This window comes from Bos javanicus, chromosome 16 (assembly GCF_032452875.1).
Source record: "Bos javanicus breed banteng chromosome 16, ARS-OSU_banteng_1.0, whole genome shotgun sequence".
NCBI classification, from domain to species: Eukaryota; Metazoa; Chordata; class Mammalia; order Artiodactyla; family Bovidae; genus Bos; species Bos javanicus.
This window is the reverse complement of record NC_083883.1, coordinates 43,016,987-43,304,034: the sequence shown is the minus strand read 5'-3', so window position 1 is coordinate 43,304,034 and position 287,048 is coordinate 43,016,987. Positions and strand designations below refer to the sequence as shown.

At 47.0% G+C, this 287,048-nt stretch overlaps 5 protein-coding genes across 15 annotated transcripts; 2 read left to right on the top strand and 3 right to left on the bottom strand.

Moving 5' to 3' along the window:
- Positions 1 to 843: 843 nt before the first annotated feature.
- SRM (spermidine synthase) lies at positions 844 to 4,892 on the bottom strand. The gene is made up of 8 exons (XM_061382743.1): positions 4,628 to 4,892; positions 3,969 to 4,089; positions 3,457 to 3,549; positions 2,601 to 2,754; positions 1,740 to 1,823; positions 1,455 to 1,600; positions 1,241 to 1,363; positions 844 to 1,132 (listed from the first exon to the last, which is right to left on the bottom strand). Exons 1-8 carry the CDS (start codon positions 4,792 to 4,794, stop codon positions 1,112 to 1,114), a joined length of 909 nt encoding a protein of 302 aa, XP_061238727.1. The 5' UTR covers positions 4,795 to 4,892; the 3' UTR covers positions 844 to 1,111.
- A 19,290-nt stretch (positions 4,893 to 24,182) lies between these two features.
- On the bottom strand, positions 24,183 to 46,704 carry EXOSC10 (exosome component 10). Of its 3 annotated transcripts, none has more exons than XM_061382739.1 (25): positions 46,547 to 46,704; positions 44,464 to 44,600; positions 43,422 to 43,545; positions 42,055 to 42,159; positions 41,597 to 41,762; positions 41,334 to 41,448; positions 39,393 to 39,468; positions 38,991 to 39,101; positions 38,647 to 38,790; positions 37,934 to 38,124; positions 36,357 to 36,513; positions 35,835 to 35,983; positions 35,615 to 35,665; positions 34,611 to 34,722; positions 32,822 to 32,872; positions 32,574 to 32,652; positions 32,373 to 32,482; positions 30,322 to 30,417; positions 29,904 to 29,978; positions 28,477 to 28,564; positions 27,327 to 27,400; positions 26,629 to 26,800; positions 25,742 to 25,803; positions 25,104 to 25,200; positions 24,183 to 24,326 (listed from the first exon to the last, which is right to left on the bottom strand). In XM_061382739.1, the coding sequence occupies exons 1-25, from the start codon at positions 46,655 to 46,657 to the stop codon at positions 24,199 to 24,201; spliced, it is 2,781 nt and encodes a 926-aa protein (XP_061238723.1). In that variant the 5' UTR covers positions 46,658 to 46,704; the 3' UTR covers positions 24,183 to 24,198. The 3 variants fall into 3 exon arrangements, with proteins under 3 accessions (XP_061238723.1, XP_061238724.1, XP_061238725.1); XM_061382740.1 differs by having other exon boundaries at positions 25,104 to 25,180; positions 46,547 to 46,703; XM_061382741.1 differs by lacking the exon at positions 44,464 to 44,600 and having other exon boundaries at positions 46,547 to 46,636.
- Positions 46,705 to 53,311: 6,607 nt separating this feature from the next.
- Positions 53,312 to 177,034, bottom strand: MTOR (mechanistic target of rapamycin kinase). Its single transcript, XM_061382738.1, has 58 exons — positions 176,915 to 177,034; positions 174,658 to 174,833; positions 173,919 to 174,027; positions 172,997 to 173,229; positions 171,527 to 171,727; positions 170,685 to 170,819; positions 165,320 to 165,595; positions 165,127 to 165,235; positions 161,940 to 162,126; positions 160,855 to 160,983; positions 159,917 to 160,161; positions 158,560 to 158,775; positions 158,009 to 158,214; positions 155,326 to 155,448; positions 154,469 to 154,558; positions 154,252 to 154,344; positions 153,430 to 153,564; positions 153,072 to 153,201; positions 151,480 to 151,730; positions 141,603 to 141,689; positions 138,761 to 138,928; positions 138,146 to 138,258; positions 137,633 to 137,795; positions 136,447 to 136,539; positions 135,405 to 135,551; positions 131,069 to 131,211; positions 128,015 to 128,177; positions 127,754 to 127,899; positions 93,889 to 93,964; positions 90,818 to 90,957; positions 86,530 to 86,630; positions 84,726 to 84,841; positions 83,483 to 83,560; positions 83,188 to 83,295; positions 79,682 to 79,807; positions 79,458 to 79,589; positions 75,627 to 75,742; positions 74,596 to 74,713; positions 70,832 to 71,083; positions 70,053 to 70,153; positions 69,279 to 69,375; positions 68,780 to 68,878; positions 68,363 to 68,485; positions 67,970 to 68,152; positions 67,437 to 67,571; positions 67,053 to 67,227; positions 65,658 to 65,793; positions 64,899 to 65,046; positions 64,191 to 64,313; positions 62,767 to 62,849; positions 61,632 to 61,704; positions 61,100 to 61,174; positions 60,580 to 60,715; positions 59,876 to 59,941; positions 57,708 to 57,788; positions 57,350 to 57,430; positions 54,956 to 55,061; positions 53,312 to 54,264 (listed from the first exon to the last, which is right to left on the bottom strand). Exons 2-58 carry the CDS (start codon positions 174,817 to 174,819, stop codon positions 54,249 to 54,251), a joined length of 7,653 nt encoding a protein of 2,550 aa, XP_061238722.1. The 5' UTR covers positions 174,820 to 174,833; positions 176,915 to 177,034; the 3' UTR covers positions 53,312 to 54,248.
- ANGPTL7 (angiopoietin like 7) lies at positions 115,941 to 122,096 on the top strand. Its single transcript, XM_061382742.1, has 5 exons — positions 115,941 to 116,755; positions 119,022 to 119,122; positions 119,704 to 119,898; positions 120,580 to 120,778; positions 120,982 to 122,096. The coding sequence occupies exons 1-5, from the start codon at positions 116,386 to 116,388 to the stop codon at positions 121,149 to 121,151; spliced, it is 1,035 nt and encodes a 344-aa protein (XP_061238726.1). The 5' UTR covers positions 115,941 to 116,385; the 3' UTR covers positions 121,152 to 122,096.
- A 5,714-nt stretch (positions 177,035 to 182,748) lies between the features above and the next one.
- On the top strand, positions 182,749 to 278,736 carry UBIAD1 (UbiA prenyltransferase domain containing 1). 9 transcript variants are annotated; one of them, XR_009729947.1, is made up of 4 exons: positions 182,749 to 183,640; positions 270,734 to 270,788; positions 275,393 to 275,631; positions 275,876 to 278,736. XR_009729947.1 is itself a non-coding variant. In XM_061382734.1 (3 exons), exons 1-3 carry the CDS (start codon positions 183,130 to 183,132, stop codon positions 275,484 to 275,486), a joined length of 660 nt encoding a protein of 219 aa, XP_061238718.1. In that variant the 5' UTR covers positions 182,749 to 183,129; the 3' UTR covers positions 275,487 to 278,736. The 9 variants fall into 9 exon arrangements, 4 of the variants coding, with proteins under 4 accessions (XP_061238718.1, XP_061238719.1, XP_061238720.1 ...); XR_009729951.1 differs by lacking the exons at positions 270,734 to 270,788; positions 275,393 to 275,631; positions 275,876 to 278,736 and adding exons at positions 223,233 to 224,217; positions 225,145 to 225,202; positions 225,651 to 235,970 and having other exon boundaries at positions 182,756 to 183,640; XM_061382734.1 differs by having other exon boundaries at positions 275,393 to 278,736.
- The last annotated feature ends 8,312 nt before the right edge of the window (positions 278,737 to 287,048 follow it).

The window sequence follows — 287,048 nt, the reverse complement described above, 5'->3', positions numbered from 1 at the left end:
ACACCGCTGCCGAGGGCAGATGTGGGGCCGGGATTGGTGAGGCCAGCTCTTGCAAGGAGTGAGGACCTTTCCTTGCCAATCCTGAGTAAGGAGTGGGCTAAATGCCCCCTTCCCCAATCTGTACCCCGTTGTGGTGACTCTGGTCCCACCACCAGAGCCCCAGTCCTGGCAGCCAGGAGGGCTGAGGCATCTGCAGGTTCAGCACCTTGGAGAGGGGACAGTCCTGCGCCCACAGAGTCCTCGTGGGCAGCTGCCCGCACCTGCTTTCTCAGCCTCTCAACACTTGGGGGAAGTTTCTAGGAACTTACCAGAGGGGACACTCATGAGGAGGGGAGGCAGGATTTGAACCCAGGTCTAAAATCTGAGCCAAGTCAAGGTACCTAATGTGCACGCCCAAGGAACTGGATCCCAACCAAGCTCCAGACAGCTGCCTCTGGGGTCACTGCCACCACCTTCCCCACAATGTGACCTGGCCCAGATTCTTCTGAGAGCCCTGCTGTGCAGCCCCAAGGGAAGGCAAATCCCTTGATTTTGACAACTCCTGAGCCCAGACCCCATGGGTCTAACACCACCAACCTTGTGTGGGGCTTGGGGATGGAATGATTAAGGGCCGCTTCTCAGGACAGACTTGGGCCAGTGTGATAACTGTTGCATCTCTGGGTCCTACAGAGCTCAAGGGGCTGGCCCAAGGTCACACAGGGAGCAGCCTGCCTGCTCCCACAGCAGATACTTGGAGGCCAGACAGGGGGGCCAACTCAGGGTCTGGCACACAGGAGAACCCACTGATGGCTGAGGTAGCCCCTGCCTGGGCCCATCTGAAGTCCAGGGACACACAATCCAGAATTTTGTTATAAATACATGTGTTTGGTGAGTGAGGGGCAACAGAGGTGGGGGAGATGCTGTACACAGCTGGTATAGGTTTGGTGGCTGAATGCCACCCAGAGGAAGACAGACAGTCCACCCGCTAGGGCCAGCCGGACAGCGTTCTGGGGCCTGTAACAGTCAGTTGGTGGGCAAGCCAGCAGGGGTCTTGTCCGGGGCTGGCGAGACCCAGGTGCCCCAGAGGCTCCCTGTCCGAGGTCGTGGGCGGCGTCAGCAGCAGTACCCGGGCTCAGCTCACATCATTCAGGGCCTGGAAGGACACAAGGCCTAGTCAGGAGGGGGCTGGGCTGGGGGGGTGGGCAAGATGGCCCTTCAGGGAGCCCTGGGTACGCCCTGCCCCGCGGGGGGTGGGGCTCACCTTTCGGGCAAACTCAGGCAGGACGAAGGCTGCCCGGTGCACATCGGAGTTGTAGTATTTCAGCTGCATCTCTTCCACCTGCTTCTGCATCAGCGGCTGCAAGGGCTCCCGGAAGTTGGTGCTCTGGGGACAGGGGTGTGTCTCAGAGACATGCTCTCCTGGCCCACCTGCCAGGCTCCCGCCCCCACCCGGGGGCCAGTCCACTTCGGCTCACTGGGTTCTTGCTGCACAGCATGAAGCCGATCTGGCCGCTGGGGTAGGTGGGGATGGTGCAGTAGGCGTAGTCCACCACTGGGAAGAGAGACTTGCAGAAGTGCCGCATCTCCTTGATGAGGTCCAGGTGCAGCCACTGGCACTCACCTATGGTGGGGGGTCGGGGGTGGGTGGTCAGATGATGTCAGCACTGGCTGGGCGCAGTGCCTGGTCCAGCCCCAGCCGGACCCCTCCCTGCGGGAGCCCGGCTCACCCAGCAGCACCCAGTCCACCCTAGCCCCCTCACCCTGGCAGCAGAGAATGCCGTCCTCCTTGAGGGCAGTCTTCATGAGCTGGTAGTAGGACTCCTTGAAGAGGCTCTCAGCAGGACCTGCAGAGGCGGGGGGCGAGGGTGGGGGGAGACAAGCGCCAAGGGACACCGCCTGAGCCTGCCTCTGGGGGCATGAGGGCCACTCTCACCCCAAGATACACATCCACACAGCCACCAGGGGGCAGAGCTGGAAGTTGAAAGCCAGGCCTGTGGAACTCAGAAACCAACCAAGTAGAGGGTGCTTTGGAAGGGTGCAGGGATCTAGTGCCCCAGTGTGAAGGGGCTACACGTTTTAACCCCATTCCTGGGGGATTCTTGTTGGCACTGCATCAGGGCAGTCTCCAGCCTGGGCCTTGGTTTAAGATTGTATCACATGGAACTTCCCTGGTAGTCCAGTGACTAAGACTGCATTCCTAATGCAGGGGGCTCAGGTTTGATCCCCAGTGGGGGAACTAGATCCCACGTGCTACAACTAAGACCCAGTGCAGCCAAATAAAAATAAGTGTTAAAAAAGAAAAGAAAAAAGATGAGATCCTTGCACATATCCTGATGCTGGCCTGTTGGGGGCACAGAGGAGGCTGAGAAGGAAACTGGGGCCTCAGTGGACCAAGGCCCCACTCTCCTCCAGGCTCTAAACCAACTCTGGGCAGTAGCCTAGTGGCCCTACTCTGCTGAGCCATGTTTGAGGGGGTAGGTGACACCTCAGAAGGGAAAAGAGCCGCACTAGTTCTGGAGGGGCCCTCCATCCTCTATTCTGCAACTCGGGCTTGGGACACAGATGGAGATGCTGGCCTCCCCTCTGGTGGCTGCCAGAGGCCCCAGGCCAAACCCGCTTACCCATGGGATCTGAGGAGTCAGTGATGATGACGTCAAAGGCGTCCTGGTTCTGTTTCATGAACTCAAAACCATCACCCACGTGTAGGGTCAGCTTTGAGCTGGAGTAGCCAACGGCCATGCTGGGCAGGAACTTCTTGGAGACTTGAATGACATCCTGGGGAGGGGACAGGAGGTAACAGGTTGGGCCACAGGGGTTGTGGACCCTGGAGCCAGAGTTGAGTGGGACCCCTTCTCAGAGCCTGATTCACCTTAGACAAGCCATTCATTTGTGGAACCTCAGTTTGCACATCTGTACAGCAGGGAGCAGCTTGGTACCTCCCCTTCTCAGAGGGCTGACTCCCACCAGCAGCTTGGACCACACTTCCGCCACCCCTGCTCCCCCTCCCCAAACCCAAGTGCCCCAGGAGAGTGGTTTCCTTACTATTTCAGAGTAAGGAATTTATTTCAGAGGGCTGGAATTCCACCTGGCCTGTATGCCTCACTACGCACACCTTTATCAGATAACCCTTTGACTCCTAAGTTGAATGTCAACTCCAAGGAGGCAGGACTAGACCTGCTGATGTACCAGTGAACCTGGCACCTAAATGCTCATGAAAGCCCCCAGCTGCTGTAAAGGACAAAAGGAGTCCTCGGGACTTCTGCGAAGCATCAGCTCTCAGTGTTACTAAGAAATAACATCAGCCGCACACCTTCTGTGCACCAAGTGCTTTCCTGTCTGCTTTTCCTACTGAAGCCTCCAACGTGCTCTTGAGACCAAGAAACAGGCCTGGAAAGGTTAAGCAACTTGCCCGGTGGTAAACAGCCAATTCAGGGCAAACTGGGACTTGAACCCAGACCCACCCAGCTGTGCGCTCACCTCATCAATCTCACACTGGACCACGGCCTCCACAGAGGAATGCTTGACCACCTCCCGCAGGACGCCTCCGTCCCCGCCCCCAATGATCAGCACCTGCCAAGGGGAGGAAGAGTCAGCCAGGAGCCGGGCAGGAGCCCCACCAAATAGGCTCCAGCGGGAGTTAGTGGCCGGCCTCTCTGCCCCCTAAACCGCACTGAGCAGACACAGCTCCCTGGAACAATTTCTCAGCTTCCCTGTGTCACAGACCTAATCACTTCATCTTCCACTTTGTCCCCTTTGCCTGGGAACTCCTGCCAAGGCTGCTCCATCTCAAGCTTCAGGTCTCAGCCCCGGTGTTAGCCCCCACCCCTTGTGAAATGGGCAGCTCCTCCCCTCTAGGCCCCTCTTCCTCGCTATCACTTCTCTGACAACCCTTTGGGCAGGGCTGAGCACTGGGCACTCCTGGGGCCCCCAGCACTGTTCTGTGGGGGCTATCCCTCGGCCCAGGGCTGGATCTAGCTGGGATGGGGTACCTTGCGTGGGTTGGGGTGGCTGCAGAGGGGCAGGTTGGCGATCATCTCCTGGTAGGAGAACTCGTCCCTCTCCGTGCACTGGATAACGCCGTCCAACACCAGCACATTCCCGTAGCTCTTACTGAGGGCGGGAGTGACAGTCAGCGACCTGGGCTCCTCGGGAAGGGGGCAACGTGCCCCCCACTCGCCCAGGGTGAGAAGAATCTCTCCCAACCTGCCGAGGGGGCTCCAGGGGTGAGTCCGGGGGGTGACACGTGGCGAGGATCGGCGGGCGGGCCCGCTGGGTGGAGGCTGGACGCGGGGTCCCGGCTCTGACGTGTCCGGGACTGACACGTGGAGCTCGGCGCAGCGGGTCGGCGCAGATTCCGGCTCCCTCCCCGCCGAGGTGGACCGCCCGAAAAGCCGGTCCCCAGCCCAGCGAGAAGGATGCGGGTTGGGGAGGGGACGGAGGGAAGAGACGGGCCTAGTTCACGAGAACTTCTGACAGTTTTGCAGGGGAAGGAGCGGGCAGAGACGGCCGGGGGGGCGTCCGGAGGTAAAGCGCGCAAGACAGGGGTCCGACAGGAAGAGGGTCGGGCTGGGCCGAGCCCAGGGCTGGAGTGCCGGCGGGCTGCGCGGGGCCGGGCGGCCGGGGCGCTGGGCCGGGCGGGCGCGGGTACCTGCGGAAGACGAGGATATCCTGGTACCGCGAGCGTTGATGGTGTAGCAGCTGCTCCACCTGCAGAGACAGGGCCTGGCCGGGCCACAGGCTGCACGTCTCGCGGAACCAGCCCTCGCGGATGGCAGCGGGGCCGGGGGCGGCAGGGCCGTCGGGGCCAGGCTCCATGGCGGGCGGGCGGGCTGGCGGTGCGGGGCGCGGGCCCGGGACTGCAGGCCGCGCGGAGCCACAGCACAACGGGACCAACTCCGCCCGCCGCCCGCGCGGCAACCTAACCCGGCCGGCGGGGCGGGGCCTGTTGCCAGGGGCGGGCCCCAAGCCCCCCAGTGGCGGCGCCTGTGCGCGGCAGCCTGGCGGCCCCGCCCCCTCCGGCGTCCGAGCGCACTCATTGGTCTCCGACCTGCAGCGCGGCGTCCAGTGGCTGCGGCGGGCCGTCCGTCTGCGGCAGCAGGCTAGTGAGGCAGCTTCCCTGGGCCACGTGGGGCCGGGCTCGGGGAGGCACAGACTGGCCCGAGAGGGAGTGAGGGGTACCCGACTCAGCAAGGGAAACCTGAGCTGACATCTCGGGCCCGGCGCGGCGTGTCGGCGCGGCGTGTCGGAGCGCCGAGACGTCAGGGCTGCCGGCTTGAACCCTTGGGCTGGAAACACTGGACCGGGTGGCTACACTGTCGAAAGAAGAGTTAGGTTGTTTCGCTGGAGCTAGAGTAGAATGAATGTATCATCTTTACCGCGTCCGCAAATTTGAGTCCGTGTTGGACTTCAGCACAGCAGTGTGCTTGGTCGGGGGCACAACGAGGGTTATATTTACTTGAGAAGAGCATCACAGCCCCAGGACTTAAGCTCGATTTAGGCATTTCCCCTTAGATTCTCTGATCCTTGGGCGTATGGCTGCTGAATGAGAAAGAGTTCTTTTCTAAACGAGTTTCTAAATTTACCAGCAGTGTCCCGGAAGAGGCCAACACATGCATATTCAGCACCAAAAAAGACTGGCACACAGGGTTTTTGTTGTTTTTTTTTTTTTGACAAACTGGGCCTCGCTCCTTGAAAGGTGGGCGGGAATGTGCTTTCTGATTTTGTGAAAATGTCAAGGAACTTTTCTGAATCACATTAAGCATGCTAATTACCAAATATTAAATGCTAATTGCTCTACATGCTTAGTTCTTCGCATGCCAGGGCAGGGAGGTGAAACTGGCATAAGCCACGGGTGACATTATGACAAGGGTGTTTTTTTTTTTGAGGGACTTTTTGTAATGCTGAAAGCTCAGCTTCTCTGTACACTGTTGCAGAATCAAATCTCAGAGACAGTTTTGGGTGATACTTCACCCAAATACTATACCTTTTCTACTGGAAAGGGTAGCTTTCTTGCTTCACCAGGTAAAGGGGGATACAGAGGGCTCATGCCCTCAAAACCATGTGTCCCCAACTTGGGGAAGACAGTGACAAGTTTTCTAGTCATTGCTTAAAGAGGGCATGATCAGCTCGTGGACATTCTTCTAATGGGTTGGTGGTAAAGTAAGTAGGAGTCCACATCGTCAACCTTCAAGTCAAACTGGTATGGGGTCTATGTGCTTGTGGGCAGCATCAGTTCAGTTCAGTCACTCAGTCGTGTCCAACTCTTTGCGACCCCATAGACTGCAGCAGGCCAGGCTTCCCTGTCCATCACCAGCTCCCAGAGCTTGCTCAAACTCATGTCCATCAAGTCAGTGATGCCATCCAACCATCTCATCCTCTGTCATCCCCTTCTCCTCCTGCCTTCAATCTTTCCCAGCATCAGGGTCTTTTCTAAGGAGTCAGCTCTTTGCATCAGGTGGCCAAAGTATTGGAGCTTCAGCATCAGTCCTTCCAATGAGTATTCAGGACTATTTCCTTTAGGATTGACTGGTTGGATCTCCTTGCAGTCCAAGGGACTCTCAAGAGTCTTCTCCAACACCACAGTTCAAAAGCATCAATTCTTCAGCAATCAGCTTTCTTTATGGTCCAACTCTCACATCTATGACTACTGGAAAAACCATAGCCTTGACTAGATGGACCTTTGTTGGCAAAGTAACGTCCCTGCTTTTTAATATGCTGTCTAAGTTGGTCACAGCTTTTCTTCCAAGGAGCAAGTATCTTCATTTCATGGCTGCAGTCACCATCCACAGTGATTTTGGAGACCAAGAAAATAAAGTCTGTCACTGTTTCCATTGTTTCTCCATCTATTTGCCATTAAGTGATGGGATTGGATGCCATGATCTTAGTTTTCTGAATGTTGAGTTTTTTCTCCAGCTTTTTCACTCTCCTCTTTCCCTTTGATCAAGAGGCTCTTTTTTGCTTTCTGCCATAAGGGTGGTGTCCTCTGCATATCTGGGGTTACTGATATATCTCCCGGCAATCTTGATTCCAGCTTGTGCTTCATCCAGCCTGGCATTTCGTATGAGGTACTCTGCATAGAAGTTAGATAAGCAGGGTGAAAATATACAGCCTTGATATACTCCTTTCCCAATTTGGAACCAGTCTGATGTTCCATGTCCAGTTCCAACTGTTGCTTCTTGACCTGCATACAGATTTCTCAGGAAGCAGGGAAGGTGGTCTGGTATTCCCATCTCTTGAAGAATATTCCACAGTTTGTGGTGATCCACACAGTCAAAGCCTTTGGCATAGTCAATAAAGCAGAAGCTGATGTTTTTCTGGAAGCAGATGTTTTCTCTTGCCTTTTTTATGATCCAATGGATGTTGGCAACTTGATCTCTGTTTCTTCTGGCTTTTCTAAATCCAGCTTGAACATCTGGAAGTTCTCAGTTCACGTACTGTTGAAGCTTGGCTTGGAGAATTTTCAGCATTATTTTGCTAGTGTGTGAGATGAGTGCAATTGTGTGGTAGTTTGAACATTCTTTGGCATTGCCTTTCTTTGGGATTGGAATGAAAACTAACCTTTTCCAGTCCTGTGGCCACTTCTGAGTTTTCCAAATTTGCTGGCATGTTGAGTGCAGCACTTTACCAGCATCATCTTTTATGACTTGAAATAGCTTAACTAGAATTTCATCACCTCCACTAGCTTTGTTCCTAGTGATGCTTCCTAAGGCCCACTTGACTTTACATTCCAGGATGTCTGGCTCTAGGTGGGTGATCACACTATCATGGTTATCTGGGTCACTTTTTTGTATAGATCTTCTGTGTATTCTTGCCACCTCTTCTTAATATCTTCTGCTTCTCTTAGGTCCATATTGTTTCTGTCCCTAATTGTGCCCATCTTTGCATGAAATATTCCCTTGGTATCTCTAATTTTTTTGAAGACATCTCTAGTCTTTCCCATTCTGTTGTTTTCCTCTATTTCTTTGCACTGATCATTAAGAAGCCTTTCTTATTTCTCCTTGCTATTCTTTCGAACTCTGCATTTAGATGGGTATATCTTTCCTTTTCTCCTTTGCCTTTCACTTCTCTTCTTTTCTCAGCTATTTGTAAGGCCTCCTCAGACAACCATTTTGCCTTTTTGCCTTTCTTTTTCTTGGGGATGGTTTTGATCACTGCCTTCTGTACAATGTCACAAACCTCTGTCCATATTTCTTCAGGCAACCTGTCTATCAGATCTAATGCCTTGAAACAATTTGTCACTTTTACTGTATAATCATAAGAGATTTGATTTAGGTCATACCTGAATGGTCTAGTGGTTTTCACACTATCTTCAATTTAAATCTGAATTTGGCAATAAAGAGTTCATGATCTGAGCTACAGTGAGCTCCCGGTCTTGTTTTTGCTGACTGTATAAAGCTTCTCCATCTTTGGCTGCAAAGATGACTTGCAATCAATCTGATTTCAGTGTTGGCCATCTGGTGATGTCCATGTGTAGAGTCTTCTCTTGTGTTGTTGGATGAGGGTGTTTGCTATGACCAGTGCGTTCTCTTGGCAAAATTCTATTAGCCTTTGCCCTGCTTCATTATGTGCTCCATGGCCAAACTTGCCTTTACTCCAGGTATCTCTTGACTTCATACTTTTACATTCTAGTCCCCTGTAATGAAAAGGACATCTTTTTTTGGTGTTAGTTCTAGAAGGTCTTTTAGGTCTTCATAGAATTGTTCAATCCTGTTTCCCTATCCCTGTGGGCAGCATACCATTGCTAATCACTAACTTCTCCCTCCTGGAGGGGGTTTCCATATCTGCAAAATAGTTCAAAGATAATGTTGTCTACTGGAGATAAGCTACTGGAGATCAGTGGAGAAATAACTCCAGAAAGAATGAAGGGATGGAGCCAAAGCAGAAACAACACCCAGTTGTGGATGGGACTGGTGATAGAAGCAAGGTCTGATGCTGTAAAGAGCAATATTGCATAGGAACCTGGAATGTTAGGTCCATGAATCAAGGCAAATTGGAAGTGGTCAAATAGGAGATGACAAGAGTGAACGGTAACATTCTAGGAGTCAGTGAACTAAAATGGACTGGAATGGGTGAATTTAACTCAGGTGACCATTATATCTACTACTGTGGGCAGGAATCCCTTAGAAGAAATGGAGTAGCCATCATAGTCAACAAAGGAGTCTGAAATGCAGTACTTGGATGCAATATCAAAAACGACAGAATAATCTCTGTTCGTTTCCAAGGCAAACCATTCAATATCACAGTAATCCAACTCTATGCCTCGACCAGTAATGCTGAAGAAGCTGAAGTTGAACAGTTCTATGAAGACCTACAAGATATTTTAGAATTAACACCCCCAAAAGATGTCCTTTTCATTACAGGGGACTGGAATGCAAAAGTAGGAAGTCAGGAAACACCTGGAGTAACAGGCAAATTTGGCCTTGGAGTACGGAATGAAGCATGGCAAAGGCTAATAGAGTCTTGCCAAGAGAACACACAGGTCATAGCAAACACCCACTTCCAATAACACCAGAGAAGACTCTACACATGGATATCACCAGATGGCCAACACTGAAATCAGATTGATTATATTCTTTGTAGCCAAAGATGGAGAAGCTCTATACAGTCAGCAAAAACAAGACCGGGAGCTCACTATGGCTCAGATCATGAACTCCTTATTGCCAAATTCAGACTTAAATTGAATAAAAGTGGGAAAACCACTAGACCATTCAAGAATGACCTAAGTCAAATCCCTTATGATTATACAGTGGAAGTGACAAATAGATTTAAGGGACTAGATCTGGTAGATAGAGTGCCTGATGAACTATGGAATGAGGTTCGTGACATTGTACAGGAGACAGGGATCAAGACCATCCCCAAGAAAACGAAATGCAAAAAAGCAAAATGGCTGTCTGAGGAGGGCTTACAAATAGCTGTGAAAAGAAGAGAAGCAAAAAGCAAAGAGAAGGAAAGATATACCCATTTGAATGCAGAGTTCCAAAGAACGGCAAGGAGAGATAAGAAAGCCTTGCTCAGCGATCAATGCAAAGAAATAGAGGAAAACAATAGAATGGGAAAGACTAGAGCTCTCTTCAAGAAAATTAGAGATACCAAGGGAAGATTTCACACAAAGATGGGCTCAATAAAGGACAGAAATGGTATGGACCTAAGAGAAGCAGAAGATATTAAGAAGAGGTGGCAAGAATACACAGAGTTCAGTTCAGTCGCTCAGTCGTGTCTGACTCTGCGACCCCATGAATCGCAGCACGCCAGGCCTCCCTGTCCATCACCAACTCCCGGAGTTCACTCAGACTCACGTCCATCGAGTCAGTGATGCCATCCAGCCATCTCATCCTCTGTCGTCCCCTTCTCCTCCTGCCCCTAATCCCTCCCAGCATCAGAGTCTTTTCCAATGAGTCAACACTTTGCATGAGGTGGCCAAAGTACTGGAATTTCAGCTTTAGCATCATTCCTTCCAAAGAAATCCCAGGGCTGATCTCCTTCAGAATGGACTGGTTGGATCTCCTTGCAGTCCAAGGGACTCTCAAGAGTCTTCTCCAACACCACAGTTCAAAAGCATCAATTCTTTGGCGTTCAGCCTTCTTCACAGTCCAACTCTCATATCCATACATGACCACAGGAAAAACCATAGCCTTGACTAGATGGACCTTTGTTGGCAAAGTAATGTCTCTGCTTTTGAATATGTTATCTAGGTTGGTCATAACTTTCCTTCCAAGGAGAAAGCGTCTTTTAATTTCATGGCTGCAGTCACCATCTGCAGTGATTTTGGAGCCCCCAAAAATAAAGTCTGACACTGTTTCCACTGTTTCCCCATCTATTTCCCATTAAGTGGTGGGACCGGATGCCATGATCTTCGTTTTCTGAATGTTGAGCTTTAAGCCAACTTTTTCACTCTCCTCTTGCACTTTCATCAAGAGGCTTTTTAGTTCCTCTTCACTTTCTGCCATAAGGGTGGTGTCATCTGCATATCTGAGGTTATTGATATTTCTCCCGGCAATCTTGATTCCAGCTTGTGCTTCATCCAGCCCAGTGTTTCTCATGATGTACTCTGCATATAAGTTAAATAAGCAGGGTGACAATATACAGCCTTGACGTACTCCTTTTCCTATTTGGAACCAGTCTGTTGTTGCATGTCCAGTTCTAACTGTTGCTTCCTGACCTGCATACAGATTTCTCAAGAGGCAGGTCAGGTGGTCTGGTATTCCCATCTCTTCCAGAATTTTCCACAGTTTATTGTGATCCACACAGTCAAAGGCTTTGGCATAGTCAATAAAGCAGCAATAGATGTTTTTCTGGAACTCTCTTGCTTTTTTGATGATCCAGCAGATGTTGGCAATTTGATCTCTGGTTCCTCTGCCTTTTCTAAAACCAGCTTGAACATCAGGAAGTTCACGGTTCACGTATTGCTGAAACCTGGCTTGGAGAATTTTGAGCATTACTTTACTAGCATGTGAGATGAGTGCAATTGTGTGGTAGTTTGAGCATTCTTTGGCATTGCCTTTCTTTGGGATTGGAATGAAAACTGACCTTTTCCAGTCCTGTGGCCACTGCTGAGTTTTCCAAATTTGCTGAAATTGAAGAAAGTAGGGAAAACCACTAGACCATTCAAGTATGACCTAAATCAAATCCCTTATGATTATACAGTGGAAGTGACAAATAGGTTTAAGGGCCTAGATCTGGTAGATAGAGTGCCTGATGAACTATGGAATGAGGTTCGTGACATTGTACAGGAGACAGGGATCAAGACCATCCCCAAGAAAACGAAATGCAAAAAAGCAAAATGGCTGTCTGGGGAGTCCTTACAAATAGCTGTGAAAAGAAGAGAAGCGGAAAGCAAAGGAGAAAAGGAAAGATATAAGCATCTGAATGCAGAGTTCCAAAGAATAGCAAGAAGAGATGAGAAAGCCTTCCTCAGCGATCAATGCAAAGAAATAGAGGAAAACAACAGAATGGGAAAGACTAGAGATGTCTTCAAAAAAATTAGAGATACCAAGGGAACATTTCATGCAAAAATGGGCTTGATAAAGGACAGAAGTGGTATGGACCTAACAGAAGCAGAAGATATTAAGAAGAGGTGACAAGAATACACAAAAGAACTGTACAAAAAAGATCACGATGCTGTGATCACCCACCTAGAGACAGACATCCTGGAATGTGAAGTCAAGTGGCCTTAGGAAGCATCATTACGAACAAAGCTAGTGGAGGTGATGGAATTCCAGTTGAGCTATTTCATATCCTAAAAGATGATGCTAGTAAAGTGCTGCACTCAATATGCCAGCAAATTTGGAAAACTCAGAAGTGGCCACAGGACTGGAAAAGGTCCGTTTTCATTCCAATCCCAAAGAAAGGCAATGCCAAAGAATTCTCAGACTACTGCACAATTTCCCTCATCTCACACGCTAGTAAAGTAATGCTCAAAATTCTCCAAACCAGGCTTCAGCAATACGTGAACCGTGAACTTCCAGATGTTCAAGCTGGAACCAGAGATCAAATTGCCAACATCCACTGGATCATAGAAAAAGCAAAAGAGTTCCAGAAAAATATCTATTTCTGCTTTATTGACTATGCCAAAGCCTTTGACTGTGTGGATCACAATAATCTGGAAAATTCTGGAAGAGTTGGAAATACCAGACCACCTGACCTGCCTCTTGAGAAATCTGAGTACAGGTCAGGAAGCAACAGTTAGAACTGGACATGGAACAACAGACTGGTTCCAAATTGGGAAAGGAGTACGCCAAGGGTGTATATTGTCACCCTGCTTATTTAACTTATATGCAGAGTACACCATGAGAAACGCTGTGCTGAATGAAGCACAAGCTGGAATTAAGGTTGCCGGGAGAAATATCAATAACCTCAGATATGCAGATGACACCACCCTATGGCAGAAAGTGAAGAACTAAAGAGCCTCTTGATGAAAGTAAAAAAGGAGAGTGAAAACATTGGCTTAAAGCTCAACATTCGGAAAACTAAGATCATGGAATGTGGTTCCATCACTTCATGGCAAATAGATGGGGAAACAGTGGAAGACTTTATTTTCTTGGGCTCCAAAATCACTGCAGATGGTGACTGCAGCCATGAAATCAAGACACTTGCTCCTTGGAAGAAAAGCTATGACCAACCTAGACAGCTTATTAAAAAGCAGAGATATTACTTTGCCAACAAAGGTCCGTCTAGTCAAAGCTATGTTTTTTCCAGTAGTCATGTATGGATGTGAGAGTTGGACTATAAAGAAAGCTGAGCACTGAAGAATTGATGCTTTTTGACCTGTGGTGTTGGAGAAGACTCTTCAGAGTCCCTTGGACTGCAAGGACATCCAACCAGTCCATCCTAAAGGAGATCAGTCCTGAGTATTCATTGCAAGGACTGATGTTGAAGCTTAAACTGCAGTACTTAGCCACCCGATGTGAAGAGCTGACTCCTTAGAAAACACCATGATGCTGGGAAAGATTGAGGGCAAGAGGAGAAGGGGACAACAGAGGATGAGATGGTTGGATGGCATCACTGACTCGATGGACTTGAGTTTGGGTAAACTCTGGGAGTTGGTGATGGACAGGGAGGCCTGGTGTGCTGTGGGTCATGCGGTCACAAAAAGTTAGACACAACTGAGTGATTGAACTGAACTGAATGTTGTATATATCTGTTGTTAGAGAAACACTATTGCTTGTTTCTCCATGATCTTGAATCCCTTCCCTTCCCTAATTAACAACTGCTTGAATCTGCCCACTGAAAGTCAGAGAAGTTCCTGGAGGCTGAATGAAGGCTGTTTCCTATAATCAAAGGAATGGGACATGGAGGCCTTGTGCCCAGGAGCCCCACAGGGCCCTGCATGGGATCAATACTCTCCTTTTCTTTGATACTCCTCAACCTTGAGAACAGATGTTGGATGAGAAAAGGGAATAATTGTTTTTGGGTAGAACTCAGCAGAGGATGGGATTTCCTGGTGGCTCAGAAGGAAAAGAATCTGCCTTCAATGCAGGAGACCTGGGTTCAATCCCCAGGTCAGGAAGATCCCCTGGAGAAGGGAATGGCAACCCATTCCAGTATTTTTCCCTGGAGAATCCTATGCATAGAGGAGCCTGGTGAGCTATACTTCATGGGGTCACAAACAACCGGACATGACTGAGCAACACACACACACACACACACATCAGAGGAACTTGGTTTTGGGGGAACTCAGTTTTAATCCCCACTTGGTTTTATCTTTCCCCAAATCTTTCAGGGAATGAAGTGATGACTACTGTAACTACTTTAAGCTGAGATGGGGCATAGTCCTGCCAACTTTGGGGGAATAGATACTGAATTGGAAATAGTTGAGTTCCATGTCCTGGATCCAGGTCTCATATGATTAAATCTCAATCCCTTGTTCTGCCATTTTGGTGCAGCAGACCCAGTTAGAGGTGAACTTTAGAAGTTAGAACAGCTAGAACTTTAGTAGACAGAACAGATCTCGTTTCCTTAGGAATTCAGGAGAATAAGTCTGAAAACCAGTCTGGAACTGGCACTTCAGAGACTTATTGTAGCCAGTTGTTTCCAGGCCATTCCCTACATGGGGAAAACCCATCAGAATCCAGGGGAGACCTGGAAATAGGAAGCTGGCCACATAACTAGCAGTTAGAATGACTGAAAGAATCAGCATATGAATCTGTAGGTAGAAGGTATAAGAAAGGGTAAGAACACAGAACTTTCACTCTGCTTGTTGGAACAATACAATGTCTGCTTCTCAGGAGTCTGCTTGCTGACTTGGCTGGTCATCTGGTAATCTTTTTACTCTGGTGTGATGTACCCACAGTTTTACCCCATCCAGTTTTAGAGAGGTGTGAATAGTAAGTAGTAAGAAGAATGTTATAGGGTCCCTTCTTTTATTTTCAAGCTGCAGCTCAGGTTATTGCTTTTTTCACATTTTCAGTAGCATTCAGTTTCTTGCTCTGAAGGGATGGAAGGAAGCTTCTGGGTGGGGGTGGGGGGCGACCGGTGGAACACAAACTCATGCATAGCAGTTAGTTGTCCAGTCAGTTGAATATAGAAATTGGCAAGACCTTGTCCCATTTTAGATGAGTTTTTTGCATTGCTTGGCAAGAGTTTTCTTTATAACCTTATAGTTAAGAGTTTTTCTTTATAGTTTCCTTAAGAAGGGTTTTTGTCACTTCCAATGCCTTTTCTTTTCTGACTGGAAAAGTCTCTATTCAACCTCTCAATCTTTAGCCAAAATCTTGTTGAAGAGGGTGGGGGAATTTTAAAATCCTTGTGGATTGTGATATACCTCAGAAAATTCAAGTTTGCAACAATTCTGGAACGATCACATCTGAAATTACAGCCACTATGTCACCTAGTACTCCATTCTGACTTTCAAATGCATTCCCCTCCCCAGTGTTAAAGCAGATTCACTGTTAATGACTTCATTGCTTTTCTAGATATGGGAAAATGCAAGAATTCAGGCTCATAAAATCTTCTGAAAATATCTAACTACCTGAAGTCCTGTTCAGCCAGTTTTTCTCAGGGCACAGAGTGCCTCATTTCTGATCTCCATTCTTAATTCCTTTATTCAAGGGGTGTTGAAGTTCAATGACTGAAGTAGCCATGGACTTCATCTTTGCAGAGGCAGATGGCAAGCGCCAATTTTCATTTGGCAGGGTCCCTTCAGGGTCATGTATGTGACCATGGTTTGGGGGGCATTTAATGACCATTTCATCCCATGGTGCTAGGAATGCTTATTCCCAGGTCTGGTGAAGACAGGCCACTCAGTGTGCTGCTCTCATTGGACCAGGCCTCCTTCTAACAGTGGCAAAAGACTCTGGACCCGTTGTGTCACTAGCCTCTTTAGGAAAATACTGCCTCTTATTCTTCCCATATCTAGAGTTATACTGTTACAGTCATTGATCTCATATGGAATGATATATCATTATTTTATCAGAGGCTCAGTCACATATCTGATAATGCGGTAAACAATACTTTTGTAAAACAGGTAAAATAAAAAATAACATAGCTAGCAGTATTAGTCCTTAGTATGATTTAATTGTCCCCAGCATAAGGGACGGAGAAGGCAATGGCACCCCACTCCAGTACTCTTGCCTGGAAAATCCCATGGATGGAGGAGCCTGGTAGGCTGCAGTCCAGGGGGTCGCTAAGAGTCGGACATGACTGAGCGACTTCACTTTCACTTTTCACTTTCATGCATTGGAGAAGGAAATGGCAACCCACTCCAGTGTTCTTGTCTGGAGAATTCCAGGGATGCGGGAGCCTGGTGGGCTGCCATCTATGGGGTCACACAGAGTCGGACACAACTGAAGAGACTTAGCAGTAGCAGCAGCAGCAGCATAAGGAAGCCTGTAAATTTAAATGACCATGGCCTGGTGTTAATCTCCTGGTTGTAGATTATGGAGCATCTGATCTTTATCCAAAGATTAATTACATAGTTAGGCTTCAGAAACAAACTTAGTGTTCTTCTGACAATTAAATTTTGTAACAATATGATGCAGCAACAAGGAAAGTGGGTAAACACAGACCTTATTTAACAACACTAGAATTTAACATTCAGTGAAACCTCTTTTTTCTAGAATCACCTCCATTTTCATCAGGTACAGCTGAGACTAATTTATTTTTAAACTGTTTTGTCCATTGACCACATGGATTCATCCACGTTGATTCTGGTGTAATTCCTCAGTAGGAGTCTCAGATGAAAGTTTCAAAAGGCCCCTCAAGACCAAGAAAGCCATGTCAAAGGCCTGCCGTCAGATTTTGCCTAGGTGACTTTCTGTCTTCTATAGAGGTCCTCAGACTATCAAGATCCCCCCACATGCCAGAAGAGTCTTTCCTATTTGTTTGATAAGGCTGCTCAGAACCCAAGAGTTTACAATGTTTGAACAGAACAGGCAGAGGGAAAAGAAAAATATCTCTGTTTTACTCACAGAGGTATAATTTACCAAACTGTTGTAAATCATAACCAACTTGAGGAGAAGGGCTTCCCTGTATCTGGAAAACATGAGTTAAAATCAGTGACATTTCAGATAAAACCCATAAATTTATCACCATAATTTACAGTCCATTTAGTAACCAATCCTGTTTTTAACTTTGTATGAAGCGATCAGGCTTTCCCTTAGGACTTTCTTCCTTACCTAGTTCCCCAGTATAACCTGAGATTTAACAGACTACAACAGTGTTGATGTTGTTCAGTCCCTGAGTTATGTCCAGCTTGTTTCGACCCCATGGCCTTCAACATGCCAGGCTCCTCTGTCCTCCACTATCTCCTGGAGTTTGCTCAAATTCATGGCCATACATGAATATACATGAATACAACAATAGCCATCTATAAATCACAGAAAGACTTTAAAAAGGAATTTAAAAAGTCATAAACATTTGGCCACAATGGGATTGACAAAATAAACTGAGTTATTATGACATGCAACATTTTAAAACAACTAGAAAACAATGAGATAACATTTTACTGGGGCATACCAGATTTTTAGAAATCCCATGAAATTTAACATACTAATTATTAAGTATTTCTCTCTGAAGCCTTGGCCTTCTGCTGCTGCTTAGTTGCTTCAGTCGTGTCCAACTCTGTGTGATCCTATGGGCTACAGTCGGCCAGGTGCCTCTGCCCATGGGATTCTCTAGGCCAGAGTATTGGAGTCGGTTGCCATGCCCTCCTCTAGGGGATCTTCTCAACCCAGGGATCGAAGCCGGGTCTCGGGCATTGCAGGCAGATTCTTTACTGCTGAGCCACCAGGGAAGCCCTTTTAGAACCTGTCAAACAATATTTACTTAACCAAAGTAAAAGATTTCAATGGGAAATACAGATTACTTAAAAGCAAAGGAACTCACAAGCTGTCATGTAAGCAGAATTCCAAGAAAACTTTGAAGGGTTAAACCAAATCTCTAGCCCACTCCCAATTAAATCCATTTACCCAATTAGATTTAATCCAATCTAACAAAATCCTATGGAAATCAACCCTGAATATTCATCAGAAGGACTGATGTTGAAGTTGAAGTTTCAATACTTTGGCTACCTGATGCGAAGAGCTGACTCACTGGAAAATATTCTGATGCTGGGAAAGACAGGGCAGGAGGAGAAGGGACTGCCGAGGATGAGATGTTTGGTTGGCGTCACTGACTCAATGGACATGAATTTGAGCAAACTCAGGAGACGGTGAACGACAGGGGAACCTGGCATGCTGTAGTCCATGGAGTCCCTAAATTGGGTACTATTAGCAACTGAACAGCAAGAGTTTTGTAAACATACCCTACGAGGGGGCTACAAGATGCAACAGAGTTCTGGTTGCCCATAACAAGGCTAGTCCAAAAGGGAAAATCCCAACCAACATTCCATCACAGGCAAAGCCTGATGCAATAGGGAAGGATTCCCTGGTGTTGCCACATGGGAGCCCTGTTGTTTAGTTGCTAAATCGTCTCTGACTCTTTTGTGATCCAGTGGACTACAGTCCTCCAATCTCCTCTGCCCATGGAATATTACAGGTAAGAATACTGGAGCAGGTTGCCATTTTCTCCTCCAGGGGATCTTCCTGACCCAGGGATCGAATGAATGTTTGTCTCCTGCATTGGCAGGCAGATTCTTTACTGCTGAGCCATCAGGGAAGCCTGTAATTAGTCGATCAGTCATGTCTGACTCTGTGACTCCATGGACTGTAGACATTGTAGCCAATGTAGACATTCTTCCAGTGGGTTGGTGCTGAGGTAAATAGGAGTCCACATCATCAACTTTCAGGTCCAACTGATGTGGGGTCTACAAGCTTGTGGGCAACATACCATCATTAATCACTAACTTCTCCCACCTGGAGGGGGTTTCAGTATCTGTAGAGCAGCTCAGAGATACTGTTGTGTGTATCCTTTGATGGGGAAACAGGACCCTGCCTCAAAGCTGCTCTTGACTGTTTCTCCCTGGTCTCACATCCCCTTCCTTCCCTAATTAACAGCCGCTTGAATCTGCCCATTGGAACCCAGGAAAGGTCATGCGGGCTGAATAAAGGCTGTTTCCTATAATCAAAGAAATGGGGGACACAGAAAGGTCTTGTGCCCAGGAGCCCCACAGGGCCCTGCATGGGATCAATTTCAACCTCCACTTGGAGGTGGGAAGCCTGCGTCCTCTTGACCCAGATGAAAAACACACTGGTGTTTGTTAGTACAAGCCTCACGTCTTATAGCAATGAGCCTTGATTGAGTTAAACTCCTTTTAAAGGAGAAATGAGCCAAAGCAGTAAAAGAATTGCTAGGCAATTATGTGGAAGCTTGGATGGGAGAAGAGTTTGGGGGAGAATGTGTGTTGTGTGCTTAGTCACTCAGTCGTGTCCGACTCTTTGCAATTCCATGGATGGTAGCCTGCCAGGCTCCTCTGTCCATGGGGATTTTCCAGGAAAGAATAGTAGAGTGGGTTGCCATGCCCTCCTCCAGGGGAACTTCCCAACCAGGGATTGAACCCAGGTCTCCCGCATTGCAGGCAGATTCTTTATCATCTGAGCCACCAGGGAAGCCCAAGAATACGGGAGTGGGTAGCCTGTCCCTTCTCTAGGGGATCTTCCTGACACAGGGATCAAACCAGGGTCTCCTGCATCGCAGGTGGATTCTTTACCAGCTGAGCTACTAGGGAAGCTCTTGGGGGAGAATGGATACATGTATATGTATGGCTGAATTCCTTCGCTGTTCACTGGAAACTCTCACAACATTGTTAATTGGCAATGTTGTTGTGATGGCTTCCCTGGTGGCTCAGATGGTAAAGAGTCTGCCTGCAAAGCAGGAGACCCAGGTTCAAACTTTGGGTTGGGAAAATCTCCTGGAGAAGAGAATGGCTACCCACTCCAGTATTCATGCCTACAGAATCCCCATGGACAGAACAGCCTGGTGGGCTACAGTCCATGGGATCACAAAGAGTCAGACATGACTGAGCAACTGACACTTTCAGTTATGTTGTTGTTCAGTCGCTAAGTCGTGTCCAACTCTTTGATTCCATGGACTGTAGCACACTAGGCTTCCCTGTCTTTCACTCTCTCCTGGAGTTTGTTCAAATTCATGCCCATTGAATTGGTGATGCTATCCAACCATCTCATTCTCTGTCTGCCCCCTTCTCCTTTTACCTTTGCTATATCCTAATACAAAATAAAAAGTTGTTTTTAAAAAAAGAATTGCTAGAAGACGGCTCCCTTGGAACTGTTAACCTACTCAGGGTCGGGATCACACAGCCAGCCAAAGAGAGTCAACCCATGCCAGTTACTGCAGGCTGCCTGGGTTCAGCCCTGTACTTGGGTCATGGTGCTTACATCACCGCCTGCACATCAAGACACTTATACATACTCTGAGTTGTGACAGTCTGCTTACTTCTGTGTGGCCCGAGCCAGACTGTAAGCAGACTAGGGATGGTGTTTATAGCTGGCAGCACTGGGTAACAGGCTGAACATGGGCGGCCAGGACGTGGGCCCAAGCATCCGGTGGAATCAGCTGTCTTGGCTTCCACCCAGGCACTGCACAGCTGAGCCCAGGTCAGGGCCCTGGCATTCCCGGGGCACTGCATGGGGGTGTGGGTGGGGCAGCGGGAGGTCAAGTCTGTCCCGTCCCTCCTGCAAGCTAAACAAAGCTGTTCCAGCACGTGCATCCGCAAATGAGGACAATAAATGACACCCTTGACCCTCCTGTAGAGGAGATAGAGCTGTGGTCTTAGCCTCAAATACCAATAGCAAGCAGGACCTCTAGGATAATTTGTACAGCAGTAGCCCAGACCTTCCAAGTTGAAAGAAAATGAAGGTCCTGAATACATTTTAGGTGAAAAAGTCCCCAGATGTACAGGGACCATGAGCCCAGAAAGGTCACCCAGTTTCAGATCACAAGGAGGAAAAACTGGTTTTGCCAGAAGTAGCCCCTGTCATATAGCTCCCTTAAATCTACAACTGATAGGGAAACTCAGGACGGGGAAACCTGAAATGTTCCCTTGCATTCAGACCAATGTGTGTTTACAACTCAGTGGTAAAGCGGCACCGTTCAGCAGGTCAACCGTCTCAGCCTCCTAAGGGCAGCTAGTTTATAAGAGGACAGGAGGGGGTGAATGGCTACCGTCCAAGGCGATGGGGCTGCCACAGGGCAGGAATGTGTTTCTGTCTCTGATTAGCACTTGGGAGTCATTTTTTTAAGCATTGTGTGTAGCCAGGTAGACAGCTGTGGTTCTGAGTGTAAACGAATTTGGCCAGTACACGGTGTTACTCGGTTGAAAATGCTTATGGCAAGCTTCCTAAGGGCCACAAACAGCAGTGTACCTCCTTGAGCAAAAAGCCCTTCTGCTCCGCTTCTGCTCTTAAATTCTCTACCTCCAACCCCACCCGGTCCTGCCAGGTTGTCTTCCCAGAGCGCAGGGCCCTTCACAGCCTCCACGGTTCGGAATCACCAAGCAGTTCCCGACTGACACGTACCCCCCACCCCCCACCTCACGCTCCTCCCTGGTCCTTGAGCATCCAATCAATTTCCCCACGGCTTTAAGCTTCAGTGAAATGGAGCTACAGATGTTCTCCAAACCTCCAAGGCCCTTGGCTCCATCCCTTGGCTCAGTGGTCCTGGACTTTGGGGTTCCAGGGACCCGTAAAACTTAAAAAAACACACTGGGGCACTGATATCAGGTTGCCAACTTTTTTTTTTGCATAAGACACTTAGAAAAGACCTCTACTTGTACAGTTTACAGTCTCCATCTTATTAAAAAACAAAATCACGACTTCCCTGGTGGTCCAGTGGTTAAGATTCTGCATCTCTATTGCAGGGGCACAATTTGATCTCTGGTTGGGGAAGTTCCACATACAGTGCAGTGTGGGAAAAACAAAACCAAAATGACAACAAAATCCAGACAAAATGAGCAAGGATAACTTCCAAATACAGGACAAGGACTCATTTTACCTCCATGAGGAATTTACTACATTGTCACCACTATTCATTTCACCTCTGAGAGGTGGTGAGCCCCCTACACATGAGGCCCCCTGCCTTGCGTTCAGCCCTTGGTCTTCAGACTTAAGCACACACAAAAGAACCACCAGGAGAGTTCGGACGGGGTGGGCCCACTCCCCCAGCCTGATAGGGCTGGTCTCGGGAGAACCTGGGGCTCTGCCCACTCTTTGAGTAAAGCTGGCAACAAGGTTCTCTGCACTTCTTACCTTATGAAGCCTCCTCAGGGCATCCTCAGTAGAATATAATCTCTTTCTTTGGTTAAAAATTTTTTTTGGCTGGGCTACGTGTCATGTGGAATTAGTTCCACCGCGATCAAACCTGTAGCCCCTTGCATTGGATATGTGGAGTCTCTACCACTGGACCACCAGGCAAGTCCCATGAATATAATTTCTTAAAAAAATTCCCATCTCTTTTTTTTTTGACCAGGGATTGAACTCAGGTCACAGCAGTGAAAGCCTGGTGTTCTAACCACTAGACCGCCAGAGAACTCCCTCATCTAGCTTTTATAGTGGAGACTCCTCTCATTTTCTGGCAGATGACTGCCTCAATGTCCATTCTTACCAAATTCTGACTAATTATAGAATTACAGAACCCTGGATTTTCAGCTGGGCATTGAACTAGTGAGTTTCTCAGTATCCTTTGATGTGGTCATGTGACTAAGTTCTGGCCAGTGGGGAGTGGAGGTTGGGTGCTGGTCTCCCCTCCTTCCAGCTGAACAGAATGAGGATGTGGCGGGTGGCATGGGGGCAGTCACCAGGCCCAGGAGGTGGGAGTCCTGTGCTCCAGTTAAGGATGGTAGAGCAAAAAGATGGCAGTCAGAGTCTGAGGACCACCAGTCACTGCACCAGCTCTGGGCTGACTGCATTTACAGAGAAGTGAAGTCACTCAGTCGTGTCCAACTCTTTGCGACCCCATGAACCGTAGCCTGCCAGTCTCCTCCATCCATTGGCTTTTCCAGGCAAGAATACTGGAGTGGGTTGCCATTTCCATTCAGAGAAAAGACATTTTTTGCTAAGCCAGGGATAGTTTGGCTTTTCTGTCACCTTCGACCACTCGAGTCCTGCCTTGTTCACACTCTGGATGTCCTGGACTGCTCTCCGCAGCACAGCCATGTCTGGTCTGGCTTGGCAACCCTGTGGAGTCTCACACACAGTCAGCCCGCTCAATAACTCATGGGAAAGACTTCCAAGAAAGTAGGTTCCTTGTTTAAATATTTGTTAAAAAAAATATTGGTATCATTCTGTGCTTTCTTGATAGCCCACCTAAGGACTAAAATCAAATGGAATTTTGAAGAATAATCAAGAGACTGGGTCAGGAATTTATACAAAAAGTTCAGTGTTACATTAAGCATAGTACAAAAATGGTGGTCCCATGGTTAAGAATCCGCCTGCCAGCAGGGTACACAGGTTCAATCCCTGGTTCGGGAAGATCCCACATATCACGGGGCAAGTAAGTCCATGTGCCACAACTACTGAAGCCCATGTGGCCTTAGAGCCTGTGCTCTGCAACAAGAGAAGCCAGTGTAATGAGAAGCCTGAACCCTGCAACTACAGAGTGGCCCCTGCTCGCTGCAACTAGAGAAAAGCTTGAGTTCAGCAATCAAAAAAAAAAGTACAAAATGGAAACCTAAATGTTGAATGATGTGCATTAGCTAAAATGAATTTCAGGATGAGAAAGGTCTCATAATATAAATTTTAAAGGTGAAACACTATAGAAATATAAGGTCGTTTGGAAAGTATTCACAAGTAAGGTAAAAAGCCTTTTCATCAAAATAGTAAACATTCTCTCTGTGCCGCAAGATTAAAGATGATTGAATTTTTCTCTTTGCATTTTTCTATGTTTTTCTCATTTCCTATAATAAACATGTTATTACTTTTATAACGGGGAAAAAACAAAATGTAAAAAAAAGAGAGAGAAAGGAATAGAGAAGAGACCAGGCTGTCGAGAAGCCCCAGTGGCTCTAACACCCATCAGTCCCTCTTCCCGAAGGTACTTTTCACCATCTGGCTTCATTTGCATGATGTGCAGGCGTGGACAAGTGCATCCTCTCAGGATGGAGAGTTAGGTGGGCATAACTCTGGCCTGTGGAGGCCTCTCTTTCCTGAGTCCTGGGTGTCTCCTGCATTCCTCCTCGGGGGAAGTTTTGGATTTCTCCGGAAACCACACTCCAAGGGCACACTTACCCCAGACCGCTGTAGAGGGTGACCTGGACAGGAGGTGTGTTCTTGCCTGCCAGAGCTGGAGTGGCCGCAAAAGAAAAGTCAGGCACCCGCTTTCTTCCAGCAAGAATTATTTTTTTAATGGTTTAAAAACGAGTCTGTACAAAACCAGCACCACTGTCTGGTGCTTCCAGTCCACCAGGGGATCCTGAAGCTGTCTTCCAACACTATCTCTTTGGCCAATTGTGCCTGAAACCTCTGTAGAGACAGTGTGCAAACAAAAGGGTTAGTTCTTGCAGTCTGGCTTAACGGTGGCAGTCAGCCAGTTTATAAAACGTTGTGAGCCTTAACACTGCAGAACTGAGGGACAATGGTCTGTTTGGGGTTGAGGAGAACTGAGCTGGGCAGTAGAGTGCCCCCGGCACTCCAAGGGCACTCCAGGGGACAGGAGTGGAGGCGGGAGCAGCAGCGCCCTGTGGCCTAGTGAGGGAGGGCTGGCCGAGCTGAGGATGGTCCCTCCTCCGCTGCCACATCCTGGGAGCGTGTCCTCTGCTCCCAGGGTCTGCTGCAAGGATTAGGGTTTCAGGCTTTTAACTAAATTACCCTTTTCTGGGCGATGCCATGCGACTTGAGGGATCTTAGTTCCTCAACCAAGAATTGAACCCAGATTATCAGCAGCAAACGCACTGGACTGCCAGGGAATTCCCTAAAATATTCTTGGACAACAATGACTATCCATATTTGCTTACTGATTTTTTTTCCTCTTTCCTCAGAAAGGGGCTGATGTAGGCAGATTTCAAACCTATTTGCTCTGGGATGACCCTAGGAGACCATGTGGTGATGGGAGAGGGCTAAGGGTGACTGGAGTCCTAGGAGGCGTGGTTACGACTGTGGTTTCCAGTGATCACCTCTCCTCCTCCCAGCTCAGTTTTCTGACTGACAAAGATGGGGATCAGGCCAGGAGATGTGCTCTGAGACTCTCTCTAGGTGAGGCCTCCCCAGGTTTCCCTGGCCATGATGGTGTCTTGCACGTACCTGTCTGACTTTCCAGTTGGAAAGGACATGCTTTTGTTTCCAATCGACTGTTTAATTTTTTTGGCTGCAATGCATTTCTGAAAAGACAAGAAACCATCTAGGCTGAGTGACGACCATAACCGCACGACGCACAGGAAAACACGCCTAGGCTCAGACGGCCCATCAGAGCCTCCAGTGCCAAGGGTATGACTCTTGGGTTTCCTTGCAACTGGACATTTCTGGGTGTTAGAGAAGGCAGGCTGTACAGATGAGCTACTGAGGGAATGGCCAGGCTCTACACAGGGCTCGCTTGCCCTCCCCACGCCAGACGTCCAGTCACATTGCACTCTGGCGGCAGCAACGCCCACTCGGGCAATGGCAGGCCTGTACTGGTACCACAGGGAGTGTTTCCAGCCTGCTGCTATAATTCCCAAGGCAGCAAACAGTAACACCCTTCAAAACCACACACCCACTTTTAGAGACACAACATTTTTTTTCTTGCTGAAATAGGTGATGGGTATTGTTTGTGCCTGGGAAGAAATGAGGTGAGGGAAAAGCTATGCAGACAGAGAGGATTCCTAGATGGGCCAGTCTTGCCAGCAGTGGAGGGTCAACAACATACACCTCAAGCCCACTGGAATTCTCAGTCTGTTTCTTACCTTGCCTGACTGGGGCTGCTTGCTTGGGTCAAACTGGGACGAAGGTTTGGATTTGCTGTTTCCTGAAAGGTAAGAGAAAGGAGAGGCCGGTGACCGTGTGAGTGAGTTAATACACACCACAGACTCACTACCGGGCCAGGTGCACAAGATCCAGGCAGCGTGGGCTGTCAGCTCACTAGCCCTTCACAGACAGAAACTTCTGGCTTGTTGTCACCTCACAAATCATGTTCTCAGTAGCTAAGGGCAGCCCGGAGGCCAGGCTCGTTTCTCATAGGTCTATTCTCAGGTCAGGGGCCGGTGGCTAAAGCACTGGCCAGTTCACATCAAGGAAATCCCTCTGGTTTCTGTGAAGGATGAAGCCACTGTCTGTAAACTGAGGCGAGAGGGGATGTTCTTGCAGAAAAGACGGCTGTGTCGCCAAGGAGGCTGCTCTGTCATCAGGAATGTCACTGCAGTCCTTTCAACAGACAGGCTCTCACAGGCTAAGGAGGCACAGAGCGTCATCTTCTAGGCACCAGGCTGTCTCAACAAACCACATCTTTCTCAACAATCCACATCTTTCCTCTATGTGTGTATGTCTGAGAAAATGTGTTTCTGGGCACAACTTGTGAAGAAGCCTGGAGCCACAATTATTAACAGAATGGACACTATCTTGATGAACCACCAGAGTGGCTCCTGCAGCTCAGCCCTGGGGGCTGAGGGTGGTGGGTTTCTGCCCTGTCCCTGTCATGTCCTTGTGTTGCCCTCACAATTCCAGGTTGCCTGCCTGGCCTTGGGTGGAGCTTAATCTCCACTGAAGTTCTGCTCTTTCCTCCCCTCCCTGTCACCTGCTTCCCCCCATGGGATGTGGTCAGGTGGTCCCTGCGGGACACCCCCTCTGGCCTCACCAGCAAAAGCCTTGAAATCCAACTTGCTGTAGTCATAGGGAGTGAAGTCTTTTTCTGGTGGATCTGGGTCTTTTGGCTTCTTGGAAATTTTGAGGCGTTTCTTCTCTTGCTTCTGTTCTGTCGTCCTCGGGTCACTCGTCGCCCGCTCTCTCTTCTTGGCAGCGTTCTCTAGCTGTGGATTGAACAGATCTGTAAGAGGGAAGCACAGCCACGACCAGGGCAGGAGGCCACTCTGTGTGTGTGACCCCTGTGAGCACCCTGTGAGGCACACGATGCCTCCAGAGCTGTAAACACAGGCTTGGGGACGGAGAGAGGAGCACTGGCGGTGAGGGGCCGAGCTCCCAGCTGGAGGATGACGTCAGGCCACTAGGAAAGGCCAGAGCTGAGCACTCCAGGGTGCTGGGGAGCCGGGGGGCAGGGGGTGAAATAGCTCCCAGGTGGAGTGGGACACAGAGTGGGCTTGATGCCTCACCTCCTTCTACAGGCCAAAGGCATGTTTATCCCAAATGCAGCGGGAGAACCATCCCAGATGGACAGTGACGCCAACCTTCTGGGTGGGGGGCAGGGGGTGGCCACGAGGCAGCACTACTGGACCGGCAACCGGAAGACGCCTACAACCCAACGCTGAGGGTGAGCCCTCCCGACATTCCACACCACCCCAGACCACGACCAGAGAAAGCAGAAACGCAGGCACGTACTGCAGCCTGCTGGCGGACGGACACGGCCTGCTCCGCGGCTGCCCTATACTCCTCTTGGGCCTGGTCCCGGGCAGCTGCAAGAGAGAGAGAATGGTCTCTGTGATTGTGGCGGCAGCCGGGTCTCTAGGCCACACTGCTTGCGGCATCACCCTTGCTGATCGCAGCCACCCTGCCCCTCAGCCCCAACCCCCACATCCCTGGAGGACCCTGCCTCGCGGCTCAGCCCACGTTCCTCTCATCAACCAACCTTGGGGTCCACATCCCTGCCTGCTCTTCACCTAGCGGCCTCCGTGACTCCCCTGAGGACGCGGTGTCAGGATCTCAACCTTAACAGGTCAAGGACCAGAACCAAAACCTCCTCCGCCTCTAACCGGGCCCCCTGCAGCCTCACTGTTCACACAGCCCCGCCTCCCAAGGCGCTCAGGATAAAACCTCCTGTCCAGGACTACCTCACCCAATGCTGTCAGCTTCTCTATGCGACATGACAGGCTCTGAGTTTCCACCACCTGCCCTGCCCCCATGACATCCACACCAGTGTCCCCCTTCATCTGCACCCTGTGCTGCCTCCTGACTGGACTGTCTGCCCTGTCCTCTGCCCAGCAGCTGGTGAGGCCTCCATACCTAAGTCAGGGTACGGCCCTCCCCTGCTCAGAGCCCTCCATGGCTTCCAACTCACTTGGAGTAAAAGTCCCAACAACAGACTCCTGCCTGCTCTCTGTCCTACCCTCCACCCACCCCCTGCCCCCATCCCTTTGGCCTCCTGGGTCACTCTGAGCAGTATTGCAAGCTGTGGCCTTGGCCTCGCTGGGCTGCCAATCTGAACACTCTCCCCTGATGGCTGCGGGTCTTGGCTCAATGTCACGTTCACTAGACCGCCTCCTGTACTGCTGTACAGAAGCAGCCTGCACCCCATTAGGCCCAGCCGCAGCACTTCCTCTCTCTTTGCGTAAGTACCCGCTGCCCTGATAGCTCACACATCTCCGGCTCACTGCCTTCCACCCCTCGGCAGAAGGGAGGCCGTGGAGGGGAGGGCTGGGGCTGCTCGGCTGTGCCTAGAGCTTTGCTCGAGTAACCGGACAGAACAGTGAGCCAGGGCTGCTCTCAACCAAAGGTGCCGGCTGAGCTGACAAGGGGGTGGGCGCTACACTACCTGTGTGCTCAGCTGCCTTCTTCTTGGCAGTTTCTTTAGGTTCTCTTTGTACCTGTACCTGGCTTGCCAGCTTCCAACGGTTGCTGATCTATAAATGAAAACAAACACAACAAAAAATCTCCAAAACTCAGCTGCCTAGGATGATTCTTTTAATGAGGTGATGCAGAGCATGCTGACTGGTAGCTATATACATTCTAGGTCCTAAGTCCCATTATCTAATGATCCTGTATCTAATGACATGAAAAATAAGACCTCATGCTGGCTTTATTTATAAAGTACTTATATTATCTAGGCACTGGGTTGGATGTCTGCATATCCAACCATTCAGTCCCTTCTATGACTCTGAGGCAGAGGTACCATCATCACACCCACTTTACAGACAGGAAATAGGTTGGGAGAAGCTAAGTAACGTGTCCAAGGGGACATGGTTAATAAATGGTAGAGATGGTGTTCAAGGCAGGACTTCTGCGAGTCTAATGTGCTTCTTTACAACACATTTACCTGGGGCATGAGAACACATCTCGGTGACAGGAAATGGTAAGTCTGGTGGGCAGGGGGGTGGGGGGGCACAGATGGCTGCCCTGAGTAAGCCACAACCGGGGGGAAGAGAAGAGACAGCAGAAACCTCACCTGACTCCCTGTTTCTAAAAACAGCAGGCTTACCAATAGCAACAGGGCAGAGGCCCATCAGGATTTCAGCCTGATTCTCTTTTCTGTTTTGTTTTTTTTTCGGCCGTGCCACATGGCACGTATGAGCTTAGTTCCCTGATTAGGGATGGAACTCTCGTCCCTGCATTGGGAAGCGTGGAGTCTTAACCACTGGACTACCAGAGAAGTCCCTTGGCCTGACTCTCTGGCCTAAAGAGAAGTACAGGGGTGGGGGTCGGTCGGGGGCAGAGGGAGCCAGGCCACCCATCTGATCAGAGCACCACCTCCCGCAGGGAGGAAGAGGGCTTTTAACAGACAATTAACATGACGGCTCCCAGGAATATCTCATGGGGATCCAGGGAAGATGGATTCTTATTCTTACTTAAAATGCTGTTAAAACAAACCACACAACATACAATAGAATGTTTCAAAATTTAAGCTGTCATCTTTAAGAGCGTTAAAGTAATATTCATAAATAGAAATGCATCAAGCTGTACATTTCATATCTGTATACTGTATACCTTGTAAATTAAACTTTAATTAAAAAAAACAAAAAACAAAGACCTGTTTCTTTAAAAAGTTCCCCAATGCTTTCAAGAATCTGATTAAAGTCTGGCTCCTCTCTCTGGAAACAATGCTTATATATGAAGTGTTTCTTGCACTCATTTTCAGGGAGGTTCAAAGATGGGCTTGTTTAGAACAGAAACCTGGTTTAAGAAATTAAGAAGTCCTCTTTTCTTAGAAAGTTCACTCTTAGAAAGGGTGACAAATCCACTTACTTCATAGATTTTCGATGATGGATCAAACTTTGCTGACTGAGAAATGTGAGCCCGGTGTTCTACTGAAGGCAGAAACTGGAGAAATGGAAACAGTCATGTTAAATGCTGAGAAACAGAATCTGGACCCAGAATTCAGTAGCACTCAGATGCGGGTGTCTTGCTGGTTACATCTTAGGAGGCCTCAATGCAAAGTGTCAGCCTGGCTGCAGCTGCCTGGCCCTCAAGTGGGGTCCTCTTGTTGACCTGGTCTCAGAAGACCTGACTCGGGGTCTTCACCAACTGCCAGGGATGACGTCACGGTGGTGAGGCTTCTTCGGTCTCTGAAGTCTCTCGGTTCCTTTTTCAGGCAAAAGGCACCTACAGCTGCAGAAAGCTCTGCCTCTTCTGTCAGCCCTTAACATATGTAACCAGCACTTACCATCCGAAATGGATTTTCAAAGGACTCCATTATGTTCTGGGCTTTTTTCTGTGCAACCGTTAATGGACTTTTTTCATTTCCTTCAGCACTAGGTTCCTGCAGGGACAGAGAACAATGGCTTACAATCGTGACCATTTTATGATATTAGATGCCGCAAGAGGAGTAACAGTAATAGTAATAACGCCAACAGCTGACTTTTTAAAGTTACTTATTTATTGGCCACGCCACACGGCACGTGGGATCTCAGTTCCCCAACCAGAGATTGAACCTGTGCCCCCTGCAGTGGAAGCGTGGAGTCTTAACCTCTGAAGTGCCAGGGAAGTCCCAATACACACTCATTGAATTGATGAGTTCTCACCACATCCTTACAACCTACAAGGTATGTGGTGTTACTCTCACCATCGTACAGATGAGGAAACTGAGGCTGAGAGAGCTTAAGAAAGTCTTCCAGAGCCTTACAGCTAATAGGGGCAGAATGAGGATGTAAACCCAGATCTGGCTGACTGGAGAACCTGGGGTTGTAACCTGAAATTAGCTGAAATTTAAAGTCATACACCTTTATAGGTGACCAACAAAACTATGCAACAGAATGTCGCTCTCACCAGGGGCATCAGCCTGCGCTAGCCCCTGGCCTTCTCTGTAGTCAGGCTTCCTGAGCACCAGGAACACGGATGCAGCCTCTGCTAGACAACACACAGCACTTACACATCCATATAGCTGCAAGTTCATGCTCACATCTTTAGCTGCCTAATCACCTTGGTCAACTAAAGGTCCTAGACTTCTTTTTGCACTGGCTACTCAAACAAGACTAACTGTATGTAGTTAAGAGAAAAGGAAAGTTCACTCCCAGACAGTTAATACATCTTGCAAGTGGTACTTCACCTCCCTGGCTCTGGCGCAGCATCTGAGTGTGATGGGAGAGTTGTGAATGGGATTGGACCACCCAGCTTCTTACCACCTGAACACGTGCTAAGAATGAAACTTGTTCTTTATCCAGACAGTATTCTTGCTTCTCTTTCTCAGTTCCTTCTTTCCAGAAATTATAGTTTTTCCTTCTTACCACATCTGTTCCATCTCCTGGTGGCTCAGACGGTAAAGAATCCGTCTGCAATGCAGGAGACTGAGGTTTGATCCCTGGGTCAGGAAGATCCCCTGAAGAAAGGAATGGCCACCCACTCCAGTATTCTTGCCTGGAGAATTCCTTGGACAGAGCCTGGTGGGCTACAGTCCATGGGGTCATAAAGAGTTGGACACAACTAAATGACTAACACTTCCACTTTCTTTCACATCTATTGTGTGCTGTATTCAGATTTTATCTGTGTGATTTCCTTTTTTCCTGGTCACCTCAGTAACTATCCATCCTGACCAGCACATACACCCTGGTCTTCCTTTTGCACAGAACCCAGAGCTCATGTCTGTGGTGGAAAGGAGAAGCGTGATGGGTGGGATCGACCAGGACAAGCTCTATCGTATCCCAGGCTGGACTCCAGGAACAAGGTCCCCAAGTGTGCCACACTGGATGGAGTCTCTACTCAGCCTCCCTGGGAGTGGGGAACAAGCTCCTACCCACTTCCTGGTACTTGCATCTCCTGCTGCTCACTTAATCTAACAGGCCAGATTGGGGAGAAATGCTTTTCTTTTTTCCTTCTTTTCATCCAAAGCACACATAGATGATGCTGGCGGTCGTCAGGAAAGTATACCCAGCACACGCTATGAGTTCACTGGAAACGCTGTTCCACCCCTTCTGGGAATCAGGATAAACTGGCCCTCGATTGACCTTGGATGAATGGGGAAGAAAGGCCCCTGTTTATATGTCCCTGGAGCTCCTGTCCGGCTCCCTGGGGGCACTTCCCCTGAGGATTTCCTCAGGCAGCACACAGAACCCTTCACCTCCCCTCACAGACCTCATCAGGGCAGCAAACACCATCTGGCCAATGGGCTTCCCGCCCACCCCCACCGCCACTGGCTTCCACTTCCGGCAGACGGCCTCCTGTCTGATAAAGCCAGCACATCCCCCCAGTCTGGGTCACGTCCCGGATGGTGTCACTCACGTTAAATAATGTGACGACAGCGGTAGCGACAAGACATCTGATGTCTGGCAGGTTCTCCTCGTCTTCTTGGGCGGAGAGGAGGCCCTCCTGTTTCTGCATCGGCACAGGCCCTACAGGGAGGGGAGTCAGCATGGGCCAAGCCTACGGGGCGGCACACCGGGCAGCCCCACCCCCAGGACGTGCCAGGGGCCTCTTCGTTACCGTCAGTTGGGACGAGAGGGTAGCCATCTGACGGGGTATGGGAGCAGTCATGGGGGCCAAAGAGAACATTCTCCAATCTCTGTGTCAAAAAGAAAGCAACAGGCCGGCGTGAAGGACCTGCAGGCAGGCGGCAGCTCTGTGACCAGGTGACAGGCCCTGGTGTCTGTGAGGGAGGCTGGGTCTGTCCAGGCTGTGACTGGATCCCCCTCCCTCCCTCTGAAAAAGCCACAATGAACACATCACGGTACCTCAGGGTTGGGCAGCGGCCCACTCTTCCTCACTCCCGCTGCGACTTCAGACTACAGAGTCAAAACAGAGAGAATGTGAGGAAAGTTCCCTAAATTTGCTGACACAATCATTCTCTTTTTTCTCTCAGTGCAGACATGTCTCTTCACTAGACGGTGTCTCTCAAGCGCCCGAGACTTTCTCTCGTCCCTTCACCCCTTCCAGTGCCTGGCACCGTAATTACTTGTGCTCAGTAATTATTTGTTGGATGAAAGAATAAAACCCTTTATCACAGTGAGGCACAATACAGAAGGATTCCAAAGAGCCTGAGAAAGATTTTTGTCTAGTCACTGGCGTTTTGCTCTTTACTTGGACAAAGTATAGAGTCAAGAAAGAAATATTAGGATGAAGACATTAAATGTGCTTATCCTCAGATTCTCTTTTTTTTTCACCTCAAAGGGGCTGATTTCAAGTCGCCTGTGATCAATAATCTTTCAAAAAGTTACAAACATGTTTTACACATGCTAATATTATTACTGAGACAAAACATTAAAAACTGTGTCAATTAAAACACAAATCAAAACATGCATATCTTTCTGAACACCCTCTCTCCCACCCCATGGCAAGGGCAGAATAATGTTTGTATGGATTAAAAAACAAAACAAAACACACACACATATGTAAATCTACACATAATCTTGTGTAGACATACTGTAATATCTACACAAGAACACCGGTGTGTTGGTATGTGTGTACGTATGGGTTTGTATTATGGGCTGGGCGTCCTGCTTTCATCTAAATTTGCCTAAACTTTAGCATCTTCTTCACAGTTAGCTCTTTCTGAATTCCCTTCTCTCCGGGGTGCTCCTGTTTCTTGTCACCTCGGCTTTCTTGTGTGGAGTGAGTGGTCCTTGACTCCACTTCCATTATCTTCAACTCTACTTGCCATTCAGAGAACACCTCTAAAGTACTTAGCATGGTGCTCAGAAAAGAACCGTGGCCACTGTCACCACCTGGTATAAAGTCCCATCAATCTTTGCTTTTGAAGATGTTTCCTGAACCTGTCTTTTCCCTTCTATTCCTGTGACCGACACACTCATCAGGGCTCTTATCATCTCAGTTTGGACTACTGCCAGCCTTCCAAAATGCAGTCTCTGTGCTGAGATCCCCACTCCATTTTATCCTGCAAGGCTGACTGCCTCGGGACAACAGCTAACCAGCCCATCATCAGACATCATGAGACATCACTGGCCCTTGGATTAACAAAGATAAGGTTGCAAAGAAAGAAGGATGAGGGTTTCCCTGGTGGCTCAGTGGTATAGAATCTGCCTGCCAATGTAGGAGACGTGGATTTAATCCCTGGTCTGAGAAGACCCCACATGCTGTGGAGCAACTAAGTTCATGTGCCACAGCTATGGAGCCTGTGCTCTAGAGCCCGGGAGCTGCAACTGCTGAGCCAAACTACTGAAGCCTGTGCGCCTTAGAGCCTGTGTTTGGCAGCAAGAGAAGCCACTGCAATGAGAAGCCTGCATGCTGCAATGAAGATTAGCTCCTATTTGCCGCAAATACAGACAAGCCCATGCAGCAATGATGCTCCAGCACAGCCAAAAATAAACAAATAAAATTTTTTTAAAAAAAGGATGAACTTTAGCTTCTGACTATCAAAAAGACACACCCACTGGATTTCCTAAATCCTGTTATTTCCTCTTGCTTTTTTTCAGAGTGGAGACCAACTCACGTGTGAAGGAGATTATAAGGAGCAAGACGCCAACAGACAGAGCTGAGAACCTGTGGAGTTGGGGAGCTTCTTACCTTGAGCAGAGGCATCTCTCGTGCCTGCTGAATCAGAAGGTGCATTTCGTTGATCTGCTGCCGTACAAGAGGAGGCACGGGGTTACAGCAAGCGATGATGCCCTGAGGTTCCCTGAAGGAAGTGAGAACACATTCAACATTGCCCAGGAGCTCAGCCCACAAAGGCTACAGGAAATAACAACGACCCGCTGAAGCCAGACTGTAGGCGCTCAGGTGAGAACTGAGGGAACATGGTCTGTCAGGGTGGCCCCGCGGGCTGTTCCGAGACGTGCTCTCTGCTGCACTTAGCCCTGAGCAGACGCCTCCTACTGCTGCCTCCTGCTCTCAGGGCGGGCTGGAACGCAGCCCCACAGCTCTGCTCACCTGCAACCCTGCAAGGAGGTGCCAGGTGATGATGAGCTTTAATTCTTTGCTTACACTCCAATTAACATCATAAGAATCTAAAATCATGAGCCACCTTAATCCAGAAGGAGGTACAGATGAAAGAGTCTGAGACATTTTCTCTCCTTTAAAGTGGATGCTCCAGGCTCAGAGACTTACACGCTGAGGCTGCTGTTAAGTCACTCAGTGGCGTCCAACTCTTTGTGACCCCCATGGACTGTAGCCCACCAGGCTCCTCTGTCCATGGGATTTTCCAGGCAAGAATACTGGAGTGGGTTGCCATTTTCTCCTCCAGGGGATCTTTCCCACCCAGGGATCGAACCCATGTCTCCTGCATTGGCAGGCGGATTCTTTACTGCTGAGACACCTGAGAAGCCCAGAGACTTACACGGGAGTCCATATAAGGGATAAACATAGAAACAGCTCCAGTTCAGAAGCTCTGCTTCCTAAATGGCAGGGCACGGGCAGAGATTCTGCATTCCTTGGACTTGCTAACTTCCTCAGAGCACTAATCTGCTCTGAGTAAACAGCTCTGAGGTAACAACAATCAGGGAAGCCGGATCTGAAGGACAAGTACTTTCTCTACTGAGGAAGTCAGAGCACATTAATCAGCCCTCACTCACTTGGGCAGCTCCTCAGCTATCTTTAGCATCATGTGGTTTGGCAGGACGTATCTGGAATAAAACACACAACAGGATCCCATTAAATTCTGCCAACAAGTTCCATGATGTGCTGTAACCCTGGGAAAATATAATCAACTTTCATGGTGAAAAGAGTTGAAAAAGCCCATTATTTCCTTGTCACCAGACCTAGCAAGAATGAAAGGGATCGACAGTCCCTTACCCATAACTCTCATCTTCCCGACGAGCTGTTTTATCCCTCCAGGCAAACAGCAGCTGAAAGGCTGTCAACTGCTGTGTGTTCAGATGCTTCTTCTGCTTCCTATAGAGTTCCAGGTAAGATTCGTCTGTGAAGATGGGTTTGATGAATTTCTGCAAAATATTAAAGAACATTCAAGATAAGTGGGAATCAATACTGTGCCCTGGGCTCTTCAGGACACTGGGCTCTTTCACGAACGTAAACAGCAAAGCAGACACGCACCGCCACGACCACTGAGCCCTTGTGCCACAACTACCGAAGCCCGTGTGCCTACAGTCCATGCTCTGCAACGAGACGCCACTGCAGTGAGAAGCCCGCAAACCCCAACTAGAGAGTAGGCCCCACTTGCTGCAACTAGAGAAAGCCGTGTGTAGCACCAAAGACCTAGTACAGCCAAAATAAATTAACTCATTTCAAAAATTTTTTAAAAATAAAAGAGCAAAGCAGAGCACGGGGACCCGAACAGAACCTGGGCCCGGGCTGTACCTTGAGGCAGATGTCTCGACTGCGCTGCCACACCACCTGCAGCTGTGTGGGCTGCTCGTTGCCGCGCTCCCACAGCTCCAGCCGCATCTTATCATAGATGTACAGCAGGTAGTGAGTGTCGTCTCGGGCGTAGCTCAGCATTTCCTCCGGCAGAGGTCTAGGGTTGCAACAGAGAACGCTGTTTCCCTGGTTTCCCCCGAGGTGGCAATTTGACTCATCTACCCTGTGGGTTCCTGCTGAAGTTCAAGAGTCTCCCCTGGCCAATACTACAGCCCCACCAGCTTCTCCAGCATCCTCATGGGACAAGCCGCTCTTTCCACAGCTGGGCAGAAGGGGCAGTAGGGCAACGATGTGGTTAAAAATCAGGGCCCTGTGTTGAATGTGAATCTTATCCCACTGTGTGGCATGTGGCAATGGTCAAGTAAAAGGAAGTGGTTTTTAGATTTTATCAATTTTCATCTTATAGTTCAACTTTACTAAATTCTCTTGAGACTTTCTGGCATGAGACGTGCAGAAGAGTTTGGTGCTTTTGCATACAATAGCTACAGCCTCAGAGAGGAAGCCAGCCATCTGAAAATGACCAAGGGGAGCAAGAATCCCACAAAGTGTGGCAAGACTCCCTAACAGCCTTAGATTATAGTAAATACTATAAATTACTATACTATAAATTATTATATTTATATAGTATATATTTACGATGTGCTATATTTACTATACTGTAAATTACTCTACAGTAATTACTCCACTATAAATTATTTAGATTACAGTAAATACTGCTTACAAAGCTAAGTCAGCTCTGTTCTTAGAATTCTCTCACACTTATGGGAGACCATTTCACACACATGTACCAGGGAGATGTGGATTACAAACAAGAGACTGACATGGACAAACGCTGACATGGCATGGCAATTTCAACTATTTCCATGCAGCATGATGCACTATTTATTTGTTTATCTAAGATAGTAATTCCTGACTTTTTCAAACATGAAACATTCTTTTCACTTTTTCTTATAATTTATGTTCAAGTACAATCTAATTTCCTCCTCGATAAATATGAAGCATTTTTTTTAAACGAAATTTACTTCCATTTTAAAACTTTTAAATATTTCACATCACAAAACTAAACTGAAATTTATTAACATTCTCCTCTATGTAACATAATCAGTCCAACATTAACTCTACATTATTCTAAACCTTCCAGCTGTCCTTATGCCACTAAAAACAAATGGAGAAAAGCCCAATGACATTCAACTCAAGATCCAAATGGGGTACTTCCCTGGTGGTCTAGTGAGTAAGACTCTGCCAGTGCAGGAGACAGGTGTTCGACTCCTGGTCTGGGAACTAAGCCCATGCACCACAACTACGGAGCCCACCCCTCGAGGCTGGGGTCCGCAACAAGAGAAGTCACTGCAATGAGAAGCCCAAGCTCTACAATAAAGAGTGGGCCCTGCTTGCAACAATGAAGACCCAGTGCGGCCAAAAATAAACTTAAAAAAAAGAAAGAGAGATCCAAATGGTGCTACAACCACCCAGGCCTCCCTCCGCCAGCCCTGTTTGCTCATCAAGAACAAACTGACCGTATCCGCCAGTCGGCCAGCTGGTACTGCTTGTTCGACTCCACGCTGCAGTAGAGCTTCAGCAGGTGGTCCAGGGAGTGCCTGCCCAGGTTAAGAAGGCGAGCTGCCTGGTGGGTATCAAACATGTTCACCACGTACAACCCGAAGTCCTTCTGAAGCCATTCTATGTCTGAATCAGCACCATGGAAGACCTGAAAATAAAACCAAAGCCGTGCAGTACAGAGGCACAGGGCCGTTTGTGCTCTGAAATGAACTCTGTCCCTAGGTTATTAGAATACTGGAATAGATGCCAGGATAAAGAATAAGATGGTTCAGTTTTACATGCTTCTTTTAGTTTGGGCCACAGTCCTCTACAATCCTAATTGCATGCTTTTAAGTGCTAACAGCTGATGACGCTAAGAAAGCCACGTTGCTAGCTTCAAGGACAGTCATTAAGTCCAACAATCTTGAGATCAAGGGCTCGCTGCAGTATTCATTAAAGTGCTTTAACATTTTTCTGGGTGGTGACCCAGAACCCAAGGATCAAACTTGGGTCTCCTGCATTGCAGGGAGATTCTTTACCATCTGAGCCACCAGGGAAGCCCACACGAGTGGAGGAAGTTACAATTTTTTCTCTCAGCTTTCCTGGGGCTATGCTGAAATGACGACAGTAGTAAATTGGGAAGCACTTAAATCGTGTGCTCACATGTAAGAGTGGGAAAAGGCTGGCTAACCTTAACAATAGCTGGGTCTGTGAGGCTCTCGTTGAGAATATACATGTCGCTGCGAAGCTCCAGAGTGTCAATGATGAAGTCTTCTGTCCGGGTGGAAATCTGCATCAGGCAGGTGAGCCCCAGGAAGCTCCTGTAAGAGTGGTGCTAAAATACACAGAAAGAAGGGGAAACAGCGAAAAAAGGATTTGTATCAGGCTTACAGTTAAATTGATTTTGAAAAATCAGTAATAAACAATGTGATTATTACCAAAAAACAGGTTTAAATTAGTATTACTTTTATACTTCTTGAATAGGTGAACTCACAGAAAATGTAAACACTTCCTTCTAGGTCACTAAAAAGTTACCTCCAAGTCTACCGCAAATTCTTGACACTTCAGGAGCTTTTCGTTGAGTTCCACTAGTTCATCCAGTGTGGACACGAAGTGGCAGGGTGTCTCTCCTACAGGTCTGTATAACTGCATCACAAAAGTACAGGGAGAAGGAGAAGACTATGAACCATCGTCTTTCCTTAAAGGACAAAGTGAATTATGAGTCCAAGAAATGATCTGAAGTCACACCCTTCTATTTGGGTAGCCAGAAAATTCGTTTGGCTTTCCATAACATCTTACGGGAAAACTCGAACGAATTTTTGGCCACCCCAATACTATAAAAGCAACTAAAGAAAGCCAAAACTGCATCCAGTCATTGATGTACCTGCTTATTCCTGGGCTACCTGGGAACCACCATCAGCTGAGATCGGCACTCACCTGAGGCTCTGGCTTTTGAAGGACTGAGTCTGGTGGCATGAAGTGATCTAGTTCATATTGATAAGGATGCGCAAACCTGAATCAGTAAAACGAAAAGGTACAAACAATAAATGCTGGAGAGGTGTGGGGAAAGGGCAGCCCTCTTGCACTGCTGGTCAGAATGTAAACTGATACAGCCACTATGGCAAACAACACGGAGGTTCCTTAAAAAACTAAAAACAGAACTACCGTATGACCCGGCAATTCATCACCAGGGGTATACCCTAAGAAAACCGTAACTCAAAAGGACACATGCACCCCGCTGTGCACTGCAGCACTATACACAACTAGGACACAGAAGCAACCTAAATGTCTACTGATGGGTGGAGGAAGACGTGGCATATATACACAACGGAGTATTAGACAGAAAGGAACAAAACGGGGTCATTTATAGAGAAGTGGATGGACCTAGAGTCTGTCAAACAGACTGAAGTCAAGTCAGAAAGAGAAAAACAAATATGGTATATTAACACACATATATGGAATCTACAAAAACTGTACTGGTGAACCTATCTGCAGGGCAGGAAGAAAGATGCAGATGTTGCGAATGGACCTGTGGACATGGTGGGGAAGAAGGAGGGACAAATGAAGAGTGGCACTGACAGACATCCACTACCATGAGTACAATGGCCAGCTGGTGGGGAGCTGCCGTACAGCACGGGGAGTCAGCCTGGTGCTGTGACGACCTAGTGGGGTGGGATATTGAAGGGGTGGGTGGGAGGGAGGCTCAAGAAGGTGGGAGGATTTATTTGTACATACAGGTGATTCCTTTTGTTGTACAGCAGAAACACAACGCTGTAAAGCAATTACACTACAATAAAAAACAAACGAAAAAAAAAACAAAAAGAAAAATCTTTGTGATTAACTCCATGATTCAAGGAAGAACAACTCTTTTAATCCAGTTTGTTAAAACAAATAAGAAAAGACCATTGTGAAAATATTTTAAAAAGCATCATTGCTTCAATGATAATTCAAGTGTATAAAAAAAAAATTAGGTGCAACTTGTTCACCCTTAAAAGTATAACAATTAAAAATCTATTCATTTATAAAGATTTGAGCACTAATTGGAAAAACACTGTATAGCTGCTACTGCAGATAATACAGAAAGGTGAAATATATAATTTTTTGTGATCTGGAATAACGGATCTGTGAGGTGAGAGAGGATGGGGCAAATACCTCAGCTGTCATATACTAAATGATGCATTTTCTTCAGTTCTGCTATCAGAATTCTGGCATAAGAATCTGCTATCAGATTCTGGCATAAGAATCCTGTCTTTTTTGAGTTCCTTGAGGGCAGGGCCGCCTTTCAGCACCTTTATTTCTCCAGCACTTGATTGGAGGCCTCACAGTGCAGAGCTGGGGCTGAGGCATGAATGCCCCGACGCTCTGGCTAAGTGTGAGAGAAGGACCAACACTGACCAAGTCCCCCTCAAGTTTTTTCTTTACACTGAAGGCAAAGTCCTATTGTCTGTTTATAGCAAAGTTTTTCCAAGTTGCCTATACTGCCAGGGAGAAGGCCTTTTCTGTGCTAAGTTTACAAGTGAGCCTTACCTTCCTGTGTGAGACCCCACCTGACAAGAGAGGCAGAGTGGTACAAAGGAAAGAAAATTCTAAGAAAACTTGGGTTTGAAGTTCTAGTTCTGTGGGAAGTTAGCATCTCAAGTTTGGTTCTTTCATCTGTATAGCAGGGACGAGAGCAACTGGCAGCTCTTAGGACTGTGTGAGGCCCTCTGTGAACACAAGCAGGAGGTCAGCTGGTAAGATTCACCTCGGGTTGAGAGGAAGAGTCACCCACTCCTCAGGTTCTGCTCTCATTCACACATTTTACAAAAGTGACGCAGAGTGAAAACACACATGCTGGTCAAGTCTCACAACAGGACACTCAGACAGGTGAACACTTACATGTCCTGCTCCACCTGCTGGGTTCTCTGCTGATGGATTAAATCTGCCAGGGCAGGGGGGACATCCAAGTCCTCAGGGCGGTCTTGTGGGCGTTCCCGTCTTTCTTTGGAGAGTGCTGGAGACCCAAGCAGCAACAAAGACAGGTTTACACTTTGTCTAGTTACCAAGGGTTAACTGGCTCCCTCTGAATTTGAACAAAGGAAGACGGGAGGGAGACCTCTCCCCCTTCACTTGTGTTGTTGGGCAGAGTTGGTACCACTTACCCTGAGGGAGGGGTTTCTGAGCATTGGGCTTAATGAAGATTTTGGGAAGAAATGGTGTGTTAGAGTTGTCGATCTTCTCTCGGAACTTAAGCTGAGGTCGGATGATGTTTTTTGCATGAAGCAGCCGGAAAGTTTCAGATTTTGTTTTTTTGCTATATTCTCCTGCCTATGATCAACAAATACAAATACTTTATAACACAGCAACTTGAAAACTTAGAAAACTAAATTCCGTTTTACGCCAACGGCCACCCATTTAAGAACGTATGTGTGACCCTGGTGTGGGGTGGTGGCTGCAAAGTCGACTAGAGGGTGGAATTAGGTTGTGTCTGTTTATGAGAACAAGTTAGGCAGTGGCGAGTTCTGTGTTCAATAAATTAGAACAGAAATGCAAATGAGAAAGGGCAAAGACCCTAAGGTTGATATCAGATACTCCAGTGCCTCTGAAAAGCAGCCCTCACCTTCCGGTTCCAGCTGGACACTATGGTTTGGGGGACCTGTAACCCTGCAGGGAGGACAGGTTGTTGATTCTTATTCACGCCTGATGCTTCGTCCAGTAAAATGCCCTAAGAGTGCAAGAGGTATTAGTTTAGTATCTTCCTTTTAAGGGTTAACAGAGTTAATTACCTAAAATTTTACGAAACATAGCCAGAGAATTACATCCAAGAGTACACATTTTTAAGAGCGAATAACTGTAGGAGACGTGATTTTAAAGTCAACCCAAGTAATTAAAGCATTACTTGCTCAAAGGTAGGGCAGTGATCAGGCACTCCCAGCCCTTGACTGACTCTCTTCACAGTTCTGAATTGGGCTGAAAATTCAAAAGTGACTTAACAGGATGATGTGGCCTACCATCCTAGCCTGCATTAAACATTGAGGAATGGTAATCAGAGTGAGAATGACAGCTGTCCTCATCTACCCGTATTTTGTACAGCAGCACCAGATGTGGGGTCTCAGTTTGGGCACTACCAACAGTGGTGCACCTAGCTGACAAATGGTAGGACTTGAAATCAGAAAATTTGAGCAAACCACTGAAAGACCTGTGGGCATCTAGACCATGGAAGAGATGACTTCATGGGACAGGACAGCATGATTTAAACATCCACAGGACTGTCATATGGCTGAGCATTAGCTATGTTTTGGACAAGCTGTACATTTCTGTCAGGAATATTCTGCCACAGAATTAGGCAGAAGAAGCCGGTTGGCTCGCTATCTCAATGAGCCACGTGTCCCTCTAATCACGGAACTCAGGGTAGTTAGAAGACCGAATGTGTGTGTGCTCAGTCGTGTCCAACTCTTTGCAACCCCATGGACTGTAGCCCAACAGGCTCCTCTGTCCGTGGGATTTCCCAGACAAGAATACTGGAGTGGGTTGCTATTTCCTCCTCCAGGGGATCTTCCCGACCCAGGGAGTGAACACAAGTCTCTTGTTTGTGTCTCCTGCATTGGCATGCAGATTCTTTACCACTAGCGCCACCTGGGAAACCTAGTAAAAATGGATTAAATGTTGGTTGTGCCCTGTATCCAGAGGCCTCTTCTCCTGCAACAAAATGGAACTGGCAAATCTGCAGGGTAGATTTCTGACAAAGGCACTTTAAAAACAGGCATCCCCAGGGGAAGTAATATTCTGAAGTGATGTATCTGAAGACAACTGTGTTATTTTGGGGGAAAAGAAGCCAATCATCAGAGGAGGGAATATTGTTATGGGCAAGAAATGCTAAACTTCCTTTCTTTTCATTTCCTGAAGTGCCTGGGTTTTCTTTCATTATTTAATAATACAAAGGCTCTTCATTTGTTAGTTACCTTAAGAGTGAGGTGAACTACTCACCACTCTTTCCAGAATAACATCATTGGTGTCGACCAGCAAATCAAACTTGTCCTCCAGCTCGGTCACTTTACTCCGGTCCTTAATGTTGCTTCGGCACCCGTGGTACTGCATCACCCTACTCATGCTGGGAAGGACAGGAAAACCCAAATCAGTCTGTATACTTTTGTTTGCTTGTTTACTCATCTGGCAGAAAGCTCCCAAGGCTTAGCTCAGATTATTCCCAACACTTTCTATAACAAAATATTTATTTATTTGGCTGTGCTGAGTCTTAGTTGCAGCATGTGTACTCTTAGTTATGGCATGTGGGATCTGGTTCCCTGATTAGGGATCGAACCTGGGCCACCTGCTGTGGGAGGGCAGAGTCTTAGCCACTGGACCTCCAGGGAAGTCCTCCCTAATACTTTTAGATCAAACTAACAAAACCTGCACCCTTATAGCAAAAAACATTGCTAGTTGTATGGCACTGGGCAATTCACTAAATCTCACAAAGACTTATTTTCTTCATTCGTTATTTGAAGGGGTGGAAGAAATTACCCCAAGGCTTTGTTTACATTCTAAAAAGATATATAACACTATGTAAATGATGTACTCTGCATTCACTGTTTTAACATGAAATCTAAAACAGATTCTCCAATTCTGTCATGCAACAGTTCAACAAAACCAGTGTCTGTGTAATGTCTGTCCTAATACACTTATTAGAAAGCCATTACTAAAAAATAAAATAGATTAAAAAAAAAATAGAAAGCTAAAACTTGTGACTCCACAGGTTGTGTGAGAGAATCTTGGCTCTAGGTTTTCAAGTCCCATGTTAATTTAAAAAGATTCACTGTCTATAGCTGCAATAGTCAACATATATATTTTTAAAGTTAAACTCAAAATTTACCAAGTAACATTCCCTAATCAAAATCTATTGTCATTTTTACATTTTATAGCTCCAAAGCACAGAAAATTATGGTAAGAAAAAAATACAAATCTCAGGAAAAATCATCTACTTCTTCATAGTCATTTCTTTCAACATGAGAAAAGAATATATAGCACTTACCACTGAAGCAACCTGTCTCCCTGTGTTTCACAAAATGCCTGGAAGCCAGGAAAACTTCGGTAAAAATCATACTCATCACCAAACTGTGGTAGGCCCCCAGACGCCTTGGTGACTGCCACCACTGCCCCAAGAGCGAACTGTCAAAACCAGAAAAACAAGCGTGTTTTAGACACAGGTCACCATTCATCCAGCAGCTCATTTTCTTTTCCAAGATCTACTATATATAAGGAACTGTCCTAGATGATTGTTGGGGATTTTTTTCCCGGGACTTGGAAGTGACGAACCTGAAAGGATACTCGGACAGTCTCTTGCAAGGACTGACATGTTTATTTCTGTAGTCAAGCCTTTTTATAGAAGTAGGAACAAAGAGCTTAGAGTATACAGCCAGCAGAGCGCGTACGGGGTTAACACCTAATCAGTAAAAATATTTCAAGGACAGCGCGCTCTAAGTGACCCATGTGTTTATCTCATAACCCATTTTTTCAAGCAACATCCTTAATATTTATTATTAAATCTTGGCGCCGGACATAACCAAAGGCAGGAGATGTTTTTCTGTCCGAGCACATCAAGCCGGGGTACTTCTGGCCCTTCGCCATTTTTCCAAGGACTTCTTCCAACCAGCTATTTTGTACTGGGCTTCCCAACAATGATGAAGATACCCAATCTCCATGCATCATTTAGTGCCGATTTTACCCCAACCCTTATGATACACGAATGAACGTGAAAACGAGTTTTGGAGCTTACATTCTTGGGAGAATGGGTATAGAAATAACAAATACATATATAATTAGGCTAAGATTCAAAACAGCCTGGTATTGTGACCTTAGGCAAGTTATTTTATTTATTTGAACCTTAGTTTCTGAATTTGATAAACAAGTGTAAGGGAGTTCCCTGGTGGTCCAATGGTTGATACTCCGTGCTTCCACTGATAGGGGCATGGGTTCAATCCCTGGTTGGGGAACTAAGATCCCACAAGCTGCATGGCTCAGCTAAATAATAATAATCATCATCATAATAGATACAGACAATATAAGAATATTCTGGATCTTTCATATGACTGATTTAGAATGGTTACCATCCACAACTGGACTTGTGTTTATGGCTCAGTTACTGTCAAGGATGTCTCTATTTCAATTTCTGTGTGGTAATGGGAAAAAACCTAAAGTGGCACTCATGGGTAAATGATGGTTGGTCACATGAAAGCCAAATGACATCACTGTAAGCTGTGTTATAAATGTTTTCCAAGAAAAAAAGAGAGAAAATGGGAACTTGAATCATGGTGGCATTCCTGGTAGCACAGAGCCACCCAATCAGGACCATGGCTAGTGACCCAGGAATTAATCAGAACCAAATAAATGAATTTGTGGTAATGATAAATTAGACAAAATGCAAGTGGAGTTTTAGGGAATTTGTAGTGCTAACTTACAAGCTATTTTAGCTGCATGGTCTTGTAAGAGCTATGCATGAGATGTTTAATTCCAGATTTGTTTGTTCATATTTAAGCACCATTAGACAAATAATCCAAATGAACTCTATGGAAGGAGGCACTGATCAATGTTCTATGGCACCTGCAGGAGGGACACTCGGTGGCAGCTCTACATTAAACCCAGGGTTTAGGATTATGTAGGGCTGGACCTCAGGAGAGGGAAGAAGGGCCATCCCCGCCGCGGGAGGGGAGGACAGCAAGTGTGGGCAGCTTGAAGCAGCCGAGCCTCTCCGGAGAGTTGTTTGAATGGCTCAGGCCTGGGCGGGGTCGGGGTCGCGAGGACTGGTGGCTTCAGGGTGACCAGAAATCCCTTCCTATGACGTGGCGACAGCTCTCCATGCTCGGGACTGCAAGGGTTCAAACGGGAGATCCAGGACCCTGGGGTGTGGGGAGTCCCCCAGTGTCAGCGAGCGAAGCCCCATCCCCGGAGGGTGAAGAGGCAGATTGTGCCGGGAGAGGGCACAAGCCCCTTTAACCCTCTCCCGGGGCTCGGCTGCATCGTGCACGCGGCCGGGTGGGCGGCCGCCCAGAGGGTCCGGGCCTGCTTCCGGTCAGCCGCGGGCGGCTCCCGATGCCCTCGAGGCGTCACGAACTCACCTTCACGAAGCTGTCTGCGTCCGGGAAGCCCGGCAGCACCATTTCCCCGTCAGACTTGGCCGCGGTCGTGGCTGACTGGGCCTTGGACTCTCGGGGACTAGGAGGCGCCATTTTTCCGGCTGGCGCGGCTCTTCTCGCGAGAGTGCCTCGGCCAGCGCGACGTGCGCGCACTGCGCATGTGCGGAGGCAGTTCTTGCTGGGGGCGAGCTGGGGAGTTTGAGTTGGGGTGGAATCAGCCTGAGAACCTGGCTGCAGCCGACCCCCACTCCGCCGCTACCTAGGGAGGCTGACATTTTCTTTAACCTCGTAGGTGAGACGCAGAGGACCCAGTAATTCTCAGATTTAAAGCCAGCTCTTCTTAGGCTCTGGTTTCGTGTCCCCCTGACCCATTTGATTTGACTCCTGCAATTCTCCCTGTCTGGTGTCTTCCCTCGTTGCTGGTTCTTCCGTAACAGACTACAAGTATGCTGGCATCTCTCCCAAATGAAAGGCAAGACAGAGAACGCCACTCCACCCCACACCTTCCAGCCACCGCAACATTTCTCTTGCACTTCATAGGTAAGCTACTGGAAAAGGCGTCTGTTACCTCCAGCGCTCTGGAACTTCTCCAGTTAGAGGTTTCTCCTGAAAACACGACCGCTGGAAACACAACCTAAGGCACTTCAGTGTGAACTCAAACGTTTGTGAAATGAATATCTGCAAGAGTTCTTGTTAGGAGGGAGGCAGTATTAGGCAGCTCAGGAGTGGATTTGGGATGCCTCTAGGGTGTATCCTCTCTCCTGAGATCAGGGACGACACACCCGTAATAAGTTTGTTTGGCTTAGTAGGTGTTCAATAAATGTCAGCTGTTACTTTTTTTTTTTTTTTTTTTGCGAGGCCTTGCAGGATTTTAGTTCCCTGGCCATGGATCGAACCTGGACCCTGGCAGTGAAAGCACTGAGTCCTAACTACTGGGCTGCTAGAGAATTCCCTCCTTAGCTGTTATCTTAGTCAGAATATCTTATTAACAGGATGCTTTTTTCAGTCTCCCCATCCCCTCCCCAGCCATTTGTGTACCTCAGGTACACAGGTACCATGGCAGAACAAAAGCTAGCCTATTTCTTTAAAAAAAAAAAACCAATATATTTTGGTTTGTTTTATTTTTGGCTGTCCTGGGTCTTCACTGCTGCACACAAACTTCCTCTAGTTGCTGCGAGTGGGGGCTACTCCCTAGTTACAGTTCATGGGCTTCTCATTGTGGTGGCTTCTCTTGTTGCTGAGCATGGGCTCTACAGTGCATGGACTCAGTTGCCCTGTGGCATGGGGGATCTTAGTTCTCTGACTAGGGATTGAACCAGCATCCTCTTCATTGGGAGGCGTATGGTTCAACCTAGGCTGTGCTGAGGTGCTTTACATGGATTTGCACCCCTCAAAACAACCTGATGGGGTAGACTCACATTTTCAGTGGAGGAAGCAAACACAGAAAATAAGGAGCTTTTCTGAAGTCACACTGGTAGGATGAGACAGAGTTGAGATTTGAAACTAGTTAATTTGTTACCTAGTGGGCACAATAAAGGACAGAAACAGCAGAGACCTAGTAGATGCTGAAGAGATCAAGAAGAGATGGAAAGAATACACTGAAAAACTGTACAAAAAAGATCTTAATGAACTGGATTACTACGATCATGTGGTCAGTCACCCAGAGCGAACATTCTGGAGAGTGAAGTCAGGTGGGCCTTAGGAAGCCCTGCTGTTAATAAAGCTAGTAGATGTGATGGAATTCCAGTAGAGCTATTCAGATCCCTAAAGAATGATGCTGTCAAAGTTTTGCATTCATTATGCCAGCAAATCTGGAAGACCCAGCAGTTGCCATAGGACTGGAAAAGGTGAAACCTCATCTCAATTCCCAAGAAGGGTAGTACTAAAGAATGTGCTAATCATCAGACAATTGCATTCATCTCCTATGCTAGTAAGATCATGCTTAAAATCTTGCATGTTAGGCTTTAGCATTATGTGAACCAAGAATTTCCGGATGTCCAAGCTGGGTTTAGAAAAGGAAGAGGAACCAGATATCAAATTGCCAACATTCGCTGGATCATAGAGAAAGCTAGGGAATTCCAGAAAAACATCTACCTCTGTTTCATCAGGGGCACTTTCCTTCTAATGTCTATGTTAGAAGATTTCTCTGTCCCTTTTTATACTTAAGTAAAACTCTGCTACACAAAAGTTCTTGAGTGATCAAGGCTGGTCCCTGGTCCCGAAGCTCAATCTTCAGAGATCACAAATCCAATACTGTTCACCGTAAGCTATCATCTTACGGGCTTGCCCAGGATCTTCAGGATAAGGTAAGAACCCTCAGAGCTCTAGCCTCTCTGCTTTCTCAGTACACACATTTTCTTATTTACTAACTCTACAGTGTGCTTGTATGAATGAATGACACGCCCTGCGCAAAGCAAGTGATGAGCCCTGCTCTGTGGTTTCATGGTGCCTCATAATGACTGAAGGCAGCCCCCAAAAGGGGAGCATTGTAGGGGGTTTAGGCTGACCTGCCAGTGTCAAGAGACACCCAGCGTCCTTGCAAGGGAGGCGGCCAGAAATGGGCAAAGCATGTGGACCAAACTTTCTTTTCTGGGTCAGCTTTTCCTGTTCTCTTTGGCTGTTTCATAACTGAGTGGGGAATTAGAACTACTAACCTAATCTGTTGGATCGAAGACTTTCAAGGGACTTGTGATCCATGCTGTTACTATGTGCTTTTACCTAGACCCCCTGTGTGGAAGCGCCTAGCCTTGCTAGGAGCTGAAAGTTGCAAGAGCATGTTTGGGAATGAGGTGGAACTCTAGCTCCAGGAACGTCTCTCAGGCTAGAGGTCACTCTCTTGGCTGCCTGCCTCAGGGTCGAGAGTCCTAAAGTGAGTCTGTCATGGCTGTGCCTCCGATCTATGTGGATAGAAGCACTGCTGGTGACCATGAGGTTTTTGAGGACACAGATTGGGAATTGCAGGATCTGGTCAGATTGGAAATGCATTGGGCTTCTTTTGGTAGTACAGGGCTTCCCTTGTGGCTTAGCTGGTAAAGAATCTGCCTGCAATGCCGGAGACCTGGATTCGCTCCCTGCATTGGGAAGATCCCCCAGAGAAGGGAAAAGCTACCCACTCCAGTATTCTGGCCTGGGGAATTCCATTGACTGTTTAGTCCATGGAGTCACAAAGAATCGGACATGACTGAGCGACTTTCACTTCTGTTTCATCAACTATGTTAAAGCCTTTGACTGTGTGGATCATAAAAAACTGTGGAAAGCTCTTAAAGAGATGGAAATACCAGACCATCTTACCTGTCTCCTGGAAAGCTGTATGCAGGTCAAGAAGCAAGTTTAGAACCCTGTATGGAACAACTGATTGGTTCAAGATTGAGAAAGGAGTATAACAGGGCTGTCTGCTCTCACCCTGTTTTTTTAACCTATAAGCTGAGCACATCATGAGACATGTTGGGCTGAGTTACAAGCTGGAATCAAGATAGGTGGGAGAAACATCAACAACCTCAGATATGCAGATGATATCACTTCAATGGCAGAAAGTGAAGAGGAACTAAAGAGCCTCTTGATGAGGGTGAAGGAGGAGTGTGAAAGAGCGGACTTAAAACTAAACATTAAAAAAACTAAGATCATGTCATCTGGCCCCGTTACTTCATGGCAAATAGAGGGAGAGAAGGTGGAAGTACTGACGGATTTCCTCTTCTTGGGCTCTAAAATCACTGCAGATGGTGACTATAGCCATGAAATCAGAAGACGATTGCTCTGGCAGGAAAGTTATGACAAACCTAGACAGTGTGTTGAAAAGCAGAGACATTACTCTGACGACAAAGGTTCCTATAGTCAAGGCTATGGTCTTCCCAGTGGTCACATACAGTTGTGAAAGCTGGACTGTAAAGGACGCAGAACACCAAAGAATTGATGCCTTTGAACTGTGGTGCTGGAGAAGACTCCTGAAAGTCTCTTGGACAGCAAGGAGATCAAACCAGTCAATCTTAAGGGAAATCAACCCTGAATACTTGTTGGAAGGACTGATGCTGAAGTTGAAGCTCCAGTATTTTGGTCATCTGATACAAAGAGCTGAGTCATTGGAAAAAACCCTGATGCTGGGAAAGATTGAGGGCAGAAGAAGAGGGCATCAGAGGATAAGATGGCTGGATGGCATCACTGATACAATGGACATGAACTTGGGTAAATGGTGAGGGACAGGGAGACCTGGTGTACTGCAGTCCATGGGGTCGTAAAGATTCGGACACAACTTGGTGACTGAACAACAACAATTTGATACCACAGCCTTAACTCTCACTGCTTTAGTTGTCTCTAAGGTATTTAAGGCCCTCCCCTCACACTGGTTACTTGAAACCATCCTGGATTAATAGGGGGATTAGGCTGTCTTTAAAAACTTCTACAGAATTCCCTGCAGTCTAGTGGTTAGGACTCTGAACTTAAACCGTCAAGGGCTCAGGTTCAATCCCTGGTCAGGGAACTCTGACCCCACAAGCTATGTGGTAAAGCATAATATTAGTAGTAATAATAATATAAAAGCCTCTATTAGCACCTCACCTTCCTCTGCTAAGTCATTTCAGCAGTCAGAAGGTTTTGCTTAGATATAACTTAAAACCCATTGGATTCACCAAACATCTTAATGCCAAGAACTTTCCATGTCCTAAGAAATATGTCTTTATCATAGGTGGCCACCATTTTTCTGAGTCCATCCATTCTCATGTCATTTGTCTTACAGTGATGATGACATCACTATAGTCATTGATAGTTATTTCACGTAGAACTTGGTCATATTTTGGGGAGCAAAGTATATACTTTTGGCTGTGTCAGGTCTTAGTTGCAGCACATGGGCTCCTCGTTGCTGCACACAGGCTTCTCCATAGTTACGGCATGCGGGCTTTGGCACGTGGCATCTTCGTTCCCCGACCGGGGATCAATCCCTCGTTCCCTGCATTGGAAGGCTGATTCCTAACCACTGGACCATCAGGGAAGTCCCACTACTGAGATTTAAGTCTATATTTGTTTTTAACAGAGGAGTTCTCCAATAAGTGTTTATGGAGCACCACAGTGCACCTGCTTTTCTGACGGATTTGGGGGATACAAAGTCCCATAAAATATGGTTCCTGGCCTTATAATTCTCATCCAAGTGCAAGTGTTAGTCGCTCAGCCGTATCTGACTGTTTGTGACCCCATGGACTGTAGCCTGCCAGGACCCTCTGTCCATGGGATTCTCCAGGCAAGAATACTGGAGTAGGTTGCCATTCCCTTTCTCCACGGGATCTTTCTGACCAAGGGATTGAACCTGGGTCTCCTGCATTGCAGGCAGATTCTTTACCATCTGAGCCACCAGGGAATAAGTTCTTTTTAAAAAATTCTTATTGAAGTGTAGTTGATTTACAATGTTAATTTTTGCTGTACAGCAAAATGGCTCAGTTATTCTTTTTCAGATTCTTTCCATTATGGTTTATCACAGGACATTGAATACAGTTCCCTGTGCCACAGTAGGGCCTTGTTGTTTATCCATTTTATATGTAATAGTTTGCATCTGCCGGTCCCAAACTCCCAATCCCAATCCTTCCCTCCACCTCTCCCCCTATCCCCTGGCAAACACAAGTCTGTTCTCTATAGCTGTCTGTTTCATTTCTGTAGATATGTTCATTTGTGTTGTATTTTCATTTTATTTTTTGGTTGCATGGTGCGGCATGCAAGATCTTAGTTCAACCAGGGATTGAACCCTTGCCCCCGTCAGTAGAAGCACAGAGTCTCAACCACTGGGCCACCAGAAAAGTCTCTAATTGTGTCGTATTTTAGATTCCACATATAGGTGATACCATATGGTATTTGTCTTTGTCTTTCTGACTTACTTCATTTAGCATGATAATCTCTAGATCCATTTTACAAGTTCTTTCAATCACTTTTATGAGTCAGTAGTTCTCACTGGGTAGCTGTGGTCCACAGGAACTTAGAAAAAGAAATCTAGCTCAACAACTGAAAACAGTATTTTTTTGGAAGAACTCGTTAGGCATGCTCTTTAGAGGAATCTACCTAGTGCTTGCCGGCTCTGTTTAAGTTCTCTCTTCATTATTGCAACAGTTTTTTTTACTGGGTTTTGCAAACTTTTAATTTTCTTTCCACCTGTTTCATACTAGTTGCTTTAAAAAAGCCCTACTGAGATTCTACTTGTTTTAAAACTTCACATGGTTCCTTCCCTGCCATCCACAGCATCAGGTTCAGACTCCTTGCCGCTGGATTGTGAGGCAGCCGGTCTGGCCTGGATCTACTTTCTAGCCTCCTTTTAGTTCCTTTATTTCCCAGTGACCACTGAGCCGGGCATGCTGAACCGTGAGGTCCGTGTGTGAAACTGCTGTTTTGATGTATAAAGAGCGTCCTAATACCTGCAGTCTCACGTGGTTCGGGTTCACACGTGCCCTTCCTGCACGGTCTTGTGCTTTCACACCTCTTTTCTGATGAGGACATCCTGACTTGCTTCATTTGACAGACTCCCACTCCCATTTAAGACCCCCGGCCAGTGTCCCCTTTCTGTGAGGCTCCCAGTGGAACCAGTGCCCCTTCCCCAAGGCTCTTGTGGCTCTCTCTTCTCACCAGGTGGCCGGGTGGCTTCTAAGAGATGTGGCTCTGTCTTGTCTGGCCTGGGAACACGCCGAGGACTGTCCTGCAGTCCCAGTACTCAGTGAATGTTGAAGGAATAACTGTTTCTTTCATGAACTAATATACAGGAATAAAAAGCCACTCATATTCATGTTTTTAAAATTCTGATGTCTTTTATTGGCACAAAAATTATTCAGATACAACATGGTGTCTAGACATGGCTACACTTTATACTTTGTGCATTTAAGATTTTTTTTGCTCCTACTTCCCAACATGTTCTAGACCTTCCCTCTCTCTGTCAGCACCTCCATGACAGCATTTCTGTATTCCAAGGCCTTGCTCCAAACGGAGGGCATTCAGACCTCACTGAAGACATCCCAGAACCAGGCCGGGAAGGCCAGTGTGGGCCTCCTACTGCACTGTGATCTCCTCTGTGCGCCTGCCTAGCCGAGGCTGCCCGGCGACCTGAACAGATTCTCCTCTGAGTGGCTCGGGTCTTGGCTTGAAGTGTATATGTCGCAGCGCGGCGGGTGAGGCAGAAGACTGACCTTTCCCACCCATTTTGGCCCATCTTGCGAGGGTTGTTGCTGCGTCCACGGACCAGTGAGGTAATGAGATGGGCGAAGGCGATGAAGTCAGCTTCTCCGCGTCTTTACAATCCAGAGTCCTAATCCGTGTCCTCCATGACCTGAGGCTTTGTGACTGTGCTGAGTTTGCTGTGTCCATGTTGAGAGGAACGACTAGGCCATTCTCCTGTCAGCAAACACTTCTGAGTTCTCTTGTGAGTTAAGTCAAAACCCGTATTTCTAAAGTTAAAGATCTTCTGTTCCCCAAAATCAAGGGCTTGATTTCCGTAGTATTACTGTGTTTACTGTCCTGGGAACCAAATCAAGCCTTGTGTTTCCGACAATATATTCTTTAACAGCAGCTAGAAAGTTGGTTCAAACCAACTTATAATATACAGTAGTTCTTTTCATTTACATTTCAGAGCTGAACTTTCTGACCATGGTTTCAGTTTAGTGGAAGCAGATACCAAAGTACAAAAGCCTCAAGAGAAGTGCTGTGGGCACGTCTGTGCCTCCAGTTACCAGAAAGGACACCTAATGAGACAAGGAGAAAAGGAATATTTTAATAATCTGCGCTTCTTCAAAGCTTTACGCAGATATACTGAGAATGGAAAGAGCAAGGTCTGCCTACCCCCGGGACCCTCCCTGAGATCTCCCACAGCTAATTGTGCAGGACAGGCGTTATCGTTTCCAGCCCAGGCCAGACGCCTGCTGTGGTCCCACAAGGACGCCTTTCTGTCACCCTCTCTCTCTAGTTTCTACCTTCAAGCATGCCTCAGGCGATTAATCAAAGCAGACCCCAGAGTGGTCCTTGAGGTTACAAACGTGGATGATAAATCTGTCTTTTCATCTCCTCTCTGTCACCCCTCTGGCTTCTTCTCCTTTGCCTTTCCTATATCTCTGAATTGACAGCAAAACCCCCAAAAGAACACCCCCACTCCTCAAATAAGGGGGCCTCACCTATTCGTCTAAGTCAATTTAACATGTCATTTTAATTCACTTTGGTGTTTGCCTTCCAAATACACATCCATATGTCTCCATTTTCCCATTTTTGGAACAATGAGCATACCCAGTCAGTATAAACTTTAGAAGAGATTTGAGACACAGTTTCCCTATATGGATACCCAATTTCCCTGTATGGATAAGCCCCCATATCTTTTTCTGTGACTCTGGCTTTGAGGCACAGGGTAGGGGCCTGATTGCTTATTTGAACAGAGGTGCTCACCAGCCAATGTAGCACTGGCAAAGGTTTTCATGGGATGTCGCTTGTTTGATGAGCAGCTCGACTTGTGTTGGGACATCCAGGGTTTCGTCATGAGAGAAGTCCCGACCTAGGACAAGAGGAGCAAAAACGTCCAGTGTGCACCAGGTACCATACCAGCCAGCTCCACAGTCCCCAGCCAGGCTCAACTGTCCACACAGCCTGAATCAGTTCCCCCTCGTACGTGAATATAAATGCTATATAATACTTGGATTTTTAAATTCACCTCCACATGACCCATAAACACCTGATATATACTAATAAACACACTCATATATACTCAGCTCTTGGTTTACAGAAGGTAAAGTCCTACAGTGGGCAGAGTGCAGGAGTAGCAAAGATCTGGCCAGTGGGCTTCTATTCCATATCACCCCTGAGTCGGGCAAGTGGCCAAGAAGCCTCTTTCAATCCTACCAGCCTCTCCTTCCAGCCCCTTTGTCCTGCAGGGCTGCCTGCTTTCATCACACACTCATAGTCTCCCGCCTTACATGGGCGCTCAGCACTGCCTGGCCAGCTCCTCTGGCTATACACCCTTCCATCTCCACCACAAAGTTCTCTCCTCTCCTTGAGCATCCAAACCTCCTCTGGCTCCTTACCCTCAGCAGGTGCCCTCATCTCCTCCTCTAGAGCCAACTGACTCACTAAGGGCAGAGTTCAGAGCCCTGATAGGTTGGGCAATGTTCGAGGTGCCAGCTTTGTTCAACACGAGCTCCCCCTTCTTCCTTTCCATCACCCCGGAGAGTGGGCCCTCCTCCCATTTAAGGCCAAGTTCACTTGCACTGTGATCCACCGCCTCCTCTTTGTCAGGAGCCTTACAATACCGACCATCCTGCCTCTCACTCACGTCTGCACTGCCCCCCCGCCCGCCCATGTGCTCACTTTCTGTAAACACATTCCTCCTCCTGTTGAAGGAAACAGAGCCGTTCATCCAACTTCTCCCTCTTCAGCTATGTCCTTTCTCCTCCCCACAAAGCCAGACTTCCTGAGAGCTTTGAAACTTGTCTCTGTTCCTTCTCTCTCACTTCGCATTCTCTTCCACTGCATTATTATGGCTGCCAGGCTCATCAGAGCTCTCAGAAGGCCACCAGAGACCTAGAACCACCCTTGATCCCTCCCCACCCCTCACGGCCCATCATCAGTCCTTTGCATTTTTCTCCTAAACAGCTCTTGACTCCATCTCCATTGCCATCCTTGTCTAATCAACTGTCCAACTGGCATTGACTGTGGCAGCCGCTTCCTCCCCTCCAGCTCCTGCTTCCCCCACAGTCAGAGCAGGCAGGATCTCACAATGCAAACCTGCCCAGCTCCCCTCCATCCCCTTAAAACTCTTCAGTGGTTTCTCACTGCCCACAAGATACAGGGTAAAAACAGAAGGCCCTGTATGGTCTGGCCCTGGCCCTCTCAGAGTCCAAACACTTTGCATCGTGCTCCTCTCACCTTCTTGGGGGCAGTTTGGTCTGCCAGCCTTTCTGACCTTTTATTCTTGCCATCCTGCCTCCTACCACAGGGTCTTTGCACACGCTGTTTCCCTTACCTGGAAGAATCTGCCCTAATTAACTCCTCTAGCAAATTTTGGCTCCCAGGTAGTTTGCTGAGGGAAGCGTTTCTGGAACTCTTGGACTTAAATTCCCCTGTTACTGTCCTCACAGCCCTAGTCTCTCTTCCACTTACAACAGTATTCCTCTTTAGAGTCTAAGTCCCATGAAAGCAGGGAAGATGCCTGTTTTTAACCCACACTGTTTCTTCAACATCTAGCGCTTGCAAGTGCTCAACGAACCAATATCCCTTGATGATAGAGCTTACGTGCTGGGCCTCCCACGTCCCAATTCATCCTCACCGCCTTCCGAGTGAGGTGTTCTTGTCACTTTCTGGCCAGAGGAAGAGACACAGGCCTGTGGGGTCCCAGCAGTGGTGCTGGGCCTTTGGCCTCCCTGCCTCCACCCCCATGTCACACCACTTGGTCAGCGTAACACATCTCCTGTTCAAAAGTACACGGTGTCTCCATCCAGGCTCCACATTCCGTAACAGCTATCTGAGCACAGGTGGGCAGTGAACCAAGTGGTCAGATTTGCTCTAATATTAAGCCATGATGATTAATTTTCTTGAATTTGGCTGACTTTGGACTCAATAGAACTTTACTGGTAAACTTCACTGTTAAAATGAGATTAATAACATTACTTAAAGGAAGTTCATTGGTCATTAGAGAATCAGAGAGAATCCTTCACTGATGGCCTCAGAGACACTCCAGTTAGCAGCACAGAGTCACAGTTTAGGCACCAATAACCACTGGAAACTGGGCTGAACACCCACTCAAGGAGATTTTATGTTCCTTTTAAGTAAACACATATACACACTCACCAGTGAGCTTATCTCGAACCCTGTTAATAATCTGAATTGCTTTCTTATTTAGGGCCTCTGGTTTCACCAAACCATCTCCAACTGGAATAAACAAAAGCAGAAATAATAGTAAGACTGGATCATGATAACAGGTTCAATGCACACCCCTGTTTTTCTCACATATTCACTTTTGTAAGTGTAGAGCCATTCTTCCTCTTTGTCTATCTTTGTCCTCAGAATATAATGAGAAATTCATGGGACCTTTGCTGCTCAAAGGCAGTTCTGTTGCTTCCTCTTACTGACCCTCCTCCTGGTGTTCACAGCTGCTCTTTTCTTAATGAGCTAGTCGCTGATGTAATTCCTCAGAGGCTGGACTTACTGAAAGAATGAATAGATTCTGGCACTGTGGTCCCCGTTTTCTTATGGGCTGGTTCCCCAAGTTCCACACCATCCAAAATTTCTAGGAGGAAACAAAAAAAAGCAGCAGAAAATTCAAACACCAAGAAGCCACTGTTCCAAGGTATTGGCTCTAATTCTTCACATACGATCTCTCTTTTAACACCTGCCCCACCTGTCTCAGAGGAGAAAGGAAATAGGAAGTGTTATGCTCTTTATGAATTTAACATTTTTTAGGGAGTTCCTGGGTTGTCTAGAGGTTAGGACTCAGTGCTTTCACTGCTGTGCCTTGGGTTCAATCCCTAGTCAGGGAACTGAGATCCCGCAAACTACAGGGCACAGCTCCCCCACCCCCTCAAAGAAAGTTTTGAAATCTGCATGAATTTGCAAACACACAGCATTAATAAAATGTTCTGACATACAGAATAGGCTCATAGGTCAAAGATCTGGCCACAAAATTTGGTTGGTTGGACCCAAACTGGTCATAACATAAAGAAAACTAGCTTTCAAAGGATCACACATGACTGAAATGTTATTCCTTGGAGGAATTTATACATCAATTCTCAGGAGAAGTCCACAGGCTTTAGGCTCACCCTCTGCTGACTGTGGCCTTCAGGAGAGGTATCTAGAATCAGAACTCTGAAGCTATTTACACACGGCCCTGGGACACGACAGGTCTTCAAACCGAAGCTAGTGATGGTAATACTTTAATTAATGAGTCCTTGGAACTTAACTTTTGAGGCACATACAAGCAACCAGGTCTACACCACTGGTGCCACCAGAACAAGCTGTCCTAACTCCCCTCGGTATATCACAGGCGGCACATGGGAGTCACCCAATAATGTATTAACAAGGCAGACCCTGAGAGTTATACCAGTGTCACATAATCTCGGTGAGACCAGTCATCTGCACAAGGCCCCCAGACACTCTGGGTGATTCAGGGATTCCCAAGTCCTATCACGGTGTCCAGGGTAGAGTCCAAGCTATTTGTGGATGACACGGATCCAGGATGCCCATTTCCTGGAGAAAACACTCTCTTCCTTTCTACCCATCCAGATTCCACTCATCCAGTAAGGCTCAGCTTCAATTCTACCACCCCACGGGCTCCCTTAACCCTCGCAGTTCAGAGTGATACCTCCTTTCTAAGGCTTACCACCCCCTGGTTCCCAATCAAACCACATGGCACCTGCCTGCACAGTGCAGTGAGCTGCTCTATTACTCCATATACACTCCGGGATTCTGTGCTTCGTCAGAGCATGCTCAGTATGTCACATTGTTTTCTTACTCTCTGAATACCACTTGGCCTAGCTGGTAATTGGTTGCAAATGTTCCATAAGTATTTGGAGAGAATATTTAACTGTTTTACATCCCAGTGGTATTTCCTAAATATGACTATGTAGGATGTTGTTGAATGTGGGAGTCAAAGGGTTGGGTTAGGGGTAAGGGGCAAAGGAGAAGGGTAAACAAGTCAAACAGCTTGACTCTAAGACGTCTGAGAGCAGGGAATACACAGAGCCTGTTCTGGCTCTGAGAGGCGCATTATCTTCTTGTAACCCTGCTTTATGGACCACATTCCTGGGAACAGTGTTTCCTGTGGCTTCCTAGATGCTCAGGTAGCAGTGTGTGTATATTTCCACTGCTTCCATCTTCCCATTTCTGAGCTATTCCCAAAGCTTTAGAATTAAGGTAATGTAGCTAATAATTATCCCAGACACTATTAAAGGGCATGCTAAAGACTGACTAATATTCAGACATACTTAAAAAAATTTTTTTTTTAATTTATTTGACTCTGCTGGGTCTTAGTTGCAGCACATGGAATCTCTGACCTTAATTGTGGCATGTGGAATCTAATTCCTGGACCAGGGATTGAACCTAGGCCCCCTACATTGGGAGTGTGGAGTCTTACCCACTGGACCACCAGGGAAGTCCAATTCAGATGTACTTTTAATTGATTTATGTTTTTACATGTAGATTAAGATTGGATAGCATGATCAAAATTTCTGAGCTTTAGGTACCCACTTCTTCCTGAGAGTCATTAAATAAAAAATACATTAGATGCTTATTACTTAAGTCATGTCTTCTAAAGGCAGTGACAAGGCTTGCCCTATTCTAGAAATACCCTGGACAAAAAGGAGAGTCTGCAGCACTCACCTACTGACTGGCCAGCAGAGTAGGAATCTGTCCTCGTCCGTGATCGCTTGTTACCTTTGGTATTTGCTAGGGAAAGAAAGAAAAGGAGGGTTAAAAAGCGCTTCAAACTTTGAAAAAACTTGGCTGATATACTTTCCCTTAATCATAAAAATATAATTTTCCCAAAAGCCATAACTAAGATAAAACCAAAAATGTAACACTCAGGAGTAAATGGGTGGATGTTCACAAGGCATCTGATCCTGAGGGGCATTTTATATGGCTGAGTGGGATTCAGATGATGTAAACTGGATAACAAGTGAGTGTGTGACAACCGCAGTAGAGAAGACGCCTCTGATTAGTAAACACCTTCTGAGGAGGTTGGAATAAAGAGTAGACTACGACACTGTTGAGATAACACAACTGTTTGCAAATCCTGTAAAAATTCCATCTGCTATTCAACATGAAACCTAACAAAAGTCACTAGAGTACTTATTTATTCTGAAAAATGCTTTAATCAAGATCTAAACTGATGACCAGAGTTTTCTTAGTTAATAAAAATACTTGAAATTGATTTCCAGCTACCACAGCGGCCCTGTGGAAGTGTGGTGTGGCAGCTAAGTACTGGGTCTTGGGCTCTGTGTGTGAAGAGGGGCAGGACTGTGACCTGGCCATGCCCATTGTGGGAGGGGGTGAACCTCAGCACCCGGGCTCTTGCTGAGACTCACTGTCCATCAGCCTCCAGTTCAGCAGGGGGTCATAGACGAAGGCTTCCAGCACGGCCATGACGCTGTCCTTGTGCTCCCGGAGCACCTCCATCACAGTGTGGCACGTGATCCTGTAGTTGCCATCAAGGCCCGTGACCTGCAGATGGGCCAGAGCCGCTCACCACGGAAGTCACCACGCTGGTCCCCGAAGGCCTTACCACCCAGCGTCACCTCAGAGGGTGTGTCACCCCACTCAGAGAGAGAGAACATGGCCATCACTGAAGGGCCAGGCTGGGAATGCCTCAGAGCAAAGGGTCAGGACTGTCATTCATATGAAACAAGGTCTGGCGTAAAGGTTGGGTAAGACTTTTAAAGACTGATCATGTCTAACAGGATGGAAAATACCAGGAGGATATGACTACAGCATAAGCTGGGCATTTGCGGAGCTGGAGATCTAACAAGGAAGGAAGTCTGTCCTTGGAGAGGGGATAGAACTATACTGGTCCCACTTCAAAGCAGCTTGTTCCCAACATCCACTCACCTCCATAGCATTGGTCAGCATTCTTGTTAGTCTAAATGGAATTTTCTCTGGGAATTTCTCTCTGGTCATAGCAACCTAAGGGTAATAAGGGAAAACTCAGGTCCACTGGTTAGACTGCCTTCCTCAGCTGGAGCCAGGTGCAGGTAAGTGGCTTTCCTTTGCATCACCGGCACTGATTTCAATTAGAGCATAGAAAGGAAACAGTGAGTCTAGTTTAGTGATGGGACTTATTGCTATAATTTAAGACAGCTAAAAATTTAAAAATAAAAAAAGAGAAGGTGGGGGAGTGGGGAGGGAGAAAGAGAGAAAAAAGATAAGTGTGTTATCATGCCCAGGCCTTCAACCAGCATCTCCTTTTCTGAGTCCTGTAACAGCAAGAATCAAATAGCACATACTTCATCTGTTAGACTGATGTTCTGTCACCTTGAGAGAAGAGTCAGGGGTAAGAGTACGACATTTGGGCTTTTAAGTTTGCCTAAATGGTTAGAGCAGGGTAGAGGGTGGTCCTCTGGGTTCTGGAACATATGCTCACCTCAAAGCAGTCCCCAAAGTCAATGTGCAGGATCTTTCCACTCAGCCGGTCCAGCATCAGGTTGGATGGGTGTCTGAGAAACAGGAGAGAACAGCTCGGATGAACAAATCCCCAAGTCTGTGAGACTGTAGGCCAGGGGTTGGTAATGACAGCACTCAGGCCAAAGCTAGCACTCCACCCCCAACTTTTACAAGTCATTTTTATTGGAACACAGTCATGCTCATTTGTTCATGCGTTGTTTTGGGCTGCTTTTGTGCTGCAGCAGCAGAGATGAGTACTTGTGATGGAGCCTGTAAGGCCAGTGAAGCCTAAGATATTTACTATTTGGCCCTTTACAGAAAAAGTTTGCTGACCCTTGCTCTAGGGCTCAAATGAGAATTGATCTGTGTGAATCACAAGTTGCCCCATGATACCAAGACAGTTTGTTTTCCCAAGGTCTTTGGTCACAGGATAAATGGTCACAGGTTCCTGGCAGCGCTGGGATCTCAGAGTGACAAGGCTCTTCGAGATGGGCTCTCATCTCCCTGAGTCCCTGAGCCCCTCCAGGCAGAATCATCTGGGTATTCTGGACAGGTGCTCTACTAAGTTTTTTAAAAACAGGAATTTATTATTTTTGTGGGATTAAATTTTTTCACTCTCAAATAATTGCATGGGAATGATCCCAGAAGAAAAATTGTAGACATCAGAATATTATTATTTTTTAAAATTTCTGAACATTCCTAAATGACTTTTGCAGTCAGTACATTTGGATGAAATTTAATATGTAGAAATATCAGAGGGATCTACTTTGGTTGGTTTTAATTATAGAAATAGGATTATTTGTCTTAGCATAGTGATGACTGATAAATGTTTATTGAATCAGTAAAATCAACTGGATTTCATATGGTTTTTAATACATTAAACCAACCTATGGAGAAAGCACCCCTGAACTATGGTTTTTCTTCTCTTTAGTTTGACGTGTTGTTTTGATGGCATGGACAATAATAGGGGACTAAGGTTGATGCTGCAAAAACAGCTAAAGTACAAAATACAAATATTTATCAAACGGTCATAAAGCTCACTGGAAAACAAAATGAAATCATTCAAGAAAACTATATAATGGAGAAAGAAGATTCAAAGAAACAAATTCACTCACCTATCGCCCAGGCCCAAAATATACCCAACCATAGACATGACCGCTAAAGAGCGGGTATAATTGGTTCTTCGATCAAACCACACCTAGAACACAGAAGCACATGTGAACCGAGGCTCTGAAAACTAACTGGTTTTCAATACAAATTACATCCTAATCAGTTGTTTGCTTACAGTCCAACAATAACCAGTTAGAATGTATGAGGGAACGAAAATCATTCATAATTATAAAATTAATAAAATGCTCAGAATAAACTTAATTGGAAATGTGTAGAACTTAGATGACTAAGTAAATTAAACTTTGGTTAGAAATATAAAGACTACAGTAAATGAAAATATCCATTTAAAAAAAAAAGAGAATATCCATTTAAGGCTATCCACTTAAGATTGAAAAGATGTAATATCCTTCCAGATTATTTAATACATTTAATGTAGTTTCAATAAAAGTTCATTGGCACTTTCTTGGGAATCTTGACAAAATGATCCTAAAATTTACCTGGAAAAAAATTACATGTAAATAGTGAGAAAAGACTTGTATTAACAGTGGGATACTTGAGGATAAATAGGCAGAAAAGATCAGTGATACGGAAATTCTAGAAAGAAATTCAAGGGCATATAAGAATTTAGTATATAATAAAAGTTGACTCTGTTACAGGATGGATTATTTGGTAATACTGTGTGTGTGTGCTAAATCACTCCGGTAGTGTCCGACTCTTTTCGACCCCATGGACTATAGCCTGCCAGGCTCCTCTGTTTATGGGATTCTTCAGGCAAGAATACTAGAGAGGGTTGCCATGCCCTCCTCTAGGGGATCTTTCCAACACAGGGATCAAATACGTGTCTCTTACATCTCCTGCATTGGCAGGCAGGTTCTTTACCACTAGCACCACCTGGGAAGCTCCTGGTAATACTGTCATGTTGGTTATCACCTTAAAAAAAGAAAATCTATACCCTAACTTTAAATTCCAACTTGGGTTAAGGATTTAAATGTAAAAACAAATCTTATAATTAGTACAAGAAAATCTTGAGGTGGAGAGAGCCTTTCTAAATATAAAGCCAAAGAAACTTTAAAGAAAGGATTAAAAAAAATCTATTAACTTCTAACATTTAAAAATGTACATCAAAACCAAAACAAAATAAAAACTTCAAACCTAGAAACATACTATTAACAAAACTGAAAAACCAGATCTATAGGAAATTAATAATATATATGAAAAAGATTTAACAGTCTTAATAAAATACTGTTGTAAGCAATGGTTGAAACATGAAACTAACTGCAGCTAGACTATGTGGCTCAGCCATTTGGTTTCTGCTCTAAAAGCTACCCATCACCTATAGCTAGTCATTACAGGACACACCCACCGGGCGCACAGGAGCAAACGAGCCTTTCTGACCAGAGGGGAGGCTGGCGGGGCAGGAGCACCATACCTCGGAGCTGGGGCTCTTCAGCCACAGCAGTTTGGCCAGGTCGTCCCCAGCTGTGTTGTTGACGGCGTGCTCAAACACCTCGACCTTCTGCATCAGAGTTAGGTGGTCATAGTCTGGAGCCATCTGCACCAAGACACAAGTCTGAGACGAGAAACTCATATCCGGGAAGAAACAAGGCTCTGAGGTCAGGCAGAGATGGGTTCTGATTTCACCACTGCCACCAAAAGGAGAAGGGGAATAAGGAGAAGCAGTGGTCACTCTAACCTGAGGACCACAGGAGGGGCCAGGGGACAAGGGCAAGCATCAGGCCTTGCCTCGGTACCAGCTTCAGTGTGAACGAGAGCACTGGGAGGTTCATAAACTTTCGCACTTTTCTCCCTCACACACCTACTGAACACCGCTTCCCTGCTTCCCCATTCAGCCAGTCAGCGCTCTGTGTACCATGTTAGGATCAGCAGATATATGTTGCTTGATGAGTAAAATACTGTCCAGTCTCATGGAGGGTGATGAAAACCTAATTGCTAGGCTTTAGGATTCTGTTATCTGCTTGAAGACTCATACCATTAATCCTTCGTCAATAGCTAATTCCCTTAAATAGATTTTTCAGTAATGGAACAAGGAAAACAGCTCTGTACCAATTCCTGAACTGACTTTTGAGCTTCACCCTCAAGACACTGAAGGGTTGGGTCTGGCAGCCTCATCACGTACCCGCAGCATGATGCGATGCTCAATGTTGAGAAGGATCTTCTTTTTCTCCCTGTAGTCCCGGATGAGGGCATGCAGTGTGTCACAGTGGGGGACCCAGCCGATGAGGCCCGAGTTGGTTGATAATGGAATGACAGCGTATCTCTGGATGCTAAAGCCCACAGGAAAGCAGGGTCAATGAACAGAAAACAGAGCAGACCTTTAAGCCACTCATGGCACATGCAAACTGGTTTTAATGAGCCTGTCCACAAAAGGCTATTGTGGGGCATGTGATGAGGGACATGGTACGAAGCATAAAGCCTAAAACACAATCGGGGTTGATGGTATAAAGGTACCACCAGTGTTCCCAACCTGCCTAACAAACTCACCGCTTTGGGGGAACAATCGCATGATGACTTCTAAGCCTAAAATGACCTCCCCACTAAACATCCATGTTCTTAACAGAAAGAGGAGTGAAAGAAGCCTGAGGACAGGAAGGCTTATTAGGGCTGTCATTTCATTTGGCGTAGAACCCATCAAATTTGTCAAATCTCCCATCTAAAGGCCATGAAATGTTCCTTTCTGAGTCCTCTGAAGGACTTCCCCTGAGAACACTCTAAAACCAATGGAGAGTCTTTCTCTTTGACATCTTGGCTACTGATGACCTCCTGTCAGATACAGAATCATTTACTTGGCAAAGGTTAAGTGACGACCTGGAAAAGAAGTAAGAAATAACTAGATTTCTCTAGTTATCTAGGGCTGTCTCTGTGGCATCCTGAATACCTGAGGTTTTTCCGAAGAGACGTCGGGTCATTGGCCAGAAGGGTGTTGACCAGGCCGAAGAGCTGCATCACCCGTTCGTCCTGCCGCAAGTCCTCATGGCCCTTCAGGAGGAAGACAAACTCGTGCCCGTTGCTGCCTGCGGGGAGTGAAGTGGGGAGCAGTCAGCGAGGATCAGAGGGTTTCTATCCTGTCGGCTGGGGCACCACTGCTGCATTTGCAGGTCGGCAGACACATACCATACCCAGTCACACTGTCCTGACAAACGGAAGAAACGCGCCCTAGAATGGGTGAAAAGAATGGCCTTCTTTTTGATGGTCCCCCAGTGAGATGTTCCAATCAACAGTAGATAAAGTTTTTTAAAAAGCTCTGCCTTCAAGTGCCAGAGATGGTCACTCTACATGTTACGTCCCCAACCCACTCTCTGTCCTGCTCTGACCTTAGAAGCCTGACTCCTAGAGACCACATCCCCTGGGCTCCCTGGTGTGCTTGGCCAATGGGGTCACTGGCAGGAGGTTAGAGGGTGGAAGAGGGAGAGGTCAGGGTACCTGCCCCTGACAACTGGCCAGGTTCTGGTTCTAGAAGTAGCTCCCTCCCTTGGTCTGGACCACAGCATCAGGGGATGTCCTCTCTTTCCAGGTTACAGCCCTTGCCGGACTCCGTGCCCTCTAGGTCTGAAGGGCGGGGGTGAATAATTATACACGTCATACTGCTGGCTCTCTTAACTCAGCCATACTTCTGAAAACAGTCCTTCGTTAAAGTCCCTTTAGTTAGAAGCTGCTGAAAGCTGACCAACACGCATGTTAGTATTAGAAGAGACCAGCCTACAGAGAGACAACCACCCAAGGACCAGCATTCGCCACTGCTGGTGAATAATCACTGTTTAAGAAACATGAGTACTGTTAAAGGTGCGAGAGCTCCGAGTACCAGCAGAACACTCAGGCCTTCAAAACCACCCTCCTGGTAGCACACTGCACTGTCAGAACTACTGCTTCACTAAGTTCACTTTACAAAGCATCCCCACAAAGAGAGGATGTGAAGTATAAAGAAGGACACTCCAGCCCAGGTGGCCCTTCTCAACGTGGCCTGTCACCTGCTGTGCTGCATCCGCAGCCTCTTTCTTCCTCATCGGCTCCCTGACCGGCCCCCTGCCAAACCCACCTCCATGCTGTAGGCCTGCACGGTTCCCTTCCACCTGCACTGGGGTGGGGCTGATAGGCCTCACTTAAGGAAGCACAACAGTAGGAATCAACTAGAAGTCCCAGCAAGGATGTCTTCCACTTGACTCTCAATACATGGGAGAAAGGTTAGCAGTGTGGACAGCAAGCAGTCACGTCAGGAGGGGAGGGGTCCCCCGGGCTGGGAGGGAGACTCGATCAAGTGCATGAGGGGCCTTACCCATAAGCGTCAGCTTCCGGGGCCTCTGTTTGGATGTGATGACTTGCAGAGACGGCGCGATGGACTGAATGCGAATGATGGGCTGGTTGGGGTCGTAAGTTCCCGGCACAGCCAGTTCCAGATCCCGGCACATCAGAAGTTTGGGGGAGACGTACTGCAGCTCTAAGGATGTGAGCTGTGAATAGTTACCACAGGGTTTAGCTTTCTGCCTCTGAAATGCTGTTTACATATTTTTCAATGGATTGCTAGTAGCCATGCCTTGTCACAAAGTCCGCAGATAGAAGTGGAGCCAGGTGCTGGGGACTTAGTATCAGAATGTTCACAGGCAGCGGAACAGAAAGGACTATAATGACTGGTAACCCTGCTAGAGCCATGAGATCCTACCTGAGGCAGCTGCTTGGAGATTCGTCTGAATACGTGGTAATAGAGGTCCCAGGCTTGGGTGAGGTCCTTGACATTCCCTGATTTCATGTACTTCCTGCACCATTCCTGGGCCTCCATTAAATCTCGACCATATGCCTGAGAGGGGAAGCAGGAGAATGCGCAAGGTGTCACTTGCGTTGACTAAGCCCAACTCTGAGTCCCCAGCAGGCAGCAGAACTGCTTGGGAGGGTACGCTGGCTGGATGGCACTGGCTGGGTTGCTCGGCAACTTTCCAGTCCTGGAGCCCAACCCTTAGAATGGCTTCTCAGGTAAAGTGAGGTTGGAAGAGAGACGAGATGGCCTTGTGAGGTACCTCGTGGTTTTCTAGTTAAAGTTTTGGAAGGGTTCTTGTAACTTCATGACAATTCTATTTCTGGTGTTTTATATCCTGTGACCTCCCTCCATCAAAATACATTTTATTCAAGTCAGCAGAAAGGTTAGAGGGAAAGGAGACTGCTAAGGACTTTGGGGTCCCATCGGTTCATGTTTTCTACCTGGTTAAAGGATGTTTCCTTCAGTGTCTGGGGTCCCCGCTCCATCATGGCGTGCAGGGGTTCCAGCACCTCGAACATGCCTTTCACGTTCCTCTCCCCAAAGTACAAGCGAGACGCCTCTTCCAGGCCTTCATGCCACATCTCGTGCCAGAGGATGGCCACTCGGATCAGCTCCTCACTCACCTGGATCAGAAAGGGGACAGAGGGACGTGCTCAGGGTGAGCTAAGCTCAGAAAGACCCGTCTCGGAGAAACAGGAGGAACTTCTGCCGTCAGAGGGAGTACACGGCCTCGCCCTGAGAAAGAAAGGCCGTCTCATTCGAGACCTCTGCTTGGTGGCTCAAGTGTCTCATTCGAGACCTCTGCTTGGTGCCTCGAGTCTGCCCGGACTCACCATCATGGCCTGCTGCACCAGGGTGTTGCTGTGTTCGCACATGTTCTTCAGGATTTTGTTGGCTGCGTTGTGCCGGGCTGTGGTGGTGGACTTGGAGGCCACTGTCAGTGGGTAGATGAGGGCCTGAAGCAAGCACAGAAGGAGCGTTTGCAAACGTGTAAAAGAAGGATGACAAGAGTATGGTGCTGACACTCATCTGAGTCTACCAGGCAGGGGCTGTGTGGCCTTGGGCGGAATTTTTTCTTTCCCAGAAGACCCTGGGTCCCTGAGCCTGCCAGCTGGACAGACCCTCCTGGGGGCAGGACAGGACTCTTGGCTCCCAGGGGCATTTGTGTCCCTAGAGCAGTTTTAGGAAAGGTTGATGGCCAAATCAAAGGTTAGTGGTTAGACAGAAAACTGCCCGGGGTCTCCACGCACCTGGGGGTGGTACCGACCAATGTCTGTGAGAAGCTGGTGGATAAGACGTCCCACCAGGGGCCTTGGCGTATCAATTCTTGCAATGAGCTGAGGTATAACCTGATATTCAGAAAGACACAGTATGCAGCCTATGAGATGTGGAAACAACTCCAGTTATTCTTCTGAGACATGAACAGCTTTTGCAACTGGTTTGATAGATACTGCTGGGCATGGAAATGGTTCATCCTCTTCAGTTCTCTAAAGGAACTGAAGAAAATATGGAGTCTTGACCTTGGGGTTGATCGCTGCTTCCTCACCACTGTATAGTGCCTGCTTCCTTGCTCCTCTCAACACTGCATGATTCCAAGAGAGACAACGAGCAAGACCTGACCCATCCTCACCTGTACCCAGTGCTCTTACCTGTAATCCAGTGCCCTCATCTCTAACCTAGTGTCCTTACCTGTAACCCAGTTCTCTCACCTGTAACCCAGTGTCCTCACCCGTAACCCAGTGCCCTTACCTGTAACCAAGTGTCAATCTGGATTGCTTTCACCCCTTCCACTAAGGCTTCATTTACATCTGGCCAGTGACCATAATCAAACCATAAGGTGAGGACTCTGGAAAAGAAAAAGGAAAGTCATAGAAACTTTAATTTGCCAGGTTTTGCCTGTTTTGTCATCTTTGAGACTCTTTTGAAGAGAAGTGCTGGCGGGGTCCCAGGTCAGTGGCTCCAGTGTGCTTGGTTCCAGGAGCACTTAGGAGTGGGGTGGTGGTGGCTGGCAGTGCCTGACTGGACACAGACCATCCCCAGGGAAGGCCTATGTCACTCCAGACAACAGGGAGGGATCACCATGCCACCAGTTCACACATCTAAGAGAGGAGTCCATGGATAAGCTTTGCATGTGTAGGAAGAGTTGCCTCTAACACAGCAGCAACTAGTAAACTTGGCACTTAGCTGGGAAACCCCCAGACGCAGGAGGGCTGGACACCGACAGCCTCTGGACTGACTGGCCTGTGCTATTTGTTTGGGCCTCTCAGAGTCACCTCCAAAAGCTGAAGGGATTCTAGCAACAGTCTGAGAAAGAGCTGGGCTTCTTTTTCCTACATAACAGGTTACACACCGGAGTCCTCAGGCATTGCTCCTTCCTCTTTGCATATTTCACTCACATGAGTGAGGCCCAGTCAGCTGCGACTCTGGGATGTACTCATGGGGTTGGGGAGGGAAAGAGGACTTTATGGGTGACTCCTGTGACTTGCCCCCGACATGGCCCACCAGGACTTCCCTTCCTGATACCTGAGCGTGTCCTGGAGGTTGTTGCCTCGTGACAAGGAGATGGAACGGAAGAAGCCCTGGACAGCAGGGACAGTGTACATCAAGAGGGTTTTGGACAAATCCTGTTGGAATACACATATGTTAGTGACACTCCCACCTCAGCTTTCTCATCTGTAAAATGGGCAGAACAGCCCACTAAACAGCACATCTCCAAGAGTGGTTATGAGGATTAAATCAGTTAATGCACAAAAAGCCTTTAGATCAGCATCTGACATGTAGCAAGCACCCTGTAACTACAATGGTGCCCTAACTGTTAATATCTTGGGTTAAGAGTAGCTTCCTGGACAGGGCGGCAGAGGAGGTGGGGCCAAGGCCCTGAACATGCTGATCTCTGGGCTTATCAGCTGCCCCACAGCTTGAACTGACTGCCCCAGGGGAAGTGGAAGGGGAGAGAAAAAAACAGTGGATTCTGCTGGGCTCTGTGCTCAGAGTGGGCCCGCAGATGTGTAGGCCACCCCCACACAGGTGCTGGGCATTAGGAGAATGAGCTCAGCTCCGTGGGAGGCATGACAAGGACCTCATTCTTCAGCACGGAGGCTACATCAGGTCCCCAAACACAAATACACATACAGAAGTACTGTCTCAACAATGCCGGATGGCAAGCCATGCTTTCTGACTTCCTCCAGGGCTTCAGAGCAGAGCCTCAGGCTCCTGTAAGGCTAACCAGGGCTCCATCCTCAGGGCGCCTGGTGCCTGAGTCAGTCCGTGATAGTGGGGGATTGGGGTTGGGGGGCGGGTACCTCAGTGACCTTCTTCTGCAGAGGAGACGGGGTAGGGCTGTTCTCGGCGCTCTCAGCCTCGCTCTCGCTGTTGCTGCCCTCGGTGCTGGTGGTGGTGGCGGTGGCCGTGGCCGCTGTGGTAGCAGCAGTGGCTGCGTTAGTGATGTTGGCCCCACTGGCGTGTCGCAGCTTCTTCTTCTCGTCGCGGGCTTGGTTCTGATGTTTGTAGTGGAGCACAGCCTCAAAGTTCATCACTGCCCACGCATGCCAGGCCTGGGGGGTGGGATGAGAGGACAGACACGGGGGCTATGACAAGAGCTGGGGCAGGAGGCTCGGGTATCAAGAGCCTCGAGGGGTGTGAGGCCACAGCTGAGGCTAAGCAAGGGCTGCCCTTTCTTCTCAGTGGTCAGTAAAGCGAATCCTCACTTCACTTCAGCAGAACACTTGGGAATGGGGCGTTTCACTAAGTCCAGTGTGATCATTCATCCTGTGGTGCATCTGTTGCATCAGGGACTTCGGCGGGTAACATAGGATGAGGGCGGCCTGTGAAGAGAAGCACGCCACGGGCCTTGACTAAGGACCTCTTCATCTAGAGAAGAGGTTGCTCAAAGACCTACAAATAGGCAGAATGGGACAGGGGCAACGAGAGAGAGACAACGGGAATGCCAGGTGCAGGGCTGGGAAGGCTTCATGGAGGAGGGATTTGGGGCAAGTCTTGAGCCATGCCAGATGGGTGAGAAGGGAATAGGAAGGCACAGCAAGGATGTCCTGTAAGAACAGGGACGAAGATGCAGGTGGGCAAGCAGCGTGGTTCACAGAAAATAGACATGTGCCTGAAGCTCAGGACACACACAGGAGGGCATGGAATTCCCAAGAGAGCTTTGAAAGATGGCTTAAGGGTCTTCCCTGAAGGTCAGTGGTTAAGAATCTGCCTGACAACGCAGGTGACACGGGTTCGATCCCTGATTTGGGAAAATCCCACGTGCTGCAACTAAACTCGTGCACCACAACTACTGGGCCAGCACTCTAGAGCCAGGGCTGTGCAGCTACTGAAGCCAGTGCACCAGAGGCCTGTGCTCTGCAGCAAGAGCAGCCACTGCAGTGAGAGGCCCGCACACCGCAACCGGACAGTAGCCCCCAGTTGCTGCAACTAGAGAAAAACAAAAAAGGCCTAGCACAGCCAAGAGCAAATAAACAAGTATAGTTTTAAAAAAAAAAGAGCTTAAGGAAATTTTCTGGTGGTCCAGTGATTAGGACTTGGTACTTTCATTGCTAGGGCCTGGGTTCAGTCCCTGGTCAGGGAACTAAGATCCTACAAAGTGTGGCTCTGCCAAAAAAAAAAAAAAAAAAAAACAGATGGGTTAAAAGCTGGGTTTGAAAAATTCCTTTGGCAGCAGATACAAAACAGATGATGGAGGAGAGCAGAAGTTCAGAGAGTGAAGGCAGAGGTCTTAACTAGGCAGAGAACAGTGGGAAAGGGGGCACACTAAAAGAACAGGCCAGCCATGGAGGGTGACTCGTGGTCACTGCTTGTCCCTCACACCTGGCTGAGGGCCTGTCAGAGATCAGTGGCCAGTGACTACCAGCCAGAAGAAGCCTTTGGTGCTAACTACTCACACCTCTGAGGGTTTGAGCGGTAGTAATGCTTTGAGATAGCATTGCCTGGTGCACAGGGCTATGAGGAAGAGTTTGATTTGGAACTTTGTAAATTTGCGATGACAGCAAGACATTAAATAATTCACTCATAGTTGGAACTTTCTGGATAACTGGTATATTTCTTTGAATCCCTTGCTAAAAACCTTGCTTTAACACAGAAGTGTCCATTTTCCCAGCCAAGCAGAGTAGATGAATCGCAATCAACTTCTACTTGATGAATAAGAATCCTACAGTGACCTAGGCTCAGCTTTCCCATACCTTCATTTAATCCACAAATACCTGTATATGTACAGTGAGCTGGGGGGTCACAGCAAACAAGACAGAAAGAGTCCTGCAGGCACGTGGGACTAACATGCATCACTGATGGGAGACGACAGCACAGACTCAATAGGCCCAGACTAAAGCCAGTTTTTTTTTTTTTTCCTTTGATTCATTTCTTTCAGAAAAGTTGAAGGAAAGCAATCTGGTTAGGACACAGTTCTAATTAGTAAGGCTCCAGCTGGGCAAAGGTTCACTGGACATATTCTTCCAGTCCTGGACTGAAGCTGTCCTAGAGAGAATAATTACTGCTGCTTTCACAAAATGGGCATTTTTCAGATCAGACTGATACATGCTTAAAGCATGGCAAGAATTTTACTGTAGATGTTTCTAGGGCCTTCAGATGCAGGTTTTGACCCCAGAGGGATTCATTCCCAGAGTATTAGCAGGTTAAAGAGACACCGGAAAGGAGTGGATGACATCTGCCTCACAGGCAGTCTAACCAGGAGGCCCCTCAGAAAAGATATAAAAAACACATGAGAAAGCATGCTCTCACCGGAGGTGTGTACTTCCAAGACTTATTCCTCTACCAGTCAAGCTTTTATACATTTTCTAGTTTTCTCTATCTTCTTGAAAAATTTTCTATTATATAACAGGATGTTACTCTGGAAACAGAGCTTTCCAACAGAAACAGAAAGTTCAGTTCTTAGATGAGGAGCAGGCAGGGATGGGAATCATAAAGAAGCTGGGAAGGAACAGATGACCCAAGGGAAGATAAAGTTCCAGAGACTACAAGGGAAGATAAAGTTCCAGAGACTAACTGTGTGTCCACATGGTCTAGGAAAACAAGCTGCTAAGAGTCTGTAAGACTGGAGAGGGTATGAAGAAAAGGGAACCTTTTGTGCTGCTGGTGGGAATGTAAATTGATAGAACCACTATGGAGAATAGTATGGAGGTTCCTTAAAAACTTAATAGAACTACCGTAAGAACTACCACAGGACCCAGTAATCCCAAGACTGGGCATATACCCTGAGAAAATCATAATTCAAAAAGAGATATGTACCCCAATGTTCACTGTAGCAATATTTACAATAGCCAAGACATGGAAACAATCTAAATGCCCATCAACAGATGAATGGATAAAGAGGATGTGGCACATATACACAACAGAATATTACTCAGCTATAAAAAGGAACAACATCGGGTCATATGTAAACATGTGAATGGACCCAGAGTCTGTCACACAGAGTGAAGTAAGTCAGAAAAACACATAGCATGTTAACACATATATGTAGAATCTAAAAAATGGTACAGATGAACCTATTTGCAGGGCAGGAAGAAAGATGTAGATGTAGAGAGTGGTCATGTGGGCCCAAGGGATTAGGGGAGGGTGGGACGAATTGGGAAATTAGGATTGACATACATATACTACTGTGTGTAAAACAGATAGCTAGTGCGCAGGGAGCTCAGCTCTGCTCTGGGATGACCTATAAGGGGAGGTGGTGAGAGGAGGTCCAACAGGAAGGGGATATATGTACACACATAGCTCATTCACTTCAGTGTACACAGAAACTAACATAACACTGTAAAGCAACTATATTCTCATTAAAAAAAGAATAAAAAGACAACAGCATCTCCACAGCCATGCACACACTCATGGTGTAATAAATCTTTTTCAAGTGAAAGAATCTCTCAATCTTTCTTTATCAGTCAGACCTCTGACTGACTAGCTCTTGGCACTCAAAGAATCAAACTCGTGGTACCAGACCAGGCCACCGAGGCTCTGCGGTGAAGCGTGAGCGCCCTGGGGCGCACTGGCCGGCGTCTGGAGGCAGCGGTGGGGAGCCCGGCTCACTCCCATCTCTGGTTACCTTGTACCAGCTGCGGTCGTGCTCTGTGGCGGCGCTGTAGTACTGCAGGACTTTGGGGATCGTGCTCTCGTTGATGCCCTGTAGGTTCAGCTGCCACTCCCCGAGTTTCAGGAAACATCTGAAAACAGAGAAACAAACCCTGTGTTGCTCCCTCCTCAGAAGAGCCGTGCTGAGGAGGACGACATCCTGGGAGTGCAATGGCCTTCCTATGGTTGACTCCAGGTCTACAGAGGCAACATGACTGAACCACCTGGATTCTCAGCCACCTGGAGGAAAACAGACAGGTTTTGGGCACCAAGTTTTTAAGGGATGGTCTCTTCTTGCTCTCTGTCAATGCTAACATAAACCAGGTAACTGGCACACTGAAGTCTGAATGGACCTGGCTTCCCCAAATTCATTTCGGTGGGTGGCAGCTGCTGAAAGTAATTTTTCTCATCAATTGCTTTACGGCTTCTCCCTTATTTTCTAGCTGTGCCATGCTACATGCAGGGATCTTAGTTCCTTGACCAGGAATAGAACCCAAGGTCCCTGCAGTGGAAGCATGGAGTCTTGATCACCGGATTGCCAGCAACGTCCTCCTTCATTCTTTGTATGATGGAATTAACAGCTAACGTTCACTGATTGCTACTCTGTTCCAGGTACTGCTCCAAGTGCTTGACGTTTTCTTTCCACTAATCCTCACACCATCCTGTTCCACCCTAGGGAAAAGGAATTCTTACTATCCCCTTTTTAGATAATGAGGAAGCTGAGGCACAGAGAGGGTAAGTAACTTATCTAAAGTCACACATCAAACCAGCAGCATTTGAAAGCTAGGAGTCTTAACTCTGAAGCTGGACACCAGGAGAACAGCACACGGGTGCTCTTGGGCTATTGGATCCTGGGAAAATAAGTGGCAGAGACTGTGGAGCCCTGGAAAAGGTGAGAGAGATGCAAGCAACTGGCTGCTCTGGGAGCCTTGACCATGACCATGGGGCAGAGGCCGCTGATGGGGCAGGGTGGGGGTGTGACAGGCCTGGCCATAGGGAGCTCACCGGGCCATGAGCTTGTGCAGCTCCTGCTTGTGCTGCTGGTCCTCGGTGGCGATGGCATGCTGGGCTTGCTGCTGCATGGTCTGAACAAAGTGCTGCATGTGCTGGAAGGCATCAATCTGTAGTAGGACAAAAGCACAGGGAGTCACTTGGCGTCTGGCCCAACACCAGGGGAAAGGAACTGCCATTCACCCTCTCCCAAAGAACACCCTAGAGCATGGGGTAGGACAGGGGCAAGGGCATAATGCTGAGAGATGGCTGGACTTGTCAAGAGGATTCATATTTTTTTAACTCAAGGAGTAACTCTCCTTGGCCAACTGCAATTACTAGTTTAACAAGGCTTAGAAAATCTACTTGCCCAACTTCCCCAAATAACAATCCATATGAAGTAATCGGAAATCACTGCTTAATTCACTATCAATATACTGCCCTGGGGGAAATCAGGCTTCTTGGGAGTTGTTTCAGGCTAGTGAACCCTTAGTATTTGTTTAAGACACTGTATACCCTGGACACTAGCACAGGAAAAATTACAGTGTAAAAAATCGAATAGATCCGGGGACAAACCACAATGGAAAAGAATATAAAAAACAGTGTGCCTGGTGTGTATGCACACACATGTGTAAATCACTGCCATATAGCAGAAATTACACAACCTTGTGAATCAACTATATTTCAATAAAATACATTAAAAAGATCTGATAGAACCCTCAGTACCCAAATAAGAACACAGAGATCGGGTGAGACCCCTCATATATCCAAGTGGAGTGGGGAAGACACTAGCCAAGCATTTAGTTGAACAGGTTGGCTAAGAAGCAAAGGCTTCAGAGGGTCCTCAAGCAGTTCCATCTCTTTACATGATTTTATACAAAGTGAGCAGGAGGCATCTGAGTTCATAACAGATAGTGGAACTAGGGAAGAGTAGAGCCAGAGTCAGAGGTTTTGGAGTCAGTTACAAGCCACTTATAAACCTGCCATGTCCACATGTACCAGCATCATGATAAATGGAGTCCAAACTCTTTAAAGGGCTTCAAGGATGAAGATAGAACACACAGACAGGAGAAGCACAAGTGGGAAAAACAGTGGATTCCAATCCACCGACACAGAGAGGGGAAATGGCATGGGACAGAAAATGAAAGAGAATATGTGTTCTCTGCTACAGGAAAGGAGAGAAAAACCCAACACTTCAAATAAATAAGGTCAAAATGATCTCCTTATAAATTATATAAGGTTTCCTTTCTTTCTTTTTTAAAAGTGGAAACATGTTAGTAATGATAGCTCTGAAGGAAAATGAAATTCCCTGCCTTGGGGGCCAGAACCAACCTCAGATACTTTTAATATATAAAGAATTAAGTAATTAATTGGCATCAAGAGACAGAGGGCTTCACCCAGAGGAAGAATGACGTGTCAACGCTTTACCAGGGAACTAATCCACACATGAGGACAGCGCAGACACACACATGTTCTAACACTTAACAAGACACCTGTCTCCCTCACATCTGCCTTTAGTTTCATTCCTCACCACTGGCTTTGAAAAATGAACTATATTAGCCTCCCACACCTGGGAAGTATAAGTATTCTTTTAGTTTTTCTTCTATGGAAACTACACTGACTAGACTTAAATCTGATTAGGGACAGAAAAGAGAATTGACCTCTCATGACAAAGATGGAGGATAACTCTGGGGCTTCCCTGGTGGCTCAGCTGGTAACGAATCTGCCTACAATGCAAAAGACGTGGGTGTGACCCCTGGTCTGGAAAGATCCCACATGCTGCAAGCAACTAAGCCCACACACAAGAACTACTAGGCCTGTGCTCCAGAGCCTGGGAGATGCAACTACCGAGTCTACACACCACAGCTACTGAAGCCTGCGAGTCCTAGAACCCGTGCTCTGCAATATGAGAAACACTGCAAAGAGAAGCCCACACAATAAAGAGTGGCCCCTACACGCTGAAACTAGAAAAAAGCCTGTATAGGAACAAAGACCCAGAACAGCCATAAATAAGTAAATAATTATAAAAAAAAACCTCCTTCTTTTCTTCATCTCCAGGAAATGAGGAGGGGGGAAAAATGATTCTTTCTCTCTTACAGATAGATCACTCACTTGGAGGATGGGGCTTCTCTTAGGCTGAGTGTGAGCTGGGCAGACTCTTCTGGCTCTTGACTGCCTGGGGGCTTGTGGGCAATAACTAGGTTCTTGGCTTAGTGAAGTTTACAGAAGGAACCAGACTGTCTCTAGATTCTGTGAACTGTCTCTTCTAGAAGAACACTGGCCATACACCTATTGCCTGATGTTTTCCTGCAGAAGGGGACCTGCTTTTCCCCATGTCTACCTGACTGAGGCAAGGCAGAGTCCAGTCCTTATTTACAGAGGAAGAACGTAATGCTCAGAGAAGTAAAGTGACTTGTTCAACAGCACAGTTAGTATTAATAATCAGTCTTCTCGGAGTAGCTCCTGAACTCTTATGAAGATGTGGCATCTCTAGTTCCAGGCTTGAAGTTCAAGCACCTAATTTTAAATTGATTTCTAAATTTTTAATCCATGTGGTTTTGTGGTCTGCCTCCAGAATGTGGGCTCCTAAGAAAAGGCCATAATCTGTGAAGTTGGGCTGTAGTCCTATGTTGAAAGAAGCCACTCCGTGGCTGAGATATTAGCCAAGATATTCCTTATGCCTGCCTTCGGCAAGACTTTCAAAGACTTGGAGGCTACACATAGGAAGGAAACCAGACTACATTCAGATCCAGCACCTTCTGTTTTTCTCATTTGCCTGGAGGAAGAGCAGGCTTTGAATCAGAAGTGCTCTGGCCTGGGAGGCACACTAAACAGAGACTAAACAAACACGTCCTCCCAAACAACAACAAAAGAGAAAAACCTTAAACTGCACATTTGGAGAAGGACACTTGGGCCATTACTTTTGAAGTATGCCCCAATCAAAGACAGGACCTGGGTGCATGGCTGTGGCTCCCACCCTGGGTGGCATTTAGAGTCACAAAACCCAGTACCCACAAAAGAGGTCAACTCCTAGCCACAGTCCAAGGATCTCCCAAGTGGGCCTTTAGCTCAGACTTGACTGCTCTTCTCTCATATCTCCCACAGCCATGGCTTCAGTGGCTGCTCTATGTTCCTTCCTCACCTCAGGGACACTGTGGGCACAAAAGGGAGAAGACAGCTGGGACTCCCTCCTCTGTTTCCTTAGGAGGATGATGAGGAGCCAAAGCAGGTGCTGACGGTGCCTCCAGGACCTACTTTGGGTTAATCACCACCATCAGCCAGGGAGATTGTTTTTAAAAATAAAATAGAAAAAAATCCCACCAGAAGTCACATGTATTTCCCAAGGCCCTGTCTGTAAATAAAGTCAGAGGAATACCACACTGGCTTCAAGATGAGTTTCCTCTCTGTTTCTAGCATTACGCCCTGGGTGTTGCTGCTTGTGAATCCAAACTGATGAATGCAGAGGAGACAAGAAGTCTGAAAAACCAAGTTGGTCTTACGAAAGCTTCAGTCTGTTTTCATAAATACACTGCTTTTTTGGCTACTTCTCTTAGGGAAAAAAACAAAACACAACCAAGAAACCGTGCTTCTTCTGTTGCAGCACATTCTAGCTGCTCATAAAAAAAACTGTGATTACATGCATTGGTTTGGTCCATGGGTATACGTGCATCTCCCCGAATGTGATTCACTTTTTGAAATCTGGCCCAAATAGCCTCCCCACGGAAGCACACTCCCTGACATGGTGGTTTGGACACTGTCTCCTTTCTGGCCTGGAGGAGGCAGTGAGAAGCAGACTAGGCGAGTGTTCTACAGAAACGTGGTCTGCTGCTGCAGTCGGGTACAGACCTTGCGGGCGCTCTTCCACATATTTTTCATGTAGGCGTAGGTCACCTGGGGGTGAACCGTTGGCAGAGGATGGTCAAGTTGCCGAGATGGATCAACTCCCAGGAGCAGCACTAAGGTTTTGTGAGCAAGTGCCTTCAAGACAAGGGGTCAGGTTAGACACAGGACTGGACCAGGAGCAGGGTCCCCTCCTCAGCCCCCACCCCAAGGAGGGGTGGGACACTCACCAGCCTGCCACTCTTGCCACACAGGCTTGCGTACTTGAGCCAGGTCCTCATGTCCTCGTGAGGGCTGACGACGAGTGACCGCACCATGAGGATTTTCTGCCAGTCCTCCACAATACGCTGGCAGCCCTGGGATGTTCACAAGTGAGGATCAGATATGTGCTCTGCTACATCTTACCCCCTCAAGGGCAACGGTGAAACCCACCCCGAAACAAAAAAAGAGATTCATTTTTATAATCTCATATTTCTCAAGAGAAGGGTACTGTGAGTGAACGCCTCTTAGGAACTTTTCAAAATTCGAGAAGCTACAGAGCAAGACCTTTGGAGCCTGAATCGCAGCCCATCCACTTACTACCTATCGCGACTCTGGATAAGTTACTTAACCTCTCTGTGACTGATCTGTAAAATGGGATAAGAACCGTACCAACTTCATGGGGCTATGGTGAAGTTTAAATGAACTAAATTATTTAAATTTCTTTTCTGCATTGTAAATAATGTATTTTTAACTTTTTTTGCCTCAGTCTCTCTGGTTGAAGATGACTATCGCTGACAAAAATTAAAGATGTATCATTCAAAATTTTAAAAACTACTTAAGTGTAAAAAAAAGTTTAAATAACTGAAGTTTCAACTGATGTTATTTGAAAGTTGGTGGCATTTATATTCCTGAAATTATTAGAGCCTAAACTTGCACTCAGATCTTGGCCTTGTCTTTCCTCTTCATTTTTTTTTTTTAAATATCTCAGATCAAAAACCATACACAGAAGGGAAAAGACCTCATTCATTCACATGTATAAATTCTTTTAAATTAAAAACAGTGAACTAATCACTATCAAAAGGGCCAAGTTAATTTTATATTAAAAGACTGTTGAGAACACAGTAAGCCTCTCCTCCTCTACCTTCCTGATAAAAAATCAGATGCAGAGACGAATACCGGGGGGACGGGGTTCTGAGATCTATCAATTCATCAGAGAATTTCATGAAACCAAACAAGCTGTCTTCCATGGAGGTAGGTCTAAAAGTCTAGCAACAATGGTTGAAGGCTTTAAAATAACTTCACAGATAGTTTTTATTTATTTATTTCTGGCTGTGCTGGGTCTTCGTTGCTGTGCAGGCTTTTCTCTAGTTGCAGTGAGTAGGGGCTACTCTTCATTGCAATGGCTTCTCTTGTTGTGGAGCATGGGCTCTAGGGCAAGCAGGCCTTAGTAGCTGTGACATGGGGACTCCATAGTTGTGGTTCCCAGCTGAACAGTTGCAGTGAATGGGCTTAATTGCTCCACAGCATGTGGGATCTTCCCAGACCAGGGATTGAACCTGTCTCCTGCATTGGAAGGCAGATTCTTTACCACTGAACCACCAGGGAAGTCCAGTTGCAGGCTTTTAAACATGACAGGACACAGACTGAGTCTGAATAAAGAACCCAAGGCAAGAAAAGAACCCAACGCAAGAAAAGAACCCAATGCAAGTAAGGCTGACCTCTCATACTGTCCCATGGGAGCTACTGGCTGGGGAGTTCAGCTGAATGGATCACAAAATGGCAGTCTTCCAGCCTAAGCAGTTAGTTGAGTGTTTGGACAGCAAGCCATCCATAAGAGCCAAATTCCTACTGCAAAGTTAACACTGTATTTTTAGCCTTTGGACCATCATCTTTCATCCCATTAACGACAATGATTTGGAAAGTTAGAAAAACAGAACAAAGTACACTGAGTGACTGTTCTGGTGACTTCTCATCTGCCAGCTTCTCCCACATGCTGAAATCCCTTGGCTCTGAAAAGCAAAAAGTATCTTCTGTCTCAAGGTAGGAAGGTCACGAAGGCCTAAGGTGATGATGGTATTATGGACACAGTAAAGTCAAACATGGGTCTCCCTTCTCCGAGACTCGTCTAGTCCACCCCCTTCTAAGTCTCTGTCTGGTCAAAGTCCCACTTGTTAGAAGGGCAGAAGATTCATCAGATCTCTGATTTGGAAACCCTTCACCCCATTACAGGCACTTAAAAAAAAAAAACAAAAAAAAAAAGAGGGTGTGGACAAGCGGGAAATTCTGGCTTTGTGGAATTCTTTTCTGGGGTTCAATATACAATTTTCCACCAAAACATTCACTGGACATTTCATAATTGCTAATAAAACATGGGAAGGAACTGCATGTGCTCATTTCAGAGCATAAACGACTGTGCTCATAGGCGAGCCTCTGCCCCACTCCTTTCCTTTCCAGAGGAATGTGCCCGGAACTCCATGGACGAGAATGCAACTTGGAGTCAGAAGGCTCTGTCACAGCCTGCTGAAAAGCTGGAAGCACAAACTTCGACTGGTCTGGGGACAGAATTTGGAATTAAGTGTGGATTGGATCAAGAGGAAACCGCTGACAATGAGGGAGGTTGATTACGATGAGCAGGGGGACAAGTGCCTTCTGGAGCAGTGAAGGCTTTGCCAATGAACTTCCCTTCTGTCTCCTCAGGGGGTGGGAGAACTGTCCTTTCCAAGAACACTTGAGACTCCTGACTCCCAGGTTGGGAATCGACAGCTCCTCATGCTAAAATGATCAGAATGTACAATGTGAATACTAATGGAGAATTTGGACTAGTCTCTCGATGAGGGGAAACTTCGGTGGAAAAAAGTTTGCAGAGATTATCGCGTGACTAAGACCTGAGGAACTGTAAACCGCAGAAGTTAGTAAATGAAAACATCAGCCTCCCCACTCCAACTGAAAGGTGGCCAGCAAGTGGATTTAGAGCAGTGGATCTCAGCATCAGCCACATCCTGGAATTATCTGGGAAGGCTGGAAAGATACCAATCCTGGGTCTATCCCCAGGACTTCTGTTGATGTGGTCTGACGTGACCTGGGTATTTCAATTTTTAAAAGCTTTCCAGATCATTCTGGGCTTTCCAGGTGGTGCAAGTGGTGCAGAACCTGCCTACCAATTCAGGAGACATAAGAGACCTGGGTTAAAACCCTGGGTGGGGAAGATCCCCTGGAGGAGGGCATGGCAACCTATTCCAGTATTCTGGAGAATCCCACAGAGGAGCCTGGAGGGCTATAGTCCATAGGGTTGCAAAGAGTTGGACATGACTGAACTGACTTAACACATAGTACCAGGTCATTCTATCACATAGCTGAAGTTGAGAACCACTGATTTTGAGGTCAAGATTCTCAACTGGCTGGCCATAATGTCACTTATTTAAGATATTTTCAAGAATTTCCTGGTGGTCCAGTTAGATTAGGACTCAATGCGTCCATTGCAGGGGGCATGGGTTCGATCTCTGATTGGGGAACTAACAACCCACAAGGTATGGGGCATGGACCAAAAAAAAAAAAATTATTTTCTTTTATTCCCTGAGAAGGGTAAAATGAGGTTGGGAAAGTGGTGATTCTCTCACAGCTAAAGGCTCAGGTGAAAAGTCTGTGGGTGCTCTGCTCTGAATGTATACCGGGCCTCAGTGAGGAGGCAGGGAGTGGATGCCAGTGGGGATTGGAGGAGTGGGGAGGGTGGCACAGGGCTTTCCACCAGGCTCACCTGCAGTCTCTCCCACCAGATCTGGCGGATGATCTCCCGTCGCTCGGGCACAAGTTTGTACTGGATAACCTCCTCCAGCTCAGACAGCATGTGGCAAGAAACCATGGCCTGATGGAAGCAAATCACATTCCAACTTAATACAGCATGAACAATCCAAAAGCCAGGCTTCATTTCAGTCATTCCTTCTGGTCCCACAGGCACACTCCCAGCAGCCTGTGTGTACTCATGAGCCCACTCTGCAAAAAGAACTGAACTGAGCTGGAAACCTGGCACTGCACAGGCAGCCCACACTCACCCCATAGGCCCGGCTGTAGCTCTCTCCCGCCATTGCCGTTAACTCCGCGTCTAGTAGGTCCCGGGCTTTGTCGATGCACTGGAAGAGAACGAGAAAAGCACAGGAATGGAGCTTCAGGCTTGGGAGCTGAGGGGAGCACTGTGATTTTTGGGCTTCCCCACTAGATGCACAAATTCCCTGTTTCACTGAAATCCCAGTGATGAAGAAGGGAAGAAACCTTTTACCTGATTTGAAAGCCCAGATAAAAGCATTCTCTGATTTCTCAGAAAAAACAGAAATATATGGCAGCCAAAAGCTCACCGTCTTAGAGCTTGGGTGACAAAGGAAGGGAGACGTGTGCTTAGAAAGAGAATCACTGTGCTCTCGCATCTCAAGAGGACAGCCTGTGGATCCATCTGCTTTGAACTTCTTCTTGCTGGGGATACTGATAAGAACAGACCGTGCAAGCACTCAAATGACCCACCTGCTTTTAAGCACCTTGTCCTCCTAAGAGAGGGTCTCTGAAACTGGCAGAAAAATGCCCGATCCTTTCCAGGTAAATGGGAGCTTTTGTGTCTAGAACATGAATGGCCCAGGGCTGTTTTCACATCGTGTAAACCAGAGCTCATAGGACTGCAGTCTGAGGCTTCTCTGTTTCATCTGTTAAAACCCCAGCATGGGGAACTCTTCCTTTCTTGAACGTTTCAGGTTAATGACTACGTGCCCATCCTGGAGTGCTCAGGGCATTCACCCAAGCACCTCACCTAAGACAGTCTGGTGCCCAACAGGGTGGGTGTGATGACCTCATTATTTTAGTCTGCTAGACAGCAGAGGATTTCCAAATAAAGTGCTGGCTTCCCTAGAAGGTGACCAGTGTGTGACATACCCTAACAGCCAGAAGAGGTGGGATTTCTGCTGCAAGGGGCGCACTGCTCTCTGAATCCTCCTTTAGTGGACAGTTTCTCTCCACCATAGGGAACACTAAAGCAACATGGTAAAAAGGAGGCCATGATGACCCAAGAAGCCAACTCCATAAGCAATCTACATGGTAACTTCCAGAACAGGTGTCCCTCTCAGAGCAGAAAGTGGCTGATGTGCTAGGAGTTGTCTTCTCACTGAGTCTTAGGCTCCTAAGCCATTCTAGCGAGCCCACAGAGCCAAATGCCAGAGCCTGTTTACACAGGTGCCCTGTGCTTAGGAGCTAACTGGGCACCCTTGATTACCATTTCATACTAGAAAGTTTTGGTTACACATAGATTTTTACCTGTTGTGCCAAGGAGAAGAGGTCCTGATGTAGCGCCAGCACAGCTCTATAAAATGCCCCGTCGTGGGTGTCCCGAGGGATCATACAGGTGTACTCTTCCATGCTGTCCCACTGACCTACATGTGCATTACACGCACACACATATACAGAGAAAATATCAGAGTGGTAAGCTTGCTGGGCTAAAGGCAGTATATCAAATAGGCCTTGTCACTGTTACTTGCTTTTAGCTTGGGGTTCAAATAGGACAATCTTGAGGCTGATGTATCAGAATCCTGCAGAGAGCCTCTATACTCTGTGAGGCTGAACAAGCCAATTTAACAACATCATAGCTGTCTTCCAAACACAGGCCTCTGTGGCTGCCCCTGGGAGTTAGTTCCATGAGAGATGGAAGGAGCTACATGAGTATGAGCCCAGAGGTCAGGAGGGGGAGTGCAGCACCTCATTAACCTAGAGAACTCACCAGGGACTCTCTCAGTGAGACCAAGAGCCTTTCCCCTACCAGTGGAGCATCTCACAGTTCAGTAATACCTTGGAAATTACATTTTCCCGAAAACAACTGATATGGATCATTATCTGGACAGGGGACAGGATGAGACAGTTAACTCATCTCATGCTGGCAGCACCTCTGCCTCAGAAGGAGGCGATAAATACTTTAAGAGGCTCTGTTACAACAGAAAGATGGGCTAGGTCATAGCACAGTAGTCCTATATCACGGCAGGCTGGGGAAATGGTGGCATCTGGGAACGATATTTGCTTGCCCTGGTGGGGTGAGCATGTCTCAAATGCCAGGATTTCTATGACCATCTGCAGAAAAGACACTGGCTTCATTAGTTGCACGCTGCAGGGCCCCCAATTTTATGAGGCCTTTCCCTGCCTTTCACTCCAGACCACCGGTGCATCCATTCTCTGTGCCTCTGGGCAAAAGTGAATAACAAAGAGTGACTCCTCAGGAAGCAATTCATTTCTGAAAAATGTTCTGGATCCAGCTCAGAGCTCATGAAAGGAGAGGATGTGAGCTCTGTGACTCAGAGGGTGGGGATGGAGGCGGACGTTATGTAACCTTCCTCTGGACTCCACAGGTGCAGCTTCCACCTGGGACACCCACGGACCCTCCCTCTCTGGCCAAGAGTACTTCTGGGACAGACATGGATAATCCTCTCTGCTGGGGCCTGAGATCAGAACATGACACTTTTCTGTGGGGATTAAAAGGAAATCGCTGCTTGAAAACACTCAGGGAGTGAGAAAGGTGGGTGAGTGTTGGGCAGCAAGGAGGAGAAGAGAGAAAACAAGACTATCAGAATGTCTGTAACTGCTGGAGGAAGTGAACAGCATATAGGGACTCATTGTACTATTTACTTTTATCATCGTTGGGAAAATTCTACAATAAAATTAAGAAATCAAGGAGATAGACAGCTGACTTCTTTCATTATTCCTGTGGGGTAAAAACATGCTGGTAGAACTCCAGCAATCATACTGGATCATGACACAGAGGCCCCAGGGAAAGCAGAAACGCAGAAAGAGGCTAATGACAACGGAGCCAGAATGCAAACTTCACTAAGCATCTCAGTGTTGATGCTTGCACACTGTTTTCCCTGGCTTCCCTGTGAAGAGAGATTTTCATGCATGTCTAACAAGTTAATCAAAGCCATGAAGACAGAAAGGACCAACGGAAGAGGTGGAAGTGGACATGAATGGCTTCACGCTTCTGTAGACCTGACACTCTGCCTGCAGCCACAGTGCCTTGCTACTCAGAGGCGAGCCTCCAGCTTCACTGTCCTCCCCATGCCTGGGAGGGCAGCCTTACCTAAACCCCATGCAGCTGCAGCAGCCATGCGGGCCATCTTGGCTTGGGTCTCATCATTAACCAGAGTCCATTTTTCACAGCACTGCTGGTGAAGCTGCCCCCTGAAGGAAAAGAATTATATAGTCAGGTTAACTGAAATCACCTCCATGACCTGCTCATTTTTCTCTCGAGCCCCTTGGGTTAGCTGGGGGGTTGCAGGGGAACTGGATGATAGGGGCCTGCCTTCATCTGGAAGCCTTTAAAGAAAAAGTACTTTCATGATATAATTGAGAAGTGTCTGGTGATTTGTCATTTCTATGGCCTGGTGGCTCAGAATTTTCCTGACAATGAGTTTATCAAAGACAGGGACTGTGTCTAACTCGATGTGACGTGAAATGTCCTAAACATCTGGCCCTCTTCATAAATATTAAATAACTTCTTTCCTATGCCAATGAACTCTGGGCTCTTTCCCTTTGGCAGGCCTACAGAGAAAGCAATCAGAAGAGACACATCTGGACATTCACTTTGGGTTCAAAGCTATAGGGACAATTGGCTCTTAAAAGTATTATACAAATGGCTGCAGTCTGAAATGAAATTCAAATGAAATCAATCTGTGCAGAGGAAGAAGGCTCTACAATGGTAACATCCACCAGAAATCCAAATGCTGTTTACTCTCGGAATTTTGTACAATGACTGTGAGTATAGGTGTCATTAGGAGATAATGAGACACATTCGATACACAGAGCAGAATCCCTTAAGAAGAGACGTCCTGTTGGCAGTTAAAACTGCTGCCCTCCTATGTGGCACTTCTGAGTGAAAGGAAACAAAACTCTGCTTCTGTAGGAATACGAGCTCCTGCATTCACGTGAGCTTCAAGACTCAGCTAGGAGACTCCTCAATCTCTCCTGCTTTCTGAAAGAGATACTGCAGGATATTTTAGCTTGGTATTGGGATTGGAGTCAAGAGAAAAGGTACAAGCTCCAAGTGGCCCAGCTCAGAAGCCTTGGGGACATAAGTGCATTGTAAGGTGACCTGGGGGACTGTGAATAGGGAGGAGATAAAGATGCTGAAGGGATCTAGGCTGAGCTCCCCTAGAAGCTGACTGGTGACCACATCCAGGAGAACTGCTTGGGGCCACTATCCAGCATCGCGACCTTGCAGTCATCACCTTCCACTGTCTCTCCGGCACATAATGAAGACAGTCAGGGACATGAGCATTCTAGCTTAATACATGGCCAAGATAAAAAAGAGGAGGAGGTGGGCAGCCATCCTGCCCCATGGACTTACTGAAGCTCAGTGACAGCAGCTGGATGACCTCAGTGTTGGTTTCTTGCCACCTAAACCTAGAAACCTTCACTCTGGGTCCTGCTGGAGGTTCTCCTACAGTAGCAGCTCTTCCTGCAGAAGACTTAAATTTGATCCCTGGATTGGGAAGATCTGGAGAAGGAAATGCCAACCCACTTCAGTATTCTTCCCTGGGAAACCCCACGGACAGAGGAGACTGGGAGGCTACAGTCCATGGAGTCACAAAAAGACACGACTGAGTGACTAAACAACAAGTTTCTAGATGATACAGATGCTGTGATCCAAGAGCCACTGTTTGAGAACCACTGGCTCAGGGCACAGCACAGATCCTCTGGGCAGCGTATTCTGGTGGGAATCCTGCCTGGAGCTAAAGAAAAGCGATGTTCTCGCTCTGAATGGTCCTTCCAACTCTAGAATTCAAATTTGTACAGCTCACAGCCACAGGCACTTCAGCCTCCCTCTACTGTTTCGTCAGGACATTCCATTTCTGTGTTCCAAGTCTGAGATTTTGCTCTGCTCTTCACCTTGAGCCGGGGAGTGAGTTCAGTGTGAAACACCACATACTGTTACCTCCAGAGACAAAGCAAGGAGCACTGTAGAGCGGCATCTTAGAGAGGAGGCCTGCCAGAGGATACGGGCACTGCCTTCGAGCTGCAACTGTGTCAACAGCTGTCAGACCCTGGTCAGTGTGCACAGAGGCAGGCTTCCTCTCCTACAAAGACTTCTTACAAATAAGAATGCAGAATATACTAACTCCTACCTAACTCTCAAAGGCGGGGAGGGGAAGAGAACCAAATAGAGAAAAAGTATGAGACTGTCTATGGGACAACCACGAAGAGGTTCTCTGACAACTCTTTGTGACTCCAAGGAGGTTTGGGTAAAAGGTCCTCCAAGACTTTGACTTTCTTGCCTAGAGCATCAGCCAAAAGCCTGGGGGAGTATTCTTCGATCTGGAACACCTAAGTACTTGGCTGTCTGGGATGTCATTCCCAGGGAATCTGTCCTCAGGATGCAGAGGCCATGCAAGGGAACTGTGGGGAGGGGGCTTACTTAGCTTCATGTGGCTGCAGGTGTGGCCGGGGCTGGAGCTGGGGGAGGGGGAGCTATTTCTTGTAAGCATGGGGAAAGGGGGTCTTCCACTCACTGGTAACCCCAGATCGTGCCAGACAGCCACCTCCGGTGAACACCTGCCTCAGGCACGTTCAGGATATATACTCAAAGCAAAAGCAATTTAAAAACTGCACTCTAAATAGAATTGACTGAATAAACCATATAAAAAAAACCTGCATATGATCAGGAAAAGAATTCTGCTTCTTTCATCTCTTTTAAAAATCTCTTCTACTCTGCTGCATTTTTAAACCCCTTGGTCAGCATCACTGGCCACTTACACTTTATAGGTAATTATAAAGCTGGAAGGAATCCAAGACTTCAGGGGTGGATGGCACTGCGAAGTGCAGCGTCAGGAGGCCCAGAAGACTCTGCTCTCGAGAGGCCTCAGGGCAGAGATGTCAACTCCTACGAGTCTCAGTTTCCCAACTGTCACATGGGGAGATGAGACAAAATCACACCTAAAGTCACTTCTCACAACCAAGCCAGCCCTGGGTTGGACAGTGGTTGTTTCTAACTGTGAAAGGGGGAAGGCAGGACAGGTTTCCAAGAGGAAGAAACAGTTCAGGTGGAGCTTGAAAGATGCAGAGAATTTCAAAGGAGAAAAAGGGGAAGAGGTGAGCAATCCAGGGCAATGAATGAAAGAATGCAAAGAAAAAAATTCTGTGGGGTTTGGAGAATGGCCTAGCAACAGCCCTTTGGTTAAATAAAGTTCAAGCTCTAACTTGGTCTACAAGCTCAACTTGGCCTGGGCCTTGCCGAGTTCTCCTGCCCCACCTCTTATCTCTTTTCTGTATTACACCTGACCCCACAGCCACACTGAACTTTCAGAACCCGTAACATAATACTGTGCTCAATCCTCCTCACTGTCTAGGCCCGAGTTAGAGCACTTCTTCCTGGAAGCCTTCCAGAGCCTTCCAAGTCAGGATTAGGGCCCCTTCTTCTATCCCACCAACCCTGGGCTTCTCCTTTATAACTATATTCACTCAGTGCTACAGCGGCCTGGTCATCTGCCCTGTCGGCTCTGAGAAGGCAGGGGCTGTGCCCTTCTTGTTCACACTGTGTCCTCAGGGCCCCAGCACAGATGCTGGCAGTGGGCAAGCACTCAATAATGACTGGTTGAATGAATGAATGGAAGGCCCTCAGTCTTACAAGCAAGAGAAAGCAGAGATATCTGCTCCTGGGGAGGTAGTAAGGCATTTGTTATTAAAAACTGTAGTTAAACTAGTTCATGACTGTGGTATGGCATTTTATTTTAGCTATTTAAAAAAACTGCACTTCATGCTGGAAAACATCTCTTAACAACTCCCCAGACCAAGACCATGGCAAATGTCCTCAGCTGAGCATCCCTGTTGCTTCCACCTGGAATACCCTTTCCCCGCTCTCCACTCTCTTCACCTGTCTCCCAGCCTTGGTCCTTCCTCCAGGAAAACTGCAAGGTTGCCCCACCCTCATGTGCGTCTTTCAGAGTTGTCTACAGACCATTGTCCCTGTACGCTCAGTAACTGTACAGTAACTGCCTGCAAGCAGGCATCTGTTCTTCTTTCCTAAAATCACTAGCAATAGGTAATAAAGAGAAAAAGAAAAATCAAGGTTGCAGAGTAAGAATATGAAGTCTTCATCAGCCAGTCAAGGTTAAGAGACAGAAAGAACAGGTGTAGATCCTAGGAACACACCCATTCCTGTCCTGTCCTAGAGCATTACGAAGACTATGTGAAAGAGAGAGAGAGAGAAAGAAAAGAATCTTTCTATTTATCACTGAGACAAAATAGAGAAACACTCCCAAGTGAGAGATGCTTCCTGGGAAAACAAATGAAAGCAAAAGCGGGAGTCTTGGGAGAGAGCTCTGGGAGAAGTCTTTCCAAGGCAGTTGGGCCTCCATCCCACTGCAGCTCACCATTCCCCCAAGGCCTCGAGGCAGCGCATGCGGCCCAGCATCAGCTCTGGGTCGTCCTTGTTGGTGTCCATTTTCTTATCATAGGCCACGAGAGCATCTTCCCACTCGTGCAGCTTCTCATACCAGGTAGCCTGGATCTCCTGCCAGGGAGAAAAGAGAGGACTGCTGTGAGGCACAGAGAACATAAGGCTGTGTTTTATTTATCCACAGACTTTCCTTCCTTGAGCATGCCACGTTGTATGCGTGACACCGCACCCAGCACAGTAGGCCTTCAGAGTATCCAGAGGTATGTACAGTGCTGGTGGGGATGCTGGCTCCTTGGCACAGTGTTGGAACAATCCGGGGATAACGTGAGAGTAGCTGTCAGGCCATGTCTTTCCCCATCATTTCCTGCTCAGACACAGGAGTCACCAGAACTCCAGCATGTGGGCATGCAAGGACAGGGCAAATCATCTGGATGGCAGGAAGCCCTGACAAGGGCTCCCGTAAGGAGGCCAAGGCCTGGATCTGCTGGAATGCTGACAGTGGGCCGCCTGGCAGGGCCAGCAGCTGCTTTCCTGATGAGGCCAGAGAGACCAGGCCACATCTGCATATTTGCTGGAGGAAAACAACTCGCTTTTCAAAAGCTCTTTATTCTCTGCATTACTTAATACATTTTTAAACTTTCAGGAAATAATAATTTAAAATACAATATAACACTGCCACTTAAAATTCTTTGGAAAAATCTTCCTCCCTTCTTCTACAGTCTCCCATCCAATGTTCCCTCCTCTGAGCACTTGGCAGCTTCATCACTGGCAGGGGCCCAAGGACGGATTCCATCACCCAGCAGATGGCGTGCCACGCTGCCATTCGGTGTTGGCCACGTGAATGAGCAGCCACTGCAGTCTAGAAGGTGCAGACTACGGTTCTCTGAATGGCCCGAGGACTGTTTTATGTCTCTGTCTGCCCTCCATCTGCCGCCACCCCAGTCTGTCTTCTGGGCTTCTTCCTCGCCAGCTTGGTGACGACTAGTTCTCTACCAGGCCAGGGAGCAGCTCTCCAGGGATTTCTTTAACAACAATCTGATCCTGCAGCAGCGTTTGTGTGACACGATGCAGGGCCCCCATTCATTCTCCCTATTACACTCCTTCTCCTTGCCAAATAAAACTCTAATTTGAGTAGCATGTATGAGCACAGCTATGTGCTATTAAGTTCTCTGAAAGAATCTTTTCTTCTTGAACGGCTGTGAGGAGGTCATGTCTATTTTAGGCCATTAACCTGTGCCTACTTCCCCTCATTTGTCTTCGGCAGAGCCAGTCCCCTCCGCTTGCCCTGTCCTCATCTGCGGCCACAACAGCCTTTGCCCCAGTGTCCGTGTGCAGTGGAGTTTGTCAAAATGGGCTCTAAGCTTCATTTCCTGAGCTCGTTTAGAATCATACTGCTCCACTATGCCTAAATATGAAAAACACAACTTAGAAAAGAGTGGCTTCAGAGACTGTAACATTAAAAACTCTTAAATTAAAAAGGAACACTGGTAAATTTCCCATTTTGAATTTCTATACTGGGTGGAAAAGTGGGTACTAACATATGGTACCCACTCAGTATGAACAAGCAGAAAGTAGGGGGAGCAGCGTATGGAGCAGGTCAGGTAGGGGGCAGGATATTTTGAGTTGCAATAGATTGCAGGAACTATAAGGTTTAAGCAATGAATCACACACAATTCTAATGAGATTGCTGTTACATAAACTGTGCTGAGAAAGCACAGGCTCTGCCAAGAAAAAGCAAACCATTGTTGAATTTAATATGATTCAGCTACCTAAATATAACAGAAAATCCACCAGGGTTTAGCAATAATCCTGGAGCTAACAGCCACCTTCAGAACCTGGAGATGGGGATCTTTTCATTTAAGGTTGGCACTCTGAGCCACCAGCATATAAAATCACCCAAATACCAGATGTTTGTGGAATCCTTGTTTCAACTACTGCAGTCTGATCTCTAAGGATATCAAAGGAGAGGATATCTCTGTCTGAGTGGACTACATTAAGCACCCTCTCTTCTGACTTTCTTCCCTCTGCAAACAAGGTTGTGGCAAAGATGGATGAGACACAGTCCTTTCTGTTTTGTCATCTGGAGATGCTTTCTTAGCTGAGTTACAGGCATGTGCTCAAGATGGCAAAATACTCCCTTAAAATTTTCAGTCCAATTGACCAGCCATTACATAAGGCAGTGAAGTAGTCAATTTTCTTTACTCTAACACACTGGGCTCTTGATTAAGGCAAACTGGAGTAAGTGACTGGCATAACTAATAAAAGGTTCCTCATCAAATATATGGACCCAGAACTTCTTGAACTTCCAGGAAGCCAGTGTTAAGTTGATTAAATCAATGTTTATATATGGTTAGGAAGTTACCAAAGCATCCGCCCAAGACCACAGAGAGTAACGGAAACATTTTAATATTGGTTGGGCAAAGATGGCAGGAAGGAAGAAACTATATAAGCAGTAATGAAATGGAACAATCCCTCAATATCATGTATAAATTATGGCATATTTTTTCTGGAGAATTAGTCATGGTTTCTTCCGAAGTATATACGGAGCCTCAAGTATGGGCAATGGTAATGCTGGTTGTTAGACAACACAAAGATAACTCGGGTCATAGTTAAACATCTGGGCTCTGACACCAGGTTCTGCCACTTATTCACTCTGTCAGCTTAGGTAAGGCTGTTATCCTGTCGGGACTATAGTCCCTCTCATCCCTGTAAAATGGGATAACAATAGTACCTGTTCACAGGTTGCTATGAGGACTGAATTAGATGAAGTACATAAAGCACATAGCAAAGAGCTAGGCATATGCTATTTGATAAATACAAGTCATTACTGTTCATTAGATTCTGTCCTCACAATCTCTGTTTAGCCTGAATATACTCTATATGGCCACTGCTTCCCTCAGCCTCAAGATACAGGTAAGTCAGCATCAGGCTGTTAATAATTGGGGAAAAAACAGAAAAGGAAAGTAACTTTCTCAAGGCTGTGGCCTAGTGCTTCCCTAGCCAGGTAGCTGCCCCTTGCTCTTCTAAAAGGAATGAGACACTTACCAGCTCTCCAAAGTGCTTCATGGCATACTCCAACACCCCAGCAGCTGCCTCTGGCTGCTGCAGCTTATTATTAATGCTGGGAAAACAAAAGGAAGCGGAGGTTATACTCAACATGTCGGAGGGTGGGAAGGGCAGGGTCGCTTGTGGGCAGATGGCTCACCAGCACGTTGGGGACAACGTCTTACAGAAGCAGAAAGAACATCAGTTACCTATTATATTACCACTGTGGCCTGATAATTTCATCTTGACCTCACACTCCTTATCTTGAAGGGGCCACATCTGGAGAACAGGAGGCCTCACCTGCCTGGGGCCCTTCCTCCAAGCAGCAGACTGACTGGTTTCCTCTCTGATATCAGACGTCAGGCAGCACGCGTCTGTTTTTGAACTAAGAAACCCTGGCTCCAGAACCATCCCAACCAACACAACAGATGAGGTACCTCTGAACTTTGAGCTTTTATGTCTCAATGATAAGAATAACCAAAACAAATAGAAACCATCAGGCTCTGTGGGAGACACAGAAGTGGCCCTGAGGCTGGGTCATCCACGTCAATGACAGAGAACCCTGGGGCCTATGGCTGTGCAGCTGTCTCAACTGCTCACTGATGAGGTCCATGTCTTTCAAATCCAGATGCCCCCTTAGTCCCTCTCGCAAGACCGTGCTCTGCCTCTGAAGCAGGCTGTGAAGGGACCACATCCCAAGGCACTTGCCTGGTCTCTGGTGGAGAAATGTTTTTCATAACCACACACAACACTGCTGATGTCATCCTAAGGGCAGTTGGGGCTGGAGGACTGTAACTATATTGGGGCAACTAGGCAGAAAAGCTGGAAGGCTTGCTGCCTGGAGTTGGTTCATCAGAGAGGCTGTGAAGACATCCTGAAATGGAGAGGAGCTGCAAGGCTCAGTCCCTAGTTCCAACAGGGAGGTAAAGAGCAGCTAACCCTACACTAAACATGAGCTTGAGTTATGGGAAGGAAGGAAGAGAGGAAGGGAGCAGGCCTGAGAAAACTATAGGATAATAATGACCGTGTCTGTTCACAGGTAGGGAGCAAAATGTGACAGACCAGCTTGGGAGTCCAGACTGGTTTAACAAGCTAGGATCTAATTTACTGCCCTAAGGACAAACTGTCTACTGGACTCAAATTAATTTTTAAGTGGTTTTGGGAAATTCCAGGATGTGGGTTCAACGTGGTAATATGGCAAGAGATTGGTGTTATAAAATACTATTTTTAAAAATTCAAATTCCACCACATTTCTTCCAATAAAACTGAGAGGTAACTGCCCAGAAATCTGATGAACTAGAAAAGTTAACATTTGTGAAAGTAATAATCGAATGCCTCATGTTTGCAAATCACATCTCAAACAATCTTTCCAATCTATTGCTCCTCTGACCTCATGCATCCCTGAGAGAGTGGGTAGGGAAGGGTATTATTAGGCCTGTTTTACTCCTGGGGAGACAGAGGCCTGGGAGGGCAGTGACTTTCCCCAAGGCCCACATGAACGGGGACAGTCTCCATATGACCTGAAGCAATCTTACTGTCTCCTTCACGGCATTCTTTAGGGAATCAAATGAAATAATGGATATGAAATTAAGCATATAAACAGGTTCTCATATGTGCTTCTTCCTTCATCTGTTTTTGTCCAAGGATAGAAGCTTCTGGAATCTTACTTATATGTTTGAGTACAGAAAAAACATATGTCTAATGTTCAGACTTTTTTTTTGGGGGGGGGGGGGCTCCAAAATCACTGCAGATGGTGACTGCAGCCATGAAATTAAAAGACGCTTACTCCTTGGAAGAAAAGTTATGACCAACCTAGATAGCATATTGAAAAGCAGAGACATTACTTTGCCAACAAAGGCCCGTCTAGTCAAAGCTATGTTTTTTCCTGTGGTCATGTATGGATGTGAGAGTTGGACTGTGAAGAAAGCTGAGCATCGAAGAATTGATGCTTTTGAACTGTGGTGTTGGAGAAGACTCTTGAGAGCCCATTGGACTTCAAGGAGATCCAACCAGTCCTTTCTGAAGGAGATCAGCCCTGGGATTTCTTTGGAAGGAATGATGCTAAAGCTGAAACTCCAGTACTTTGGCCACCTCATGCGAAGAGTTGACTCACTGGAAAAGACTGATGCTGGGAGGGATTGGGGGCAGGAGGAGAAGGGGACGACAGAGGATGAGATGGCTGGATGGCATCACTGACTCAATGGACGTGAGTCTGAGTGAACTCCGGGAGATGGTGATGGACAGGGAGGCCTGGTGTGCTGCAATCCATGGGGTTGCAAAGAGTCGGACACGACTGAGCGACTGAACTGAACTGAACTGAATGTTCAGACTTGAGCCAGCACTAGGCAACCATCCATGCAAGTTCCATCTTGAACAGGACTATTCGAGTGGGCTCCAAGCTCAAGGTCCAGGCTCTGCAACCAGAGGTGAAAGTAGCTGTACAGACACCCTTCTCCTTTACTTACAGGAGGAGACGGGTCACCTTGTGTGGAATCTACTGCACACTCTTTGGCGCTTCTGAGCGGGTCCCAAGCAAAGCACTGAACCTGAATGTTTTCCATAGCTTTCTGCTGCAGGATTCAGAAATATTTTTAATTTCAAAGTGATGCTGTAATGTCATGGTTTTCTTTAGGCAGCCCTGTGAAAGTTCAAAGCTGAGAATGAAAATCTGAGTCCGAAGGGACTCCCTCCACTGCATGCTCACTGTCAGGCAGTTTCCTATTTCTCTTGGCCTCAAAAGTCAAGTTCTTAACTTTGTTCTCACTTATGTGGGGCTGTGCAAACTGTATTAGTAATCAATACTACTGGGTATATATATTTGTGATCATCTAATTCCTTGAGCCCAAGTAAAGATTTGGCAGTATAAGAAGACAGGAAATAAGAAATCCAGTATATATTCTACATATTACTTATGATATATTATACTGGGCTTCTCTGGTAGCTCAGACGATAAAGAATCTGCCTGCAATGTGGGAGATCCATGTTCAATAGCTAGGTTGAGAAGATCCCCTGGAGAAATGAATGGCTACCCACTCCAGTATTCTTGCCTGGAGAATCCCATGGACAGAGGAGCCTGGCGGGCTACAGTCCATAGGGTCACAAAGAGTCAGACACGACTGAGCGATTAACACTTTCATACTGAAATATGTAATATATTATATGTAACTATCTATAATGATATAGTCTATATACTACTTTGAGTCCTAATGTGGACTACTGGGATGGCCCTTGTAGGAATATAAAGTATTTTGATGAGAAAGATACGGAAAGTGTTCTTTGCCTGAACCAAAAAAAGTTAACTCTAAGAATCAGACATAAAAAGTCCAGGAGTTCTAAGAACTGTCTTCCAATCTCATGTTCTGGAACATATTCTATTTTCAAGATCAATTTATAAACATTACCAAAACTCGCCTTCCTCTGGGATAAAGCAACAAAAACAAAAGCAAGCGAAAGCCATTTCCCCCTTCACTCTCCTACTCATTATACATAAATAGGAGAATTTTACAAGAAACTGATCAAAATCAGGAAGTTGTAACTAGAGACCTCAGAGGAGAAATACAGATTTTACCTTACTATTGCAATGACTTTGACCTACCTCCTCTAAGGACAGACCAACATAGCTTTGCAAATGTGACAAGAAAACTCATCACATGGCCCCAACTCCTTTAAGAGCAAGTTCAAATAAGACACCTGTATAGTACTTCCCACTTGAGTATGTGTGGAGGCAGGTGAGGATGCAGACAGAGCCCTGTGGGAAGGAGAGGGGTTGGGCTCATTGAGGACTTACTGACCAGCCCTCCATCAATGGTCAGGAAAACTGGGCATACAGCTTGACATGCAAGCTAAGCTCTTGTCCAACCGTAAGGACAGTCACTGAAAAACGACAACTTTGACTAAATGGACTAAAACATACCCATGAAAAAGGAGCGTGAGCAGAGAAAAAGGGTCCCTTTGATAAATTAAGTTCTGGTTTGAGGACCCGAAAGAAAGGAGACCGTATGCACCTACAGTCAACTGTTCAGAGAGGAGAGATTTCAAGTTAACTGGCTGTTCTCTCCCTGTTAATTTTCTCCTGTTTGCATTCTTCTTTCCCACAGAACTTTCTCCCTAATGCACCTCTCTCTTCTTTTCCCCCCAGGGAGTCTTCCACATGTGCCTGCAAGGCTGCTGGAGGACACAAGTGCAGGGCTGAGGATCTGTAGATTCTCTCAGTGCTTCAGAGAGTCCGCCACCTTATTTAAGATCTTAACTTTTTATCCCTCCTCCACGGCTTCTGGCACTTCATCATGTGAGGCCAAGGATTTTAGCAACAACAAGATACCTAAATTTACTGAGAGCTCTGTAGGTGCCAGGCACTGTGCTGACTACTGCTGATCCATGATCTCTTAACCCTACAAAGTAGACACTACTATTAACATTTCCATTTTGCATAGAAAGAAGCTGTAGCCCCGAGGGCTATCCTTTCATTTCAAAACTGTACGTTTAAAAGGATCTCAAGTAATAACTAAGGGTACAGCTCTGCAGGAGGAGGAAAGTGTGTCAGCTGTCTACTCCCCGCATCAGTGGGCACCAAGCAAGTATATGTGAAGTAAGTGACTGAAAGCAGGGAACAGATGGAAGCAGGGCAAGGACGTCTCCATGAGCTAATTCCACATGCAATTCACCATACAGGACAGGAGCCCTACTGCACTTCACTTTAGCCTCCTCACTCATACTGTGGTTGACACCCTGCTCTGACCCCTAAGCTGCCATTCCCTAGTTTTGTTTTGTTTTTTTTTTTTTGGCTGCATCACCTACCCTCTGGGATCTTAGTTCCCCAAGGAGGGATTGAACCCGAGCCCTCTGGAAGCTGAAGTCGTAACCACTGGACTGCCAGGGAAGTCCCTCCCATTCCCTATTTTTGATTTCCCTTCAGAAGCCACTGCCTCCATGCCTCCCAGGAGGACAGTCCCCATGCAGCCACAGCGGATTTTTCTGGGGTGCTTGTTTGAGGCTGCCAGGCATGCAGACAGAGTCCAGGCTGTGAAGTGGGGCATAAGTAAGCCTCCACGGAAATGCAGCAGTTCCCAGCTACTAAGTCCCCTGTTGCCTGCCTACTTGGGTGACACAAGACCATCCTTTGAGATACTCCCCGTTGAAACTCAGATGTGCTTTTATGACACTGAAGGGAGAGACAGTATGTGTGACTCACGTGCAGAGATCACCTTTGCTCAGAAGTCCCCCTGATGAGGAGCTCTCATTTACGGGGCAGCTGGGAGTCTTCCACAGCCTGTTCTATAAACGTTCCCGTGTGTACCCTGGAGTCTTTCCCTATTAACGCTGGAGGCTTATAAAGGGCAAACTGTTCAAAAATTAGCCCAACAGCAGAGGAATGCTTAACGACACAAACCAGACCTCACTGACGCTGGTTGGGCTGACAAACAAGTTTAGAGAGAGGGAGGCTTCGACAGTAATATGCCCACAACAACATAGAGATGACAGTCGACCACAGGGCCTATCTCCTCTCCATGCCCACTGAGGCCAGAAGGCTAAGATGGCTTAGCTGCTGTCTTCAGCATCAGTGTCGTGGTATATTTATATTTTACTTCATATCCCAGTGAGAAAAACCAGTTGAGGTTTCATATAGTTGCGAATCTATACAGCAAACAGAAGCTGCCTACCCACAGAATAAAACGCTGAGCCCACAAATGAACCTGGTGTTAGAAATACAATGAAGACAGGAAAACTCAATGAATTAGGATGTCAAGAAGGGAAAAGGCAATTATTCAGACATATTCACTCATTCATGCCCACCTCCCCTCTCCTATTCCAAGATTTAATTTTTATTAAAGGAAGCTGAGTTGAAGAGCTTGAAACTGGGAAAATTCACAAGTGAGGGAAGCACTTTCTAGAATTGAGTCAAATTAACAATAAGAAATGGCCTCATTGTCTTCTATACTACACAGATTACCCCAGGCATCTTTTCTTCACTATCTGAAAATCTCTTTCCAAATGTAGGGAAAGTGTGTAAGCGAGCAAGGAACTCAGGCATGAGGGAGCTTCTCACTGCCTTGGTGGGTTTCCTGTCAAGAGTGATGGATGAGAAGCGAGTGCTCGTTGCAGGGCCTGTCTGCTTTCCCATGACTCTCCCTTTTGAGCTCTTCCTCAGGGCTTTCCACAGGCAAGTGGCGACCAGTATCACCGAGGATGCTCCTGAACAAAGGGTAGATCATGAACTGCTCCAGGTTCTAACCCCAACTTGTTAGCAAACCAATAGGGGGGTCGCTGGCTCACCATCCAAATGCCATTCCTACCACTGGAAGGGAAACCTGAGGAACTCTATCGTCTCCTAAGTCACTGTTCCACAGGCTTCTGGACTGACGTCAAATCCAAAATCCTCTGGCCTGGGAATTCCTCCCGGTAGAGTTCATTTGGTCATCGACCCCATCTCTCAGCCTTGGTGACCTTTGGCTACTAACAGCAAAGTGACGCAGGCGCACTCAACACTAGCCGGAACCCACAGCAAAGCCAGTCACACGAGGAGCGTCTGCAGTGGCATCTGGGGGACTACTCAGGCTTCCTGGTGCTCCCGTCAGGAATTTATGAGAATGTCATGCACTGGCTTCCCAAATGGCTCTGGGCCTTCTCTCTCCTGTCTATTTCTAGTGCAGACTACTGTCTGCATTTTATTTGGTTTCCTGTCAAGGAAGAATTCTCTGAATTCCCTCAGTGCTGGGCTGGTGACACGCAACACAGTTGACAAGGGACCTCGGCAGGTCTCGCTGAGGAGTTCGTGACCAGCCAAGTTGTGAGGCCAATGGGACCCATTTTACGCTGAATCAAGCTGTATCTTTCTTATTTCTCTCTTAGAACCAGTAGCTGCTTCAGACCATCCCTGTCACTTTTTCTAGCACCAAGATTCATCTCTGTGTCCAATGGGTGATTAGAAACACAACTGCTTGATTCCTGTACAGAGTCAGGAAGATCCAGGGTTTGTCGGGCCCTGCTATTATCATGAGGCAGCTCCCTGGGGCTCTGGGGAGCTCAAGGGGATGACAGTGCCTTTTTGAGCAGGACAGCAGTGAAGACAGAAGGCAAGGTAAGAACGTCTAAAATGCATGCCAGAGAAAGGCAGTGGGGCAGCTAAAAAGCAGGTGGCAGGGAGAGCAGAGGGAACCGGCAGGCGTTACAGTTCCCTCACTTAAAGTCACAGTCAGGTTGTGAAGATAGCACCCAGGATCTGGCAGGTCAAACTTTCCTTTCTTGCTCCAAGAACTTAGGAAAAGTAACTTTACTTCTCTTCTAAACATTAAAAAAGTGGAGGCTGGCCTTGTTTCAAAGCTGGGACATTTGGTGTCCCTGGAACTCTTGGGGGCCTAAGGCACGAAGACAAAAAGAATGTGATACAAGAGAGGTGGGCTGCCTCGGCATCAAATGGGCTCCTGACGCCTTACCCCAGAGTGGATTAAGGGTGAAGAGTTCTGACTTGTCTCCACTTTTTCCTTTGTCTGGTCACGGTATAAGTGACATGTCTGTCATAGTACCTAGAAGACTTGCCAGATCTGTATGTGAGAAAGTGGGACCTTAAAAATAAAAAAGACAGGACTTCTCTTTTGGCCCAGTGGTTAAGAATCCATCTATTTGGATAACAGTATGGTGATTTCTTAAAAAAAAAAAAAAAACAACTAAGAAGAAAACTACCATATGACCCAGCAATCCCACGACTGGGCATACACCCTGAGAAAATCATAACTGAAAAAGACAGATGCACCCCTGTGTTCACTGCAGCACTATTTACAGCAGCCAAGGGATGGAAGCAACCTAGATGTCTGTAACAGATGAGTGGATAAAGAGGTTGTGGTACATATATACAATGGAATATTACTCAGCCATAGAAAGGAATGAATTTGAGTCAGTTCTAGTGAGGTGGATGAACTTAGAGCCTGTTATACAGAGTGAAGTAAGTCAGAAAAACAACTATCATGTATTAATGCATATATATGGAATCTAGAAAACTGGTACTGATGAACACATCTGCAGGATAGGAACAGAGACTCAGACACAGAGAAGAGACTTACAGACACAGCAGGGGCAGGAGAGGGTGGGATGAATTGAGAGAGTAGCATTAAAATATATACATTACTATAATGTAAAATAGATAGCTAATGGGAAGTTGCTGTATAACACAGGGAGCTCAACCCAGAGCTGTGTGACAACCAAGAGGGCTGGGATGAGGTGGGAGGGAGTTTCAAGAGGAAGGGTTCATATGTATACCTATGGCTGATTCATGCTGATGTATGGCAGAAACCAAATAACAGTATAAAGCAATTATCCCCCAATTAAAAAAATAAATAAATTTGAAGGAAACAAAAGAGAATCCACCTACCAATGCAGGGGGCACAGGTTTGGTCCCTGGTCCAGGGAGAGTCCACATGCCTCGGGGCAACCAAGCCCGGGTACCATATCTGCTGAGCCTGTGCACCACCACAAGAGAAGCTGCCTCGATGAGAAGCCTGCATACTGCAACTAGAGTAGTGCCTGTTCTCCACAACTGGGGAAAGCCCGTGCACAGCCAAAAATGAAAAGCAAAAAGAATTTAGAAGACAGAAGCTAACAAGTGCAGATTAGGGAAAGGAGAGAAAAAAATTCCTATCTTTTCAATTCTGGTGCATATGTGCTAAATTGCTTCAGTTGTGTCTGGCTCTTCCATGGCTCTATGTAGCCCACCAGCCTCCTCTATCCATGGGATTCTCCAGGCAAGAATATTGGAGTGCGTTGCTGTGCCCTCCTCCAGGGGATCTTCCCAACCCAGAGATTGAACCCACGTCTCTTACATCTCCTGCATTGGTAGATGGGTTCTATGTCACTAGCATCACCTGGAAAGCCCCTTTCAATACTGGTAGCGGGAGGTGTGTGTGTGTGTGTCTGTGTCTGTGTATATATACATAAGACATTTTTTAATTTAAAAAATTGGAGTGGGAGTTCACGATATCAAAATGATACTTTTGCCTATGTATATTCTGTATAAATGCATATTTTAGACATAGTGCTAGTCAGAGTGATGATATAGTACTGTATTCTGCTTTTTTACATGACACAGGCATTTCCCACTTTATCCGGAGCCTTCACAAAAACTTTTTAACAGCTGTGTAAGAAAATGTCCTGCGCTGGATCTTATGTCTAAACCAGTCTCTTGGGCACACCCTTGTGGCCGGGTGAGAGCAGCACTAGCTAAGCCACCAAGGTGTGGCAGGAGCTCACAGGGGATTCGTCCTGCAGATGTCTGTAGGCTTGCCCCTGGGAATCAGAGCAGCCACCCAGAGGATGGACACAGGGTCCAGCAATAAGCTGGACAAGCTGTCCCATTTCACTCATCACTTCCAGCACCCCCTGGCTGGATAAACGGGGCCTAAATGCCCTAGCACAACCAGCATGAGGCACTGAGAAGCCGCAGAGCCCTGGAGTGTCAAAGCACACGATTTGTGCTGGCCAGGTTTGCAACCCAGGGGCCTGTCAGAGGCGTGTTGTAAAAATGATGAATGGCTGTCACATTTCCAAGGCTCTGGCTGATTTAGGGAGCCACTGGCAGGCACATCACTCCCAGCGTGTCAGCCAGTTAATTACTTCCAACTTTATCTTTCTTGTCAACACTTCTTGACAAATTGGCCATTATCTTTTTATTCTACAACAATGAGCACTGCTTCTTTTCTGGTGAGGCCTGGAGGATTTTCTCCTCCTTTCTGCTTCTTCATATCCAGAATGAAATGAAGAGATCTGAGAGAGAACATTAGGGAGAAGAAGCTGTCAGGGAAACAGAACAAAGTGGGGAGGGTTGACAGACGGAACCCAAAACTTATTTTCAACTACTTTGACTCAAAATAGAGGAGATATTTTGGGTAAAAATCCATCCTGATTTCTTGGCTGCTGCGTGTCCAAGAGCTCTGACTCAGGCTATTATGTGGATGAAGTTGGGAAACAAAAATTAAATGAGCTGGCATCCAGGGACTTGGCAGCTCTGAACTCTCCTCACTTATAACTGTGTAAGGAGATGTGCCCTGGCCCTGTGCTCTGGTAGAGTGAGGCCACACTGTAGAAATACTGATGCCCGTCCTAGAATCGGGAAAAGGAAAATATGCCTACCTTCCTGGTAAGGAAGAGCTGACAGATGAGGACTACAACACACTAACTGAATCATCAAGATTTACAGCCAGTGAGATGTCCAAAAGAAGCTCGAGAGACCAATGGTGTCATCACTGACACTTTTCACTGTCACTGGGACAAACTGTCAGAGACGGCCATGGGGCACCCACTGTATTTCATCAGTTCTAAGATGCACTCTTAACATTTCTGAAATCATGATACAGCTTATGATTCAAGGTTTCAGAGTACCATGACCCAGCTTAATTGCCAGTAGTCTGCCCCTCATCATACAGGTACATAAAAATCAGAAGCACCTTTGCTAACTCACCATAAGAGTGGTCCCTTTAAATCTCTAGCCATTCCTGGGGATGAGCTAGATGCAGTGGAAGGGCAGAGGTTAACTACTAACCAACAGCAAGCTTTTCATTGTGTTCATGGGGTTGCTGAAGCTGAAGCTCCAATACTTTGGCCACCTGATGGGAAGAGCCGACTCACTTAAAAAGACCCTGATCCTGGGAAAGGTTGAGGGCAGGAGAAGGGGGTGACAGAGGATGAGATGGTTAGATGGCATCACTGACTCAATGGACATGAGTTTGAGCAAACTCTGGGAGATAGTGAAGGGTGGGGAAACCTGGCCTGCTTAAGTCCACAGGGTCACAAAGAGTCGGACACAACTTAGTGACTGAGTAACAACAGCAGCAGCACGCTGTGCCCTTTAGAATGGTCGTGGGTGCAATAGAAGACTCTCTTGTCTTTCTGGTCAGCTCTGGGAGAAACACCAGATCTCTGCCCTTTGTATAGCTCCTCACTGACAGCCAGCTTTCTGTACTGAAAGCAGTTTTCCTTGGAGTTTGTAAGATGCTCTACAGAGGCAAGCTGTTGTAAAGTGAACCTGTAAGAAGTCTTCAGAGTGGCCAGAAATAAATTTAAGCTCTACTGGTGACTGGTGAGGGACCTGGCCTCTTGGGTAACGGCTGGATGTAAGGGCATTAAAGAAAAAGATGGGTTGAGAAAGAAAGATACAATCTGTGCTCGTGCTCTGCCTACACTAGGGTTTCCTTCGTCTGCCCCCTCTTTGCTGCCTGGAGCTTTTCTACAGGGTACAGATTCCTAGAGGAACACTGGCACTTCTGAAGGCAGCATGAGTCCAGACATTTGGAATGTGTTTTTACCAAGAAGAGAGGAGCTTTGAGCAAATCCTCACCCCCTGGACAGAGTGTATTCTCTTCCAGCAGAGGTGCGGGAAAGAGAACAAGACTGTACCTTTTCAGGAAGCCAGGAAACAACTGTAAAGGCTAGGCTCATGCTTCCAAGCAACACAACAGACACCTTGGGAACACGTGTTTAGAGTTAAGACAGAGTGGGCTTGTTTGTCATCCAGCCTCTCGTCTGTAGGCTGTAAAGCCCAGTCACCCTCACCGTTAACTGGTTGCTCAGGCACAAACTGGCTCAATTTCTTTAACATTCTCAGAGAGTTACAGGCCATTTCCCGTTAGTGCTGCCTAAGTCAGGGAAGCTAAGGCCCAGCCAAGGGGACACTTCTCAGTCCCTGGGCAACTGCGCGTGGACTTGCCATCTCGTCCTGCACCCTGGTTGGGATCCGTCTCTGGTGAAGGGTGATTTTCTACAATTACAAGGTAATGTGCGTGTGATTACTCTTTGGAAACAAACAAGATCTGTTAGGTTCCTGGATTAATTATGGGGAACACAGCTGCTCAGATATACGACATGTTACTTTCTCTTTCACATGAACCTCTGCGTGTGGCCCCTTAGGCTGTGATGAGGGTTAACTGACAGGCCAAAGCAGGGTCAGGCTATTGCATATGCCGTTCATATAGGCCTTCAGAATATACAGGAGAGGGGAAATCCCTACCCCAAATGCTCTGAGGCCCTCTCACTCATCTTCATATGTAACAAAAGAGGTTGCCACTGTTTGCTTTAGTCTCTAACTCTTTTGTGATCCTACAGACAGTAGCCCGCCACTCTCCTCTGTCCATGGAATTTTCTAGGCAAGAATACTGGAGTGGGTTGCCATTTCCTTCTCTGGGGAATCTTCCCCACCCAGGGATCGAAACTGTGTCTCCTGTATTGGCAGGCAGATTCTTGACCACTGAGCCACTGGGGGTGAGATGTGAATCCATGATTTCGAGAGATACAAAGTTATACAGTAAAGATGCTACTTTAAGTTATTGGTTAAAAAAGAAGAAGCCTGAACCAAATGATCCCAACTCTTCCAGTTCTCACTTTCTTTGATTCTATAACTAAAACCTATGGAAGAAAATGTTAAAGCAGGAGAGAAGACAATGCCCTGCAATGAAGAACTCACCATGATGAAGACTGGCAATGACCATGGAGAGAGAGACTAAGCCTCCACAACACATGCTTATTTAGCGGGAGACAATCTTCTTCTGGGAAGTCATTCTTACAATTGGCAAGTATCTCTTTTGTCCCAGCCTTTGTGCTAAGTGCTGGATGCTAGATCTACTGTGGTAGATAAACCAGGGCAGGTCTCTGCTTTCACAGAGCTTACAGGTCAGGGAAGTAGATAAGCAAAATGCAAATGGAAATAGGTAAGCACCTGAAGAAGACAACGCACAAAGACGGAAAATAGATTTAAGTGGGCAGGGAGGTTTTTCTGATGAAATGATAATCCATCACCTAAATTAATACTACTTCAGATTTGCTAGATACGGACTATGTGTCAGACACAATTCAAAGTGTTTTATAGCTCATATAACTCAATAACAAAAAAACAAACAACCCAATTGAAAAATGGGCAGGAGACTTAAATAGAAATTTCTCCAAAGAAGACATACAGTGGCCAACAGGCACATGAAAAGATGCTCATTATTGCTGATTATTAGAGAAATGCAAGTCAAAACTACAACAGAGTGCCACCTCACACCAGTCAGAATGGCCATCATTAAAAAATCTACAAATAAAAAATGCTAGGGAGGGTTTAAAGAAAAGGGAACCCTCTTACACTGTTAGTGGGAAAGTAAATTGGTAAAGCCACCATGGAAAACAGTACGGAGGCTCCTCAAAAAACTAAAAATAGAGCTGCTATTTGATCCAGCAACCCCACTCCTGGGCATATATCCAGATGAAACTATAATTTGAAAAGATACAAGCACCGTTATGTTCATAGCACCACTATGCACAATAGCCAAGACATGGAAATAACCTAATCGTCTATCAACAAAGGAATGAATAAAGAATACATGTAATAGTGCATGCAATGGAATATTACTCAACCATAAAAGGGGATGGAATAACGCCGCCTGCAGCAACATGGGTGGACCTAGAGATGACCACACTAAGGGAAGTAAGAAGTCGCTCCATCATGTCCAACTCTTTGTGACCCATGGACTGTAGCTTGCCAGGCTCCTCTGTCCATGGAATTTTCCAGACAAGAATACTGGAGTGGGTTGCTATTTCCTTCTCTTAGAGGATCTTCCTGACCCAAGGATTGAACCTGGGTCTCCTGCACTGCAGACAGTCTCTTTACCATCTGAGCCACCATGGAAGCCCCAAGGAAAGTAAGAAAGAGAAATACAAATACAATATGATAACATGTATATATGGAATCTAAAATACAACACACATAAGTGGAAACAGACTCACAGACATAGAGAACAGACTTGTGGCTGCCAAGGGGAGGTTCTGGGGAAGGGAAAGATTGGGAGATTGGGAGTAGCAGATGCAACCTATTACATATGGGATGGATAAACGAGGTTCTACTGTATAGCACAGGGAGTGAGTGAAAGTCACTCAGTCGTGTCTAACTCCTTGCGACCCCCATGGACAACACAGTCCCTGGAATTCTCCAGGCCAGCATACTGGAGTGGGTAGCCTCTCCCTTCTCCAGGGGATCTTCCCAACCCAGGCATCGAACCCAGGTCTCCCACATTGGGCACATTCTTTACCAGCTGAGCCACAAGGGAAGCCCAAGAATACTGGAGTGGATAGCCTATTCCTTCTCCAGCGGATCTTCCCAACCCAGGAATAGAACCGGAGTCTCCTGCATTACAGGCGGATTCTTTACCAACTGAGCTATGAGGGAAGCCCATATAGAACTGTAGTCTACATTCTGTGATAAACCATAATGGAAAAGAATATGAAAAAGAATACATATATGTATAACTGAGTCATTCTGCTATAAAGCAGAAAATAACACAGCGCTTTAATCAACTATATGTCAATCTAATTTAAAAAAGTGTTTTAGGGGCATTATCTATTTTTAAAGAAACTTTTGGACTGAAGTACAACATACAAGAAAGTATACACTTAATTGTACAGCTTGATAAATTATCACAAAGTGAGGTTACCATTATAACTACCAACCAAACCAAGTAACAGAACACACTGCCAGCACCGCAGAAGCACTCAAGCCTTTTCCCATCACAGCTTCCCTCCTCATCCTCAGCGGTAGCAACTATCTCACTCCTGACCCAATTCGTTAGTTTCACCAGGTTTTGAACTCTATATAAATACTCGTCATTACATTTACGAGATACATCCACGTTGCTGCATGCCATGGCAGCTTGTCTTTTTTTGCTGAATAGTCACTGTATGAACCCACCACAAGCGAACTATCTTACTGTCGATGGAGGTTTTAGGTTGTCCTCAGTTTGGGGCTACTGACGTTACCACAAACATTCCTGTTTGTGTCTTTGCTCCTATTTCCGTTGGGAACAAACCTCGCAGTAGAACTGCTGGGTTTCAGGGCATGTTCAGCTTCAGAAGCTACTGACAAATGGCCATTGTAAGTGGGAGGGTACAGGAATCTCAGACGCTCCACATGTTTGTAAACACTTGGGATTCAATGTTTCCCCTTTTAGCCATTTTGGCTGCTTTGTAAGTTGCATCTTATAGTTTTAAATTTGAGCTTCCATAATGACTAATGAGCTTGAGCAGTTTTTCATGTGTTGACCAGCCTTTTGGATATAATCTTTTGTGAAATAAGTCCTGTTCACATCTTGCGCCCATCTTTTTAACTGGCTGCTTTTTGTCTGTTTGTTTGACAAGAGTTCTATATATACTCTGGATATAGTACACACAGAGGAATGTACAGGAAATACCTCATTACCTTTACACTCTCTTCATGATGGTTTCCAGTGAAAAGAGATGACTCCCTATATTACATTTGATAAAGTTTTCCTTTATGGTTAGTGTTTTTCAAATCTTCTTTAAGAAATCTTTGCTTATCCCCCAAATGCTGAAAATAATCTCCTATGTTATCTTCTGGAAGTGCTCCTGTTTTCAGATTTATAATGTAAATCTCCAGAACTTGAGGTTTTGGGTGTGGTATGGGGTGAGGGCCAAGAACCTTTATCCCCCACGAGGCTAGGGAGTCGACTCAGCAGAGCTCACTCTTCTGTCATAAACCAAGAGCTCACAAATGTGCGGCTCTATCACGGGACATTCACGTCTGCTCCATTTATCTGCTCGTCTACCCTGTGCCGATACCACACTGACCTAGTCACTGGCTGCAGCTTTAAGATAAATCTTGAACCCTAGTATGGTAATGCCTCCAAATTTATTTTTCTTTTTCAAAAATGCCTCAGCTATTTTTAATCTTTTGCTATATTTAACTTAGTCTTCACAAAAACCCTGCAAAACAAAGTAGTTATAATTTTAACTAACATTTTTTTGGGGGGCCACACTGTACGGCATGAAGCATCCTAGTTTCCCAACCAGAGACTGAACCTGGTCCCCTTGCAGTGGAAGCATGGAATCCTAACCACTGGACCATCAGGGAAGTCAGGAGTAGTTACAGTTTTTATCCCATTTCATAGAGTGGTCAACTCAGAGGTTAAGTTGCCCTGGGGTCATATAACTTATCAAGTGATGAGAGGGGATTAGAACCCAGATTTATCTGATTCTAGACCTAAGACTTAGAAGTCCTTCAGATACTGCTTCCTTAATCCTCAAGCCAGATGAGCCCTCCTGGGCATTTAATATGAATGCATTACAATGTTAAGAAATTCCAATGTTCTAAGCCACCAACTTCCAGTTAAAAATCTTGTTTGGCAACTACAAAGAGCCACTGTTCTGGTGAGACTCAAGAAAACAAAGCAAGAAGTAAAAGCTTCCTGGCTTTCTCCCACAGCCCCTGTCTCTGGAATACAAGGGCCTGGGGGCCCGGTGCCCCTCCACCCCTCCAGCTTTCATTCCAGCCACCACTCCTCTTCCTTCTCGCCCCCCATGCCACTCTTGACTACTTAGATTGTATAAGCCCAGGCTTTTCATACAGCTACACTTTGCCTCAGGATGTTCTCTCCAATCTCTGGCTACTTCTTCCTTAAAAAACAAAACAAAAATAAAAACAAAAACACCACAAACTCTGGGTATCGGGCTGTCCAGAACCTCATCTGGGTTGGGCATTCCCCCTCTGCTGTGTCCTCCACTCCAGCCTGTCAAAGAGCCCTGCAGTTCAGCCGTCTGTCTCTCCAACTAGCCTGTGAGACACATGAAGCTTCAAATTCCTAAAAGGGGTCAGAGACAGACTTTTTGTGCTAAGCGCTATAATTACATGGTAGCCTCTAAGAGGAGGCCTGAAAGAAATGGTTTCTGCTAAGTCCAGGGTGCACTCGTGGGTGCATGTGTGTGAGCTCAGTTGTGTCCGACTCTTTGAGACTCCATGGACTGTAGCCTGCCAGGCTCCTCTGTCCAAGGGATTTTCCAGGCAAGAATACTGGAATGGATAGCCATTCCTTTCTCTAGGAGATCTTTCAGACCCAGGGATCAAACCCACGTCTCCCGTGTCTCCTGCATTGGCAGGCAGATTCTTTATCACTGTGCCACGTGGGAAGCCCACACCCTAGGTATGAGAGGCAGTTACTAGGAGGCTTAGGGAAGAGGTGGCCATACCTTCTGTGATGCACCTGGGCTTTGTGCTGAGAAAGAAATGGGACTAAGTGGTAGATAGGTCAGGATTAAATGGCCACATGTAGAAAGGCAGCTGTGGCTCATTAGAAGATTTCAGAAGTAAAACATGACCATGAGCACACAATTCAACTAGGAACAAGGCAGGTTCTTCTGAGATGTATTCATTCAACAAACTGAGAGTCTGGCACTGAGGGCAGCTGTCCCTCCCTCACCAGTTAGGAAGCATGGTGTAAGAGCAGGCTGGGGCAGGAATACACTGAAAAACAAGGAGTCTCTCCAATAGGAACATTTTCAAGAAAATGAGATAGGAAGTCCACACACTGGGGTAGAAGGAAAGACCACCTCTAGGCCCTTCTGAGCTTTGGATTCCCCAGGCTGCTCAGATACCTCCAGTCCTTGGTGCCAGCCCAAGTGGCACAGCCAAGAATGTAAGATTGATTGATTGGTTGGTTGGTTTTTTTGGCTGTGCCCTGTGGCATGCAGGATCTTAGTTCTCTGACCAGGTATTAAACCCAAGCTCCCTATATTTGGAGCACAGAGTCTTAACCACTGGCCTGCCCGGGAAATCCCCATAAGCTTTATTTTTATAAACATCTTTCCCGGGAGCACCAAGCTGACCCTCTTTCACCACCAGAAAAATGGAGAAGTGGAAAAACTGTACAGTGTCCAACCCAGGTTTTTCATATTTTCTTAATTAATTTCCATTTCTTATGGCCACTTTGTTCACCGAACGGCAAAGAAAGGATTAAAAGCCTCTCAGAGAAGGGAAAACCACTCCAGTCTTCCACATTTGTTCTGGTTTTCTCTACTGGCTTAGCTGTACTCAAAACAAGGACTTATTTTTCCTTCTTTTAGAAATTCAGAATCTAGGACATTTAGGGTTGTGGATGTTTTGGAGAATAGATCTTCTGGCATGGGATATATGCCTAATTAGCTATTTTTCTCAAAGGAGCAGGGCGGGGGAGGGGGAGGATTGAGATTTGGGCAGTTTAGATAATTTAAGAAAATCTTCAAATAAAAAAGCTTCTGTCTCCAACTTTTATGCCTTATGTTAGAAATAAGTTTCCAGAAAAGAGATGTCAGAGAGGAGGTACTCATGCTAAAAGTTCCTACCTTTCCTGGAAAGGATTACTCCACAGGTTGCTAATATGAATGACTTCAGAGTGCCTGAAGAACTACGGACAGAGGTTCCTGACACTGTATAGGAGGCAGGGATGAAGACCATCCCCAAGGAAAAGAAATGCAAAAAGGCAAAATGGTTGTCTGAAGAGGGCTTACAAATAACTGTGAATAGAAGAGAAGCGAAAGGCAAAGGAGAAAAGAAAAGATATACCCATTTGAATGCAGAGTTCCAAAGAACAGCAAGGAGAAATAAGAAAGCCTTCCTCAGCGATCAGTACAAAGAAATAGAGGAAAACAACAGAATGGGAAAGTCTAGAGATCTCTTCAAGAAAATTAGAGATACCAAGGGAACATTTCATGCAAAGATGGGCTCAATAACATGTATAATATCATGTATGAAACAAGTCGCCAGTCCAGGTTCGATGCACGATACTGGATGCTTGGGGCTGGTGCACTGGGACGACCCAGAGGGAGGGTATGGGGAGGGAGGAGGGAGGAGGGTTCAGGATGGGGAACACAGGTATACCTGTGGCGGATTCATTTCGATATTTGGCAAAACTAATACAATATTGTAAAGTTTAAAAATAAAATTTACAAGACACACAAAAAAATTGAAAAACAAAACAAAACAAAAAAGATGGGCTCAATAAAGGACAGACATGGTATGGACCTAACAGAAGCAGAAGATATTAAGTAGAGGTGCTTAAAAAGAATACACAGAAGAACTATGCAAAAAAGACCTTCGCAACCCAGATAATCACAATGGTGTGATCACCAGACTAAAGCCAGACATTCTGGAATGTGAAGTCAAGTGGGCCTTAGGAAGCATCACTATGAACAAAGCTAGTGGAGGTGATGGAATTACAGTTGAGCTATTTCAAATCCTAAAAGATGATGCTGTGAAAGTGCTGCACTCAATATGCCACCAAATTTGGAAAACTCAGCAGTGGCCACAGGACTGGAAAAAGTCAGTTTTCATTCTAATCCCAAAAAAAGGCAATGCCAAAGAATGCTTAAACTACTGCACAATTGCATTCATCTCACACACTAGTAAAATAATGCTCAAAATTCTCCAAGCCAGGCTTCAACAGTACGTGAACTGTGAACTTCCAGATGTTCAAGCTGGATTTAGAAAAGGCAGAGGAACCAGAGATCAAATTACCAACATCTTTGCATCATCGAGAAACCAAGAGAGTTCCAGAAAAATATCTACTTCTGCTTTATTGACTACGCCAAAACCTTTGACTGTGTGGACCACAACAAACTGTGGAAAATTCTTAAAGAGATGGGAATACCAGACCACCTGTCCTGCCTCTTGAGAAATCTGTATGCAGGTCAGGAGGCAACAGTTAGAACTGGACATGGAACAACAGACTGGTTCCGAATTGGGAAAGGAGTATGTCAAGGCCGTATATTGTCACCCTGTTTACTTAACTTACATGCAGAATACATCATGAGAAACTCTGGGCTGGATGAAGCACAAGCTGGAATCAAGGTTGCTGGGAGAAATATCAATAACCTCAGATATGCAGATGACACCACCCTATGGCAGAAAGTGAAGAAGAACTAAAGAGCATCTTGATGAAAGTGAAAAAGGAGAGTGAAAACGTTGGCTTAAAACTCAACATTCAGAAAACTAAGATCGTGGAATGTGGTTCCGTCACTTCATGGCAAATAGATGGGGAAACAGTGGAAGACTTTATTTTCTTGGGTTCCAAAATCACTGCAGATGGTGACTGCAGCCATGAAATTAAGACACTTGCTCCTTGGAAGAAAAGCTATGACCAACCTAGACAGCATATTAAAAAGCAGAGACATTACTTTGTCAATAAAGGTCCATCTAGTCAAAGCTATGTTTTTTCCAGTAGTCATGCATGGATGTGAGACTTGGACTATAAAGAAAGCTGAGCACCGAAGAACTGATGCTTTTTGAACTGTGGTGTTGGAGAAGACTCTTGAGAGTCCCTTGGACTGCAAGGAGATCCAACCAGTCCATCTTAAAGGAAATCAGTCCTGAATATTCATTGGAAGGACTGATGCTGAAGCTGAAACTCCAATACTTTGGACACCTGATACAAGGAATTGACTCATTGGGAAAGACCCTGATGCTGGCAAAGATTGAAGGCAGGAGAAGGGGATGACAGAGGATGAGATGGTTGGATGGCATCACCAACTCGATGGACGGGAGTTTGAGTAAACTCCAGGAGTTGGCGATGGACAGGGAGACCTGCACACTGTGGTCCATGGGGTCGCAAAGAGTCAGACACGACTGAGCGACGGAACTGAACTGATTCATTTTCTACCCAGATATGAAAATCTATTCATAACATTTTTCTGTTTGGGCAGGGGAAGTGGCTACTGGAAAGAATAAACAGAAAGCTGGCCAGAAAGCTGCAAAGCACCTTTCTTCCAGGATGTTCTCTACCAAGATGGCAGGGTCACGTGTGATGCGGCACAGGAGTGTGTGACACATGGTTTGAGCTCAGGGTCGTTTGCTGGGTAGGAGATCATCTTGAAGATGCCAGTGGAGTTTAGCAGACCCTGGTGAACCTGGTGGTCGTGGCCAGGTTCACCACAGTGAAGTGAACACCATGAGCTAAGGCCAGACATATGCCAAGAGAGGGCAGGGGTGGGCTGATGGCGCCAATGCTGAACAAGCCCTTTTGAGCAGAGTGACAACTGCCACAGGGCGCCAGCAGCACCCTCACTCTTAGGCAGGCACAGAAGACAGGCAGTAAGCAAACCAACCCTGATCCACCTGATCCACTCCTCCTTTTTGATTTACTAGGGAAAAAAAAAGTGTCTGGTAACTCCAGCTGCCTGAAAAGTAATGACTTTCGGAGAAGCAGAAGCCCTGACTAGAAAAGGGCTCTGGGGGTCACGGCAGTAAGGAGAGCCTGAGGCCAGGCCTCACGCTTGTGTGTGAAGGGCCCACACGGAATAGCCACAGAACATACAACAACTGTACCTGGAAATGACAAGCGTATGTTCCAAAGACAGTTACCATGTACAGAGAGAGGGACCTTTGTTTACATTCTTAGTGAAAAGCTTTTTAAAGACTTAAAATGTGCTGAAAACCCAGTCTTTTTTCCCATTTGTTTTCAAAGGAGGAATCTCCTTTAAATACAGGACACAAAAGATTACAATATCCCTATTTTCAGGGATATAGATCATATATAATGAATCTGGAAACCATATTCCACAGGAAAAGGGAAATGAGACTCTAGACGTGCATTATTAGGCCATGGGGATTCTTTTCTCTATGTTTTAACTTTCCAGAACCTGGGCTGTGGCTGAGCCTGTGTCTTGATCTGCCTGAAGACCGTGGACATGCGGATGCTCACGCAGGTAACAAGTCCTGTAGGGATCATGCCCTGCGTTTCTGCCCCACTGTCATTGCTGACACACCTGTGCCAAGAGGCTAACACTGACCCTCTCCTTATTGAAGGAGAAAGTATGTAAAAAGACAGACAACTGGGTAAACCCTGTGAGTACAAACTACAAAGTCCTTTTTCACTTCCTAAGAACTTTACTCTATCCTCCTATTTCTAAAGCTTTTTCTAGGTTGGAAATATTCAAATGAGAGATGGCATTAGATCCTAGCCAAAAGAAGGTTTTGTAAAACACTGAATGCTGATCAGAGAAAGGAATAACCAGCCTTGTTAAAAGCACACTCAGAAGGATGCCAAAATAGACTAGAACCGCGTATAAACAGCATGGATTGCATTAACAGGTCTCCCGGGGTAAGTGGAGAGTCTTATCCCCACTCTCTTTGCCTACCTTGTGCTCACCCCGTGGTTATGTAACCTTTAGAATGGAATCTGGAAATTCTTCTGACCCTGCCCTGCTCACTGATAGAGCTGAGCCAGTGGCTGGCAGGGGCACAATCTAATAGGCAAAACTGGAAACACACGAACTCAGCCCTCTGGTCTCGGCCCAGAGACTGTGCAGGCAGGGAAAGAAAGACGCGCCCCTGTCTCTCCCCTCCCCTCCTCTGGCCTAAGTTTGCACTGACTTCACTCAACAGGCACCTGACCCTCCCAGATGAGCTGGGAGGGGCTAAAGCGCCATGCTCGGCCATGGTAGGGGTGGAGGTGCAGCAGCAAACAATATTTAAGATGCTCAGTTTGTTGAGCATTCAGACTTGGGAAGAAAAGCTACGGGCTACCCAACTGAGCTGCACTTTCAGAAACGCGAGTTTTGAGAAAGGCTAAGAAAGAGCAAGGAGAGAGAGAACAGCAAAGTGGTAAGTCCATCACGAGTGAAAGTCTTAGGTTTTAATCTGCCACAGTTTTGCACACCTCAGCTGGGCACAGCTAGGTTCCCCCGAGGAAGAACCTCCTTCCTCACCCAGGCCCACGAAAGATGCTGAAAAAGACTCTCTCGGCCGTGGCGTGGCTCTGCATTTTCCTCGTGGCCTTTGTCAGCCACCCAGTTTGGCCACAGAAGCCCCCTAAGCGCAAGACCCCAGCAGAGCTCACCGCAGCCACCTGCTGTGAGGAGGCAAAGGCGCTCCAGGCCCAGATCGCCAACCTGAGCAGCCTGCTGAGCGACCTGGGCAAGAAGCAGGAGAGGGACTGGGTCAGCGTGGTCATGCAGGTGATGGAGCTGGAAAGCAGCGCCAAGAGCATGGAGACGCGGCTCACTGAAGCCGAGAGCAAGTACTCCGAGATGAACAACCAGATCGGCATTATGCAGCTGCAGGCAGCGCAGACGGTCACCCAGACCTCAGCAGGTAAGGAGGACGCAGCCTCACGCTGCTCACCACCTCCCGCTCACACAGCTGAGTGCCTCCCGTCTGCAGCCCTGCTTCTAGGTGATGTGGTCAGAATGCTCCCTGGGGTTTCTCATGGAATTTAGTTTCTTGGGTATGTGCCACCAGCTCTAGTTTCTCTTTTGCAAAGGCTTACAAAGTATTTCTTTTGATTCCTAAGATGCTGTAAATTTACCCAGGTCTCTCTTTACTCCTGCAATGTTTTGGCATACTGAAGGTATGAATCGCCATCCTGGAGCACAGAGAGATCAGGCGGTCTGCCCAGAGTCACACAGCAAGTCTTAGAGCTCACATATTCCCGATTAGTCCATTTCCTTGCCCAGAGCTGACTGGCTGTCCCCTCAGTCCCAAGGAAGGAGGAACAAACACCAAAATCATAACATCTCTAGAAGCAAAGTTTTTACCAAAAACAGTTTTCTTGGGTTCCTGGGATTTAGTGGGCTGGGCAATAATGGAACTTGGTTGTCCTATTGGCCAATCTCACTCTTCTCATTGGCTCAGAATTAAGTGCACAAACACTGCCCAGGGCATCTAAGGAGTCCTTTGTGTTTAAAAAGGACTGGTTCCTCAAGGTTCCTCAATTCTACATTTCTATTTTTTTCCCCCACAATCTCAAAATTGTCCATAGTCATACAGGAAAACGAAATGCTGAAATTTGCATTTTTTAGTAGGCCCAAAGTAAGATATGTTTACTACTCTTTTCTTTTGCAAAACAATTCTTAGTTTCTACTTAGCTTGGCTCAGACAGGCCAGGTGAATTCGTTTAGACAGAAATTTGGTTTTCTGAAAATATCTGCAAATTATTAGTTACGAGGAGCAGAGTCAATAGATATGTCACTTCTTACTGATACAAGAACAGAGTAAGTCACTGGTAATCCTTAGTTCAAATGAAGAAAAAGTTTTAACTGGAAATTAAGCCTAAAAATTTTGTGTAAATCACTTTCTCAGTATGTACTTCCTGACTCTCAGCTTGGGACGAGAAAGGTATTTTCAGGTCATTTTTCAGACAAGTGAGTCCTGATTTGGGTCTGTGAGACGAAACAGATATGCAGGTGACCAGGGAAGGTAGAGGAACCTGACCTGAACCACCTCCAAACAGGTCAAGGAGCTTCTTGGGCGTCAACTGCAGCTCCCTTGCCGGGCCTCATCCTTCTACTGCCCAGGCCCTCATTCCTTACTTCCCTTCTCTACTAGCAGATGTGGGGGCACCTTTACATTCTGTAAGGAGTTAGCCCCTTGGAGACAGCAGTAACAGGAAGTGAAGAACTCTGATGGCGAAGACAAGGGTCTCCCATTTCCCCTCTGCAAAGCACTCTGCCTCAAACAATTCCCACCATGGAAGAGTCACCATCTGCAACCGTGTCCTCTTCTTGAAGGCTGAGTGCAGTGATCACCAAAAAAAGAACTCCCAGATAGAGAGGCAGGGAGCATCTTCTTGCCAGGCGAGGGTTTCTGCTTTCTGATCCTATTTGGAAAGGCTGTCCCTTCCACAGTGCTCTCTGATATTCAGAACAGGAGACACAATCCCTTGTAAGGCACTAGCCCCCAGGGCAACTGAGGAAACATTAAAATCAACCAGAGGGAGAAAGCCAGCCTGCCCAAAGCTCTCATTTCCTTGTTTTAATAACAGTGCCAGGAGAAGGCCTGCAGGGGTTCCTTAGACTGTTTGCATTTTCATTTGTCGAGCAGTGTTGAATTAAGGTGGAGAAGATAAAATTATAAATCTTTGCTAATAAGGGATCTGGTAAGCAGTAGCCATTACCTCTGAAAAACAACAAAACAAACAGAGAAACAATAAAACCAAACCCTCTGAGATTCTCAAGACTTTTCTGGGAATAGAGGTCTGCTGTCCCAGAAGCTGAATCCATTAAACAGTAGCATCTGTTAGTGGCCCTCACGCATTATAAAGACTCCAGAATTCATGCCCTAGAACCACAGCAGGATAATTTACTTCAGCACAAACCTTAAGCATATTTGTACTGCTGTGTAACTCAGGTGAAGGGCTTCCCTACCTCTCAGCCCTACCACCATTCAGGCCAACACATACCTATTCCAGATCTCCTGATATCCATGTCTCCCAAGTCTGGACACTGGCAGCAATGAACACTCCTATGAATTTTGTGGCAGAAGGAAGTCTCCCTTTTAAACTTTCAGTGTAGATGCAGCAGGGGTGCGGCCAGCCCTGGAGCCTGGGCCTGGATGCTCACCCTGTGGCTCACTCCTGCAGATGCCATCTACGACTGCTCATCCCTCTACCAGAAGAACTACCGCATCTCTGGAGTATATAAGCTTCCTCCTGACGACTTCTTGGGCAGCCCTGAACTGGAGGTGAGGCCGTCGCAGCCCACTGCCTGGGTTGTCAGCTCTTCTCTACCTACTCAAAGGCTGGGGACAGCAGGGCTAATCAGTCTAAAGAGCGGGAAACTCAAGACAGGGACGCAAGCACACCAAATACCAGAGAGCGATCTAAACACTCCATTTACAGGGGGAAAAAGTCCAGCCATCTGTTTGGCTCCTTCAAATCACTACCAACCAAATACTAATCCTTCTGATGTGGTTAGATCACGTTCTCACCACAACCTACGTGCTGTGAAGTCTCGCCACGGCCTACGGCAGTTACTCTTTGGGGAGGAGAAACAGAGAACATGTAGGGAGCATGTCAGAGGACCTTTGAAGGATGCTTTCCCTTCAAACTACGTGCACTTGCTCTCATCCTCAATTCTGATCTTTCTCAGCAAATCACCAGCCTGCCCAGCTTGCCAATACTGGGGAGAATTGCTACCTAGTGAGCCAGTGGCTGTGGAAGGGCATATGTCCATCAACTCTGGGGGCAAGAGAAGGTGAGAAGCCGTGCTCAGGCTTGTCGCCTGTCTCGGCAGGTCCTGACCAGGGCGTCCCCTCCGTTCCAGGTGTTCTGTGACATGGAGACTTCAGGCGGCGGCTGGACCATCATTCAGAGACGGAAGAGTGGCCTCGTCTCCTTCTACCGGGACTGGAAGCAGTACAAGCAGGGCTTTGGCAGCATCCGTGGGGACTTCTGGCTGGGGAATGACCACATCCACCGGCTCTCCAGGCGGCCCACCCGGCTGCGTGTGGAGATGCAGGTGAGCACAAGGCGCAGTCCCCAGGACTGGACCAGGGCTGCCACGCCCAACTCTGCACAACTCCGGGGTGTCATTCCTACTCCTTTCCACCATCGGCTGGGATACTTGCTATGATGGTTTTCTTGCAGGTTGTAGGACAGTTGAGGAAGAATAGGTTTTTTTTTTTACCCCTGTATTTTTCATAAAAGTGAGACTGCAGGTACAGGAGAGGCCAGACTCAGGCCAGAGCAGAGGAATCCAATAGTCAGCTGGGCTGAAAGACTGTTCCCTGCCCTGGCCTGGGATATAAGGACCTCTGCAAGCAAACCTTATTGATGTCAGTTAGTGATCTTCCTTAAAGGCCCTGAAGCGTCACTATATTCTCAAGTTACTCTTATGACACCTCAGAGTAGGATACAGCAAAACTCAGGTCTATACTTGACAGACAGCGGAAGAGAGAATGAAGGGGAAGAGAAAGAGAGACTAATCAAGCCATATGGGGACTCAGGAGGGAAGTCTGATCTAGGACTCTTGCTGTCTGATTCCCAGGTTAGTGTGTTAAACTAGAGGCAGACAAGTAAAGTCTTGCTACGTTCCCTGCAGTAAGAAGACATATGGCTGCAGCTAGAGAGAGAGAAGAGGGGCAGGGTGGTATGACAGGAGGCCTTGCCAGTTTTTCTAAGGCTCTGCCTCCCCTGACAGGACTGGGAGGGCAACATGCGCTACGCCGAGTACAGCCACTTTGTTCTGGGCAATGAACCGAACAGCTATCGCCTCTTCCTGGGGAACTACAGCGGCGACGTGGGGAATGACGCCCTCATCTATCACAACAACACAGCCTTCAGCACCAAGGACAAGGACAACGACAACTGCTTAGACAAGTGTGCCCAGCTCCGCAAAGGTGAGAGTCGGGGTCTGGAGCGGGGAGTTCAGAGGCAGGGCCACAGTCCTGGTGGAGGAGAAAGTGGATTTATAGCTGCACAGTCAGTTTTCTGGCTTTGTACTCCTTTGTGACACTGACCCTAATGGCTTCAGTACATCCCTGCTGCCCAGGGTGTCAGTGGTCTCTGAGGACACCAGAGGACTGACTGTTTCCCATCGCAGGTGGATACTGGTACAACTGCTGCACAGACTCCAACCTCAATGGCGTCTACTATCGCCTCGGGGAGCACAACAAGCACCTGGATGGCATCACCTGGTATGGCTGGCACGGCTCCAGTTACTCCCTCAAACGAGTGGAGATGAAAATCCGCCCGGAAGACTTCCAGCCGTAGAAAGGGGCCTGCTCTGGAGGAGGACTGGAGAAACCAGAGGCTGGGAAAAGGGCAGAGGAGAGGGAGGGAGTCTAGAAAGGGGAGGGACGGGAAGTGGCCCATCATCTTCAAGGAGAGGGGGGTCTCTTAGGAGAACAGGACTCGGTGCTGAGAATGTTAAAGTAAGTGGGAGGAAGTATTCAAATGCACCAGGTCCAAACACACACTTCTCAGGGGGTTGGCCTGAGGGGGCTCCCTGCCTGTGATCCCTGACGTAGCAGCAGCTTCTCTTTTCCACACAATTTTTCTGTGGAGGAAAAACAATTGTGAGTTCATTTTAGCCATTTTGCCTGAGGCCGAGGTGATGTGAGGGCAGAAAATGAACCATATTGCTTTGATTCTCTTGGGTGTTAGAGAAAGGAGTGAAGGGGGTGGTGGGGGCGAGGGGTTTCTATTTTTAAACCCAATGAAATTACCTTCAGTCTACACACTTTTTTTTTAAAAAAGACAAAAATTGTTCAGCTGGAGGTGAATGGACCCAAGTTGGAATTGACCGGAGGAGGCTCCAGGGTTCTGGGCCTTGCACTGGTCTCTGAGCACCTCCCCTGCTCAGCCTGGATCAGGCACAGCACTGAGAGGCAGGGAGTAAGCCCAGTGCTGGCAGGAGCTCAGCTGGAGGGGAAGATAAGTCCCTGTGGACACTCGCACAAAACTGACTTAAAATTTTCTCAGTCAATACAGATACATCTATTTTTATTTACTTTATGAGAAAAGGGATCAAAAAGCTTCCTCTTTTATCTCATCTATAAAAAAATGGCTGAAACAGGAAAGTAAATGGCACGATGGTTAATAAATAATTCATGCTGCATATAAATAAGCATTTTGCTTTGTAAAAATAAAATACTGTAGTTTGTTTTCAACATTCAGTTTTTTTCTTCCTTCCACAATAAACTCTTTTAAATCTTGTTCCTTTTAAAATGATTACTATTACCACTGAGGGCATGGTGAAAAGTTTTAAGTGAAAAATCAGAGTGAGCTATGAGAAAGAGACTCTGGGTGTGCTGCAGTCTTCAGGGATACCCAGGGAGGAGCAGGAAGCTGAAGACAGAAAAGCAAGGGAGAGAAAGGGCAGCAGGAGCTGGACGAGGTCAGACTCTGGTCTACCCACCTGACCCCCCCAGAGGCTGGGGCCATTGCCTGGATTCAAAATATTCTGCAAAGCAACACTCCTACTTTCTACCTGAGCAAACTTACATACACAGAGGGAAAAAAAAATCTTTAGTCATCACAGATGTCAAATAATTTTGACCTTCAGGAAGTAATTTTTCTTTCCCAAAAAGAACTATTCCCTTGAACCAGTCAGGGTAAGGTAAGCATTATTCTCTAAGTGACTATTTTCTAATGTACCTAGGGTCCTTTGATTGTTGGGAACCCACTTGACCTTAAAAACAAGATCACCAGGATTTTCAAAGAAGTAAAGTGAGTAGAGAATAAGTATATTGAAGCAGGGCTTCCTATGGGACAGGCAGGCAGACAGAAACTTCTTGAAGCAGGCAAGGGATCTGAGATGCTCAGAAGCGGGCACAGTGCTGCTTGGAGAGAGGAGAAAATGATTAGAAGGAGATGAAGAGAAGGAAGAGCACAAGATGATTGGGGTAGAAGTAGCTAGTAATTCTCTCTCATAAACTATATACCCCACAACTAAAGAAAACGGAGGCTCTAGGCAACAAGAACTAAAATAAGTAAGTGGGACTACCTCAAACTAAAAAGCTTCTGCACAGCAAGGGAAACAATAAAAAAACTGAAAATCTACAGAATAGGAGAAGAATATCTGTAAACCATAATCCCTGGGTTAATGTTTAAAATATATAAAGAACTTACATGACTGAATAGCAAAAAAGCAAATAATCCAGTTTAAAATTGGGCAAAGGACCTAAACAGTTCATTTTTCCAAAGAAGACATTCAAACGGCCAATGGGTACATGACCAAGCACTCAACGTCACTAATCACCGGGGAAATGCAAAGCATAACCACAGTGAGATACCAACTCACATCTGGGAAGACGATCATTATTAAAAAGACAAAAGATAATAAGTGCTGGCAAGGAACTGGAGAAAAGGGAACTGTTGGTGGGAATGTAAACTGGTATAACCACTATACCAGTCTGGCAGTTTCTCAAGAAATTGAAAACAGAACTACCGTGTGATCCAGCAATTTTTCAGTTCTGGGTTCATATTCAAAGAAAACAAAAATCACTGTCTTGAAGAGATATCTGCACTCCCATGTCCACTGCGGTATTATCCACAATAGCTAAGAGATGGAAACAGCCCCAAATGTACTTTAGGCTCTCCTAGTGGCTCAGAGGTAAAGAATCCACCTGTCAATGCAGGAGACATGGGTTCAATTCCTGATCCAAGAAGATCGCACATGCCTCAGAGCAACTAAGCCCATGTATCAGAACTATTGAGCCAGTGCTCTAGAGCCTGGGAGCCACAACTACTGAAGCCCGTGCACCCTAGAGTCTGAGCTCTGCAATAAGAGAAGCCACTGCAATGAGAAGTCTGCGCACCGCCATGTAGAATAGTCCCAGCTTGCCACAACTGGAGAAAAGCCCGCACAGCAACAAAAACCGAGCACAGCCAAAAACAAATAAATAAATAGCACGTGTGTGTGTAAATATATACACACATATATAATATAAACAATGGACTATTATTCAGCCACAAAGAAAGAAATTCTTCCATTTGTGACAACATGGATGAATCTGGAGGGTATTATGCTAAGTAAAATAAGACAGACAAATAACATATAGTATCACACATGCAAAGTCATGTTTTTAAAAGTGATTTCATAAAAATAGAGACTAGAATGGTTGTTGTCAGGGGACAGGAGAATGGGAAAATGTGGAGACATAGGTCAAAGGGCACAAACTTTCAGTTATAAGATGAGTAAGTTTTTAGGATCTAACGCACAGCATGGTGACTATAGCTAACAAAACAGTTTTGTATATCTGAAATCTGCTGAAAGTAGATCTTAAGCATTCTCACCACACATAAAAAAATTAGCCATGTGAGGTGATTATGTTGATCTTAGTAATCATTCTATAATGCATATCAAATCATTATGGTATACATTTAAATATATACAATTATATTTGTAAATCATTCCTCAAGATAGTTGGGGGGACAAAGTACCTATATCAATCAAAACCTATAGTTCCTGAAATTGACTCATATTTATATAGATATGAAATTGAATAAGTGAAATAAAAACCTTTTTGTGGCAAGGTTAATGTTGAAAAAAAAAAAAAAAGTCACCGTACAAAAACAAAAACCAAAACACTGAAGCTCTAATTCAGCACCTGCGGTTTACCTCACCCTTCTGGGAAAATGTCTGAGAGATGAGGGAAAGCAGGTGGAAGGAAAACACAGAAGGTAACCCACAGAGGTGCAGGTTCTGACAGTAATGGTCACTTTTAAAACATTTTGTCGGGGGCAGGGTGACATGGATTCCAAGGACTTGAAGGTGAGCACAGCACAGCCTCTACCTTCAAGAGGACAGAAGCACAAAAAGGAGAGCTCAGCTCTCCTGAAGGGAAAGAGCACTGTGTTCTCACACACCCTCCAGGATGTACGAGAGAAGGTACAAAGGGTGTGAAAGAGAACAGGACTGACGGGCAGTTGGCAGAGCTGATGCCAATTGTAAGCACTGGAATTTTCTCAATCAGAAAATTGTCTTAAAATGGGATAACATGTCAGGGGCTGGGCAGTGAGAGCACCAGTTTTGATCAGACCCTGTCTTCTATTTTGGGTGGAGAAAGAGAAGCAGGTGCTGTGGACAGAATCTGCATCTCCCTGATGCACCCCCCAATCCCCCATTCATATTTTGAAGGCTAATTCCCAGTGTGATGGCATTTGGAGACGGGAGCCTTTGGGAGGGGATTAGGCCATGAGTGTGGAGCCCTCATGAAAGGGATTAGTGCCTTTATAAAAAGACCCCAGGAAGACACACAGAGCAACCAACGTCCCAGAAGAGGGTCTTGCCAGAACCCAACCATGCTGGCACCCTGATTTTGGATTTCCCAGCTTCTAGATTTTTCTCCTAACTGTGAAAAATAAATGATGTTCAAGCCACCCGGCCTATGGTAATTTGTTACACTGTCCTGAATGAACTAAGAATGAGCAGGACACCAGATCTTATCCTAATGCTAATACACCAAGTAAAAACTGTGCACATGTATAAGTACAGGAGCACGTGTGTTTCAAAGTACCTAAATACTCATTTAACTCTCTGCTCCCCAAATAAGCAGTTATACTCACTGATACATAATAGCGTTGAGAGTTTGTAGGCCACAGTTTGGGGATTACATGTGGATTTAATGTGTCCTAGAGCAGGTGGATAAAAATTTCAACAGGCAGGACGACAGATTGATCCAGCAGCAAGAGAACAGTACTGTCAGCACAGGACAGCTTTTTATAACAAAAATAAAAACTAAGAATCAATTGTGCAAAGATGTTTCTGTGTACAATTAATCTGATTGCTTCAAAAAGAATTTAAGGCAGTTGACTCAAACGTATATACTAAACTTTAAAATAAATGACAAATGCTAAAGAGAAAGTAACAGAAGGAAAAATAAAATTAGAGAAGGGAGTTGGGCAGTAGAAAAAACAGGTAAGATGTCTGCAATGTGATACAGGTGGGCCAGGAATTGAGCTTTGAGCTCTGTATGGAAGGGAACCCAACCTCTTAGTGAACAGTAATGCCTCCAAGACAAAACCAAAGTCGTGGAGGAGGGTCTGGGCCATGGGAGGAGTGTCTGTGAGGACTGGGGTAACGCCGAGAGCAACTTCTGAATAAGCAGCTTAAGGATGTTTCTTAAAACTTTCTTCACTGAATATGACGGCATAACGTGGCAACTGTGCTGAGAAAAAGCAGTTTTACAAATTTAGCAGGAAAAGCTACAAGCAGAAACAAAAAGGATGGGTATTGGGAAGATACAGGAAACCAACTGAAGGGCTGAGCTGAGCTGAACCCGAACCAGCTGAGCTGAACCAGACTTGGAACCAACCAGAGTGTAGAGGCCCTGGCTTCACTGGGACCAGAGGTTTTTGTTTGTTTTCTTAGAGCCAGTATCAATCTGCAGGCAATTCCAAGGATGTATTTTCAATTACTGGAGAAGGAAATGGCAACCTATTCCAGTACTCTTGCCTGGGAAATCCCATAGACAGAGGACCTGGCGGGCTACAGTCCAGAGGATCGCAAAAGTCAGGAACGACTCAGCGACTCAACAACAACATTTTCAATTACACTGGCTTTAAGAAGTTAAATGACCTTCTGGAACACTTTTCCAGGCCTCTGACTACATCTTCTACTACATATCTGCATAAACACTAATGCTTCAGTGATTGTCTCAAATATGGAAAAAACTGGGGCTTGGATGAGGGAAGTTTCAGAGAGGTATCAAACAGAAAAAGGCAAGCAAGGAAATTAATGTTCAAAAACTAGTTACTTAATGCTAAGTCACAATATTCAGCTATGGGGTCTTCTTCCAGTTTTTAAGCAAGATTGCATTATATAAGCCAGAGACGGAAGGAAGGAAGGAAGGTGTCCGCTTCTGCCTAATTTGAAACTGAGGCCTACCCATAGGATGGCACATTTATAAACGTTCCTGTGTGGTATTTTAGAAATCAGCATTCTCTCCAAGTCCAATTTATTTGGGCAAAAACACGCTTCTATTTCTTTTTGGTCACTTTGTAAAGCACTCAAAGGAACAGAGTTTAGCATCTACTCAAAAGCAGAGCTAGCAGAGAACTTGTTATTTGATTATCCTTACAAATGAAGGGAGCGCCACTCACAGCAGGCTGTTTCAGCCACAGTGGAGGTCCTGATTAGCTGCATGAGTTTTCCTAAACTATTTGTAGTGAAATAATCTACCATGTTAGCATTTACATGAAGATAATTAGATCTCAGAGTTAATATTCTCCGATAATCATTAGGGGAAGTAAACAATTCTCTAGGAGCTGTGGAGCTAACATTTAAGGCTGCTTGTAATTTCATAACAGTGAAAAATTTATTAAACAACCTATTTTTTCCATACCCAGAAGACTCAAAACAACCTTATGAGAGAACATAGCAAATGAGAGGAAAAGACCACTGGATTTCAGACATGGCTCTGCCTTTTACATTCACACTCCACAGAGGAAGACTCAGGTACCAATATATTTAGTCAATAAAACCCTAGCCTGCCTCTGGCTGGTCTCTGAGGCACAGAAATCAGCTCCTACTCCTAAGCCAGAGAGTGCGGTCTAACCCAGACATAAAATCTATCTTTCCTAGGCTGCTCTGGTCACAGAACTGCTTCAGGCTGATTTCCTCAGGACAAGTAAGCACAGGTTGGAAAGGAACAGGAGCCCAAGTGCTAAGGGTCAACAGAAGTGACAATTCTGGCTAGAGTACCAAGAAAGGCCACCTGCAACCACAACTCGTTTACACACGTGGCAGTCCCGACGGCAGATTTGACAGAGCAGAGGTCTCCAAGGGCCTCCAGGACACTGGCACCAGGCAGTGGGAGAAGAGAGGTCATGTGAGACGCAGGCATCAAGAGAAAGGGTTTATGGCCTACCTGATGAGAGACTCGAGAATGGCAGGGGTGGGACCTTTCTGGAACTCCAGTTCTTTGTAGTGCAGCGCTTTGGCATATGCTCGGCACTTGGCAGCTCTCTCGCCCAGCAGGACAATGCCATTGTCATCTCTCAAAGGCAGGGGGCCCTGGAGGAGAGCAGAACCCCACAGCATAGGAAACAAATGGCAGACAGGCCACAGGCCAGAGTGGGTTATGCAGTGCTTCCCCTCTTCCCGCCAGCTGGCTCCCTGACAGGCTCACCTTGTCACTGTGTTCCATGAATTCAGCCAAATTTAAGAGGGTTTGCGTGACTTCTGCGATGTCCTGGGAGGTGAGGGCCAACTCGATGCTTCTGATGAGCTCATCCTGCTGGTCCTCATTCAGCTCAGACCAGCAGGACACAAACGCAGCGTTAAAGAGATCCCTGAAGGCAGACAGGAGTGGAGACAAATGTTGGAAATGCCCCTCCTGCCTCTGATTGGTGCCACAAAGCCACAACTTAACAAGCTACTCCTGGCACTGATAATGGTTGTACAGGCCAAGGCAGTCCAACAGAACTTGCTGGAAATAGTTCCTATCTTCCCCACCCAATATGGCAGCCACTGGTCAATGAGCACTTGAACAGTAATAAGTATGACTAAGGAACTGAATTTTAAGTTTTAGTTACTTTTAATTAACCTAAATTGAAATAAGCACATGTGGCTCTAGTGACTGTTCAATTTTTCAGCACAGGTCCAGGGAAAACTGTGGGGGCAGGATGGAGTGGGAGAACAAAGAGCAAAACAAAATGACTTGTCTCCACAGTGTTTGCATCACTCTTTTTCATTGGAGGAGATGGACAGAAAGGGACTTTTAACATAGAAGCTGACATAACAGATTCAGTTAACATTCATCTTCAAATGATTCTTGGGATGTTTCTTCTCAGGCAATGTGAAAACTAACACCAGAAGTAGGCATTTGCTATTGCTTTTGAAAACATAAGCAGAACCCTTAGTTGGGTGGTCATAAACAAAGTGAAAACAGAGCTTAAGAAACGAGAAGCATCAGAAAACAGAACCCAAATGCGTAAGTCTTAAAACATTCCCTAAGCCAAACCTCTAACAGCTGGGGCCCTGGGAAGACCTGGGAGCAGGGGTACCATTCCCAGAATCACGACAACTATTTAAGACCACTACAGCACCACTTGGGTGGACACGTTTGCTACCCCTGACATCTGGACTTCAATCCTACCCTCTCGCTTTTGGTGAATGTGTGGAGAGGGAGTTGGAAACTACAGGATATGCCTGTATAATGTATGGGCTTAAGCACCTGACGCCTATACATCTATTTTTATTTACATACTTAAAGGGTTAGATCAGTTCAATGTATACATAATTTTGGAATCTGATGAAAGAAAACAAAATCTGAAATTCATAGGGTAACATGAAGACCAAGAGAAGCCCTGTGTACATTAAGAAGTAAGCTTTCTGATCTAGTTCCAAGGCTACGGTGGCTCCCAAATGAACATGCTTGGCATTAAGGGGACAGACACATGTGTGTGTATTTATCACAAACCTCTTTTGGATGAGGGTGTGCTCAAAAAGGACTTGAAGCAGACGAGAGGAAACACTATTTTTGCATACTATGGAAATAGAGAATGTGAAATCTGCACACTATGGAAACAGAGACTCCCTAGGAACAATTTTTTTTAAGCATTAAAAAATATTTGAAAGAAATCAGATGAACCAAATCATGGTATCCAAGTAGCAGTCTCAGGGACCATCTCTATTTCTGCTAAATACACTCCAAAGAGCAAACCAGCCGTGATGATGAAAGTGAAATGGAATACTTCACTTTTTTGGTTCCTGCCAATGAAAAGATAGCTAATGAAATCATGCTTCATTACAAATAAGCACTGTCCATTGTAGAAAAACTTAGAAAATAATGAAAAAAAGAAAATAATTGCTCCTTAAATCCTCCTAGAGATAATCATTATTGTATTACTTTATAATCTTTTTCCTAGGTACACATATTTTTAATAGTTGAAATCCCACATTTGCACCATTTTGTATTCCATTTTATTCACATACATTATACCATGAATCTATATGTGTTACAACTTTTTATAAACCAAATTTTCAATGACTATTTAAGATTCACTGTGTAGGATTTACAGTATTTTTAAGGTAAATTCTATTTTCCAAAGATGGCTGCAGCACTAGCTCCTGTTCCACACATTCTTCTACGATCTATCCTGCTGCTGCTGCTGCTGCTAAGTCACTTCAGTCGTGTCTGACTCTGTGTGACCCCATGGAGAGCAGCCCACCAGGCCCCTCCATCCCTGGGATTCTCCAGGCAAGAATACTGGAGTGGGTTGTCATTTCCTTCTCAATGTATGCAGGCATGCTAAGTCACTTCAGTCATGTCCGACTCTGTGCAACCCAAGGACAGCAGCCCACCTGGCTCCTCTGTCCACAGGATTCTCCAGGCAAGGATGCTGGAGTGGGTTGCCATTTCCTTTTTCCACTCCCCTATAAAAAAGTGGCATCCACGTCTCCTCTCCTTGAGCCTGAGTGGGTCTTTGTGACTTCTTTTGACAACAGAATGGGGCAGAAGTGACACTACATGACCCCCAAGGCAGGTTGTACAAGCACCACGCACTTCTGTGTCATGTGTCAGTCCCTTGTGGTCACTCACTCCTGAATTAAGACAGTATTCAGTGAGGAAGCCCAAGCAACCCGTGGAGCAGGCCACACGGAGAGGAACCAAGGCCCTGGCCAGGGCTGAATCTTTGGCCAACTGTCAGCCCCAACTTGGCAGATGTATGAATGGGCCATCTTGGAGGTCAACCTTCTAGCCCCGGGACTAATACCCCTGCTGATACTGGGTGGGCCAGAGACAAACTGTTCCCACACTTCCTGCCCAAACTGCAGATTTGTGCGTAGAATAAATAATTTTAGATGACTGTTGTTTTACACCACTAAGACTTGGGGACTTATGCAGTCACATGTAACTGGAACATCACTACTACCGGAAACAGATTATATTAAACTATTACATAGTTGTTTTCAGAGTTATAAATGACTTTGTAATTAAAATTTTGGACCTAAATCTACTAATGAAAGGTCTATTAGCAAGGTTAAGATGGATCTTCTTCCTATAATAAGAGCATGTTCAATTTGCCTTTTTATTTTTTACCCCAGAAGTTAACGAAATTAAAAATACCTTTTTATTCTTACTGTTAATAAAAACTAATTATTATATATTGCTTTCTACAGGCTAGTCCTCTTGATCACAATGTGAAGCTGGGAAGAAGGGAGCCCTGACACACTGCACCTGGCCATCGGGTTGTAGGCCTGTGCCAGGGCCCAGCAGGAGCGCAGGGAGGGTGACGAGGAGTCCTTCAGCAGCTCCAGGCTCAGCCGCCGCAGCCATTCCAACCAATCATCTTTGGAAACCCTTCTGGCAGCTCCCCAGGCCTATACACCACAGGCGACAAAGGAAAACCATCAGCTGTGAGGGCCTATTGTAAGGAGCCCTCGCCTATCTAATTATTATCCCACTTCTTTGGTTTATACAATTGTACCTCTCATGACAAAACTCCCTGAGTACAAATACAAAAGAGTAATATTTAATTAAAGTCATAAAACAAAAGCAGCAACCTCTGGAATATAACACAATATAGAGAACGTCTGTTTTACAACTCATCTGTGCTCAACTCTATCTGCCAAGCAGAGAGCTCCACAACCCCAGAGTAGATGGGGATCATCACACTAAGAATGGCCTCCAGCAGTGTGGGAAGGGCCCAGGGCACCCTGCAGTGGGACACTGGCTCATCTGACAGTGCAGTCACACACGGAGGGGGAAATGCTCAGATCTGCACCATCATCAATAGTGCGACAAAGCCCAGAGGACACAGCACTATGTTGGAATGAGACAAAAGAAGCTGAACAGATAGAACTTTTACTTTGCAGTTAATCCCCTTCAATTTTCCTCAAAACTCTGAGCTCTCCTGGCACCAAGAGTTACTAGCAGGGGCAGCTTAGGGAGGTGGATGGAAAGACTCAGGCCCTGGGGCTGGGTAATAGAGGGTACTGGCCAGAAGCCACATTCTGTGCAGCTCGGCAACTTGAGTTCAAATCCCAGTTATGTAACGTATTGGGTGCCTAGTCTTGGGCAAGTTACTTAACTTTTCTGTGCCTCAGTTTCCTCCTCTGTAAAGTGTGGATAACAGTCCCCACCTCAGAGGGTGTTTTAAGGATTAACTAAGTTAATATGTGTAACAGACTTAGCACAGTGCTCAGCACAAGTTAGTGCTCTATGTGTGAGTGTCTGTCTGCTACTCTGAAGTTAGAAACACCTGGCTGGAATCCTGGCCCTGCCACTCAGCTGCTGAAGAAACTCTGGGCAAACTACTCGTATGCGGCATCTGAGTCTTAAGTCTTCCTCCTCCAAGAAAAAATGCATCTAAAGGGTCTAGCTGGAATAACGAGCAAAACATTGTTGCTCTTATTATCAAAATGACTTCTCTCTGAATTGGGCTAGCCCTAACTACTAAATCTTTAACTTCTAAAATATATTCTTAAAAGATTTTTCTGGCAGAACAGACAGGTCAATCCTCCCTAAACTAAGGGAGGATCAGATAAGTTAGAGCAGAAGTTCTCAAGGGAAGTCGTCCAGGGAGTGAAAGAGACCTGTGTGTGCTACATAACCTGACCACCACTAATCCAACCCACCATTTTCCTGGGATGAAAGAGAAGTCTGCTGTAGCTTTTGACGAGTTACCAATAAGTGACAGTACATCAACTATTACTGTACATCAAAAACTGAAGTAGAGATACTGTAAGAGACAGCTTAAAAATTTTTGTCGATTCTCACTGACACAATGAGAACTCCTGAACTAAAAGAAGAGTGACACTAGATACCAAAGACTTTTAGACCTTATTCTGTGGAATGAAATGGGAACACCAAGTGCTTTTCAATCCACAGACTGCTGGTTTCCACCCTACACAGTGAGTCTCTGCATAGCAACACTATATTACAAGGTATTTAAAAGTCAATCATATACAAGGAAGTAGTACTAACGTCTTTCGCCCTCTAAAGATGTGAGGCTGAGTTTGGGTGAGGCAAAGACAATGCAGCACAGTGGTTAAGAGACTGGTCTCTGGAGTCATACCTGGCTCACATCCTTGGCTCCTCCATCTACTGGCTGACATTGGACAAATCAGTGTCCCAATGTCCACATCATAAAAGAGAGATGGTAATGACAGCACTGAACTCACATGGTTACTGTGAAGATTAAATGAATCAATACATATAAAGTGCTCACAACAGTGTCTGACAGACACATGGGAAGTGCCCAACAAGTGTAGATGGTGGTTACTGTGATCATTAACATTAGTACCATTCGATAAATGGTAGCAAATAGCTCTCCAAAAAATTTTGGCTTAGTGAACAACTGCACAATCTATCAAACACGATATGTGCCTCACAATGGCCTTTCCCTACTGCTTTGTAATTTAAAACATAATCAACTCTCAATTCTCTGAGTTTTACAGCAACTGTTCAAACTCCAGTTTCCTCTCATCACCCACCTTCTGCTGACTGCCTTATCTGTAACACTGGTGCACGCTGATGGAACGCCAGCTCATTCATTTAGAAGGTAAGCCCGGATCAATTACCATAAGACAGGAAATCAGCTGAGAATCTTGGAGGCATGCTGGAGGTATATATAAATGGCTTTTATGTTTTCTGTACTATGTAAATCCTCTATTAGCATAGCCAATAGAACGGTGACTGAGGTGCCAAATTATTATTTTGAAGGCTGGTTAAAACTGACAAATATACCAATCCCTAGTTGTCATCACATGAATACATAGAAGCACAATTTACCTTTCGATGAAATGAATCTGAGCTTTAGGTGTAGAGAACTTTGCTTAGGGTTTTTGAACTTGATCTGTTCTTTCAGGTGAGACAAACTAAGATGCCTTCTTTTTCTCAAATCCTGGGTAAAAGGCAAAACTTCCTGGAAGCAAACTAGACCACTGGCGAATTTCCTAAAGCAGGGCGGACAGCTGCCTGGCTGGAAGGACATTCTGCACCAAGGCAGGCTGAAAATATCTGGGTGGAAACATGCATCTGGCCTCCTTGTCCAGCTCCTCCCTCCAGGGTGAGGTGTTAGCATGGTGGCCTCAGCAAACACTTGGGAATGCCAGGTGTCAGCCTTTTTCCTCCTGAGGTCTGGGACTAGCAATTACAAAACACCACAGGAGAGTAACATCATTCCTGACCCAGGGGTATTTTACCACTTTCATCTTAAATCATCAAACTTTTCTCAGTAGTGGTTACTTTGCAGTTGCCTATGTGGGTAAAGGCTGATGTCAGGAGTAAAGGCCAGTGTTCCAAAGCTGTATGTGAGCACATGCACACAGGTCTGCATGCAAATCTTTATGGGCTTGGCCAAGAGACCAAGTCAGCTGGGACCAACCCTGCCTAGTTCTTTACCTCTATCTGCTGCTGCACAGAAGTGCAGCTGCCTTGGGTCAACTGGTAATAAAGGGAAGAAAACTACGTTGAAATACAAACTGGGAGCTGTTTTCAGTCACCAGAAGTACTAAAGACTGATGCAAAATGTGGAAAATAAGCAACCTGATAAATTTACTTAAAAGTCAGTGAAGTATATGATTACTCTGTTTAGATCCATCAGAGATGCTTTGAACTGCCTATTTGTAAGTGGATCGCTGGTGGCATACGTGATGAGAAGCTGGTTTTATCCCAGGCTTTGGTCAGCACAGAGAATCCAGTATTGACCTGCAGAGATCTAAAATCCTTGCTACTCAAAGTGTGGTCCCGTGGACCACTGGCATCAGCCATTACCTGGGAGCTTATTAGAAATAGAGACTATCAAGGCCTGAGCTTCAGCCTGAATCAGAACAAGCATTTTAACAAGTTCCCCAGCATATGGTTAAGCCCAATGAGTCTGAGAAGTTTCTGAAGGACTGCTTTCAAGAGCCTGCATCAGTCTCAGTGCTAACTACAAGGCTGACTGGTTGTGTTCTATTCATGTAAAAAATGAGAATGCAAACTGCAACAAGTTCCACTGGGCTTTCCTGGTGGCTCAGTGGTAAAGAATTCACCTGCCAATGCAGGAAACACAGGTTTGATCCCCGATCTGAGAAGATCCCACGTGCCACGGTGCAACTAAGCCCATGCGCCACAACTACTGAGCCTATGCTTCAGAGCCCAAGAGCCACCACTACTGAGCTCACGTGTCCTATGGCCCGTGCTCCACAACAGGAGAAGCCACTGCAATGAAAAGACCATGACCCACAACTAGAGAGTAGCACCTAGAGAAAAGCCCGCACAGCAACAAAGACCAGCACAGCCAAAAATAAAATAATCAAATAAAATTATTAAAAAAATAAGTTCCACCGCCAAAGCGCCAAGGGAACATAAAAGGACACCTTGTTCTTTACTTTCCTTATATTAAAAAACTGTATACTTCAGATACTTGGAGAAAGACAAAATGACCTAAGTTCACGGTATCCAGATTTTCAGAAAAATGCTTGGATTTTGGTTATTTTAGACAGAAGATAGCAAGAGCTGAAAGTTTCAAACAAGCAACAAGAGCAGGGCTCTCCTTTCCAAGCCCCCCAGGACACAATGGACTTGCCTTTTGGAGGTTGATGGTGCTGACGTGCAGTTTCTTCATGGGCCCCGTTTCCACTGGTCCACTGGCTAAGGCATCACCTTGGCTGCTCCTCAGCATTCGATGCTGGTAAATCAGAGGGTCCTCCTCCTCGTCAGCCAGGGTATACCCCTGCAACCAGAGTTTACAGAACACCTGCGACTCCGCAAGCTGATCCAGGTTAGAAAACACCCTTAACCTTCAGGTGGGTCCCACCTTTCAGAAGAGCCAGGATTTAGCCAGGTACGGACAGAATGAATCATGACCGGGCTGTATTCTGCATTGAGACCAGTCTGCATTGGTCAGTCCCAGTTGCTGACAAGCACTGACTTAGGAGTATGAGCATGCAACTGGCACATAAGCAATAAACATGATGAAGAGCTGGGGCAGCAAGGAGCTGCTTGCTGCCTGTTTTTGTCAGGCCTAAGGGCTAAGGCTGGTTTCTACATTTTTTTAAATGACTGAAAAAATAATTGAAAGAAGACTGATATTCTGCAACACATGAAAATTATTAGAGAATCATATTTTGGTGTCCATAAATAGTTTTACTGGAATGCACCCTGGCTCATGTGCTTATGGATGCCTATGGCTGCTTCCAGGTGGCAGTGGCAGAGCTGAGTAGTTTCATCAGAGACCACTGAGCCTGCAAAACTGAAAAAATGCACTATCTTGACAGAAGTTTGCCAATCCCTAGTTCAGAGCCAAAGGGCTTCCTCAGTGGCTCAGCGGTAAAGAATCTGCCTGCGATGCAGGAGCCTCAGGAGACGGGTTCGATCCCTGGGTAGGGAAGATCCCTTAGAGGAGGGCATGGTAATCCACTCCAGTGTTCTTGCCTGGAGAATCCCATGGACAGAGGCGCCTGGTGGGCTACAGTCCATAGGGTTGCAAAGAGTTGGACACAACTGAACCGACTTAGCTCAGCACAGTACAGTTCAGAGCTAAAAAGCTGCACATATACCCATTGCTAAGAATACCAGTTAAGAAAGATGATGAGGGGGCTTGAGAGCAGAAACAAAGCACAGCTCACCTTGACTATCCTGCAGATGAGGACGTCGTAGCGCTGATGGTTGATTCGGTGTCTCACCAGAACTTTGTTCACCATTGGAATGAAAATTTGGTACTGCAAGAGGAGAGCAAACAGAGCAGAAACCATTACTTTGGAGAGTGGGAAAGAGAGAAAAGATTATTAGCACTGCCTTATTACAGCTATTACTTCGGGGTTTGGAACTAGCTCTGTGGTTGCAGGAGAATCACTTTCTGGCCCCTGGGCTATGATCCTCACGCCCACCGCCTTCCATCTGGGTCACTGCAACTGGCTTTTACTGTAATGGTCTCTCTGCTTCCACTCTTGGCCCAGTCTGTTCTTCCACACAGCACTAAGAGCCATCATTTAAAAATGTTAGGTCAGATCACAGTATTCCTGTGCTCAATCTCTCCAAAGACTTTCAGTGTTTCTCAGAGTAAAAGCCAAAGTACTTACAATGAAACAGCAATGTGCAAATTCTCGTGGGCGTCAGAATCACCTGGAAGGCATATGAAACCAGAGACTGCTGCGCTCACAATCAGAGCTCTGGCTCGGCAGGTCCTGGGGAACCTGCAGTTTTAATGGCACCCAGCTATGTAGATACTGATGCTGCCTGTCGGGGAATCACATTCTGAGAACCACTGGTCACAATATGTAGCTTCCAGTAGGCCCATCGCCAGCCCAGCCCTCACAAGGTTCTCTATGATCTTTCCAAGCCCTTTCCCCTGCTCCCCTGCTGAAGTCATTACTCTGCTGTTCCCTCCCTTCAGGTTCTGCCTTCTGGAACCTGTGCCTTTGCTCTTCCTTGTGCCTGCAGCCAGCTCCCTGGGCCTGGGCCTTTCTGTTACTTAGGTCTCTGCTGAATGTCACCTTATCAGAGTGGTCTTCCTCACCTCCCCTAAAGAAACAGCGTCTCTCCCCACCCATCACCCTCACGAGATAAATGATGTCTCAGAGCTTTGCTTCACTGGAACGTGAGCTCTGTGGGAACAAGGACATCATTCTGTTCATTGCATCGTCCCCAGAACAGGACTCAGCCCACAGAGGTGGCTCAATAAACACTTGCTGAATGAAGAAGGGAAAAAGGGTGTAAATGATTCCCCTCTGAGAGTGGTTGAGGCCTACAGACTGACAAGCGAAGGAGTTCGCTAAGACAGAAGAGCATGTGTGTCGAGGACTCCCGCCTCACCTTCTTTCCCAGCTGAAAGACGAGTGAAGACAACGTGTCCATTGCTGTGGAACGGAGTTCTGGGCTCTGGTCCAGTGTGCGTACAATCGGATGAATGATCCGAGAGGCATAGTCCGTGAAATCCAGAGACTCTGTCAGACGGTCCACAGTCTCTAGCGCGGCCCTACAACAACCGCTGAGATACAGTAACTACTGACACATAGCCCAGAGTAACAGAAACAACTGAGGGCTACCTTAACAACTGGCACCTATTGGAAAGGAATGGCTTCTGACGTTATTTTGGGTGCACAGAGCCAACACGCACTGCAGTGGGATGGGGACAGTTAAGATTTCCAGAAGCCTGGTACACTTCTGGACTAACCTAATGGGAGTACATTTCTGGACTAACCTAAAATGACAAAAAAAAAAAAAAAAGAAAGATGGCCCAGGAACTTAGGAAAAGGACATTTTCAACAAGACATTTTAATGGTTAACTAGATTGATGACTGTTAGTCCCAGAGGGCAGGTGCTCACTTTCGAGAAGGCAATGGGGCTTCGGGGGCGTCAAATAACTTCACGATCGGGGGCAGCAACAAATGCAGATAGTCATCCAGGTTGGCACCGAACAGCTGGATTGCAGCCAGCAACTGCAAAGAGGAGCAGAGGCACGGCAATGAACAAGTACAGTCAGGGACCAAGTCCCTAAGTCTACAAAGGGTGGCAGTGGTAGGATAATTCCAAATTTGGGGGGCACTCGGAACAGACTTTAATAAGTTACTTGGAATTATATTCTCTTGGTAGCACAGTCTCCCCTCATATTGTTTTGCTTATATGCTACTTTTCTTTCTCTGAGCGTATTTCAATTGTAAGGAATCAGTGGCTGGGTAATAGAGAAAACTGCTCTGCCATAAACATTTACCAAGATTATTCCATTAAAGGAGACAAAACATAAAGATAATCAAGAAAGGGTCAGAAACATTGTATAAGCTGCACACTGCACACTTCAGGTACTGAAGTATTTCCCTAGATTCCGTCTTTTAGGCTGAGTACCACCCTGTCACTCAGAACAGGTTCTCGTCTCTTAGATGACCAACTGGGGACTCTGACAGACTCTGGAAACCTCTCTAGAGGGTGCCCCGGGATACTTACCTTGATGGAGACGATGCGGCCTGAGCTATTGTCATGCATGAAGACACGAAGCATGTGTGGAATCAGCTGGGGCAGGTAGAGCTTAAATTCACCCCCGAGGGCTACCACAATCTGCTCAATGAGGAGAATGATTGTGCTCTGGATGGAGGTGTTCATGACCCAGAATTCCTAGGAAGGGGGAAGACAAAGGAGCAAAGTCAGGGGCCCTTCTGTTGAAACAGGAACCAAGGAACTAAGATAGCTAAAAAGAAGCAGAAAGGCAGTGAGCATGGTCTTCCCCATGGAACCCTTCCCTGTCCTCCGCTCCCCAGGTCCTCCTGTACCCCACATCACAATGAACAGCTAAGCTGCATCTCCCCGAAAGCACCAGACTACTTTCATCCTCTGTGCTTCGCTCATGCTGCTCTCTGCTTAGATCCCACCTCTTGTCAGCTAAGCCCCACCTCTTTCCAGACCTGGCTCAAGCCTCATTTCTACTCAGAAGCCTTTCCTGTCTCTTTCCATCATCCACTGTGGGTCCCTCTGCTCTCCTCTTTCCAGCACCTGCAATACTTAATTTTTTTTTTTTTTTTGCTATCCTCCCTCGATTCAGCTGTAGGCTAGTTAAGGGCATGAAACCCGCTGATACATCTGTCTCCCTGAATCCAGCAGAGAGCCTGGTATATTCCAGCCACCCAAACCCATTTACAGAATGAATGGACCACCAGCTCTGCAGTGCTCTAGGAGCTCGCTAGTTGTCCAGGGTGGTTCTGCTTTGGGTACCACCTGGGCTCTGCCAGGCGGCAACTCTAGTGTTAACAAGATTTCCTGCTCTTTCTAAATAGACTTTGCTCAACAGCATCTCACATCTGTTCCAAACCATTTTCAGGACAAGAGAGTGCCACAAAGAGTATTTTTCTACAGTCATCCAATTATATCCCACATAAGTTACTAAAATGAAAACCTGGCCAACTGGCTCCAGATCCTGTCTTAGTACTACAAAGCAAATTGGTCTAACCTCTCACTCCAAGGAAAGCTGTCACTTCAAATCAATTCAGAAAGATCGTTGCCTAGTACCTTATTTAAAACCTCCAGACCAGGAGACTTAATGATGGCAACATATGCATATTAGTACTCTTGGCTGTTGCTAAGTCATGTCCGACTCTTTTGTGACCCCCATGGACTGTAGCCCACCAGGCTCTTCTGTCCATGGGATTTCCCAGGCAAGAACACTGGAGTAGGCTGCCATTTCCTTCTCCAGGGGATCCTCTTGACCCAGGGATTGAACCCGAGTCTCCTGCTTGGCAGGTGGATTCTTTACCACTGAGCTACCAGGGAAGCCTGTTGGGCTTCCATTTAAATCAGAGTAGAAGTCAATGAAAAAACAACAAAAAAAGACAACTCCTTGGATGAAAGGCTTTAAAAGAAGTCTAAGTGGCTCAGTGGGCCTGCCAATGAAAGAGATGGGGGTTCAATCACTGGGTTGGGAAGATCCCACGGAGAAGGAAATGGTAACCCACTCCAGTATTCTTGCCTGGGAAATCCCACAGACAGAGAAGCCTGGCGGGCTGCAGTCCTTGGGGTCACAAAGTGTCTGGCATGACTGAGCACGCACACATTACAACTACTACTCTCCACTGGAAGACTACCGGAACTCCTCACAAGGGGTTTCCCCTACCTCAAAGAAGCCAGACAGCCTCCCCAGGGATGTCAGCTGGATCACTGTTCACAAAGCCCAAGCTCTCCCTGGGCTGGGGGGAGCTTACTAAAATGCTGGATCGAGAGCCAAGGCAAGAGCCCTGTTGCACCTTCTGTATCCTGAAGGGAGTGAAAGCTGGATTTGGCAGGTGTAAGGCTCCCTGCCCCAAACCCCTATGCTTTGGCCATAAGTCTTTTTTTGGGAAGCAAGTCACAGATTACTTCAGCTTTGACCCAAGAGCACACTGCTTCCTCCTGTGCCACTCCCCACTTCCCTAATTCCATCCGACAAGCTCTTCAGCCCCCTGCAGCTCTCACTTATTTATACATATAGGAGTTATTTGGTTCTGAGGACTCATTTTTGGGGAAGCTCCATTTTTGAAGCCAGTCATTTGATTTTAGCCCTGCTGCCTCCTTCAAGCCAACTACAAAGGGCTGGTGTAGAAGAACAAAAATGACTGGAAGAAGTGTCTTCCAAATTTTTTAGGACACAGCCATCTCTGCAAAGCAACCTCCCCAGCAGAGACACTGAAATTATAAAGAACAGTAGGAAGCAGCCTCCCCAACTTCAAAACAGAAAAACGATACTATGGGGTCAATGGGGTGTCCTGTGTACCTGCTTAAAGCACATTATAACATCTGGGATACAAGCCCCCTCTCAGAAGTGACTGCAGTCAGAAGGCAGCAGTCAGGCTGTAGAAAGCATCAGGGGAAAGCATCACCTTCCTCCTCAGAGTCTGACAGGAGCCCATCATATTTAATGGCCTCAGGAAGGCCCAATCCTCACAGTCCTCTCTTAAGGCCATGGTTTTATAGGCAGTAAGGAAGAGGGCTTTTGTGGGAATAGTGAAGCACGGCTGTGATATTAAAGTGAAATTGCTCTGCTGTGTGTGAGGCAAGGATCTCAAGTCTATTTCTGGCAGAACAATTACTTCAGGATTTCTCCTCAGACTTCACACCTTGAACTCCTGTACCTGGGAGCCTGTAACCATGGCCCCTCCACCCTTTCATGATCCACTGGGATACCATGCTCCACTTCTCATCCTCAGGTTGTAACAGCTCTATGACGACCCATAAAAAACATGTCCACGTCATCCAAACCTGCTTCCAGATGCTCCTGGACCCAAACCCCAAGGAACAGGCCAAAGCATTCATTTCTACTCACTCTCATGAGCGTGACTATCTCATCCATGTAAGGTCTGATGTGGCTCTTCACAAAGGACACCAACATTCCCAGCTGCTGGAACAGAAACTGAAACAGAGACGAGGTCAGCATGTTGGCACCACAAACGATGTGGAACTCCCAGGCCTACCCAGGGTCCACGTGAACCAATAAAGACAACCATGGAATTGGCTTCTGTACCACCCTATCTGCTGAGACTAAGCTTCAAAGAATGAAATTTAAAACCGTCGGCGGGAATGGTGGTGGGAGCTGAAACAACTGCCAGTGGCTTTACTCGCTAGGTGAGGCAGTTTCTGCTCAGCGGGGGCTTTGGGGCCAGACTAGCTGTTCTGAGTCATTTCTGTTACCTACTAGCTTCGTAACCTTCATTTAACTTTTCTGCACTCAGCCTCTTCAGTGGGAAAATGAGAGATAACAGTTCTTATCTCATAGGCCTGGTCTAAGAGTTAAATGTGCTGATACCTGGAGAGCACTAGAACAGGGACACAAATACTGTTAAAAGCCCAGCAAACACCATCTACTGGTGAAGGATTACTAAAAACGTAAAAAAGGACATGAAATTTTTAATTAACTATAAACGTATCTTTTATTAATTTAGTTAATTAACTAAATGTATTATTTTGCTTATTTTGTCTTAATTTACTACCACTTACTTTCTAAAATAAATACTTCTAACCATTATGGGCATCGTGATTCATTTGTAGTAATTAACTTAATTAGGTCTTAATTAATTAGCTAATTGTGTCTCTAAGACACTGTAAACCAAAACAGCAAGCAAACTGAGGGAGGGATGGGATAAGGAGATTCTATTTAGGCTGGTATCTTGCCACTTTCGAGAGATGCCATTCATGAAATAAAGTTAGGAGTAAGGACAGCTTTGGTAAGAGAAATCCCAACTCTTTCCAGGTTTAAGATGTCTTCAAGGCGTAGTTTTTATTTTGTTATGATCCTCCGATAGTGCTCCATGTCAACATCAAGTAGCAAATTATACTCTAAACCCATGCCCCCAATTTTTATAGCTCTCTGCCTTTGCTGCCCTCCACTAACAAGGATAATTTCATACATTTATATTTCCACCCTTATCCATGTTTTAAAACTTGGCTAAGTTTTAAAAATAAAGTGCTTCAAATAGTGAGTAATGGGCTGACAGAACTCATTACCTAAAGAAGTGAGATTGACAGGCCTCTTCAATTATAGGACTGGGCTCAGAGAGTATGAAATAATTCTCCAAGTTCAACGACACCAGTGGATTCTAAGGGGGTTAGAACCCAGTTCCACGTGGGACACAGGCCTGACTCAGTGGAACTATCTCTCCCTAACTCCTGGGCACCTCCTCACAGAACCGCTGCTGACAGTTTCTGTGAAATGGTCCCTACAGTACATTACAGAGATCAAGGGACAAGAGACTCTAAAATACAATAGTTCTTGAGTTAAATTTGTGTGATGCACAACATAAGAGGAGGTAGAAAGTCTAAGCTGGAGGAAAAGCAGGGCACTGCGGATGGCAGGGAGGTCAAAGGAAACCTCGAGACAAAAGCATCCTGATCGTGCTGTCGTTTCCCATGAGGTGTCCAGCGGCAGCCTCTCCAGTGGCTGATTCACAGGATATACACAGGCAGGCACATCAGTCCCAGGCAGGGAGCCCAGGCAGTCACCTCATTTCTTCTCCCTTAGATTCTTTCACAAGCTTTTTTCTCTTTTCCCTCCTGAATATTAGTATTTTAAAAGAACACATAGTTTTGTTCCTGAAAATACTTTCCTGGTGGCTCAGATGGTACAGAGTTCACCTGCAATGCAGGAGACCCAGGTTCGATCCCTGGGTTGGGAAGATCCCCTGGAGAAGGAAATGGCAATCCACTCCAGTATCTTTGCCTGGAGAATTTGTGGACATAGGAACCTGGTGAGCTGCAGTCCATGGGGTCACAAAGAGTTGGACACGACTGAATGACTACCACTTTCACTTCGAGATGCCCTCCCAGGTCCCCTTGCTATGAAAAGCCTAAAAATAATGCATAAAAGATGACAAACACTGTTGGTAGATTATCTGAACTGAAACCTTTCACATAAAGCCAAACCTTCAAAAAGTTACATATAAAGAAAAATGGTGAGGCTCTCCACCCCACAATCTGTCCACTGGCAAAAGGAGACAAATAATCTGCCAGTCTTGACTTGAGGTCGAGATAGAAGACAGTCTTCCTAAAAGTGTGTAATTTTAGGCCACACCCACACGATGAGTTTAGTTAACTTTTAACTACCTGTGTGGCTTGAGAAACTCTAAGCCAAGAATCTAACTTCAGTTCTACTGGACCACGTGGTAGAAGCAAATGCAAACCCTCGCTGGAGAGACACAAGTTCAGAGCATATATTCCAGTATTACTGCTCCAGGGGGAGCCCAGCTGAATATAATGCGTGATCCAACATTGTAAAACATACAAGGACAGACTTACAGGCTTGCTGCCAGCATGACTTGGCAAAAACAATAAACAACAGAATTAGACCCATTGAAAATCCTATATATAGTAGAATTCAGTTCAATTCAGTCACTTGGTCTTGTCTGACTCTTTGCGACCCCATAGACTGCAGCACTCCAGGCTTCTCTGGAATTTGTGGACAGAGAATATAAAACAAATCTGCTTAAAATGCTTAAAGGAATAAGAATGAGAATTTTAAAAAATGAGTCAGGAACAAAGTACTATAAAAATATTAGGCGTGTTGCAAAGAACCCAGGATGACTTTAGAAATTATAAAATGTAGTAGGAACTAAAAACTCAATAACAGATCAAAGACATGGTTAAAGAATCAATGAACAGAAAATGGATGTGAAGACACATTCAGAATGCATCTCTGAGAGACAAAGATGAACTACACGATAAGAAACTAAGAGACATTAAGGAGAAAGTGAGAAGCCCCACATGTTGAATCAAATTTTGGAAGGAAAAATAGAAGGATGGAATCTTCATATTCAGACAGTCCACAAATCCCCAACAAGGTAAAAAAGAGAAATGCAAATGCAGATTTGCAGTCCTGAAACCTCAGGACAACAAAACAATGAGAAGATCCCAAACGGTCACAAAGGAAAGGCAGATTAAATACAAAGGAACGATAATTTTTCAAGAGCAACAAAAGAAGTCAGAAAACAGTGGGATAACATCTATAGCTGAAGGAGAATCCAGGATCGTATTCTCAGCTAAAAAAAGGTTTTAAAAGAGGGTGAAATAAAGATTTTTTTTTTCAGATAAACAAAAACAGCATTTACTTCAATGGATGCTCAGAAAAGGTATCTGCCTTAGAGAGAACGAAAATGACCCTAGGAGGAAGCTGAAGTGAATCTTCATAAGATTCACTTCATAAGAAATGAAGTGGCAAATGTGGATAAATATAAACAAATATTGTTTGAATAAAATAATAAGGTTTAATTTGGTATAAAAAAAGTGATACTACATAATATAAGAGGGAAGGGAGGTACTTTGAACAGTCATCCCAAGTTCTGTATATTGTTCAGTGAAAAGGATAGACATAATGATTAATTTTAGACTTTGCTATATAAGATATGCAAATCGAATTTTATGGGTGAAAAAGATAAATTTGGACCCATTTCTCAATCTGTACACTGGGACATATACCAAAGAGCTCAAAGATCTAAATGTAAAAAGTGAAGCCATTTAAGTATTGATACAAGAAGAAACAGAGGTGAAAACGATGTATACACAAAGCTTTTCATTGCGGGATTACTTTAAATACCAAAGACTGGAAAAAATACAAACAGTCATCAGCAGGAACTGGTCAAATAGCTATGGTATGTTCACACAATGAAGTCCTACGTGTCTCTAAAGGAACGAAGGCGTTTCTCAATACACTGCCATGGTGTGAACTCCAGGACATGCTGTTGTGAAAGTGGGAAAAAAGCGAAGTTCCGAAGGTTTATATTATGTTACCTTCTGAGGAAAGGAGGTAGTAGACAATATTTTCTCATATTTTCAATAATAAACAGTGAAAACATAAAATTTAAAAACTGGAAAAGCTGGTTACCTTAGGGGGAAGCATAGTAGGCAGAATTATGGCACCTCCAAAGACGTCCAGGTCCTAATTCCTAGACCTGTGAATAAACCACTTTACACGACAAGGGGGGCTTTGGAGGATGTGATTAGGGGGTCAGGATGCCAAGATACAGAGATTATCAGGGTGGGCCCAATCTAATTACAGGAATCCTTAAAAGCAGAGAGCCTTTACCTGTTATGTTCAGAGAGAAAGATTTGAGGGCAAAAGAAGAGTCAAAGAGATACAGTGTTGCTGACTTTGAAGAAGCAAGGAGGTGGCCAAAGAAGGCAGGCAGCCTCTAGACGCCAGAAAAAGCAAGGAAAAGGGTTCCCCCTAGAGCCTCCAGGAAGGAACACAGCCATAAGCGCACCGATTCCAGTTCAGTATGATCGATGTCAGACTGACGACCTAAAGACCTGTAAGACAATCAATCTGTGTTGTTTCAAGCTCCTACGTTGGTGGTGACTTGCTACAGCAAGGCGAATGACAGAGGAAAGAAGAAACAAGGTATGAGAATGGAGACAGAAGCTAGTCTTTGCTGAATATATCAGTCTTTTGTCTTACAGTTTTGACTTAGCAATTATGCTAATGTCTTACAAAACTAGAATGAAAGTTAAATTAGAAAAACACAAGAAATTTCTAAAAATTGAAAGGAAATAGGAATAAATAAATTTAACTATAAACCAAGTTGGTTTCACATCACTCAAAGGATTATTTCAAGTGACTCTGAACACAGTATTTTGGTGTATATTCCCAATAGGACACATCTTCAGAACAAAAACGAACTGCAAAAAACCTTGACCTGCACTCAGTAATCATAGTTAATGCTTGGTCATTTACTGTTTATATGTATACACAATACATATACTCTGCAATATAAAACAAGTACTTACAGAGATCTCAGAACAAAGGAATCAAGATTTTCAGTGTAACAGGAAAGAGATACAAGTATAAAGTCAAAGAAGTAAAAAACAACTCTTTAATCTTAAATTTGAAATATCAGTATTAAGGTATGGATTATTTTTACTTTTTAAAAACTACATATTTCTAGTTCTGTTCACTGAGAAGGCCTAGAAACAGTGACACAGCAGCAGCAAAGAGCATCCTAGCATACAAACTGCTGTCTCTATGTTCCATCTCTTACTTGAAGAAACCACAGCTCCTTGCAAGTGGCTATGCCGAGGCTGGAGTATAAGTCTGAAGTATCTTTTTTTTTTTTTGCCAGAAAGAAAGAAAGTGATCAAAGACTAAGATCACTGGGCAGTTTAAAAAGAACACAAAGCCGGGTAGATTGAAATAATTAGATTATTAAAAGAAGACTGTCTTCAATACATAAATCCATGCATTGGCAGTGATATTCCAAAAAATGTCAGGGGGTCGAGGGGGTTGCCTGGGTCACCCTTTGAGAGATTGTCAGGGACCTGATTCATTATTCTGAAAAAGCAATGAAAGGATCCTGAGTCTGTTCTGCCCTTCCTGAATGAACTAGCCTTTAAATTGACTAAACTGTTGATGACATAAAGTTTTTTATAGATGATTTCTAACTAATAAATCCAGAAGGAATAACAGAAAATCACCACTTTGCAACTGCTATTCAAATAACAATTCTAGGAAACAATAATCAATAAATACTAAAGTGATTGAGATACAGGCGGAGGAAGAATGCAGAATCACACCGCCTGAATCCTCTGGTGAACCTGCACTTCACTAGAAATGGATCACTTAGAAAATACCTGTTTACTAAATGCCCAAATACGAAGTATATGGTACCACCTATGAAGTATTTCTTGCCAAAAGAATAAAACCTGAAAATAATGAATCCTCTAAATCTAACCGGTCTACAAGAAACATTAAAAGACATCTTGATAATACAAGCAGGCAAATCCAGAATGGAAAATTCTATAGGACAAATGACCTGGTTTCTTCCACAAATGCACAGAGTGAAAAACAAAAAAGTGAGGGGAAAAGGAGAAGATACAGAAAGAGAATTAGATATATCAGCCAAGTGCCATGTTATTTGGATTCTGATTTGAATAAGCCAAATGTGAAAAGAAAATTTTAAGACAAGCAAGGATATCTGAAGAAGGGTTGGTATTAGATTACATTAAAGAATTTCATTAATTCATTAATTTCATAGGTGTTGTAACTGTGGTTATACAGAGAGGAGAGAACTGAATGGTGAAATATTATTTTATCTGGAATTTGCTTTAAAATGCCCCAGAAAAAAAGTGTGTGTGAATGTGTGTGTGTGTGTGTGTGTGTGTGTGTCTAGGGCGGGCAGGTAATAAGATGAAACCAAATTGATAAGATACTTATAACTGTTGATGAGTATGAGAATTTAATATAAGTTGTCTACTTTTCGTTTATGGTTAAAACATTCCATTACAAAATAGAGGGCAAGAGATAAGAAAATGAAAGCTCAATCAAGCCCTAAAAAGAAAAGAAAGAAAATACACAAGGTAGGACAAAAATAACGCCCTGTGTAAGATGGTGGGTATCAACCTAAATTTATCAGCAATCACAATAAATGTAACTGGACTGAAATGCACTACTTGAAAGACAAAGATTTTCAAATAGATTAAAAGTTAATCTAGCCATATTATTATATATATTATTATGAAATACCAACCTGAAGCAAAAAGTCACAAGACAGTCAAAAGTAAAAAGATAAGAAAAGACACGCATCTCCAAAAAAAGCTGGTATAACTAAATTAACATTAGTCAAAACAAATCTCAAGGTATTATCAAAGACAAAAAGGGTCTGTAAAATGATAAAAGATTCAGCTCACCAGGAAGATATGATGATTTAAAATGTGTATGCACCTAATGATATAATCCCCAAATTAACTACACTATGAGAAATTTATAAATCTATCCTTGTAAAAGAGAATTTTTATTTCACTTCTCTCAGTACTTGATAGATTAAGCAAACAAATATTAATAATGATATAAAAGATTCAAATACAAGTTCAAATCTAATAACATACGTAAAATCTTGTGCCTAACATTAGCAAATACACCCTATTCCCAAGTGCAGAGGAAATGTTTGCTGAAAACAATCAAGCATTAGATGATTAAGGCAGTTTCAGCACACATCAAAGAATCATAAACCCAAAGCAATTGAGTTAGAAACTGCTATCCAAGAAAGAGATTTAAAATCCTACATTTGCAAATTAAAATACCCACTTCTAACTAACTCGATGATGAAAGAAGTCATAACAAAGATTAGAAAATACTTACTTCTGAACAGTAATGAAAATACATTATTATTCAGCAATAAAAAAGGAATGAACAACCTGAACAACACAGATCAATCTCAAAAGTGAAAGAAGCCAAACACAAAAAACTGTGTATGCTTCTAATTCTATGCATATGTCCAGAAAAGGCAAATCTACAGAGGCAGAAAGTAGGTAAATGGTTGCCTAGGGTTGGGATAGGAATGGAAAATGACTGCAAACGGGCAGGAGGTTTCTCTCTGGGGTTATGAGAATTTTCTAAAAGTAGATTTTAGTGATGTTGCAACTCTGCAAATACACTAAAAATCATTGGATTTTACATGCAAGAAGGACATAAGAAGGATATATTTTTATGGCATGTAAATTTCACCTCAATAAAGTTTTTGAATGCAGCAGCTACATTTAATTTGCAAATTAAAATATACACTTCTAATTTAACTTGGAGTTAAATGTACAGCCTTAACAGATTACATTTAGACAAGGAGAAAGATCAACCATAAAGAAGCTAATATCTAATAATTCTTTTTTAAAGCAGAAATAAGAAAATAGAAGCAAAGTAATAGTAAAGAGCAGATTAATGAAATAGAAATAAAGATATAAGAGAGAAGAGAAACATGGGACTTTCCTGATGGTCTAGTGGCTAAGACTCCCAACACAGGGGGTGCAGGTTCGATCCTTGGTCAGGGAACTAGATCCCACATGACACAATTAAGAGTTCCCATGTTGCAACTAGATCCCTCATGCTGAAACTAAGATCCAGGGCAGCCAGAAAATAATACACGTAAATTTTAAACTTTTTTAAAAAGAAGAGAAACAAAAGCAAAAATTGGTTCTTTGAAAAATACTATGACAAACCTCTACCAAAAAATTAAAATATAAAATAGTGAACAACTTCATACCAATAGATTTTACTATTCAGATAAAACAAATACTTTTCTTAGAAAAATGTGACTCAAATTGTCTTAAAAAGAAACAGAAAAGCTAAACAAATCTTTGAAACTGTGGTTAAAAAAAAATTATAGGTCAATTCCTCTCAGGAACACAGATGTAAAAATTCTAAATTACATATTAGATAGAAAATCAATGTATTAAAAAATATAACCAAGATGATTTTGACACAAGATATCAAGGGTATTTTTAGCACTAAAACACGTATCAGTGTAATTCAACATATTAATATATTAAAAGAAAAAAACCAAATGATTATCACAAGATTAAAAAAAAAAAGGCATTTGATAAAGCTAATACTTATTCATGACAGATACTCTTTAGCAAATAATACCATAAGGGAATATTTATATCTTTAAAAAGCTACCTATCAAAAACCTACAGCAAACATTATGTTTATTGCTGAAATTTTAACTGCAGACCCATTACATCAGGAACAAGATGAAAGGTTTCCTCTATTACAGTCTACTCAACACTACAGTGAAGGTCCTAGGAAGAAAAGTAACAACAGCTTTAATGACTAAAACAAAAAAGGCAAAACTGCTTTTTATTTTCTGCAGACTATATGATTATCTAGTGAAAACCTGGGAAAATATACAGGTAACTTATTAGAATTAGTAAGAAATCAATGAGGTTGATTAGGTAAAAATAAACTGCACTTGTACACTTCAGGAGCAAAGCTAGAAAATACATTTTCTAAAAAACATACTATCTTTTCTGAATGTACATCAAGTTGACCATATGATCAGAGAAGGAAAAATAATTACTTCCAGTATCTTTTAAAGGCAGTACTCTGACTGTATACCCTTGTGGAATATATTCTAAGAGCAGTAGGAACTGCAAAGCCACCTTGAACTATATTCAGTAGGTTTGCTGTAGGTAGTGGTACAGGTATGGTAATCACAGAACCACAGTGCGGGCTCTATGGTTTAGAGAAAGAAAAAGACCAAGAGAGAGGAAGAGGAAGAGAAAGGGGAAAATTATTCTTTACAGAAAAATGCCAGCTATTAGAAGCAGAAGGAATAAAAGAACTAAAGTCATTACTTTACAAACAGCATGATAACTGATTTCAGCAAGGATCCTCAATGGAGGCTGAAATCACTGGGTGAAAGGTAGCTGGGGAAGAGGACAGTCACACAGTCTCAAAGCTATTACCCCACACGCTACTGATGACTGAGGCAAACAGGTAACTTTACATGGAGAGATCTGATAAACACCAACCTTACCACATGCTCAAACTTAGGACCAACAATAACAGGACAAACTGACATTACCAGATCCAATAAGAAGTATTGTAACTGCACCTCTGGAGTATTCACACAAGTGTGTGACTTAAATCTAGTCATGAAGAAGAAATCAGAAATCCACTGTGGGATGTTCCATCAGATTACTGGACTGAACACTAGATTACTGAGAATAACAATGCTGTCCCGTCCCACCAGCCACTCATCTTTTAGCCATTCTGAATGATATGACAGGAAGCTGGGCTGAGCTGATGAATCCTGCACACCTAGGTGTCAGAAGCTCAGGGAAGTTAATGGCAAGCAGAGTCCATTATAAGGAAGCCAAGGCGCAGATGGACCTTCCACACAGGCACTGGGCAGGGAGGAGCAAGGGTCAGGGGTTTAGGCACTTACTTCCCGGATGGCCCCGTCACAAACCCGAATGACATTCAGGAATGTGGGCATGACCTGGGGCAGGAACTGCACGCACTTGAGCCCCAGGGACTTGAAGATGAAGGTGATGGCCTGGACAACCATGGTGTGGTGGTGAGAGAGGGACTGGTCTCGGAAGATGCGCATCAGGGCCACCATGGACACGGCCGGGTAGAACTCGTCTAGAGGCAGGTTCCCCATGTTGACCAGCATCTCGCTGGTGCTGTAGTCAGCTAGGACCAAACAGCAATGAGGGTCGTGAGCTACACGCGACTCTCACTGTGGACAAAGCATGGTTAACAACAAACAAAAATCCTCCAGACACTCATTAGCATTCGTGTCTCTCTCCCTGCCACATTCTAACAGCACTGGGAATACAGGGTATATTAGGAACCAATGAATAGGCTCTCACCATGAAGGACACACAGTTTTTGGCTTGTCTGTTATCTAAACTATGAAAGCCTAAAACAGTACATGATAGGTTTGCTTTAAATTGCTGTGTTTAATTTAGCTTCTTATCATTCCAGTTCACAACTTTGTAGCTGAAACCATCAATAAAAATAATTACTCCCCCAAGTGAAAGTAAGGGGGATTAAATTAGGTAAACATCTGTTCAGCAGTTGCTTGGTCCCCCTGGGGAATTCAGACAAGTTAGCAACAAATGCTACCTGACCTGAACAACAAGGATCTCAAGGACTGGGGGTGGAGAGGGTATGGAGGGTGGGGGAATAAGGACCCTGAGAAGCAGAACATCCAAGAGACCAGATGACACGGTGCTGAGGGTGGAGGAACACCTGGAGGACATGGCTCAGGCTCCGCTTGACAGCTGGGGGTCTGACAGGGCATCATCACAGGCACACTTCTCTAACACACAGAACACACTGGAAGCAGAAGGGGCCCATCCACAGAGTTCAGAAACAATTAGTTTATTTACTTTATTTATTTTATTTTGCTGAACTGGATGGGGAAGCCACTGTTGAACTTTCCTACTTTCAGATAAGTCTGCCTGAAGGAGACAGTGGGTTAAGTCTAGAAAACTTGCCCGCATCCCCAGGCCCTACCCAATCTCTCAGGCTATTTATCTAAAGGCAAAGAACTCCAGGGCCAGACCACTTGATGGAAAAAGAACCCTGGATTCGGATTGCTACCTGCTTTTCTATGCCCTCTGAGCCTTGTATCAGATTTCCCTATCAATTAAAATTGGGACAATCAGTTCTACCCTCTTCCTCCTTGGGTGCCATGGGAAGAGAAAACATCAAACAGGCACTAACAAAGAATGACAGATGAACAAATGTGATGGGGTGATAATTCACCTCTTTCTCATCAGCACAAAAAGTGAGCACAGACATAGTCTGTTAACCCTTAACAAAGAACCCAGGCAAACAGGGAGACTAGACACAGCGCCCTTCCTATGATTCAAGAGCAAACTACTGACGTTCCATTCAAAAGTCACCAAGTGAACAAGTGAAGGATCATTTCATAGTTATCCAGCACCAGGCTCTTTCTAAACACAGCCAGTGAGGGCTTTGTGAGGCAAGCACTTGGCAAGCCACTCACAGATCCCCTCAACTTACAAGAATCCTGACTTGACTTGGACTCTGACAGGCTGACGGCAGAAGCGTCCCGGGACTGGTCGATCATGCCAATGTTCACTTTGTGCTTGTAGGGATCCAATGCCCCTAGGAGCCCCAACACACGGATAGCCTGTGTGGGAAAGGGGTGGGGGAAAAGGAAAACATTCATCACAGCACCTGACTACAACAAAACAGTGCTCATGGACACTCCTCTCCCGTTCCCAGCTACAGGGACAAAACAGAAAGGGAGAGGAAGTCTCATCAACACCGCTGGAGAGTGTTAATGCCGCAAACATCTCCCACTCTCTCTCCATTCTCCCAGCAAGTCTGTAAAGACTAAGTCTGACAAGCTTCCTACCTCCCGCCGTGTACCCTGGTTTTGCTCAGTCTTCAGAAAGTTCAGCAGCACCTCCAGCAATGTGGGGTACTTCCTGTAGGGCTCTACCACGTAGCCAGTGCTGGCCACCAACTGCCCCAAGGTCCACAGAGCCACCTGGACAGGAAAAAGGTCACATGATTCATACAGCCAGTAAGAGAGAAAAGAAAACATACTTCGTACTCTTTGTTAAATGGTTATAACAAAGAATTAAAGGCTATTACAAGAAAAGAATTTCCAGTGAAGACACTAACCATAAACACAAATCCTGAGAGCTGGGATATAAAAACAAGGCTACAAATCAGTACAACCGTCACTGGATCAAAGGTAAAGAGCAGACCTGCCTTTCTCAAAGGAAATACACAGTCCTTCTCACCATGGATGATTGATAGAAGAAGTCTGACCCAAAAGGAAATTAAGGTTGGTCTTATTTTTAGTCTAGGCACCTAATGATCTCAATGACCAAAGTGAAACCAGGGCTGGGGAGGGTGGGCTGGAGCTCTGTTGGCCTCTACAGCCAGAGGCCAAGGCACTCTTTTTCCTTTTAGGAGGCTGGAGCTCTGACGGGTGATCTGTAATTTTTTTTTTTGTCTAGAGGAAACGGCACTGGTCAGCTCTAACACTGACAACAACTCTGGGTCAGGATGACAGCTAATTCGGTTCCAAGTCTTTTTTCTTTTCACTAAGTCAACAAATGTTTCCAAGTACCCACTATGTGCTAGCCATTGCTTGGGGACACTAAGGTGACAGAGGTCCCTGGCCTCATGGGCCTGTCCTGTTCAAAGAGGAAGTGGTGCTACTCACCTGCCTTTTGGCCAACAGAGAGGAGTCTTGGAGCATGTCCATAATGATAATAAAAAGTTCATCAACCCATTTCCTCATTTCAAGGCCACTAACCTACAAAATGAAAAAGGACGTGGCAGACAGCATTAGAAATTATGGCATTAAGAAGTATTTTGACCTCATCAGAGGTATAATCACATTCTTCCCATCCTACGGGAAAAAACAGTTGTCACCTTACCTGAGCCAACTCTCCTATCGTAGCCAAGACATTATTGATCACACCTGGGTTTGGATCAGGGTCTGGATCTTTCAGTTTCAAAATTAAAGCCTATGGAAAGAAGGTACAAGAAAATGAATCCTGGTGAGAATTGACTAGGAAACTTCTTTTCACGTAAGTAAAGTTCACCCCAGAGATCATCTCAGACACAGGTAAATTACTTCTCCTGCTTTATGAATCCAGGGTTCCTCTGGAATGTAAATTCTCCTTTCTCCACACTGTACACAAGTCTGATATAAGAGGGAGCTGGGAAGTGCCATGATTCACAAATGTTTCCCATGCCTTTTCTAAACTGCATCTGTGTGACCATGTACCCACATTCACATAGGTTGTGACACGCTTCACATGACTCAACATATCAGATTTGAAGGCTGTCTCCGATGAGTATATATTTTTGCCTGTGTCCTGCGGCATATGGGATCTTAGTTCCCTGACCAGGGCTCGAACCTGTACCTCCTGGACTGGGAGAGCAGAGTCTTGGCCACTGGACCACCAGGGAAGTCCCACTGCCTCACATTTTAAAGCTCACTTATTTCTTCACTTTGGGGGAGCTTCTTTATGCTGCTGTTTTCTCCTCTCCAAGAACATTTGATAATTGATGATGTGCTTGAAACACTACATCAGGAGGAGAGCACTTTCCTGCAACTGGTGAAATTCTTGGTATCTAGAGCTGCAGGTGCTTGATGCGGCTCTTGTCCCTGAGTGTGGGACCAAAGAAATGATCTACTTTGTTCAGTGTACCAGTGAACAACGAAACACTCCCTTTGTCCCAAGACAGCCTGGAGAGATAGTACCTGTCTCTGTCTGCTGCAGATTACCTTCAGAATAGGCTCCATGTAGGGGCGGATGAGCCGCGGGGCGTTGGAGACCAGGTGGCCCAGCATGCGGGCACTCTGCTCCTTGATTCTTCCAATGCCGCTGTGCTCCAGCTCTGTGAGAATCTGTAGGTAAGAAAGGCTCTCTATGGCAGAGGAAACTCAACAGCTGCTGTGTGTCTGAAGGGAGAATGAGGCGGGGACTAGAGGAAGGAACCAGAACTGGGGATACTCCACAAGCAAGGCCATCTCTGCCGCTCATAGAACAGTCCTGGAGATAGCAGCGACAAGTGGAAAAACTGCTTGAAACCAGCCCTTCCGTCATAGTGCTCCACGGGCCCTTGGTCCTCAGTGAAACATAGCATTTAACAGTGTAGATAGTCATAGGAGACTGACAAAACACAGGGCTCACTGTCAACAGGGTTTTGCAAAAATAAAGACTGATGCAAGGGCTCTCTGCAAAAAAAAAATCTTTGCAGATTCCAGTCAGCAAATCACTCAGAGTAGCTATAAATGATAACAATGGAATCGAAGACCGATGATGTTGAAAAAAATACTGAAACTTAGCAATGCTTCTGGGCACCTCTAGATAAACCTAAACAGGGATCATACCAACAGGATCCCCTTGAATCTTAATGAACAGAGATAACATGTGTGATCTAACCAACCTGCTGAAAACACCAGCAAATCAGCATGTTATGCTCCTGGGGACACAAACAACTTAATATAGACAAACTTCTGGAGAGCTGAAGTTGCCAGAAGGAAACCTCTGCACAATGCGAAAAGGGAGAAACAAAGCTCATGTTAACTCAGCTACCCAGAGGAGGAGTCCCCAAGTTAATGTTTCGTCTTAGATTATTGCTTTACTAATCCCAATTTCCTGGACGCCCCTAGCCTGTTGTGAGTAGGTCACAACAGATAGCAGTGAGAAGGGATGGAGAGGGATACTAAGGACAGACCTGTAACTGCAAGAAGAGATGGCTGTCTGGGAGGAAACGGCTCCAGGGAGGAATGCACAATTCTCTGGGACAGCGTGGTGCCAAATCAGAGAGTCCTCAATTTACTCCAGAGCCAAAGAGCATCGCTGAGCAAGGGCAGTGGGTAATAAGAATACCCAGTGCCGTCCCTGATGATCAAGACGCCAAGAAGAGACCACAGCACACTTGGGTGTGGTCCCTTACCAAGGCATGAAAATGTAGAATTCAGCATGGGGAAACTTCTATCAAAGTTTAAAACCAAGAAAAATTATTTAAAATTTTTTCCCAAGCAGCCCTTGTTTTATTCATTCCTTTTGCTAATAAAGTGTTCCCAGATTTGAGCCTTCTGATAAAACAGAAAAAATGAAATGAAATAAAATTCTGGTATTTCAAGGGCTGAGTTCAGTACAGAGTAAATTCATTTAATGATGCTTCACATTTTCCAGTATCATAAAAATGAGAAGGCCTGACAGCTTACTGTAAACTTCTCGACGACACAGGCTACCCCTGGCTGCTTCACTGACGTGCTTCCAGCACCCAGCAGTACTTGGAACATAGCAGGTGCTCAAAACATCTGTTGTCTGAATGAACATACTGATATTCTCATTAGGAATTATATCCTTATCAAGCTTACTTAGTACAGTTTGAGCTGCCAGGCTCAACAATGATTTCTTTTCCTTCCCCAAACTTTACTTATTTCAAGAAGACTTAAAATGATAGGCACCCCTAACACAGGCCAGCAGTTAAGAAATAAACCATTAAGCTAAAAGCAAAAGTGACAATATAAATATAATATTTATTTGTTCACTGATGACTTTATTCACTGTTACTTTAATTACGATAAACTGTGAATAAATGATATTTCTTTAGGATAAAAGTTACATATATTTATAATTTTCTATGTTTAAGTGCTTTATTTGTTAAGAAGCGTTTATTTACTTCAAAAGAAACCATGGGGAGGGTCACAAAGCTGAGGGTGAGGTAGGGACAGGATGGAGTGAAGGGAAGGGAAATGACCGAGTAAGCCACGCTGAGACCCAGAGAGGTGGGTGGAAGTAACACAAGGCAGGCAGGACTGTACCCCAAGCATTGCTCACAATGTGGCCAGAGAACTTACTTAGGTAGATGAAGACAAAAACCAGGGGATAAGTTTCAGGAGCTCAAGCAGCAAGGTCAACCTGAGGCTCTAGTCCAGTCAGCTGAGCTTGGCATCTGGCATTATTGAGCAAAGATAGCCAGGGAGCCAGGGACCACAGAGCAGGGGCAGTGATAATGAGAAACAGAGCTGGGACCTCTCCTGTGCTCGGCCTCTGTGGCGGGCCTGGCAGCAGTGGGAGAATTAGGAGGGGAAGGATAGGGAGGCACTGGGCCAATTGACACCCTCTGCAGCAGATGCAGAAAAGAGGAGCCAGAAGTGGATTTGCTGATGACTTGCCAGGAAAAAGGAAGAGCTGCATGAGAGGTCAGCCTGGGCCTAGGAGGTCTCCTGGAGTCACACCGACAAGAGGCCTATGAGGTGATAAGCACTTGAACCACAATTATCAAGCCGGGAAAACATGTGGACTCTTGGCACCAAATGTGGCTTCTACCAGGCGTCTCAACCCTTCTCCCTCTTCCTCCTCTCTTTCCCCATACAGTGCTCACAGGAGCGTGTGCTCACAGGAGCGTGCCCTCCCCACCACCCCAAGGGGTGGCCATCACACCCTCACCTGGATGAGCATCTTGCGTAGGAAGGGCATGACGAAGGCTGGGTTCATGCTGCTGAGCCGGCCCACAGTGCAGATGGCCAGCTCCCGGATCTCAAACACCTGGTCATTCAGAGCCACGAACAGGGCCTGCAGGTTCTCCGCCTGGGCCAGGTGTGCATCAAAGCGCTCGTCCAGGGACGCCAAGACACAGTAGCGGATGTCGGGGTCTGCAAGAGCAAGTGAGCCTTTCAGTGCTTCTACTCTTTCATCCCTCCAGTCCCTTCCCACATCTGCCTCCACTGCCATCATCCTAGAGGGGGACTCCAGACACCCTTGTCTCACCGAACTTGTCATTTTCTTTCTCTACTGAAAGGACAAAGATGACAGAATTTAAGGCTGATTATCTTACACAATAGGCTGGCATGGCCAAACCTAACGCCTTGCCAGAAGAAGAGCTGGACATCAGTTTGTTGAGGCCGAAGGATTCCAGAAGGACCATGCAAGGAAGCTGGCTACTTCTAACTGCACCTGGCACCTACACTTCCCTAGACTGCCTGCATCTCACAATTTACCAGGATCGGTTATCCCAACCACGAGCAGTTTGCTGAGCACATCTGCCACCACTTGCACTGCAGTCTGGCTGACCACATGAGCGTGGCCACTGATGAGGTGGACAGAGGGTGTGAGCAGGCGGGAGCAGGTGCGGGCGGCCTCCATACGGATCTCCTTGTGCTCGCTGTTCAGGAAGTGATCCGCACAGTGGCGGACAAACTGGGTCAGAGAGTGGCCTGGATACAAGGGCAGAGAGAAGACAGAATGAACACCGCTGCTTTGGACAGCAGCTCTATGACTCACTGGCTTCAATTTCCACTTAGTGGCTACTAATTTAATTTTCAGCAAGATGTTGATCAGCAAGATACTGATCCAGAACTCTTCTCTTAAAAAGGTAACAAATGGGATTCCAATGGGCAGAAAGGCAGATGGAGAAGGAACTGGGAGACGTACAAAAGACAGTTCCTTCCTGCTTCCATCCTAATCTTTTATTTCCTTCAAAAAATGAACTATTTTGTTATATTCTGACAGTTTTTCATATTCCCAGGCTTCCATCCTAATCTTTTATTTCCTTCAAAAAATGAATTATTTTGTTTTATTCTGACACTGTTTTTCATATTCCCAGAGAGAAAAACCATTTTTGATCAAATTTACCTTGTCTATTTTAGTTTCCAGATTCAAACATCAAAAAGAGAGTTTGATGTAGGCTGAGTTTAAATATAACTCCTTGCTATTCATTAGAAATAAATTATCCTGAGTGTTAATCAGTGTAACTGGAGGAACTGAAACGGGAAATCATGGATGCCGTAAGTACTCAGACAGCACATCTAGACTTCTTATACTTGCTGTTTCTCTGCAGTCTTGACCAGTACCACCTACGTGATCTTAAATTTCATCTACGTGTGCATTTTTCTCTCCTGAAATATATCTCCCTAGGGTGTTAACGTGGGTTTTTCTGCAGCTTGGAATTCCAAACTGAACTGCATAGTACAGTACTCTTGGAAATCATACAGCCATAGTAACAAAAACACCCCAATCCCTGCTTATACATTTTAAAGCATTAAACACCATCTCAGCTACAGGGAGGTAAGAAAGTGCAGAGTCCACCTCTGTAGCATTAGTTCTTTGGATTAATGCATACTATTCTTCAAAATATCTGTACCCCCTACCCACTTTTCCTGTCTTTGTATGAGACAAAGAAACAAAGATAGGAATTAACAATATACAGAAAGAATATAGGAAGGATGAGCTGCTGCAGAATCAGCCACCCTGTCTCCAGGACCCAAGCCAGAGCCAGGGATTCTAGGCACCCTCAGTCTGTTCTCCAGGTTCCCAGTGTCACTGACTTTCTTGGCAAGAGTCACCACCTTTTCTTACCTTCAAATTCAAAACTGCCGAGAGTTCGGAGAGCAAGGGTGATGCTGCCCACATCACTGGCCTCAGGGAGGGTCGTGAGACCAGGGGAAGCCAGCTGATGGGCCAGGCCCTTGGGCATGCCGGGGTGCCGGAGGGGTTTGTGCATAAGGACCAGGGACAGCATCTTCAGGAGCCCGTCTTGGATGTCCTTTTTCAGCTGTGGAATCTGACGGCTCAGGTCGTAGAGCACAGCTGTGAGGGCAGGGCTGAAGGGTGGGAAACCAGTCACGACAAGGGCATGTGACATCTGGTCTGTTCTGGAGAAGAAACAGCCCTTTCTCTCCAGAACAGGGACTGGGTCCCATCTCTGCTTGGTTTTTACAGCAGAAAGAATACTATAAAATTGAATATATATCCTAAAATCTCTTGGTCTGATTCCGGATTTCAAAACAATCTATGATTTTATATTGAGCAAACCTGTTTACTATAATTTAGCCACTAAAACCAAGTCTCAGTAAGTTACCTGGGAAGCAGATTGACAGCATCATCCTTATTTTATAGATGAAGAGAACGAAAGTGTAGGGAGCTTAAGTAATTTGCCCATAATAATATAAATGACAACTGCGAACATTACCAGAGCGCTTCTTAAACACACAGCACTTTGTGAACTCTTCTACTGAATCCCCAGGACAAATCCAGACAATAGGAATTGTTATTGTACCCACTTTTCAGACTAGAAAGCTGAGGCTCAGAGAAGTTAAATAATTTAGTTACAATCACCAAGCAAGCTAGTGATGAAACATGGATTTGAAATCAGCCTCTGTATTAAGTGTGAGCTATCCTACCTAGTCAATGTTATATGCCAACAGCCATGGCTCTTTCTTTCCACACAGACCCAGGAGTGTGGCTCGAGCCTCATACTAACTGAGACAGGGACAGCTCAGGTTCCTGACACCTACCTCAGGCCCACCGCCAGCATGGGCTCCAGCAGCTCCTTGATGTCCTGTTGGATGCCTGGCCCCATGGCTCGGGCCAGCATGCTGATGCAGGTGAACACTGTGGCATCCACCTGCATAGCCTTCTGTCTCCTGCAGAGAACCCAAGTGTGACCAGTTTAGACATAATGGCATTTTGTGATGTCCTACCTCAAAATCACCGTGGGGCAAGCAGGGCAGGTTACCCAAACGGGGCCACCCCATGTGGGTGTGCAGGTGACCTAGTGGGGCCCATCACACCGCCGTCACTGCAGACTTGTATATTTACAACAAATGTCCAGCAGATGGCAGTAAAGTCTCCTGAGTAAGGGGCCCCACTTCAGAATTCACACAAAAGGCGCCACATGGGTTAGAGTGGTGCTGGCCAAGGTACCGATTTAGGAAGCAAACTGAGCAAGATGCAGGTCAGGGACCAGGAGTGAAGGGCACAGCCATCATGTGGGAAGAAATTCTACTCCCTGTGAGGAGAAGGCTGGGCTTGAGATGGGTGAGGCTCAGTAATTCACTAGCACAATCCTTGCTACTAACACAGGGAACTATGAAGACACAATTCTAATGAACTCTGACCCCCTGAGACTTAGAGAAGATACCCCAGCCTCGCCACTTTGCAGGGTGCTGAGGTCTTTCTCATATTTTATTCATTGGGAGGTTTCGAGAGGAAGAATAATGTATCCAACTTTAGTGATGAAAGGGTGACCATTAGATCCCCTCATTTCTAGTCTGGGAATCCTCACTTTAGTTGTTATCAGAATAAGACCTTTGAAAGCCAGAGAAAAGAACAGAACTAGGAAATTCCCAGTAAGTAATATACATATTGAGAACAGCACTGGTATCTAATATGTTTGCAGGTATTCAAGCTTCCCAAATATTTACATCGATGTCACTTCATTTGGAAAAGGCCAGAGCTCAATTGAGGAAGGGCTATTCATTATATAATTTGCTGGTTAATGATGCAGAGAACAGGATTAAGCTCCACAGAAACTGGAATGGAGCATCCTTTCTCCTCAACCAAATGGGGTGGAAGATGAAATAGTAATAAAGATGCTTACTTATGGGCGAAGTCCTTAGGGGGCAGGGCTGCTCGGATGATGTCCAGCACACGAGGTAAATAGACCTTGAACTCAGACCTCACAGCCACAGAAAGTAGCCCCAGGGCTTGAAAGGCTGCTGTCCGTTCCTTCTCCTTCTTGACGCAGCTCAGGACATGGTTCATGGTATCCTGGAGGTACTGGGTATCTGAGCACAGAAACGACAAAGTGTATATGGCTCAAGGTGAGGGCTGGTCTCTGTGTCAAGGTCAGGGTTCCTATGCAACATGCAATTTAAGAATAAATCAAGAAAGCCTGTTGGAAAGGCATTAAAGAGAATTGAGAGAATGTACAAACCAAAGTCTTATGCTTGATAATCACTCCTCTGATAAAGGTTTTAGAAATATTAGAAATATAAGCTGTTTTTCTCCTTTAATAAAAAAAAAAAAAACTTAATCACATTAATTGTCCCCATCCGTGTTACATTTTGAGGGAAAAGATTATATGCTCTTGTTTAAGAAATATATGTTAAATCTTGGTTTAAAACGAGGAAAGGATCAACTAAGCTATTTTATATTGAAATTTACAGTAATATTGAAAATTGTTTCCAATAAACAGGCCATTCCACTCAGCCTAGGCCTAGAAATCACTTTGCTATCACCTAGAGAATTCTGTACAGTTATATTTAATAGAATAAGATTTAGTCTGTAATTTGGAAAGCCACATGTGTATTTTCATTAAGTTTACATAAGCCAATGTGCACGGGTAGGCGATTCTTGGGCAATTTAAGCTAAAGTGTTATGACTCCTCAGAAGGCTGGAGCTGCCTGCTTCGTGCCTTGCTTCTGTTTCTCCTCTTCCATCTCGCTGGCCTCAAGGCCGTGCACCGGCAGCACATACTTTGGAGCGGAGAAGGCGAGACCGTATGTCCACTATCCCTGAGAAAGTGGGGGCTGTGGAGGGCCACGATAGCCGCACTCAGCAACACGCCACTGCGTTTCCGCCATTGACGTATGTCTCCTCTCATAGCTCGAGGCCAGGTGAGGTGAGACCACACATCCCCCGTCCCCGAGTGAGCGCTGGAGAGGGAGGGCCACCAGGACCACACTCAGCAACACACATCACTGCGTTTACACCACTGAGGAATGTCTTCTCTCACAGCTCGTGGTCAAATGAGTTGACCTCCCACCAGCTGAGGCACGCTGGGGCTTGAAAACAGTCAGAGACCAAGGGGATACCACCCTCAAATCAGAGTGCGTCTAGGAGGAAAACTAGACCTTTGCAGAAGGGCAGTGTTTCAGTAGGAAATGAGCTTAAATGATAGTGGCAATTTCCTTTTCCAGATTTAGCACCCCAAGAGACTAGGAATCCGGCATTGCTAGATTCTAGCCCAAACCCAAGGGGAGTATTTTTGACATTCCCAAAGGTTACATCATCAGGAAGTGCAAGCAATGACTTCCAAACTGTTAAGCTTTAAAAAGTGGCACTTTCCCAATGAGACTGTACTTACACAGGCTGCTCAGGCTGAATTCCAAGGACATATTTTAGTATATTATTTAATAAAACAACAAAAACCCACATCAAAAGAACAAACCTGGGGGCCTTCTGAGCCTTTGTATCCTGCTGCTAGGCCGTCTTTTGAACTTACTAGGGTAACTGCTTCCACAATATGCCAGACTTTGATCAAATATGGCCTACTTATTACTCTCTTTTGAACCACAGACTTTCAAACCAAGATCATTTAAAGCTCTACTGAATAGGGGCGTGTCTGGTTATTAAAAAGAGAGAAAAGCTGCTGAGCACCAGGAGGGAAGAATAGAAAACTGAAAAACTACGGGTGATTTTCATTACATCCTTTCTTTATGGTTCAGTGATTTTATGTGGCTATTTGTCTTATCCTCACTCAGCATGGCCTGTGCTCACACCCCACAGGTTAACACTTCACCAGCTGTATTTTGCCGCTGTCTCATCTGAGCTGAGCAGTATGAGATGAGTGTATGCCAGGGAAAGGCATCTGTGGAGGGGCAGGCTGGCCTTCCGTTTCCCATCTCGGCTCTCACTGCATCCTATATGCTTATGAAATGCAGGCAGCATGCACCACAGTGAAGACCAAAGAGATGTAGGGCCAAGGTCTCTACACCCAGCAAGGAGGGAGGTGAGACCAGGATGTTAAGTATGAACAGGCAACTGGAGTAATAGTATAATTTTTACCTTTACCTTATTATTAAAAAGGCTTTGAAGTAGCCAGAGGAGCCAGCAACAGTAATGGTTTCTATTTCTTGGAGCTCACTCTGCACCAGGCACTTAGAAAGGTGCTTAGACATTCAGGCAGCCCATCTCATGGTGCAGGAACTGTCACTCTAACTGGACCCATCCAGAAGTGAAGGTCCAGGAAGGTCACACAATCTGCCCCCAACGTCGCAGCTAAGAACAGAGGCTGGGACTTTCCCCCTAGTGGTCTACTGTTTAAGACTCTGTGCTCCCAATGCAGGAGGCGCAGGTTCGATCCCTGGTTGGGGGACTAAGATCCGGCATGCCTCACGGCGCAGCCAAGCAAAAAGAACAAAGGGAAGATTCACCCCAGGTCTGATGCTGTGGTCCTTCCACAGCTGGGGGTTATAATGAGAAAGGAAAAGCATGCTTCCAGCTGAAGTGAACCAGGCAGGCCTCAGGAAGAAGCCACTGTCTGAGCTGGGCCAGTTTCAGGAGCTAGGAATTCACAGCAACCCCTGGGAACAGGGCAGGAAGGGGGGAAGCCACAGTCTGTCACTCGTGAAACCAGCCCCTAAAGCGTCTAGTCCTTCCTCCTTGTGAGCGAGGACGCAGCCTGGTGCCCACCTCAGGGGCAGATGCAGGACTGCATCGGCTCCTCTGTGCCCCACAGACTAGCCGCTGCACCCCACAGAAACCCAAACTTCCCTTCCTTCAGTCTATCTGGAGCCCATTCGTGAACGAACATGTTGGCTTCCACGCGAGAACTTGCTTGGCTCTAGCAGCGCCTCTGCCTGCACATTCGGACTGTCCCGGTGTTTGCCACATTTACAGAAAATCTGAACTACGTACCGCTGAAACTGGCTAAGAAACCAGAGACTGGCCTTTCAGCAGTCACTGCTTCAAATGAGAAGCAGTTGTAACTTTCTGCAATCACGTCTTCTCTGTTTAATTACCCCTGATGGGTAACAACACAACGCATCCATGGACATCCTCACCTGTGAAGGCAGAAGGTCGGAAGGCAGCCAAGCGGGGCAACAAATTAAGGATTGTCATTTGGATCAGCGAGTTCTTGCTATTCCTGCACTTCAGCACCCACTGGCACACCTGAGACAGGAAGGACACAGGGTTGGTAAAGGAAGGGGAGGCATGGAGCTTGGGAAAAGAGAGAGCAGGCCTCCTGCTACTGACCTGATCAAATTTCTCCTCCATCAAGTCCCTGCAGCAGCGACTTTCCACCAGCATGGACTTTGCTGGGCTGGGGGAGGCCCCAAAGCCCATGAGGCCTTGGTGAGAGCTGTACCCCAGCAGCCCCACCAAGGCATTTGACTGCTGGGGCTGCACGGACTGGAAACTGGTGAAGGGGGTGATGTGACGGGGCTTCGTTCCAAAACCCATGAGATCCTTGCAGTACTTGTCATGGACCAACTGCTGCTGTGTGATTTCTTCCATTTCTTCTCTCAGGCGCTGTACACATGGGGGAGAAGTCACCTTTACTCACAAGAGGCATTTACCTGGGCACCGTGGAGTCTATGAGCAACACACACCCAACCCTGAAATGTAGCTCTTCCCACAGGGGATGGAGGCCACTCTTCTTGAGGATTCAGGTTTCCCTAGGACCTTGCAGGGGGCCTGATTCTAATTTAGGCAGAAGAGCACCACCTACTGAAGGATGAAGCAGCAGCAGGGGGCTGGCTCCCAAGGACCCGTAAGCTACCCTTGGTGTGGGAAAGCTGACTGTTGATGGCTATAACAGGAGACTCCTGAGAGGGTGAGGGGCAGCCCCACCCTGCTAAGGAAGCTCTGCTGTCCCTCTTCTCACCTGAAACCCAGGTAGAAACAGCGGAGGCAAGTGATATTCTCAGAGGCCTAGGAATTCTGTAAGAGGCATGGAACAAGCTGATTGGCTGAGAACTCACACCTCTTACCTATTCAAAGGACTGCTCAATAACTCATCCTCCAGCAGTCCAAATTGAGAAAGATAAGAGAACAATTAATTTCCAGACTTCCAAACTCTTCTCACAGATGTTTTCATTTTTCAGAAAATCTTGTCCACTATTTTTGTCAAGGTCACCAACATTCTTTCGTTGCTAAATCGAATGGTCTCAGTCCTCATCTTATTTGACTTATCTGCAGCATCTGATCCAACAGTGTTTCCTCCTCCTTGACACCCTTCACTCACTTGGCTCCTTGGACCCTGAGCTTTGCTGGCACCCACACCCACCACCACCACTACTCCTTGGTCTCCCTGGGTTCCTCAGGATCTCAGCCCCCAACTCTCCCCCAACCACCCTAGTTACTGGGGAGTTCTCATCTAGTCTCACGACTGGAAATAACATCCACATGCCAACAACTCCCACATCTGTCTCTCGCTCAGATCTCTCCCCCAAACTACTCAACATCTCCACTCAGATGCACAATAACAAGTTCAAAAGCAAACCCCTGACCTTCCACCCCAGACCCATTACTCCCATCTCAGTAAAGAGCAACTCTACCCTTCGGGTTACTGAGGCCCCAAACCTGGACTCCTCTCTCTCCCACCAACCTCCAAATCCCAAATTTAGAACCCAACCCCTCCTGGCACCACCACAGCTCCCAATATGGTCTACACTGCCCAAGTTCTCTACTGAGATGCTACAGTTCTGTCCTGACTAGACTCCTGGCCTCAGCCCTGGCCCCTCCATTAATTTATTTCCAACGATATGTGCAGGGGCTTCTGAGATCCTATGTGATGAGTCCCCTCCTGCCCCAGGTATTCCCTGGACCCTGCCTCCCAACTCCTCTCTCCTCTCATTCAGCTCACAACAGCAAGCTCGCTCCCTTCATAAAGCAGCACACTCCTACCATGGGGCCTTGTGCTTACAGAACCAGCTGTCTGGAAGGGGCATCCCCAGATGTTTGTATGGCTTTGTCCTTAGCTTCTTCACGGCTATGCTCAAATGTCACCATATTGTAAAATGTAATCCTTGATCCATGCTAGCTTCCCCATTCCTTTCTCTGCCCTACTTTTCTCCACAGCACGTATCGCCATATGCTGTACTATATATACTTTTATTGATTTGTGTATTGTCTGCCTCCTTTTGCTAGTATGTACTGTTTTATTCACTGCTGCATTATTCTAGCTCTTAGGACACAGTATAACTGGCCTATAGTAGAAAATCAGAGATACCAAAGGAACATTTCATGCAAAGATGGGCTCGATAAGGGACAGAAATGGTATGGACCTAACAGAAGCAGAAGATATTAAGAAGAGATGGCAAGAATACACAGAAGAACTGTACAAAAAAGGTCTTCACGACCCAGATAATCACGATGGTGTGGTCACTGACCTAGAGCCAGACATCCTGGAATGTGAAGTCAAGTGGGCCTTAGAAAGCATCACTACAAACAAAGCTAATGGAGGTGATAGAATTCCAGTTGAGCTATTCCAAATCCTGAAAGATGATGCTGTGAAAGTGCTGCACTCAATATGCCAGCAAATTTGGAAAACTCAGAAGTGGCCACAGGACTGGAAAAGGTCAGTTTTCATTCCAATCCCAAAGAAAGGCAACGCCAAAGAATGCTCAAACTACTGCACAATTGCACTCATCTCACATGCTAGTAAAGTAATGCTCAAAATTCTCCAAGCCAGGCTTCAGCAATATGTGAACCGTGAACTTCCTGATGTTCAAGCTGGTTTTAGAAAAGGCAGAGGAACCAGAGATCAAATTGCCAACATTCACTGGATCATGGAAAAAGCAAGAGAGTTCCAGAAAAACATCTATTGCTGCTTTATTGACTATGCCAAAGCCTTTGACTGTGTGGATTACAATAAACTGTGGAAAATTCTGAAAGAGATGGGAATACCAGACCACCTGATCTGCCTCTTGAGAAATTTGTATTCAGGTCAGGAAGCAACAGTTAGAACTGGACATGGAACAATAGACTGGTTCCAAATAGGAAAAGGAGTACATCAAGGCTGTATATTGTCACCCTGTTTATTTAACCTATATGCAGAGTACATCATGAGAAACGCTGGACTGGAAGAAACACAAGCTGGAATCAAGATTGCCGGGAGAAATATCAATAACCTGAGATATGCAGATGACACCACCCTTATGGCAGAAAGTGAAGAGGAACTAAAAAGCCTCTTGATGAAAGTGAAAGTGGACAGTGAAAAAGTTGCAACATTCAGAAAACTAAGATCATGGCATCTGGTCCCATCAGTTCGTGGGAAATAGATGGGGAAACAGTGGAAACAGTGTCAGACTTTATTTTTCTGGGCTCCAAAATCAGTGCAGATGGTGACTGCAGCCATGAAATTAAAAGACGCTTACTCCTTGGAAGGAAAGTTATGACCAACCTAGATAGCACATTCAAAAGCAGAGACATTACTTTGCCAACAAAGGTTCGTCTAGTCAAGGCTATGGTTTTTCCTGTGGTCATGTATGGATGTGAGAGTTGGACTGTGAAGAAGGCTGAGCACCGAAGAATTGATGCTTTTGAACTGTGGTGTTGGAGAAGACTCTTGAGAGTCCCTTGGACTGCAAGGAGAACCAACCAGTCCGTTCTAAAGGAGATAAGCCCTGGGATTTCTTTGGAAGGAATGATGCTAAAGCTGAAACTCCAGTACTTTGGCCACCTCATGCGAAGAGTTGACTCATTGGAAAAGACTCTGATGCTGGGAGGGATTGGGGGCAGCAGGAGAAGGGGATGACAGAGGATGAGATGGCTGGATGGCATCACTGACTCGATGGACATGAGTCTGAGTGAACTCCGGGAGTTGGTGATGGACAGGGAGGCCTGGCGTGCTGCGATTCATGGGGTCGCAAAGAGTCGGACAAGACTGGGCGACTGATCTGATCTGATCTGATCTGATAGTAGATGCTCATTCTATTCTGTTAAATGAATGAAGAAGTTATGAAATTATAATACTTTATATTTGTACGGTGGTGATGGTTTAGTTGCTAAGTCATGTCTGACTCTTGCAACCCCATGGACTGTAGCCCGCCAGGCTTCTCTGTCCATGGGATTTTCCCAGGCAAGAACACTGGAGTGTGTAGCCATTCCCTTCTCCAGGAGATCTTCCCAAACCAGGGATGAAACCCAGGTCTCCTGCACTGTAGAATTCTTTACCGACAGAGCCAACAGGAAAGCCCTTATATTTGTATAGTTCTTCATAATTTACAAAGTACCGTCACCAAAGTACTATTTCATTTAAACCTGTGAGCTAGGTGATATTGTCCCATTTTTCTGGAGACAACAAAGATCCCAGAGCTGTGTGGGGTACAGTGGAAAGCATGTTATACTCAGGTGGGGAAATCTCTGAGGATGATCATTTACGCAATGCCCACTAGGAATCAGGAGTTGAGCTAAGCACCCCATATATATTTAGAAACCTTACAGGAGCTCCATGAGGTGGATAAGACCCTGTTAAAACTGAGAAAACTGAGGGGGTGAAGTAATTTACCCAAGTCACACAGCAGAGAGAGGAGTGGGGATCCAGAGCTAGACTCTGTGCTTCACACGCTGCAGCACACACTGTGCCCACACCCAGGACACAGGCACTGACAAACGTCACTGGGCCTCCAAAAGCAGGAAGCCCTGGGGTAAAATTCCACAGCAACCAGTTCCCCACTGGAAGACTACCTCCCAGATACACCCTGAATCCAGCACGAGTGGACTGACACTGAATCCACTTCTGCGTCTACACTACCAGAGTCAGTGGAAGCCGTATCTGTGCCACAGCCGCACCTTCCAGGGGCCGCTTCCAGCCAAGAGAACGCAGTAAGAATGCTATGGCGGGCCTCCTCTGACAGCCAGGTCCGGCCTGAGGACCCTGGGATGGCTCTGCATGGTAGATTAGGACGCTTCCATCCCATTCTTCCCACTCTTGTTCACTCAGGGTCAGACACGCGTTGAGGCCTGATGGTTCTCCCAGCCTCTTCCAGCTCCCTCCTCATTTTCTCTCACAGGCTATTTCCCTAATACAATCCTTGTACTTTTAAACCCATCTTTGTAGCTGCTTTTTGAGCCAATACACCTCCTAACTCATCTTTCTGCTTTCCTCCCTGCCTCTCCACAAGCTCTTCCCCACAAGCAGCCAATGACTGTTAGAGACACATGCCGTCACATCATCCCCTGGGGTAAGAATAAGAGCCTGGGTGGACCACAAACTATGAGCCTCCCAGTAGGGCCTCGCCCTCCCTCTTCCCACTCATGGTGCACCAGCTTCACTTCCCTTCCTGCTTGAACTTGTCAAACTCTCTTTCACCCTCAAGTCTCTGCATGGACAACCTCCCTGCCAGCCGCTAGGCTGGCTCCTCCATGTCGTGTGGTCTCAGCTCAACTGGCATCACTGCAGGGAGGGAGTCACCCCCTCCATCCTATTTCCCTCCACTCCATTTCTTCATAGATCTGGCTGCTGTCTGAAATGCTCTTATTTCTTTGTCTATTACCTGTTTCTCTATAAAATGTAAGCTTGTGAGGATGAGAATCTCGCCTGTCTCACTCTCAGAATGGCACGTGGGAAGCCTGGAACCCCTAACCCCACTGTTCCTCAGAAGTGGCTTCTCACCTCTCCCTCCATGCTACTGATCCGGACCAGCTCATTGAGGATAAGCAGGGCTCCATGGATCCGGTCATCCCGATTCATGCCCTTCTCCTTGGCCAAGGTCTCATCAAACCCTTTCTCTGCTTCTTCAAATGTGTGCTACAGAGAGATGCAGAATGCTTTCATTACACAACACCCAGAGTTAGAAAGCAGCCCGGCCATCTATGTGGGGGGTTCTGAGGTTACCATGCCTGCTCAGGGACTTGTGCCAGCATCACCAACAATACTAGTTCATTGAGATCTTTCATCTAATTTAGCTTCAACTCTCACAATGCCACCATGAGGCAGATTAAAAACAGAAACTAAGTGACTTGCCCAAGGTCACAGGGCAGCCAAGACTAGAACCCAGGTATCCAATCCCATGTTCAAGGCTCTTGGTGTAGGACAAGCCTCAGTAGGTTCTCCTGGTAGCAGCAGTCAGCACAGGACTCGCAACACTAGAGGAGAACTGGTATTTTCTCAGTATTTACTGCATTTCATTCCTCCAGACACACCCATTTTCCCCTACTTTAACATCTCTGAAAAGAGATCCCTTATAATTGTTGTTAAAAAGGCAGTGAGTGTAACTGGCATTGCAGTCTCACTATTAGTGGTGTGTAAAATAATGGCGTAGCTATGGACAGATCTTTGCCTTCGTTGGAAACAACAAAATAACTACTAATTCACAGTGAGCTTAAAAAGTCATGTAAGACCAAAGTAGACATGACGTTAGCTCTGTGGCCAGGGGCCTACTTCTGCTCTTTAAGCCCAGTGATGCTCTAGGCCGAAGTGCTTTGCTGGAGGCTAGAATGGAACCATCTCCTCACCCTGTACCACTGCGGCTTCTGCATCTCTTTTGGCTCCCGCTGGGTGGTGAGGATCAGACAGGCACGAAGGGCGGCGACAGCTCCTTCCCGGATGGCCTGTTTGGGGTCCCACACGGCCACAAAAATATTATCAAAGAAGGGCTGCACTTGCTGGAAGAAGAAGGTGGGGACGCTGATGGCCAGCTCACGGAGCACCAGGACCTGGGAGGAAAGGCACACAGAGATCTTGCATCTGGATCAGACAGTTCTGTTCTCTTAGGAACACAGCCTCTTTTCATGCCAGAGCCAACACACACTAGGAAAACAGCACACTTGCCCACTCTTGTAGCTCAGAATTCCTGGGGACCTAGGAATGAGAGTAAAACTGATCAAACATCTCAGAGTCCATTATCACAGGGTGTTTAGAAATAGAACGCTTGTACAGGAAAGTCAGGACACAAGTTCTGAAAGGGCAGCCGTGTTTGATGTTTTATATACTACTCCACTAGAAGATAGCAGATAGATAGATAAATAGCCTAGAATGTACCTGAACTACTTAAGCAGTCAATAAACTTTTACTGAATGAATGTTCCTGTTTAATATTTAATCTTGCTTTTTTCATTTGACCATGGAAAAACGGAAGGTGGGCAGGAGGGTCTGCCCCAAGTTAGAGTTAGAGAGTGGCACCAGAGGCAGGCCTCTCACCCAGGCAGGCTCCTTTCTCATGGTGCTGCCTGCTAAAGAGGGAAGCGACTGGAAAGGATCTGCCTAAAGCTTCTATTTCCACCACACTGGTTCATAGATTCTGTCTCTTAAGGACAGACTCTCCCCCGCCTCCCAGCCTGGATTTTTAGCCCATCAGACTAGTCTTTTTCAGGGATGAGCCTTGGAGAGCGAGGAGGATGTGCGTCTAGAAGAAGAGGGTAGAAGCCACCACTCCCTCAAATGCAGAACAGCCAAGGGGAAAGAGGAAGTCTGGACTGTGTACTGACCAATCAATAAATGACTAAAACATAAACAGGAAAGGCCTGGGAGAAGGCAGACCCACTCTCCCAGCAGGGGGAGCAAGCACCTCCCTTACTCCTCTCTGCAGCCCAGAACTTCCTTATTCCACAGGATATTGAGGGACCTTGACAGAGGGATGCTGCAGATAGTGCAGCTGTCTGAGGCTTTGTAAGCCTCTTGGCCTGTGGCTTCTCCTTTCCTATGGCTGAACGGTGCCTTCTGGGGAAGCGTTTTCGACTGGAAAATCAGAGGTCAGGGTAAGAACTGTACACAGGGCTGCCTCTCAAGCAATGAAAGAGAACGTTAATTTTCCTCCTCAGGAACGGAGCTCAGGGTGAGGAGAGAAAGGGACCCGGGGTAGAATTCAGGGCCACCAAGAAGCACAGTGCCTCTGCCTGGAGCGACCCTCTCACTCTTTGCCTTCCAGGGCCCTGAGCACGTCAAAGAAAGGACCCCGACACGATGCACTGCTCCCCAGACACTCACAGCCGCGTGTCTCCGGCCCTCATTGCGGTCAGCACCCAGCCATTCCAGGGCTCGCTTCACCTCAAACTCCACATACTCAGCAGTGAAAGTGTCCCCTGCCATGGCGAGCCGACCGATGGCCTTGGATGCCATTTCCATGACAACTGGGTCGTTGGAGGGAAGGAGGTTCCGAAGGTAGTTAGCAAATCTTCCAATTCGAGTGGCATTCCCGCCTTCCACTCCTATGAGGCTGGCTGGAAAAAACAGGAAGGCAAAAGGTGAGGAAGGGCACAGGCTGCCCAGGAAAGTAGGCGGCTTTCAGAGGGACACAGCCAGTGACCTCTTCCTTTTAAGTACTGACTGAAATCTCCAGACAGTAAGGATGCAAACAATTTTCATTTCAACCAACAGATTTGGCATTTGTGCTAGAACTACTTACGTAAAGCAAAATGACCTCATTTTAGTAAATACAATTTGTTTTCCCAAGAAGAAAAGGAAAACAAACTGGGACTGAATAATAGTTCACAGGATGGATGACTAGTTCCTGGGAGCTGAAAATTACCTGCCTTTCATTCAATGCATCCCAACTCTACTTTTCTGTTTGTGAGTCCTGCTATGCCACACCGTGCTATGGAGAAAACAGAGCCTGGAGTGAAAGCAGGCTTCTAGTCTCAGCCCTGGTACACTGGCCCTAGAAAAGTTACTTAATGGTTCTGAGATATGGTTCAGATATATGGATATCTGAAAATACCTGCTTTGCCTATGTCCCAGGACTACTGCTAGAATAGCTGAGTAAGTACACTGAAAGCCATGAGGCTCCTTAAAATTCCTTAAACAAATGTGAACTAAGTATCCAGTAGGAAGCAGACACAGGGTGCAGTGGACACAAAGGTGAGCAGTCCTTTATTTCCAGTTCCCACCTCACCAGAGACTCTGTCCTTACCTATGGCCAAAATGCCACCTTTCCTCTCATTGGCATCTGAGCTGGACACCAGTTCAAAGATGTGATGGTTCAGCTGATCATAGAAGCGAGTAGACTCCTCTTGACTCATCTACAAAAGAAGATGTACTCAGCACAACTGCTAATGTCTCCCTGATGGTGGGATGGCTCCCAAAGGTTAGGACCTGAAAGGCAGCCGGCAGGTACAGTTCAAGCCAAGGGGGACACGGCTGCTGCCCATTTCTAGTTTTAAACTGTACAGCAATTCATTGGTCTATTTAACAAATACTTATTGCATATCTTATTCAATAGCAGGCCACCTACCGTCCTAGATTCTACCTAGTACCAGAGGTATAAGGACAAATAAGACATTGTCCCTGACCTCAAGTCTGGTCTCTGTTTAGAAAGCCCCAAGCAACCAACTCTTCAAAGCCATGCCAACCACTGTTATCAGGCAGAAAGAGTAGAAGGTCTGGAATGTGGCATGAAACAGAAAAAAATGAAAAGAAACAGCCATCTCTATGCTGACTTAAAATACCACACCTCAGGAAATGCCACAGAAATGTGTAACTTGCAAAGGAACCCGCACATTCTATGGACACGAGAAACTGGGCGCCTTTCTGAAATGGAATCTTTACGTTTTCTGAATCCTCACTTAGGGGTCAAGAGGCATCTAACCCAGGGATGGTACAGGTAGCCCCAACACTCCATGATGAATGGCCCCAACGACAACAGTCCGAACCTCTCGGAGCTCCATGGTGACGTAGTGCTGGAGCTCCTTGGCAGCTTTGGCCCTAGTCTCTTCATTCCGGCTCTTCAGGCCGCTGGCAAACTGCTGCAGGACGCTCACATTGCTGGACGTGGTGGCAGCTGTGGTGGCAGCAGCAGGGCCGGTTCCAAGCATCTTGCCCTGAGGTTCTTTGGAGAGATGCTTCCTTTAATATTCTGAATAACAAACTATGGCAATGAACTTATATATGGTCCCAGCTCCTCAACACAGATCTTCATATACCCAAGTCAAGCTGGGGAGCCAAACAAGGTTGGGAGACCTCACTGAAAAACATGCAAAGAGCCTTGAGCCATTCAACAACGACTGATGTTTAAAAGAGGCAGCACAGTAGCACGGGTCAAATTATGGGCTGTGCTGCCAGACTTACCTGGGTGAGAATTCATTCCAAAATTATATACCTTGAGGAAGATACTTAATAGTTTCCTTAACTGTAATAAGAGGATAATAGTACCTAACTCATAAGGTTGATGTTAGGACTGAGTGAGTTAACCCGTGTTAAAAAATGATTAAAACAGTGCCAGGCACACAGTGAGTTAATCGTTACTAGGTATGATTATCTTTATGACCACTACATACATGGCACAGTCAGGTACTAGAGTGGGGAGGCAGAGGGAGAGAATAAGCATGCCTAAGGCTGCCCCTTTCCTTGAGGAAAATTTAAAGAGGGGCACTGTTTATTATTCTATAGCAGCACTGCCCAACAGCAATATGAATCACAAATGTAACTTTGAATTTCCTAGTAGCCATATGGAAAAGGTAAAAAGAAACAAGAAAAATGAACACATTTAATCCCAGTACATCCCAAATATCATTTCAACACATTATCAATACAAAAAAATTATTGACATATTTTTTCATTCTTTTTTTCTGTACCGAGTCACCAAAATCGAGTGTGCATTTTACAGTTAGGTCAATTTCAACTTGGACTAGTCACATTTCAAGCACTCTAAGCCTCATGTGGCTGATGGTTATTGTATTGGGCAGCACAGTTCTATATTTTTAAAATTTTTTATTATTTTCTATTTTTATTTTGTGGTCCTGCCCTGCAGCATGTGGGATCTCATTTCCCCGACCAGGGATTGAATCTGTGCCCACTGTATTGGAGGCAAAGAGTCTTTTACCACTGGACTGTCAGGGAAGTCTCTGCTCTATAAAATGTACCTGGAACATGAGCTAAAAGAGACTGATATGTTCCTGAGATCACTCACTTATTCCTCAATTATGTACTGTCCCTTCCCTCAATAAGCTTACAGTCTAGGGGGAAACACAAATAATCAAGTGACCATAATAAAGTAGCTGTGATAAAGCTCTGCCAGACTGCTATGGCAGTAACATATACACCTGTCTACGTTATAACAGAAAATCAAATTTTCAAAATTTCTTATTTTTGAAAGAATCTGTGAAATCCAGAGGGGTAAAAAACAGTAATAATTGATTCTGAGAAGCTTTTAAATACTCCAGCATCAAGAAGAAGACTGCAGAAAGAAGTGTCAGACTTTAGGGCTGAGGAACCCCAAGGATTCCAGAGGAGAAAACTACTACAGAGTGTGTGCACCTGGCTGTGATGAGGGGGAGGGAGGCTAGCAAGGAATTTCCAGTCTCAGAAAGGAATCAGCCTATCTTCATAAGGTCTAAGGCCCACAGGCTATCTGCTCCAGGCAGAATTCAATGAAAATACTAGAATTTAAATATACGAAGGGTCTTGGCGAGGGCTTACAGAAGTTAAAGCCAGGTGCCCAAACTAGGGATGGGGGCGGGGGAAGGAGAGGATGAAACTCAGGGTGGAACCGAGCTCAGCTCCGGGGAATGGGTCCTTGAGAGGCATCCACAGTGGAGCGCAAGGGGCTGACACTGACGTTGGTCCTCTCTGAGGACAATGTGTATAGGTGGCTCAGAAGAAGGGTTGACTGATGGGCAGTGACCCAAAGGCGCCCCAGCAACACAGGAACTGATGGGCCGGCCTTCTGGCGCCAGAAACGCACGATAGGCTAAAGGGTCTGGGGGTTTCCTGGAGGTCCGGGAGGAGGTGGGCGTATCCTCGCGAGGTGAGGGTCAAGGGCTCCGGCGGCGCCCAACTCCATGGGGCCAGTACTGAGGGGACCCCAAGTCCCAGACGGACGGTTTCCCGGGGTGCCCCCACGGACCAGATTGGCCGTGGGTCTGAACATTCCGCCGCCTTGGAGGGGTCGGTGCCAGGCTCCAGACTCACCGCGCGGCTTCGGCCAAGGCCTCAACTGCCGCCGCCCGCGCCGGTACCGCCGCTTCAGGGCCCGGTCCCCACCACACGCCTTCCCCGCTGTCCTCTAAGCCGGGCGGGAGGGAGGGCGTAGTCCTAGCCCTAACGACCAATCGACGGGCATAAGAAGAAAATAGACAGGAATACAGGCCAATAATCATTTAGGAGAAGTGAGGCTTCGGGACCCGGCTTCTCCAGGGGGTGGGGACTGTTCAAATAGACAAACCCCGTGGCCAGTGGTAGGAGAAAGGAGGCTTAGGTCCTCTCGGGAGAACCAATCATTCGTGAGTTGACTTCAGTCACTTCCACGCACACATCCGGTGCATCGTTACTAAAGTTCCCCACTGCACCTGGGCCGTGGCGGTGCCCATTTCGCTGTCTGGGTACCGGGGGATGGGACCACGAAGGACTAAGATCATGGCATCCAGTCCCATCACTTCATGGCATATACATGGGCAAACAGTGGAAACAGTGGCTGACTTTATATTTCTGGGCTCCAAAATCACTGCAGATGGTGATTGTAGCCATGAAATTAAAAGACACTTACTCCTTGGAAGAAAAGTTATGACCAACCTAGACAACATATTAAAAAGCAGAGACATTACTTTGTCAACAAAGGTCAGTCTAGTCAAGGCTATGGTTTTTCCAGTGGTCATGTATGGATGTGAGAGTTGGACTATAAAGAAAGGTGAGCACTGAAGAATTGATGCTTTTGAACTGTGGTGTTGGAGAAGACTCTTGAGAGTCCCTTGGACTGCAAGGAGAGCCAACCAGTCCATCCTAAAGGAGATCAGTCCTGTGTGTTTTTTGGAGGACTGGTGTTGAAGCTGAAACTCCAATACTTTGGCCACCTGATGTGAAGAGCTGACTCATTGGAAAAGACCCTGATGCTGGGAAAGATTGAGGGCAGGAAGAGAAGGGAACAACAGAGGATGAGATGGTTGGATGGCATCATTGACTCGATGGACATGGGTTTGGGTGGACTCCAGGAGTTGGTGATGGACAGGGAGGCCTGGAGTGCTGCAGCTCATGGGGTCGCAAAGAGTTGGACACGACTGAGCGACTGAACTGATTGAATTCAATAGATATTGTCAAATTCATTTCTTATCAGGGAAGTACCAATTTTGATTTCCACCAGCAATATATAGGATTTTTATCTTCCTAAGACATGGTAGGGCCCTGTTTTCTAATGAACCGTCAAAGATGGTTTTATAGCAATAGTCATCAGTACATTTATAGGTCTCTTTGCAGGTTACAGAGTTTTATTGTCCATTACATTAAAATAATAGTTAATATTTATTGAGCACTTAGAAAGTATCAGTCATTTTGGTGGATACCATAGAGTAGTGGTTAAAAGCATCTTGGAGTCTAACTGAATCTGAAACTTAGCTCCAGCATTTACTGTATGAGCTATATGACTATATGAGCAAGAACTTATGTACCTAGTTTCTTATCTTTAAAACTAGAAGGATCTTTAAAACTAAAAGACAAAGACTGGCTGAATGGATACAAAAACAAGACCCCTACATATGTTGTCTACAAGAGACCCACCTCAAAACAGGGGACACATACAGACTGAAAGTGAAGGGCTGGAAAAAGATTTTCCATGCAAATTGGGACCAAAAGAAAGCAGGAGTCACAATACTCGTATCAGATAAATTAGACTTTAAAACAAAGGCTGTGAAAAGAGAGAAAGAAGGTCACTACATAATGATCAAAGGATCAATCCAAGAAGAAGATATAACAATTATAAATATATATCCACCCAACATGGGAGCACCACAGTATGTAAGACAAATCCTAACAAGTAATATCATAAAAAACAAAGAAAGGCTGTAAAAGTGTTCCAGATTAAAAGAGACTTTATCAACATGACAATGAAATGCAATATCTGATCCTGGACTAGATCTTGTACTAGAAGGAAAAAGTGCTAAAAAGGACACTGAGGGTCAGTTAACAGTATTAGAATACAGACAGTAGATTTAATAAAAGTATTTTATCCATGTTAAATTACTGAAGTTGACAACTGTACTATTACAGTTATTAACCGAATATCCCTATTCTTAGGAAATTCAGAAATATGTACTGAAGTATGTGGGATACTTCATGGGAATAAAAACCATGATATCTGCAGCAGGCCTTCCAAGAGTTTAGAAAAAAACTTTTTGGGTGGGGAGCAGACAAATAATAAAGAAATGGGGTGAAATGATAAGAACAAGTGAAAAATCTGGGCAGAGGTTATATGGATATTATTTGTATTATTTTTGGAACTTTTCTTTAAGCTTGACATAAGAAAAAAAAATAAAACTAGAAGGATTATAATGTATATATATAATGTATATATATATGTATATATATAATGTATAACACCTCTGTAGGTGGTATTGTGTGGGTTCAATGCTAATACATGTAAAGTACCCAAAATACCTGGAGAAGGGGGTGGCAGCCCGCTCCAATATTCTTGCCTGGAGAATTCCATGGACAGAAGAACCTGCTGGGCTGTGGTGCATGGGGTCGCAGAATCAGACACAACTGAGCGACTAACACACACACACACACACACACACACACCCAAAATACCATGTGACACATATGAACAGTCACTAAATGCTGTTACTGCTATTCCTGAACATTATGAATGAGGCAGGTTGTGTTGTTCCCACTTTGTACATGAGTAATCTGATGTCCAGAGGGATTGGGTCACAAAGTAGGTAAGTGATGGAGCCAGGATTTTAATATATCTGCTTCTTCCTCTTGTCTGATTTGGCAGCATTGAATATTCAGATTTTGCCAGCCTTGCAAGTATGTGGTGGGTGGTGGAATTGTAAATGGTTAACAACTAGATGTGAGGGGAGGGGGGCATGTATGTATATTCAGGGCTTTCTTCATGCTGTGTGACCTGTGAGGTCAGAATGCTCTGTCTTGAAATTCTTAATGATTTTTGAATAAGAGGTCCCGAATTTTTATCTTGCACTGGGCACCAAAATACTCAGTCCTGTGTACATATATATTATATGTGTATTACAACTTTCACTAATATGAAGGATGTGTAGCACAAAACTTACAAATAATAATAAAATAGACAAAACTCTTTATTGTAAATTCCATATAGCGAATTGATTCTAACAGTATACTTTCTTTGATATTGTGTAACCTCCCTATGGTTGCATTGGCCAATGTGTGTAGTTCCAACATGAATGTCAGTTGGTTTTTCTCTTTTTTTAAAAAGTATTTTTGAAAATGAAGTAAGTCAAATTTTGTTGTTGTTGTTCAGTCGCTCAGTGGTATCCAACTCTTTGTGACCCCATGGACTGAAGCACACCAGGCTTCCCTGTCCTTCACTTTCTCCCACAGTTTGCTCAGACTCATGTCCATTGAGTCAGTGATGCCATCCAACCATCTCATCCTCTGCCAGAAATCCAGGATACTGGGGTTGTATTCGGTTGCTAAGTCGTGTCAGACTCTTTGGCTTCCCAGTCTTTCACTATGTCCTGGAGTTTGCTCAAACTCATGTGCATTGAGTCAGTGATGCCATCCAACCATATCTCATCTTCTGTCACCCCCTTCTCCTCCTGCCCTCAATCTTTCCCAGCATCAGGGTCTTTTCCAATGAATCAGCTCTTCGCATCAAGTGGCCAAAATATTGGAGCTTCAGCATCAATCCTTCCAATGAATATTCAGGGTTGATTTCCTTTAGGATAGACTGGTTTGATCTCCTTGCTGTCCAAGGGACTCTCATATATGATATCACATAATATTTGTCTTTGACTTACTTCACTTAGTATGATAATGTCTAGGTCCATCCATGTTGCTGCAAATGACAATATTTCATTATCTTTTATGGCTCAGTAACATTCCATTTTGGGGCTTCCCAATTGGCCCTGTGGTAAAGAATCTGCCTGCCAATTCAGAAGATGCAAGAGATCCCTGGGTTGAGAAGATCCCCTGGAGGAGGAAATGGCAACCCCCTCCAGTATTCTTGTCTGGGAAATCCTACAGAGAGCCTGGTGGGCTACAGCCCATGGGGGTCACAGAGACTCAGATATGCCTAAGCAACTCTACACATGGGCACCATATTCCATTTTAGATATATCTTTATCCATTCAGTGAATGCCAACACACAATATTCCATTTTAGATATATCTTTATCCATTCAATGAATGCCAACACACAATATTCCATTTTAGGTATAGCTTTATCCATTCAAATTGCCACCATCCATTGGATCATCAAAATAGCACAAGAGTTCCAGGAAAATATCTGCTTTATCGACTACACCAAAGCCTTTGACTGTGTGGATCACAACGAACTGTGGAAAATTTTTAAAGAGATGGGAATACTAGACCACCTGACCTGCCTCCTGAGAAATCTATATGTAGGTCAAGAAGCAACAGTTAGAACCGGACATGGAACAACAGACTGGTTCCAAATAGGGAAAGGAGTACGTCAAGGCTGTATATTGTTACTCTGCTTATTTAACTTATATGCAGAGCACATCATGTGAAATGCCAGGCTGGATGAAGCACAGGCTGGAATCAAGATTGCTGGGAGAAGTATCAAAAACCTTAGATACGCAGATGACAGCACTCTTATGGCAGTAAGTGAAGAAGAACTAAAGAGCCTCTTGACCCAAGTGAAAGAGGAGAGTGAAAAAGTTGGCTTAAAACTCAGCATTCAGAAAACTAATATCATGGCGTCCAGTCCCATCACTTCATGGCAAATAGATGGGGAAATATGAAAACAGTGAGAGAGTTTATTTCTTTGGGCTCCAAAATCACTGCAGATGGTGACGGCAGCCATAAATTAAAAGATGCTTGCTCTTTGGAAGAAAAGCTATGACCAATCTAGAGAGCATAGTAAAAAGCAGAGACATTACTTTGCTAACAAAAGTCCATCTAGTCAAAGCTATGGTTTTTCCAGTAGTCATGTATGGGTGTGAAAGTTGGACTATAAAGAAAGCTGAGCGCTGAAGAATTGATGCTTTTGAACTGTGGTGTTGGAGAAGGCTCTTGAGAATCCCTTGGACTGCAAAGAGATCCAACCAATCCATCCTAAAGGAAATCAGTCCTGAATATTCGTAGGAAGGACTGATGGTGAAGCTGAAACTCCAATACTTTGGCCACCTGATGCCAAGAACTGACTCATTTGAAAAGACCCTGATGCTGGGAAAGATTGAAGGCAGGAAGAGAAGGGGACGACAGAGGATGAGATGGTTGGATGGCATCACTGACTCGATGGACATGAGTTTGAGTTGGTGATGGACAGGGAGCCTGGCATGCTGCAGTCCATGGGGTTGCAAAGGGTCAGACACGACTGAGCGACTGAACTGAACTATCCATTCATCTATGGATGGACTTTCAGTTTTCCTTCCTGTCTTGGCAAAGCTAATAATTTCTTAGACAGCATTTCCCATTTCAGAGCTTCAGTTTTCCCACTTGAAAATGAAGGGATATAATTATACCTTATCACCCTCAACGTGCTCCCTGGTTTTGTCCATTTTGTTCACTGCTGCATGCAGTAGGTGTTCAATAAATCTTGCTGCACACAGTGGGGGCTCAATTAACTTTTGTTGAACGAAAAACAGAATAAGTTCTATTTCCGTGAGTGAAAGCTCTTGGTAAGTCGTAAAGCGACATGCATTTGCGGTCGTTCGTTAAGTTAGGCTGTTTTCAACAAGACTCAAAGCAACTGCGTCCCCGACCTTGGGCAAGAGAAGGGCGGGGCTGCTGGGTCGCCACCCTACCTCGGCCCCGCCCCTAGACCTCTGGCCCCGCCCCTCCAGGGCCCCGCCCCTCACCCCGCCTCGGTCCTGGCCCAGGCCTAGGGCCGTGCTGCCGGCCGGTGTTTCCCGGCGAGCTTGAGGTGGCGGGCGCACAAGATGGCGGCGCCGGCGGTCCTGGCAGTCCCGGGGTGGCGGTCGCGGCTCGTGCTCGGGCTCTAGGGCGGGCGGGGCTGGGGTCTGGAAGCAGGCTTACACAGGTGACAGGAGGTCGGGGCGGTGCTGCCGGGCCTCTTGGGGTGTCAGGCCCACTCGCTGCAGCCCCTGGGCCCCGCCGCCTCCCAGTCCCTGTCCCTGGTGGAACCGAAAAAGGTCAGGTCCGTTGCCCCGCCCCGTCCGTCCTCGCCCTAGCGCGAACGCTGCGCAGTGGGTGGCTCACTACCACTGACTTAACACACGTGTAGCCTCCATGGCGGAGAAGATTAACATCCACGCTGGAGAGACGGCCAAGGTCGAGGACAGAGACCTGCTGGGGAACGGCTGTCCTCAGCAGGACAGACCTCCGCAGCGCTCGTGGAGGCAGAAGTGCGCCTCCTATGTCCTGGCCCTGCGGCCCTGGAGCTTCAGCGCCTCACTCACCCCGGTGGCCCTGGGCAGTGCCCTGGCATACAGATCCCAAGGCGTCCTGGATCCCAGGCTGTTGGTGGGTTGTGCCATAGCTGTCCTCGCGGTGCACGGGGCTGGCAATTTGGTCAACACTTATTACGACTTTTCCAAAGGCATTGACCACAAAAAGAGTGATGACAGGACCCTGGTGGACCGAATCTTGGAGCCCCAGGATGTAGTTCGGTTTGGAGTCTTCCTCTACACCTTGGGCTGTGTCTGTGCCGCTTGCCTCTACTGTCTGTCTCCTCTCAAACTGGAGCACTTAGCTCTCATCTACTTCGGAGGCCTGTCTGGCTCCTTTCTCTACACAGGAGGTAAGTTGGCCTATTTGCTGCAGGTCTTAGTTGCATGGAAACTACAGTTTGCTTAGGAATTATAGGGCTCTCGAAGAAGTGTCAAAGGTTATTTTCTGAATTAGGCCATTTTATGTGAAATCTATAATGTTTGGACCATGTGGATTTGGGGGATAACATTTTTGGCTTGGCTTATGGATGTTAGGAATAACATATATATGGTATATACGGAAATTTTTGGTATCTAATTTCCTCTCATTCTTCATAACTTATAATGCCATGTGTGTGGGTGCAAAGTCGCTTCAGTCATCTCCGACTTTTTTCGATGCTATGGACTGTAGCCCACCAGGCTCCTCTGTCCATGGAATTTTCCAGGCAAGAATGCTGGAGTGGGTTGGTCCCCCCTCCTCTGGGGATCTTTCCCACCCAGGGAAAGTCGCTTCTCTTACATGTGTATTGGCAAGCTGGTTCTTTACCACTAGTGCCACCTTGGAAGCCCTTATAATGCCACAGTGTCAAATTTTAGTGGAATTAAATTTGAAGAGCTCTAAATTATGCACCTAATTACTTTCAGCTAGTTTGCTAGGTGACCCCTTGCAGCAGGCTGATTAAAGTGCTGATGGGCAGGTGTTTAAGCCCTATTTATTGAGCGCCTATTATGTGCCAGGTTCTGTTCTACCTGAACACAACAGTCAAGTCCCTGCCCTTCTGGAAGTGATTTTATATATCATGAGGAGAGATAGAAAATAAAAATAGTAAATTATGGTTAGGATGATCAATATCCTGGTTTGCTCAGCACTGAGAGTGTTTCCAAGATGTGGGGCTTTAGGAAACCAGAATTTGTGTCTTGGTTACAGTACATGAGAAGATGAACATGAGAAGATGAACAATACTATAGGGGAAAAAAAATTAAGTAGAGCAAGGAAGGAGGACACAAACTAATTTTAATTAGTTTGATCAGGGTAGGCCTCATAAAAAAGGTAACACAAGGGACTTCCCTGGTGGTCCAGAAGTTGACTCTGTGTTTTCAGTGCAGGAGACACAGGTTCTGTCCCAGGTTGGAGAACTAAGATCCCACAGGCCCCTTGGCACAGCCAAAAAAAGATAACATGTGATCAGAGATTGTGAGAGGGAGGTGAGGGAGTTGGCTCAACAGGTATCTGGAAGAAGGTAGCATTTGAGCAAAGATTGTAGGAGGTGACAGGTGAGGGAGTTGGCTGAGCAGTTATTTGGAGGAAGAGTATGTTGGAACAGCAATTGCCAAAGGCTTTAAGCCAGGAGTATCCCTGAAAATGTTGGAAAACAGCATGGAGTACAGGGTGTGCACAAGGGAGACAGTAAAAGGAGGTGAAGTAAAAGCAGTGTGTTTGGGCAAGGCAGTGTGGCACAAAGATGACATAGGCCTTAGTGTTTTGAAACAGTCACTCTGGCTAAGTTATTGAGAATGGATAAAGGAGGGCAAGGGGAGAAGCAGGAACATCTAGGAGGAATCTGTCAAGTAAAACAGGCAAGAGATGTCTGGTGGCTTGAATCAGGGTGGGATTAGTGGAGAGGGAAGAAGTAGTTAGATTCCCAATATTTCTTGGAGGTAGGCAGGGTTTGCTGATAGATGGAACGTGAGGCAGGAGAGGAACAGGAATTAAATACAACTCTAAAAAAAATCTATCCAAACAAATATAACTCTAAGGTTTTGGCCTGAGCAACTGAAATAGTGAAGTTGATGTGGAGTGAGAGAGAGAAGATTGAAAGTAGGTTTGTGGAGAGAAAATGGAGACATTGACTTTGGACATCTTAATATATCAGATCTCCATGTGGAGCTGTCAAATTGACGGTTGGATTTGAATCCGAGTTCAGAGGAGAGGTCTGACCTGGAGGTAGAGACTTTTGAGAGTCTTTGCACATATACTAAGTTGTACGACAGGGTGAGAGCCCAGAGGACGGATTGTTGACAGATACCCTGCTACTGCTAAGTCACTTCAGTCGTGTCCGACTCTGTGCAACCCCATAGATGGCAGCCCACCAGGCTCCCCTGTCCCTGGGATTCTCCAGGCAAGAACACTGGAGTGGGTTGCCATTTCCTTCTCCAATGCATGAAAGTGAAAAGTGAAAGTGAAGTCGCTCAGTCGTGTCCGACTCTTAGTGAGCCCATGGACTGCAGCCTACCAGGCTCCTCTGTCCATGGGATTTTCCAGGCAAGAGTACTGGAGTGGGGTGCCATTGCCTTCTCTGACAGATACCCTGGGGAGCCCCAATATTAAGTGAGGAGGGGAGAAGACTGGCCAAGGGAACTGTGATGGAGCATCAGAAGGAGAAAGAAGAAAAGCAGGACTAACTGTGGTGAACTGGCAGCCAGCTGTAAAAAGTTCTGTGAGGGAAATCAGTAGGGCGCTGAAATAGAATGAATGTGTAAGGTGCTGATGGAAGAAAGAGGCCCTCTGTGAAGGTGACACTTAAACTAAGCTTTGAAGGACAAGGAGCCAGCCGTGGGGCAGAATTGGGGTCTGAGTCAGGTCCTTCAGGACTGCAGGAACAGCAGATGCAAATATCCTGGGGTAGGGAAGGACTTGGCATCTCAGGATTTGCTGAAAGACCAGCATAATTGAGAGGGAGACTGAGATGCAGCCGTCAAGGGAGGTAGGGGCTAGATCATACTGGTCTCATAGGGCCTCAGTCTCGGCTAGTTCCTCGTCACTCCCAAGCCTAGTCCTTAGACCTCTTTAGCTCTATTTACTCCCTTGGCGATTTCAGCCAGTCTCATGGCTTCTATCGCCATCTATTAAGCTGGTGAGTCTTGGATTTCTACCTCTGGACCAGGTACCTCCACTAAACTCCACACTCAGATCCCACTTGTTTTTTACTTATTTATTTTTGGCTGTGCTGGGTCTTTGTGGCTGTGCACAGGCTTTCTCTAGTTGTGGCGAGCTGGGCCAACTCTTCACTGTGGTGCTCAGGCTTCTCCTTGTGGTGGCCTCTGTTGTTGTGGAGCACAGGCTCCGGGCACACCAGCCTCAGTAGTTGCGGCTGCAGGCTCTAGAACATAGGCCCATTAGTTATGGCGCTTAGGCTTAGTTGTTCCTTGGCATGTGGGATCTTTTCGGACCAGGGATCAAACCCGTGTCCCCTGCACTGGCAGACAGATTCTTAACCACTGGAGCACCTGGGAAGCCCCAAGGTCCAACTTCAGTAACTTCTCTTAGAGGTTATAGGCATCTCAACCTTGACGTGTCTGAGACCAAATTCTTGATCTTCTCCCCCACCAAAAACCTGCTGTACCCTCAGCTTTCCCCTTCTCACTCGATGGCAACACCATCCTTCTGGTTCTTCAGGCTGCAAATCATGAGCATCATCCCTGACTCTGCTTTCTCACATCTCACATCCAGACTGTCAGTAAGTCCCGTTGACTCTCCTAAAATGCATTTGGGGCCAGACCACTTCTCATCCCCTCCCACCACTGCCACTGTCATTTCCCTTGATTATTGTGGCTGATGCTTTACTGATCTCTATGCATCCACCCTTGTCCCTTTCAGAGTACTCCTGCAGCCGTGTCAGTCCTCTGCTCAAAACTCTCCTTGGCGCGCATCTCGTTAAAGTCTTTACAATGACTCCCAGGGCCTGACATGATCTTCTCACCCCTCACCTCCCCCAGCTCTCTGACATGCGCTCCTCCTCACCGCGCTCCAGCCACACCGCCCTCCCAGCTGTATCTGGAATGCATCAGGCGTGCTCCTGCCTTGGGTCCTTTGCAGATGCTGTCTCCTCTGTTTAGGATACTGTTTCCCCATCTATGTGTATGATTTGTTTTCTAACCACCACCCATTTGCTCAAATGTCAGCTGCTTGGTAAGGCCTTTTTTTCTGCCCTATTTAAAACTACTAAACAATAAGGCTTTCTGCAGCAGTTAAAAAAAATAAAATCACACACCCTTTCTGTGTTTTCCCTACACTATCTTCCTCTACAGTATTTTCCTTATTGCTTTTCTTTGCTTTTTCTACACAGCACACATCACTTTCTAACCACAGAAAGTATTTACTGTGTTAGTTACCTTCCCACTTAGACTGTAAATTCCCTGGGTGTAGGGATTTTAGTCTCTGTTCTCTGCTGAACCCCATGGTGTCCAGAACAGTGCCCACCTGGCATGTACTCAGTACCTAATATTTATTGAATGAATAAATGTGGATACATTGAAATATATTGAGTGGAGGAATGACATAATCTGACATGATTTTTTTTGACGTTAACTTTATTGATATATAATTGACGAACAGTGGAATGCATGGATTTTGAGCCTTATAGTTTGATGAATTTTGACAAATATTAATACATAGAGCTGTATAACTCATATTGTTGTTGTTCAGTTATCCAGTCGTGTCTGACTCTTTGTGACCCCATTAACTGCAGCACACCAGGCCTCTCTGTCCCTCGCCATCTCCCGAAGTTTGCCCAAGTTCATGTCTGTTGCATCGGTGATGCCGTCCAGCCATCTCATCCTTTGATGCTCTCTTCTCCTTCTGCCCTCAATCTTTTCCAGCATCAGGGACTTTTCCAATGAGTTGTCTGTTTGCATCAGATGACCAAAATACTGGCGCTTCAGCTTCAGCCTCAGTCCTTCTAATGAATATTCAAGGTTGATCTCTCTTAAGATTGGCTGGTTTGATTGATAACCCATACCCCTGTCATAATACAGAACATTTTCATCACCCCCAAAAGCTTCCTTGTGCTTCTTCTGTTTCAACTTCACTCTCTCCATCTAGTGGGAACCACTGCAACCACTGTTCTTACTTCTTTCACATGGATTCCTTTTGCCTGGTCCAGAACATCATGTACATGGAATCATTCAGTATGAATTCTTGTGCCTGTTTTTGAGTTTCATTGTGTTGTGATGTGATCAGTAGTTCCTTGTATCTCTGAGAGGTAGCCATTGTATGAACATATCACAGTTTGTTTATCCATTATCCTGTTCAGTGACTTGGATTTTTTCCATATTTTGGCTATCATGATTGAACATTCATTTTCAAGTCTTCTGTGGATATTTGTGTTTGTTTTTTCTTGGGTAAATGCCTAGGAATCAGATTACTGGGTCATAGGGTGAAGTGAAGTGAAGTGAAGTGAAGTGAAGTCGCTCAGTCGTGTCCGACTCTTAGCAACCCCATGGACTGCAGCCCACCGTGCTCCTCCGTCCATGGGATTTTCCAGGCAAGAGTAGATGATGTTTAACTTTATGAGCTGCCAAAGTGTTTCCTAAAGTGCTTCTACTTTGTTTACCTTCCCACCAGCAAGGCACGAGAGTTCCAGTTACTCCATGTCCTTGCCAACATTTTGATTTAACAAATTCCTTCTGGCTGGCTGTGTGAAGAACTGGCCCAGGATTTCACTGAGCTGGCCCCTGTGGAAAGGGGTGTTGGGAGGAAGGGATACCTAAAAGGAAACTCCCAGGTGGGCCACACCTCTGAATCAGGTGGAGCTCGTGAGCCTTGGGTCAGACACTCTGAAAACAGGACTTTCTGCTCAAGGGTTATGTCATTTTCTAGTGTCAGATAACCTCAAGAAGGTTGACAGACCTCTCTCATCCTTAGCTGAGCTTTGTGGTTTTTTTGTTCAAGGTCTGTTGAAGGTGGGGGCTTATCTTTGCAGGCACAGGTTTCTGTTCAACCTTTTGTTGTTCAGTTGCCCAGTTGTGTCCGACTCTTTGTGACCCCATGGACTGCAGCATGCCAGGCTTCCCTGTCCTTCACTATCTCCCGGAGTTTGCTCAAACTCATGTCCATTGAATCAGTAACATACTCCTTTCCTGTTCAGCCTTGCTCACGTCTTTTTTTTTTGCCAGGCAACTTAAGGAGGTGCTCTTGGGTACTCTCGCCAGATGTCAATCAAGGCTATAGAGCTGTTCTGTTTCTTTCCATAGAGTCCCGAGGTCTGCCTGGAGAGCTGAGGAAATAAAGGGATGGGCAGCTGGTGGAGAAACTTGGTGGATCGGTAGTTGGAGCAGTCCTGCCTGTCAGTTGCCTAAATGTGTGAGACATCACACAAGACATCAGTTTCCTTATTTAGAGCTCATGTGCTGCTGGAGAGACCTTCCTCCTAGAGGGCGTGTCCTCACACAACCAAACTATTTATCAAAACACTGTGTGGGGAGTACAGAATGAGTTTACTGGGTGTTGGTGGGACTCAGGGAGCATGCCTGTTATAGCCTATCCTGGAGATGCTTCATTTCCAAGAACCAACCATGGTCATTTAGCGCTAAAGAGTCCCAACCACAAGTTTGGAGGTAAACTTGTGCTGCGTCTTGTTCTTCAGCTGCCAAGCCTTTAGATTCCCTACAGATAATGTCTCTCATATTTGTTTAAAATGCAATTTATGACCCGATAGTTTTTTTTCTTTTAACCTTCTGATCCTGGGGCCATGTCTTAGTAACTTCTTTAGATCAGAGGTTTCCCAAGCTTCTGTAGCAATATATATGTGGGTCACCTCTTTGAGTGGGTGCCTCTCACTCTTCCTGCGCTGCTTTGCCTGTTTCAGTCCCAGTGGGACATTTTTCACGAACTTGGTCCCAAATTTCAGGTGCTTGTTACTGTAGCTCTGTGTTCAGTTCAGCCTGTCAGGTTTGAGGAGCCAGCTGTGCCCTCGTGAAACCTACTGGTTTGTGGGAGAGAGGGAGATTAAGAATTAGAAGTGTGGGAATTCCGCAGCAGCCAGTGCTTAGGACTCCGTGTTTCTACTGCAGGGGACATGGGTTCAATCCCTGGTTGAGGATCTAAGATCCTTCATGCCACTCGGCACCAAAAAAAGAAAAGAATTACGAGTGTGGTGGAATTTATGAAAGTCAGGATGCTATGGTGCATATTGCAGGGGGGCTGAATATGGTCTCAGGCTGAGGAAGGTGGTTGAAGAATGACCTTTAAAGTCTTGAGGGTTGAATAGGAGTTGACCAGGCAAGGGACTGGAGGTGAGGGAGTGTCTGAAGGCCCTGAGGAACTGAGGGGAACTGAAGGATGTAGAGGTGGGGAGGGGAGGGGAGGAGAGCTCAGAGCAAGGCAGGAGGGAGGCAGGGCAGGGCCAGGCCAAAGCTGAGTCAGGTGAAAGAGTTGGGGCTGTTCTTATCCTGAGGACAGCTTGTTGATAAGGGTGTTCTGGTATGTGTTTGCGGAAGGGCACAGCCAGCTTAGTGTTTTGAGAGGACCATTCTGGCTGCAGGGGCTTCCCAGGTGGCTCAATAGTAAAGAACCCGCCTGCCAATGCAGGAGACGCATTGGGTCGGGAAGATCTCCTGGAGAAGGAAATGGCAACCCACTCCAGTATTCTTGTCTGGGAAGTCCCATTCACAGAGGAGCCTGGTGGGCTACAGCCCATGGGGTCACAAAGAGTTGGACACCACTTAGCGACTAAACAACAAAGTCTGGCTGCAGTGTGGAGATTCAATTCGGGATGAAGGAGGGGAGGCAGTTATGAGACCCGAAGCTGAGGGACCAGCTGAATGTTGCGGTGGGTGGGGGGTGGGAGTGTAGTGCATAAGATGACCCTGACTTGGACTTGGGGATAGAGTGAGGCAGGATGGAGTGTGGCTTTGGGGATGGAGAAACTGGGCTGGTTTGAAAGACAGGATTTGAGGTCGATCAGCAGCACAGGAGGAAAAATGAGGGATCATTCAGCGTTTTAACTTCACGGGAACCAGAGACGGGGGAAGCAGAGTTGTAACTTCACCTTCTTAGCTGTCTTCCTTATTATGTGGGTGAAAGTTTCTCTGTATGGAGTTTGGGAACCCTGAAATTTTGCAGAGGTTAACTGGGGGCTTTCAAAACCAGAAGATGCTGCCAGAGGTTGTGGCCGAAAAGGAAGAAGCTGGGATGGATATTCCATGAGGGGCTAATCTCATGGTGTTCCTGACAGGAGCAGTGTCTTACGGGGGTGCTGGTGGATGGTGAAAGAAAGCCAGCCCTGGACTGTAAGGCCTGTGAAAGCCTTCATGGACTCCCCATTGAACTGTGTGTGACTAGGAACTCCCTGCTCTTCTTTTTTTCCAAAAACGTTTCCAATTTGTAATGTACACAATTTGTAAAGATTATTTTGCATTTACAGTTATATAAAATATGGGCTGTGCTCACGTTGTTGTACCATACATCCCGGAGCCTGTCTCACACCCAGTAGTTTGGCCCTCCCCTTCCCCCACCCTTGTTCTGCCCCTCCACTCCCCCTCCAACTGGTAACCACTAGTTTGGGAAGCCCCTGCTCTTTGTGTCAGAGCATTGTTGGGGGATGTGGATGCAAAGTCACTTGAGTCGTATCTGACTCTTTTTGACCCCATGGACTATAGCCCTCCAAGCTCCTCTGTCCGTGGGATTCTCCAGGCAAGAATACTGGAGTGGTTTGTCATGCCCTTCTCGAGGGGATCTTCCCCAGCTGGGGATCAAACCTGTGTCTCTTATGTCTCCTGCCTTGGAAGGGAGTGTTCTTTACCACTAGCCCCACCTGGGAAGCCCTTTTGTTGAGGGACAGCAGGAAGGAATACTCAGGGATGACTCAGACTGAACTGGGTGTGAAAGGATTAGTCTTTTCTGACCCTCTCCATCACCAGAGGATAATTCGGATTTTGCTCTGGAGGGGAGGGGAATACAACCACTGCCCCGCCTCCCAGTCCGAGAAGAAAATGCCCTGCCCAGCCACAGGCAGCCGGCCTTTCCACTGGAGAGCAGACCCGCAGTTTCCAGCCCTGATCTCACACCAACTCTCTGGGTTTTCTGGCCATAGGAATTGGACTCAAGTACCTGGCTCTGGGGGACCTCGTCATCCTCATCACGTTCGGCCCGCTGGCTGTGATGTTCGCCTATGCCGTCCAGGTGGGGTCCCTGGCGGTCTTCCCACTGCTCTACGCCATCCCCCTCGCCCTTAGCACGGAGGCCATCCTCCATTCCAACAACACCCGGGACATGGAGTCGGACCGGGAGGCTGGCATCGTCACCCTCGCCATCCTCATCGGGCCCACGCTGTCCTATGTGCTCTACAACACCCTGCTCTTCCTGCCCTACCTGGCCTTCAGCATCCTGGCTGTGCACTGCAGCATCAGCCTGGCTCTGCCCCTGCTCACCATCCCCATGGCCTTCTCCCTTGAGAGGCAGTTCCGAAGCCAGACCTTCAACAAACTGCCCCAGAAGACTGCCAAGCTCAACCTTCTGCTGGGCCTCTTCTACGTGTTCGGCATCATCCTGGCACCAGCAGGCAGTCTGCCCAAACTCTAAGGGGACCAGTGGCCGCCTCCCCACATACAGTGTGCCCCCCTTTCTTAGGATGCATTGAAGGCAGGATCTGAGGAGAGAAGGTGGTTCAGCACCGAGGGGCCTACAGATGGCTTGTGAACTCCCACCTTTTTTTTATTATTACGTTCTTAAAGAAAATGTTTTGTTTTTGTTATTTTACTTATTTTACTCCGTTTTATGGGGACTCCGGAAACCATTCTGGCCTCAGAAGGTAAATTGGACACACAGCCCTTGTTTTATTTATAATTTCCACTAGAGGGTGTTGTCAGGTCACTTTTAAGTGGATTAAAATGCCCTGAGACTTGGCGAAGGAGCTGCCAGGATTGGCCTCCTGTCCCAGAAGAGCCGTAGTAATTGAGCCAAATGTCCTCCGTACCTTGGTCTGTCAGGATGTGTGGTGATGATCCCCCATGACCAGGAGCGCCTGTCTCACCCTGAGCTCTCGGGTCCAGTAATGCTCTGCTTGAGAGAGGACTTTGCTCATTAACAGCCCGGCTGGGCTCCTGGCTTTTTGCCTAAGTTGTGACTCAGACCCTTTCATCCTCCCTTCACTTATTGCCACGGTTAAGGAAAAGCGTCAAGATTGCCACACAACAAAGCATTTGGGCTGGGGGCTTGGAAGGAATTTAAAACCACCCTGGAGGTAGCTGAGAAAATCACTCTGCTTTTGGAGAGAAAACTGGCAGGGCAGCTGGTTTCCCTGTGGAACTCACTGGTCTGACAGGAAGGGACCCCCCGCCCCCCCGCCCACATCCCCGTCCTCCCGCCCACCTCCCCGTCCTTTTAGTGACTAGCAGGTGCTCTGAAATTGTGGAGGCCTGCTGTCCTTGCCAGCTATTGGAGGCCCACAGGGCACCCCTCCTTGCCCTTCTTTGCTGTTCCTCGCGCTCCCCTATGACCACCCTCCGTTTCTTCCTGGTCCCCATTTGTGTATTTCCCATCCACTGTTAGTTGCTAAGTTGTGTCCGACTCTTTGCAACTGTATGGACTGTAGCCCGCCAGGCTCACCTGTCGGTGGGATTTCCCAGCAAGGAATACTGGAGTGGGTTGCCATTTCCTTCTCCAATCTATGGAGCCCTGCTATTTGGGCAGCAGCTTAGCAGAGATGAGTCAGGGATGGTTGCCCCTTTTCACAGAACCACAGGATGAGCTGACGCAGGACAGTAGCCCCTCCATGAGTGATAAGCCAGTGGTCAAACAGTCCTGACCCTGATCACCCAAAATGTCAGGCCTACCAGTAAAGAAACTATGTCTTCCTCCTTGGGGACTTCTGTCCTGTACTGACCCCAATTCTCCCAAAGGCTTCTCTTGCCTTGTGTGAGATAGTTTGCACCCAGAGTGGGGAGGGGGGCAGATTCCAAAGTTGATCCAAGGTGGTTTTCATATCATTGTCCATGCAATATAACTTTCTGGGCTAGAATTGCTTGGTTGCCTTGGGTCCAAGACAGAACTAGATCGAGGCTGTTGTCATCATTTTTTTCTGTTGTGATTAAAGCCACTCTGGTGGGTATGTCAGGGTCTCGACCTGCAGAAAATAACATCAGAACCAACTCTTCATCCTTAAAATCAGGCCAATTATAACTTGGCTTCTTGAGTTAGAATTAGGCATCTTACTTGGAAAAAAACACATTTGCAGAAGTTGGAAGTTGCAGTTCTTCTAAAGTTAAAGGTGGTTTGTCTGCAGAGTTCCAGAATCCTCGAAAAGTGGTCAGAGCCCAGTAAGGAGGGTGAGGAGGACAGCACTCTCTCCTGCTTGTCTTCCCAGCACCATTTTTGTTTTATGCCAGGCTTGTGACATTTTGGTGCTCTCGGGAGTCCTGCCTTCAAAGACCAGCAGGGCATTGTCACAAGTCTTACCTCTGAAGCTGTGGGCCTGAGAGCTCCCTGTGTCCATAGACCAGACCACCTTGGTAAGGTCTTCTATCGGGGCTGTCAGTTAACTTCTGCACTGTTTCTGGTGCAGGTTTTAATGCATATTTTTATATATAAATCTTTCTAAAAGGCCAGATTCGTTGCCAGGCTTTATATGCAGGTCTCTATAATTTGTATTACACCCCTTGTTTCAATGAAAGTTTTCTTTAGACTTGTTAATAAAACCATTTTTATAATTAAAAAAAAGGAAAATGTGGATCAGTGGTCTGGCTTCCAGTTTCCCTGTGTTTTCCTCGTGCTGCTTATCTCATCGTCTGCTTGTGAACTCTGACTCATAAACCTCGAGACCAGCACGGGCACATAGGTGGGGTGGGGGCACGATGCCTGATCTTTGGTGATGAGTTTGACTGGATTCGACGAGCCCTTAGAAAAGATAGAGGTTACCTCTCCGAGGCAGTATGGGTTTGCCAAGAGCCAGTCAGGCCAGATTAACCTCTGCTTTTTCCTACTTTGACTTTTCTCCAGCGGGTCACTGTGCTGATAGATGGAGAATGTGCAGACAGAGGATGTTTGGTTTTCTGCTGGGCATTTGACAGTATGTCCTCTAGAACACAGCCAGCAAAGATACATAAAATGGATAACAGTCTAGTTAGGTGAATTTCTGCAAGACTGAAAAGGCTGCTTTGCTGTGTCAAAGGAAGGCTTTACCACAAGTGAATATGAAGCAGTGGGCTTGGGTCCCCCCCAAAGCACTATATGCCATTAGAAGGGGAAGCTCCACGGAGTGACGGCAGCAGACGTGGTGGGTGTTGACCCTGAGATACAGCTTCACTGCTTTTAAATCTGTGAGTCAGACTTACTCTGCCCCCCAGTGGACATGGATGGAAATTCAGCCTCAGTCATTTGGGTCAGTTCTCATCTCCTTAGGACTGCCCAGGACTCCTGTGCCTCCGTGGGGCCAGAGCCAGGAATATTGGCTGGGTCCTAGCTCCATCTGCTCACTGTCTGTAAGGTTGCTTCCCTGCTATTTCAAGCTTGGGGGTGGCCCTGGAATTTACCCTTGTTTCTTGGACACTCTGCTCTAGAAGGGTTCAAAATGCCCCCCGACAGCAGCCTTCCTTGCTGAGTACCATGGGCCTAGGGGGCTCTTGTCCTGGCCACCCCATCCCCATTTCGGCCCAGTCCTGTGGAAGCTTTCACTTTGTCCCTGAACTGCCTCATCCACGTGACCTACTCAAAGCATTTCCCTCCTGCCCCACCCTGGCAGCTCAGACGGTAAAGAATCTGCCTGCAATGCCAGAGACCCAGATTTGATTGCTGGGTCGGGGAAGATCCCCTGGAGAAGTGAATGGCTATTGCTCCAGTATTCTTGCCTGGAGAATTCCATAGAGAATCCTGGTGGGCTATAGTCCATGGGATCACAAAAAGTCAGACATGACTGAATGATTAACACTTTCACTTTCCACCCCTTCAGGACCTTTGCACAAAATCCCACCCAGCAGGCCTTTAGAAGCTCAATGCTGGCCTCTTCTGGAGTTGGGCAGTGACATACATCACGTTATCTTAGCAACTCTTCTGTTGTGTGTGTATGCTTAGTTATGTCCAACTCTTTGCAATCCCTGGAGCCCACCAGGTTCCTCTACCCATGGAGTTTTCCAGGCAAGAATACTGGAGTGAGTGGGTTGCCATTTCTTCCTCTAGGGGATCTTCCCAACCCAGGATTCAAACCTGCATCTCTTGTGTCTCCTGCATTGGCAGGTGGGCTCTTTACCACTAGCACCACCTCCTTTATTAAAACCAAAATCAGCCTGTTACCTGGCCTGAAGCTCAGTTGGAGTCAGTGATGAGCTCTGGCTTTCATGTTGGTTAATGTGACCTGAGGTAGAATGAATAGGTTAGTGTCCAGGACAAGGAAGGCACAGGTCCTGCCCATCCCTGTGTTGTCGACCCCATTTGGTTGGCTAAGCCCATTCCTGGGTACCCTTCCTTCTTTCTTAGTTCTTTTCTGGATAGAGCAAATGTGATAGATCAGGAGCAGGCCTTGGATGTAATATACTGGGATTTCAGCAAGGCGTTTGAGAATATGGGGTGAAATGTGAAATGCATGAAAATACAGCTCCAGGAACTTAATCTCTACCTGCATACACACACGTGCATCTTCACACTGGTAATAGCTGCGGCAGAGATTTTACGTCTCTTATTGTGGGACCCACATTCTGAAGATATTATTCCTAAGCTGGATCTTGTCCAGAAAGCAGTAGGCAGACTGGTGAAGACACTTAAAACCATGTCAGCATGGAAAGGAGGCTGGAGAGAGGTTGTATGTGTGTGTGAGTGTGGGTGTGTGTGACATCAAAGACAAAGCTAGGGACTTCCCAGATGGTACAGTGGAAAAGAACCTGCCTGCCAATGCAAGGAACATGAGTTTGACCCCTGGTCTGGGAAGACTCCACGTGCCATGGAGCAGCTAAGCCCATGGACCACAACTACCAAGCCTGCAGTCCCCAGAGTTGGTGCTCCACAGCAGGAGAAGCCTGTGCATTGTGATGAAGAGTAGCCCCTTCTCACTGCAACTAGAGAAAGCCCCTGCAAGGCAGCGAAGGCCCAGTGCAGCCAAAAAAAAGAGGCAAAGCTAGAAGAACAGGTAGAAGTTACTTGGCCCCAAATTTAAGCTCTTAGGTCAGGAAGAACTTTCTAGTTGTGAGAGGAATTGGAAAGGGAGATGTTTGAAACATCCCAGTGGGTGGTGAGTTCCCTGTGACTAGAGGCATTCAAGAGAAAGGTTGATTCCTTGTTAGGAACACTGAAGCGAAGACTTGGACATTGGGGAGGGGGTATATGAGAAGACCTTAAGGGTCTTCCCACGCTGTGATGTGGGTGCTCTGTTATGGGATCATCTCTCAGACCTGCCCCCCAGGGGCTGGGAGGACAGAGTACAAGAAACATGTTGACGCTTCTTGATGTCAGGTTGCTGTCTGTCTGCCCATGTTAACAGGCACTGCTGTGATTGATACTACTTTCTTTTTTTTTTTAAGATCACACACATACATGCACACACAGTTGATTTCCCCTTTGAAAGCCCTTGAAGGGAGGTAGATGACAGCTCCTTTCCTCTGAGCCCCGCAGACCACTCTGCAGCTAATGGACTGTCAGCCTGTTTCATTAAGGGCTCCAGACTGTGCAGGCTGGTGTAAAAGTAGTGCCTCTGGCAAGAACCTGGCACTTGGGTCTCAGCCAGTTGACATTTGTGATTTGCCCTTTTTCAAATTGGGACAGCCTTCCCAGTGTGAGGGACTAAGCCAGGATGCCAAACAGTGGTACAAACCGAGTCAGGTCCCCTGCTTGACGGGGTGACAAGAGCCAAGCCTGGCTCTTCAGGAGGGCCCGCAGACAGGTTCCCAGGGCCAGGGAAAGGTGGTAACCGCGGGGCAAAGCCCCCACCCTCCCGCCTTAGGTGCCACTGACCCACTTCAAGATGCAGGAGCTCCGGGCAGGTCCCCAGGGTCCTGAGAGGGACAGTGAGGGTCTTGATCACATGTGCTCAACCAGATTTCAAGGGTAAAAGGAAGATGCTCTGTGGCCGTCCTATGATGCTAATGTTAAGTTGGCCAGAAATTCACTGGAGTTTTTTGTAAGAAGGTACGGGAAACCTGGGGTTTCCCAGGTGACTCAGTGCTGAAGAATCTGCCAGGCGATGCAAGAGAGGAAAGAAATTCAGATTTGATCCCTGGGTTGGGAAGATCCCCTGGAGACAGAAATGGCTACCCACTCTTGTATTCTTGCCTGGAGAATCCCATGGACAGAAAAAACTGGTGGGCTATAGTCTACGGGGTCACAAAGAGTCAGACACAACTGAACGCCTGAGCACACACACACAGCACCTGGGAACCCTGAGTGAACATTTTAGTCAACCCCATACATCCAGAGAGGCAGCCCTCTGTGTGCTGTGACTCCAGAGGCACCCTAAGTCCGCACCCCCTTACTCCTGCCATAGCCTTGTCCCTCTGTCTCCTAGCCTGCCTTAGGATTATCCCCATTAGGGTCACAGGGGGTGTAACCGGGTGGGACTGAGCATGGTGTGGGTATCACACGCCTGTTAGTTTGTCAACTGTCTATTGTCAGCACCCCCAGGAGCTGGTAGGACTAGGGTACTTTATTCACCTAAGTCATCTTAAGCACAGGGCTTGGGGGCTCAGAGCAGGAGCTGAAGGACCGAGCCACCTCTGGGAGCAGCTGGACTTGTAGGGCTGACCGGCAGGTGTGAGAGTTCTGACCATTCACATCAGCTGCCCCTGAGCAGCAAGGGGTTGGGAGGGGAAAGGAAGCTGGGCAGTACCTCTTAAGATCTTTTAAGATCCAGCTCATCTTCCTGGTACACGTGCTGCGTGCTCAGTTGTGTCTGACTCTTTGCGATCCCACAGACCGTAGCCCGCTAGGCTCCCCTGTCCATGGAATTCTCCAGGCAAGAATACTGGAGTGGGTTGCCATTTTCTTCTCCATCCTGGTACATGGAAGCCTCTAAATAAATAAATGTTTCCTGAAATACTTAGTGAATGACAGTAATAAAGCTATCATGTGCTAGGCATTGTTCTCAAAGCTTAACTACATTATTATTATTTTAAAAATTATTTTTAATTTATTTTTGGCTGTGCTGGGTCTTGGTTGCTGCGTGGGCTTTTCTCTAGTTGCGGGGAGCCGGGCTACTCTCTGGTTGCAGTGCACAGGCTTGTCATTGCAGTGGCTTCTCTTGTTGGGGAGCACGGGCTCTAGGGTGCTCGGACTTCTGTAGTTGCAGCACATGGCCTCAGTCGTTGCAGCTCTGGGCTCTAGAGCACAGGCTCAATAGCTGTCATGCATGGACTTAGTTGCTCCATGGCGTGTGGGATTTTCCTAGACCAGGAATTGAACCTGTGTTTCCTGCAATGGCAGACGGATTCTTTACCACTGAGCCACCAGGAGAGCCCTAAATACATTCTTTTAAGCCTCAGAAAACCTCAGGAATGGTGTATTAAGATCTTTTTTTTATCATGAGAGAGGAAACTGAGGTTGAGGGAGATGCTTACATTTGCCCAGGGTCACCCAGCTAGTTGGGTTTCCTAGGTGGCGCTAGTGGTAAAGAATCTGCCTGCTAATGCAGGAGATATAAGAGATGCGGGTTCGATCTCTGGGTCGGGAAGATCCCCTGGAGGAGGGCGTAGCAACCCTTTCCAGTACTCGTGCCTGGAGGGTCCCCACGGACAGAGGAGTCTGGCGGGCTACAGTCCATGAGTGTCACACAGAGTCGGATGCGACTGTAGCGACGGCATGCTCACACACCCAGCTAGTAAGTGATAGAGCCACGGTTCTTACCTGAACTGCTTCAATGCAAGTTCTGCACCTCTTCTGTGTCTTTGCATGTCCTGCAGTGCCTTGTACCCTGGAGTCTCAGTTAATTGGTCTGCCCTGGGGAGTGGGTGGGTGGTGAGGGAGGGGGAAGCAAGGCTGGGGGTGTGGGTGCCTGAGAAGGGAATTTTAGAAGCATCAAGAATGACACAGTCTTCACCACTTCCTCAGTCCCACCAATGCTCTTAGGCAGGGGCTCCTGGGGTGGCTCCCAAGAGTATGCGAGCGACCAGGCCAGCAGTGGGCCCAGGGAGGTGGCTCAGGGCTAAGGAGGTGGTTCCAGGTAGGACAGTGTGCTCCTTGCTGGTGGTGCTCTAACACAGGAAGCAGAGAGCCTGAGACCTGGCCGAAGAGTCAAGCAGTTGTACATAGAGGAGGTAGGTACCAAGGGTTGGGCACTGCCCTTGGCCTTGGCATTGGGCTGCTGCCCTCTGGTCTTCTAGGTTAGGAAGACCAGAGGGCAAACCCTCTGCTCTGTGCCCTCCAGCACCCCCAGGAGGCCAACTCTGTGGAGATAATAATTAAACCCACTTGTCTAACCTGCTCTGGCCATGTGGGCTGAGGTTTCGGGTCAAATCTGCCCCTGCCCGCCCACGATGACACAGGAAGGTCCATCCTCAGGTAAAATTTCTCCTCCTGTTCCCCCAGGTGCCTACCTCCATTTTCTGTGCTGCTTGCTGTCCTCACCCAGCCACTGAATCTGAGTGCCCACATCAGGGATATGAGTGACTCTGCTTCCTGAACATGTGGCTGGGGGAGACTTCAGTCTCTTCAGGGAGGCAGAGCCCCTCCCTGCCTTCAGGATGTGCAGCATCCGGAGCTGAGAGTTACATGTGTTTGCGATACAGTCCCCTCTCTGTGTTCAGTGAGGGGAGGCTGACGCATGTCAATGGTCAGCTAACCCCTGACAACCACAGTGCATTGAGGGTAGAGATGGGGTGCTGGATGGAACTGATCAGGAAGGCTTCCTGGAGGAGGTGATGATGAGTCATGATTAAGGCTTCCAGGAAGAGGTGGCCATGAGGCTGATGGTTTTCTCAGAAACTTGAGGTGCTGGTGGACAGCTGTTCCCAATTTGCCTAGCTGGAGAAAGTCCCTGGGATGCTGCCCAAGAGTGCAGATGAAGTTTTCCCTAATCAATGTCATTGGCAACGCAGCACACAACTGCAGCACTGAGGCAGGTGTGCTGAGGGCTGTCACATCACTGCCAAGGTCAAAGCCTGAAGAATGAGAAACCCTGACACTTCCTCACGGAGACACAAACAGGAGGGGAGGTGGGTATTTAATCAGCCAAGGCTGCCAATACCTAATCAAGATGAATGGCCTTGAGAGACAAGGCCCAGGGAAGGCATCGTGTTGGGAGAATGGGAAGACTGCCTTGCTTCAGGCTGCACTGAAACTGGGGGATAGCAGGTGAGGAGGAGCCCAGATGTGGGGTCAGAGGTCATCAGTGAGGGCCTTCTAGCCAATGCTTATCCTGGCCAGAGACCTTCACTGAGAACCTACTGGGTGCCAACTCTGTCCTAGGATTCAAGATGAATGGGTATGCCCTTGCCTTTTAGGCTCATAGTGAACTGGTGGGGAGCACACATACATGTTTTATTCTGACGTCATCCTGAGTGTCATAACAGAGGCACAAGAGCTGTGCAGAGATTACATTCTCCACTCCCCACTGTCGCAGACTCTGATCTATTCACTGGCTAGGATAAAAGCCTCTTTCTCACCTCTGCTTCTCTCTGGCGCCACCTGCAGGCAGCTATGAGAAGAGACAGTCAGTTACAGTTAAATGAGCAAGAATTATGTTCCAACCCTCCACTAGGCTCTGGGGTGTACTGGTGAGTGAGACCAGTTCCCTATCCTCAGGAATCTTACAGTCCAAGAGGAAAGACAGACAAACAAGCACTTCCGACATCACTCATGGAACTTCACTGTGAAACACTTGTGGAGTCTGACAGCACTGGGTTTAATTCAGTTCAGGCTGTATCACTCACCCTATGGATGTGCTCAGCCAAGCCATGAGCTTCCAGTTCCTTCTCTACACAGGAGGATGATAGTATTTGCTTTGTAGGGTACTTTTGAGTTTAAATGAAATATGTTCAGAGAATACTTAGCATGGTATCTGGGATGTAGCAGGCACCTCTTGTTGTTATTTTGTTGTTAAGTCATGGTTGACTCTTTCCAACCCATGGACTGTAGCCTGCCAGACTCCTCTGTCCATGGGATTTCCCAAGCAAGAATACTGGGGTGGGTTGCCATTTCCTTCTTCAGGGGATCTTCTTGACCCCGGGATGGAACCCCCATCTTCTGCATTGGCCAGCAGATCCTTTATCACCGAGCCACCTGGGAAGCCCAGACATTTGTTAGAGTCCCCTTTCCTCTCTTACTGATGAATATTTTAGAGTGTGGTTGTTTCTGTATGATCTCAGACTTCCCCACTAAAGGGCAGAAGACCCACAGCTGACATCATGGTGTTCTTCACAGCACTGGAGCAATACCTGGTACAGTCATTCATTCACTCAACAAACATTCACTGAGCATCTGATGAGTGTCAACTGAAACTGTGTGTGCTCAGTCGTGTCTGACTCTTTGTGACCCCATGGACTGTAGTCTGCCAGGATCCTCTGTCTTTGGGATTTTCCAGGCAAGAGTACTAGAGACGATTGCCATTTCCTGCTCCAGGGTATCTTCCTGACCCAGGGATTGAACCTGCATCTCTTGCATCTTCTGCATTGGCGGCAGATTTTTTTACCACTGTTCCACTGATAAGTGTCAGGCGCTGTGTTAAAAGCTAAAAATACAAGGTGACCAAGTCCGTGCCCCACTGGGCTTATAAAATAGTAAGGGAGACTGAAGAGAAATGAAACTATTCACTGTGAAACTCTATGTGTGCGTTGGGGAGGGGATCCATTTAGTAATTTCCTCGGGGGGGCTCTGCTTTGGCACCCACGCAAGGTTCTATGAGGAAACCCATTTAGAACCTTTGCTCAGGAGATTGGAATCCCAGTGGGGTAACTGTGGGACAGTTGGCCCTCCCCTACCAGAGCCTAGTACCCCTGAGCTTCTGGTCTTGGGGCTTCCTCAAGAAGCCTTTCGTCTGGTCTAAATGGCTTCCTCTTTGAATGCCCCATGGTGCTGGGAGCCTGACCATTGAGCAGGTGCTAAGAGAGTATTGGATGGAGAGACAGATGGTCTTATGTACGGATGTAAGTGGCCTGTCATTCAGAGGAGCTTCAAGAATCTCTAAGTTAGGGACTTCCCTGGTGGTCCAGTGGTTAAGACTCTGGACCTGCCTGTCAATTCAGGGGACACTGGTTTGATCCATGTCAGGAAACTAGAGCCTGCATGCTGCAACTAAAGACCCAGTGCAGCCAGATAAATAAATAAAGACTCCTCATTTCCTTTGCAGGATGCGTGGGTTTGATCCCTGTTTGGGGAACTAGGATCCCTCATGCCACACAGTGTGGCCAAAAATAAAAAATCTCTAAGTTAAAGGAATTTTCAGGGCATCATATTTCCTAAGTGCCATGGGGAGTGATGCCCTCATCTCCTTGGGCTCCTGTCAGGGTTCAACCAGTGAAGGACATTCAGCAAACATCTGAAGTCTGTTTTACCAGGGTTGTCATTATATTAAAAAAAAAACTTGCCCACATACATGTGTGTGCACCTATGTACACGTGTGTATGTGTGTGCATGTGTATACATGCAGGGACACCCACCCCTCTGCTTCCTCACTGACAGGGCAGTTATTGCTCTGGGTGTTCAGGATGAGCTGAAAATTAATGAAACTCAATGCAATGAGCGACACCTTGTAAAACAATCTCAATTACCAGATAACCAATCTCCGTGCAATTCCAGAGAGGATAAAAGGAAACCACGGGGGCTGTGAGCAAATGATAGCCCCAAGCCGCTCGGGCAGAGCAGGGAGATGGAGCAGTCCGTTATCCTGCCAGCTCAGGACAGAGGTGGGGCATGGGGCGGGCTGCTTTCATGAGAAGAGCCATTGCTTTTCTGAGAAGGGACAGCGGGGAGGTGTTGAGCGGAAGATTAGTCAGGTGGGGAAGACTGTTGTGAAATCTGAGCCCCCAGCCCTCGGTTGCAAGCTAATCTTGTTCAGCCTGCGAGCTGGGAGAAGACCTGCTTCCTCAGGCGGTACCCCCCCCCCCCACCTCCGCCCCCGGAGAGGCCAGGCCCTGCCCCAGACACCCCACTGCCGGCTGGGGAGATCTGCGGTACCCGTTCTCCAGTCCCTTGCAGAGGGTCTGATCACCCAGTCTGGCTGGCTGCTCTTGGAAGTGGCCTGGGCTGCTGGGAGGAGGGGGTCTAAGCCGTGGGAGTGGTACAGTCCACACTGCCCAGGGGTACAGTCTCCATCCTCCAAGTTTACCACACTTTCTCTGGGAGGGTTTCCTTCCCACCTCCCCACGACCTTGAGACCAGTGCTTGCGCAAGGTCACAGGGTCACAAAATGGCAGATCCTCCACCTGAATCGGCTCTTTTACTCTCTACGCAGCGCTCATTTGGTTTAAAATCTTGTTCATTTTCAATGCTTCTCCTTACAAAGACAGGGAGGGTGGTGGAAAGTGTGATGGGTTGTTTTTGTTTTTTGTAAACCTCATTTTCAATTTAAATCTCCTTTAAAATATGGAAAGAACCACAGCTGCTTCTCTCATCATTGTCTTCCTCTCCCATTCCCTTTCCTGCCTCTCCTCCTGCTTCCCTCCCTAACCCTTCTTCCAGCTCCCCCTGCACATGGGGCCTTCTTGAACTAGTTGCCCTGTGTTTATTGAAGGAGAGGTAGAAGAAGCAGGGTTGAGGGGCCCATCAGGGAGAGCGTCTTGGGGTTACCACTGCCGAGAGGAGGATGGATGATTCTATTTGCTTTGTGCAGCCTGAGGTCATCTCAGCCGTCCCTCCAGTCTGGAACAGAAGCATGTCTCCTGCATCTTTGGCAGATATCATCTTTGGGCTGAACAGCCTCAGACAAAATTTCCTACCAAAACCCACACTGCAGTGCCTCAGGGCCCTTGTCCTCAATGTTTCTGCTGTCTGACCTGAATTAGGTTCACATCATCGGGCTTCCCGGGTGGCTCAGATAGTAAAAAATCTGCCTGCAGTGCAGGAGACCTGGGTTCCATCTCTGGGCCGGGAAGATTCCCTGGAGAAGGGAATGGCAACCCACTCCAGGATTCTTGCCTGGAGAATTCTGTGGACAGAGGAGCCTGGCAGGCTACATAGTACATGAACTCGCAGAGTCAGTCACGCCTGAGTGCCACTTTCAGTTCACTTTCATGTGTGCATCACATGTGGGACTCATCTCAGTTCCAGGATGGAGTTATGATTTGTGTCGTCCATCTCATAGATGAGGAAACCGAGGCTCCTGCTGCAAAGTTAAGCACCGTACTCTCAATATCCCTAGACAGATCCATCCTTGAGAGGTCACAGAGCCAGTGGCCAAGCTGGGATTAGAAGCCAAGTCCTTTGACTCCTCACCCAGTGCTCTTTCCACCAGGCTCTGTGGTGTGGACCAGCATCCTGACCTTGGTCCCAGCCTTGAGAAGGCAGCACCAAGATCGGAGGACTTGAGAGTCCCAACTTTCTTCTGAAGCAGAAGCCCAGCCCATGACAGAGATAAAAAGCAAGCCGAGAGGCAGGTCTGATCCTGCGGAGAGCAATGATAGCTCCCCGGGTGAGGATAAAGCAAACAAGCAGGAGGACAACGGGGAGATAATCTCAGAAATGATGGAGTGCCGGTTGCTTCTGCAACCGTGGGGCTGCATCTGGGCGCCTGTGCTGACATGAGCTCCGCCCCCGGATCCACATTGTCATGAGCTTGTTGGAAAAACAGATGTTATTGTCCTCTGTTCCCGTCCCTTTATCCCTAATAGGCACTTAAGTGCAGGAGGGGGAACAGAGAAACCGAGACAGAATTGTGTGTCTATTTCAGGCTCTTTCTGGAAGGTTGCATTTCTGTGGGATTTGGAGTTTGGGATGGACTGGGTGCGGGAAGGACCTCCACCCTTGCCCTGAGTGGTCTGGGTCAGCCTTGGGGAGGAGCTGCCCTGGCTGAGGACTGGTTCCTTCCTTCTCTCTGAGGTCCACCACCTGGACTGGACACTTAATTGACATTGGGGAAAGGGATGATGGGGACCTCTGGCCTTCTGCCTTGACTCTCAGAATCTGGGAGGTTGGGTGGGGTCAAGGGGACTTCCCGGCGGCTCAATGGTAAAGAACCCTCCCGCCAACGCAGGAGACACAGGAGAGGCAGGTTCACTCCCTGGTTCGGGAAGATCCCCTGGAGAAGGAAATGGCAACCCACTCCAGTGTTCTTGCTTGGAGAATCCCATGGATAGAGGAGGCTGACAGGTTACATACAGTCCATGGGGTTGCAAAGGGTCAGACAGCACTTAGTGACTAAATAACAGCAGCAACATGAGGTCAAGAGCTGATGAGATCAAAGTCCTGGGTTGCATTTTTGTTTGGGATTCAACCATTCATTCAGTGATCTGCTGCTGAGCACATTCTTAAAGGCAGGACCCTACACATGACAGCAGCATGCTGGTTTGCGGGTGAAAACTTTTCAGGGAAAGCGCAGTATATCCTCTTACATCAAGTCATCGTGGCTATGATTTAATGGAAGCTCAGAGGCTCTCCTGCACCTAAACAGCTCTGCAGCAACCTGCCTGGTGCCTCAGATTCCATCATCAGTCAGCCCTGTGAATGAAAGCGTTATATCTCCCAGAGGTCCTTGCTAAAATATAAGTGTGTAACTGAGGAGGGCTCACAGAGGGCAAAAAAAATCTACCCGTCGCTATGGAGAACAGGCGATGGGGCCCAAAATGAGTGCTGTGTGAGGTGGTGAGTTTTGATGGGAGACAGAAGAGAAGAGAAGTGTCCAGCTCATGGGCTGCTGCCCTGGGGGGGAGAGCCTGAGGGGTTGGATGAGAGAATGAGGGATTTAGGGGAGTCAATTCTCAGAGGGACCTGTTTCCATGCACCACTGGTTGCCCCATTCTTTTTAAAAAATAAAGATTCAACTCAGGCTTTATTTATTTATTTACTTTTGCCTGTGCTGGGTCTTCATTGCTGCATGGGCTTTTCTCTGGTTGTGGTGAGCAGGTGCTACTCTCTTGTTTTGGAGCATGGGCTCTAGGGCTCAAGGCTTCAGGCTCAGCAGTTGTGGCCATGGGCTTAGTTGTTCCATGGCATGTGGGCTCTTCCCGGATCAGGGATCGATCCCATGTCTCCTGCAGTAGTAGGCAGATTCTTTACCCCTGAGCCACCAGGGAAGCCCCCATTCTGCTTTGAGACTGACAGTACAAGACTTAAGAACTATCCTAGCCCTTCTGCACCTGTTTGGAGTATGGGGAGAACTTTAAATGCTCTGCTGACCCTCAAACCCTGGAGGCTCAGAGATGGGACCCCCTCTGTCCCCACTGGTGCCTCCTCCACATCTCAGTGGGATAGATGGGGCAAAGAAGGGGTGGATGGAGGCCCCAGTGTCCTGTCCATCCCCCATGACCCTGAAGCCTCACCTGGAGCCACACCATACTCTCTGCCTGCCTCCTCCCCTACTGGGGTCCAGGGGCTGATTACAGGTGAGCTCAGGCCCCCAGCCAGGGGTTTCCCAGGGTGGCAGAGAGCACCCTGGTCCACCTGGACAACTTTGATGAAAGGAAAGAGAGCCTAATCCTTGAGTGGGATCTGGGGAGACCCTGTTCTGCCATCCTCCCTACCTGATGGGTATTAGGGAGCTAATTAACTGGGGATGAGCCCACCTAGCAGAGATGCCCTTTGTAATCTCTGATTACTTAATGTTCAGAACCTCTTTCACCTCCCTGTAGCAGAACTTCTAAAAAAAAGTCACATAATAAAGCACATTAGAATTCATCTGAAATGGTCTCCATAAAGATGGTTATTATTGCCTAGTGATGATTCTTGGTGAACGCGCAGGCTCACTGAACATCAGAGCTGAGGGAGGGCTCACCCCTCCCCCTGTAGCCCCTTTGTCCTGCTCTAGGAAGCACTCAGGAAGGGTCTCTCACCCTCCCCTCCTCTCTTCGTCCCTGCCAGCTCACCTGACTTCCACACTGTCCAATAGCTTGCCACGCTTTCCAAGTGACAAGGGTTGGGTGATGACCGCTGTCCAGGAGAAAATGGAAGGAAAGTGGCCTCAAAGGCTTGCTCACCTCCAGTCACTCCTCCAGGATATATATACCCTTACAATTTGTGAGTTCTTCTGAATGGACATTACATCTCTATAAAATATTTACCCCTCCAAAGCCCTTTGTCTAGTAGAGATTGTTAATACTATTTAACAAAGGGCTTTGGGGGTAAATATTTTATTGAGATAATTGCTGTGAGGGTGGAATGGAACAAGTAGTCAAAAGCAGTGGATAATCCACAATTATTTTGGATTTGGAACTGGAATGAGTACCTCACGCACAACATGCACTTGTTTGGAACGTATTTACTTGTGTGTGTGCTTTTGTTACTATTAAAATTAATTGTAATACCACTCACCCCTGTGGGTGAGATGGCCCAGAAGCATCCCCTGGGGCACTGAAGTCCGATGGAGGCAGGATTAAGACTGTAACATGAGGACTTCCCTGGTGGTCCAGTGGTAAAGAATCAGCCTGCCAATGCAGGGGACACGGATTCGATCCCTGGTCTGGGAAGATCCCACATGCAACTAAGCCCGTGCACCACAACTACTGAGCCCACCCTCCAGAGCCCTTGAGCCACAACTCCTGAGCCCAGGTGCCTAGAACCTGTGCTCCACAAAAAAAGAAGCCACTGCAATGAGAAGCCCTCACAGCAACCAAAAGTAGCCACCACTCGCTGCAACTGGGGAAAGCCTGTGCACACAATGAAGACCCAGTGCAGCCAAAATAAATTAACTAATTTAAAAAAAAGAGTGGATATGTGTATACAGAGGATGAAATGGTTGGATGGCATCATCGACTCAATGGACATGAGTTTGAGCAAACTCCAGGAGATAGTGAAGGACAGGGCAGCCTGGCATGTTGCGGTCAGTCCAGGGGGTCACAAAGACTCAGCCAAGACGGTGATTGAACGACAGCAACAGTGTATGTATATGTGTATAACTCATTAACTTTGCTGTACAGTAGAAACTAACACAACATTGTAAATTGACTACATTCCAATAAAATTTTTAAGAAAGAGTTTGATGTGGGTCATCTCCTCCCCCCATCTGCTATCCCCTCTCTTAGCGTTGGGTGTGGTCACTGTTTATGTCACTGCAATGCACATTTCATTCCTGCTTTGGTGGGTACCAAAGTCAGGTCTTCAGTGCTTGCCACCTCCCCTTGGCATGAAGGATCAGAAAGAAACTGTCCATTGGAGGAGGGCCCGAGAGCCTGATCCCAGACTGGTGACTATGGCACCCTGTTTGGGACAAGCCCCCTTCCTGTGGCAGGTCCCCTTAGCAGGGTGCTTTTGCCCCACTCTTCCCGTCATGATGCAGAGCCTCCTACCCAGTCCCTTAAATCTGAGTCGATCCTTGACTTACTTTGACCAATAGAGGATGATGAAAAGGAAGCTGTACACTGTCCCAGCCCAGACCTCGACAGGTCTTCAGCTTCTGTTCTCCTCGCTCTGGGCGGATAGCCACATGAAGGAGGCAGGTCCAGCCTCCTGAAAGGAGAGAGGCCGCATGAAGAAGAGAGGAGCCGTCCAAACTGAGGTCCCCAGACCACCCAGCCGGCAGCCTGCACCAACCACCGGACATGTTGGTGAGGCCAGTTTTATTATTAAAATTTTTTATTCATTTATTTTTGGCTGTGCTGGGTCTTCCTTGCTATGCACGGCTTTCTCTAGTTGTGGTGAGTGAGGGCTACTCTCTAGTTGCGGTACTCGGGCTTCTCATTGTGGTGGCTTCTCTTGTCATGGAGCATGGGTTCTAGGTGCACCAGCTTTAGTAGTTGGGGTGCACAGGCTTAGTTACCCTATGGTATGTGGAATCTTCCAGGACCAGGGATTGAACCCACATTCCCTGCTTTGCTAGGCAGGTTCTTAACCACTGGACCACCAGGGAAGTTCCAGGCCAGTTTTAGACCCTCCGTTCTTCCCAGCCACCAGCTGACTGCACAGGAACCCAGAAAAGATTGGCCCAAGTCATCCACCCACAGAATCACGAGCAAACACCTCCATTGTTGTTCCAAGTCACTAAATTTTGGGGTGGTTTGTCACATGGCAATTCATAATGGATGCAGTCGCTAATGCCTCCACCTGAGCACCTGCTGGCCAATGCCAGCATCCCAGGGACAAGACTGCACCCCCAGGACTGTCCATTCTTCCATACACAAGCCCCAGAAGCAACTCTTTGCCCAAGATTTCTTTCTTTGTGCCTCCCCACTGGTTTCCAGGGCAGACACGGCAGTGCCCATTGCTCTTTATTAGTTTAATATATGTTGAAGCCTCCAAATGGATGCTGGGGCCCAGGTGGAACAGATGAAATGTGACTAAGTTCTAGGGGGATGATTGATAATGAGTAGGGACTGGAAAATCAATTGTGTTAATTCCTGGTCTGTCACTGGGACCGAGAATTAATGAGAAAATCTGTCTAACTTAATGGTATTTACACATTATACAGAGTGTGATAAAATTGTCCGCAGGTGCTGTCTGGCATTCCAATTACATAAGGCCTGCACAGCCTGAGGGGCCAGCAGGTCTGAGCTGTCGAGGACCTGGGCCAGGCATGTAGAGACTTACTCAGATGCCCCAACTACCACACTAACCTCTCAATGGGTCCGAGGCCTGGCATGGGTCTCACTGACATGACTGGTCCCTGCCTGGTGTGGGCCATCCAGCTGGCAATGTCATAAGGATGTGCTGGAGGGCACATTTATGAGCCTGCTTTGAAGATAACCACTCCAGAAGCCATGTGGCCAGTTGGACCACAACCAGGGATGGGTTCTGTCTTATGTGTTGGCATGATTTGAGAGACACAGATGGTCCTTCTGGCCCTAGCCCTCTGGCCCCAGGGTCAGTCATCACTAGGCTGTCTGACACCATAGCCTCACCAGTCACCATTGGAAGATGCCTTGAAAAGTCTCATAGAAACTGATGGAAAAGACTGCCTCGGAGTCTGAGTGTCTGCTTCCCTGAAATTCTGTAGAAGGGCTTGTCCCCACTAAGGCTATCAGGGAGGTATCCCTGAGAACCCCCAATTCCTGATATTCACACCCTTATATGGTCTTCTTTCATATTGAATGAGGGTTCAATAAGATATTACAGAAATTACTGTGACTTCTGAGGCCAGTTCAGAGACTTCCCTGGTGGTCCAGTAGTTAAGATTCCACCCTTCCAATCCAGGAGGTGTGGGTTACATCCCTGGTTAGGGAACTAAGATCCCATATGCATGATGTGGCCAAAAAAAAAAAAAAAAAAAAAAGGCCAGTTCACACACACACACACACACACACACACACGCATTTGTGTGTGTGTATATATATACACACACAAATATACATATACATAGGGTTTCCGAGGTGGTACCAGTGGTAAAGAATCAGCTTGCCAGTGCAGGAAACACAAGAAATGCAGGTTAAATCCCTGGGTCGAGAAGATCCCCTGGAGGAGGGCATGGTAACCCACTCTGATATTCTTACCTGGAGGATCCGATTGCCAGAGGAGCCTGGTGGGTTACAGTCCATGGGGTTTCAAAGGGTCAGACACGACTGAGGTGACTTAGCACTCATACATGCATACATATACATAAAGGCAGCTTCTGCCCTGTTCTCTCATATCACTCACTCTGGGGAAGCTACCACCATGTGGAGAGGAACTGAGGCCTCCTGCCAGCAACCAGCCCCATGAAAGTGTAGCATCCTGGAGGTAGGTCCTCCAGCCCCAAGCCTTCAGATGACCACAGTCCTGGCTGATATCTTAACTGCAACCTCAAAAGAGACCCAGAGCAAGCTTGCTCCTGAATTCCTGTCTCGCAGAAACAGAAAGGGATAATACATTTAGATGTTTGTTGTTGTTTTAAGCTGCTAATTTTAGGGATAATTTGTTACATGGCACTGGATAACTGATACAGGTGAGGAAGGAGATGGGTGGGCAAGGCCAGAGATATTTCACCGGGGATGTGGAACTGATGGAAGACACCCCCTTGTACCCTCTCTGCACAGTTCGCGTGAAATCCAGAAATCCACTGTTGTTGTTGTTGTTTGGCAGCACTGCATGGTATGTGGGATCTTAGTTCCCTGACCAGGGACTGAACCCGCGTTCCCTGTATTGGAAGCTCGGAGTCTTAACCACTGGACTGCCAGAGAAGTCCTCACTTTTATATTTTGCTGATTCCCCAAATACCGTAACTTTCCCACCTCTGTGCCTAAGCGTGCTTACTCCTCTGCCTAGAATGCCCTTTTGCCTCCCCTCCACCCCGCACTGCACCTCCTCTTCTCCTCTTTTTCCTTCTCCTTCTGAGATGAACTCCTACTCAGCCATCAGGACCCAGCTCGGATTGGCCCTCCTCTGGGAAAGCCTTCCCAGTCTTTCTTGGGCAATTTTGGTCACCTTCTTTGGCACCCCTGAAAGTGGCTCAGTCATGTCTGATTCTTTGCAACCCCAAGGACTATACATGGAATTCTCCAGGCCACAATACTAGAGTGGGTAGCCTTTCCCTTCTCCAGGGGACCTTCCCAACCCAGGGATTGAACCCAGGTCTCCCACATTGCAGGCAGATTCTTTACCGACTGAGCCACAAGAGAAGCCCTTGTGGAGACCCTATTGGCATCCCCGGGGAGACCCTGTTTTTCAATGGATACCTGAGGGGGTTGAGCTGTAATGATTGGTGCCATGAGTTCTAGCTGGAGTTTAGAACTTGAATTTCATTAATCAACTCTGCCCTCCCTCTCTGTTCACTAGTACCCAGGGAGATGTTCAATGGAAGGGTGTTGAATGAATAAATGAATGAATGAGCAAGCATCCAAGGCCACTTTGGGGAGGAAGAAAGGGTCCGCATTAAACCTGCCTTGTGGGTAGGAGGGCAGAGCTTGGCCTGAACAAATGGAAGGAGTGCAGGCTGGTTATTGTGTCTGTAAGTTTCACATCTGCTCATCCCAACACCAGTGAGAGAGCTCTTACCTCTGGCTGCCCCAGAGCTTCCCGGGGTCAGGAGAAAGGGTCTCACTTGGGAGGCCCCCATGTCTGTGTGTCCCATTCAACCCCTTTCCTGACCCCTGCCCTTCCTGGCTCTGTTTTCCATGCCTCACAGGCAGCCCTCCAGAGTCCCTTCCTTTCATACAAACCTAGAGGGCAGGTGAGTGGGTGGCCAGACAAATCTGATTTCTGAAGCAGGTTTAAAGGTCTCTTCCCAGAGTTCCTGAGCTCATTTCTCCTTTCTCTGTCTCCAAAGTGCCAGGGCAGCAATTCAGAGCTCAAATGCCCGAGCAGGGGTGCAGCCAAGTTCTTTACAGCACAGAATGAATTTGTTGTGTGAGGATTCTTTGGCCTGAAGGATTGCTTAACGTCCTTATGTCACCCGGCGTCCCAGCCTGGCTGGTGCTCAGAGTCGGGAGAACTGCCTTGCGTGCCAGTTGACTGAGAGGAAGGCTGAGGGGGGCTGAGGTCAGGGAGGCGTCACCTGCAGACTCTAGCCCTACTGCTGGCCACTCCTATTTATTGATTTATTCCCATTGTAAGCAAAGCTTATTTCTTTTCAAATGTTTTAAGTCTTTATTGAATTTGTTACAATCCTGCTTCTGTTTTATGTTTTGTTGGTTTTTTGGCCACAAGACATGTGGGAGCTTAGCTCCCCACCCAGGGATCATACCAGCATCCTCTGTATTGGAAGGCAACGTCTCAACCACTGGACCACCAGGGAAGTGAAAGGTTGTTGCTGAATCACGTGAAGACACCAGGATTCTTGGCCCCCGGAGGAGAAGAATTCAATCCGGGGCCAGAGACGAGGCTTGATCGCTCAGAGCTTTTGTGTAATAAAGTTTTATTAAAGTATAAAGGAGATAGAGAAAGCTTCTGACATAGGCATCAGAAGGGGGCAGAAAGAGTACCCGCTTGCTAGTGTTAACAATGAAGTTATATAATCCAAAGAATGTCTAGAGGTTGTAAAGACCTCATCAGACCTACTTCCATTAAGATAACACTGTCCTCAGGCAGGATACATCCTTGTAAAGACCAGGTCTACTCCCATAATTTACATTTTAAGATAACAGAAGGTTTAATCCAGAGACTGTCCTTAGGCAGGATACATTATTGTTATATAATCCTAAGGAATGTGGAGAAAGAAAAAAAGTTTGTCCTTTCTTTCTCCTTGAGAATTCCAGACCCCTCTCTCCTTGGGGACCCCTAGACTCCTTATCAACCTGCCTAGGAAATGACTCTCTCAGAAGTCCCTATTTCTTTTTTAAATTGAACTATAGTTGATTTACAGTGTTGTGTGAATTACTTCTGTACAGCAAAGTAATTCAATTATACACGTATTGTTGTTTTTCAGTCTCTAAGTCATGTCCGACTCTTCTACTATGGACCGCAGCATGCCAGCCTTCTACTATGGTTTATCACGGGAAAGTTAATCTAGTTCTCTGTTCTATATAGTACATGCTAAGTTGCTTCAGTTATGTCTGACTCTGTGACACCATGGACTATAGGCTGCCAGGCCCCTCTGTCCATGGGATTCTCCAAGCAAGAATACTGGAGTGGGTTGCCATGCCCTCCTCCAGGGGATCTTCCCGACCCAGGGATCGAACCCGTGTCCCTTGCATTGGCAGGTGAGTTCTTTACCACTAGCAACACCGGGGAAGCCTGTGCTATATAGTAGGACCTTGCTGTTTATTCATTCTGTATATAACAGTTTACATTTGCTGACCCCAAACTCCTACTGGATCCCTCCCCAGCTCCCCCAACCCCCTACTCTTATTTATTAAGTATGTAGCAAAATCAAGTCCCAGAGAAAGAAATCATTTGTCTGAGGTCCCATGGCAGGAAGTGGCAGAGCTGAGATTTGCTCCCAGGCCTGTCTGACTTCAAAGACCCCTTCTCTGAAACCACTGTCTCAGCCTGACCCGGCCACTCCTGGAATCATGCAGCTCCCTCCCATCCCCTCTTACCCCCATCCCCAGCTCCCAGCACATCCAGGGGTCTTATGTGTTTTCATGAGGACTGAGTCAGAGGCCAAAGATAATGACAGCCTGGGCTGGAGGGTCCTGGGTCCCTAACACCCATTGGCCCCTCCAGCTCCCAGAAGGCAAACGGAGATCCTGGGATTTCCTGCTCAGCTGAATTCTACTCCCTCTGGAGCAGAGAAGGGTGGTTTGCCATGTCTGGGGGAGGTGGCGCGTAGCTTTGGAAACTGCAGTGCATGTGGAAACCTATGAACCAGAAGAGGTGGAGGAATGATTAAAGAGAGAAAGGATTAAAATCTACAGGGCTCCCCATGCTCTGCAGAGCCTCTCCCGCAAGTGGTGCTGTGATCTCTTTATTAGACAGCCAGCTGGCCGCCAGCTGCAGCGGTAAGAAGGGCTGAGTCCCTGACCCCAGCCTTAAGTCTTGGAGAAAGCAGCGTTTGGGGGCATGGAGGTGGGAAAGGCAGGGTGTGTTTGGCAAGCGGCAAAACAGAAGTGGAATTCACTTGGCTAAAAATCAGGGTGAAGTGAAGGGGAGACGCACGGGAATGTATTTTATCAGCTCCACACCCTGGGTAAGATACCCCTGACCCTGCCCACCTGTCTCCCTCCCTGTCTGTATCAGTTATCTAATGCTGTATAACAAATCACTCCCCAAACTTAATAACTTAAAGCAATAACGAACGTCTATATATATTATCTCTTTCTGTTTCTGCGGGTCAGGTACTCAGGAGCAAGTTCACTCTGGGTCTCTCTTGAGGTTGCAGTCAAGATGTCAGCCAGGGCTATGGTCATCTGAAGGCTTGACCAGGGCTGGAGGACTACTCCCAAGATGCTTCACTCCCACGGGGCTGGTTGCTGGCAGGAGGCCTCAGTTTCCCAAATGGTGGTGTCTTCCTCAGAGTGAGCGACATGAGACAACAAAATAGAAGCTGTCGTTTTGTTTTTTTTTCAATGCACTGGCCCCAGAAGTCACAAACAGTCACAAGCAGTTACTGTTTCCAGCTTCTCCTGCATTCCAGACAATCACTGCTGATAGCATGGCTGCCTGGGGTCCCTGAGGTGACTGTGTCTGCCTCCAGAGTGGCTGGTCCCTACAGGTCGGGATATCAGTGTTCCTATGACTCCTTTTCAGAAATCATGATGTGAGCGACCACGGTCTGGGAAGGCAGACCTTTGCTGCACACCCATTCCCAAGTCTGCTGCCATCCCATGCCCTCCACCCACTTCTACCTTCTACTTGCTGCCACCCTCCCCTCAATTGCCACATCTTTCATATCCAAAGACGATGCTCTCAGCAGTGATTGGAGCATAAGGAAAGCTGGGAACAATAGTGAAGTGAAGTGAAGTGAATTGAAGCTCAGTTGTGTCCGACTCTTTGCAACCCCATGGACTGTAGCCTGCCAGGCTCCTCTGTCCATGGGATTTCCAGGCAAGAATACTGGAGTGGGTTGCCATTTCCTTCTCCAGGGGATCTTCCCAACCTAGGGATTGAACCCGGGTGTCCCACATTGTAGGCAGATGCTTTTACCGTCTGAGCCACCAGGGAAGTCTCAGAGAAGTGGGAACAATAGGAACCCACTTTTATGGAGTACTTACTATGTGTTAGGTTCATATCGAGCATGGTTAAAGTGCTGACTACTTACAGCCTCTCAATGGGTAGGTAAACTGAGGCATAGAGAGGGTAAGTGGCTTGCCCAAAGCCACACAGCCCAGAGCTAGAATCTGCCTCCAGAGCCCACTCTGCTAACCTCACATATACTGCATCTGTGATATGAGGCAACATTCCCTTTTTAAGGAAGCTACAATTCATCAGACAGAGATGAGGGTTTGCAGCAAAGCAAGAAAGATGGAGCTCGGACACCTGGAAGACCCTCCAGACCACAAGCTGTGAGGGCTCAGAGCAGCTTTGTCCCTGAGTACAAATGGGGTCTTCTGAACTGCAGTGAGCACTGGAGCAGCAGCTAGGTCAAAGGTCTATGCTAAGTCACTTCAGTCGTGTCCGACTCTGTGCGACCCCATAGACGGCAGCCCACCAGGCTCCCCCGTCCCCGGGATTCTCCAGGCAAGAACACTGGAGTGGGTTGCCATTTCCTTCTCCAATGCATGAAAGTGAAAAGTGAAAGTGAAGTCGCTCAGTCGTGTCTGACTCTTAGCGACCCCATGGATTGCAGCCTAACAGGCTCCTCCGCCCATGGGATTTTCCAAGCAAGAGTACTGGAGTGGGGTGCCATTGCCTTCTCCGAGGTCAAAGGTCTATGGCTTTAAAAAGAAAAAAAAGTTTTTAATTGCCTGTGGTTCAGATGGTAAAGAATCCACCTGCAATGCAGGAGACCTGGGTTCGATCCCTGGGTCGGGAAGATCCCCTGGAGAAGGGAATGGCAGTCCACTCCAGTATTCCTGCCTGGAGAATTCCATGGACAGAGGACCCTGGTGGGCTACAGTCCATGGCATCGAAAAGAGTCAGACATGACTGAGTGACTAAGACTTTCAGTTTTTCACAAAATACACATAAGATAAAATTTCGCATTTTAATAAACATTTTGAAGAGCACAGTTAGCGGCATTGAGCACATACACAGGCTTCACAACAACCACCATTCACCAGGTCCAGAACTTTCCTGCCATCTCGAGGTCTCTGCTGACCCCCCAGTTCTCCTGCCAGTCTGGACCCCCTCCCTGCTGCTGGCAGGGATGGCATGCTGCACAAGCAGGCTTTCCGCTTCTGAGGGGAGGGAGGTTTGCAGTGATCCACTGCTGAGGTTCACTCTCTGCTGCAAAGGCCCAGAAGGGCTGTGCAGACGATGAGCTAGAACGACGGCATGAAAGGGAGTTTATCAATAGTACCTGGAGCTCAGTAATTCATAAACCTTTCATTAGTTTTACATCGATGACGGCTCAAGTTCTAGGAAGTAGATTTAGGCTGGGAAGACAGCCGTCTCCATAAATCATCATCTCTGAACATTAGGGAAGTGGAGGGAGCCTTTTTATAGGATTTCCCAGCAGCTCACTTGGGAAGCTGTGCTTTCTAATTCCCAACCCCCACTTTTTTTTAATTAGAAAAAAAATTTTTTTAAGTTTTAATTGGAAGGTAATTGCTATACTATGTTGTAAATGTATACAACATAGTATGTATATACATCTGCTGTACAACAACATGAGTCATGCGATGTATACATATATTTCCTCCCTCTTGAGGCTCCCTCCTACCCTCAACTCCCATCACACTCCTCTAGGTCACCACAGAGCACAGGCTGAGCTCTTTGTGCTATGCAGCAGCTTCCCACTAGCTATCTATTTATATGATAGTGTGTATATATATATATATATATATATATATATATATATATATATATACACACACATATATATGGGCTTCCCTGATAGCTCAGTTGGTAAAGAATCTACCTGCAGTGCAGGAGACCCCGGTTCAATCCCTAGGCTGGGAAGATCCCCTGGTGAAGGGAAAGGCTACCCACTCTAGTATTCTGGCCTGGAGAATTTCATGGACTGTATAGTCCCTGGGGTCACAAAGAGTCAGACACGACTGAGTGACTTTCACTTGGGCTTCCCAGGTGGCACTAGTGGTAAAGAACCCGCCTGCCAGTGCAGGAGACAGAAGAGACATGGGTTCAATCCCTGGGTCAGGAAGATCCCCTGGAGGAGGGCACGGCAACCCACTCCAGTATTCTTGCCTGGAGAATCCCATGGACAGAGGAGCCTGGCAGGCTACAGTCCATGGGGTCACAAAGAGTCGGATACGACTAAAGCGACTTAGCATGCAGTGTATATATGTTAATACTACTCTCTCAGTTCGTCCCACCCTCCCTTTCACCTGCTGTGTCTTGCTCCCTTTCTGAGCTGATGTTGAATTTCCAGCCTCATGTCCTTGGACAGAAAACACAGTTGGAGGCTCCAAGGAGGGATTAGAAAGGGAACCAAATGCCCCTGCCATTTGCTGAGGCACTGCCAAGCCTGCGGGCTGCAATCTTGTGTCGGGGTTACCTGAAGAGGGCTCAAGGAAACAGCTCTCCCTGGAAGGTGCTTCTGTGAGAGGAAGAAACTGGAGCAGCAGGAGGAGAGCACACAGGAAGGAACTTTACAATTCAGCTCTCACAGAAATGAGAGCAGACAAAGCCTTTTTCTCTTTTTTTCCCCACATTTGAACATTTAATTCAAACTTGACTTGGCCTTTGGCTATAAGCATTCTTATTTTTTTCTCATTGGACTTATTTTATTTTTTATTGAAGTATAGTTGATTCACAGTGTTGTATTAATTTCTGCTCTACAGCAAAATGACTCAGCTACGCATGAGTACATGTGTGCTCAAGTCGTTCAGTCGTGTCCGACTCTTTGCGACCCTATGGACTGTAGCCCACCAGGCTTCTCTGTCCATGGGATTCTTCAGGCAAGAGTACTGGAGTGGGTTGTCACGCTCTCCTCCAGGGGATCTTCCCTGATCTAGGGATCGAACCTGCGACTCTTACTTCTCCTGCATTTGCAGGCAAGTTCTTTACCACTAGCGCCACACACACACACACACTCTTTTTTTTATAGTAGTAGGTGCAAGATAAAGCCTTTTGTCTGCTAACGAGAACAGTAGTGACCACAACAGTGCTTAGAACAGTGTCTGCCACGGAGACAACTCTCCACGTTGGCCAACACAGAGGAACCCTCTGGAAGGTAGGGTCTACACAGACGGGACGTCAGGGCGCAGTCCTCACTGCTCCCTTTCCTCTGGGCAGGGGTCCTCTCAGCAGCCTCGCATCCGTTGTCTGCTTTGCTTTGCAGCCCCAGTCTCGGTGCCCCGCCCGGTCCACCCCTTTTCCGCATCACCCACGGGCTCCCCACCCCGCCCCCGCCCGGCTGCCTGCCGTAAAGGCTCAGACAGGCTAATGACAAGACAGAGGAGAAGCACTGGCAGAGACCCGGGTGGTGATTTGGCGGCCCGGGCCTCTGGACTCAGTGATGTTCTGAGGTGGGGGCAGCGCTGGCGGGCTCGACAAATCAAACTTTTCAATTTCCTCCCCTCTCCCCGTCTCTTGCCCCTGGAGGGTGAGCCCGCGAGCGCGGAGCCGGAGGTGAACTGCCGCAGTGTTTGCTGCGTCTGGCTGTGGAATGAGACGGCTCCTAGCAATAAGTGTCCCAGGAGAACTCTACTCAGGAATAATCTGCATGAGTATTTATTTCCTCCTTGCTGGGCTTCCCGCTGAAGTGCAGGCTTGTTTCTGCTAGTTTCCGGCAGGAGGAGAACTCTGCTCAAAGATTTCAGTGAAGCAGCCAAAGATTCAGATTCAATGAGTGTTCACTGAGCATTGACTGTGTGATACCCTCTGCCCATGGCTTTGCCCACTCTGTCCTGCTTAGCCTTTCTAAAAGCTTTCTGAGTTGTATTCGCATTCTACAGATGGGGAAGGTGAGTCCAAAATTGGTAATAACTCCACCAGCTGACATTTCTTTACTGCATTTACTTGCCATGTTTCAGTTCTAGTCACTGAGCTCACTTAATTCTCTGACAACCCTATGATATAGATACTGCTATTACGCCCATTTTACAGCTGAGGAAACTGAGGCCCAGTGAGGTTAAATAACTGCTCCAGGTTACAGGGGTTGAAGGTAAGGGGCTGGGATCCAAATGTAGGCTAGCTGGCACCAGAGCTAGAAATTGGGTCCAGTTTTTCCGATTCATGTCCAATTCCTAAAAGCCATGCTTATTCTTGGCTTGGTGCCCATAGGAGGGATGGACTTTGGGGGATGGCACCCCATATACCTAAGGATCCCAGGAACTATAAGGCCAAGACTTGACTGTGTGTTGTGATCAGGCTATTTAAGTGGCAAGCTATAGAAATCCAACTTAAGTAGCTTAGAATAAAGGAACTTTATTGGCTCCAGTGAAACAGGAGTCCAGGGGTGAGTCTGGGGATCATATGATGTCATCACAGCTCTGTCTGACTTTCTCTTGAGTTCATTCACCAGCTGCTTTCTTCTGTCCTCAGGGCAGGGAGAGTGGGGGCGGCATATATTGGCAGTTTAGGAACTGCTCAAGTCCCCTGCTAAGGGGCTGAGTGGGAGCTGAAATACATTCAAAGCTCTGCTTGCCAAGCTCTGTGCCCTGGTACAAGGCAGTGTTGGGGCACTTTCCCCAAGTCATGTACTAGGAAGACTCACTTATTCCTAATACTCGTAAGATGCTTTATATGTTACAGGTTACCCTGACCCCACCTCATCCACTCGGAATATTTATGGAACCTCTGTCACAGGACTCAGGTACTTCCCTGCCATCTTGCAGCATATATTTTGTGTATGCTTAGTCGCTCAGTCATGTCCGACTCTTTGTGACTCCATCAACTATAACCTATCAGGCTCCTCAGTTCATGGGATTCTCCAGACAAGAATACTGGGGTAGGTTGCCATTTCCTTTTCTAGGGGATCTTCCCAACCCAGGGATCAAACCTGGGTCTCTTGGGTCTCTTCCAGTGGCACAGGTGGGTTCTTTACTGTCTGAGCCACCAGGGAAGGATCCGATTGGCTTAGCTTGGGTCATGTAACCACACTTGAACCAATCACTTTTGCCCAAAGGAATGAGTGGATACAGTGGAGCCAGGTGCCCATCCCTTTGGGAGAGACTGGCACTTGATTGGCAGTCTTACCAGTACCACCTGGAATGGGGGTATTTTCTCAGAGGAAATAGAAGGACTAGGCTGTAGAAATAACTGACATTCACCCAACTGTGGGAAGATTATAGTCCTAGGACTGAATTTCCTTTTCCTGGGACAAAAATATTCCTAGGAAAATTTCCTCTTCCTTGACCAGTAACCTTTCCATCTGCAGTAGGCGATGGCTGGCCTCCTATACTCTGAGAGGAGTGGATCAGGATGTCCCTAAGGGTTTAATCATTGGTCCTGTTCAGAAAGGTCAGGGGTCAGGACTGTTTACTCAATATCAAGGCAGTCTGACCTTCAATTTGAGGAAGAAGAAAATTGATGGGGCATCGGGCAGTGTCAGGGGTGTGCACGTCAGGGAGCAGGTCCTGAGTGGGGCTCCTGGTCCCATTGTTTGTGGAAAGCTTGTATGCCATATTTACTGAGTACTTGTTACGTGCCAGGAGCTTCACTTCAGTTCACTTCGCTCAGTTGTGTCCGACTCTTTGGGACTCCATGGACTGCAGCACGCCTGGCTTCCCTGTCCATCACCAACTCCCAGAGCCTCCTCAAACTCATGTCCATCAAGTCGGTGATGCCATCCTACCATCTCCTTCTCTGTCGTCTCCTTCTCCTCCTCCCTTCAATCTTTTCTGGCAGCAGGGTTTTTTCTAATGAGTCAGTTCTTCGCATCAGGTGCCCAAAGTACTAGAGCTTCAGCTTCAGCATCAGTCCTTCCAATGAATATTCAGGACTGATTAGGATTGATTGGTTTGATCTCCTTGCAGTCCAAGGGACTCTCAAGAGTCTTTTCCAACACCATAGTTAATTTCACTTGCTTTGTCTAATTTAAGCTCCACACCTATCAGGTATGTGTTATCACTTTTTGTTGGTGAAGAAACTGAGGCTCAGAAAGCAGAAAAAGAAAAATGCTCACTCAGGTGTGCTGACTTCCAAGGTCCCTTGACTGAGCCCACAGGGCCCTGAGGTCACAGAGGCATCCCCAAGCCCCCACCCACATGCCCAGTGAGAAACCTCAATTGGAACCCAGTGTGGACTCAATTTAATATCTTGATCCCTGGCCTCCCCTTCTCCAGCCCACCCACTCCTAGAGACCCAGTAAACCCTCCTTTAGCCTCTGCTCGCACCATCTCCCCTGCTCCCACTTGCAGCTGGTGGCATCTTGCAGTTTCCTGAGCACTTTCCTGTGTTCTCAAAGGATGAACATCTTCTGATCCCTGAGGCCACCTCATGGTCTCAGGACACCCGCCTGCCCATTTCAGGAGGAAGGCCAAGCTCAAGCTGAACTGAGGGGCTTGTCTGCCACTGGAGAAAGCTCCCAGTGTGGCCTTGTTCCTTTTCAGGGTGCTGAGAACTGGGGCCTGGGTAGAGGAAACAGCCCAGTGGATGCATTGCCAAAGGTCTTCTGGGGACAGGATCACCCCTCCTGGAGACCCGGAGGCTCTGCTCTGTGAGATCAACGTCTCCTTTCTCTTCTTGCACTGAAGTATAGCTGATATGTAATACTGTGCTAGTTTTAGGTATACAGCAAAGTGATTTGGTTCTATGTACATGTGTGTGCTTGCTTCTATATCTATGTTGTTGTTTAATCACTAGGTCGTGTTCAACTCTTTGTGACCCCATGGTCTGTAGCCCGCCAGGCTCTTCTGTCTGTGGGATTTCCCAGGCAGGTAGACTGGAGTGGGTTGCCATGTCCTTCTCCAGGGGATATTCCCGACCCAGGGACTGAACCTGCGCCTCCTGCGTTGGCAGGTGGATTCTTTACCACTTAGCCACCCGGGAAGCATCCCTGCCCCCCTATATATATATATATATTCTGTGTATATATATGTTCTTTTTTCCAATTCTTTTATAAGATATCAGATATAGTTTCCTGTGCTATTCAAGCAAATTCTTGTTATCCATTTTGTATATGGTGATGTGTATCTGTCAAGCCAATACCCCTAATTTATCCCCCCACCTTTGGTAACCATAAAACTGTTTTCCACACCTGTGAATCTCTATCAGCTTCATAAATAAGTTCATTTGTACTATTTTTAGGTTCCACGTATAAATGATATCATATAATATTTGTCTTTCTCTATCTGACTTCATAAGCTGTTAGGTAAGATCACATAGTAATCTCTAGGTTCAACTGTGTTACTTTAAGTGGCATTATTTCACTCTTTTTTTTAATGGTTGAATGTCTCCATTATTAAAATGTGAGCCTAGGGAGATGGAAGTGACTGGAAGAGGAGCCCCAGCACCCAGGGCTGGGGACTCCAGTTCTGCCTCCTCTGCCCTGTCCATGCCTGCTGCTCGAGCCCACTTGGAATCAGAGAAGAGCAGGTGAGACTCAGAGCAGCCCACAGCTGGTTTCCCATTCCTCATTCATTGACACTGACTCCTTTATTCAACAAATATTTTGTGAGTACCTACTGTGTACAAGCACTGGGCTAAGCCTTGGAGATACCATGATCCCCCTGCTGTCATGGAGAGTTCAGTCTTGTGGGGAGAGAGGGAGATACATAAACAAGCAATTGTTATGTTATGTGTTAAGTTCCAGTACAGGCGTAAGCACAGGAGACTCCAGGTGCGAAAGGGAGGTACATAGCCTCTACCTGGGGGTTTCTACCTCTACCAGAAGGCTTCTCCGAGGAGAGATGGTATCTTAGTAGCTGAGACCTGAAGGATCTGAGGAATTAGCTTGGCAAAGTGAAGTGATCCAAGCAGAGTTATCAGTTTGTGATCAGTTTACCTGGAAGTGAGAGAGTAGTGTGTATGCATTCACTCATTCATCCATTCATTCAACAAATACTTTCCCAGCATCAGCTGTGTACCTAGCACTCTTTTAGATGTTGGAGCTGACCATAGCCATGACCCAGGCAAACAATGTCCATACCTCATGGCACTTACAATGCTAGTGGGACGTGGCCATTCACTTAATCCAAAGAAATCTTGAGGACATGGGTAGACATGTGGAAGGGACAGGGGCCTCTCCCCTGCTAAGGTTCCCTTGGGCCCCAATCTCTATTCTCCTCCTGCCAAGCCTGGCAGCCGACCCCTGAGCCTGCGTGCACCGGTCAACTGTGGGGAGGTCACCCAGTCCATGGGGCAGCCTGTGCCAATGTATTAATAGCCTGGCTAAAGGCCTGCTGAGCAGTTCTGCTAATTACAGTGATTAATGGCTTTAATTTACTTAGTAAGAGTAATGTGCTGTCACTCTGCCGTCAGAGCTCAGTCCCAGTGTCTGCTCCCTCCTCTCTTCTTCAACAGGTGGCCACCCAGGTTCTTACAGCCTCCCCACTGATGGCCCGGGCTCTCTGGAGTCCAGGTACTGGCCTGCCCATTATTGTGTCAGCTTGGAACCTGTCTTCTGCCCCCTGGTGGCAAGAGGAGGAGAATCCTTACCTGTCCCCACTGTAGAGGGGCCACAGTCTCTCTGAGGACATAGCTGGTTGAGTCGTCCCAGCCCTCCATGTCACCTCTGCACAGGGCACAGAGAACCTCTGGTCTCTAGTTGATCCCCCCTCTCACCAGCTCTGTCTTATCCCTGGGGAGTGTTCACCCTAGCTAAAGTCATTTTATGTGGTTTCCTATTTCATGACCACCCTCTGGCTCCAGAGCACGAGCGCCTTTGAGGACAGGGACCCTCTCAGGTGCTCCATTTGTCAAACGAATGAATGACTACATAAGGGTCTTACTCCCCCACTGCATGAGCCTCAATCTTTGTAACAAGATGACTTTGGATCTGGTGTTTTCCTTCCCCTATCCCTCCTCAGCACCCCTCCCAGGTGATGTCTGTAGGTGACAAGTGGCCCAGTGTCTTCATTCTGCCGCCTGAGAAATGCAAGATCACGCAGCACAGAGGTTGAACAGGAGCCGAGGCCTGATGACCTGAACCCATTGTCCACTAGAGCGGGGACATCAGGACCAGAGCGTTCACTGAAGCCCAGGTGTCCATTTCTGGGGGATGGTTTCAAGCCTCCAACTAGAGCTTCCTTTGATTGTGATCATTTTCTTTTCTGTTCAGGGTGGGGGGCCAAGACTTCCTTGTGAGCGGAGTCTTCTGCTGTCTCACCTGACTCCCTCCCTTTGCCCCCAGTAACTGCTCTTCATCATTGTAGTTGGGTTGGGGGACAAGGATGGGCTGTCTTCTCAGGGGCAACCTTGGAGCTTTCTTCCACTTTCCAGGCCAATCCTGAGACCAGAAGGTGCCTCCATTTCCTTCTGGCCCCAGAATTGTCTTGTTGCCAAGCCTGCTGTAGCTTTGAGGTGTAGCGTCAGCTTAGTCCCTCCCCGCCCCCCCACCAACCTCCCCAGGGCAGCTGTGACAAGCTTGACCGAGTGGATGGCCACAGTCAAGGGAGAAGGGGGTGCTATTTGTTTCGTTCGCTCACTGCCATGCTTGCCCAAGCAGGCAGCCCCGGCTGGCAGGATGCCCGAGGGAGCTCTTCCCTCGATCAAGCCAAACATGACTGGTGCTGGGAGGAGAGTGGCATTCAGTGGGGACAGGGCCGTGTTTCCATTTCCTCTCCTGGCAGCGACAAGAAACTCACTTGTCAATCTTTCAGCCCAATCAGAACAGGACGGAGGCAACAGTGCAGCAAGAGGGATTGTAGTCAGACAGCAAGGAAAGAGAAGACACACCTTCCAGGAAAGGAAGTGAGGGAGAGACCCAGCATGTTAACCTAGGAGTGACAGCCCCAGGCTAGCCCCTGGCTGTCTGTGAGTGGGCAGGTCACGTCTCGCTTGGCCTGTTTCTCCATCTGCACTGCAGCAGGGGGAGGCCTGTATGAGCTGAAAACAAAGGTTGCTTCTAGTTCTGGGATTCCCCATCTATATCTAATTCCTGCCCCCTAGACACATGCAGGAATGGAGCAGGGTGGCCCCTGACCCCTTGGGGGATAGCCAGTACTTGCTGGAGGAGCCAACACCTCACGACCATCTCCCTGCAGACGTGACAGCTACTGGGTCTCGGCAGGCGAGAGGCCAGATTGATAATCGACTCCGGCCATGGGGGAGCCAGCCTGACCTAATTAGTATGCAGTGCCTGTGCAGAGCGCTTAAGAAAAACTTATTAATTTCCCCTCCACAAAGACTGAGAGTTCGACAGTAATCACAGTATCAAGTTGTAATAAAAAAAAAAAAATCCCTCTATTGAAAATAGCAGTTGGGGCTCTGGAGAGTTCAACAGGAAAAGATTGTATTAAGATAAAGGAGATTATAGCAGAACAGACATTAAAGGTTGTCATTGTCTGGTAAATCACCTCGGGAGGCCCTGGGACTGCTATTGCCCAGCGAGGTAGCGAGGACCAGGTTCCTGACCCGGCAACCCGCCAGCTGGCCCATCTCTCTCTGGTCTCTCTCCTGCCCTCCAAGGCTGGAGCAAACTCAGAAATCTGATGTCACTGCCCCTTGAAACTGGCTGAGGACACTCATTAGGGACAGAAGGTGGAACAATCTCCGGATTCTGGAAGACAGATCTCCACTGAGGCACTGTTATAGTCTAGCCTGACGGTGGGGGCTTCGGGACATTTGTCCAGCAGTGGAGGGACCTGGTGGGGGAGTGTGTTTCTGTGTCACCTATCCTGTTGGCATCTTCATGGTAGGGACGGAGTCCCAGTGTTTGAATCCTCCAGACTCTGCCTGACCTGCCTCCCAGACACAGGCTGAGTCAGAGAGAGTGTCCTGACTTGCCCATGGGGAGGTTCCAGTCCTGGTGGAAAAAGCCCAGAAATTCTAGTGAGGAATTATCAGGATTGAGACTACCCTGGTGATCAGGTGGTTAAGAATCCGCCTTCCAGTGCAGGGGATGCAGGAAAAGATCATGGCATGACCGTCCCTGGTTGGGGAGCTAGAATCTCACACACCATGGACAACTAAGCTAGCATGCTGCAAGTACAGAAGTCCTTGCACGGCAACAAGAGAAACCCCCGAGCAAGGCAACTAGGGAAAGCCCACTTGCAACAGTGAAGACTCAGCACACCCAAAATACACTCAGGTCCTAGATGGTCGTCACCCCTGGGACTCTCACCAAGTAGTGGCTGGCTCGGTGGGGTGCAGGGCAGAGCCAGGGAGTAGGACCCTGCTCCCTTTGACATCTTTGCTTGGGCCAAATGAGAGGTTGTACAGACTCCAGAGGTGCAGTCTGATCTGAAAGTTACACTGAAATCAGGACAAGAAGTTTCCAGTTGTTAATGGCTGGGAGGCTGCCTGTAAGAGTGGAGTGATGGTGTGCTGAGGGGTTTTGTTACCTGTAACGGGGTTGTAGGGAGAGGATAGTCTCTTCAGCTTTGAGTCCTGACTCTGCTGTGTATGAGCCGTCCTTAGGTGAGTTACTTAACCTCTCTGTGCATCAATGTCCTTATATATAGAACAGTGGGAACAGTAGTAATGCAGCCATGAAATTAAAAGATGCTTGCTCCTTGGAAGAAAAGCTATGACAAACCTAGACAGCATATTAAAATGCAGAGACATCACCTTTTCAACAAAGGTCCATATAGTCAAAGCTATGGCTTTTCTAGTAGTCATGTATGGGTGTGAGAGTTGGACCATAAAGAAGGCTGAGTGCCGAATAATTGAAGCTTTCGAACTGTGGTGCTGGAGAAGACTCTTGAGAGTCCCTTGGGCAGCAAAGAGATCAAACCAGTCAATCCTAAGGGAAATCAACCCTGAATATTCATTGGAAGGACTAATACTGAAGCCTTATTAATACTGAAGTCCAATACTTTGACCACCTGATGTGAAGAGCCGACTCACTGGAAAAGACCCTGGTGCTAGGAAAGACTGAGGGCAGGAATAGAAGGGGACGACAGAGTATGAAGTGGTTGGATGGCATCACCAACTCAATGGGCATGAGTTTGAGCAAACTCCAGAGGATGGTGGAGGGCAGGGAAGCATGGTGTGCTACAGTCTGTAGGGTTGCAAAGAGTTGGACACAACTTAGCGATTGAACAACAACAGTAGTAATGGTATCTACTTCGTAGAATTGTGATAAGGATTAATGTATTATACATGAACAGTTATAAATTAAAATCTGCTCTTATCTCCTAATTGCCCTGGCCTAGGTCACACAGTCAATAGGTGGCCAACTCACAGGGCATGGCCACCTTCTGCCCGTCACCATCTTTCCACAAGCCACTTTAAATTTTTTATTTGTTTAATTGGCTGTGCTGGGTCTTAGTTGTGGCATGTGAACTCTTTAGTCGTGGCATCTGGGATCTAGTTCCCTGACCAAGTACTGAACCCAGGCTTCCTGCCTTGGGAGCAGGAGGACCACCAGGGAAGTCCCTGTGCAAGCCACTTCCTGGGGAGTGCAGTGTGGTGGCCATGGGGGTGGAGCCCAGATGCCCTAAGTTCAAATCTGCTTCAAAACTTGGGCAACTGACTCGGCTTCTCACTCACTCAGCTTCCCCTTGTACAAAACGAGGAGGTCACTGGCCCCAGGTGAAGGTGCGGGTACCATGAGGAAACCAGAAGGGAACGGTCTCTGCCTGCGGACGACAAAGCCAGCAGGCAGAGCCCTCCACATGGTATTGCCCTCTGCAGCTGTCAGCCTTGGGCACGGAAGACTGCTCTGAAGTCACCCTGAGTTTATGATGCTGAGCCAAGGGGACCAGGCTTGTTACCTGTAATGGGGTTGTAGGAAGATTAATGTGAGGCTGGGTGAAGTAGCTAAGGCGAGTCTTTTCCCCAGTTAATATGCACATTTAAGGAACGATTTGAGAGTGTGAAAACTTTTAAAAGGAATGCTAATTTTAGTGGGAGAGATAAATTCTGGGAAGGAGAACATTCAGAGAAAGGCTGCGCTGGGATGGAGGTACCAGGAAGGCCTGCTCAGAATTCAGCCCCGTGGGGAGATCCTCTGAGGGCCTTGCTGTGCCCACTGTTTCCAGGAGCACAGGCCTCTAAGGGGGCAACGGAGGATGAGATGGTTGGATGGCATCACCTACTCAATGGACATGAGTTTGAGCAAGCTCTGGGAGATAGTGAAGGACAGGGAAGCCTGGTGGGCTGCAGTCCGTGGGGCTGCAAAGAGACGGCCACGACTGAGCGACTGAACAACAAGATCTTGAGGGACACCCAAAGCAGACACTGGGTTGGCTGTGGTGACCCTGGACCTAGGTTGGAGCCTTGCTGGACTGGAACCGTGTAGTAGTGGGGGGCCCTTGGGTGTATTATGGAGAGTAGGCAGTGGAGGGGATGCAACTCAGAGGGGCAAATTCAGGTTGAAGGCTGGGAAGACTTCATGGAGGAGGTGCCACTTGAACTGAGCCTTGAAAAATGGGTTGGGAGGAAGGGGTGAAACCTTATGGACGGCGGACTTTTGGTCCAGGAGATCCTGGTAGGATGCAGTGCCCACAGACAGGTGAGACCCAGGCTTCTTCAGGCCTGTGTCCAGGCTCTAGAAGGGTCCCTGTGAGCAAGCTCAAAGGAGGCCAGGGGAAGTAGCCTCTTCTTCCCCAGGGGAGCACTTCATCTCCTGGAGCCTCCAAATGGGACATGTGGATTCTCTGCTTTCACACGCTGTAAGTTTCCCATGGTGTCCTTGGCCCTGGCAGGAAGACTGGAGGCCAGACGTGGCCCTCACCCCCATGCTCCCCAGCAGGGCAGGCCCTTCCTTCCAGAGTCTCATGTCTCAGCAGTAGAAAGGGTGTCATGAAGGTTCTTCCAGGGAACCCTGAACTCTAAGATCCCATCCCATCCCATCCACTTGTCCTGCTCAGTAGGGGTGAGGACTTCCCTGGTGATCCAGTGGTTAGGAATCCGCCCCCCAATGCAGGGGACATGGGTTCAATCCTTGGTCTGGGGAGATTCCACATGCCATGGATCAACAAAGCCCGTGTGCTGTGACTGCTGAGCCCGCATGCCTGGAGCCCATGCTCTGCAGCTAGGGAAGGAACTGCAATGAGAAGTCTGTGCACCTCAACTACAGGGTAGCCCCAGCTTGCTGAAACTAGAGAGAGCCTGTGCGCAGCAATGAAGACTCAGCACATCCAAAAATAAATAAAATTTTAAAAGTGGGGTGTGCCTGTCCTCCACTAGCTTGTTCCTTCTGTATCCACCGAGACCCAGGTGTTGAGGAATCAGTGCCTGGGAAGCTCAAGGAGATGAAAAGCCTTTCCAAGAGCCCAGTGCGGTTATTAATAACGTCTCTCAGCTCCGAATGCCTCTTTAATTCCTCCGCTTAAACCACTCTGGAATCCATAACAGTTGCCCCTTAGCCTGTGGTTATTCCACTCCCTTAATGGTCTTTTATGGAGGGACCTTATTGAAAGCTTTTCCCCAGCCTGAGTAAATCATGTCCTCTGGGTCATCCTTGCCTGCAGTTTTATTAACTTCTTAAGGGAAGTCAGAGGGACCAGCGGGAGGCCAGTGTTCACTCTGTCCCCCAAATCCCAGTGCTCACCTGGGTCTCTTACCTGGCTGAGGTCCTTGGAGGAGAAAGTGACTGGGAACCTTGGAGATCAAAGATGTTGGGGTGTCCCAACCCCACGCCCCTCCCTCCCTCTCATAAATCAGTCTTTCTAGGGGGATGGAGCCTGGGAGACCTGGTGATACGAGCTAGGCACAGCAGGGAGCAGGGGCAAGCGCCAGGGAGGGCAACACCCTCTTCAGTCACCGGGTGCGTCAGTCACCTGGTGCTTTGGTTGCCTAGTGCATTAATTAACTGGGGCATCGGTTACCTGGTGCATTAGATACCCGATGAAATTGGTTACCTGGCACGTTGGTTACCTGGTGCATGAGGCATGTGGTGGGCCCTAGATTTGACAGCAGGGAGGGGGAAGCAGAACCAGGGCAGAACATGGGTGCTCAAAATGGAGAACTGGAAAAGGTAAAGGACCACACTGATGCAAGATGTTAATAAAAGGGAAAACTGTGTGCAGTGGAAAGGGATGCATGGGAAGTCTCTGTAATTCCTTCTCAATATTTCCATAAACTCCAAACTGCTCTAAAAGTAAAATCTATTAATTAAAGAGAAATTCAAAGGAGACCCCAGGAAATGGAGATGCCTAGAAAAGATCAGGGCATCCCCCTGGAGATCTGGGATGACTTTCAAGGGGCCCACGTGCCTCTCCACTGTCCCAGGACGAAGAAAGGAGGGGAGCAGCAGATGCTGGGAGAGGTGAGGAAGGTAGCAGTGGGGCTGGGCGGGGACTGGGTGTCCCCAGGGAGTGGAGGGGGTTTCTTAACGGAGCCTGGACCCATCTATATGGTCTGTTCCTTGGGCCGTGAGCAGAGGTGCCCATAGAGAAGGACCATTTCAGACTGATTTCCTGCTGTCCTTTCTCATCCCAACTCTGAACCCCTCAAAGATGCTGGCTCCTCCCTTCTGGTCCGGGAGAAGGTCAGAGCAGACCCCATGCCCAGCTCTAGAGCCCTGGAGCTTCCTCCCCATTGAGAGGTTATAAACCATCTTGATGACTACAGCTAGAGGAAGAGGAGAAAGGCAGGACACAGGGCTGAAGACCACTTAGAAGGGGCCCGTGTCTCTTTGACTGTCCCTGGGAAGGATTTCAGAGGGGCTTCCAGCTCTGCGTGACTGGGGCAGCAGAGGTTTTGAAAATTCTGTCTGTAGCCCAGGAAGGCTGGATCCCCAACGGGCAGCACTATGAGGACCTGCCACCCCTGGTGTCCCACCATCTGGACCCAGCGGGCACATCATCGGAGGAGGGGCTGGGGTCTCCTCTTCTCCCACGCCTGGAAGTGGAGTGAACACCTGGAGTCAGGAGTTGGGCTCTTCCTGCCCACCTGTAAGAGGGTCCAGGCCTGAGTCTGACCCGTGGTGGAGGAAGTGGCAGCTGTCTGGGGCCCCTCCTTCCTCCAGCTCTGGGCTTGGAGTTGAAGGCCAGTTCTGACGCCCTCACCTTCCCCTCCATGTTCCCAGCAATAGTGACTAATGGGTGCTGGCCCTTAGCACGTACCCAGCTGTGTGTTGAGGGATATATGTATATGATCTCATTACATCTCACCCTATCTAAAGAGATCTCTTTATCCTAATTATTATCACCCATTGCACCCCTCTTTTTAAAAAAATATTTTTCTTTATTTGGCTGTGCCAGGTCTTTTGCTGAGGCATGCAAACCTCTTAGTTGTGGCATGTGGGATCTAGTTCCCTGACCAGGGATTGAACCCAGGCTCCCTGCATTGGGAGTGTGGAATCTTAGCCACTGGACCACCAGGGAAGTCCCTGTACCCCTATTTTTCACTTCTTAGCAGAGATTGTAAGTCATATTAACTGTTGCCTTGTTGCCTGTCTTCCTTTCGAGGCTATAAATCCTTTCGTTTGCTGTAACATTCTTAGCATCTGTGGTAAATAAGACCTGGAACACTGTAGATACTCACTAAATATTTGTTGAGTAAATGCAAGACTTAATCAAGTAAATAGGCTCAGAGAGGTTAAGTCATTTTCTCAGGGTCACACAGCTTGGATCTGGTGGACCTGGAGTTCTTGCCCAGGTTGCGCATGTACAGTCTGAGCTCTTACTGCTCTTACTTGTTCCCCTGGTACTGGGAGGAGCTTGAATCCCAGGCCCAGCAAGAGGCTGAGAATAACCTGAACCCTAGAGCCTTCACATACCCTCCTGCAAAATGGGTTGGGCTTCTCAGTGGCGCTGGGAGTGGAGTTGGATTCTCCCCTGAGCTGGAGCCTGGCCACTGGGCAACCTTTCTGGTCTGAGGTCTCCTTCTTCTTCACTGCAGGTAACTATAGACATGGATTTATAACCTGGCTGGGACAGTGAAAGACAAGCCCCCAGATTGGTTGGTGGTTGTGGAAATAAAGGCCACACTCCTCATGCCTGCTGGGAGACGAGGCAGCAGGAGAAGCTGAGTGTATGGACCAGTGCTGCAGCTCGACCTGGGACACACCTGCGTCAGTTCCCATCACCTGGCCCTGGCACAAACCGAGGAGCCTCCCCTCCTCCCTGACCCCTGCAGGCCACTCTCCATTCAGGAGCCAGAGTGATCACAAAAGACAAACTTGATTCAAACTTTAAAAAATTTATTTATTTTTAATTGGAAGATAATTGCTTTACAATATTGCATTGATTTCTGCCATACATCAACGTGAATCAGCCATAGGTGTACATATGTCCCCTCCCTTTTGAACCTTGCTTCTGCCTCCCACCCCATCGCACCCTTCTAGGTCATCACAGAGCACCGGTTTGAGCTCCCTGTAAGCAAATTCCCTGTGAGCAAATTCCCACTGGCTATCTATTTTACATTCTGTAATGTATGTTTCCATGCTGCTCTCTCAATTCGTTCTTACCAAACCTGATTAAAACTTTCAGTGGCTCTTCATTCTAGTTACCAAAAAATCCCAAGTCCTCTTTGTGCCCTGCACCTAATCTAGCCCCTTGTGCCTTATCCAGCTTCCTCTCACCCGTGACCGCCCTCAGCCTCCTGCCACCCTGGTCCTCTCTGGCCCTGGCCTGCCAGAGCTCCGCCCCACTGTGTACCTTTGTCCTGCCATTCTCTTCTTCCTCGGATCCTCTCAAGGCTGGGCCCCTCTCATTCTGCAGGTCTCAGCATCTCTGAGACAGGTCTCCCCAGATCCCAGGCATTCCTTAGCTGCCCTTCCTGTTTCATTGCTGTTGTTTTTCAGTTGCTAAGTTGTGTCCAACTCTTTGAGACTCCATTGACTGCAGGCTCCCCTGTCCTTCACTTCTGGAGTTTGCTCAGATTCGTGTCCATTGAGTTGGTGATCCCATCCAACCATCTCATTCTCTTCTCCTCCTCCTCCTGCCCTCAATCTTTCCCAGCATCAGGGTCTTTTCCAGTGAGTCAGCTCTTCACATCAGGTGGCCAAAGTATTGGAGCTTCAGCATTAGTCCTTCCAGTGAATATTCAGGGTTGATTTCCTTTAGGATTGACTGGTTTGATCTCCTTGCAGTCCAAGGGACTCTCAAGAGTCTTCTTTTCTCACTTAACACTGCAAGTTTAAAGTCTAACCTGGCCTCATTCATTCGTGGCTTATTTGTTTCATGTCTGTCTGCCTCACTACAACCTGTGTGAGCTCCACGAGCATAGTGACCATGTCTGTTAAATACTGCTCTCAACCTGGACCCTAGACCACTGAATACCTCATAGTAGGTGCTCAATAAATGTTTGTTGAATGAATGAACAAATTTTCACCTGTGGAAGGGGACTCCTTTGGGCATCCCTGCTGGGCAGCTCAGTTCTCTCCTGCTCCAGGACTTGAAATGCCAATACTGGAAAGTGGGAGAGGCAGGGAGGAAAGTGGGGGTGGGCCTGGAGCACCCAGCCTGAGTGCTGGCTAGTGAGGCTGAGCACCCTGAGAGAGAGCAAGGTAGAGGCACCTGCAGCAGATGGCTACCTGGATCCTGCTTTGATTCCTGGGTCAGGAAGGTCCCCTGGAGAAGGGATGGGCTACCCACTCCAGTATTTTGACCTGGAGAATTCCATGGACTGTATAGTCCCTTGGGTTGCAAAGAGTCAGGCATGACTGAGTGACTTTCAAAAAAAGAAAAAAAAAGCATTTGCTGGGGCTTTCCTCATGGCTCAGTGGGTAAAGAATCCACCTGCAATGCAGGAGACACAGGAAGCTCAGGTTCGATCCTTGGGTGGAGAAGATCCCCTGGAGGAGGAAATGGCAATGAAGGAGGAAACAGACAGAACAGGCTCCATCTTGAAAGCAGGACTCCATCTTGGGCTGGACTGCGGACTTTGAGCTGTATGCCCAGAATCTATGGAAACGACTTACCAACTGGAAAACCAGACCCCCCGGATGGAAGAGCCCCAGGGCTCGTACCTAGACTCACCATTGCCTAAAAGAATACCTTAATTATCTGTGTAACCAAATAGAATCATACATTCTATTGTGCTTATTGGGGTGTGACCACAGGCCTATTGATAATTGTCCACTGTTAACTACCTAGGCTTAAGGTATACGAATCACAGGTTAACTTTGTATCTTTCTTTTCCTTTGTTCAGACTAGTTTCAGAGAATTTGGGGAGGTGTGTTTGAGCACTTACACATAGGGTATGTAAGGTTTTCACAAAAACTGGTCAGGGTCCTTGGCTAAGAGGAGACTCTGCCTTGGGCCCACCTGTGTAATAAACTGCACTCCACTATCTGCATTGTCCTTCTGAGTGAGTTTGTTTCCTGGAACACGTGGCTACAACAGCAACCCACTCCAGTATTCTTGCCTGGAGAATTCCATGGACAGAGGAGCCTGGTGGGCTACAGTCCATAGGGTTGCAAAGAGTCAGACACGACCGAGTGACTAAGCACACACACAGCACATGCCAGGAGGTGGTGGGGAAGGAGGCAGCTGTCCCAGAGATGGAATAATGTACTCCCGCTACCCCAACCCTCCACACCCCTCCCCCATCTTCCCCTCCAAGATGGCCCAGAGCCAAATGGGAAATGGCACCCTATTTTCTAGAATGTAATTTTTTATTAGGGCTGCCTTGTGAATGGGTTTGTGGCTGATCCTGGGCCCTGCATGTGGATGGCCCCTCTATGTGGTTGGACCCCACAAGCCAGCCAGGGAGAGGCAGAGGGATATTCCCTCCCCATCTTTGGCTGTGGCTGGCCTGAGAGAGGCCACACACTGCTTTGCCTGGGCCTGGGGGATGGGGGAGGGTGGACTTCTGCCTTGCTGGGGGAAGGGAGGGGGTTTGAGGGGCAAAAATCAAGCTGAGTGGGAGGGTTGGGGAGACAGAAAGGGTGCAGGCTGCTTGGTGGCAGTCAGGCCAGGGCAGAAAGGCCTGATTCAGACCCCACCCGACACCCGGCTTAGCCCTGGTTTGTGTGGGGGGCTTTGAGGAGCCAGCAGAGCTGTCGACAGAAGTGGAGTTGAGCTGTTCTCTCTCCGGACAAGAAGATGGACGAATCCCTGTCGCTGTTATTTTTAGAGGAAACGTAGCGCCCTGTCACCTCTGGAGAGACCTTTTGTCTGCAGCAGACAAGCAGCTCCCAGTAGCTGCCAAGTGGGGGTGCTGCAGACAGCCCTGCCTCCACGTGGAGGCTCTAGCCTCTCCTCTCGACCCAGAGGCCTCAACAGGACCCCTCAGTGGCCCAGCTCTGTGGCTGTCCTGTTCTGAGTTCATGGCTGGTGTGGATCCCCCACTCACCTCCCTCCTCACTGGGCTTGACTCCAGCTTACTGTCTGTCTTGACACCCAGTCCCTCCATCTTATTGTTGCTGCTAAGTCACTTCAGTTGTGTCCAACTCTGTGCGACCCCATAGACGGCAGCCTACTAGGCTCCCCCGTCCCTGGGATTCTCCAGGCAAGAACACTGGAGTGGGTTGCCATTTCCTTTTCATCTTATTGGGTCCTGCTAAAACCAGCCCTGACCCCTCTCTGAGCCCTGATCCCCCATCCTGTGTCCCATGGCCCAAATAGGCCTCCCCCGACCCCCACCACCATGACTTCTGCTCTCGGGTGAGACCTGCAGTTGGCAAGGAGGCCTGCAGGCATGTTCACTCAGTCCTGAGCTGACAGTGAATGTCATTAGCAGGTTCCTAACTGGGCCACACTTCCCCAGCTGCTGAGACAGCCTGTGCACCATGCCAGAGAAATGTCACACTCTGGAGACCCCCATGTACCTGTGAAATGTCTCAGCCCCCGGGACCCCCCTTGCCACCTTTCTCTGTCGCCTCCCTTTGCTGGGTTGAAGGTGTGTGTGTCTCGGGGTGTCCCTGTGTAGCCTTAGGCATCATTTTTAGCTCTTCTTTCAGTTGAGATTTCTGCTCGGAGCCCCTCCACTGGCTCCCATATCTTCACTTGACCCTGGAATAATCCTCATGACTCTCGAGAGGGTACCTAATATTATCCCCATCATCAGCCCAGGAAGCAATGGTTTAGAGATGTCAAGCTAATTGCATGTGGCCATAGAGCTAAACACTGGCAGAGCCGTGATCGGGAGACCCCGAATGGGTATTTCCGGGTGGCAGAGCCCGGGTGAGGGTCAGAGATGTGTCTGGAGTAGTCTGTGGGCTCAGACACCATGACCTCCTTCCTCATGGCCTAATCATGTCCCAAAGGCCCCACCTCCTAATACCATCACCTTGGAGATTAGGTTCAATGTGTGAATTTTGGAGGGACACATTCAGCCTATAGGAATTGTGTGCATATAGTATATATGTAATGTATGTATTGTATGTATGCAGTGCACATACAGTGCATATATGCTGTACACGGTGTACATGGAGTGCATAGGTAGTGGATATGTTATTAGCACACAGGTCCAATCCCTGGGTGGGAAAGATCCCCTGGAGAAGGGAATGACAACCCATTCCAGTGTTCTTGCCTGGAGAATCCCATGGAATGAGGAGCCTGGCAGGTTACAGTCCATGGGGTCGCAAAGAGTCAGACACGACTGAAGAGACTTAACATGCACGTGTAGTGCTCAATGGTGATGCTCCCTCCCCACCTCCGCCACCAACTCCTGGTTGAAGGAGAGAGGGGACACATGGCACTGCCTTCTCCACACTGGCCCCTAGGGGGCGCATCACTTCCCTGCCCAAACCAGCAGGGGAGCAGCCACCATCACACCCCATGGACCCAGGTGGAAACTGCTTTTTAATGAGACTAATTTGTTATGGAAAGAACTTGAATCAACTTCAAAGTTAGTTAAATAAGAGATCATCTCCTCTAGTTTCATAAATCAAGGGGGATACAAAGAGAGAGGGAAATAAAGAGATCATGGAAGCCAGGCAGCAGAGGGGCTTGGGTGGCCCTGAGTTCCTGCCCCATGGGAGGGGGCAGGGTTCTGGCATGGTGTGCTGGGAAGGAATCTTCTTTTCCTTCTTCCGAATGAAGAGCCTGGTCCAGAAAGCTGTTCCTCCTCCTGCTGCCACTGTCGTGGGGGAGAGGCTGGGGTCTCCGAGGTGCAGGTGGGTTTAATCTGGGGCTGTTTGTCCTTCTCTTGTGGGCAGTGGATGTGCACAGAGATTCCTCTCTCCACCAAAGGGTTCCTGCTGCTCAGGGGGTGGGGGTACCTCTCTGTGTTTGGGGGTTGCAGTTGGGGGTCTCTCGTTCCTGGATGCCTGTGAAGAGATTGGATTTGGAGTGTGATTGCAAGGCCATCTGAGGCTGCTTAGTGCGTGTCTACTGTGCTCTGTGTCCCTGTGTATGTGTGTGCATGCGTGTGCATGCGCCTGGGCTTTCAGCAGGGCGTGTCCGGGAATATCAAATCCTCTCCGGATAAAAGGGAGCTGCCGGCTGCCTGTTCTGTTTCCCTAACGACGGCCACCACCTCCCCTCGGGCCAAGCTGCCTGCAGCTAGGAGAGGTGTGGGGGCTCCCTCTTCCCACAGCAACCCCTGCCCGAGAGGTTCCACTTTCCCACTCTGAGGCCACCTGGACCCACTGCCCAGGCTCAGGGCAGGGCACCTGTGACCTTTAGACATTAGAGACAGACCAATTGTCAGCTGAAAGATGGGGGACCAAGAACGGCATGAGATTGAGACCTGGGAAGGGCGGGAGGCAAGTATGGAGGGACATCACAGGGGTAGAAATGCCCAGGGCAGCGAGACAGGTGGGACAGCGAAGCAGACAGGCTGGCAGAGAAAGTGACCCGCAGAGAGAGAGGCAGGTCGCAAAGTTCTGAGCAAGAGAAATCTAAGGTGACGAGGCCAGAAACACTGCAGGGGCCAGGAGGCATAAAACCCGGATGGGAGAGACCGAGGAGGCCAAGCTGCCCCTGCAGGGCTGGGCTGGGTGGGGCAGGTGATGCTGACCCCCCCCATCTCCCACCCCCCCACCCCACCACCTCCGCCCTTCCCCCCCACCCTGCCCCCGACCCGTCCCTGGTGGCAGGCGTGCATTTCAACCTGGTCCTCCGGGAGTGCCTGCAGAGAAACAAACCCCACTAAACATCTCTCACCGACTTTCGTCTTCATTTCTCTTTTGTCTTCAGAAGAAAGAGAATTAGAAACTCCTGAGGTGGATTTCTGTGCTGCTGACTTTGGTCCTTTCCCCTCCCTCCCGCCGTCTTGTTTCATTGTTCTCCATTCTGTCCGTCTCTGTCCCCCAGCTACTGGCCCTGGTGCCGTCCTCTTTGACCTGCTGTGCCGGTGTCCATCCAGGTGTTTGTTCCACTGTCATCTGGGGGGTCTGGCTGCCTCACCTCCTTGCCCTCTCACCCCAGCACCCCCCCTCCTGATGAACCCTTAGCCGCCCTCTGGGCCTCCCTCTCCCATCCCATCCCTGTTTGGCCAGATGGATGGCTGTTCCTGATTCCTGCTTCTTCCAGCTGTCTCCACAGCTCAGCCTTCAAGCTGACAGGACCCATAAATCACCGTGGCAGGCGGGGCTGGGGAGAGGAGTGGGAGGCAAGTGCTGACCGAGCACCAGCCTTGGAGTTGAGGTTCTCAGGTTTGCAGTAAACTGCTGGGGTGCAGAGCCCCCTGGCTTCTGTCTCCGCTAACAAAGCAACCTGGTTATGGTGCCTGTGTTGGGAGCTGGGCCTTGCCCAGCTCCGTGGAAGGTGGACAAGAAGAAATAGTTTGAATATAAAGCAAGGGGGATTTAAGTTAGACCAAAAGAAGAACTTACTGCGGTGAGAATTATCATTAGAAAGAGGAGACTTGGGAAAAGGTGAAATCTCTTGGCAAGGAGCTTATAAATTTTGGATAGATTCTGTCTGGTGGTTTAGATATAGTGCAGCCTGAAAACAGGGGGGTGGACTAAATGATCCACTCAACACAGAGTGTGCACTTTGTTTGAGGGGACACTGAGGGTCAGACACTGATTTCAGGCTCTGGGAGGTCATGGAGCCAAGAAGTAACCAGTGAGTGCCCGGGAGACATGCAGCCTGGCATCAGGTCCTAGCTGCCCCTCTGACCTGCTGTGTGCTCTTGGACAAGTCCCTCAACCTGGCTGGTCTCCATTTGTAGTGTGGGGATAGTCCCGCTTCGTGGAGCTGCTATGAAGTTTAAAGGATGAGGTATGTAAATGGCTGTGTGTAGTGCTCGACAGAGAAAACACAGCTGTAATTGTTGGGCAAGTCACTCCGAATTTTTTTTTCTGTTTTGTTTGTGCAACACGGCATGCAGGATCTTAGTTCTCCAACCAGGGATGGAACCTGGGCCCCCTGCAGTGGAGGCGTGGGATCTTGACCTCTGGAGTCAAGCGAGGGAAGTCCCTCACTCCACTTTTCTAAGCCTCAGTTCTTCCATAAAATCGGATGCCTAGCCCTCACTCACCCATTCAACACACACCCACTGAGTCCTATGTGCCAGCCCAGCACTCTACACTGGAGATGTAACAATTCACACAACACAACAGCATTCCTAACCTTGTGGAGCTCACATTCTGATTGGGGGTTGGGTTGACAGACAAAAGACAAACACATGTACTATAAGAAAATGAGACAGGATAAGGGTGATAGAGAATGATGCGGAGGGAGAGGCGCTATTTCACAGAAGGTGATTGGTCAGGACAGGCAGCTGTGAAGAGGTAACATTTGAAACAGAGACCTACAGGAATCAAGAGAGAGAGCTGCAAAGACATCTGTGGTTGGAGCTGCAGGCAGTGGGAACAGCAGGTGCAAGAGTCCTGGGGCAGGAGTGTGCTTGGTTAGTTTGAGGAACAGCGAGGAGGTTTGTGGAGTAAAGGAGGGGAAAGCAGTAGGAGAGGCCACTGAGGAGAAAACAGAGCTCAAGTGTGTGTGTGTGTGTGTATGTATGTATGCATACGTGCATGTGTGTTCAGGTGCTCAGTCGTGTCCAGCTCTTTGCAGCCCCATGGACAGCCGCCTGTCAGGCTCCTCTGTCCATGAAATTCTCCAGGCAAGAACACTGGAGTGGGTTGCCATTACCTCCTCCAGGGGATCTTTCCAAGCCAGGGATCGAACCCAAGTCTCTTGTGTCTTCCACATTGGCAGGCAGATTCTTTATCACTAGTGCCACCTGAGCAGTCCAGCCCATTGTAAGGGTTTCATCTGTTGCCCCAAGCAAACATGATGCTCTTACAGGATTTTCACGGTGGAATTCACCTGCGCCAGAAGGTTCTTTGGTTGCAACATCCTGGAGGGAACTGAACTTCCTGCTGCTGCTACGTATTTAGGACCTGGAAACCAGCAAGTGTGAGGCTCCATGCCTTGCTAACCACTGTCTGTTTCAGGTCTATAGAATGTCTGGCTTTTTAATAATAATTTTTAAAATGCAAATCCATTTTGCCAAAGTGGAGGGAAGAATTTAATGCATTCAGCTTTGTCCCAACTTGCAGCATCATCTTTGCTTTGTAAATGTGGCAATGAAGCTTCAGAAGTTTCTGTGCTTGCTGGAGGTCATAGGTAGAAGCCATATGGTGTGGAAGAAAGGGATTTCATTGACCATTGATTTATGAGCATTGTTGTCAACATGTATCTTTCCAAATTACAGACATGCACACAGAGAACCCTCAAGCCCAGAGTGACACAATCACAGGGTCTGTTCCCTAAAGGCCATCTGTTGTGAAAACCATCATTAATGCTGAGAAAGTGAACACATGACCCGAGTACCACTGTGTCCCAGGCTGCAGCCACGGCAGACATCCCTAATCAATCACAGGACTCCTTCATGCTGAGTTCAGATGCAGCTTCTGAATTCTGCAAAGCCTCATAGGGTTGGTTTATAAAAGGAAACGCATTTGCCATTTCTACTGCAGGGGCAGGCTGTCCTGGGGGTGGGGACAGGATAGCCGAATCTCTGGATTTGGGAACTTTCCTTGCCTGATGTGTAAACTGACATCGCTAATATATGAGAGAGAATCAGGGCAGTCTCTAGGGTGCTGCCCTGATATTTGGTTTTCCAGCCACTGGGTTCTCTGCCCTCCCAAAGGTGTTCAGAGTGACTGGGATTGTTTGAATCTCCCGTGGGATTTGTTCCTGCTGCCAGAAATGGATCAGGCTTGTGACTGGTGAACCCAGACAAGAGTACCTGCTGCTAAATGAACTGGAGATGGAAGTTGGTCCTGAAAGTAAGTCCTTCCCTTGGCTCAGGTGCAGATCAGATGTGGAACCAGGAGAGCTGCCTTGCTAAGCACAGTAACCAGAGGGAGAGGAGTGATGGTGATCTGACAGAGAAGAATGAGGCTGGGGAGAGAGGGGCAGGAAGAAGGGAGAGGAAGGGAGCAGGAGGGGTGGAGAGAGGGGAGAATTGTAGACCAGCCTTTGGCCAGACCCCAGGGCTCTGCTGCAGGCTCCCCAACTCCTAAGGTCTTTTCACACTGGATTCATTTTATCACAGACTCCTGGAGGTTCTGAGCCCTTGTTTGTGGGATTTGTTGGAAGCAACAAGCGAGGCAGAATAATGTGGGAATGACAGACCTCAGTTCAAATCTTTGTCCTCCACTCACTTGCCTCAGTCTCATCTACAAAATGGGCATCTTCACGAGGAGGGATATAATGCCTCCAGCCTTCCCTCACACTGTCACAGTCTACCACTGAGCTTTGGGCACATGCTAATGCTGGCATTTAGCCTTTGTTTATGGGGTTCCAGTGCCTCTCCATCTCAATTGGATCTGAACTCCGGTGTTGAGACAGTGAGATTCTTTACTGGGATCCATTAAACCTTAACAGAACCCATCCCATGGTCTTGGTGTAAGAATGAAGAAAGTGCTGGAATTCTATAGCCATCTGTATCTATATCTACACATATACCCTCTACTGCTGTCTTCATTCCAACTGTCTATACCACACATCTTAGGGCCCCACACAGATTGGAACTCAGTCTAATTTCACTTGACAGTTCCCTTCCAGACACTTCCTCTGGTGCTATGGCGGGGAAGGGCCAGGGAGGGCCTGGAGCAGTCCTCTGCTTTCCTGGAGGAACAGGGCCAGTTATCACCATGGGGGCAGCCCCGGGCTCCTCAGCTATGATTTGGTACATGAAATTGGCTTCCTGTGCAAAATCTCAGAGAAGTCAGGAGATTTTTAAAAATGGTATTTATTCATTTATTTATGGCTGTACTGGGTCTTCTTTGCTGTGCGTGGGTTTTTCTCTAGCTGTGGAGAGCGGGGGTTACTCTAATCGTGGTGTGTGGGCTTCTCATTGCCGTGGCTTCTCTTTTTATGGAGCCCAGGCCCTAGGATGCATGGGCTTCAGTAGTTGCTGCACGTGGGCTCAGTACTTGTGGCTCACTAGCTCTAGAGCTCGGGCTTAGTAATTGTGGTCCATGGGCTTAGCTGCTCTACGGCATGTGGGATCTTCCTGGACCAGGGCTTGAACCCCGATCTCCTGCATTGGCAGGTGGATTCTTTACCACTGAGCCACCAGGAAAACCTCAGTCAGGAGATGTATATAATTTAACCCTGCTTCTGTCAGCAACAGCAAGGGATGACCTTGGGGAAGTCAGGACGTGGGGCTTGGGGCTCTGAGGGGACTGATGGCAGGACACAGTCTCCCAGAAGGTCAGCGAAGCAGGACAAACTCCTTTCTTTTCCTGACCATCACCCAGGGTTTATGCGTGAATGCTCTGTGCCAGGCACAGTGCTGGCTGTGGGGCATGTAATATTATTACACTATCGATCATAGAAAGCATAAGAATGCTGTTGATCCAGGATTCCTCATAGAAACCTTTGGGGCTAGATGCACTTCCGAGTCTGAAATTTTTCCAGATTTTAGAAATGTAATGTTCTATAAATCATGGAACACTCAAATATATTCATATTTCTGTAGCAAAATACATATGAATAGTTCCAGCAAACGGGATAAATAAAGACTATAAGTACCTCCAAGGTCAGTTCAGTTCAGGTTTTGCTGCCAAATGAGTTTTAAAAAGCTTTTTGGTTTTTAGAGCTTTGATGCTGCTGGAATTGTGGAGAAGGGATAGGAGACTGTCCCCTTACCAAGCTCTGTGCTGGCATTGAGCCAAACATTCGATTAATATATTAAATCCTCATAAGAACCCTATGAGATTGACTATTTTTATCATTCCAACTTTAATAGAAGAGGAAATCCAGGCACAGAGGGGTTGAATAACTTGCCTAAGGACACACAGCTAGTAAGCGGCAGAGCTTGGATTCCAACTGAGGTTTGCTGTGTGCCAGAGTCTGCAGTCCTTACGTGTTTACGATCCAGTATGTGTTTATGGGGGTGCTTGTGCTCAGTTGCTCAGTTGTGTCCAACTTTTTGTGACCCTATGGGCTGTAGCCCGCCAGGCTCCTCTGTCCATGGGGTTCTCCAGGCAAGAATACTGGAGTGGGTTGCCATGTCCTCCTCCAGGGGATCTTCCTGACCCAGAGATCAAACCCGTGTCTCCTTCATTGGCAGGCATATTCTTTACCACTGTGCCACTTGGGAAGCCCTGTGTTTGGCAGAGAGAGACATTAACAATAATTACCACTAGAAAATGATGGAATAAATGCCAGACCTGGGGTCTCTAGGTCCCTGAAGTCCAGAGGAAGGGCCTAGCACAGCTTAAGGGTTTGGAGAAGATGACCCAGAGGAGGTGGGGAGACCTGTCACCTACTGGAGACCTGAGAGGTGAGTAGGCACTAGCCAGGCATTCGTGGGGGCTTCCCAGGTAGCGCTAGAGTAAAGAATCCGCTGCCAGAGCAGGAGATTCAGGAGACTCAGGTTCGATCCCTGGGTTGGGAAGATTCCCCTGGAATAGGAAATGGCACCACACTCCAGGATTCTTGCCTGGAAAATTCCATGAACAGAGGAACCTGACAGGTTACAGTCAATGGGGCCAACAGGGCTGAGCGTGGGCGCGAGTTGTTGGGGAAAGGAAAAGCATTTCAAGCAAAGGCAACAGCATAAACAGCAGGCACAAAGGCTGGGAGGACAGAGAGAGCATTAAAAGTCAGGAAGACAGAGATGAGTTGCACCCTGGCATGGGAGCCAGAGTGGAGCCAGAGAGGTAAGTTAAGGGCCAGCCTCCAGGGGAGTGCCTGCTATTTCTCTTTGGCTCCTCCAGCCCCGCCCCCTCTGTGAAATCCCACGGTTGGGAGGAGGTCAGATGGCACAAGCAGAGAGGAAATTCAAGGGTATTTTCCCAATGCACAGGAATCTGAGTCTGCATAGCTCGCCTCTTCCAGGGCCAAGCAGGCAGGGCTCTCAGTGAGCACACACGGAAAAAAGGATTATTGATCTCTGAGTGGGCATACTGATTAAACTCCAGGGGCTCACGAGGCTGGGGTGAGAAGTGAATCGTCGGTGGAGTATCAGGATTACCAGGCACCCCCGACCCCTGCCCCAGTCCCCCCAGCCCCCAGCTGGCTGGGCGCTTGGCTCCAGCCCTCATCGGGCGGGCAAACCCTCTGAGTTCGAAAACGCACCGGCTGCCTCAGTCCTGTAGACAAGGCCCCAGCCTGACAGATGAAATCTTTATTATGATGATTTTTATTTGGGGGCGTGCGTGCCTGCGTGAGTGCGGTGCACATCTGGGGCCGAGGCGGCAGCAGCTGAAATCCCCGCGAAGGAGGCTCATGAATATTCGGTGTCGGTGCCCGCCGCACTTTGCAGTCATCGATTATTTATGCGGGAAAGAACGAAAGCTTCATAAATAATGAAAGCGCCGGCGTCCCAGCTGCATCCTCCGCTTCCCTCCGCCCGGACCAGGTGAGGAGGAGACGGCTCTGCGGTAGATCGGCATTCCCGTGGGGACGGTGTCTGCGTCCCCAAACTCCCCTCTCACATCAGAATCCAGTCCTTCTGGGCAGGAGGCATGTGTGTGAACACGTGTGTTCTCATTTGCACACACGGGGAAGGGGGTCTGTACACACAGGGCTGGGCAGCTTGTCTACACTGCAGACTCTATCAGAGGCTCCAACCGACAGAGACAAAAAGCCTTGCTTTATCTTATGCACGAGCTGGGAAAACATCAGACACATCTCGTTCAGTTCAGTTCCAGTCTCATTTCTGGGGCTGTTGTACCAGTGTCCCAGTGTCTGATTCAGGAGGGGAGACTGTTTTCATGAAGTGCTTCCCCCTGTGACCCTTTACATACAGAGATGAATCCTTTACAGAGGTGAATCCTTCCATTCACCTTGGCTTCTAGACTCTGTACAATGCAGGCTGCTTCTGTGTCTTTGGGGTGGAGGTGTGGCAAGTACGCAGATGTACCCACACCAAGTGGAAGCCCTGCACCCTCCCAGTGGAAGCAAAGACCTACACCCACTTCCTAACCACCCAGCAAACCGCTGACAACAGTTTTGACCCCAAACGTCTTCTGTTTTCCAAGCTCTCATTGCCCTATGGCCAACCTTTCAGCCACTGCTATAGCAGCTGTGATTAGTGTAAGCCACTTTGCAAAGATGCTGTGTGAAACTGGAAGTCGCTCAGTCGTGTCCGACTCTTTGATACTCCATGGACTATGCAGTCCATGGAATTCTCCAGGCCAGAATACTGGAGTGGGTAGCCTTTCCCTTCTCCAGGGCATCTTCCCAACCCAGGGATCAAACCCAGGTCTCCCGCATTGCAGGCGGATTCTTCACTAGCTGAGCCACAAGGGAAGACCAAGAACATTGGAGTGGGTAGCCTATCCCTTCTCCAGAGCATCTTCCCAACCCAGGAATCAAACCAGGGTCTCCTCCATTGCAGGCAGATTCTTTACCAACTGAGCTATCAGGGAAGCCTGAGGTTAAATAATTTGCCCAAAGTTGCAGAACTGTAAGTAGGAGAGGCTAGGCCTGTCCAGAAGCCCCCTTTTCTCCACTGCTTTGCAATTAAGAAATAGTCTGTTGTGCTCTGTGATGACCTAGAGGGGTGGGATTGGGATGGGGTGAGAGGAAGCTCAAGAGGGAGGGGATGTATGTATACACATAGGTGATCTACATTGTTGTATAGCAGAAACTAATACAACATTGCAGAGCAATTATCCTCCAATTTATAAACGAAAAAAGAGATTCTTCTTTGGCTGTTGGGTCTGCCCTGGGTGGACACCCACATCTTGAAGGGGTACATGTTTTCTCTCTGACCACTGAAAGATGAAAGTGTGTGGACTCTACTGATTGGGACATGGAATTCTTCATATTACATAAACGTTGAATGAAAGAGAAGCTAGATGTGACAAGCTTCCTTATCCCTGGTTGAACAGGATCGTTACAGGGAGCTTTCAAGAATTTTTTAAATCGAACTTTTAATATAATTGTAGGTTTTGACATAATTGTAGATTCATGGGCAGTTGTAAGAAGATTGAGAGACCCTATGTGTTCTTCACTTTGTTTCTCCCAAGTGTTAACATCTTTCAAAACTATAATATAATATCATGCCAGGAAATTGACATGAATGTAATCTACCAGTATTACTCAGATTTCATTGTTTTTTTTACAGTTTTTGTGTGTGTGTGTTTATATAATTTTATCACATGTGTAGAATTTGTGTGTCTGTATCTTGTCAAGATGTTCCATAAGCATGAGATTCCTCCTGTTTATAACACATCTATCCCAGGCTCTGGAGAAGGCAATGGCACCCCACTCCAGTACTCTTGCCTGGAAAATCCCATGGACAGAGGAGCCTGTTAGGCTGCAATCCATGGGGTCGCTAAGAGTTGGACACGACTGAGCGACTTCACTTTCACTTTTCACTTTCATGCATTGGAGAAGGAAATGGCAGCCTACTCCAGTGTTCTTGCCTGGAGAATCCCAGGGACGGGGGAGCTTGGTGGGCTGCGGTCTATGGGGTCGCACAGAGTCGGACATGACTGAAGTGACTTAGCATAGCATAGCATAGCATCCCAGGCTCATCACCTCCACACCTCAACCTTATCTCTGACCCCTGGCAGCCACTGATCTGTTCTCCATCTCTATAATTTTATCATCTTGAGAATGTTAAATAAGCAGAATTATATAGTATATAATCTCTTGGGATTGACTTTTTTCACTTAGCATATATTTCCTGAAATTTCATCTTAGTTGTTGCCTATATCACTAGATCATTCCTTTTTCTTGCTGGGCAATATTCCATGGTGTGGACGGACCACAGGTTTTTTTGTAACCATTCACCTACTGAGGTATATCTGGGTGGTTTATAGTTTGGGGATATTACAAATACAGCTGTTATCGGGAGCTTTTGGAAAAAACTCAGCCAAACAGACCCCTCCCTTGGAGGTTCTGACTCAATGATGGTAGGTCTAGGGGGCCTAGGGTTGTGTAAAACTGTCTGTGCTACTTCAGATTTTTCTGGGATTCCTTCTATGTTCTTTGTATATGAATAGAGTAAGGATGGGTTGAGGAGAACGTTCTGGTCTGGATTTTGGAGAATGTGTGTCCCACCACTCTCTCTCTTTGGACTATACCTTTTATCTCGTGGTTGTTCAGTCACAAAGTTATGTCCAACTCTTTGCAACCCCATGGACTAATGCCAGGCTTCTCTGTCCTCCACTGTCTCCTGGAGTTTGCTCAAATTCACGTCCATTGAGTCAGTGATATTATCTAACCATCTCATTCTCTGCTGCCCCTTCTCCTTTTGCCTTCAATCTTTCCCAGCATCAGGCTCTTTTCCAGTGAGTCAGCTCTTTGCATCAGGTGGCCAAAGGACTGGAGCTTCAGCATCAGTCCTTCCAATGAATATTCAGGGTTGATTTCCTTTAGGATTGACTGTTTGAGCTCATTATAGCCTCACTGCAGACTCTGTTTGTCCATCTGCAAATTGGGAACCATGATTCACTCCTGTAGCTATTTAAGATAGAAGAAAGCAACTGTGGCTATGAGATTCTTGGGGTTCCTCCAGCAAAGAAACCAGGGATCACCTGAAGGAGGGTGATGAGTTTTTGTCTCTTAGCTGCCTGTGAGTTGGAAAGGATGAATGCATCCGGGAATGGTTGGTCACTGCTACCTATCCTCCTCTGCAGCCCACACAGCAGACACTGCTCAGATGTGAGCTTGTCATGCAGAGCTCAGGCTCCAGCCTCTGTCCCTGTATCTTAGAGAAAAGAACTGATGAGGCCAAATTGTACACCCCCTCACCCCTATTCTTGCCCTCCTCCCCACTGGACGGCCCCTTGCCTTAATTCTCTCACTCCCCTAGGCACTCCCTCAGGAAAGGAAGTCAGACCCTCTCTGTTTCCAGACCAAGGCTGGCATTATTTAATGCCAAATCAGTAAAAGTGTCAGCAGCTTGTAGGTGAACTGCTAAGAGGAATGATTCATAACCCCATGCCAGGCACCAAGTATTTCCTCCCCATCTTCATGACCCACCCCTCGAGAGAAAGGAGATAAATTACTGTCATTGCCTTTTATGGTACCCATAATCGGGTGGCAACTTGGAGACTCGACTCATCTCAAAGTCATTTACAGTGAATTATTCATTTGGCTGAAGAAGTCTTCAGCTGGAGGGGGAAATAGCCTCTTTACACTCTGGCTTTGGGATGCCCTCTCCATACTAGCCCTGGAAGATCCAGGTTCCCCTTGGCTACCTCTGGACCTCAGAGTCCTGGAGTGCAGTGAGGAGGGCAGAGAAGGGTGTCTGAGCTGCAGGAATCCACTTACCTAACCTACTCCCGGAGGATACAATTGGAGTCAGATGTATCTGTGTCAACTTCTGCTCAGAGGGGACCACAGGCTCTTGTTCACATCCCTGCCATCTTCCTTTCTTCCTTCCCCCTTTCCCTCCCTCCCTCTTCTTTATTTCCTTCTATAAACATTTATGAAGTCTTTACTAATATGTGCCCTATCAGTCAGGATGTGGTAGGGTAGTGGTAGGCAGTAACAAACATGGCCTAATTTCAGTGATCACTAGACATATTTCTCATGCAAGTTCCTTGTCATCAGGCCATCCCTGGGTTCTGCTGTATGTGATCTTCAATCTAGGAATCAGGATGGTGGCTGCTGCTGCTGCTAAGTCGCTCCAATCGTGCCCAACTCTGTGTGACCCCGTAGATGGCAGCCCACCAGGCTCTTCTGTCCATGGGATTCTCCATGCAAGAATACTGGAGTAGATTGCCATTTCCTTCTCCACAGGATGGTGGAGTAGCCACTATCTTGAACATTACTGTCACACATGTGCCTGCTAAGTTGCTTCAGTTGTGTCTGACTCTTTGCGACCCTGTGGACTGCAGCTTGCCAGGCTCCTCTGTCCATGGGATTCTTCAGGCAAGAATACTGGAGTGGGTTCCATGCTCTGTCTCCTCCTGAAGCTTCAGAAATAACAGATGTCACTTCTGTTTCATGGGCCAGAGCAAGTCACATGGCCACGTAGAAACTCAAGTGGGTAGGAAAGTATCACCTTACCACATGCTCTGAAGGAGGGGACAAGGAATATTTGTGACCATCCCTGATGATGGTCTCACAGGTGCTGCGTCAGGCCTGGAAGATAACAAAGAAAGAGGGGTGGTCTTCTCTTTTCGTGAAATCATGGTCTAGAACAAAGGGCGAGGGATGAGGCAGATGCACAGTCGATGGTGATCCAGGGGGCTCAGTGCCAGGAGAGAGGTCTTCTTGGCATGAGTGGGAGGCAGGGTGATGTGGGATCTGGCTTCCAGGGGTGATCCCTTGGGGCTCTTTGATTGTGGACAAGGGGATTCATTTCTCTGTGCCTCAGTTTCCTCCTGCTTCCTTTGAGGGTGATGATGGTGACACAGTAGCACCTGACACACAGGGCGGTTGTGAGAGATGCATGAGGTAATGTCTGTAGAAGCCTTTGCTATGAATTCATTTACACTTTTTAAAATAATAACAACGCAGAGTTGTTTCTCACAGGTACATTTAGTTCCCGAGCATGGCCCCCACCTTCCATGCCTTGCAATCAAGGTTTTACCTGGTCAGTGTGGCTTGCTGGGACTCCCCAAGGAGCTGCCCTCAACTCTATGGAGATAGCAGTTACTCTGGAAAATGCCAGTGTGGGCTGGGGCTGGGAGCTGCCCCCTGGCACAAGGGGCTTCAGGCTGGAAAGACCTGCCCCAAGGCCCAGCCACAGCTCCTTCTAAGCTCCAGATCTTGGGACATTCATTCATTTATTTGACACATATGTACTGAGTGTGGCATCTGCAGGCATTGTGCTGGGGTTGAAAGAAAGTGAAAGTGAAGTCATTCAGTCGTGTCTGACTCTTTGCAACCCCGTGGACTGTAGCCCGCCAGGCTCCTCTGTCCATGGGATTCTCCAGGCAAGAATACTGGAGTGGGTTGCCATTTCCTTCTCCAGGGTATCTTCCCGACCCAGGGATAGAACCTTGGTCTCCTGCATTGCAGGCAGATGCTTTACCCTCTGAGCCACCAGGGAATCCCTGGGGTTGCGGAGACAGTAAATGATAAGACAGTCAGTTCCCTGTCCTCATGGTGCTGGCATTCCAGCAGGGGAAGAGGTCATTTTTGGAGTGGATGCTGTTGGTTGACCAAATGCCCCTGGGATCCCCGTGACGGCTTCTGTGTGTGCAGCTCTCAGCTTCTGTGTGCTTTGCTTCTACTGCCTCTGTGACTCTCTGCAGAAGTCTGCCCTTGGGCTACCTGAGCTGCTGTGTGTACGTGTGCAGAGAACCAGCATTTTTCCCAGAGGTGGCCCTTAGCCAAGGACTGATGAGAGTTGGAGAATTTAAGTCTCATTTCTTTGCCTGGAGTTGGGACAATGTCTGAGATGCAACTTCTGCTCCAGAGGTCCCTGAAGAGCTTCTCCGTCTGCTTTCCTGCTCCCTTGACAGTTTCTTCTAGGGGCACTTCCTTGCATCATCCACCAGCACACAGACTTCATCTCAGGGCTTGCTTCTGGGGGCCGCACTTAAGACACCTACCTGAAACCCTTCCTTTTTGAGAGGGGCCGACTTTCAGTTTTGTTCCAGGTTCTTTCCTCTCTCCATGTGAGTCAGATGAATACTGGTTAGTGTGACTAGTTGTACTCACTTTTACTCCCTTGCTCTGGAGTGGGTTAACAGGGAGAAGATGATCCAGATGTGGCCAAGGACACTTGATGGGATATCCATCAGGGGCTTCTAGAAATGGTTTTCCTACAATGAGGCACAGAAGAGAACCCACTTCCCCTACTGTTCATATTACGTGTGGTGCTGGAGCCTTTATGGCCACGTGGAGGGAGCTAAAGAGACACTCAGAGGATGGGCCAGCTCATAGATGAAGGGCACCATGGTCCTGGATGATGCTGGCTGAGAAATGGAGTATCTCCTGCCATGTCAGTAAATAAGGTTGTCACAGATATCAGCGATGTCAGCCCTCCGGGGCATCCAGGAAGGAGAAGAATACCTGTGGGATCTGGCTGGTGAGTGCTGCGGAACTCAGGAAGTGAAAAACACAAGATACTGACCCCAGATAGCTGAGATGCATGTGAAAAGAATGATTTCAATGAGCCCAGACTCCTGTATCTTCCCATACATAGAAAAGTGCTGAATTCTTAACTTGAGATTTCTGGTTTTCTTTGATTCACAAAAACACTTTTGATGGTCAGACTACTTGCCTTTTGTTGTGAACTTCTATATAAACTGACTCTTCCCCGCCCCCCACCTCCTCGAAGCAGTTCTCTTAAGGTTACTTGAGCTGCTGTCACCCGGGCTTGAAGTCCTGATAAAACATGACACCCAAATTTTAGGTTGTGACTATATTTTAAGTCAACATAGTGAAGCTCAGAATTCACCAGTAGAGTCAGCCAACCTCAGAATGATTCTATGAAATGACAAATCCCGTATTTGTGGAGCTATTTCGCATCAGGTCTGTTGTGATTTGCAACCAAAAACATCTCAATGGCTGTGATTTTAGATGATGATAGCTATTGTGTAAGAGGGGCCCCTTCCAGGTCCCTGTGTATTCAGTAGGTGGGCCTCATCTGGGTTTTCTGTTTGGGAGAACGGAGATGCACCAGGTTTGGGATAAATTAAACAATATCTCCTTGAGCAAGCTCCAGGATATAGTGGAGGACAGAGGAGCCTGCTGTGCTGTCCATGGGGCCACAGAGTCAGAACAACAACAAAATAATATCACATGGCATGGTAAGGATGAGGCTTTATTGGAGAAAGAGAAAACTAACAAGAAAGGGTCAAAAAGCAAAAAAGTGAAGGCAAAGTGTCAGATGTTGAGTGGGGAGGACTCCAGGTAGCCTAGAGTTGTAACCTCATAGAATTCTCCCAACATCCAGCACTTCTCCTGAATAATTTTTTTTTTTTCTTTTATGGGCTCTCATTTCCTTCTTTGCTGTGGCCACCAGGAAGCTCAGAGTTGGATTTGTGGCACACCTCACTCATTGTTAGGACCTTGCAGGTGCACAGTTGTGTTCTCCCCTCAGCCAGGCATTATCCTATTTTCCCTTTACCCCATGTCCCTCATGTATTTGCATTTGTTCTGTCAGGCTCTGTACACGTCCGTAAATCCTGGGAGTTGTGCTTTAGAGTGAAGCAGGATGTATCTTAACCAGCCCATCCTCCACCTGAAGCTGCAATGGAACTTCCTTGAGGATGGGGGCTGCCAAGTGGCTTTTGAGAGCCTCCCCCAGGCATCTGGCAGACTGAGGAGGAGCCCACAAGCCCTCTCTCTCTGCAGCTTCAAGGAGGTATTTATTGGCCACCTTAACTGATGTTTTTGAACTGTGGTGCTGGAGAAGACTGTTGAGAGTCCCTTGGACAGCAAGGAGATCAAACCAATCAGCCCTAAAGGAAATCAACCCTGAATATTCATTAGAAGAGCTGAAGCTGAACGTGAAGAGCCAACTCATTGGAAAAGACCCTGATGCTGGGAAAGATTAAAGGTAAAAGAAGAAGGGGCTGGCAGAGGATGAGATGGTTAGATAGCATCACTGATTCAATGGACATGAACTCTAGGAGACAGTGAAGGACAGAGGAGCCTGGCATGCTGCAGTCCATGGGGTCACAAAGAGTTGGACACAAGTTAGTGACTGAATAACAGCCCCATCTCAGCTGTCAAGTTTATTCTCCTTTTCTAGGCCCAGGGGAGAAGGATGGTTCGACTCAGTCTCTTAAATGCTAGGCCTGGGCAAGGGAGTGGAAAGTCCTTTGAAATTTCCAATAAATAAAAAAAAATAACTTTGAGGGTTTGTCACCATGGAGACCAAAGGTTTGTTTAGTCGTCATGGCGACCCTGGGGTAGGCTCTCTGCTTGAAATGATCAACATCATCCAAAAAGAGGGCCAAGAGAGGGAGAGATAGGAGCACATGCTACAGAGTGAGAGCTGGGGGCCAGCAAATTTCTAGAGGCAGATCGAGAACAGGGGCAGTGTGAGTGTGTGTGTGTGTGTGTGTGTGCGTGCGCGCGCACCAGTAGGGAGGAACAAAGTGTCTTCTGGAACTTTTTTCCCCAGCAAACTGCCATTCTGATAGTCACATCATTCTAAGAGGCTTCTGATCCCTTTGCCTCCTGTGTCCTGTGCCCCTTGGGTTGAGAAGGGAACCAGGCCTCCAGCCTTGGCAATGCTGCCGAGGAGTTTCTATGACAACATCAGCCCCCACCTGTGGGAGTGGAGCCCTTGGCTGGGACCTCCAGGGAGTTGCCTGGGTAACCAGGCTGTCTTGCCCCACTTCCCCACCAACTAAAGCTCCTCAGCCCTTCCCCCCAGTTAGTGCTGAGAAGGTGAGTGGATAGGGTCACCATGGAGACCTGGCTTGGCTGCCTCTGCCCCTTTCCAGAGCACCTGTCTCAAGATGGCTACTGGGAAGATGTCTGGGTGAGATCCTCATCCAGCAAAGGATGAGGAGTCTACTGGGTAAGGAGAGAAATAATTAGGACTCTTCTTCTGACCATAGAAGAAGGTGGACCTATGGTGACCATTCGCTTCCCGATTCTTCTAGAAGTGTCACTCATGGCATTTGCCTGGCGTACGAGTCAGGAGTCTGGCTGGTCACCTCCTCGCCCCTTGCCCCGGTGCCCCTGTCCCCCATCGTGCTCTGGGCTGAGAAGCTGTGACTCATTCGCCAGCTGAGAACACTCAGGTAGTTAATGAGCGTTTATTTCCCAGACTAAGAGACAGTTACATGATTAGTTGTTATTTTATCTCGCTAATGAAAATGCATAAAAAACAAAATGGCCAATTAGCAAGGCCATTCATTCCCCAGGTCTTGGCTGTTTCATTTTGGAGAGTGCCATTCTCTAGGCACAAGGCTCGTGCCTCCGTCAACTGCCTGAGGTCCCTTCTCCCCACCTCCACTCCCCACCCCTTCCATCCTTGCCTTCGGTTCCTGTTGTGACTCATCTGCATCCAGGTGACCCTCACAGGCCCCTCCCCTCTTCCACAGCTGAGAAGATACCCTTGGTCTCACTCCTCCTTCCCTAACCATCTCCTTCTCTCCTTTCCAGTAGAATTTTTCATTTTCTCTGCTTCTCCTCCAGCCAGACTTCCTCACCATTCCTACCCTCAGTTAGTTTGAATATCTCCTCTTCCAAGAAGCCCACTCTGATAGAATTGGGTTAGGCCAGTGAAGAATTTTCACTTGCTTCCCGTTCAACCAAGCTTCTAGGAAGCTACCTTGTCAATTTATCCTCTGGTTTATCAACCAGAAAAACTGGAAGAATCCACCCCCCCACCATCACCAGAAATGTGAAATTTGGGACTTCCTTGGTGGTCCAGTGGTTAAGAATCCACCCGGATTTGGACACAGTTTCGATCCTTGGTCTGGAAAGATCCCACATGCTGCAGAGCAACTAAACCCATGCATCACAACTACTGAAGCCCAAGTGCCTAGAGCCCATGCTCTGCAATAAGAGAAGCCACTGCAATGAGAAGCCTGTGCACTGCAATTAGAGAAAGCTCCTGGGGAGCCAAAAATAAACATTAAGAAAGAAATGTGGAATGCGGGCTCCAGTGTTGGTGCCTTTGGGTTTTGCCTTGACCCTGAATCTCTCAGATTCTGAGAGCACCTAGGCCATTGTGAGGGCTCAAGTGCTCAAGTGCATGAGTGGAGCCATCAGGCCTCTTCCACAGTGGTTGGGAAGGTTCTCCTACTCCTTGCAGAAAAGTAAGATTGATGTGTTCCGTATTTATGGCCTGGTGAATTAAAGGGGGAGAGGTGGAGAGCAGAGAAAAGGCAGTCAGGGAGGGGTGCTGAAAGGGACCTCAATTGGCCCGGCAAGTTTGGTGAGTAGGAGTCAACGCAGCATTTTGACTGATTCCACAAAAACACAAGTATGCTTCATCCTCAGGAGGTAAGCGAGTGTCCCCAACCCCTAGCAAAAGAAAATACAACTTGTGCTTAATCTGCATCATTGCAGAAGACTAGGGCGATGGGCAACAAAGTCAAGGAGACACTGTGGGAGAGGGGAGTGACCCAGAAAGGGATTTGTGGATAGGGGTCCCCATGGGCATAAGCTGCAGAACTCAGAAACCCCAAATCCCTGGGAAGCTGGCAGCTACAATGGACCCAGCCTGACCCTTACATTTGCAACCTGCAACGTGGGTACTATCATCCCCATCTTATGGATGAATAAACCAAAGCTCAGAGAAGTAGCAATATATCCACAAGGAGGCTGTAAGCCAAAGAGGTTAAGAGTATGGATTCCGGAGTCACTCACACTGCTCAGCTTGGTACTTCCTGACTGTGGGACATCATGTGAACACACACCCTTAACCTTGATCTTCTTGTCATAAATGGGCTTATGATTACTTGACTCATATGGTTGCTGTAAGAATTAAATGAGAAAAAATCATGTCTAAAGGACTTAGTACAGCTCTTTGCACAAAATCAAAACTGGTGGCCAGTATCACAGAGTGTCTCCTGAGCAGATCTCTTTCTATCTGTCCATCCATTCATCCATCCGTCAATGAACCCATCAGACTTTGATTGCCAGACATCTAGTACAAGAATGATTAAGGAACAGTTCCTACAACAAGGGCCTTTGCACACCAGTGAGGGAAACAGGCACACAGACACACAATCAAATAAGGTAGAACTGTGAGAGAGGTTAGAACAGAGCTCCTGACAAGGGATATGACCAAGGAGGGATCAGATAATTTTACTTACAGAGGAGGGTCCGGGGCTAGACAGCTGACCCCAAAAGTGAGGGTTGGCGTTACCAAAGGGGAAGCAGGGGAGAGATAAATTAGAAGCTTGGGATTAACATATACACGCTACTAGTGTAAAATGGGCTTCCCCAATGGCTCAGCGGGTAAAGAATCTGCTTGTAATGCAGGAGGCGTAGGAAATCTGGTTTCTATCCCTGCCTCAGGAAGATCCCCTGGAGGAGGAAATGGCAATCCACTCCAGTATTCTGTATTTTTCAGTATTGCCTGAAAAAAATCCCAAGTGCAGAGGAACTGAGTGGGCTATAGCCTCCGGGGTCACAAAGAGTCAGACACGACTGAGTGACTCAATACACACACACGCACGCACACACACATAAAATAGGGAACTATTCCTGTGCTATTGCATAGCACAGGAAACTATACTCAATATTTTATAATAACCTGTAAGGGAAAAGAATCTGAAAAAGAATATAATATATCGATATATATATAAAACTGAATTACTGTGCTGGACACCTGAAACTAACACCACTGCAAATCAACTATACTTCAATAAAAAAATAAATAAAACAAATATACTTTGATAAAAAAAAAGGTGAGGGTTGGGAGGTTCCTCTGAGCTGGGAAGCCTTCCCATCTGGGAAGTGTGGGGCCAAACCTGCCTCGCCTTCTTGGCCTCACTTCTCCACCTGTTCCAAGGATACCTTTGGGGAACAAAGGTTATTATTCGAGCAGCTAATTTCCGCTCCCACGGCTACAGTGGCGCGTGGCCTCACATGCCGGGAGCAGGTGTGCTGCAAGTACCAGATGCCCCCGATGTCTTCTCAGGTCAAGACTGATGAGGAGATGCAGGGGTCCCCCAAAGACTGCCTTCTTCTCTCCACCTCCTACATGATGTCCTGGCTTCTGAAATGTTTTGAAGGCTTTGGTCCACTGCCACGAGCCGGCTCAATTACCTGCAAGTCCAGGGACTGAAGTTTATGAACCCTAAACCCGAACACATGGTTGAGTGCATTATTTGGCAATAGGACAAGAAGTTCAGATGAAAATTGCAAACACACACGTGGAGGGTTGTACTCGTGTGGTGTGGCCAAAGGGACTGAATGACATGGGCCCCCAGCAACATCAGCCCCCCACGCCCTAAACCCACTCCCAACTTAGCTCATGATACTTGGAATTTCACCAGCAAAGACTCATTCCTTTGTGGTTTATTCACACATTCAAGCCCCGTTGTGTACATGAATGCTTTCAACAGACACCTATGGAGCAGCTCTGAAGTACCAAGTTCTGCGTCATGCACGGAGGATCAGAAATGAATGAAACCTAGTCCCGGCTCAGCATCGTAAAACTTGCTCTTAGCTGGAGAATGAAGACATAATAACAGACAAACAAAATGTAGCCAAGCCTGAATGAGGCCTGTGCTGGAACGTTGTCAGGGATCACCAAGCATTGTTGAAGGCCAGCCTTCTGGAGGGCAGGGAAAGCTTCCTGAAAGAGGTGATTTCACAGAGGGACATTGAAGCTCTAATAGGAGCCCACTTAGCAAAGGGGTTGGGCTGATGGGTGGTGTTTCAGTCAAAGGTGGGGCCTGGGTAAAGGTACAGTGAGGTGTCCCTGGCACGTGGTTTTCTCAGCTACCACTTGGGGTGTGAGTATCATGGAAACTCTCCTGAGAGTACTTGAGAGTGGAGAGGAGAGGCTGTCGGTGGTGGATCCGGAGGCCTGAGCCCTGTGTCACATAAAGATGTGGGTGCATGCTCAGTCACTCAATCATGTCTAATTCTTTGCACTCAGTGGATGGTAGCCTGCCGGATTCCTCTGTCCATGGGATTTTCCAGGTACAAATCCTGGAGTGGGTTGCCATTCCCTTCTCTAAGGGATCTTGGTAACTTCTCTGGGCTTCAGCAAGGAGGGAACAAGGCTGGGAAGAGGGAAGGAAAGGAAATGCCACCACCAGGTACCCACTTTGATTTGATCCTTTATACTTGTTATGACAAAATGTGGCTATTCTGTTGCTGTCCCTTATTTGGGGGTATTTATCCTCAGCTGGCTGAAAGCTCAACATTCAGAAAACGAAGATCATGGCATCTGGTCCCATCACTTCATGGGAAATAGATAGGGAAACAGTAGAAACAGTGGCAGACTTTATTTTTTTGGGCTGCAAAATCACTGTTGATGGTGATTGCAGCCATGAAATTAAAAGATGCTTACTCCTTGGAAGGAAAGTTATGACCAACCTAGATAGCATATTCAAAAGCAGAGACATTACTTTGCCAACAAAGGTCCGACTCGTCAAGGCTATGGTATTTCCAGTGGTCATGTATGGATGTGAGAGTTGGACTGTGAAGAAAGCTGAGTGCCGAAGAATTGATGATTTTGAACTGTGGTGTTGGAGAAGACTCTTGAGAGTCCTTTGGACTGCAAGGAGATCCAACCAGTCTATTTTAAAGGAGATCAGTCCTGGGTGTTCTTTGGAAGGACTGATGCTAAAACTGAAACTCCAGTACTTTGGCCACCTCATGCGAAGAGTTGACTCATTGGAAAAGACTCTGATGCTGGGAGGGATTGGGGGCAGGAGGAGAAGGGGATGACAGAGGATGAGATGGCTGGATGGCATCACCATCTCAATGGACATGAGTCTGAGTGAACTTCAGGAGTTGGCGATGGACAGGGAGGCCTGGTGTGCTGCAATTCATGGGGTCACAAAGAGTCGGACACGACTGAGCGACTGAATTAAACTGATCCTCAGCTCCCCCAAGTTGGCTGGTTGAACAGTGTCTGGGCCTTCTGTTCCTTCTATTTTTAATTTATCTTTTAAAAGGTTATATTTGTTTATTTGGTTGCTTTGGGTCTTAGTTGCAGCATGTGGGGCCTTCATTGCATCTTGTGGGATCTTCTGTTGTGGTGCACAGCCTCTCCAATTGTGGCACACAGGCTCCAGATTGCACACAGGCCCAGTAGTTGCAGCACATGGGTTTAGTTGCCCCCAGCATGTGGGATCTTAGTTCCCCAACCAGGAGTTGAACCTGCATCCCCTGCATTACAAGGCAGATTCTCAACCACTGGACCACCAGGGAAGTCCTTCTGTTTTTATTAAAATAGCTTATTTAGGCTCTGCATATAGGAAGTGCTTAATAAATGGGACTTGAGTTTTCAGAAAATGTACCTTTGGCATTCACGCTCCCCCAAAATATTCTCAGGACACCCCAAGAGGTAGGTGTTCTTGTGGGAATCGGGGGCTCTGGGATCATGGGAGCTTGGCTAAGTCTGCAAACCTCTCTGGCCACAGTTTCCTCATCTGTGAGACAGGGTGAGGTTCTCTGAAGCAGGATACTCTGTGGGAGCCCCACTCCATGCTGGCATAGTGTCAGCTTATCTACATGCCCCGTCCTGTTTTTCCTCCTTGGCCACCACTGATACCCTGGGAAATTGTTACTTCATGACAACTACTGGATCAGTAATAGATTCTTTTAATAAGTCCATCAAGCTACAAGAAGGTTATTCTGTCTGTACTTGTGTATCCAGCCACTGCCCTAAGTCTCTGTGTATCTTGTAGGGTTTCCGGAAAAAATTCGCATCGATCAGCCCACTGTGACTACTCAGTACATCTAGGGGAAGGAGTTCAGGCTTTCCGTCTCTGGTGGGTACAGGAGGAGGGAATAGAGGGGAGGAGGAGAAGCAAGAGGATTGCATAAGTAATCATGTGTATTGTTAGCACAGGGCAGGTTATGCTGTGTAACAAATCAACCCCCAAACCTTGGGCTTAGCACAACAAAGGTTTATTTCTCACATTATATGTCCAGGGTGGTTTAGAGGGGATGGGGGAATGCTCTGCCCAGTACAGTCACCAAAGGACCCAGACTGATGGAGGAGCCACCATCTTGAGGTGCAATATTTGGAAGTGAGATCGCCATGGTTGCCATCACAGGGGGTGAGAGAAGTGAAGATCACCCACTGACTCTTAAATGTTTCAGCCTGGAAGAGAATCATGTGACTTTCTCTTATACCCTTTTGGCCAGAACAAGCCACATAGCCCTTTTTGACCACATGAAGTGTGGTAAATTGGAGGAGAAGGTAGGTTTTTGGTGGGTTCTACAAACACTTCTGCCACAGTGACTGAGTGAGTGGAGAGGGAGGGATAGAACATCTAAGTGAAGAAGTGAATGAAGTGAGGAGTGAATGAACGAAAGAGCAAGTGGAGGGGGTGAGTGAGTGCTGGTTTCCCAGCCCGGGAGCCCTCTCAGGCCAGGCCAGAGCCCCAAGATCCTGGTAGCCACACAGAGCCATCCCTCCCCTGGGGGCTGTGCTGGCTACAGTCTACCTGCCACTTCTGGGATTACATTTCAGAAACTCATTTTGAGAGAGACAAGCTGGGCCCAGGGCAGCTGTATCTCTATGTCCTTGTCCTTGGAAGGTGGGGAAAGGAGAGGGGGAGGAGGGGAAGGAGGGGCCGTGGGAGGGACGGGCCAGACTCTGAAAAGCAATTAGTCAAGAATGGGAAATTACTTTTTCTCTGTGTGTTTGGCTTTGGTGACTGAGCTGCTACCATTCCCTGGGGCTGCAGCAGGGCTGTGGTGAGGACCAGATAGTATGGCCTTGGATAGGGAATCCCTCTGGGGTGGGGGCTTAGGGCTCAGTGGACTGAGGGCTGTCCTCTAGCCTCTCCCTGGAAGCTCCTTGACATGGCCTTGGCTGTCCTGTGCCATAGGATCTTTTGCAGGTAACTAAGTTGACGTGTCAAGAGCAGACGATGATGGCCCATTTCATCCCCGCATTCTTGTGATATCGGTGAGTACCTGTTTATCTTAGTTGGGATTGGCCCCTGCAGGAAGCAGAGCCTGAAACAAGGTCTTGGGTGCAGGTTTTTTTTTTTTTTTTTTAATTAAAAAAGGTTTTGATCAAGCCAAGCAGCTTGCAGGATCTTAGTTCCCTTACTAGAGATCGAATACAGGCCCATGGAAGCTCAGAGTCCTAACCAGTGGACTACAAGGGAATTCCTGGGTGCAGGCAGTTTAACTGGGAAGCAGGAGTGAGTGGGGAGGAGAGTCATGGAGGGGGGGAAAGCCACACAAGGTGCATGTGGAGGTTGCTGCTATGGCTAAGAGATGCTTATTCCACAGGACTTCAGAAGAAGGCAGAACATCTCCCAGAATGCCCGCCTGAGGGACAGGGGGTCCCAGCATTCATCCATTGGCTCCCTCCCCATTGGCTGAGGGTTGCCCTGGGGGTGTCTACTCCCCTTACTTCTGGGCAGCATTTGCCTGGAAAGGTCTTTGATCTGCAGTGCATGAAGACAAGAGGCTTCCAGCTGAGTCCTCACAGAACTCGGAGGTCGTTTGCAGCTGTAGCTATCACCAGAGTTAGACTCTGGGAATGTAGCACTGAGTCCCAAAGCTATAGAGGCTGCTGCATTACCAAGTGATGCTGGGAGGAGTGCAGCCTTAGAGGAATGGGATCTAGAGCTCCCTGTACTGATGCCAGTCTCACAGACACCTTTCTCCACTCCCCACTTCCTCCCCTAGGCTGTGAGTTACTGAGAAAAGGGACCCTGACTGTACATTTGGTTCCCAGTGTCCTGCCCAGAACACAACATGGAGCTCAGGAAATATATGTTGTGGAGAAAACCAAATCCTTGGTGGGGGCAGGAGTCAGGATGTGTGCAGGACCTAGAATGGCTTCCTGCCTGGTCACCTACATGGGCAAGTCCAGGGATGCCCAGAAACATCCCTGGGGATGTAACCCCTAGATCCCTTCACCAGCTCTGGGATAAATGATCTCTTAAAGGGCTAATACTCAGTTGAACTTGACCCACAGGGAAAATGCAACCTGTGCTGGTATCGGGGTTGTAAGGGCACAGGTGCCACTGGAAGGGTAGAGGGTTTGTCTGCGGTTTTGAGTCTTTCCTGCTTCTCCCCTTACTGTGACAATGCCCTCTCCTTTGGGAGAATTGGTCCCTCCTCACTCTTTCCTCACTCCATGTGCTTCTGAAGGGGCTGCCAATCACATTACCTTGTGACCACATGATCCAGCCACAGTGATTGGTTCAGGAATGGGCACATGACTCAGGCTGGGCAATCAGAATCCTTCCCTGAGACTGTACACATGGACACTTGGAGAAAGAGAAGCCTTTCCTTCCAGCCCAGACTTTGGACTGGAGGGTGATCCCTGAGGTCCAGGGGCCATGTCTTTCCAGGTGAGGTGACCACCCAGACAGAAGGTAAAGGGGAACAAGCTCCTGGGGGAACAAACTTCCGACTGTCTGGTGGTTTGTCACTTCTGGATGAACCCAGGTAGGGCCCTGAACTCCTGTCTGGAGACTCTGTTGGGGCAGCCTCCTCTGGCCTTTTCAATATGCCATAATGATTGGCTGCCTGTTCTAATTTAGGCAGCCTAGTCATCATAAACAAAGCCCGACTGCTTTGCAGGTACAAAGGTTAGATTTGCATGAAGAGGCCTGTGTAAATCCCACTGCTTTTCCATTACCATTCCTCGCCTCTGACGTCACAAGTTGGGGACTGATTGAAACACAGGGTGTTAAGCTGCCTGGTCTCTTTTCTTTCACTGGACCCGAGCCTGACCTCCACCCTGCTCTCCCGACTTCATGGGAGGACCCTCCTCTGGCCTTAGAGCAACTCCCTCTTCTAGACCAGCACTGTCCAGTGGCAACATTACATGAACCATGTGGGCAATTTCAAATTTTCTAGCAGCCATATTAAAAGAATATAAAAAGAAACAGATTAAATTAATTTAAAATTATCTTATTTAATACAGTGTATCTAAATTATTATTTCAACATATAATTGGTGTACAGATTATTAATGAGATATTTTATATTCTAGGCTTCCCAGGTGGTGCTAACAGTAAAGAACCCCCCTGCCAATGCAAGAGACATAAGAGACACAGGTTCAATCCCTGGGTTGGAAAGATCCCCTGGAGGAGGGCATGGCAACCCACTCTAGTATTCTTGCCTGGAGAATCCCATGGGCAGAGGAGCCTGGCAGGCTATAGTCCATAGAGTCACAGAGAGTCAGACATCACTGAAGTGACTTAGCATACATGTATGAACATTTTATATTCTAATTTCATACTAAGTCTTCACTCTCTTAGGACATGCCCATTTGGACCAGCCACATTTCAAGGGCTCAGTAGCCACACATAGCTGGTGATCTTTGGGCTGGACAGTGCAGCTCTTGATCCCGCCCCTTGTGCAGGGAAGCAGCTTGCTGCCTGCAAAAGTTTGGGTGATTTCAGTGTTTTCATTTCAGCTCAGTTTCTCATTTGCACTAAAATGCTATTATGTGTTCCTTACTTTGGAGCTGTGATGGGCTCTTGGCAGTTAGCCCATAGATCTGGAAGGCAAGGTCTCAAGGTCAGAAATTCCTCCCCCCTCTGGTAGGCAGAAGGAAGTCATGGGGGTTACTGTTTGTTTTTTAAGTTTTTGGGGTAATTTTAGATTTACAGAGAAGTTATAAAGATGATACGGAGAGTTCCCGTACACACTTCATCCTGTTTCCTCTAATGATAATTTTACATTATTATAGTACATTTATTAAAGTTAACAAATTAAGCCTGGTACAATCTATTAACTAATCTCCAGACTTTGTTCAAATTTCATCTTTCCACCGATGTCCTTTTTCTGTTCCAAGAAAATACTTGATTTTTAATAAATAAATCTATCTATCCATCTACCCATTTATCAGTCATCTAACTACCTATAGATACATTGAGGTAAAATTGATATATGGTGAATTACATGTATATAAAATATTCAGTTCAGTTCAGTCGCTCAGTCATGTCTGACTCTTTGCGACTCCACGGACTGAAGCACGCCAGGCCTCACTGTCCCTCACCAACTCCCGGAGTTTATTCAAACTCATGTCCATTGGAGAAGGCAATGGCACCCCACTCCAGTACTCTTGCCTGGAAAATCCCAAGGACAGAGGAGCCTGGTAGGCTGCAGTCCATGGGGTCGCTAAGAGTCGGGAACAACTGAGCGACTTCACTTTCACTTTTCACTTTTATGCATTGGAGAAGGAAATGGCAACCCACTTCAGTATTCTTGCCCGGAGAATCCCAGGGACAGAGGAGCCTTAGTGGGCTGCCATCTATGGGGTCTCACAGAGTCGGACACGACTGAAGTGACTTAGCAGCAGCAGCAGCAGCAGCAGCATGTCCGTTGAGTTGGTGATGCCATCCAAACATCTCATCCTCTGTTGTCCCCTTGGACAAGTCTAACATTTGTATATAATCTGTGAAACCATCTCATGGTGGATATGAACCATAAAGTAACAAATAGCCAAGCCTATTTAGAGTTTTTTTTTAAGTCATTAAGTCACTTCAGTCATGTCTGACTCTGTGCAACCCCACAGATGGCAGTCCACCAGGCTCCCCCGCCCCTGGGATTCTCCAGGCAAAAACACTGGAGTGGGTTGACATTTCCTTCTCCAATGCATGAAAGTGAAAAGTGAAAGTGAAGTCGCTCAGTCATGTCTAACTCTTAGCGACCCCATGGACTGCAGCCTACCAGGCTCCTCCGTCCATGGGATTTTCCAGACAAGCGTACTGGAGTGGGGTGCCATTGCCTTCTCCGTATTTAGAGTTTACTAAATGCCAAACATTATCTTAAACACTTTACATGAATAAACATATTTAACCCTTGCAACAGTTTGTGGTAAATCAGATTACTGCTGCCATTTCTTTATTCCTTGATATAGAATTATGCCCCTACACCCTTTGCTGTGTGATATGACAGGGGCTCCCTCTAGAATAAGGGGAGTATATTTCCCACCTATTATGGACTGAACTGTGTCCGTCCAAATCCTTGTGTTGAAGCACGAACCCCCAGTGTGACTGTCCTTGGAGATAAAGCCTTTCAGGGGGTAATGAAAGTTAAATGAAGTCCTATGTGTGGGGGCCTAATCCAACAGGACTTGTGTCTTTATAGAAAGAGGAAGAGCTAGCAGGAGAATGCACACAGAGGGAAGGCCATGTGAGGACACAGGGAGAAGGTGACCATCTGCAGGCTGGGAAGAGAAGTCTCGCCAGAAACCAATCCTGCAAGCACCTTGATATTGGATTTCCAGCCTCCAGAATGCGAGAAAATAAATTTCTGTCATTAAGCCATCCAGCTTGTGCTGTTTTGTTATGGCAGCCTGCCGGGAGCCAGTATGAGGAACTCCGCCCGTGGCAAAGGTCATGAGGAAGGAGGCTCGGCAAACGCAAAGGCGGGATCGAGCCTCAGGAGTCCCCCTGGAAATTCTCGAGCATCTACCCCCCAAACCAGAGTCTGCCTACTTTACTGCTTTGTGCTCTCACCTACACCTCTGACTTTATGGGGGCTGTCCCTCACCACCATCTCTCTCTCTGAAAAAGAGTTAACTTACAGCTCCAGTTAATTAAATTCCTGCGCGTGACAATAGTGTTTTAGTTCACAAACTCCTTTGGAAGTTCTCTAGCCTGCCTGAACAGGTTCTTCTGGCCACATGTGATTGTTCACAGCCTCTCAACCATGAGAGGCACGAGATGTTCTAAACTTTCTAAATACAGATTCCTTTGAGCAGTTAGAAGATTATTAGTATAGTATAGTGGGTTGATTAGAAATTGTATTGGTGAAGGGTTTTTCACTTTTTGGGCCAATGTTTGCTGCTAAGTTTCCATATCCCTTACCTACTGTGTCCCTGGGAGTGTATTGATTAATATAGTTGGTGTATAGGAATGTAAGTAGTAGCTTTAATGTTTATAACCTTGGACCCTTGAGTTAATTATTTTCTTGTTATAGCCCACCACACCTTTGCCCTATAGGAATGCAACCTTATCTAATGCTTTCGGAGGGTGGCGCCTGACTTTAGAATAATCACCTTTAGAGAAAAATAAGTTTTCTGAAGAAAGGGTCATAAAATGTTAACAGGCCTCCTGGCCAGAAGATGATGTAAATCACCTAAACTTTTGCATATGATTAAGTTTGCAGGAAGAAAGCCTGGCTTACTGCTGACTCTACCCCTTCCCCCATTATCCTCTATGCACAACTTAAGGTATAAAAACTACTTTGGAAAATAAAGTGCGGGCCTTGTTCACTGAAGCTTGGTCTCCCCATGTCGTTCTTTCTCTCACCTTCTGGCTGAATTCCCATCTGGAGCGTGGAGGCTCGTCAAGTCTACTAATTTTGCCTGGGCTTCTAAGATCTGAATGGGGAGGCCTTAGTGTCTCCTCTCCTTCGGGAGAATGGGAGGATGCCTGCGGCCTATGTAGGTGACGCAAATTCCTTGTCTTGGAATTTTATTGGCTTTCCACGTAAACCAAGTTATTCAGCCTCTTTTCTCCACTGAATTTTCTCACTGAGCTATCCTTATTTAACCACTCTTTATATCTTTAATTCTATTGTATCCTGATCGCCAAAGCCGTCTCCCCTTCGAATTCCCTGAATCCCAGTCCACCAGGGCTGGACCCCGGCAGCAGCCCAAGTAGACTAATAACATCACTCTGTTGATAGTGAGCTTGGCCATGTGACTGACCTTGGCCAATGATATGTCAGCAGTTTGCTTCTTTAGTATGGCTTTAGTGTGTTTGGAGGACTTGGCTTGCCTGCCTATGCACCTGTGATTCCTTATGAGAGAGATAAACCTGGAAAACTGCTGGTCCATGGAGAATGAGAAAAAACACAAAGCCAACCTGAACTCAACCCATGATTTGCAGCCTCAGCCAAGACTTGCTGATCATGACCCAACCCAGCAGAACTTCAGCTGATGGCAAAACCCATGAGAAAGAAAAGGAATGTAGAGATTGTAAGCCATTGAGATTTTGGGGTTGTTTGTTATGCAGCCAAAACTGACTAATAAGCAGTTAATTGAGGTAATATTGTTATCTCACATTTTATCAGTGAGGGAAGTGAGACAGAGAGGTTAAGTACTTGTCCAAGGTCACACAGCTAGTTTGTGGCTGATCTAAGATATAAACTCAAGCAGCCTGGCTCCAGTGTACAGGCTTGCAACCACCACACACACACTAGTCCTTATAAAATCAGAGTTCTCCACCATTTTTGATTGGATGGTTTAATTAATTCATTCTTTGACTTGTTAATTCATCAGACATAGATATTAGGTTTCCCCATTATTTTTTCTCATAATATCCCTATCTTCTCCTTAGCAGTTATCAGTAACTGTTATTTATATGTGTCTTTTTCTATGGTGGTTTTCTATCCCTCTTGCTAGACATTCAGCTCTGTGAGGGCAGGGAATGTATCTTTTTTGTTCCTAAAGTATACTGATCAATAACAGTAACTTCCTGTTAAATATGAGTTAATTGTTAAATGCCAGCACTGGTTATGTTTTGGGTCTGTAGAAATAAGGCATTTTACCCTCTCTCAGACACCAAGATTATGATGTAAGTAGCTAAAGGGTGAGCAAGGTATAGAGAGCAGTGGGGCACAAAGATGGATCATTTATTCTGCTGTCAAGGAGGTGCATTAGGGGTTTTACAGAGGAGATAAATAGTTGGGACTTGAAGGAAGAGTAGAGAAAATCCCTGATTTACTCTGATTTAGAAGGCAATCCCTAGCAGAGAGAACAATCAAGGAAAGGCATGGAGGTTTAAATGCATGGTGGGTGCTGGACTTTGTGGGTTATCCAGGTTGGTTGAAACATAATGTGTGCGGGGGAACTGTCTGGAGGTCAGCTGGAGGAGGGGGTAATGGTCTGATCCCCAAATGCCAAGCTAAGGAGCTTGGACTCCACCTACAGGTCATGGGGAGGAGTCAATTGCCCAATCCTTGAACTGTTTGAGCTGACACTGCAGGCAGTTTTCTAAAATTGTGTAAAGATTATTTATGCATCAGAAGAGGGCAGAGGCTATGCAGATTAATAAGGGGAAACCTCACTAAAATGGAGTCAAGAGGCCAGAATGGGAGCTCTTAGGCTCGTACCAATCAACATCAATATATATCCCAACAGGAAGATGTACCTTGCATCTCTGGCAGGAATGAAACGAGGAGGAAGAGATTTTCTCCTTGCCTGGAAACAGCTCAGCCAATGAGGGGCTGTCACAATTTAGCTAATGGAAAGACAGTATACTTCAAACTCCCAGTTTCCTCCAAAGGACTTTTTGCTTATAACAGCCCCACCCAACTTTTCCCTTCTCTATAAAAGAGTTCCCTCTCCTTTACTTAACAGGACTTGCAAGTGATTCACTGTAGTTGCATGTCTTGAGCTGCAATTCTTTGCTGCTCCCAAATAAACCCATTCTGCTGGTAAAATAGCCAGCAGTTTCATTGTTTTAGGTTGATATTACATGGAGGTTCCATTAAAATGTAGAGAAGATCGCCCCCGACCCTCGGCCCTAGCTGGAAAACTCTGAGGCTGGTGAGCAAACATCCTGGTACCCACAGAGCCCACTGAGTTCACTGCTTTCTCTCTGATCCTGGAGTTTTAGGGTAAGTTTTCCTCTTGAATCTGAGCTCCCCTCTTTTTGCATTCTGAAGCTTTCCAGGCTTTATTTGGGGTCTAGTTAAAGGCTTTGTCCTTGTTTGTTTTGTCTATGAACACTCAGTTGGAATTTTGGCCTCAAACTTTTGAAATCAGACTTTTCCTACTGGAACTCTGTGGGTATTTGACTTGTGTGCTTTTTAGAAATGATTCTTTTGCTCTTGAGAAAAACCTCTGAAAAATGGGACCCAGTTATCCAAATGCTTTGGGGACACCTTTCTTTCAGGAACGCTGGGCGATTTTATGTTTAAAAACCACTGTCCTTCCTCATGTGCATTTCTAACTAAATGGACTGACTAATCAAAAGTAATAAAAAAATATTGATGGCCATTATGGAGAACTTTTGAATTCCCCAAACTTACATTTCTCAAAATTGTATTAAACAGTCATGGCTCTGAAATCATCAAAACAGAATTGGACACCTATTTTAATTGGTATTTTGAAGCTTCCAAACTTTATCAGGAGTCTAATATGACATCTTTGAAAAACACAATAATTAAATTAAGAGGGAAACAAATGATTAAAGAAAAACAAAATGGCATCCAAAGCCTCGTGTTCATCTCTCCTCTTCTTTGTTTCAGGCTCCAGCCCTAGTGCCATCTTACTCTGGGCCGATCAGAACCTGACCCTTCAAAGGTAAATCTTCAGAGCATCCAAATAAAGCCCAGGTTACCTATATTCCCTGGATGAATTGTGAACCATAGTTAAGGAGTTTCTTAAAGTAACCGAGGAACCTCATGGGTTTGCTGAAGATTTTCACATAGTTGTTCAAACCAGCCAGTCTGGTTTCTCAGATTTATATCAAATAGTTTATGTGCTTGTTGGTGAGAGTCAGGCAAACACGGGATGAAAATAGCCCCATGGGAACATCCTGGAGGGGATTTAGAAGTGCAAATCCCTAACTTTTGGCAAGAGGCGAGAACACTGAAAACCTCCACCAAGCAATTACAGTAGCCTTTCCTAAGCCTGTTGATCAGAACGAAATTCAGCCTTGCACACCAAAATCTGGTGACCCTTTTCTAACCAACTTCAGGTTACTTTTAAAGAAAACTCTGATCTTCCTTCAGATGTTGAGTCCATTAGGGTAACTGTTACCTCCATGTTTATTAACAGACAGAACTGGGATCTTTTGTTAAAAGGGCCTGGATGGAATGGGGAACTATGTCCATTCCAGATTTAGTTAATTTGGCAAGTCAGCTCATTTGCACCAAAAAGTCACCAAAAAGAAAAGCCACTAAAATTCTTAATCTTCATCTCCAGCAAGTGAAGGTCCCTAAACAAAGTAAAAAACCCTAGTTTCCACTATTGCAAAGAGCCAGGGCATTGGAAAAAAGACTGCTACAAATTCAAGCTTTCAGCCCTTTCATCAGCCTTTCCAACGTCCTCCTGAGGCCCAATGAGGGGGCTCCAAGGAACTATGAGGCTCTTCACAATTTCCTCTCTTAATCAGCTTGAAGAAACATCTCTCCAAATTAGGAAGGAACTTCTGTCTTTACTGAGAGCAGAGCCACACTCTCGGTGCTCAGCCCCACTGCAGAGAACTAATACCGTTCAGATAGGGGGGTCTCTAATCACCCTCAACAGGCTCCTGCCTCTCAGCCTTTTCCCTTTTGTTTGGGCCCTTTGAGAGATACACACCCTTTCTCCTTAGCTCCTTTGCCTCCATTCATTATTAGGTTAAGGCTTCTTGGAAGAGTGTTATGCAAGAATTCCTTTCTCCCAAAAGGGGGAAATAATTCTAAATTTGACAGTACCCGTCAAAATACCCAGCCAGGTAAATTAAATGATCTTTTGACATCTTTTTTCTGTTTCCGACAGTCCTAGAGCTGATTCTTGAAACACTGATTATTTGTCCCTATCAAATCAGTTATCACACTCCTCAGTTGGCAAAAATCTCCAACTGGTATTGGTGAAATCCACAGTGCACCTTCCATCAAGTTTCAAATAGATCGCTTCAAACCTCTCCCAAGAATTAATCAATTTCCTATCAACCCACTCCAGTATTCTTGCCTGGGAAGTCCCATGGACAGAGGAACCTGCCAGGCTACAGTCAACGGGGTCATAAAGAGTTGGACATGACTTAGTGACTAAACAACAACAACAGTAAGTAAAGAAGTTCCTTCAGTGTATAAAGCCCATGAAAGAGGATCTCAAGGCTCATGGCCTCATTATCCCTTGCACTAACTGTGGTGTTGGAGAAGACTCTTGAGAGTCCCTTGGACTGCAAGGAGATCCAACCAGTCCATCCTAAAGGAGATCAATCCTGGGTGTTCATTGGAAGGACGGATGTTGAAGCTGAAACTCCAGTACTTTGGCCACCTGATGCGAAGAGCTAACTCATTTGAAAAAACCCTGATGCTAGGAAAGATTGAGGGCAGGAGGAGAAGGGGACGACAGAGGATGAGATAGGTGGATGGCATCACCGACTCAATGGACATGGGTTTGGGTAGACTCTGGCAGTTGGTGATAGATAGGGACGCCTGGTGTGCTGTGGTTCATGGGGTCGCAAAGAGTCGGACATGACTGAGCGACTGAACTGAACTGAATCCCTCTAATACCCCTGTTTTACCTGTGAGAAAACCCAAGGGATGACCTCTGAGCAACAAAAGCATTCTTATCCTTTGACAGGGCTTCCCAGGTGACAGTAGTGGTAAGGAACCTGCCTGCCAATGCAGGCGACTTAAGAGATGCAGGTTCGATCTCTGGGTCTCCCTGAAGGAGAGCATGGCAACCCACTTTAGTATTCTTGCCTGGAGAATCCCATGGACAGAGGAGCCTGGTTGGCTATAATTCATAGGGTTGCTAAGAGCTGGACACGACTAAAGCGACTTAACGTGCATCCTCTAACACCCTGTTGTTCCTAATGAACACATGCTACTGACATCTGTTCCCACTGGAAGCTAAAATTTTCACTGTAGTTAATCTATGCAGTGTATTTTTCAGTATTCTACTTGATAAGGTTAGCCCATATCTTTTTGCCTTCACCTGGGACAGACAACAATATACCTGTACAGTGATGCCCCAGGGTTTCACAGAAAGTCATTACTTTTTGCAAATCTTGAAAACTGATTAGGCTGATGTAAAGTTTTCTACAGGTTCTACTTTCTTACAATATATAGATGATTTGCTCCTATGCTCTGCTTCTCAAACCTCCTCACAGGAAGACAGCATCTACCTGCTAAGAATTTGGCCTTAAAGGGGCCTAAAATCTCCAAAGAAAATTTCAGTTTGCTTAAATTCAGGTTTGGTATACAGGGCACCTGATCTCAGAACAGGGACTGCGTTTGGATCCAGATAGGCTTCCTAGCATCCTGAACTTCCCCAAATCAAAAACTAAGCACCAGGCTTTCCTCGTGGCTCAGTGGTAAAGAATCTGCCTGCACTGCAGCAGACATGGGTCAATCCCTGGTCTGGAAAGATCCCACAAGCTGTGGAGCAACTAAGCCCATGCAGCACATTGGAGCACATCTAGAGCACAGCTATTGAGCCTGTGCTCTAGAGCCTGGGAGCCGCAATTACTGATCTCACATGCCGCAACTACAAAGCACTCGCTCCAGAGTGCTCCCCAACGAGAAAAACCACTACAATGAGGAGCCTGCACACCACAAGAGAGTAGTCCCCATCTGCCAAACTCGAGAGAAGCCCGTGCAGCAACAAAGACCCGGCACAGTCAAAAAAGAAAGAAGAATGAATGAATAAATAAATGAAAAGTTGAGTTTAAAATTTAAGAAAACAAAACAAAGACTAAGCGCCAATTATGAAATTGCCTCAGGCTATATGGCTACTGTTGAAATTGGATTCCAAATTTCACTCTTATGATCACCCCTATATGCTTATTAAAACCCAGCAAACTCAACCCTATTAATTGAGGAGAGTAAGATGACACAGACTTTGAAGACTTAAAGAAAAACTTAATGAGACCACCTGCCCTTGGACATCCTAATTACCAGCTTCCCTTTTGCCTCTTTGTATATGAGAAGAAAGGGACTGTTCTCAGAGCACTCACCCAAAAACAAGGGGACCATCATCGACCTGTAGAGTATTGTAGCCAACAGCTGGACCCTATGGCATAGGGATCTCTCTTGCCTCAGACCCTTTCCTGCCACTGCCCTCTGGTTAAGGCCACTAAAGAGATAATCATGGGATTCCATTCAACCACCTTTGTACCCCATGTAGTGGAAGCCCTCCTGAAAGTTGAATTGGTGTATCACCATGCAGTTACAGGAGAAGGCAATGGCAACCCACTCCAGTACTCTTGCTTGGAAAATCCCATGGACGGAGGAACCTGGTAGGCTGCAGTCCATGGGGTCGCACAGAGTTGGACACGACTGAAGCGACTTAGCAGCTGCAGCAGCAGCAACACTTTTTAGTCAGTTGCCACACGTCGTATGAAATTCTTTTGCTGACTGCTCCTCACAGAAGCCTTTCACATTTACTAACTTCAGCCCTGCTCCTCTTCTCCTCTCCTTCACTACAAAACACCCCAGCACTGCCTGACACTGTCAAAAAGACAGCATCCATGAACCAATACTGGTGGGAAAATATTAATAAGACCATAAAAAGTATCTGCCCTCTTGTCCCATCTGTCCAAAATATAAGCCAGAGAAACCTGTTTGCACTCCTCCCAGACGTCTTGAATTGCTTAATGAGCCATTCGAGGTTTGGCAGATGGAATTCATATAGCTGTGTCCATCTCATGGATATAAATATGTTTTAGTCATGGTCTGTATATTTTCTCACTGGACTGAAGCCTTCCCTTGCAGACAGGCCATTGCTTCTTCTGTGGCTACAGATTTAGAAGAGGCAATCTTTCAGAAAAGATTATCCCTACCGTGGGAAACCATCTTGAACTTTATACTGATCGTAGAACTCATTTTACTGGTCAGGTGCTTCAACAAGTCTGTGCTGTTTGGCTGGTTTTATAAATTTTTTTTTTTACTGTGCTTACTATCTTCAGTTCTCATGGTTAGCCGAATGTACTAATCTCACTGTTAAGACCCAATTGGCAAAATTTGTAAAGATCCTCCAAATACCCTGGCCCAAAGTGTTGCTATTAGTCCTTCTCAATCTCAAACCCATTCCCTTTGGAACACTCACCTTTTAGTCACAGATCACCCAATGCTCCTGGCCCCTGCCTCTTTTGATATGCAGCTGATAAAAGAAGATAAAACTCAATATTGTAAAGACTTAATTGCTTTAATTCCAAATAGCCATGCATTAAAAGAGCAATCTTTTCACAGTGCACTCTCAGGAGAGGAGAACCTTAAACATCACACTTTTCAACCTGGAGATTTCATCTATTGGAAAAGACGCCTCCAGAAGGACTGTTTTTAAACTCACTAAAATGGCCCCTATCAGGCACTGAGAACCTACACTTGCGCCGACAAACTGCAGGGAATAGATTCCTGGATACACATGAAACATCTAAAAGCAGCACCAGACCTTGAGACTGGGCTTATACACCATCTGTGACTTGAAGGTAAGGATTTCCCAGAATTGAAGCAGACATCTGATGAGATAGCTTTCCCAAGATGTCTGGACAAGGCCTGCGAGAAGGTTTAGATTCACACAAGTCTCTCTCTTTCATGCAGACTATAAACAAACTCTGGATTTCTATCCAAATTCATGGTCTCTGAATTTACAAATATTGACAAAACATTTGGTTCTAAACAGTTTCTTTTGAGATAACAAACTGTTTAATTACTTCTTGTTTATTCCTGCAGTGTGTCTTCATAAAGACTTAATTCCTTCAGTTTTAAGTGCGCCCTTGCTGTAGAAATGGCACCCCACTCCAGTACTCTTGCCTGGAAAATCCCATGGACAGAGGAGCCTGGTAGGCTGCAGTCCATGGGGTCACAAAGAGTTGGACACGACTGAGCGACTTCACTCCACTTTGCTGTAGTCACTTTTTTTAAGATACAGACCTTAGATGGGAAATGCCTGAGATATCTCTCTTCCATCCCTTCTTGTTACTCAAATGTGACCACCATAGCTTTCTAGTCTGCATTTTTTCCTTCTGATGTGGGACATGGAGCCCAGTAAAGGTTCTTCCTGGCACTGAGGGACAAAAGGCCATTGAATGCTGGTAACAAACAAAACAAAGCAAAAAACAAGACAAAAAATCCTGGCTCTTCACTGTTGATGCTTTTGGAGAAGTATCTTGATCAAAAGGGGGAAATATGAAAATTAATAAGGTGAAACCTCACTAAAATGCAATCAGAAGGCCAGAAAGGGGAGCTATCATGCAAGCGCCATTCAAGGTCAATACAGATCTCAACAGGAAGACAAGTAATTTGGGTCTCCAGCAGAAAGTGACTCTACTAAGTACCAGCAGGAGAAGAAAAAATTTCCCCTTGCCTGTCGAAAACTCAGCCAAGGAGAGACAGTCACAATTCAGCCAATGAAAAGACACTATACTTCAAACTCCTAATTTCCTCCAATGGACCTTTTGTTTATAACAGTCCCACCTCATTTCCCCTCCTCCTCTGTAAGAGTTTCTTCTCCAGTGCCTAACAACTTGCACGTGGTTCACCATAGTTGCATGCCTTAAATTGCAATTCTTTACTGCTCCCAAATAAACCAATTTTGCCGGTAAAATTACTGGCTATTTTATTGTTGTTGGTTAACAAGGGAAGGACTCCGTCTGGCTCTGAGATTTGCTGATTGGATTGACAATGGTGTCCACAGCAGCTGTAGATAGGGGTGGAGAAACAACGGAGGGGCTGAAGCAGAAGTTATGTGAGCTGGGGTAGGAGGAGGTAATAATAAGAGAAATGGGGTGAATAGGGTAGGTATTTAAAAGAATGATGACATGAACCTACTGAAAGAGCAGAAGGGAACTTGAGCTCCAAGTTTAAAGAGACTGAGCATAACCTTCTTTGAGTTGAGCCTGGGAGTAGCTGATGATGCAAGGTGAAATGTGGCTACTGAGGTCTGGACACAAGGGTCTGGGAATCGATAGCTAGTGACTGACATTTCTTATGCACTTCAGTCTGGGAAGCAGGTGACTTGTGATCTAATTAATGGCAGAGTAGTAATTGTATCCAGGTCATCTAACTATGTTGTTTAAATTTTTTTTATTATGGTAAAACATGTAAAATAAAAATTAGCATTTTAATTACTCTTAAGTGGATACTTTAGTAGCATTAAGTACATTCACATCATTGTGCAACCATCATCACTATTCATTTCCAGAACTTCTTCATGACCCTGGACAGAAGCTCTGTACCCATTAAACAATGACTGCCCATTCCTTCCCTCCAGGACACTGAGAATCTCTATTTTACTTTGTCTCTATGGATTTCAAATAGAGATATTTGTCTTTAAATATTTCAAATAAGTGGAGTCACGCTGTCCTTTTGTGTCTAGGTATCCGGCCTGTTTCACTTACCTTAATGTTTTCAAGGTTTATTCATGTTGTAGCATGTGTCAGGACTTTTTTCATGACTGAATAATATTCGAGCACATGGTGATACCACATTTTGTTTACCTATTTATCTGTTGATAGACACTTGGTTGTCCCCCCTACCCCAACCCCTTGGCTATTGTGAATAATGTGGCTGTGAATATGCAAGTATCTCTTGAGTCCCTTTTTTCTTCTTTTGGGTCTATACCTAGGAGGGGGATTGTTGGGTAACTTACGTTTTGCCATCAATTTGCTGTGTGCTTCTGCCTAAGTCACTTCTACCATTTGGAATTATTTATTTCATATTTTAAAATGTAGTGTTTAAATTTTTTTTTTTACAAGGCTTAAAAAGCTAGAAGGGACTTCCCTGGTGGTCCGGTGGTTAAGAATCCACCTGCCAATGCAGGCGACTTGGTTTTGAGACCTGATCCAGGAAGATTCCACATGCTGCAGGGCAACCAAGCCCCTACACCACAACCACTGAGCCTGAGCGTCACAACTGGGGAGTATCCCTCACTCACCGCATCTCGAGAAAAGCCTGCGTGCAGTGACGAAGACCAGGACAAAAAAGGCTAGGGGGATGGCTGACCCTTGGAAGATAAAAAAGGAGAGTGTGTGTGGAGGGCTCAGTTTTGGTGGGAAGCTTCCAGTTACAAGGAGGATTGGTGACAGAAGAGGAGCTTGCAAAGGAAACAGACGAGGAGTGTTGGTGGAGGAAGAATGTCTTCCCTGGGATCAGGAGGAAGGCTAGGAACAAGGTGGCGAGAGAGAAATAAAAGCCTGACCCAAAGGAGTGCTCACAACGAGGTTGTTAATTTGATTTGACGAGCTGAGGTTGAGCTAAGCATAAAATCTGGGGTGAGAGCCAGAGGTCTCATCCTCCGGGAAGCAGGAATTGTGAGCAGGAATGGAGGTCACCGGCTGCCTGTGAGGGCAGGCTGGGGGCTGGAGAGGAGGCTGGAAAAGCTGTTGCATATACCAGGGTCAAGCTGGAGATTTAAAAGGACTGCTAAACCAGCCTTTCACCATTGAACTCATGGAACAGAAATAATATTTCCAAAGGGAAATCGACATTTGTGATGGATGTGCATATATATTTATACATACCCTACCTGGCTTTCTGTAAAATTTAAAGAGGATCAATTAGATATTAGATAATGAACACCATACTTTATGGATTTGGGAAAAGATTATAAATATAAATATATATATATATATATATATATATATACAATTGTGATAAGCCTCTGTAGTTCATGTTTAATAGTAACTATAATTTATTGAGCTACAACTGACCCAGGATTATCTTAATTAATTCTCACACTAACCAGAAAAGTCTTGGTGACCTTTTTAAGGTATTCTTGGCCAATCAACACCTCTCTGAATGTGTGTGTGTGAATGTGTGTAAGTGGGGGTGTGTGTCAGTGTGTGTGTGTAAGAGTTTTGTGGTGTAGTGTGTCAGTGTGTGTAAAGATGGGTGTGTATGTGGAGGGACTGTGCATGAATGTGTGTATTGTGTGTGTATGGATGTGTGGGGTGTGGGTGTGTGCATTGATAGGTGTGACAGGGTGTGCATGGGTATGGGGGAGGTGTGTGTGTGTGTGTGTATGTGTGTATGCGTGTGTTTCTGTGTGTGTGCCTGGCATCCCCGCCCCACCTGCTTTCCCACCATCAAGTCTGGGTGCTCCAGGCAGCAGCGTGGCTGCCATGAGATGCACTAACAGCGGCCCTGGAGCACCTCCCCATTCTGTGCTCCCTGCCTCTTACCCTGCCCCAGTCCATTCCCAGATGAGGAACCCCTAAGCTCCCTAACTGGGTCCTGGGCACAAGGGTGCTCTCAGGGCCAGGTGAGATAGCCTTCCTGTTCAGCTCCCAGGGTTTTTCTGCCCTTACTCAAGAAGACTTTTTATTCCTGGCTTAGGACAGTTATTGGGGTCACCGTGACCCACTCATTTCAGCACCTGCTCAGATGTGCTCCATTTTATACCCAGACAGAAGCTTGATCTTAACCGCCCAGGATGAGGGGCACAAGGCCCCCTCTGTTACGAGTTGGGGAGACCCACTTCATCAGTGGCTAACTACAGGGTTTATAAGATTCATTGTCCCCTGGGCTCATGACATAGTTGATATTTAAAAGAATTCACAAGCAATTTGGCCTGGTACCAACCATACAGAATGGATTCCATGCTTGATGGATAGCCAACCTTTTCTGGTCCCCTGCCCCCTGCTTGCAAGGCCCATAAATAATCATCTGCAGAAAGACAAGGTGAGAGCAGGCCTAAATCCCAGGAAACCCTGACACTAGGGCAGCTTGACTGTCCCTGGTCTCCGCTTCTCTTACTACTAATAAGAACTCCTATTTATTGAGTGCGTGACTCCACTGTGCCAAGCACTTTGCACAGACGATTGCGTATAAGTCCCACATAACTGCCTGAGGTAGTACTATTTTCATTCCCATTTTACAGATGGGAACATTGAGCCCAGAGGAGTTAGGTCCCTTGCCCAAGATCACACAGCCAGTAAGAGCTAGAGCTCAGGTTTAATCTGACCTGGTCTGAACTCTTTCAAGTCTCTCAATGCCCCCATTTCCCCGGTGGGCAAACCAGCTGCAGGTGGTGGGAGTGGGGTGGAGACTGCCTTGGAGGGTGCCTGCTGCAGTCCTCCAGGCTTCTTGCAATAGAATTCCCTGTAATTTGATTATAAATCATATTTCCAACCCAGCTGGCTCCGAAGGTCGCTGGTAATCAAACTGTCAGCAGGCCATCTTCAGCGGCTGCCGTAATCAGGGCACTGAGCCAGGAGAGCCCGTGGAAATCAAGCTTCCTGCCCACACTGTTGGGGGTGGGTGAGAGACCAGAGATGGGAACTGGTCCACAGGGCTTGGGGCTGGAGGCTGAGTGACAGCTGTGTTTCTGGCTGCTGGAGAATGAGGGAAGGGGTGAAACTCCAGCTTTGTCTCGGAGCTCTGGGTGGTTCCAGCTGTCAGCAAAAATGGCTGAGTTGAACCTTCTGATCCAGGAAAGGCAGCAGGTTGCAGAGTTCTGATGACATCACTTGGATGGGAGTTTGGGGTCTTCCCTGGGGACACGGAGCCTTGGGGAGGAGGCAGAGGAGTTACATTTTCTAAACCACCAGCTAAGTCACACACACACAAACACACACAGCATCCTGTGTGATCCATCAACGAGTCCCATGTGCTGGGTAGTCTCATATGCGCTCCATTTCCTGGTGGCTCAGATTGGCAAAGGGCCCATAGCTTGCACATATCCAGGTTGCCATTTAGATGGATAGCTAGGTTTTATCTATACCTTGTGGGTGCTCAGTTGCTGAGTTGTGTCTGACTCTTTGTGATCCTATGGACTGTAACCTGCCAGGCTCCTCCATTCATGGGATTTTCCAGGCAAGAATACTGGAGTGGGTTGCCATTTCCTTCTCCAGGGGATCTTCCCAACTCAGGGATTGAACCCAGGTCTCCCACATTGCAGGCAGACTTTACCGTCTGAGTAAAATAGTATTTTTCAATTCCAAACTTTTGAAATGAGGCTGGGAAATATTGGTGATATAAAAAGTAAACAAGTGTCTTGTCTGCAGGACTGTTCATAGGCTTTAACCCACTGTATCATGTCTTTTCATGGGAGGAGGGACAGGAAGCAACCTGGGACCCCCAGAGGCTCCGGAAGAGAGAGGAATGGTATCTTGTCTCCAATCCACCATGTGGAGGACTCCGGCCCACCAAGGGAGCTTGCTCTCTGAGCCCCTGTCCCCCATCTTAATACTGTGGGGTGAGTAGAGTGAGGAACCCCTGGGAACAAGGCAAGCTGATATCAGTGAGTGCCCACCTTTCCTGGGCTGCTGGAAGGCTCACAGCTCACCAGGGGCAGGTGGATTGTGTGGCCCCATCCCCTGGCCTCGATTCTCCCTTCTCCTGGAGCAGCAGCAGCTTCCACCTTCCAGGTCCCTCTGAACACCCATGAACCTGGATTCCAGCTTCCTCTGAGGAAGCTGCTCCTTAGGGATATCCTGGGGCAGGGCTGGATAGACTGGGACTCTTAGAAACCTCCCAATTCACTCTCCATCACTACCACCTATGTGAGCTCCTGGACTTCATCTGTGGGCAGTCCTGGGCCCCCAGCCTGAGAACAGCAAAGGAATGAAACAGATAGGCTGTGTCTGTAGACTCTCTGCACTGCTCCCTATTGAGATTGGGGACCCAGGTTCCTCACTGTGGCTCAAACGGTCCTAAAAGCTTTCTCCTTTGCTCCTGGCACACAGCTGGACTACATTTCCCAGCTTGCTGTGTGTCAGGGCCCTGGACCCCATGACCAAGTTCTGGCCAGTGGAATGTGGGTAGAAGTGGTGACTGCCACACCCAGACCTGGCTATGAACCTCCCAGACAATCTCTTTCTCTCTCTCTTCTCTTCTGTTGATGAGATGCAGAAAATTCAACAGAGAAGTGCAAGATTTTAAGAGATGGTGGGGAGCAAGCTGGAAGGAGCTGTTTAAAGTGAGATTTTTCTGGGTAGAGATTCCAACTCCACATTTAAAGCTGTGTAATCTTGGGCAAGGCACTTTACCTCTCTGAGCTCAGTTTCCACTTCTATGCGATAGTGCCTTTCCTTGTAGGCTTGAAGGAGATTCTTTGATTTGAGACAACTCTGAAGGGCCATCTGAGCCTCAGAGCTCCCTGTAATATTATCTGGGGCCTCTGCTATCACTGCATCACAGTCCTACTTCTCTCTCTGCCCAATTCTATTCTTCTCCTTTACTGAAATCCTTACCTGTGAATTCTGATTGAAGACGGTGTTGAAAGAAGTTATTGGAAGCAGGCTTTCAAATAGGATTTTTGAACTGTATTATTCAACTTAATTAGCAGTTGCTAAACTGTCAGTGGTAGGGAACTGGAATGGTGAATCCGTGGAAGGGAATGCATTAGTGGATACAATACCTCAGGCATTTGAGAGGGCTGGAGGATGTAATCATTACAAGGACTAGGGAGTCAGATCACTATTGCTGGGGATGGGGCAGCTATCAATGTAAGAGAGAAAGACTATGAGAGGCTGAGGGTGATTAATCACCAATTTAAGTGAAGCATGAAATCCAGAGAGCCTGCTTGGCAGCATACATCAAGAGACTCTCATCTCCTGCAGCTTGAGGACAGCAGAAGCTGAGGATCAGGCCTATTTCATTATAAGTGGAGCTACAGAGAGGACTGAATTCTCAACTCTGGCAAGTCAGCTACTCCAAGGTCAGAATCCTGATTAGAAAGAGTGGGTCACTGATAGATAATTAGAGGGGTGGGGACATCTGGGTTGATACACTGAAAATCTTGAACCTCTAGATCCTCCTAAACTCTCTGGTCCCTGCAGAGCTTGCCCAATCCTCTTTGTCAAAGGCAGGCACTCCCCGCTTGCTTGAGATCAAGCAGGGGCCTGTGGCTTGCAAGGCAGTAAGTTTTTCCACCTTCTGGTCTGGCCACCTAACCTTAGTAACAGAAGTTGTTTCAATATAATCCAATTATGCTAACAGGAGAAATGGACTAAGAGCTTGCAGGATCTAGTGGACAGGTACTGGCAGAAATCAGAAGAGCTTCTGTGGGTTAGATCAGATCTGGAGGGTTCCTGGGTGAGAGGCAATGGGACATGAAGATGGATGGGGAGACAGCATCCACATGGGAGCATTCTTCCAGGACGTAGGAGCCAACAACTTGGCAGAGGCCCCAGGAGACGCTGCTAACCTGATGCTAGGAAGCTTGGGAAAAAAAAGGGCTCACACAAAGTCAACTGGAAATGCCAAAACTGCTGTGGTAGATAGTGGGGGGACATAGCAAAAGGCTCAGGGAAGTAGGAAAGTTGGCACTGACATGGCTCTCCTGCATGAAGCCAGAAACCCCACCTGCTCACTGTGGGTGAGCCATGGAACAATCCATGGACAGTCCATGGACACAAATGTTATGCAATGAACTGATGAGAGGGCTGATGGCAGGATGGTGTCCTTTAGAAGCCAAGGCTGACAATGGGAGATGCTGTGACAGGATTGGGATCCCTGATAGCAAGCGGGATGATGAGATCCTGAAATCATAGTGGTCTGCTGGTGGAACTTAAACTTTGAAAATGAGGTGGGCAAAAATGACTGCAGTGAGCATCAAGGTCAGAGTGGCAGGCAGGGAGCCTGGCCTAAGAAAGCTAGAAAGATAGTTAATAACAGAAAATGGTTCCCTAAGGGCAAGATAGGTGGGCAGCCAACAAGAGGGTTATGTAATTTACTCTGTCAAAAGAATTCAAGGGTGGAAGACCAGATAGAAGCTGGAAACAGTCCTTCATCTTGGTCAAGGAAAAACAAAACAAACAAACCCCAATATCATACCTCAGGAGGAGATTAGTGTTGCCTTTAAAGACCTAAGATGCCTGGGTGGTGATCCTCTTCTTAACTTTATTCAATTCAATAGTTTGGCCCTGCAAAAAAAAAAAAAAAAAAAAGAATTCTGAAAGATGGAGAGTGGATTTCCATAAGTGCAACCAAGCAGTAGCCTTGATTGCAGCTGCTGTGCTGTATGAATCTCTGCTAGGGCAGATCAACACAGTCTCTGCTACATGGTATGCAGCCATGGATGTGGCAAATGCGTTCTTTCCCCATTTCTATCAGGAAGGGTGGTCAGAAGCAGTTTGCATTCATATGGGATGGATAACAGTGTACATGGACAGTTCTGTCTTACGCACATGCTAACTTTGCCACCCTCTGCTATAAAATAGTGCTAAATAGTGGGTCTCAACGGAAGCATTGGGCAATGTCTGGAGATGCTTCAGGTTGTCAGAACTGGAGGAGAGGATGGGGTTAGGTACAGTATGAACATCTAGTGGACAGATGTCAAGGATGCTGTTAAACATTTTATAGTGCACAGGACAGCCCCTCAAAGAAAGATTTACCTGGTCCAAATGTGCATAGTGCCAAGGCTGAGGAAGCCTGGACTAAAGGAATCTGGCCCACCCCATCCTTCTGTGCTTCACTGTCATGTCCAACTCTCTGTGACCCCATGGAGAGCCTGACAGGCTCTTCTGTCCTTGGGAATTCTTCAGGCAAGAACACTGGAGTGGGTGGCCATGCCTTCCTCCAGGGGTCTTCCCAACCCAAGGATCGAACCCAGGTCTCCCACATTGCAGATGGATTCTTTACCATCTGAGCCACCAGGGAAGCCCAAGAGTACTGGAGTGGGTAGTCTATCTCTTCAGCAAGGGATCTTCCTGACCCAGGAATTGAACCAGGGTCTCCTACATTCCAGGTGGATTCTTTACCAGCTACCAGGGAATCCCATCTTTCTGTAGAACATCAAACTGTTCATAATGTCAATGGACCCAGAAGAGCAAGCAGTGGCACACACATATGAGGTTTTGAAAAGATAGATACACTTCATAAGGCGGGGAGTTTATATCTGTGAACCTTTCAGGGGTACAGTGGCTTGGGGCATGCCAGAACACCCTCCTCCAAAGGAATGGACAAACGACTGTATCCTGTACCTTCCCCACATCAGAAGGAAACACAACATCTGATCGGCCTTTTTAGCTTCTTTAAGCAGCATATACCACACTCGGTAAATATTGCCAACCCATTGCACCAAGTGACATGGAGAGCTGCCAGCTCTGCAAGGGCTTAAGGCAGGAAAGAGTCTGCAGCAGCTCCTGACTGACATACAAGCCATTCTGCTACTTGGGTCATGTGACCCAGCAGACACAGATAACAGACGTATCTGTGGTGGGGAGAGACACTAGGAGGAGTTTATGGCACGTCCTGATAGGAGATTAACAACACAGATCCCTAGAGTTCTGGAACAAGGCCATGCCATCTGCAGTGAAAAATGATTCACTGTTCAAAAAATAGCTTCAGTGTGCTTCTGGGTCCTGGGAGAGTTGAAGCATCTGATCAACCTGAGAGAGACAGCTTAGATGACACCCTGTGAGTTTGGAGAGTCACCCTCCAGCACATGACACACATCCCAAATGAATGACTGATATCTGGTGCTGTGTCCCCAGTAGGTAGAATATATGAGTCTGGAGTCTAAGGGGTCAAGGCGGATGTGGCTTCACTTAGTACACTCTCAGGAAACGTATGTGTCCTGTCCCTGAAGCGTTAAGCTTTGTGGGTCTAAAGTCTGTGCTGGTCCCCTGATGGGGAACACATTCACCTGAGTTCCAAGTAAGAGGTCATTAGACTTTAGCCTACATCAGCCACTTGGACATTTCAGATTCCTTGTACCAAAAGGCCAGCTGGCAAGGAAAAGAGCCACCAAGTTGGCAGGAGTAATTGACCCCGATCAACTGGCAGAAGATGAGATTGTGCAAAGAGGGAAGTTGGTGTTGTTCAATCTCTAAGTCATGTCCGACTCTTTTCAACCCCATGGACTGCAGCATGTCAGGCTCCTCTGTCGTTTACTATCTCCTGGAGTTTGCTTAAACTCATGTCCATTGAGGCGGTGATGCTGTCCCACCATTTCATTCTCTGTTGCTCCCTTCTCCTTTAGCCTTCATTCTTTCTCAGCAGCAGGGTCTTTTCCAATGGGTTGGCTCTTCTCATCAGGTGGCCAAAGTATTGGAGTTTCAGCTTCAACATCAGTCTTTCCAATGAATATTCAGGGTTTATTTTCTCTAGGATTGTCTGGTTTGACCTCCTTGCAGTCCAAGAGACTCTCAAGAGTCTTCTCCAGCACCACAATTTGGAAGCATTATTTCCTCAGTGCTCAGCCTTCTTTATGGTCCAACTCTAACATCCATACATGACTACTGAAAAACCATAGCTCTGACTATGTGAACCTTTGTGGGCAAAGTGATGTCTCCACTTTTTAATATGCTATTTAGGTTTGTCATAGCTTTTCTTCTAAAGAGCAAATGTCTTTTAATTTCATGGCTGCAGTCACCATCCAAAGTGATTCTGAAGCCCAAGAAAATAAAATTTGCCACTGTTTCCATTTTTTCCCCATCTATTTGCCATGAAGTAACGGAGAAGGCAATGGCACCCCACTCCAGTACTTTTGCCTAGAAAATCCCATGGATAGAGGAAGGCTGCAGCCCATGGGGTCGCTAGAGTCAGACATGACTGAGCGACTTCACTTTCACTTTCCACTTTCATGCATTGGAGAAGGAAATGGCAACCCACTCCAGTGTTCTTGCCTGGAGAATCCCAGGGACGGGAAGCCTGGTGGGCTGCTGTCTATGGGGTCGCACAGAGTCGGACACGACTGAAGTGACTTAGCAGCAGCAGCAGCAATGGGACCAGATGCCATGATCTTAGTTTTCTGAATGTTAAGTTTTAAGCCAGCTTTTTACTCTCCTCTTTCACCTTCTTCAAGAGGTTCTTTAGGTCCTCTTCGCTTTCTGCCATTAAGGTGGTATCATCTGCATATCTGAGGTTGTTGATATTTCTCCCAGCAATCTTGATTCTAGCTTGTGATTCAACCAATCCAGCATTTCACATGATGTCAATTCTGGTACCCAAGTGATCC

Coding starts and splice junctions, on each gene's coding strand:
- ANGPTL7 (XM_061382742.1), top strand. CDS start 116,386: ATGCTGAAAAAGACTCTCTCGGCCGTGGCGTGGCTCTGCATTTTCCTC. Junction 116,756..119,021: donor GGTCACCCAGACCTCAGCAG/GTAAGGAGGACG, acceptor TCACTCCTGCAG/ATGCCATCTACGACTGCTCA. Junction 119,899..120,579: donor GGCTGCGTGTGGAGATGCAG/GTGAGCACAAGG, acceptor CTCCCCTGACAG/GACTGGGAGGGCAACATGCG.
- MTOR (XM_061382738.1), bottom strand. CDS start 174,819: ATGCTTGGAACCGGCCCTGCTGCTGCCACCACAGCTGCCACCACGTCC. Junction 137,796..138,145: donor GCCCCATTGCCTTCTCGAAA/GTGAGCACCTGC, acceptor CGGTTGTTGTAG/GGCCGCGCTAGAGACTGTGG. Junction 61,705..62,766: donor ATTTTGGGCCTGGGCGATAG/GTGAGTGAATTT, acceptor CCTGTTTCTCAG/ACACCCATCCAACCTGATGC.
- SRM (XM_061382743.1), bottom strand. CDS start 4,794: ATGGAGCCTGGCCCCGACGGCCCTGCCGCCCCCGGCCCCGCTGCCATC. Junction 1,824..2,600: donor TGACTCCTCAGATCCCATGG/GTAAGCGGGTTT, acceptor CCGCCTCTGCAG/GTCCTGCTGAGAGCCTCTTC. Junction 1,364..1,454: donor TGCTGTGCAGCAAGAACCCA/GTGAGCCGAAGT, acceptor CCCTGTCCCCAG/AGCACCAACTTCCGGGAGCC.
- UBIAD1 (XM_061382733.1), top strand. CDS start 183,130: ATGGCGGAGAAGATTAACATCCACGCTGGAGAGACGGCCAAGGTCGAG. Junction 183,641..192,361: donor CTCCTTTCTCTACACAGGAG/GTAAGTTGGCCT, acceptor TTCTGGCCATAG/GAATTGGACTCAAGTACCTG.
- EXOSC10 (XM_061382739.1), bottom strand. CDS start 46,657: ATGGCGCCTCCTAGTCCCCGAGAGTCCAAGGCCCAGTCAGCCACGACC. Junction 30,418..32,372: donor CTGTCGTCACATTATTTAAC/GTGAGTGACACC, acceptor CTGTCCCTGCAG/GAACCTAGTGCTGAAGGAAA. Junction 25,201..25,741: donor AGCAGCCCCAGTCAGGCAAG/GTAAGAAACAGA, acceptor CACTCAGCCTAG/ATGGTTTCTTGTCTTTTCAG.